Genomic DNA, 279,306 nt, shown 5'->3' with positions numbered 1-279,306 from the left:
TCACCACTATAATCCCTCGCACTATAAAAACACGTGACATCATCAAGCACCGCCATCATAACACCTGAAATTGTTCAAGGAAATTACCTGGGGCAGAAACACTGAGGGAGGAGACGGAAGCTCCCTTAGCACTGACGCTCCCTTTTGCCAACTCCACCAGGAGAGGCTGGTATTTACAACCTGAGGCTCTCAGCCCAGGGAGCAGCGCCCACGCCACTGACCTTGTCCGCAGGGAGCGGGAAAGGGAGAGGAGGGCAGCCCCGGGGTCGTGGGGCAGGGAGAGCTGGGTGGGGGACGCGTCCGGCAGCCCGGCTCGGAGGCCAGCCCCAGCCGCCCGCCCCCGTCCGGGTCCGCAGACCCCGCCCGCGCGGGACACAGCCCGCACAGGTGTGGGGACGGGTCGGCGGCCGAGGAGAGGAAGCCCGGGAGGAGAGTTCTCGCAGGCGGAAGAGGGGAAGGGGACGCCAGCCGCGGACTGAGGGGAGCCCGGCTGGGGCGAGAGGCGGCAGGTGCACACCTGGCCCTGGACAGGTGTGACCGAGGCGCTGGGGCAGAGGGGCCTGGCCCGAGCAATTCAGCTGAACACACGTTGATTCGCGCCCTCGCGGGCTCTGACACGCGGACCACCCTCCCCCAGCAGACTGAACATTTCCCGGGAGCCCCTACCTTGCACTTCCACAGCCGGAGGTCCCGGCCCCGGGCAGAAGCCAAAGGCCTAACGGGCCACAGAACTGAGGAGCCTTTGGGGCCGATCCCCGGCTCTGAGCTGGAGCTTCCAACCCGCGGTCCAGCTGGCACCGACTACGCATGCACAGTCGTGCCAGCGACCCTCTGGTTTCTGCGAGAGAAGCTGGGGAAGTGAGGGAGGGAGAAAATGGGAGGGGGAAGGGAGGAGGGGAAAAGTGGAGGGAGATACATGGGCAGGAGGTGCAGAGAGAACGGAGGGATCTGGAGAGGGGAGGGGAGTAGCAGAGATGGAGAGAATAAGCTTTACCTCCGGCGGCACCCCGAAACAGGCAGCAGTCCTGCCTCTGCACCCTTCTCTAACACTTCAAGGCCCGCAGCTCAAATTTTATCTCCCTGGTCCAGCCCTTCAGTCGAGGCCTCTGCAGAACCCCTATGGGATCACGTCCGTTGCCCCCACGCGGAGAAGTGTTTCCTGTTGCTCTGGGAACCAAGCACCCGAGGGTGTTGTCGCTCAGAACTACCTTGGGAAGAGTACATATTCCCCTTTTACACGCTGGGAAACAGGCAGGCAAGATCTCTGCCTTAGCTCCACTATCCCAGGTTTTGAGCTGGTGGGGAGCGGGAGGTATAAAATCAGAGCCCCAGAGGGAGCATACTGCCTGAGTGTTGGTGCATAGTCCCCATCCCGCCTGATTAAACCACACCCCACCCTAGGGGAACCATCAAGGGCTCACAGTAGGTCCCTGGGTGTGGGAGAGCTGTCCTCATTTCCAGTGCCCAGCTTGCTGGGTAGATAGGAGTGTTACTGAGTCCAAATTCATTCTCCTCAGTGCAGGACAGGCCAGTAAGTTGGGAGACCAGGTGTTGGGGCATGGAACACCAAGTTTCTCTAGACCTTGATGGCAAAGTAATGTCCTGGAAAACCATCTCCCCAAGTCAGAATTCAGGCTCCTTTCCTACGTGCTTGGTTGTAGCAAATTCTTGGTGTAGGAATTCTTTTTTGTTAAAATCCTTTGTTCTTGCAGCTATCCGCCTGAGTCAAATCTCTGTAAACCTCCAGCAAAACAAACGTTATTTTCTATTCTGCAACTTGTTATCTTTTTATGAATGAAAAAGTGTTAAATATACTTAAAGGTCAGAGCCTTCAGAATAGGCTCTCCTGTATATTTCAGGCTCTAGGCAACATTGTTTCACAAGCAAGATGAAGCCTAGGAGACAGAGTACAGGGTTAAAGTCAAAGGAAAAGTTCTAGTATGGAGTCAGATTTGTTCTTTTCTATTACCCGGGCAGAAGGCACTTGAGGATTTAAACCCCTATAAGTTAAAAATAAGTAAACGTTTAAAGGAATTTGCATACATAGGTGGGAATATGCAAAGCATATCTGGAAAAGCACAAAAAGGATAGTAAACAGTGGCATCTCCAGGGAGGGCTGAAAGAACAGAGGATGAGGGAAAACTTCTTTCACTTGTTTGACTTTAAACCTGTGCCCTTTTTCCTAGGTTTAGTCTTGTTCGTTCTGCACCTTTTGTAAAACAATGTTGCCTAAAGCCTGAAATATACAGGAGACCCTATCCTCAAGGCTCTGACTTTAAAGGAAATTAACACTTTTCCATTCGTATAAAGATAACAAGTTACAAAATAGAAATAACATTTGTTTGTTGGAGGTTTACACGGATCTGACCCAGGTGAAGAGCTGCAAGAACAAAAGATTCTAACAACAAAGAATTCATAAACGAAGTTTGCAACAACCAAGCATTCCTGCTTCCCCTTTTTAATATAAAAAGATCCTGAATTCTGACTTTGGGAGATGGTTTTCCAGGACATTTGACTTCCATCTTCTCATCTGGCTTTCCAAATTATAGTTGCTATTTCTTGCCGCAAAACCTGCTCTCCCGATTTACTGGCCTGTAATGCACAAGCAGAACAAGTATGGACTTGGAAAGACAAACATACATTGAAAGTACCCATTTGGTATTTTAAATGACCTGCTTCCACTCGTCTTCCTGACGTTTTCTTCTCTTGACAACTCCTGCTATGTGTATGAAAACCCTGCCATGTGGACACATTTACATCTCTAGCCACTACCCTTCCAGGTAAGAACTGATGCCAAGAAGTCAATGGAAGTTGTTAGAATGTATTACCTGGCCGGAAAAGAGCAGAAGTGGGTTCTGGCTGATGTTCAGGAGCAGGCTGGGACACCTGACAAGATGTCATATGTACGGATAGACAGCTGAGCACCAAAGGAGAAGCTTCTAAGCCTCCATAAGGGACTTGTTGGATAGGAAGGAAAAGTCCCAGCCTATAGCTCTGATCCCACCACAAGCTTCCTGGGCGAGGCTGCACAAGCTACTTAAATTCTCTAGGCCCGTGCTGCCCACCATGGGAGCCACCAGCCACATTCAGGATTATGAAGTTATTCTGTAGCCAGACAGAATTATAAATACACATTTTATTGCAAAAGGTCAGCAAGTATAATATTTAAAAACATTATTGGTTATCTTGCCCTAACGAGTTATTTTTGTATGTCTAGCTTTCTGTGGTTTGCAAAGCCTGCGACTAATGTTTCCCTTACAGTGAGGTATTTTGAAATTATAAGTTACTGGACACAGTACCCTCATATCACACTTGAAAAAAATTGTTCCACATAAGCAATGTGATCTGACTTAGTAGTTATGAGCAGGGGCTCTGGGGTCAGCCTGCCTGAGTATAAATTCTCACTCTGCCTCCAGGGGGTTCTGTGTGAATCTTGGAAAAATTATTGTTGTTGTTGTTGTTGTTGTTGTTATTTGTGCCTCTTTTTCCTTCCCTTTTAAATAGCGAGAAATATGTAGACTCTATCTCGTACCGCGTTGCCAGGATTAAATGGGTAAACGTCTGTGCTGCCCACTTCCCTGGGTTTCAGCATTCTCCAGGCAATCAGTGCCAAACTCAGAGGCATTCTCCCCTGTCTTCGTCAGTCTGGGATGCTGTAACAAATTACCGTGGGTCGGGTGGCTTAAACAACCAGCATGTTCCTTAAGTTTTGGAGGCTGAGGTCAATGTATCTGGGAGAGAATAGCCTTCATGGCTCGAAGATGGCTGTCTTCCCTCTATCTTCATGGGCCAGGGAGCAGAGAGAAGCAAGCAATCTGGGACCCTTTATAACGGCACTAATCCCATTCATGAGGGCTCTACTCTCATGATTTCACTTTATCCTAGTAATCACCTCCCAAAGGCCCCGCCTCCCATACCATCACCCTGGGAGATGGGGTTTTGACATATGGATTTTGAGGGGATGCATTCAGCCCACACATCGGCTAACTCTCCCCAACATGCAGTCATCAAACCTGTAGCTAATATCAAAGTAATGTTTATATCCCTCTGCACATTTCCATTCCTGCATCCACTAACACTGAAGCCCTGTTATTTTATTCCTTATTTTTCTGGTAGAGATTTAATTGATTCCTCTAATCCAATGCTCTCCTCACTCCAAACAGTCATCTTAACAGCCCTGCCAGGTAGGTCTTCCTTAAGACACCTTCCCACTGCACCTGGTTGTTTTTCAGTATAAATGTCAGAATCCTCTCCACACCCCAGCCTAGACCTTTAATCCCTTGCACTACCGCCCACTATGTTATTTTTCTATTACCACTGTAACAAATTTCCATAAGCTTAACAACTTAAACCAGCACAGATTTATCGCCTTATGGCTGTGGAGGTCAGAGATCCAACACAGTTCTCATTGAGCTAAATTCAACTTAACAGCAGGGTTCCTTCCTTCTAGAGGATCTAGAAGAGAATGCTTCCTTGTTTTTGGTTTTTTTTCTAGCTTCCAGAGGTTACCCAACTTCCTTAGCTTGTGCCCCACGACTTCCTCCATTTTCATGGCCAGCAGCCTTTCTGAACACTGCTCCATGGCTACACCTCCCTCTGAGTTTAAATTCAGCTGGGCTATGTCCTCCATTTTAAGGACCCCTGTGATTACATTGGGCCCACCTGGACAATCCTGGCTACTCACCCTATTGTCTCATCTCAGGATCCCCTTCTCCCCTCCCATTCAGGCATTATGTATGTGGCTGTGACATTCACCTTGTGTGACATTTCCTCTCATGAGCAATTTAAGGTTCAAGGCACTTATGAATGACTTTTTGTTTTTCTTTCTTAGTATTTCTACATTCAGTATGTGTGGTGAGATTATATGAATCCTTTTTATTTGTGGCCCTCCACTAATCTTTAATAATGTATCACGGGTTTAAAAGGCTAATAGACAATTTAGAAGACAGAAATCCTCTAAGATTTTTCTCCTAATATAATCTGTCATCCCTTTTACCATGTACAGAAACATGTCACAGTTGGCTAACCTGTGGCGGGGGAGGGACATGATTCTGCCAACACACTCCCCTCATTCTCACCAATTTGATGATCGGCTAACCAAGGATCTATGCTCCCCACTTCGCTCACTCCCTCCTTTCCACTGACTTTTCTGTTCCCACTGCTACCTTCATTCACCACATTAGGATTTCATGACCAAATTCTTCTCTAAATAAAGTGGATTTCTTGCATCTAATGTCTGATAACTGTTCTTATTGTATATTCACACACTGACCTACAAATAACTCCACCGATCTCTTTATTTTCCTAGAATCGTCCAGAGGAATCAGTTCCATGATGATGATGATGATGATACTGACAGTGATGACAAGGGCCTCTCAAGGATTCTGATAAAGAGGGAATCAATAAAGAGAGGGAATCATTAAAAAAATTGCCCCAGAAACAGGCTTAAAAGTAAATAACTGCTAAAGTGTTTAATGAAATTGACTAATATTTAACTATTTTTAAAACATTGTAACACTGAATTTAAAATTTTAATGGGAATTTTCATTCACCCCTAACCAAGATTCAACTCCAGGACCAAAATCTAAGGAATTCTATCTTCTAACAAATTGTCCACTAGCCTTTTAAACACGTGATCCTTTAAAAGGGGTAATTGCTGGGCTGAAAATAAGCAGGATTCATATAATCTCACCAGACACAGTGAATGTGGAAAGACCAAGGAAGAAAAACAAAAAGCCATTCATAATGTCTTGAAACTTACGTTGCACAGAGGAGAAAATTTTAGCCAAGTTGTGTGTCACATCAACATGACGCCTGAGTGGGATGGGGAAGCTGATCTGCCTCATCAGACATTTATGCTGATTTGTTAGCTGCCAACACAGTTTCCTCATTGGATTTGCTTCTAATAATTATGGAAGAGTTTAGGCTCTACCAAAAGCAGACTAAACATTTTCCCCTGCCGCCAAATCTCTGGACTGAATGTCCCCACAAGAAGGACATGATTATGTTTCATAGGGAAGTCTTCTTGAGAAGCAACAGGCTTTTCAAGGGCAGAACTGCATGTCCCCCCATGGAGGGCTGGAGGAGGGCTAGATGGGACACTAGAAAAACAGCAGGAGTGAGTTCAGATACTGCTGCTCAGGTCGCCAAAGTCAGCAGTGCTATCTCTAAGGATATGTCATTCTCCCAAAATTTCCATGAGTGAAGGAGCCTGTGAACACTAAGGAGGTTTTTAAGACACAGCAGCACATAATTTACATCACAACTCAATTACAGTATGTTTTGATATTTGGAAAATAATTAGCCATTGCTCTTTGAAACTGCAGCAGTAACAATAGAAATAAAAAAGACTGAGACGTCTTGGAGACAATAATCAATAAACAATTCTAAATCTGCAGGATTTCTTGACAATATGCAAGCAATGAGCTAGATGTGTGCTGCAGATACCTCTTACTGCAGGGCTCACTGCTGCAAAGCATAGAACTAGTTTTCTCAGCAGATATAGGGAACCAAGTCAAGATTCCTAATTTTGAGAGATTTACCATATGGCTGGAAAGATCAGACAAGTACATACAGCCAAATATGAATAAATGTAATCAAATAATATGAAATGTGAATGGAGCCAGAAAAAAGACAAATTCCTTTCACCTGGGAACTAGAGAGACTTCTGAAAATGCGGCTTTGGAGATGGCCAAAGACATGGGTGGAATTTTGGTAGAACAGGATGTAAGGAAATTAGAAACTGATTGTAAAATTCATATAAAAATGCAAAGGATCCCAAATATCCAAAACAACTTTGAACAAGAAAAACAAAGTTGGAAGACTTACACTATCTAATTTTCAGACTTTTTTTTATAAAGCTACAGTAATCAGAATGTATGCTGTTGGTGTAAAACAGGAAAATAGAATAATGGAACAGAATAGAAAGTTCAGAACTAAACAAACACTTATATAGACAATTGATTCTCAAAAAGGATGCAGTGGAGAAAAGGATCTTTTCAACAAGTAGTGCTGGAATTATTAGACAGTGATACGCAAAAAAAAAAAATGAACTTTGATCCACACCTCACAAAATATACAAAAATTAACTCAAAGTGGATCATAGATTTTAATAAGAAATCTAAAACTATAAAACAGCTAGTAGAAAAAGCATAGGCTTAAGCTTTATGGCCTTGGGTTTGGCAAATATTTCTTTGCTATGACACCAAAAGTATCATCTATTTTAAAAAGTAACTGATAGAGTGAACTTTACAGAAATGAAGACTCTTCAAAGCTCTTCTAAACACTGCTAAGCAAATGAAAAGACAAGCTATAGACAGAACCTATTTGCAGATCATATGTCTGGTAAAGGTCTCTCTTTGTGTCTGATCCAGAATAAAAACATTTCAAAACACAATAATAATGCAAACACCTGAATGAATGAATGAGGCCAGAAAACACACTTCAATAAAGATATCTATATGGATAATAAGCATATGAAAAGATGCTGATTAAAGATGCCATTAGTCATTATAGAAATGCTTTTAAAAATCACAGTGAGATACTAGTTCACATATATACTAGAATGTATACGATTAGAAAGATCGACCTTACAAAGTGCTGGCAAGGAAGTAGAGCAACCAGAACTGATACATACCACGAGGAATTTACAATAGCACAACCATTTTGGAAAACTGTTTAACAGTTTCTTTAAAAAAGGTAAACACCTATCTACCATATAACCCAGATATTTCTCATCTGATGCTTTAGAAAATAAAAGTGTATGTCCATAAAAAGACTTGTAACCAAATATTCACTGCAATATTATTTATAATAGCTCAAGTTGGAAATAACCCACGCATCCATCAAGAAGTAAATGGAGAAACAAAGGATGGTCTAACCAAACACTGTTCGCAATAAACTATTCAGGAAAAACTCAGCATTAAGCAATACTCTGCTATGAGAAAAATAAGCTATTAATACAGCAACACAGATGACTCTCAAAATAATTACACTGAATGAAAGAAGTTAGACAACATAGAGTAGATACTGCATGAATCCATTCACACAACGATCTTGAGAATGCAAACCAGTATGTTGTGATAGAAAGCAGATCAATGGTTTCCAGGGGAATAGACGGGGAGGGAGGGAGGGACAACAAAATGCAGGAGAAGAGTTTTGTGGGTGATGGGTATGTTCACTGTCTTGAATGTGGTCATGGTTCCTTGGGGATATACTTATGTCAAAACGCATTAAGTTGTACACTTTAAATCTGTGAAAATTATTTTGCCAAGTATACCTCAAAGTTGTGTTAAGAAAAAAGGCACTTTTGTCGACGCAACTCAGGGCCTTATTGGAGTGAGATGATCAGTCTCTCACCCTGTCTGCCTAACGGGAAGGTAGAAAACCTCTTAAGGAAGATAAGATATGGATTTTTCATTTGCAGTGTCTGCCATGTAATAAAGAATTTCTAGACATGCAACATGTCAAGACTATATGATGGATAAAATGAGAATAAGAAATATTAGACAAAGGATGCAAACCCCCAGGTGATGTAGGCATCAGAGTTACCAATAAAGGCTATAAAACACTTTTAATATAATCAAGAAAATAAGGAAATGATGGGAGAACAGATAACAGGGTCAACACTTTCACCAGAGAAATATATTGGAATGTATTTTTAAGAAAAATCAAACAGATACTCTAGAACTGAAGCTTTCAGCTCTGGAAACAGGTAAACAGAGCTAATTAGGATCCCTTTTAAGTAAAACTTTCAGTAATGCCGGATAAAATACAACAACAAAAGTAACACAGAGATAACTATGGAGAGAGAAGTTCCCAGGTGACAATAAAAAGAGGACACTTAACGCAAAAATGGTAATCTTGTGAGCTGATGCCACAGCACCCTGGAGGGAAGGGGTTTTCATCTGCACATAAATAGGGATACAATGTCCATTAAGAAAAAGGGTCCATACCAGATGTAGAAGTCTTCCTTTATAGAAACCTCTGCATAAGACGTATTGGACGACTTGATTCTTCACTGAAAGGAAGACTCAAAGTTCTCCACCTGTGCACGCAGGAAAGGGGTGAAACAGCCGGTTCTCTAGGGAAAAACAAAATCTCCCTTAAAAAAATATAATCTCCACGCCCCTGCTTTATTCGAATGTGGAATCCATATTGATACTCCACTTAAGATTCCGGAATTCCCAAACTGAAAAATATAATTCAACGTTGATCATATCACCTGGAGCCTTAGGATAAGCAACACAAAATTGTTCTCTAGGGAAACTTTATAAACCAGGATGTAAGGGACAATCATAGGAAAAAAATTGTACTCACTATAGAGAAACTCCCACAACTCTACACACACACAGACACACAACTCTAAACAGAAGAAAATAAATGCCACAGGGAAGAAAGAGCTCACCGTAAAACACAGGATGATTAATATTCCAGAGCCTAAAATTATGAAACAATCTAAGAGAGAGCATAAAATAAGTATGACTGAATCATTAAAAGATAAAATGAATCTTATGTAACATAATGAACAATCAGGACATCATGTAAAAGAAAGCAGATCAATTTTTTTATAGAGCTAAACAGAACTTATGGAAACAAAATACAGATATCATTTGGTATATAAAATTCAACGTATGGGTTAAGTAACATTTTAATCTTCAATATCTAGGGTGTTCATTAAAATTCAACAGTAATCTCTAAAGTAATTGTTTAAAAAGAGAATAAAAATAAAGAAGTCAAAATGAAGAATGCAAAATACGCCGGTCACTATTCTAAGTTCTCCATCCATTTTATCACTTAATGCTCACAGTCTTTGAGGTGGATAGTACCACTTTTTGTATATGAAGAAAGTGAGTCTCAAAGGGATTACGTATCCTGGTTACATGGTTAGCAAGGGAGGGAACCAAGCCCGGATAGGCTGCCTCTACACGCCATGCTCTTAACCATGACCGCAAGGGATATAACCGGCAGGAGAAAAGCAGCGCAAAGCAAATAGAAATCACAAAACAAGAGGCCAGAAATACAACATCATCACTAATCACACTGTATTTAGATGAAATAATGAGTTAAAAGATTTACAGATTTCATTTGTTTACCTGAGACAAAGCAGAATTAAAACTTAAAACTGGTTGAAAGCTTAGAAGAATACCAGAAAGAAGTCAAAAGTTAGAGCCAGAAAAAGAGACACCTGAGAAATACTAATCAATGGAAAGGGAATCACTCAAGACTCCCACAGGTTCATAGGTACCTGAAACCCCCCTTGGCCTGACACTTACCAGCTCTGTGCCTGAGCAAAACACTCAATCCCCCGGAATCTTCGTTCACTCACCTGTGAATGTAAGGAACGATCCCTCCTTCCATCCGGCCAATTTGTATTGACTGCTGTGCCACGGGTACTGGTCAAGCCACCTGAGGTCCGTCAGTGAACAAATAAGGATCCTTGTCCCTGTAGGACTGAGGAAGAGCAGAACATAAACTACAGTCGTGACAGTCATGTGAAATATATGGTATTCTAGAAGGTGATAGAAATAATATGATCAGGGAGAGGGGGTTTCTGGGGCAGAGACAAGGGGAAGGCAGTCTCCAGTTTAAAATGAGATGGCCAGAGCAGGCCTCACTGAGGACCTTGAGAAGGGGGCGCTAGTTGCTGAGCTTCCTCTAACACAGCACCGCACACTGGGTGATGGGAACTACAGAGGCTCACTGTCTCACAGCCCTGGGGGCGGGGAGTCTGCAGGCAGGGTGTCAGCAGAGCTGGTTCCTCCTGAGGGCTGGGAGGGAGAGGCTGGTCCAGGCCTCTCTCCTTGGCTTGGAGACGACCGTCTTCTCTCCACATTTCATCACGTCATCTCCCATGTACACGTATCTCTGTGTCCACATTGCCCCTTTTTATCAGGACACAAGTCATACTGGATTAAGGCCCACCCTAATGACCTCTTCTTAACCAATGACCTCTGCAACAACCCTATTACCAAATGGGGTCATGTTCTGTAGTCCTGGCGGTTAGGACTTCAGCATATGAGTTTGACAGAGACCGGCCAGGGCAACAGGCCTGTGGGTGCAAGTCTGATGTCCCCAAGGGCCAGCAGGGAGGCCCGTGTTGCTGGAGCAGAGTGAGCCAGGGAGAAAACCGGAGATGAGCTCAGCTTGGGGAGGGGGAGGAAACCTGTAAGGTCACCATAAGGACTCTCGCTTCTTCACTGTGTGAAATGAGAAGCCATTGCAGGATTTTGAGCAGAGAAGATCACACCCAGGGTCTCACTCATGCCTGACTTAGGCGATGAGGATGAAAATATTTAGGCTTTTGAGCTGATAATACTTAGACTACATGTTGGACTTTGAGTTGATGGTGTAGTAAATGAGACTCTGGAGGGTGTTGGGATGAGGTGGATGCATTTTGCATGTGGGATGGACAAGAACCAGTGGAGCCAAAGGGAAGAACTTTGTAGAATAATGGCCCCCAATATGTCCATGGTCTGATCCCTAGAACGTGGGAATATGTCACTGTGCATGGCAAAAGGGACTCTGCAGGTGTGACTGTCAAGGACCTTGGGATGGCAGATCACTGTGGGAAAGCAAACGTCATCACGGAGGTCCTTAGAGGAGAGAGGCAGATTGGTCAGAGACAGAGATGTGAAGTGGCAGCAGAAGTCACAGTGACACAGGGCCCTGGGCCAAGGAGTATGAGCACCTATGCAAGCTGGGAAAGGTAGGAAGATGAATCCCTCCCAAGAGCCTCAGTGTGGAACGGAGCCTTGGCCACACATTGGTTTTAGTCCACTGACATTGACTTTGCACTTCTGCACCCTAGAACAGTGAGAAGATGAATGTGTATTGCTTTAAACCACTGAGTCTGTGGTCCTTTGTTACAACAGCAATAGGAAAGGAACTCAGGAACCAACATGAACATGAACCACTGGCTGCCTGCTGTGCTGGCAGGAAGTCCTTAGTCTCTGATCCTGGGGGAGTCTCCTGTCTTCTGGCAGCATCCACAAACTACCTCATGCTAACTTGACAGCTTGCAGGTGGTCAAATCATAACCCTGCACAGTTCTTGATATTTAGTTAATAAAAAAGATGGTGTCATCATGGGTATTTTTCCATTTTTAAATACACTTCAGTCTTCTAATTGAGAGACCATGTAAATAGTTTTTAATCTTAATAATAAATAACTGTGGTTTTATTTGGTTACTTAAATTATGAATAATAATATTCACATTAGTAAAAGTTATTAAAATCAACATTCTTCAATGAAAATATCAAGTTTCTTTTTGCATGAACATGTATTAACTACAAGAAATGTTCCATGCTTTGTTCTACGAATTAGTGTTAGGGTCTTAAAGAATAATACTTTCCTCAAAAGATATTATAGCGAGGGGATTCCTTTTGGTGGAACAGTTCCTACATAAAATCTGGTGCATGGCTCAGGCCACAGGGAAACTAGAAATGATAGAAATCAGGAGGCATTATAAATACAGAACAATTTTTAAAGGAATTAAAAAACTGGATGTGTGAAAACAAAGAATCAGAGAATATTCTGGTGAAATAAAAGTATTTTTCAGCTTAAGCAAGACACTGGGTGAATAAATCTAAAATGAAAAAACCACCCAGAGATTAGCAGTGAGTCATGCATGCAGTGTGACTGATCAAAACCAAGTTGTTTCCAAACCAGTGTTCAGGCTTGCTGCCTTCATGAATCAAGTCTGTGTGGCACCAGGCCACCTTGAATACATGTTGATGAGGTATTTATAAGCCCTTCAACATCCCAGCTCCAAGCTCACACACACGAGCCAGACGACCATCACCTACACATCTGCAAAACACACAGCATGGTGAATAGCACTTTTCTTGCTCAGTAGCCGGTGGCAGGGTAGTGTGAGCAGACAGATATACAGGGACACAGGGACACAGAGGCACCTCCCCTCACTCAGCTGAAAAACTTCCGTGCATTCCTGGGGACAGGATTGTCATAAAGTGCACCATGCATTGATCCTCCTCCTAGGAAAGAAACGACAGTGTTGTCCTCAGGTTTGAGCAAGGGTGGCCAGGGGATCTCAGAAGAGCTGTTTCAGCACAACCAATGGAAATGTCGGCCACCGTGACCACGAGAGACAAGTCCCCTTCCATCCCGGTAGGCACTTGGGCTCCTGATAAAACTGGGCTCAGTAAAGGGTTGAGTAGAAGGCACAGACCTGAGGGGTGCCCCAGCAAGAGACAGGAGGTAGGGCCTGGTTTATGCTGCCATCAGGAATTTTCAAAACAGCAGAGCTGAGATGGATCATCTACCCCAGACTCCTAGCCTTAAGGTTAAAAGGGTGGCAGCCCTGACAGGCAAAGCAACATGCTAAAGGCAGAGCGTGGTAGTGACAGCGCCAGATGAAACGCACCGTGCCAACCCCATTCAAGGCCACTGACACTGAGGATGGGGCCAGGTTTCCAAGTAGGAGAATGAAACAGTGTAAATACTTTGTTCCCCCCAAAACCCCAAATTTTTTTTTAAAGGCACAAAAACTCACCTTAACTAGCTCTCTTCTGAGGGGGCTCTCTTCTGTCTCTGTCTTTCTGTCTGTCTCCACTTCCCTCTCTCAGACACAAACACATACAATTTTGTGAAAGGGCAATTCCTGCCATACAAAGACAGACTTCACATCTTCAGAAAGACACTTGACAAAGCACGTTTCTCAATTCAAGTCTTTGTGTGAGGTCTGAGCAAATGGCTTATTTTCTAGAACAATCGGTGGTTCCAAAATCAGGAGATCATCTTCCCCAACGGAAGAGTTCTGGTCTGTATTGATGAAGTTGGGGATGTCACATTTCATGAGCCTGTTCAGCTCCTCCTCTGGCCACCTGCTGCATCTGAAGGCTTCCTGGAGCCGAATATCACTGTCAAGGGCAATGGTTGAGATACCAGCTTTGGCCTTGTCCAAGTGGTCCACTTCATTGATGTAGCAGGGAAAGAGGGACCTAGATTCATCATTGTCCTGCCAGAGAACACCTTGGGCACCAGCGGTCTTCCAAAGTCTGACACAAAGCTGTTAAGTCTGAATCTCTTCTCGGGAGACTCTGCATTGCTATAAAGAACACCAAAATAAAAGATCGCTCACACTCTAGCTCGGTGACCTGAAGAATCATAGTTTTTGCCATCTACTGAGAGTAAATCCCTGCACAGATCACGCTTACAAGCACTGGAAGTGAGAGACATCACTTCTGAACACATACAATTAAACCCAAGGCAAAAGTCTCAAGTGAGGGCCCTAGGACCATCCTGAAAAGACATCGCTCCCTGAGAATCCTCAATATTGGTGCCTCGAACACCAGTGTTTCTCAGTGGGACACTCAGATCATCTTCACCAGAATTAAAGTCCTTTTAAAAATGCAGAATTCTGGGGTACACACCCTCAGAGCCTCCAGAGGTAGGGACCGGTAGTCTGTATTTTCATAGCCACCAAGATCACTAACCATGCTCAGGTTTAGCAGCGCGGTCTACATCGGGTCACCTGAGCATCGACAATGCTGTCTCACGGGGTGGGGGGGCCATGTGTGTCAGGGTGCTTTCCTACCCACGTGTCTCCCCTGATTCTCAGAACTGACAGTGCAGCCCCATTGGGCAAGAAATACCACCATTTCACAATGCATACGCAGGGCGCCCGACTGACAGATACAATCAGTGATAGGAGAGGGGACAAAACTCAGGTTCCTGATCCCTTGTTTCACTTACTGTGGGACAAATGATCAGTTCAAGGGTAATAAATCAGTGAATGAGTGAATAACATGACTCTCGTTAGTCCAATGAGTGCCTGGAAGAGCGAGCCTAGGCACACTGAGAACCATAACAGCCCATCTACTTAATTTCCATCCTCCTCAGATTTATGTAAAGGTTACTTCCACCCAGGCAGTGACTCCTTAAAGGCAAGAATCATGTCTGAACAAACTCTCAAATCCAGAACAGAACAACTAGGCTCTGGAGTCTGTGTTTAGCGAGTGTTGAATCTCAGTGATTCCAGCTCTTACACCTTGCCTTCCATCCCACCCCTCACGATATGGCCCTTATGACCAGTTCTCCCGGGGCTGGGGCCACGGAACCCATTTACAGGACTGGAAGAATCTGATCATATAAACCATCCCCCAGATTATCATCAAGAGTCACCTGCATTTCAGGAATCGGTAATCCCAGAAGCTTTGCAGTTCAGACAGGTGAGGGACTTTTATATCAGCTGTGTTTTCTACTGTGACTGCCTGGGTAACATCAGACAAGGAATTATCAAAAGCCTGAGCTTTTCCTTTCAGGAATAATCTACTAAACAAATCTCGTTGACCACTCAACAAATGTGATGTAAAGATCAATGATTTACACAAGAGTACAACATTCACTAGGTCGTTGATTTTGAATCCGACAAAAATCATTTGAGAAAGATTGACAGAAGGTAGCTTTAATGCAAATTTACGTATTCTTACCTTTCAGTAAATCATCTTCCCCTACTTATCACTTCACCCAAGTTTAAAAGATGTTTGAGAACAGGGATGGGTGTGCCAGCAATCTGTGACCCAATAACCTAAAATGTCACCTAGGAAAAAGAGGGAAGTAACATATTTTTAAAAAGTATGGTGAGGACAGCAGGGCCATCCCCCAACTCCACACTAAGAAGCTCTGAGTAATAGCTTTCCTGTCTGCCTGGGGCATCAGCTGATGTGAAAACCCACCTAGAAACACACTGTCCAGCAGCTCTTCCATAACACAGGCTACACTTTCTCAGGATTAAGAATTGGGCCAAGTAACCCCTTCACTGAAGAATAAAGACAAAGGAGAACAAGAGAGTTCTTCCCCTCCCAAGGGGAGAGCCCAGACCTTGGGCTGCATGCACTGAGCCCACCTCCCAGGAGAAGGATAAACTGGAGAAGGACGTCCTGCGAAACTAGGGAAGCAAAGGTAGAGATGGGAACAAATTGACCAGCTTGCCAGGGACAGCCCCCTCCGTTGCTGCATTGGTGGCTGCCTCAGTCCCCTCAGCACATCCTGCCCACCTCCGGTGGCTAAGCTGTCAGAGAAACTGTGCTTTGCAACCTGGGGCAACAGAGGCTGCCCCCAGGCCAAGCTGCTGGGGAGATGGGAGCTAAACCACTAGCTCCCAAGAGGCAGACCCCATACTCTCACCATCACCCCGCCGCCCCCCAACTTAACGCACCCCCGTGACAATATGACCCTGAGATTTGTGACCTGGGAACGAGAGGCAGCAGAGGCCGCCCCCACATCAGGCCTCCAGAGAGATGGGAGGTTATCCTCCAGCTCGCAATAGGCAGTAACCCTCTCCTCTCCACCCCCTGATCTCACCGCACCCACCTCCCAGGAGCAACCTGACCTGGTGTGGTGTGTCAGGCGAATCTTGGGCAGGAGAGGCCGTCCCCAGGCCAGGTCAGGGGAAAGAAGAAGTGGCCCCATTAGGCAGCTGCGACGGCTGGCTGCCCCTTCCCCTCGACTTCATCGCGCCCGCCTCCCAGGAGAAAGCTGACCTGGAGATGGGCATCGGGCTTCTTGGGCAGCAGAGGACGCCCCCAGGATTGGCCGCGGGGAAGAGAAGGGCAAATTGACAAGCTCCGCCCTGCAGGCCCTCTACCCTCGACGTCGCCACCCTCGCACCTTAACGGCACCGCCCAGGGAGCCCCTCCCCAGCAGGCTGAATGGGACAGGTGTGTCTGCTGATCTGGGTCAGGAGAGGCCACTCCCACACCAGGCCATCGCGCAGATGGGAGCCAATCTACCAACTCCCCAATACATCCCCATCCCCCCGCATCAGCCACTGCTCCTGCCCCCTGACCTCACAGTGGCCTCCTCTAGGGAGCAGGCTGACCTGGAGATGGACGTCCGGCGAACTTGGAGCATCAGGGACCACCCCCAGGGCAAACCATGAGGAGAAATGGGAGCAAATGGACCGGCTTCGTGGGAAAACGCGCCGTTGCTTCCACCACCTCAAACGTATCACGCCCGCCTCCCGGGGTCAAGCTGACTAGGATACACGTGTCCCGTAACCCAGGGCAACAGAGACCGCCCCCAGGACGAGCCGCGGGGAAGATGGGAGTAAATGGGCCCGCTCCACCGCTGCAGGCCTCCGACCCCCGCCACCCTTGCACCATGACTACCCTGCCTCCCGCCCCCAGCAGGCAAAGTGGGACAGGGGTGTCCCGGGACCTGGGGCAGCAGAAGCCGCCTGCAGGCCACGTGGTGCAGACATGGAGCTAATCCACAAGCTACCCCGGGGCAGCCTCCCTATCCCCGCAGCCACCAACTTACCAGATCCCTGACCGCACCGCACCCATCTCCCAGGAGCAAGCTCACCTGGAGTCGGACCTCAGGCAAATCTCCGGCGGCAGAGGTCGCCCCCAAGCCAGGCCGAGGGGAGAGAAGTAATGGAGCAGCTCCCTGGAACACATGCCCTGCCCCTGCCGCCTCCGCCGCCGCCTCCCAGGAGCAAGCTCATCTGGAGACCCGCGTCCCGCCTCTAGGGCAGTAGAAGCCGCCCCTGGCTCTGCCGCCGGGAAGAGCGGAGCGAATTGACCGGCTCCCACGCGGCAGCCCCCCTCCCCCCGTGGGCCCCGCACCTTAACGGCCCCGCCCCCACTCCGCACTCAGCAAGCTGAGTGGGACAGGAGTGTCCGGCGACCTGGGGAAGCAGAGACCGCTCCCAGGCCCAGCAGCCAGGACAAAGCAGCTATTCCACCCGTTCGCCAGGGGTAGCCCCGCTCCGCCCCTCTGCCGCTGCCGCCGCCCGCTGACCTAACCGCCCCACCTACCAGGAGCAAGCTTACCTGGAGTGCAACATCTGGCGAATCTCCGGCGGCCAAGCCCCACCCCAGGCCAGGCTGCAGGGAAGAGAAGAAATCGACCGGCTTGCCCGGGCAGCCTCCCAACGGCCACCCCCACCGCCGCTGCCGCCGCCCTAAAGCATTGCAATAGCCTGCCTGGGTCAGGCTGACTGCAAGGATGTGCACTTGCCTTCTAATCCTGGCCACGTCCCTGAGCACCTCCCTGCATCCCTACACTCCCTGCACCTCTGAACCCCTGCTACACTCTGCAATTCTGCATCCCTCCACCCCCACATCCCCTGAAATGCCTGCGCCCTCCACAGCCCCTGCACCCCTGTCAGCAGTTACACTTTTGCACTGCTTACACTCCTGCACCCCTGCATGACCCACACACCACCTCTTGGGCCTTTGGCAGAGTCTCTGCTGTTAGACCAATGCACAGTGACTCACTCTTTGCCAGTATATGATGCATCAGTGGACGTCAGGGGTTGCCTGCAGGAAGGTACATGTTCCCGGTCACTAGCCTGGGCCACTAGGGTGATCTCTGTGAGGTCACCCAGGACGAGTTCAGAGATGCTGTTCTCTGGGAAGAGAGGAGTTGAAACCGGTCTTGAGGTCAGAGCTGTGCTCACCAGGCCGTCCACGCTTCAAGTTTTACACAGGGCTTCGGAGAAGTGAAATGGATCCGGCCAAGTAAGACCGGCCTGCTGTGCGCCCACCTCAGTCCTGGGCTCTGAGTCAGACCGACTGGCTCCCACACTCAGGGCCCAGTTTGGGCACCTGAATTGTCCCTTTGAGGCATCCCATCAGTTCTCAGGATGAAGTCTGGCTGCTTCCACCCCATGGCCCTCCCTCCTACTGTGCTGGCCTCAGGAAGGTTCCTTATTTGGGTAAGAAGGCAGCCCACACCCTACCCCACCCCTCACCTTTCTCTAACCAAGGCTGGTGCTGTCTCTGTCCCTCAGAGTCTGGGAAGCCATCCCTCTTCAGTTATGTCCCATCTGAGATGGACTTGTTTCCACTCAATTCTAGGCGAGGATGCACCATGGAATGCACTGGGTAAGAGAACCAAAATAAATAATTTCTTCTGTGAGGTTGTCTGTTTATCTACTGGGGCTGGGCTGTGTGTAGTTTGCTACAGCTAATTGTGTGAGAGGCTAAAACAGCCTGTGTGTCCTTGTTTTCATCTCCCCGCTGTCTTTGGGTTTTCCCTAGACACTCCTGAGACATTTACTTCTTTTAGTTTTATTCCTGTTATTACACACGGGCCCTACTGACATGGAGGTAAGGTGTTGGGGGAGCGGGACAGAGCAGGGCATCTGCAGTCCTGTGATTAGTTCTCATTGAGCCTGTGCCCTGAGCTGTGACCTCTACAAGTTTGTCTCTTTCCCCCCACCCCAATTTGGGTGACACAGAAGGGATTTCCCTTCTCCCAGGTTGGTTAGGCTCTGGTAAAATTATTTCTCATTAAACAAACAAACAAACAAAAAACAGCTTCCCCCAATGAAACAGAATGTTCTGGGTGTATTTCAATACAGTTATTTTCTCCTTTCCAGGCAGGAAGCATGAGGAGTTATCCTTTGACCTTCATTCTGAGAACACGACACGGTCCTGGATGTAAAATACATGAAAAAGAGCATGGGGCCCCTCTGACTGGCCCCCTGGAGTTGTCACACTCTGATATCCCCACACTGAGCCTCCTGCTGGCCTCAGGGACCTGTTAAATCTGCCTGCCCCCGGGTTTCTTACAAAATCTGGTTCTGCCTTGGGAGCTGTGACTCTCCAAGCCTGCCCGCTGTTCCCTTTGCAACCTCTCTGGGTTGGGAGCAGCTTTCCCCCTCAGTTTTCTGGGATCTAAGAAGAGCAGTGGGTTTGCAGCTCCCTCAGATCTGGTGTTATTTTCAGGACAGGAGGAAGAACTTCTGAGCTCCACACGAGCTGGACCAGAGGCTGGAATCCTCCCTTCCTCTGCCTCTGTGCAATCAGTGTCTGTGGTTCTAGCCGAGTTTCTGAAGATGTGGACTTAAACACACATATCCCAGCCCCCACAGGAGCACACAGTCCCATAAATCCGCCTAGTTTCCACTGGTAACTATGGAGCCGATGGGGACACGGGTTTCGGGACCACAGAGGCCTGACTGCACGACTTGCTCCGTGGCCTATTTACGTGGTTGCTCCGGGCCTTGTCTGAAGTGGCTTGCTTACCACACCTGGTACGTGGGAAACACAAAATAAGTACTAGAACCTTCACTTTTTCTCCCTCCAGGGCCTTCAAACATAGAAAGTAATAAGTGAACTCAGACAGCCTAGTCACCACAATGAGGTCCGTCCAGCCCGGCTCTCCTGAGTGATGGGCACTGACTTGCACCTTAACTCGGAACAGTAGGGGAACTGCCTTCCTCTAACTGGGCCTCTCCCCACACCAGGCACGCCCGCAGCTCAGACGGGGCCAGCTCCCCCACTGAGGTGTGTGCTGGTGGCTTCAGTGTGACCTGGCCCTGCCGGGACATGAACCTGCAGTGAGTGAGGTGGAGGGTCGGGTGGAGGGGGTCCCTTCTGGGGTGGCAGGGGGCCCGGTAGCACCCCTCCCAGCCTGGTGCCTGGGGCTCCCTAACACCTCCTACAGCTCCTGGGTTGGCTCCGGTCCTGGCCACTCCACACACCCTCCCAGTATCTTTACATTATGTCCCTTTTCTGCTTTTATCAGCGAGAAGTGGCTTCTGTTGCTTGCTCAGTGAAACAGTACATCGGGAAACCAGACTACTTCTAACATCAGTAAAATACCAACCTCGGTCAGCTCGCCGGGCAGACCGTGCAGCACAAAGGCCTGAACAGGGCTGTGCGAACGGCTTACGTGAAGGGTCCTCAGCATCTGTCTTCAGAGATACAGAAGCCGATGGTTCAGGTAAAACCTCAGGGTGGGATTGAGGAATCCAAAGCTGGTTGGTTTCAAAGGCTAATTGGTCAGACCAGACCCCTGAGCTGTGGTCAGAAGCCTGGCTCAACGTCACGCAGACTCAGCGCCCTAAGTGCCGGGTGGGGCCGGTGCTGTTCCCTTTGCAGGCTCTCGTTGGGGATTCAGTGTAGCCCCTTAAATACAGCAGAAATTCCAGCCCCATTAGCCCCCACCCTGAGTGTTCCATGACACAAATCCCGGGAGTGTTTAATTTTCATCTTTGTTTAGGAGGATGAAGGTGGTTCAAGAGAAGACATAAATTCACACTTAGTGACACAAGGTCACAGCCAGTACTTCCTCCACGGAGAGCTATGTGCTCCCACAGTGGTGGCTGCAGGCTGGGCAGAGACCCTCTGCAGGTCCCAGAGGGACTCGCTCCTCTGGCCACAACTCATGGGTTGGACAACAGATCCAGAGGGTGACAGAGCATCTTTCCTGGGAATTTGGAACTGACACATAGAAATCAAGTTCACTCATCTGGGGATTGGCGGAGGGGAGGGGCGGTGGTTGAAAATCAAATGAAACCAGAGCATGAGAGAAAGTTAGAAGTGAAAGAGCGAGAGACAGAGAGACTGAGCTTGTGAGAGCAAATAGTCAGAAAGAAGGCAAACAATCAGGGGACAGAGGAATTCCAGCTCCTGACAGTCTAGTCTGTCCCAGCCCATCAATGACCCCGCGAGATGTTTAATAACATTCCAGTTTTGCAGATTAGGAAATAGGCTGAAAGAGGCGGGGGCTGGGTTTGGGTGCACAGTTAATTCAATTGCCGCTGGACCCCACACTTCCCATTGCCTGAAGGCACCCTAATCCTCACTGGGACCCCTGTGGTCCCCTGACAGCCCAGCACCCTGATCAAAGGGCCCCTGCGGGAGTGGGAACCCCTCTTGAGTGTGGAGAGTTCCCTGCCCCGAGATGCCATGCATCAGCAGGCTCCCGCTCACCCCAGGTTAACATCAGCCCAGCACAGTCTCCCGACCCGCTTCCCTCCCTGCCAGGCACCCCCATCCTTACCACCGAGTGTACTGCAGGAATTCAGGCACAGGGATGCCCAAATCAACATGAGCCCACCGGCTATAGAAACAGCAGACTCCCAGCCCCACCTGGGTTGCGAGGGGACAGAAGGTGTCCTCAACTTTCATGTGTCTAAGACAATCTTCTTCAGCTGGAGGTTCTAGAGAAAAATAAAAGGTCCAAAACATAGTTCGGTGAGGAATTCCTCCAAGGACCTGACTCCAGTGTCTACAAAAATGTGTACCTACCCCCGGACTTGGGTGAAGGTGGATTATTGATCAGCACAACCACTGGTGGCCCAGCTCCTTGGCTTGGCTGCCCAGAGGGGGCTGGGGGAATGGGTAAGGCCAGGGCACTCAGGAAAAGCACAGAGGACCTGACCTCTCCCTTCTGCACTCGTAAACCCTTCCCCAAATCTCAAGGCATTGGACAGAGAGCCGCCACAATAATGAGATGCTCCCATCTCTTCACTCACTCCTGTCGGTTCACTTACATGCTGAGCATCCACTGGGTCCCAGGACATGACACATAGGATGGCTGATGGGACAGGCTTGGTCCTTCCCCCTGGAACCTGTTCAATATGATCAAAGAATGATCACTCATAAAGAGTTTGTCAAAATTATACAGAGACCAAAGACCAACTGCAGAGTTAACCAAATTTAAAAATATATATGAAGATCCCCCAGACTCCCCGCCGAAGGTTAACAGCATAAAGCAAAAAATTCTTGCCTTTAATCACCAAGGAAGTTGTCACTCCCTCTCAGGTGGAAAGGAGAGTTATTCTTTGAGCACGTCACAGAAGTGCTCCATCGGATTGGACCAGGGCATCTACATTCATTCAGCAAATGTGTATAAGCTCCTACTACGTACGGGAATCTCCTAACTAGACCGTTCCCAAGGCACTCGGGCTTTATCAGTCAACAAAGTAGACATGACTCCCCATCACTGGGGGCTCAGAATTTTAGCAGAGGAAACAGGCAGCATGTTGGGGTAGCAAGAGTTTGGAAAAATTTTTAAAAAAGAGTGATATGAGCAAACTCGGGTGATGGCGGTCGGGTGGGAGGCAGACAGGAGGGAATAAGGCAATCCTGGCAGATCTCACGGAGTAATGAACTTGAAGCAGAATAGATCCGGAGGAAGAAGGAAGAGCCGGAGCCAGAGGCCCCCAGAGTGAGGGGGAGAGTGTGGGCAGAGAGGCAGAGCACGCCGGGTCCTGAGGCCTTTGTGACGACTTTGGCTCCTAATGACATGGTGACCCGTTTAGTGAGTTTTGAGGGGAGGGGTGATGTAGTCCAACTTATGCTTTTGTGTTTGTGTTTTTTGGGGGGAAGTAATTTATTTATTTTAATGAATGTGCTGGTGATTGAACCCAGGATCTCAAGCATGCTAAGCATGCGCCCTACCACTGAGCAACACCCACCACCCCCAATGTATGTTTTTACAGGCTCCCTCTGACTCTGTGTGGATGAGAGATTGTAGGAAAGCAAAGATGGAAACAGAAGGCTATTGGTATCCAGGAAAGGCTGAAGGTGGCTCTTAGGAGGGCGGGGAGCAGAGAGCAGGTATTTAATTAAGACAGAATATCCAGAATTTTCTAACAAGCTGGATTTGCTGTCTGTGAGTGTAAAAGAAAGAGAGAGAAAGGACATGGTTCCAACATCTGGGCCTGGACAATGGGAGGGATGTCCTCTCCGGATGGGAAAGGGGATGGGAAAAGGTGGGGCTGAGCAGGTGGAAAGGGGCTGGTATCAGCTCAGTTCTTCAATGTCATGGTTAAGGGGTGTGTTACATATTGCCACAGAAGTGCCTAATAGGTAGAGGAATCTGTTTTCTTTTTCTTTTTAACATTTAAAAAATATAATTAAACATATTAATTGTATTATGTGAATGATTTGGGAATTTTGCTTCATGCCAAGTTATATGTTATATATAGCCAAATGGAACATATATCAAAAAAGGGGAGAAATGAGGGCTTTCACATAAACTGACTGTCCGTAACATAGGTAAAATTTCAATAAAACCAGTCTTCAGGGCATAAACCTCATCTCGGTGTTACATAAAAATAAATGAAAAACGACTATGTTCATGTACCATTATTTCATGTTACATAATAGCCCCAAACTAACACAGTGTTTAACTATGAGGCTTGTAGAAATACTATTCCCTTTATTCAAATAAATACAGAAGTGCAGAAATGTTCTAAGGTAGAATTAGCATCTTAGTGGAAATAATACATATTTGAGCATTTTACATGATATATATGTACTGATTCAAAATTTGGAAAAGTAATTACATAGTAGAACATATGTATGAATGAGAAAGCAAGATGAATGAAAGGAAAAGAATGTGATGTGAGTCTCAGGGATAAAGGCTCAGATAGAAAGGGGAAATCAGGGAATTTTGGAGAAATCGAGAAATTGATGGCATGCCAATTTCCAAGGCTGGGTTGCTTCCACCAAAGGAATAGCAGAGAGAGAGAGGAGAGGCCCAGGAACAAACCCTGGGGAACACCCACAGTATATGTTTGGAAAAAACAGGAGACATTGGCAAAGGACCAGCCAGCAGGCCAAAAGCAGAAACAGACAGAGTGATGGGCTGGAGGTTGAGTGAAGCAGGAACACGGGGTAGGAAGGATGGAAGAGCTGGGTCAAATGCTACCGAGGGACCAAGCATGATGAGGAGTCAAAATTGACCACTATATTTAGCAACATGGGGTCACTGATGGCCTTGACGGGGCAGTTTCCATAGAGCGAGGGATCAGGCGAAAAGCCAGAGTGGGTGTAAAAGGGGATGGCTCAAGAGAAGATGCAGATAGTGAGTTTAAACAACTCCTTAAAGATTTGCTGCAAAGACACAGGGTGGCAATTGGTGGGGGTGAATTAGGGTCAAGGAGAGCTGTTTGTTTAAGAGGATGGACGTTTATATACTGATGGGTGCCAACTAGCAGGAGAACAAAATAGATGAGGCAGTGAAAGAGAGGATGGTTTTGGGAGTGACAACCCAGAGAAGATGGGAGGGATGGGGCCTCGGGGACTTTTGGAGGAACTGGCTTTCGATGCCACTTTTAATAAGCAGTGGGGCACCGAGAGTGAAGGTCACAGACATCAGAAGGCGAGCGGATGTGCTGGGAGTTGCTTGTGAAATTTCTCTTCTGTTGGCTTGTTTGCTTGTTCAAAGTATAAAACTAACGTTACCAGCTGAGGAACAAGGAGGAAGAAAGAGTTACTGGAGCCATGAGCAGAAGATAAGAAAGAGCCTTCCAGGGAGAATGGAACAGTAAAAAGGCAGGGGGAGGCGGGGGATTGCGCTCCCAGAAAGTTACATTTTCTCTTTGACGTCCCCAAATGTTTGATGCGTTATTACCCTTCCTGCTGTCTACAAAATAAAAATTAATTATGGTTCAGAGGAAATGCTATTTCATTCTAAGAGGCTGCCTGTTCCTCAGGAATGGTCATCTTAAACTGCAAATATTACAAACAATGTTGAAAAGATGAACCTGTGTACCTAAAATCCCCTATTTTCTATTAATCTGTTTACTACTTAGTTCCCCTATCAATAACACATAACAAATACTGCCATGATGGAGGTACATCGATGCTTAAAAGGAAATGAGATCTGTATCCTTTTGCTAAATTCCATGGCTTCCTTAATATGCAGTTCCACTTGGAATTTAGGAATGTCTGGTGTAAGAAGTGAGAAACAGTTTGAGAAAATCCCGGCTCAGAATTACACAACACAACCACATCTCACAAGTATACACAGCCGTAAAAAAGTTTAAAAGCAAAACTCCGTAACTACTCTTACAGACCTTTGCAAACCTGGGCCTGCCAAAATGTTTCCAAACTGGAAAGGAACTCCAATTTCTTGCCTGGTACCGGACCAGAGGCTGGCCATCCTTTCCTGTAAAAGTGAGAGAGTAAATAATTTCAGTTTTGCAGATCATTTATTGTAACCATGCAGGTAGGCAATAAGAAAGCTAAGAGCACTGGGAGACAGGAAGCAAACGGGCATGCCCACACTCTCCCTTCCACTCACGGAAGCTTCTCTGTGGTGGGGAGGTTTGCCACAATCACTTGCTTCTTTGTTTCCATTGGTTTCTTTGTTTCCACCTTACTGCTCAAGCTCAGAACTTCAGGTGGGCCTGATCCTTCAGCATCCATGAAGAGAAGGCTGAGCGGGGTTGGGAACCCCACCTGATGGAGAAGAGAGATTACTGGGAGGGACATTGTGGAGGCCACCATGACACGAGACAATCACACCTTCCGGGGTGAAAGGGAACGAAGACAAGAGAAGGACACAGTAGTGGGACCCCTAGGTCGCCTGCCAGGCTTGTTCTCCCTCCACGGCAACCATGGGGGCCTGGGGGGTGTTGGGCTTCAGCTACGGTGATTAGGATGAAGGGACTCAATATAAAGGACCCTCCACCTCCTCACTAGGTTCCAAACGCAGCCCCTCTAAGTCCACCCTCTGAGTTTCTGGAAGTCTGCTGGAAGAATACATGAGCAGGCCAGAGCCAGAGCCCAAGCCAAACATGACAGGGGTCTCGTGGGGCTGTAACCCCATGCTCAGTGGTCGGGGACTCCTTGCAAATCTGCAGAAATCCCTGTTCCACCTCATTCCTGGGAGAAACCCCAGATCTCCTCCTGCTCTGTCTGTTCTTCTCTTGAGGCTATTGTCCTGGAGGGATGCTGAGTCCTTGAACCTGGTCCTCCAAACGTACATAAGCAGCCTGTTCAATAAAACAAATTATGCACTTTTTCACATTTGCCAGTTTTTTGATTCCAGAAAGGCTGTGGGACTCATTCTCACAGTCTCCTGTGCCGCCACCACATGGTGGCCCTCTGCTCATGTAAACACGATTTCCCACAACCGCACCCTGCCTCCCAGCTTGTCAGAGGGGAGTGTCCCACAAAGACACAGGTGTTTGTGAGGATCCTGTCCCCCAGCAGAAAGCCTGCTCCTGGAGCCACGGACAGGGATCTGGCCTCCTAAGCCGCTCAGCTCTAATTCAAAGCCTAAAGTGGGGGCCCCGAACATTGCTGAATGACTTTCTGAATCACCTGGACTGGAGGGGACTGATTTTCTTTCCAGGAATGGAGGTAGCGCAGCCTCCATTTTCAGGGCTGACCTTGACGATGGATCTAGTTCCCCCGACTGCACCGCAGGAAGGAGAGGCCCTTCCATCCCACAGCTTGGAAACCCAAACCAATGGAGTACTGAAGCAGTGCATTGCTGCCAGGTCCAGCATCCCTGCAGAGTGGCCTCTGCCCTTGAATGAGCCCCTTCCCAGGGCCTTTTTTGCCCGGACACGACCACAACCCAGTCTGTGCCAGAGCTCTGGGGCTCTGCGTGTCCAGGGCACACAGGTGGGACCTGAACCAGGTGTCCCCTGGGCTTCAAGGGAGAGAGGTCTGCTTCTGCATCAGGGGAAGGTGACACCACAAGGCTGGCAGGACACTCTCAATATGGACCTCCAGGAGCCCTGAGAGCAGTTTCCCTGCAGGTGTTAAGAGCCATCATCAGGAGGGCAGGACCCTCTTTGTGCAGACCATCCAGCAGTGCTGGGCCCACGTGCTGACCTCAGAAATCTACATGCCCCAGGATACCCCAGGCAACCTCACAACTTCGTCACTTGGTGACCTGGGTACCACGAGCTCCTTGGCCATCCCATGAGGGTGGTCCTAGCAGGCATGGTCTCCAGGTTCTCCCGTTGAGAAATCCCCCTGGGTTTCTGTGGTCACAGAGCACACACCAGAAGATTCTAGTCCTGCAGTGACCCCCACAGCAGTCAGCTCCCCTGTGCATGTCCAGGGACAAATGACAGCAATTTATTGCCAGGAACCGTGATGAACAAGGGGGTGGGATTCCATACTAAGTTCAGGATCCTGGTAACTCACTTTGCACCCCAAATAGCTTCCATGAGAAATGTGTGTATTGGGATGTCTGTGCCCCTAGAAGAGCTGTTCCTGAGGGTTCCTGGGACCCTCCAGCCCCTCTCAAGGTTCTCAGATCCTGGGTCTAAATTTCTATCTGCCTCTTTTGGTGTACGGCCACCTGTGTCTCGTGGTCACAGGTCACTTTATTGCATGACTTGGCATGTTCTTAGTGCTCGTCCTCCACCCCTGCACTAGACTCCCAAGATGTTCCCACTGACCCTTGGCTCCCTGGGTGGCTCGGGGGGCCCTAAGTCTGCACCCTTCACTCTCCTCCTCTACCCACACCTCTGGGGCCACCCCTAGGTGGACTTGGAGGTGTTTGTAAGTGAGTCTTACACAAGGATATGTCTGGACAAAGCAGGACCCCACCCCCGGAAAACACACCTGCTCCCTTCTCAGAAGAGGACCCCACAGCCCCACATTGCCTCCCAGGGGTCTACTCAGGACACAGTCCCCCAGTTCTGGGCAAGGTGTCTCCCTGGAATCCTTGCTTCCAGGAAGAGTCTCTCTGTCCTTCTTCAGAGTTTAGAGGTGTTCCCATGTCCCTGACCACCAAGATGCCCAGCACAGTCCCTTCAGTGACCTGGAGAGACAAGGAACTTATGTGGCCACAGGTCTCACAGGACACACTTGCAGGGACCCCAGGCTAAAGGGCTGTCCCTCTGCCTTCTCAGGTGTGGCTCCCGTGGTACCTTTTTGCAGGGGGCCCAAACGGGGAGTGTGGCCCAAAGCAGTTCATGAGGCTCTCTGGGCAGGGAAGACTTGGGCCAGGTGGCCTTGCCTGGTTTCCCTGCTGGGCCACTCTGAAAACCCCCGCTCCTCTGGCTGTGGCTGGAGGCCCCCGAAACCTCAGGGCGGGGCCCTTTCTCTCAGCCTCCACTGACTCCAAAGCCACGCTGGTGCTAGCGAGGGTAAAGAGCTTTCTTGCCTTCTTTTGGCCAAGTTGCCACAGGTGGATGCTGCAGGGAGCTGGAGAGAGAGGTAGCACTTGCTCAGCTGTGAGTGGTTAAGCAATTTGACACCCTGTCAACTAGCCTTAAACATTGGAATGAGGACTTTCCCGGTAAAGCTGGAAGTTACTTTCAGTAACTTGTCTAAAGATTTCTTTTTTTTTTTCAACTTAAAGACTCATAAAACCTCTCCCAGGTCATTCCTGGTATGGACCATTATCCAGGGATCAATCAGGAAATGCAGGAGGAGAGGGGTGGGGGTGGGGGAGTGGGGAGGTTAGATCAGAGCCCACGGAGAGGAGATGCCCCTCCCAGGAGCCACACACTGGGCAGTGACTTCTGGCATCCAGCTCTCCTGTTCTCAGGCCCATTCCATCTGCGGAATTTTCCAAAAAAATCAATGGTGGAAGGGCCATGCAGGACACCTAGATCTTCCAGAATAGACAGGGGGAGCAGAGTCACCATGCTGGCCCTGGGTTTGGAGACAGACCTGCAGTGGAGACCACAGGCTTCTGAGAAGCCAGTTTCGAAATAAAGGCAGTATGCGCTGGAATACCCGGTTCTAGCGAGTTCTTCATCATAGACATGTAATTTACATAGTTCTCACCACGAAATTCTGTGTTCCCAACACGCTACATGAATGACGGCTTCAACACACACTCATTTCTGAGATGTGAACAAGTGTAGAGCCGCTCTTTCATCCAGCATAATGGGCATGGCTACACTTAAGAACACTTACCAAGATTTCTCAGCAAGAGCCAATTTCGAAATAAAGGCAGTTTGTGCAGGAAAAGCCTGTTGGAGTGAGGGCTTCCCCATACACATGTAAGTTATATAGTTCCCCTCACCATGAAACGCTGTTCCCAACATGCTACATGCATGAAGGCTTCGACACACATTCAGTTCTAAGATGTAAGCATTTGGAGAGCCGCTCTTTCATTCAGCACAAAAGGCATGGTTACACCCAGGAAGATTTACCCAGATTTCTCAGCTGCTTCCTTCAGCCAGATTCAAAATAAAGGCAGTTTGTGCTGGGAAAGCCTGTTGGAGCGTGTTCAGAGCTGTTTCGGGCTCTGTCCCAGCTGGAGGGTGCAAAGCCCAACCTCCAGAAAGAGGGACCAGGACCCCACCCGCCAGGTGGTGTTGCCTTTGTTGGGGAACAGTGATCTTTGGGTAAGATATTTTGCGGCTCTCTCTAAAAACTGCTTTGACTTAAGTTTGCATCCTTGTCACCAGTTCCAGGACAACAGAAAAGGCATACCCTACATCCCTTTGCACTCAACTCTTCCCAAAAGAGCAAATATTTGTCCATGAAAATACCAGCTGCTCTTCTAAGGCCCACTAAATACCCAGCAGTGTGGGCGGTGCACTCTTGATCAGGGACAGGAGGAGAGGGAACAGAGGTCCTCCGGCAGGCTTGGCCTGGTGTGGCAGCTGCGCTGTGGGTGCGTGGTGGGGAGGGAATGCAGGGAATCCTGTTTGAGGGGCCTCTGTGCACGCCTGCATTATAGTCTGAGGTTTCATACAAAGGCTCCAGGCATCCTAACTGATCACATACAGCCCCCACCCTTGGGCTGGAACCACCAGGAGATAAGTACCTGTAACAGGGACAGTGCCTGGTGTGGGGAGAGGTCATGGGACACTCCGGGGGCAGGGGCGGTGGTGCTGGGGGAGGCAGGGGATGCAGTGAAGCGTGGAGGGAGCAGGGTCCTTTGCGTGGGGGTGCGAGTTCTTTGGGAGACCACAGGGCATGGCACACATCATCCCCACCCTATACCCCAAATTCCTAGCCCCGCCAACACAGGGGCTGCTGTGCACCCTCTCAGTGTGGCTCTCCTGTAAGACCGCACCCAACCAGGCATCTGGCACCCTGCCCTACCTCCCCTCTTGGAACAGATCCCGTCTTCTTGGAAACTGCCTAGCAGCGCGTATTCAAGGCCGGCAGCCGGCCTGGCGGATCTGCACTTCAGGTGCCCTACCTGGCCAGACGTGCCTGCCTGGGCTCAGTCCTCTATCTTGCCCACCAGTAGCCTGGGTCCACTTCCGGTGCAAGCGGAGGCCCCGGAGCCCAGGCTGAGCCCCGCACACAGACAGGTGAGGGTGCCCCCGCCCCGCTGCACCGCCGCCCCGCCCACTGGTGGCAGCACTGCCCCAGCCTCCGGCCGGTGCCACCTGCTGGTGAGGACGTCCGCGCGGCCCCGCCCGCCCCGGCCCCGCCCAGCTGCCCCATAAGCCTCCCCCCACCCCCGTCCTGGCCGCGCCCTGGCTCCCATTGGCTCCGAAAGTTCTGCCCTCGCACGTCTAGCCTCGGGAGGACGCAGACGCAAGCGCTAGGGGAGGGCCCCGCGGCGTTGCCATGGATACAGACGCCGCGCTCCTCGCGGGCCGGCGTGCGCTTCTGGGGCAGGCAGCGGGCTCCGGAAGTGTGCAGCTGCCCGGGGCCATGGCGGTGTTTGCTGCTGGGGATGGCGGCTTGCTTGGCCGGGCCACTAGTTCTGGCCGCGTCAGTCGGCGGCCGACATCCTTTCTGGGGCGGCGTCTCACAGACGGTAAACGTACGGCCGTGCCGTTGGCGGGGCCAGTGGACATGGACCGCTGTGGGATCCCGGTTGGTGTGGCGGCCGGGGAGGGCTGTGGTGCTGGGGAGCGGGTTGGGGCGGGGGGGACAGGGCTGGGGCACAGCCTCCGGCTTTCCTCCCCCTCGGGCTCTGGGGCTTGAACCGCGAGTCCGGGTAGCCCTGCGTGGCCGCGGCCTCCCAGAACCCCTGGGAAGGGCAGGTGGAGGACCCGTCTTTTATGAAGCGGGGCCTTACCCGGGTTTTGAAGAGCCCCAGAATCAGATGTTGGAATAGGGTGGTTTATCAGCCTTGTATATCAGCAGGGAAATTTCAGTTCCATCCAGATGTTGGCTCCTTCGATAAAACTCAGGAGTAAGACAAGGGTCAGTGTCAATTAGCAGGTATCTAGGGCTTGACTCAAAATAGACTGTGCGGGGTGTAGAGATGGTAGATGGGCCCTCCCTTTCAAGGTTGGTAGTCTTCTGGGATTAGAGGCCTCAGTTGAGGATTACATCCTCATCTGCAGTAATGGAGGTTGTGGGAAACATTAACACAGAGAAGGGAGGGGTGTTGCTGCGGTAACTCATTAAAGAAGCCAGGACACTTGCCTGGCTCTTGTGTAGGAGAGTCTCGCCTAGGGTAGGGCAGCAGTTATCAAAGTGAGTCCGAGGCCCCTGAGATGCAAGACTATTTTCGTAGGAACGCCGGGAAGTCACCTGCCTTTTGCACACTCTTGCACTCCCGAGTTTCCTGTGGGGTTTTCCAGGGAAAACCTGGTCTGTGATATCACAAAACAGGTAATGTAGAGACAGATAGAATTAAGCTCTCACCAGTCCAAAAGAGATTTTCAGAAATTAAAATCACTGCTATTCCTCTCATTAATGATTTTTGTTTAGAAAAATATACTTATTTTTTGCTTAAGAGTATTAATGGTAACATATAGTAGGTTGTTATTATTTTTAAGTGAACTCATAAGCATTTTTTAAAGTTCTTATTTAACTTCTAACACAGGAACTATTGATAGATTTAACCTACATAAACAGCAGCCTTTTGAAGTCCTCAGTAATTAAGAGTGTACAGGGGTCTTTAGGCCAAGAAGTTTGAGGGCCCCTGGAGAACGGGTGCTCAGGTACTAGTCAGGTGCTTAGCGTTGATAGACAGATGCCAAGATGTCTTCTGCATGTGCTCCCGGACTCGAAATAATTGGCCACACAGAGATCGGTGGGCAGTGCCTCCACTATACAAACCAGAAGCTGCTGAACGTGTCTTGAGTCTAGGCCATGTGCTGTGCAGAGATTCCCATTGTATCTGTTCTATCTAAGCCGGGATTCCTGTGCAGAGACCTGGCCCTGAAGACCCGCTCTCCTTTGCTCCCTCCCAGGTACCTTCTGTGTTATGTCAACCCTCCGGAGGGCTTCAGCCTCCGTAGGGGCGTCTGTATCCATATCGCCTTCCTCCTGAAGACCCTGCTGAAAATGGAGGAGTCGGTGCTGGTGATACCCCCTTGGGGCCGCCTCTACCATTGGTAGAGCCTGGACATCCACCAGGTCCGGATTCCCTGGTCTGACTTTTTTGATCTCTGAAGTCTCAACAGAAACATCCCTGACACTGAGTACGAACAGTTCATTGCAGGTGAGATGGTGATCGTTTAACTGGGGCCAGACGGTTTTTGTTCTGGTTCCGATGTGAACATCGGGCCGTCTTGCTTCGGGCTTGTCAGTCTGCTTAGGGGCCGTGCTCATGTTTCCTGCACTGCAGGTGAATTTGGTCTTTCCACAATTTTTCTCAGGAAATATATCTGAAGTGTATGAGCTCTGTGTTCCCTCCCCTCTGAAAACCCTGGCCTTCTGGTGAGATGGAGCGGTGACAAGGAGGCCACTGCCACAGAGGCTTTGTCCCAGCAGGACTCGCTCCCAGGGCATTAAGGGCCATTCTTACCTGAAGGAAAACACGATGTATGTGTACCATGGGCCACGTGCTGGAGAAGGTATGTAACCTCTCATTCAGTATAATTTGGTCCTGCTCAAGCTTCCCATTTTACTTTTTGTAGGAGGTAAGATTTGAAGATTTTCTTTGAATACAGCTATTTAGAGCTTATCTATTTTTTAATTGAAATGTGGTTGATTTACAATGTTTAGTTAGTTTCAGATATACAGCTGTTTTGTTAGTTTCAGGTATACAGCATAGTGATTCAGTTGTACATATACATAGTCTATTCTTTTTCAGGTTCTTTTCCATTATAGGTTGCAAGATACTGAACATTTTCCCCTGTGTTCTACAGTGAATCCTTGCTGTTTGTCTGTTTTACATATAGTAGTTTGTAATTGTTAATCCCAAACTCCTAAGTTTGTTTTCGAAGTCTGTGAGTCTGTTTTTGTTTTGTAAATAAGTTTATTTGTATCTTTTTTTAAAATTCCACATATAAGTGATATCATATGTTACTTGTCTTTCTCTGTCTGAGTTATTTCACTTTAGTGTGATAATCTCCAAGTCCATCCATGTTGCTGTAAATGGCATTATTTCCTTCTTTGTTACAACTGAGTAATATTCTTTTATATATAAATACTACATCTTTATCCAGTCATTTGTCAGTGGGCGTTTAGGTTGCTTCTATGTCTTGGCCATTGAAAACAATGCTGCTGTGAACATTGGGGTGAAGGTATATTTTGAAATTAAGGTTCCCTCTGGATATATGCCCAGGAGTGGGATTGCTGGATCAAATGATGTCTTTTTTTAGTCTTTTGTGGTATCTCCATATTGTTTTCCACATTGGCTTCACCAAACTACATTCCGAGCAATAATGTAGGAGGGTTCCCTTTTCTCCAAGCCTCTCCAGCATCTATGGTGAGTGGATGTTTGAATGGTGGCCATTCTGAGTAGTGTGAGATGATAACTTATTGTAGTTTTGATTTGCATTTCTCTGATAATTAGTGATATTGTGCCTTTTTTTCATATGACTATTGGCCATTTGTATATCTTCATTGGAGAATTGCTTGTTTAGTTTTTCCGCCCATTTTTGGATTGGGTTGTTTATTTTTTTTTCTTATTAAGTTGTATGAACTATTTTTATAGTCTACAAGTTAAGCCATGTTCAGTCTCATCTTTTGCAAATATTTTCTCCCAATCCATAGGTTGTCTTTTCGTTTTGCTTATGGTTTCTATTGCTTTGAAATAGCTGATAGGTGTAACTAGGTCCCATTTGTTTATTTTGGCTTTTATTTTCTGTTGCTTGGGTGGATTGCCCTAGGAAAACCCTGCTGAGATATATGTCAAAAAATGTTTTGCCTATGTTTTCTTCTGAGAGTTTTTTAGCGTCTTGTCTGTTTAAGTCTTTAAGCCATTTAGAGTTTGTTTCTTTTTTGGTTTTTTTTTTTTAACTCTATTATATCCTTTCGATTTGTGGTTACCCTATTTTTCAAGTATATCAACCCATTACCATATCTATTTCCTTTAGAGTGATAATCACGTAGGCTCCAACACATCCTAAGAATAATGAGAAAAAGGAAAAAGAAAGAGAAAAAAATCTATCTTTTCTTGCTACCGTCTCCCTTTCCCACCATTTTGTATTTTGATGTACTTTTTCTTTTTTACATCTTCATGTTTATTGTCTTGTAACTCGTTATGTCATTTCCAATGATGGTTTTCCCATTTCTATAGCATCCTGCTTCCTTTCTGTTTAGAGTAGAACTTTTTAATGTCTCTGTTTGGTTCCATATTGCTGAATTATCTCCCTAACCCCCTCCCCCCTGAGCCTCTGAATACTCAGTACAGGGAAGCCAAACCATCCTAGCCTTCATCGGTCCTGGGATGCAATCTTCAGAGTGGGAAAGAAGAATTATTGAAAAATAATATTCTGTTTGTTGCTTTCTACCCTTGCCCAGAGAGTGAGAATCACCTCTGTAGGCGGAGGAAGAAAGATGGGGGCACGGGGCACAAAGTCTTTTCTCCTTTTGCTACTGAAAAAATGATTTCTTTTGTAATTAGTGATGATGCCCTTTAAATTGGTAAGATCGAGATTCCACAGCGTCAGCGCCTGTGAATAACCAGCTGGGAGAAAGCCCTCCAGGGCCCCTGTAGTGGGAAAGGCAGCCCCTCTGAGCACCTGTTGTTCTGTATTCTTCCTGCCTCCACACAGGTTCGCTAGGCACCATGCAGGACGATGCAGTTCCCCAAGGTGGAGGACTGGGAGACCCCTGCTTGGTGGCGAGCCACAGGAGCCCACACTTGAAGGACAAAGTGAAGAGTAGTGGGACAGGCATAGGAACAGAGGATGGTTGAGACCCAGGATAGTTTCCTGGAGGCCAGCAGGTGAGACTGGCGGGGCAGATGGGGCCCTGGTGCATGGGCAGTCCTTGAGGGATCTGAAGCAAAGATATGAACCAAGATACTGGATTCGTGTGGGGGTAAATCGCCCCCTGGAGGCCGCTGGGCAGTGCAGCTGGCCCAGGAGGAGCGGGCACTTCCCCAAATTTGGGTTGACAGATCACAACCAACTCACTGGGAACCGAGAGGTACAGAGATATTGTTAACTTTTTGTCCCTCTTCCTGGAAAAAAATTGCTTTCTGTTGAATAGCCTGTGTAGTTAGTGAGAAATAAAGACATGAAGTAACATTTCCTCAAAAGTCATCCATTGTGTAGTTGTTAATAAGTGCCAAATGCAAACTTGAATAGATTAAATCAAACAGTCATCATCATATTTTAAAATCTTTTAAAATAAAAAATCTTGCTGTCTTTGTTCTTCATTTCAGGGTTCACTTGGTGATAATAGTAACAAAAGCAACAGCAAACCTTTAAAGAATTCTGTCCTGCTGTTCCAGGAACTCTGTGTTCATGACAAACCAATGAGGTGGCACTTTACAGGAAGGATAGTCATTAATCACACAGCTAGTAAATGGCAGGGGTGGGACTTGAACCCAAGCTGTCTGGCCCCAGAGCCCCCTCTCAGGCCCTTCAGTGCAGCTTAACACTTGGTATGCCCAACACAGGCCAGCATTAAAGAGCAGCGTGACCTTGGCCAAGGCTGCTTCACTGCTTGGCCTCTGTTTCTTCATCTGTAGAATGGGGGTGTTGGCAGTGAACTCTGTGAGCTCAGTGGTCACTTCCTCCAGCTCTGCTATTCTACTGCTTTGAGTTAATTTAAGAAGTATCCGAGCCCCTGAATGGCCCACCCATAGGCTGGCGCTTTGCTAGGCCGTGGGTTACGGAGAAAAATAAGATCAGCCTGCTTCTCCAAGGAGCCTGTGTCCCTCCACGGCAAACGGCTTTGAGGCCCAGGCTCCCTCGCTGGCAGTCGGGGACTGGGCAGGAATGTCTGATAGAAGATTGAGGCAGAGCCCTTCCGGGAACAGTGGTGGCCACAGAGCTATCAGGAGCGGGAGCATCTGTCCAGGCTTCTGAGAGGGGGGCCCTCATGAGGCAAGTAGCCCCCCAAACTAAGCCCTCAGGACAAAGATCCAGCCATTCCTGCAGTGTCACAACAGAACCAGTCCATCCTCATCACTGTGCCCATGTGCTCCTTTGTCCTGGGGCCTTTCTTTCCCCTACACCCAGAAGACTCTTCTCCCTCTCTTCTCTGAGTGTCCCCTCACTTCACCCATGGTCCCTGCTTCCTGGGCCACCATCTCTGGAGTTGACGATTTGCCCCATCACACCCTCCGTTTGATCAGGAGCCTGGGTTGACCTCCTTGTGCTCACTTTCCCCCATGAGGTGATTTCTCCTCCTCTCTTGGGAGCACCTGGAAAACCCAGTCCATTCCTAGCAGTGCCTGCCACCCTGGCCTCCCTGCTCATCTGCCTCAGTCAGGAGCAGCTGGACCACCAACTCTGTATTGCCTCACCGCCTACCATCAAGATGTCAATGTTGATTCTCCCTCCACCACCCAGTATGGTCATTATAGGGTCTTCTTCTCCGTCAGCCTGAGCCAGACACCTCCCATTCACCCTACCCAGGGGCTCATACCCGGGCGTGTCTCCACCCCAGGTCCAGCCTCTCTCCTTTATGTGCCCAACTCTAGCCATCCAGCTGCTTCTCCACCAGCCTCCTTGGCCCTCCTTCACCCTCACTGGGGCATCATGCACTGACTCCTCTGCTTTCCTACCTGTCCACGTTCCTCTTACTTCCACTTCCCCACCTTCCAGCTCTGCATCCACAGTCAGCACTCTCTTTATGACAAACAAAACTCCCTTGAACCTTGATCTTTTCATTTCCTCACCAGGACGACTTCCATCTCGGTTCACCCAGCTCTATTTGTTCTGAGCCTGCAGGCAGCAGGCTCTCCCAGCACAGATTACTAAGACTACAAATCAATGCCCAGCATGTTGCCACTGCCAGGCAATCCTCCAGGATTTCTCTAGTGAGCACATTTCCCCACTTGCCACACAGTGGTGTCAACATTCTGTGCTCTCTGCACACCTCTAAGCTTCCCTCTGTCTCTTCCCTGACTCCCAGCAGATGGCCTTGCCTCCTGCTTCAGAGAGAATGACATCTTACTGGAAAGGAACTTGCTCACCTGCAGCAAATCTGCTCACCTCACCTTTTATCTGTCCCTCTCCCACCTGGACTCTAGCTGTAGTGGTTCTTAATTTAGTGAGTTTAGTTGAGATATATATACACAGTTAAAAGCTTAGCACACTATAGGCTACCTTCTTGGGCTTACTTTTTCAATTTAACATAGAGTGTATGATGCATCCACTTCGTTGCATGTACCTGCAGTTCATTTGTTTTAACTGATCTTAAATATTGTGTGTGAAAGTAACACAAGGCAAGTGTAAGCCAGGATTCAGGATGCTGGTTGCTTCCTGTGAGAAGAGGCCTAGGGCAGGATAGGACACAGTATGTCACTGTCAATAGTCCTGTTCTGATGTTGGGTGATAGGTTCACAACTGTTTCTTATAATATTAATTTTAATAAATAAATACTTCTGACAGGCACCTTAGGTGAGAATGTGTCATGAACCAAGGTATACAATGGATAATATTACATCATTATTGTTATGTAATCTTGTTATAAAACATATTAATCATAATCCTACATTGTTATGTGTTATATATTATATAGATACATGAATTATATATTATGTATATAAATAACTACATATGTATTGTATACTATCTGATAATAAATAAACAGAACATAACATGCTAGTATATCTACTATTATGTATTATTTAATAAATAATATACTATATCCTGTTATATGACATGGCACCTAATCTTTAATCAAATAAAAATATGTCACTATATGTAATGGTAATTAATAAAATTAAATGAAAAAGCCCGCAGCTTTTAACGCCAACACTGCTCCAGCTGCCACTGTCTATCTTCTTCCCTTTCATGGTCGAGGTCCTCACGGTGCTATCTGTTCCCACTTTCATCTCGTTATCCTGAACTTTCCTCCGCCTCCCATCCCATGCTGCCTTCTGCCCCGGGGTCCCTCTAGTCACCAGCGGCCTCTGGGGCACTGGTTTCCGGGCATTGTCTCAGGCCCAAGCTCACCCGCCTGTCCGCCGCCTCTGCCACCGCTGATGGGGACGGGGCGGGGGGGCAGAGTGCACCTGTTGTCCTGGAAGAGAATACAGCACAGACTCCGTGACCAACAGGAGGTGTGGCCGGGACCTGCAGGACTGGCGGCAGAGCCAGACTGCATCCAGACCTGGGGCACTAGGAGTGTGAAGAAGCCCAGTCCTCACTGCCCCTGAAGTGAGGAAAACACCCTCAGGTGAGTTAAGGTGCTTATGACCTAGGTCTGTTGGCTGGAAAGGACAAAGGAGTCCCTAAGGGGAGGGTAGTTGATGTTCCAGGCCCCACAAAGGCCCTAAGGGCTGGCGGGGAAGCAGGCTGGACGCTCCACTGGACCCAGTGTCCCCTCGGGGGTGGGGCCTTCCGGAACAAGCAGAAAGCCCTCAGTCTCGGGGGGAACGCGGCAGTGTGGGAGCATCCCTGCAGTGAGTCAAGTGACGTCAGGGCCTGTGGGATCCGTTTTTATGGCCACATTGAGCCACAGCAGAAGCCACGGCAGGAGTGGATTCCTGTCTCTCCAGCTGACATCCTCGTGTCTGAGTGCCAGGCTTCAGACCCGATCCCCTGGGGCGCTAGGACAGTTATAGACAGAGGCGGCTCGGGGAGGCCTCAAGAGGGCGGTACTGGCCTTCCTGCCGACACGATTACATGAAGATCAAACAATCCATCGATGGGAAGAAAATAAGAACCATGGTCACATCTGGACCGCAAGCTTAGATGTGGTATATGGGTGATATTTATCGACAATCTGGCGAGGATCTGGTCAAAGCTAGAGGCCAAGGCAGCAAACCGGTAGTGACACTAAGGAACATCGTGGTGCAGAGGCTGGACTGGGGGTCTGCAGGCTCCTCCCAGGAGGAGCCTCAGTGTTTGGGACGTGGCTAACGTGCCTGCTTCATGTCACTAGCAAGTGATGCCACCTGTGGAAAATCAGCTATAATCCTGAGCCGGGTCAGCCCTGGGTGATGTGATAAAGGCTCCTACAAGAGGAGGCGCCAGACGGATAGTGAACCAACCAACAGGCTGATGAGTTTCTGGCCTGTGTTTATCGTGCTTTCGTTGCCAAGAATGAGGAGAGAGTTGAATGGCTCACCATGAAGATTTTAACAACTTAAGAGAGTTCCATGTCTCACTGCATTTCAGTGTTACCCGGAGGAATTCAGGAGGTGTTTAGACCCAGAGGGGACTAACGGCCTCTTGGTTCCTCATCAACCTGGCAAGCCCACCAGCCCTCTATGGCCAGACCTTGGCAAGTGCCTTCCCTTGTTCTAACAAATCCCTTTCCACTCTCGCCTGTGGTATGCTTTTATTTTTGTTTAATTAATGGGAATGAAGATACCTTACAGCCTCTTCAGACCTTTCCTTAGGCCTTCTGCTCTTAGGCCCCGGCAAGGGGGCCTGCTGCCCTGGGTCCTGCACTGCAGAGGGTCCCTCTGGCCCTGACACTTCCTCTGGCCACGCCCTCCATGGGGTGGAGTCAGCAGGCCCAAGGGGACAGGGTCATTGGCTCCATCCCGTGCTCTAGAAACCCAGGACCCCAGATGCCCTGTCTCAGCAGCCCCTGACCAATTCCTAGTGCCTGCATCGGCTCTCCTGGAAGTTCAGATTCCCAGTACTCACAGAGAGGCCAAAGGGCAGCTGTATGTATGGAGGGTATGAGCAGATCCCGGATGTGAGTTCTGAGTGTCCCCCTGTGAACATCCAAGGCCACTTGTGGCAAGGGATGGACCCAGCATTGGGAAGAAAAGGGTCAGGCAAGTGGTCAGAGACTGGGAATCAGCTCTCACCACACGCTCACTTTCTTTGCCGGACTCCCCTGTGTCTTGGAATTCTAAATTTGAACCTGGCCTTCCACCTTATAATGAACGTCTATTTGTAAAGGCAGGACTTTAGAACCTACTGCACTTAACATGTTTACATGTATAGGATGTGAGCTCCCAGGTATGCTCTGGCCCTGCACTTCCAAAGGTCCAGAGCAGTTATGTTGGCTCTACTGAGACTGTAATTGGTAAAGACCATCTCCAGAGAGGAGGGGCTCCTGCTTCACGCTCCAAAGTCAGGATCTTCTGAGTGGATAAAACAAGGGACACTGTGACCCTCATTGTAAATTGATTTAGAATAACGCCATAGTGTGTAAGACGTGTGTGTGTGCACGCATGCACCTGGGGATGTGTGTGGTACATGACTGTGTGTGTGTGTGCTCACTTGCACCTGGGGATGTATGTGGTTCTCTATGTTATGTGTGTGTGTGCGCCTGAGGACGTGTGTGGTTGTGTGTATGTTGTGGGTGTGTGTGTGGTACAAGACTCCATGTGTGTGTGCTCGTGGGGATGTATGTGGACCAGAGCCAGTGTGTCTGCACGTGTGTTTGTGTGTACGTGCATGCATTACTTTTAATAGTAGAAGCTGTCCTTTAGAAATACGAAGTAGTAAAAATTGTATGATGTCTTTTGCTGTATAAATCAAAATTAAAATTATCAATCACCAGAAATTTAGTCCCTCTCAGATTCTGGTTTTTTTCCATATTGATTATGTCCTCATTTTACTGATGAGGAAACTGTAGCTTAGAGATGTTAACTGACTCAACCAAGGGCATGGAGCTCGTGCGCCCAGGGCCAGGACCCAGTCCAAGCCGCGCTGCTCCAGAGGCCTGGAGCCCTGCTCACAATCATGCGTGGCCTCTTGGCGGGGGAACAGATTCTGATGGGCTGTGTCCAGCGTGCAGGCTGCCCATGCCGGGGACTCGGGAAGCCAGGTGGAGAGTACCAGACAGCAGACAAGAGTGAAGGGCTGCTCAGAAGTCAGATAGTTTCCTAGGTCTTGGATGAGGAAGGAGGCTCACTGCTCATCCTTGATCCCTTTGCTGGTGGCCAAAAGGGACCAAGGCCCACGAGAGCACTTCTGGGAGCTGCCTGCCAACACCTGGAAAAGGACTGCTCAGGACTGGCTCTGCAGTAGGAGCAGAGGAAGGAAATGTCGCCTCCTGGTGGACATCCTTTGTGATGGCAGTAGGAGGCCTAGGAGCCTTGGTATCGAGGTGGCAAGGCAAGGTCCTAGTGGATGATCGTTTCCACGTGTCTTAAAAATCATTGCTTCATATATTTTATCCATTTTGTGGTTTACTTTAGGGTGGTAAATATGGTCAGTGTTACTCCATATTACCTGGATTAATTAATTTTTTTATTGTTAATTTTCTCTTCAGTGATTTGGAAGCTATATTGCCTCTTAAAGAAAATTCTCTCTGAATCTTTATAAATCATCTCTAAGTTTATAAATTTATATTCAATTGGACCAGTAATCCTATAAGAGTCTCAAGAATGAAATAATCTATTAGATCCTGTTCCTCAATAATGATAAATTTAGCATATTTTACCTCTCTGTTGTTCTAAACTGTGTGTGTGTGTTTGTGTGCTCCAGTTACTACTTTTTAGACAGTTGCTTTAAGTTTGTTACATTAACAAAGAAAATATAGGTATATACATCTTGGATTTCATTGCTCACTACCAATATTTAATCCCATGTCTTTCCCACTTTTGAGTTATTTACTTATTGGGATTTCCCAATCAACTGGACACATGATTGACTAATTTTTTTCGAGCGGTGGACTTGGAAAACTTACATATCTATATGCAGATTTATGTTCTCCTCATCAACATCTCTCAGAGTGTTGTTGATGGCCCAAGCCTTGTTTTAAATTAAGGCACTGTTTTTCACCACCAAAAAAAAAAACATTATTAATTTAAGGTGCTGTCTTTTTATGGCTGGCTATTCTTTTTAGGTGAATGGATATTAATAGAGATTTCCTTAACCTTCCTCCTTCTTTTTGCCATAACTCGAATTCATTGAGTAGCATGTTTTTACCATTACTCAGATTGGCTTCAACTTTGACTTCTGCTTTAAACCATCACCCCACTCTTTTTCTCCATGCTTATTCCTGAAAAAGTGAGCTCTCTATTTGTTTATAGGTGGTTCCCCTCAAAGATGTGTGACTCCCTGTCCAAAGTTCCAAAGGAAGAGAAAAGGAAAGATTCCTGTTTCTGGTGGTTACATTTTGTCAGGTTAGAGATCTAGTTATCCGTGTGGCTGTGGTGGAATCTGCAATATCTTGGCTCAGAATTTCCTTTTACTGGCTCACTAGGGGAACCGCATTAGCTGGGTTCACGGCGCTGTGGCCGTTGTCAGGATCCTGGGACTGAGGCAGCCCCTTTCCCTCCTTGTTATTTTGATCTTGCAAACTGGGTCCCAGCTATGTGAACCCTGCACCTGGTGGCCAGGATCGCCCCACACGTGACGTGTACCCACTTCCTTGGCGTCCCTCACTGCTATCAGCTAGTTCCAGTAAGAGTACGTGATGGCTTCCACTACTGTCCTTCCTCCATCCTCTCCAGGCAGGCCCTCCTTTCCCACTAGTTGGCCCTAAGCCTTCTCTCCTGCGCTACATACGCTGACGGAATTTCTCAGGGTTTCCAGCAGGTAGATGGGTCTCTTTTATGTTTGGACCCCTTCAGTGCTTGCAGTGAAAATATAGGATGTGGGAAGGAGGAGCTTGGGGATTCTCCGTATCTATGGGCTCCCTATCCAGCAGATTCAACTAACGGTGGATTGAAAATATTGTTGAAAAAACAGAAAGTTTCAAAAAGCAACACTTGAATTTGCCATACACTGGCAACTACTTACATAGCATTCTTGTTGTATTAGATACCACGAGTAATCTAGAGATAATTTAAAGTACACAGGAGGACACAGTGAAAGAGAAAGTGACAACAAATATATGTGTATATTCATGTATAACTGAAAACTTGTGCTGTATGCTGGAATTTGATACAACTTTGCAAAATGAATATAACTCAATAAAAAATAGTTTGTATATATATATAAAAGTAGATGGGAGGATGTACATGAGTCCCATGCAAGTCCTATGTCATTTTATACAAGAGGCGTCAGCATCCATGGATGTTGACTTCAGGGTGAGTCCTGGAACCAGTGCCCCATGGTTACCAAGGGATTACTGGAAGTCCAGGCTCCTTATCCCAGCCTGCCATGTCCCCACATGGTCTGACTCCTACCTGTACCACACTTCCCTTGTCACTCTCCTCCAGCCCTGGCAGACTGCCCTCTGATTCTTGAACAGGCCACACTCACTGCGCATCATGTCTGGCCCTTAGAAATACCCGTTACTTTCTGAGCATGGCTCTGCTTTCACAAGATGGGCTGCATTGTCACTAGAGAAGTCAGTGTGGAGGTTCCTTTAAAAACTGAAAATGGACTTAACTCATGATCCAGCCTTCCCACTCCCGGGCATATGTCAGGAGAAAACTTTAATTCAAAAAGTCACATGCACCTCAATGCTCACAGCAGCAGTATTTATAATAGCCAGGATATGGCAACAACCCAAATGTCCATTGACAGGTGACTGGATAAAGAAGTAGTAGTATATTTATACAATGGAATACTACTCAGCCATGAAAAAACAAATAATGTCATTTGCAGCAACATGGATGGACGTAGAGATAGTCATTCTAAGTGAAGTAAACAAGAAAAAGGGAAAAATGCCATATGATATCACTTATATGTGGAATCAAAAAAAGACACAAATGAACTTAAATACAGAAGAGAAACAGATCCACAGACATAGAGAAACAAACTTATGGTTCTCAGGGAGAGAAGGGGATGGGAAGGGATAAATATGGGGAATCGAAAAGTGCCCCTCTTGGGGAGTGATGGACATGTTAGCTATCTTGATCATGGTTATGGTTTTCTGGGTGTAGACATTTATCAAATTCACCAAGTAGTACATGTAAAATATGTGTATTTTATTGTACAGGTATCATACCACAATAAAGGTGCCCTTAAAAAAAACAGAAAAACACTGGCGGCATTTTGTCCTACGTTTTTATGTGTCTTAAGTGAGTGGGTCTACAAGATTCTGGTCGGCCATATTTTCTGAACCAGAAGTGCCCTCCTTCCCTTTTCTTTGGTAAACTGTCAGTGGGTGACATTTATTCCCGTGGCTTCAACTGCTCTCTGTCCACTGATTAACTGTCAAATCTTTTCCAGCATGGACATCTCAGTTCAGTCCCAGAAGTATACTTCTAATTGATAAGTAGACATTCCCATTTGATTAGCCCATAAAAACCTCAAGCTCTGTTTGTCTGGATTTACACTCTCTCAGAACTAGTTTTACTTTTTCAAACAATGGCATCACTACCCCATCTCTTTTCTGTGCCAAACATCTGGGAGTTTTCCTTTACTTTTCCACTCCCTCACCCCCGTCAGTACTACAATTCTATTACTTAATGTCCCCCAACTATGTCCCTGCTTCTTGCTTCCCACTGTATTAAATCACACCCCTTGCTAGTCTCCCCAGTGCTGTTCTTTACAGTGAAAATTCCACTTTGCTCACTTATAATGACTAATCTGTGTCACTCTCCTCCTTAAAACCCCAAAGAATTCCACGCTGCGTGTGTGAGGAAGTCCATGCTCCCTGATTTAACGTCACAACTTCTCATCACCTAGTTGCTGCTTTTTTTCAGCCTCAGATTCCGTTAGTTCCTCACAGCCTCTAGCCTCACTGACGTTCCTTCCCTATGTGCAAAGTGCTCTTAGACATGACCAGGGGTCTGCACGAGACAGGCAAGCTGCTGACAATCCCGTCCCCACCACGCACTCTCCTGGTCTAGAGATTTGCTGGAATCCGTCAGATGTCAGTGCAGAAAGCATTTCCTCTCTGACACCTTCCCTACCTTCTAGAACACAGCCCTAGGCAGTGCAAGAGCACCTCTGAACATATAGTATATATGATGCCAAGTGACTCTTACCACATTGTTTTGAAAATCTATTTAAATTTGTATCTTCCACGACACACTGTGATCTCCTTGAGGGATGGGGGGCTGTGTGGTATTTGTCTAGACAGCTAATGTCTGGCACAGACCCCGGGCCATCGGAAACAGTGTGCTGACTCATCAAGAAGAATTGTCGTCTTTGCAACGTAAGAAAGACTACATGCTCTCTGATCTTACACCATCAGGCAAGGGTCAAAATAATTTCACATAGAACTACAGAGGCAAAATATGTGTATTCTTTTCCTCTTTGTGAGCCCGAGACCATAGGCATCCTGGAATGGAGGTGTCACTCAAAGCTGTCTGTCCCCTAGGCTGTCACGCCCAGCTTCAACATATTTTTTAGAAGTTGTAGGGATATGTGTACATCACCCCGTCTTAGAGCAAACGGTGCTTCAGCCTGACCAAGTTTAATGTTCATATAAAAATCAGAAATCTTCCAAACTGAAGCCTGAAGACACATTTCCCTTTTCTCCTTCTAGTCTCTCTGCCATCTGCACCCCACATCCCCACTGCTCATCTGCGTCAGGCCACGTTCTATCTAGAAACATTTCCGGTGGGACACTTGGATAAGAACTAATTATAGCAGTAATGAAACTGGTCCCATGAACGTAGGCTCTGCACAACAAGGATGCTTTGACCGGAGGCCTCAGCCGCGGCCTGCAGGATCTGTTCACGTGGTCTGCCTGGCTTCCCTGCAGATGTTGTGCAGAAAATCAAACCTGCAGTTAAAGTCATAGAAGACCCAAGAAATCCAGAAAAATGCAGTGAGATTCATCTCCTTGGGAATATTTTTGAAAACCATCGAGTAATATGAAGAAGAGATTTAAGAGGTTCGTTTCAAAGCAGATGATGTCCAACTGCAGGTGGGTCAGTTTTGCCATTGTTGCTCGCTAGTTGGCTTTCTGCTGCTTCTAACACGCCACTTTTAAGAGAAGTGGCCTGAGTCAGCCCTCAGAGCAGAAAGGTGAGCTGGGCCTGGAGACAGCCAAGCTCCTCTGCTGTGTAGTGACCCGCTGAGAAGGAAGGGTTGGCCCAGGGCTTCCTCTGACTCTCTCCCTCAGTTATAAACTCTATGAAGGGAAAATGGAACAAAAATCTTAATTCAATATGGTATTGTCAAATTATTGTCAAATTCATCCCCTTTGGAGGGGATGGTATATTTCAAGGGGTAGAGTACATGCTGGATTCAATTTGCGGTACCTCAATGTAAAAAAATAATAAGAAAAAATCTTTAAAAAAAGAAAAATAACGAAGAAGAAAAGAGATCTCAAACAACCCCAGTTTAAAAAGAAAAAAACTCTTTTAAAAATAGTAGTCAGCTAGGACTTTTGCTAGATTAGGAGTTTGGGATTAACAGCTACACACTACTATGTATAAAATAAATAACCAACTCCCAGGTCCTTAATAAATTAGTTCAACCTGAATCCTTTTTCTTTTTTCCCCTAAGCAACCCGTGGAAGCCTCTGAAATTCTCATCTTATAAAAGAATTCATTTAAAGGTGGTTTGAAAGTTACTGGTTAAAACAGTTATTTGTGGTTCCATGAATATAGGTCTAGTAAGAAAGACAGACAGTAAACCAGTAAGCAAATAAATATATGATGTACTGCCAGGTACTAATAATTGCCACAAAGAAACATAAAGCATATTAGGAGAGAAAATGTTTGAATAGGAAATATGTGCGTGCTATTTTAAATAATCTGGTCAGGTAAGTCCTCTCTGAGGGTAAATAATTTGAACAAAGTCCTGAATAAAGCAAAAGAATAAGCCACGTAGGTAACAGACAAGAAAAGCCTCCCAGGCTGGAAGAAGTGTAAGTACTAGACTTGGAGTTAGAAACGCAGCTGTCCTGGTGGGGACCATCGGGGCGGTGAAGATGGGCTGGAGCAGAACGGTGAGAGCTGAGGCTGCAGAGATCGGTGAGGGCCCGGATCACATAGGGCCTTGGTAGGGACACTGGATATCCTTCTGAATACAATGGAAAATCACGAAAGTATTTTGCAAAGCGTAACAACTTGATCTGATTCATACTTTAATAAGACCGTTGTGGGTAACGTATGGGGAATAAGCAATGGAAGCAGGGCAAGGTAAACTGATGGGAAGCAAGTGGGAAGAGTGCTGCTGACCTGGAGAGAGACACCGAGGTTGGGCTGGGATGATGGTGGGAGACGGGCTGAAAGGGGGACACGATTTAACAGTAACGGTCACAGGCCTTAATGCTCGAGTTGGACACAGACACAGAGTGGTACAGGGTGATGGGTATGTGATATTTGGGGATGAGCCACAGTTTTTGTGCAGAGACCTGACAGGAGAATAAAGTGTGGACGTTGACGTCGGTAAGAAAGGTTGGTGGGTTTTGAATTCCCCCTAGAGTCGTGTCTCTGTTTCTCTGTACATGACGTCAGCCGAGCAGGGATGGGTGTTCCTACTTCTGCAGAGAATTGCGTGTCCTCCTCATCGACTAATTCGAGAGGCCGACCTGCCCATCCAATTGCAACATCTTGAATCTGATTCTTTCTATCCAGGAGGAGATTTCCAACTAAGATGCCAATCAAAAATTCCCGTGTCCAGAGTTAGAGCTGTGTGCCTTTGGGAGGATCTCAGAGATGCATCCACAGAGGCTCGGTGTGCTCTCTCTCCCTCAGAGAACACAGTTCCCTTCAGCCCACTGGGTCTCAGCAGAGAAGATTTCACACATAGCCCCTCTCAGGCCCTGGGGACCAACCTCCCGCTTGGCCGAGCTCTGAAATTGAGCACGAGTTCCGGGCAAAGGGCCTTCTCCAGGGGGCCATCTGGCAGATTACATGAGGACAGTGTACAAAAGAGTGGGAGGGTTGATGGTATAAATGCATTTTTAGTTTTGGTCTGAAACTGATTCTGTCCTTCCGTTTCGTTAAGCAAGTGTTAGGCCAGACATGATTCTCCTTTTTCTTTATATTTGATCATCCAAAAGGTTTAGATAGGGGATTTGTTTTAGGATAAGAATCTTTTAAAGAAAACCTTGCAAATAGCGTCTTGTTAGGCATTTTGACAAGTCAATTCTCCAGGCAGTATTGAACCCCCTTGTTCCTCCAGGGGGTCTCCAAAGGTATACATTTTCCAAATCTGACCCAAAGCCAATGAGACTTTTCTTTTTTTTAAGAACTTCACCATGGACAAAAGATCTCACTAAAGAAGGTGAGAAAAGAGCAGGTCCCCATAATCCAGAGTCCCTCCCAAAGAGCCCACAGAAGTAAAGAGGAGATGAACGAGAGAAACGTTTTATTTATGCACACGCAGGAGCCAACCAGAAAAGTACCTACCATGTTAAATGGTGAAAGTTAAAGCCTTTTTTATCAACCTAACTTAATAGGGAAAGGGGAAAGGAGAGAATTGGCTTCCATGACAGGTTTTCTTCTGCATCTTTTGAATCTCAGTTATCTTCAGCTTAAAGAGGTTTTGTATTAACCGTGGGTTCCATCTGACTTTCCATTCCTCGAACTTTGTTCTTCTTTTTCAAGATTCACTCATGTATTCTGACCCCCTGGATTTTCCACGTGAATTTTAGATTGATTGTCAATTCCTGCAAAATACCACCTGGGATTTGGGTAGGCATTCTTTGAATCCTTAGATCTATTCGTGGACATTTGTCATCTTAGTAGAATGAAGCCTTCTGCTCCATGAATATGGGATTATTCTCTTTGAATATAGGTCTTCATTTCTCTCAACAGACTCTCTCATCTATTGTAGTCTTCAGTGTCCAAGTCGGGTACTTCTTGCTCACCTCTATTGGATGCTGATTCAGAAGAGACACGACCTCCTGGAGAACCTCTGCTTCCACTGAGCTGACATGGAACTGAGTCCTGAGAAGGCTTTAAATTCCTTTAAAAATAGGATTAATGTACTTTAAGTACTCCATAGATGAGTAATGAATGGGTCACATTAGCATAGGATTTTAATCCTTTTAGAATTAGTAGAGTAATACAGACACAGTACAAAAAATTGAAATATTGCCTAAAAAAGAAGTGATTTGTAATTCCCACCCACAGCGGTGTCTGTCATGAATGATTTGGTGCTTATGTCTCAGTCTCTGTGTCTCTCAGTATGTCTCTCTCCATCTCTGTATCTCACACACTCACAATCAGATCAATTTCCATCTATATTGATTTCACACACATGTGGTCGTGCAGATGGGACACTGGATGCAGAGAGTGGGTCTGCATACTTCCACCCTGAGGCCTCCTTGACGTTGGGTTTAGACCGGGCACCCAATTTTCCAACTGAACAGCATTCATTCATCCACATGAACCAGAACGAATGGACCCCATCCCCTCTCCATCAATATTAGTGTTGCCTTAATTCCGACTGTTTCAACCAGTGCTGTGATGAACACCCTTGAAAAGGCATCTTTGAATAGGTGTGTAAGGATTTTAATGGGATGAACTGTAAGTATCAGATCTTCTGAGGAAGAGATGCATCTGTGGCCCTTTGATGCGTCCTGCACCCTGTTCTCCTAAAGAGGAGCGTCCCTTCGCTCTTCCCTCCAGGGGATCTGCTGGAGCCTCTGCCTGCTTACATTGTCACCAGGGCTGGTTGTCACCTGACTAAAGAACCGCCAGTGTGATGGTGACCGATGCTGTCTCTGCAGTGTTTCTCTCTGCCTCTGTTCTCACCTGAGAGGTCAAGCATCTCTAACACACACTGGCCACCTGCATTGCCTCTCATTGGAACTGCCCATGCCTGTTCTGTTTCTGTTTAGAACACTGAGTTTCAAAAGGATTTTGGAATACAGGGATGGGAAAAATTTCTCCAACCTTGGGTTATGAGGAATGAATTTTTCAGGTTGTGGTTTGCCTTTCAAGCAATTTTTCTGGGTTTTTACTAATTTCTTTGATTCGTTTGGTTTTGTTTTTGCCACAGGAAGAGCTAAGCATCTCCCTTGTGTCTTCTGGCTGTGGTGTCACAGGGGGAACAGCAGTGTCTACACTGAGATTATGCACAGAGTTACCAAAAGGGCTTCATTTAGTGCATCACATCTTTAATCCCTCTGGATATCCCCTGAAAATAATAAAAATGCTGTTTCAAGTGAAAACAAACAAAAATCCTCAGCCCCAGTTGAAAACATGTGGGCAGGAAGGAAAAAATCCTTTTTTAAAATTTCATTGGCAGGGAACAACCAGTAGAGGTAAAGACACGCAAAGAGAAAGAGGACTTGGGGTTGTCAGGGGCTGGGTGAGGAGGGAGGGGAGTGCATGCTCTGGATCCAAGGTTTCACTTTGAGGAAAGAAATAGTGTGAAACTAGATGGTGGTGATGGTCGCACAACATTGTGAATGCCCCTAATGCTCCTGAATTGCACAATTTAAAAGGGGAAAAGTCTACATTTTATTACATGAAACTCTAAAAAGAAAAATAAAGGATGTCATAAATGATGTGAAACAAGCAAAGGAAACTAAAGAAAATGAAACAAAAACATCTCCAGCGGAAGGGACGTCAAGTTTGTGGGGGGACTGACGGTGGAATTTTGGAGAACATTTTGGAGAAGAAGGTGTGGGTGGGTGCAGAGGGGGCTCTACCCCAGGTGGTGGTGATGCCTGAACTGTTTCTCCGTTGCCCAGCAGTCCAGCTGCAGACGCAGGTTCAGGAGGAGCTGCAGGAGCGGCAGGAGGGAGCTCGAGGTCTCCTGCTGGATCCAGTTCGTCCCATTTTTGGTCTCTGACATCTTCCCCTGCCCCTGCCTCCTCTGTAACTATTGGAAGTGGAGAGAGTTTTAAGTCTTGTGGAAGATCTCATGCTGTGAGAGAGGAAAAATTTACTCACCTGCCTCCCTTTCCATGTGCCTCTACAAGGACAGAAATCTTCCCAGAGCTTTCCAGACAGCTCCCACCCAGAAAGTGGCCACAGGATGTATTCTGTGACTGAATTTTTCCAGACAGGTGTTCTGAGGCCATTCTTTTTTCTGGTCCCAACAGTAGCCTCTAGGGACACCTCCCTGTGTGGCCCAGCCTTCGCCCCACCCTCACCTACACACATACACCAGCCCTGCTTTTATGACCTTTGGTCTCTGCTTCGGGGGCTCCTGGTCCTCCACCTGACTTGCAGCGAGGTGGGCACGGTGCTCCAGGTCAGACCAGGGTGTGCTGAGCTACCCGTCAGCCCCGGGTAGGTCCCTGGGAGAGCCCTGGGTGATGTCTGGGTCGGAGGCCTGCCCCACTGATTTGTGGGCCATGGTGGTGGGGACCCCTCCATATCCAGACCCACCAGGAGCCTGCGCTGGCCCTCAGAAGAGTGACACACCAGCCCTTCACTTGGGGAGGGGGCGTTGGTGTTCTTATTCATCAGCTTCTTTTCAATATGTGGTATCTGGCTCTGCAATGATAGTGACCAGCAGCTGACCCAGCATGGAATCTCAGAGTCCTTCCCGGCCAGGAACACTCCTGATTCTGTAGACTCTACCCTCTGCTGCTAGATCAGACCAGAACCTTGTTCAGCTCAGACATCCGGGAGGGAATATACATACCCAGAGAGCATGGGCTCCACCTCGGGCAGCAGGACCCTTCCCGGGCTCTCCACATTCCAGCCAGCCAGCTTTGTCCTGGGCTGTCTATGTGACTGGGCCCCCCAGGCCTCTGTCCTGCTCTTTCTTGAGGCAGATACCCATCCCCAACATGACTGCTCCACCTTCACCAGGCAGGATGGGGCCGTGTGGCTACCTGGATGGGATCTGAGTGGTGGCCCAGCCTGGAGGGGCCTGCCCTGGGCCTCCCTGTGTTACCTTTGGGTCTCTCTGGCCAAAAGGCCAGAGGTGCCTTGGGTGAGACCTGACCCAGTGCCGGCAGCGTTGGTAGAGGCCCTCGCTGCGGGCTTTCCGGGGCCTGCGGCCTCAGGATAATGGGATGCAGCAGAACATGCCTCTGTCTCCAACCAGGTGAGCTGAGTAGGGACTTCTCTACAGAGTGGGTGCCTGGTGACTTCGGTTCCAAGTTCTGTTGGGCTCTATTGCCAGGGAAGGGAGGTCACTTCCTGGGGTCCACTTCTCCAAGCTTCCTCCTGACACAAAGCTCCTCAAGGGCCTTTCTGGGCTTCCAATCTCTTATTTCTCACTCCATGCCATGTCCACACACAGTGACACCAACTCAGGCCCCCCCCATAGCCCTGGGGAGGCCTGGATGCAACCAGTGCCGCAGCTCTGAAGACACAGCTGGGTTCAGACCTGGCTCCCCCTACTCAGCAGTGCTATCATCCTGGACAAGCCACGTGCCTCTCATGGTCTCCCCAATCCCCCATCAGCACAGTGGGGATCATTCTGGCCCCTGCTTCCTAGAGAAGCCATCCTGTCTCTAGACCTAGAAACACCTATTGCATCTGTCACCCCCACGGGCTGGCATCACAGGGAGATCATGCACAGACTCAGCAAAGGAAGGACCCCACAGAGGGCTGGCGGAGTGCAAAGCACACCCCACACAGGCCAGGGTCTGCCCTGGGGTCTGGAGAAAGTCACTTTCCTTGCTGCTTGCTTCCCCGCTCACAGTCGTGAGACTGAAATTAAATACAACTCTGACATCGTCCGCTCTGGCATACAACCTCCTAGGTCATTCTGTCATGTTGACATACAGGCCCAGTGTCCCATCTCGGCCTCTGTGGTGGGCTGCCCACAATGGCTTCCTATTTTTTGCCTTCTGTTCCCACACCCTTGTGGGATCCCCACACCATCCCCTGGAGGGTGGATCGACTTTGGGACCAGGTTCTGACACATAGACTGACTTGTGAAAATGTATGTGAGTTCCACTCATTACCAGCTCCAGTGTTCTTTCTCTCTGTCTCTGTCTCTCAGTGCCTCTCTGAGTTGTCTCTCTCTCTGTTTCTCTGTCTCCCCCTGCTTCTCTGTGTTTCAGTCTCTCTGTCTCTTTTCCTGTATGTATGTGTGTATATATTTATGTGTATATGTGTGTATTTATGTGTGTGTATTGTACGGGTCCAGGGCAGGTCACTTCTGAAAATCCCTTGATGACATATTGATTATTTTGAATTCATGTTACTGAAGAAACATTATCTTTGAAAATTGTGCAAGCACTTTGGTGGGATCTTCTCTAAGGCTCAGCACTGCTAGGGAAGGGATGCACCTGTGGCACTTTGATGTATCCTACACCTTGTTCTGCCGGAGAGGAGCGTCCATTTGCTCTTCCTTCCAGGGTACCTCCTGGGGCCTCTGCCTGCTCACGTTGTCACCATGGCTGGTTGTCACCGGGGTAAAGACCTGCCAGGGTGATGGTGGCCAATGCTGTCTCTGCAGTCTGTCTGTCTGCCTGTGTCCTCACCTGAGAGGTCGAGCATCTCCAGCACAAACCGGCCACCTGCACTGCCTCTCGTTGGAACTGACTCTGTGTGTTTTGTTTCTTTTCAGAACACTGGGCTTCAAGAGCTTTTTGGACCACAGGGATGTGAAGCTTTTTTCCGACCTTGGGTCATGAGGAAATGTTTTTCCAGGCTGTGGTTTGTCTTTCCAGCTGTCTTTCTTGGCCTTTGTTTTCTGCTTTTGTTTGGTTTGATTTTGCCACAAGAAGAGCTAAGCATCTCCCTTCTGGCTCTGATTTCACACTTAGAACAGCAGTGCCTACCCCGAGATTATACACAGAGTTACTAAAAGGGCTTCATATGGTACGTCTCATCTTTAATCCATCTGGACTTTCCTCTCAAAATACAAAAATGCTAATTCACGTGAAAAAAAAATAATTCACCCGTCCCTACTTAAGATATGTTGGCAGACAAACCAAAAAAAAGCCACCTTTTATACGATTTCACTGATAGGGAACCTCCAGGATACGTAAAGACATAGAGAGAGAAAGGGGATTAGGGCTTGTCATGGGCTAGGGGAGGTAGGACGTGGGGTGCTCTTTGTATACAAGCTTTTACTTTGAGGAAGAAAATAGTCTGAAACAAGTGGTGCTGGTCTCACAGCACTGTGAATGCAATTAATGCTCCTTAAAATTGCACAATTTAAAATGGGAAAAGGCTAAACTTTATTCTTATATACTTAAAACAAAAATAGAATATAGTATAATAGAAAAGAAAAAATCTGACTCCATAGAAGATCTGTCCTTTTGGCTTTAACCCTTTGCCCTCTTTTCTAGGCTTAGTTTTACTAGCTCTGCACCTTTGTAAAACAATGTTGCCTTTAGCCTTAAATATACAGGAGAGCCTACTTTCAAGGCTCTGATTTTTAAGGATATTAACACTTTTGCACTTGTATAAAGACAACAGGTTGTAGAATAGAAAACTACTTTTGTTTTGTTAGAGGATTTACAGAGGCACTATGACCTGGTCTACGTAAACAGCTGCAAAACAAGATAATGGCGGACTAATATCTTGGAGAACCATCTTCCCCATGTCAACTTCAGGCTCCTTTTCTACTAAAAAGGGGAGGGGCTGTGGTTGGTTGTTGCAAACTTGTTGGTGTAGGAATTCTTTGTTCTTGGAATCCTTTGCAGCTGTCCACGTGGGTCAGATCATGGTGTTTCTGCAAAACCTGCAACAAAACAAACTTTTTCTATTCTGCCACTTGTTATCTTTATAGGAGTGCAAAGTATTTATATCCTTAAAGCTCAGAGTTTTGGGAATAGGCTCTCCTGTTTATTTCAGGCTAAAGGCAACATTGTTTTACAAAAGGTGCATAACTAGCAAGTCTAAGCCTAGAAAACACGGCAGAGTGTTAAAGGAAAAGGAACAGATCCAATATGGAGTCAGATTTGTTCTTCTCTATTACAGTGACTTTTGGTGAGAGCTAAGTGGATGATTCCTGGGTGGGTCCTCCACTGTCCAAGGCTGGAGTTCAGGCAGGATCCCTGCCAGATTCACCATGACTTTGGACCTAATCTACTGCAGAGAAAGTGACAATTATTGGATTAAAATTACCTCTCAAAATCCCTTCAATTGCCTGTAAACTATACCACAGCAGGGGATGTCTCATCGGCCAGTCAACTGCCAGTCTCCCCTGATGCAAGGGACCAGCGTCGCGGTGAGATCCATGGTGGCCTGGCCAGTGCACCTTCCTACTTTGCTCTAAAACATTGGCTTCCTCACTTTGACGCCTTGACAGCTTCCTTCCCTCTTCCCTCTGGCCTGGTGTGAATGAACAAGGTCCCTGCACCCACCTGGGGTGAGACCAGGCCATGCACACAGCCCCATGCACACAGCCCACCATCTGCTGTCTACCCCTGGGCTCAAGTGCAAACTCTGAACTCCCCCACCCCAAAGGTCCGCGTGCCCAATGCCTCCGCCTTAGGGGTCCAGATCACCATCAGTACCATCAACTACCCAAATCCCAAGGCCAGTGCCTGGCAGCCTGGGATCAACCTGACCCATCGGGTCAGTTGAGGCACAGGCTGTGGGAATCAGGGTGCCAAGGCGGGAATTGGAACCACCTTCAGCCCAGCCTGCCTCACCCTGTAGCCTCAGACATTAACTATGAATGTGCACACTAGGCTGGATCCCCCACTGGTGGCAGTAGTAATCATTACTGGAGCACGGATTTCCCCACCTCAACCACAGGGTGAGGGGTGGGGGAGTGAGCTCAGGGTAGGGGTGCACTCAGAATGAAGGGGATCCCATGGTGAGGGGGTACAGGTTGAGAGGTGTGGGGCCCGATCAGATTGGAACTGACCTGGTTGAGAGGTGAGGGGGACAATTTCAGGATGTTGGGTGTCCTGTGCTGAGATATGAGGGGTAAGCTTGTGGGTGTAGGGGCCATAGGTTAGGACCTAGCAGGATGGAGTGTCAGGGCAGGGACCTCGGTGTGAGGAGAAGGAGCAGTGTCTTCAAGGTCTGGTGGGAGACTGGGCCTGGCCAGGGGTGGGAAGGTAGTAACAGGGAGGAAAAGGTGTGCAGGGGAAGTGGGGCTGGCGGGGTGTGGCCTGGCCCAGGGCAGTCGTGGTTCTAGTTCAGTGCCAGGACCCAGTCAGTGGCTGGGTGAAGGCTCTGGGGATGGAGACCCGGCGGGACAAGCAGGAGGGGCCCCACCTGGCTCCTCCCGGCCCCAGCGGCCAGGGCCGGTAAAGCAGGAGACCCACCCGAGCAGTTTGCGCTGCGGGCGGGAGGAGGAGGGGCGCGCACGCGCAGACGGACAGACGCGCGGACGCCGGAACCCACCCAGAACGCGTGGAAGCTGGCGGCAGCCGGTTGCTCCTGGACCAGCTCCTGGAAGAGGAACACGGCCTGGGGCCTGGGCCGCCACTTGCCCGCGGCTCGGCTGCCGCTGCCGGACAGTTAAGAGGGCGCTGGTGGGGGCGCGCTGCTCGGGGAGCCGGCGGGTGACGCCTGGGCTGTGCGGCTGAAGAGACGCCCAGGGAGGGGTGCGGAGGTGAGGTCCCGGCTGCGCGTCCCGTTAGGACCCTGAGGCGGGTCCCAGCCGCCGCTGTGGTTCGTGGTAACCCCGCTATTAGTAGTTCCTGGACCTCGCGTTTGTGCCGCAGCTTAAACCCGGGTTTAGGAGATCAGGTACAGCCCCGGGAGGTGGGAGGGCGCCGGACGGCTCCGGAGCATCTCCTATTGGCCCTCAGATCATGGCCTGCTCCTGGGAGGCGGGTGCGGTGCGGTCGCGGGGCCTCGGATGGAATGGGGGCTGCCCCATGAGAGCCCCTGGATTTGCTCCCATCTTACCCGCGGCCTGACCTTGGGGGCGGCCTCTAAAGACCCAGGTTCGTGGGACTCAGGTTACAGGTCAGTCTGCTCCTGGGAGGTGGGCTCGGTGTGATCAGTGTGCTGGGATGGCTGCAGCGGCAGCGGGAAATGGTCGCAAACCCCGCGCTCTCATAGGGCAGCCCCAATCCCGCCATAGCAGCCGCCACCTTTCCCTGACAGCACAGCACCCGCCTTCCAGGAGCAGGCTGAACTGTAACCTGAGTTCCACGAACCTGAGGCAGCAGAGGCCAAGCTCAGGCCATGCGCTGGGGAGTTTGAAGCAAATCCACGGGCCCCCATGGTCAGACTCCATAACCCGCCACTCCCTTCGACCACACCGCGCCCTCTTCCCGGGAGCAGGCTGACCTGGGGACCGTGCCTGGAGCAGCAGAGGCCGAGCCCTTGACAGGCCGTGGGGAAGATGGGGGCAGGTCGACCAGTTGCCAGGTCGCTGCCCATCTCCCTGCCGCTGCCCCAGGTTCGTGGATCACTTGTTTTCAAGCCAGTGGTTTCCTGAGAGGCAGGCGCGGTGCAGTCAGGTGGCGGAGGCTGCGGGGAGGGATGCTGCCCCAAGGGAAGCAGGTGGACTTGCTCCCATCTCCCCCAGGGCCAGACCTGTGGACGGCCTCTGCTGCCCCAGGTTTGCAGGACACATGTCATGTCAGCCTGTCCCTGGGAGGAAGGCTCAGTGTACTCGGGGCAGCATCAGTGGCTGAAAAGAATTTTAGAAGTGGGCTCTAGCCCAGCATAACTAACTCTCCTTTCTTCTCTTGCTTCCTCAGTTGGTGGCTGTATCGGCTTTTTCATTATAGGTTATTGCTGGATAATGAACATAGGTTTCTGTGCTAAATAGAAGAAACTTTATTTAAAATCTCTTTTTATATGTAGTGGCTAACATTTGTAAATCTCGAACTCCCCTTTCCCTAGTAACCTTAAGATTGTTTACTAAGTCTGCAAGTCTGTTTCTGTTCTGCAGATGAGTTCACATTGTCTTTTTCTCTCTTTTTTTAGATTGCACATATGAGTTGTATCATTTGGTATTTTTCTGTTTCTGGCTGATTTCACTTAGAATGACCATCTCTAGCTCCATCCATGTTGCTGCAAATGGTTTTATTTTGTCCTATTCATGGTAGAGTAGTATTCCAGTGTATAAATATGCAGCAACTTCTTTACCCAGTCATCTGTTGCTACATTTAGCTTTCCTCCATGTCTCGGCTATTGTATACAGTGGTGCTGTGAATACTGGTGTGCAGGTATCTTTTCACATTGGAGTTCTTTCCAGTTATATACCCAGATGTGGGATTGCTGGGTCATAGGGTAAGTCTACTTTTAGTTTTTTCAGGGATTTCCATGCTTTCCATAATGACTACACCAAACTAGATTTCTACCAGCAGTGTAAGAGGGTACCCTTCACTCTACAGCCTCTCTAGCATTTATCATTCATGAACTTCTGAGCGATGGCCATTCTGACTAGTGTGAGCTGATTCTTCATTGTAGTTTTGATTTGAATTCCTCGGTTTATTAGTGATATCGAGCATTTTTTCCTGTGCCTATTGGTCAACTGTGTCTTCATTGGAGAAATGCTTGTTTAGGTCTTCTGCCTATTTTAGGATTGAGCTGTTTGTTTTTTTGTTATTAAGTTGTATGAGCTGTTTATATATTCTGAAAATTAAGCCTTTGTTAGTCGTATAATTTGCAAATATTTTCTCCCATTCGTAGGTTGTTGTTTACTTTTGTTTTACTTATGGTTGTCTTTGTTGTGAAGAAATTTATGAGTTTAATTACGTCCCTTTTGTTTATTTTTTTCTCTTATTTCCATTGCCTTGGTAGATTACCCTAGGAGAATGTTGCTAAGATTTATGTCAGATAATGTTTTGCCTATGTTTTCTTTTAGGAGATTTATCATGTCTTGTCCATCTGCATCTTTAAGCCTGTACTCTACATCTGTGCTTCAGTTTTGAATTTTGAGCTTCTTAGAGAAAACCTACTCTTAGCTCATACGTCAGATTCAACATGTCTAAAGCTGATTTCATAATCTTTCTTCTTGCAGCGTCTCCACTTATTCAGTGGGATAATCATTCTTCCGGTCTTAAATACCCAAAGGCTTGGAGTGGTCTTTGATTTATCTTTTTCTCACCACCCTCCATATTTTGTCAGCTTCTTGAACTGTATGTTTTTGGTTTCAAGTGTCTATTCTGATTGCTGATACTCTGATGAAGAGCTTTCATCCCTGATACGTTATTGTTTCCTTCTGCTGAATTCTTGGATATTCTCTCCCCCCCTTTCAGTCAACCTACAGTTTTGGCTCTCCAACATCTAGAGTCAAGTCAAAGAGTTAACACAACCAGATCTCAGTCAGGTAGTCTCGACCCATCATCATTTTGTACTTAGCTTATGTGTTCCAATTATTATGTAACTTAGCCTCCTATGGTAACATGTGCCTTATTAAAAACCAGGAGTCACCAGCCTTTTCCTATCCAGTCCTCAGTTAAAACAGCTTAGAATTGCCCTGAGAACTAGTTGGAGCCCCATCCCCTTCATAGAGTCTTCCCTATTTATTCCAAATACTTCTAGCTCCTCTTTTTATTCCTGCACTGTTTATGATCAGTAGCCTGTAATCTTGGCTTTGAGTACTGACTTGGTACCATCCCTGGGTGGTTTCCAATGTTTTTCCTCACTTAGCTGGTAACTGGAGAAGACTACCTTGTTCAGCCTCCTTTATACCCCTCACCCTGCTTAGCATCGGACAAAACATGCATCCAGGCAGTGCTTACCTACTTTATTTATTCGCAGGGTGGTGGTGTGGATTATAGCTAATAACTATTAATTCAGTGTTGCAATTAAAAAAGAAAGGCAAGAAAATCCATAAAACTTTATCTCCATGTTCAGTTTAGCGCTTTACCTCAATAGTTTTCTTAAGTCTGTATTTACATTCACATAGTGTTCAGTGCTTGTACAGTTTCCTGAGGCAAGCAGGTGAATTGTCATTATGTTTGACTTTCACGTTACATTTCATATTGGATATATTTGTGCAATGACAAAACCTTCTTTTATAAGTAAACAGCCGGAAGCCCAGAGAGACTAAGAGCCTAACCCAGGGTCACCTGGTTAGTGTTTGGCACAGGCCAGGACCACAGTTCACATCATCCAGCTGATCGTCTTCCAGTGCCTTTTCATTCCAGTGCTGGGAAATGTAGCCCCATCAGCCAAACGGCCAAGTCACATTGCTGCCCCTTTACCTGCCAGTGATGGCAGTGCTACAAATAGTGGCAAAGGAAAGGTCAGAAATAGGAGTGATAAAACACATTTAAGTGCTGGAAATGGATCCTCAACCTCCTCCTCCCTACTTGAGCGCCTCACAAGTGTCCCACTGTGACAGTGCTGATCATTGTTTATAACATAGCCTTAAAATCAGACATCTTTTATAAGACATGCTTTTATCTTGGTCCCTTTCCTGCTAGTAGTCACCATCATGGGCAGAAAGTGCTTGGTTATGTTCTGTTTGTCACATAGGTGGGAGGGAAAGTGGGAAAGGGAGTGGGTTGTACTGAAGCCGAGCATTTTACAGCTCTGTTGTTCTAGGACCAGAGCAGTTCCACTCTTGCTTTCATCACCTCTCCACCTCCGAGTCCCAGCCACCCATTCATGCCTGCTTCCCCACATGCCACGTCCTGGGGAAGGACAGAGTGGTGGGCAATGCCCCCTCCGCCCTCTGCTCTGGGAGGTGTAGGAGTCTGCATTAACTTTTGAGCTGTTTTAGTAATTGGGCTTTTCCAGCTTTTCTAGACATCTCCTTTCCATCTCTGAGAAATTGGATTTGTAACTTAACCATACATGGACTATACTAATGTATTCAGTGACATTAGTGTGATGTTGCCTCTAAGGTGTTCTGTGACTGGATAGGAGGTTTTTATTTCACAGGATGCTTCACATCCAATTCTAAAGGCCTAGAGGCTGCAGGTGTAATCCAAGTCCTTACATGTCTGTAAGGTAGACATGAACATTATTTGATAATATGACCATATGTTCATAGATTACGGTTAGTCCTCCGGCTCTGTATCTAATGAAAGTTTAAATTCCAAACACTTGAAGAAATTTTGTGGACCATGTCTTTTTGCCTGTAACCAGTTGCCAAAACTGAAATCACAACTCTACCACAAGCCACAGTGTTTCCCAGTAGAGAAAGCCCTCTAATTTTACAACCTCTAAGTAGTGCAGTGGTTGTTTGTGTGAGATGAGGGATGCCAGAGTATTTTTTGGGACACTAGAGTGGCATGACAAGTATTCTGGGACTGGTTACAGTTGAATCTCTACTTCCTATATCCTGGATTGATTACAGAGGCAATGTTAGTGCAGTAACCATCTTGTGTATGCAAGTGTAGGTAGGAAGACAAGAGAGAAAATAGAAGGGATATAAAGTAATGGAGGGACTTCATAGCAGTACAAATAGTGACTTTGACACCACCAGCTGATGACGTGAACTTGGCAAGAATTTGTGAGAATTGGTGGGTGTCATTGCAAGCAGGAGAGTCCTGCAGCTCTTGGGGTGAACAGGCAAAGGGGAGAGCAGATATGGTGGCTATCCGGGGGCTATTTTTGTCCTGAATGTGAAAATGTCCAGTCCCCTGTTCAATTTGGCAGCCACAACTTCACATGACTCAGGGCATTATTTCCACCAGAAATCCATAAAAATATAAACAACCTCTGTTTCCCAAAGTGTTTGTTCTCGATCTGAGATGATTGTCCTGTGGTGGGAGGTAAGTGGGCGATGGGCCCTGTTACATCACCCCCTTTCACTAGAAGTCTACCTCGCTGCTTTTCAACCTACTCCTAGAGGTGCTGTCATTCTGTTACACCTAGGCCTGTAAGACGGGCTTGCCTGAATCCTCACGTGAAGAGGGATAGTTATGTGCAGTTTTAAAAAATTGCTTGGGTCATGTGGTCCTTTGTTCCTTCCATTGGAAATCACTATTCCAGAGCAAATAGTATGCCTCCATAGAAAGTATATTGTTTGTAAGTTGTCTTCAGAGGTTTTGCAGTTGGTTTAAATATTTGCTTGGTGATGGGATCTTGATTGATTGAAGGAGGCAACCCTCACTAGGGGCATTGTGTGCTTTCTGTCTGAGAGTTCCTTTCCTGGCAGCAGAGTGTTCGTAGGCAGAGTTAGAAAGTTACCTGGTCTGAGAAGCCGAATTTGCCCGCAGCTGGGAATTTGCGGAAGAGTCTGTTATGGAAGGAAAGCTTTAGGATTATCTGGTAGCAGAGTTCTGGGATCCAAACCCTGGGAAACCTCAGCTTTTGTAGAGTATGTTCTGTAACAATAGGCTATAGGATAATTTTTACACTTGTTATGGGATGTAGAGTTGGGGAAAGACTTAAAAATGAAAGAACTTTAAAAGAGAATCTTCGAATATTTTAAAGAAGACAGTTCTCAGAATGAGAGCTTTTCTAGAAAAGACTAGTTCTTCACTTCACAGGGGAAGCAGGGAGCAGGTGTAACTGCACTTACGGTAACTTAAAAGGTAAACCTTACCCTCCCACTTAGCTGTTTCCTGGTGTAAGTTCATCTCGCACATCTGTAGTTATAGACCTGATGTGTCATTTTCTGGTACTCCATTCTGCTTCTTAGTGAGAGACTGACACAAAGCCACATAGCAATTGAAAAATTGCACAAACGACTTTATTGTTAAAAATGTAGACCTGTGGCTGGGTGCTTCATTTGCAAGTGTCTTTCAGTACATGGAACACTTAAAAGAATGCAGTGTTATTTCTTTTTTTATTCCTTTAAGCCTTTGAAAAGAAGGTTTTCTTTGCAGAGTGTCTGGAGTACATCAGAACAAGCAAAAACTAAAAATAGCTTTAAGAAAACTCCAGTATAGACGTTGCTTATAGTATGGTATCTGTCTTAAAGTTAATTCTTTAAAGCAGGAAGCTGTAACTCTCAATTTCTTAAGCAAATATAAACATTCTTGACACTTAATGACATTCTTTGTGGGGTGAAGCTGATTTTGCTTCCATTCTGAGCGTTGAAAGTCCTTCTATGATACTCCTACCAGTCCTCAATATTTTATTTTCCCTCTGTTGTGAACTTGTTATTAAACTTGAAGCAGATATAAATATCATTAACTTGCTACATATGTAGATGTTCAGTGTTACATAGTCAGAAAGTTTGTGTACATCACACGTATCTACATAATTCCCCCCTTTCCAACTGTGTTCCTGATAGGATGGTGGGAAATGGCAGTATGGGGATATGTCTTTCAGTACACAGTGTTTCCCCTCTTCCCTCTACCAGATCTGGATTTTCTTTCATCTTTCGGCTTCTAGACTTACTAGCTCTTTTTCTTAAGCCAGGTGTATCTCATCCCCCTGTGCACACAAACATGCGTACACACACACACACACACACACACATATATTCTGCCGTAAGGAGTAGCGTGCAGCATCCCATTCTCCCACTCCTTCTCTGGATACACCCACTGGAGGCAGTGTCTTGCACGAATTCATTTGTAAGTTCCTTTATAAAATTCGAGTGGTTGGGAAATAGGACTGATATCCACACCTAGTAGGCAGGCCCTCAAGGACAACTTCTATGGTTAATGCCAGGTTATCTTAATGTTTGAGTATCTGGGTTTCATGTCTTCCTCTACCACCTGTGTGACCCATGATTCCCACATTTCTGCCTCCCTCTAGAATTTTTCTCTCCAACTCTGAACTCTTACAATGTTCTGCTGATTTGACATCTTCACTTGGAACTCTGATATCTTAAAATCAACATGTGTAAAAACTGAGCTCTTTGTCGTCCAACCCCCCAAACTGGTCCTTTCTGCAACATCCCCCATTCAGTTAGTGGAAACTTAATCCTTCCAGCTGCTTGGGTCAAAAAACTTGGAGTTATTCTGATTTTCACTGACATACCACATGAATTCTGTCAATAGATCTGGTTTAACACTGCCTTTAAAACAGATCCAGAACCCAGCCACTTCTCACCATGGCTCCTGCCTCCACTGCTGCTTCCCTGCCCTGAGCCACTGTCCTCTCCTCCTGCACAGCCCTTCTCAGAGGCTTCCCTCCTTTCATCTCTGACCCGTTTTGACTATTCTCACCCGGCAGTCAAGTGAGCCTTGAAAACCTAAGTTAGATTGTGTCGTCATTCTGCAGTGCCTCCCAATTTCACTCCGGGTAAAAGCCACAGTCCTTGCAACGTCCTCCAAGGCCATACAGGATCTGCACTGACCCTTCTCCGCAGCTCCAGCAGTGCCCCCATTCTGGAACATGCGAGGTGCACGCTGGCCTCGGTGATGGTTATTCCGTCTACCTGGGACTTCTCACCTCCTAGTCTTATTTCTAACCTCAGTCCTCAGTGTGGCCTGCTCTGGTATTTAATACAACATCACCATAATCCCATACCCTAAACTCTCTTTACCTTGCCCTTTTTTTATTTTTTCCATGGTTCCTCTTTCTTAACATGCCACTTCCTCTGCCTCTCTGTCGTGTGAATTGTCATCTCCACCCCCCACCCCAGCTAGACTCCAACCCAGCTCCGTGAGGACAGGAATTTTGTTTTGTTTATTGATCTATTCCAAGTGCCTAGATTAGTCCTGGGTACATAGTAGCCTGTCAAAAATTATTTGCTAAATAATTTAAAATATTATAAAATGAGTCATCCTTTCAGGAACGGGTGAGGAAAGGAAGCTGCATGAAAGAATGGTGCAGTAAATAATGATATTTACCTGTTGTTCTTTGTGTGATATATATATATGTGTTTTAGTCTTAATTTGGTATCCAGTTTCTTAATTTAATAGCTGTATTAAGGTGTAATTTACAGGCCATAAAATTCACAAATTATAATTGCACAAATCAGCCATTTTAGATATTTCTAGAGTTGTGCAACTGTGTCCTCACAAAGTCCCCTTTTTTCCATCCATATGCAGTTCGCCCTCCACTCAGTGGCACCCTGATTTTATTTGTTTTTGTTTTTTTGGCAATCACATCTCAAAAGAATAATTTACACAGCAGTACTAAGAGAGCTTTGGCTTTTAGAAATGACACACTTAAATATGAATTCAGCTGTCATTGCTGAATGTAGGTAGCAGTATCAGACATCGGTGAGAAGAATGGACTTGAGTGTCAGACTGGGTGCAGTCTTACCCAGCTCCACCAGTTACCAAGTTACCCAAATTATTTTCTGCCTCAAGTTCTTTATCTGTTATATGGGGGTAATAATAGCAGCTTATAGAGTTGTTGTGAGGATTAAGCAAATAGTGAAACAAAATTTAGTATAGTGGCCAGCTTATGTAATTACGTAAGAAATAGCCTTGCAGGTAGAGAGCAAAATTCAAATCAGTTTCTAAAGTATGTGTAAAATATGATCCAGTTCCTGCCTGGTTTGTAAACACGTATGCCTACTGCAGAATGTAAAAGCAGGCTAATTTCCAACAGAAAAGATCATTTCTTAGCATTTCTTTCAAAGATATATGCAAAATCATTTTTACTAAATTTCGGGTGCCCACCTCTGAAAGAGCTTTGACACCAGGGAGGTAATTATCTACTTTTTTGTTAAAATCATGCTGACCATCACAAAGTGTTCTGAATTATATTTTAGCCTTTATGTTGGGAAATACTGTGAGACTTCTTCTAAATTAATGGGGGGGCATTCACTGTAGCTCTTGTAGCTGTTTTGTTGTTTTCTTTTATGTACAGATACACAAAGCAGGTTCATCAGAAGCCTCTCAATTCCAAAGATAATAACAGTGAAAAATATTGTACAGTGACAGTGAATCCTTGGCATATGAAGAAAGATTGTAAAGCCCTGAATGAATTAAGAAGGTATTGTTACATTAACATACATGTAACCATGGCTCTCTTACCTTTATTTTTCACTTTATAATGAAGATACTCCCCACCCGTCAAGGTTGCTTTGTTTGATATAGGGAATATCTAAAGCCTTTTCTGCAAGTTTTTAAAATAAGTAACAGAAGGTAATTTATCAGAAGTGTGAATGGTGTAATCTGCTCTGTCTAGTATAGTAGCCACTAGCCACATGTGGCTATTTTGAATTGAGATGTTCTATAAGTGGAAAATATATAATAGATTTTTAAGACTTCATACAACAAAACTAATGTAAAATATTTATTAATAAGTTTTAAAAGTGTCAATCACACTTTTGAAATGATAGTATATTGGATATTTTGGGATAAATATAATTATTACTGAAATTAATTTCACTTGTTCCTTTTTATTTTCTAAATGGTATTACTGGAAAATTGTGACTTACACTATGTTTCTATTGACAATTCTGGCTTCTAACTTATTGCAAATAATATGAAAAGAAAACTTTGATGAAAAATTTTGTAATTGAATAGTTGATTTACATCATAATATTTTCAGGTGTGCAATACAGAGGCTCAACATTTTTATAGATTATATTCCATTTAAAGTCACCATAAAATAATGGCTATATTTCCCTGTGCTGTATGATACAGCCCTGTAAGCTATCCAATTTATACATAGTAATTTTTACCTCTCAATACCCTACACCTTCCCTGCCTCCCCTCTCCTCCTTCTCCCCATTGGTAACCACCAGTCTGTTCTATGTACCTGTGAGTCTATTTCTGTTTTATTATAGTAATTAATTTGTTCAATTTTTTATATATACATATAAGTTAATACATAGAATATTTGTTTTTCTTCCTCTGACTTATTTCACTATGCATAATAACCTGTAGGTCCATCCATGATATTGCAAATGGCATTATTTTATTTTTTATGGCTGATCAGTATTCCATTGTGTGTGTGTGTTCATGTGTGTATATCTGTGTGTATATACATGCATATATGTATATATATATATATATATATATATAATATACCACAACTTCTTTATCCAGTCATCTGTCAGTGAACACTTGGGTTGTTTCAGTGTTTTGGCTATTGTAAATAGTGCTGCTGTGAACATTGGGGTTCATGTGTCTTTTTGAATTATATTTTTCTCCAGAAATATACGCATGAATGGGATTGCTGGATCACACGGAAGTCTATTTTCAGTTTTTTATGGAAACTCTATACTGTCCTCCAAAGTGGCTGTGCAATTTACATTCCCACCAACCGAGTAGGAGGGTTCCTTTCTCTCTTAAAAGGTCAAAAATTCTCTAAATTTATATACTTTCCTTACAGTTTAGGACACAATTTGGCAAAAGCCAGAAAGAATTTGATAGGAGTAGAGTATTTTTTTTAAATGTCCATGCATTACGGATAGATATGTTATTGATGAGTTGGTTCCCTACATTTGTAGATGCAGAAGTTTTTATACCTTCATAGACATTTCAGTCTAGCAGAGAGAAAAATTTCTTTGCATTTTGCTGAACTTGTCCGGGTGGCTTTATCGAATATGGTCCAGGCCTCCAGAGGTGAATACACATCCAAACCTGAAACATTTGAATGTCTGCAAGATTTTAAGAGTCCAGAATGTCAGATCTGGACTATAAATCTGGTAAATGACATCAGTGAGTAGACTCAAGAAAACTCCATTTGAGTGCAAAACCTTTCATAAGCCAAAAAAGGCATTGAAATTGTGGCAAAGCCAGAGACTTGTGTGTGACACATATGGCCACAAACCCATGGGGACAACCACAGGCGTCCTGGAGTGCCAAGGGAATTCCATGTGAGGAGTCCAGCACTCACAGGAATCCAATAAGTCCCTGCCAGCCAGAGCAACTTCATTGCTACCGTGCTGTTTTGAGCAAAAGTCTTTTCAACAGGTTCAAATTGGTTTGTATTTTTTTTTTACATTTTTTATTAATTCATACTCATTTTACAGTGTTGTGTCAAATTCCAGTGTTCAGCACAATTTTTCAGTCATTCATGGACATATACACACTCATTGTCATATTTTTTTCTCTGTGATTTATCATAACATTTTGTGTATATTTCCCTGTGCTATACAGTGTAATCTTGTTTATCTATTCTACAATTTTGAAATCCCAGTCTATCCCTTCCCACCCTCTACCCCCCTGGTAACCACAAGTCTCTATTCTCTGTCCATGAGTCTATTTCTGTCCTGTATTTATGCTTTGTTTTTGTTTGTTTTTTTTTTTAGATTCCACATATGAGTGATCTCATATGGTATTTTTCTTTCTCTTTCTGGCTTACTTCACTTAGAATGACATTCTCTAGGATCATCCATGTTGCTGCAAATGGCATTATGTTGTCGGTTTTTATGGCTGAGTAGTATTCCATTGTATAAATATACCACATCTTCTTTATCCAGTCACCTGTTGATGGACATTTAGGTTGTTTCCATGTTTTGGCTATTGTAAATAGTGCTGCTATGAACATTGGGGTGCAGGTGGCAACCTGAAGTAGATTTCCTTCTGGGTACAAGCCCAGGAGTGGGATTCCTGGGTCATATGGTAAGTCTATTCCTAGTCTTTTGAGGAATCTCCACACTGTTTTCCATAGTGGCTGCACCAAACTGCATTCCCACCAGCAGTGTAGGAGGGTTCCCCTTTCTCCACAGCCTGTCCAGCATTTGTCATTTGTGGATTTTTGAATGACGGCCATTCTGACTGGTGTGAGGTGATACCTCATTGTAGTTTTGATTTGCATTTCTCTGATAATTAGTGATATTGAACATTTTTTCATGTGCTTTTTGATCATTTCTATGTCTTCCTTGGAGAGTTTCTTATTTAGGTCCTCTGCCCATTTTTGGATTGGGTTGTTTATTTTTTACTTATTGAGTCATATGAGCTGCTTATATATTTTGGAGATCAAGCCTTTGTCGGTTTCACTTGCAAAAATTTTCTCCCATTCCATAGGTTTTCTTCTTGATTTATTTCTGGTTTCCTTTGCTCTGCAGAAGCTTGTAAGTTTCATTAGGTCCCATTTGTTTATTCTTGCTTTTATTTCTTCTAGGAGAAAATTTTTGAAATGTATGTCAGATAATGTTTTGCCTATGTTTTCCGCTAGGAGGTTCTTGCCCTTCTTATTTCAGGGAATGGCACTATAATTTAGACACTGCCAAAGACATAAAAGAGACAGAGGGATGTGAGGAGAAGGCTTGGAGGGTGCACCGTTCAGTGCTTTTAAATTGTGACAGTTACTTGTGCTTTTTTTTTTACTTTTTTTTAATGGAGGTAATGGGGCTTGAACCCAGGACCTTGTACATGCTTAGCACGTGCTCTACCACTGGCCGGCATCTTTGACTTCTTCCTGCCCTTCCATCACACCTGTGGCCAATCCGTCCACCTGCTGAAATGTTTTCTTCTCTCTCCTCCTGAGAGGGCCTCAGCAGGCCTCCACATGAACCTGCCAATAGTCCTCCCTGCCTCTATCTTGTCTCTTTCTAGATCACTTTGCATGTCTCCTCTACCTTGGAGGCACACAGAGTCCTTTGAGATGTGCACCTGTGATCTCTCCACCTGGTTGCTCATCTGCCTCCCGCACCCTGTGCTCGCTTGTAGACTATTTGCAGTTCCTGGAAGGGACCTGGCTCTCTTTGGCCTCCCTCCTTTGCATGCGCAGCTCCCCAGGGAGAAATGGCCTTAACATTATACGTTCACCTGATCACTTCTAGGGCATCTCAGAACTCAGCACAGTGTTTCCCTCCTCTGGGAGAGCCTTGGCTACAGTTCCGGCTCTCTGCCCTGAGCACCCTCTGCTGACTGTTATCCAAGCCCTCTTAACACGCCTCCTCAGCCATCACTTCACTATGAGTCCTGTGCACCTAGGAGCTCCCGGAAGCAGGGACTGTGTCTTTTTCCTCTTTATTCTCAGAGCATTGTACAGACTCAGGTACAATGGTGGAGGGCACAGTGGTTATTCTGCAATTTCTCTAGAGTTGGGGCCTAGGGGTAACAGTCTGGTGGGAAGAAGGGCTTAGGGGATTTCCCCTGAAGCTACATTTTCAATTACCATTTCATGTTGTTTTTGTCTGCTATTTAAAGTTACGATTCTTAAAACAGAATGACGATTTCTAAAAATTACTTCACCGATGATTGAGGAAAATGGCAGTTTTCCATATTTAAGAATATTATTTAAAGTTTGTGTGACTGTGGTGGTGGAAAATAGAAATGCAGGGGCTACTAAAGCATTCTCATCCCCTTCCCCACCCTCAGGTCCTTTGGACAGAAGAGACAGAGGGATGTGAGGAGAAGGCTTGGAGGGTGCACCGTTCAGTGCTTTTAAATTGTGACAGTTACTTGTGCTTTTTTTTACTTTTTTTTTAATGGAGGTAATGGGGCTTGAACCCAGGACCTTGTACATGCTTAGCACGTGCTCTACCACTGAGCTATACCCACCCTTCCCCCCGATATTTGTGTTTTTAGTGGGCATAATGTGCTGGTAGCAGGTACTTTAGCATCAGACACAGTCACCTGCCTCTGACCATCACGTTAATACCTTTCCCCTGAGCTAGAGAGCTAGTCTGTTTCCAAAAGTTCAATAAATTATCTACATTTTCTTTTTTCTTAAACAAAAGGTATTAACTCATTTTTTTAGTATCGCCTATAAATATAATGTGATTTTATTAACCATTTACCAAAGTGTTAAGTGTAATAAATATTAAGTACAGATTTCTGAAGCATCAGTCATCACTGAAGATCCACATTCTGCTGTTCTCTCTCGATGTTAGTCACCTTACTATTGGAGTTCTGAAAGCAGCGCCAGGCAGAACTTGAGTACAAATGGGACACGGTTGAGCAGGAAGAACAAGTCCGACCAGAATAGGAGGCGCGGTGTCCCCACGTGGAGATAGATGAGATTACCCAGGAAGAGCGGGTGCTGTTTAGATGCACTTTAGTCTGTTTACTTCTGGACTTGTCAGCCTTGGCTGCACGTTGGAATCACCAGGGGACCTTAAAAAATGTTGGTGCCTGGATTCCATCACTGCAAACTCTGATGGTACTTAGTGGCCTGGGGTGCATTCTGGCATAGGGAAGTTTTTAAAGCTCCTCTGGTTATTCTAATGTGCAGCCAAGGTGAAGGAGCACTGCCTGGAATGGTGGACACAGAAGAGAAGTGAGGCCCTTCCTTCATAATAACAGTAAAAAGGGGGAAAAGAAAAAGACTGGTATAAGTGTATAAGAGGCATTGATTTGTATCCTTTCATAACACCAAAAAAAATGCAAAATATAAATTAGCTACAATGACATAGTTGTAGAAGGAAAGACAAATTGGTTTTTATAGTTGACTACCATTTTTTCACATGCGGCCTCGTTTTCATCGTAGACTAAGTGCCCCTTTGTCTTGAACTAAGTCCCAGTCACTGCTACCCCTTCCTGTTGGGATGTGCACAAAGAAGCATGGCTCTCATCCTAAAGTCAGAGAAAGGGTAGAATAAGCAGGGAAACATTTGTTGAGGTGCCATCAGTGTTTGAGCAGTGTTTGAGCTAGTCATGTTACATAATTGGAAATGTAAATTTATTGCTGCCACTCCTGCTGCAAAATTAAAAAAATAAAACTGTATATCTTTGTATCAACATTCTAGAGCTATGAAAAGATGATTTTTGAGTCATTTGTATTATTGCTTCTTTCCATCAGCTGAGATAATTTAGAGCTGTTTGTTCTTGCAGTCAGCAGCAGCAGGACAGAAGGTTATGAGCATGAATAACACTTGGAAAAAATGCTTTTATTAGGAGCATCTGAAAATGTCTCCAAATATAGATTTAATAAATGAATCACAGATCTACATAATGTTGGCATTGAAAAGATATGGAGAAAGCAGGTCAAAATCCTCTTTTATAAATGGAAAAAAATGAGGTTCAGCTACCAATAGAAAGTGACATTTGTCTTTTACAATGTAATAAGCTTCTAATAATCCCCATTATGAATAGTTCCCATTGTTTACAACTGAAGATGGGGGTAAAAGCATATGTTGGTGAAAGACTGTACATTCAGAGATGAAAGCTGAATCTTAGACAAAATTAGATGTTCATAATGATTTTGAGTCCTGAAAAACAAAAACTTATCATATTGGCAGCATACAAAAAATACTGAAGAGAAGTTTTTTGGTCATTTAAACTGCCAAGTTTAAATTTAATTTTGCAAGCTAATAAGTTTAAATTTTCATTGGAACATGCTTGTTGAAAAATTGAAGACGAAGACTCATTTAACTTTATAGTTCTTCCTTATTTAAAAAATTGCCTTTTTTTTTTTAGTTTTGTATTTGAAGTATTTTACTTTACTTGTGAAAGCATGCTCCATTGTTTAGAGAGGCCAGCGTTGTGGTAGTGAGATCTTGGGAATGAAGTTGCCTAAATTCATATTTGAACACAGCAGCTTGCTTCCTGAGTGATCTTGGACAACTTAACTTCTCTGTGCCATAGTTTCCTATAAAATAAGAATAAGAGAGTTGCTTCTTCATGACAGTGGTAAGGACGGGTCGAAGTAATGTACAGAATCTACTTGGAAGGCTTCCTGGCACAGAGGAAGGGCCATGTACTTAGTTACAGCTATTATTATACTATATCTGGTTTTATAATCCAGTTAAATCTTGAGTCTAACTGATTTCATCTGTTAAAAAATTCTAAATATAAACTCTAAAATGGAAACTCTTAAACTTCATAGTTGTAGCTAATTAACACATAAAGCTCAACGAAGAAACACACAGTGGAGACCATTTAGCTGCAGACACCTGTGATACTTTCTGTCCTGCACAGACTCTAAGCTGTCACTACCTTCACTTCTGAAATCAAAGGCAAGCTAAGGAATAGAGCTTTACAGCTTGGCCTCGTCAGGTGCTCAGACCATGGCAGGGACAGTTTACTGTTCACATGTGCATTTTCAAAAAATAGTATTAAAACGAACACTGTACATATTTTGTTGTGTGTTTGACATCGTTAACAGAAAAGAAAAGGAAAAAAAAAACAGGAAAAAAACCCATGCATTTACAAACAAGGAGGCATTGTCTGAAAATTATTATTATTCTTTTTATGTTTAGGATTTAGTGACCAGTAAGGAGAAATAGCATTTTATTGGTGTAATCCCTTGATTGACTAAATTTGTTTTTTTAATAAGGAAGAAGAGCGTGTTCCATTTACCACCTGGGGAAAGTGTATACATATAACCCTTTGTGCAAGTGCTCTTTTTCTTGGTAAGAACCTACCACAGACTTTTAAAATCTAATGTGAAATGCTGAGAAAACTGAAAGTCAAGCTGGGAACTATGTAGTCTCATAGAGAAAACTTTTTCCAGAGAAAATCTGAGCCAACGCAGGGCGCCACTCTGGAGGTTCCACAGTCTCTTCTGCTCACAGTGCTTCCCCCAATTCTTTTCACCTCATTTGTTCAAATCAGATCAGTTTTTTAGGATTCTCCAGGGTCTGATTAAGAGACCAGATGGAGGCATTAAGATTTCTAAAATTTTCCAAGTGTAATAACCTAGGTAAAATGTCTAAGAATAGCCTAACAAAAGAATAGTAGGATCTATCAAAAAATAAAAGTAAACTACTGAAAGATATAAAAGATGCTTTAATCACATGATTCTAGATTAAAAGATCATATCTCCAAAATATCAGAAGTTATAAAATTCATTTGGGTTTATTGTGAATAAAATCATATTAGTAATATAATAATTAATAAGATAATGAGAGTTTTACTAGTTCAAGAATAGCCAGATTAGAAAGTAGGGCAGGAAGTCCAGATATGGGCTCTGATATCAATAATAATTTACTATAAGAGATGGAAGGCATTACAAATCAGGGAGATAAATAAAGGTTATTCAGTGAATGGAACACTTGTTAGCTACTTGGGGGGAAAAGAAAAGATTGAAATCATACAGTGAACCATATATTATGATAAATTCCAGAAACATTTAAAAAGTAACACAACTAGAAAAAAAACTAGAAATAAATATGGATGAGTATACAACCTCTAGATGAACAGTAAGTTTCAGAGGAAATTATACAAAGATTTCCATGCATCATAAGCATCCTAATTTTAAACAAAACACCAGAGGTTGTTATTTGTTTACAAATCCGACAAGGGGCTAATTCCTTCAATACATAGAGAGTTCAGATCACTTCAAATGTAACATCAAAATATCTCAGGAGCGTAGAAGGCAGAGAAGATGAACACACATTCACAAAGGAAAAAATAGATGTCACACTTCAATGGTAATTCACTCAGTGCACATCAAAATGAAATAGTTTTCCACCTCTCAAGTGACACAGCTCTGTTTATGAGGATGAAATGTCAGTGATCACCAATCCCATGCCTAGGTTACTGGATAATTTTTGTGAAGTATGGTTGATTTACAATGCTGTGTTAATTTCTGGTGTACTCCTCAAGCCTTCTTAGAAAGCAGTCTGACAGTTGATATCAAGAGTCAAAAATATTCATATGTTTTAATCCACTAATTCAGCTTTGAAAAACTTTAATCAGGAATTATTTCAAAATGACAGGGAAAATTCATTATGGATGCAAGTCACAGACATATATAAAATCTCAGCCAAAATATTCTTCCAACTATTCACAAAGTAGAATAGTATGCAACCATGAAAAAGTGTGTCCATGAAAATATTTTATGACATGTCAAAGTGTTATGCTTATGATAGATTTGAGAATAAAATTAATATATAAAATGATTTGTAATATACAAACAATGCACCGTTCTGAAGAAATTATGTCTATAGGTCAAAGCATTATTCTTATTTTTTTTTATTCATTTTCAGATTTGGAGTCTTTTGATTGTAGGTGACAAAATCAATCTCCAATGTGTTTAAACAACAACCAAAAAATGGGGATGCATGGGATTTATTGGTTCCTGTAAATGAAAACCTCAGGTCTGTGGTCTGGCTTCAGTCAAGGAGAGATACTCTAGCCCAGATGATGTCAAGGGCTACTTTTGTCCTGTCTTCATTCTGTGTCCAAAGATGTCTCAGCATGTTGCTTCTAGGCACGCAGCATCCCAGATCATCCATCCAAACCAAGACAGGTCTCTTTTGGCAGCTTCCTCTCTTAATAGAGGAAGCTTATGGTTCACATGGGCACCAGTAAGTATCTCCTCACATAATAGTGGCTCTTCCTGGGTTATTTGCCAATTCTCCAATCATGTGCGAGGCCAATACTATGAGGGGTATTATTTGTCTTAAACCAACTATATCTACTTCTGGTGCTTCAGAAAGAGTGGGTCAATCGAGGTTAAATCACAGGACTATAAACAAAATAGAGGTTACTTATCCTATAGCAAGTTCTGGGTCCTCTTCTAAGACTGGGGACAGATCCAGGACAGCAATTCTGTCCACTACTGAGTACTTTCAAATTTTCTTTAATGAACAAATGTTAAATTTATGATCAGAAAATGTGATAAATAAGAAGAAACTTGAGGAAGGAGAATGGAAAGCTTTCCTGTTTCTTAAGAAATAGTGAACCCATTAAGTGCTTGGAAGAAAAATGGAAATGTGTCAAGTTTGTAAAAGTTCTGAAATGAATTAGAATTGATTTTACAGACCATGTAGGAGACAGTGCTATACAGTTAGTGTGTCTTTGGGCTCTTTGAGTATTTCAGTACTTTCACTGAATAGTTGCTTGATTTGGGGCAAATTGCATCATCTCCACGTGGCTCTATTTCCTCATCTGTAAAAGATATAATATTACCTTCCCCACAGGGTGATTGTGAGGATTTTGAAAAATAGATGTGTGCTGAAGCAATAGTAAGCATTTAAGGATTCTTAACTATTATGTTTACTTCATATATAATTAAAAAATTATTATGCAGACTTCTAAAAATGCATACTATTTAAATTGCCTTTATGTGCTGTACAAGAGAGGAAGGCTTAATATACCTTCTATCATACATTTTTCTCAGCCTTAACTAATTTTCACATTTAATCACACACACACCAAAAAGTTATTCCTTTCACAAGCATGAAGATTTAACTGTGAAGAAAAGGATGATGAAAGAGAGTAGAGGAGAAAATAAAATGCTTTCTCTACAAACTGATGGCTTAAAAACTAATAAAAACACCTTTTTAAGACTTTGGTCACCATATTCGTAGCTAATACTTACGCAGAGTTTTTCACATGCCTGCGGTAAATGTTCCAAATTTTTTCACAATTAGTAAATAATTGATTCATCACAATAGTCCTATGAATTGCTATTGTTATTCCCCCATTATATGGGTGAGGAGATTGAAGCCCCTTGAGGTTAAGAAATTTGCACAAGGCCCCACAGCTAGCATCAGAGCTGGGATCCAGGTGCAGGAGTGTGGCTCCAGGAGGGGCTTGTAAACACTCCCTCTGCTCTCCCCTGCAGGTGCAAACCAGCCGCCCGCTGCTGTAAATAACATGATGTGGTTCACTTAGTCCTGAAATTCACATTCTTTGTAGCTTTCTCTCTGGGGCTGCCATCAGGAGCAGCCAGGGACACTGAGTACATGCTTCTGGACTATGACCAAGAAGGTAGATGGAAGGAAAACAGTTTAAAAATGGGATCTTTAATGCGCATTCTTCAGTGGCCAGAAAAAAACCTGCCTAGTGAGGAACTGAAACCCTATTAGCCACGTGCAAATTATGTTTCAGACACCCCCGCTGCCCTTGGGTCCACACAGTCAGAACTACAGTGGATCAGGGACATGAATCTTGTGCAAATGCAGGGAGTAGGAATACCTGCCATTTTAAGATCTCAAGGAGTATGAAAAGCATGTGAAGCTTTCATCAGCAGAGACCTGCTGTCACTTCCACTCTTTCCCTCAGGGCATGTCCACAGCTTCACTGGTTCTATTCAGAATGAAGACGACAGCTAGCACCTGCTGACCCCTGAATCAGTGATAGGTTCTCCCTTGAAAGGAAGCATATCCCCTTCATGGGTTACAACTAGTTCATAACCTAAGTAATTCTACAGATGTAGAAGGGATACTTTCATTGGTTCTGCTATCACAGACGTCCCTCCAAAAGAACATGCCACCAGTTACCCCATTTTCACCCATTAAAATATACTTAACAGGCTTCCTTCTTTAGTGCAGTTTTAGGTTTACAGAAAAATTCACAGAAAGTGGAGTTCCCATATATTCCCTATGCCCTGCACACAGCTGCTCCTGCTGCCAGCGTGTTACATTAGTGGATGCACTCATTCTTTTTGACATCTTCCATTCCTCCTCCACTAAAAATTAACATGCCTGATATTCACGTCTCTTATGGCATTTACGTGCGATTTATATCACTTCTCACGTTTATGTGAAGTTTACAACACATGCATGTTTTCTGTTTAAGCTGGATTGGGGGCAAGTTTTCTGTGTAAAAATACGATCATTAGTGAGTCTCATGCTGCTGGGTTTTTGGGTTGTCAGGTCCTGTTGACCATTGCTTCAGTTATTGGGATCATTGTCTACGGACTTTCAGTGTTCATTGTATTTTCTGCAAAACTTCCCAAGAACCTGAGTGGAACAGACCCAATCCAAAAGTACCTGACTGTGCAGGTGGGCCACGCCCATCACTGCTTCCCTCATCAGTTTTATCATCTTCATGACCCTGAACGCCATATATGAGAACGTGTCAGTCATGATGACTGACTCTGGTAAGCTCCTGCAGCTGAGATAATTTCTACACAAGTTTTAGAACCAGGTCAAAACAGAGACTATCTTTTAGGAACTTGAATTGCAGTACATTACAGTCTTTAGTTAACTTCAACTGCAAACCTATTTTCTCTAGCCTATATGAGAAGTGAATTAGCTCCATTTTTGCATTAGTAAAAGGGACAAAGGACGCTTTAGAATGTCCAAGCTCTGTGTAAATATGTCAGTGTTTAATAATAATTTCAATTACATTAGATAATGTACCCTATTGTTGAAAGTAAATAGTCTCTGTATTGCAAATAAGTGGAAGAGGGTCGTGGTTCCAGTGGCAGATTTGCTTGCGCGTTACGGAGAGGACAATTAATCACACTGTTATGTGTCTTCCCCCCATGCTGTTCCTGTTAGTGTAGCTCCATTCTCATCAGCTGCGGCTTCTATAATAAATATTTCTTCTCTCTGGCTTGTATCCCACCCAGCGGCTTAGCGGCCTAAGTTAAGTGCTTCCCACACGTTGCATGTGGCTGGGTGGTTCTCCCAGTGGTCTGCTCAGTGGTCATCTTCTGAAAATACTAAGACCAATTCAAATTCTGAACTAGGAGGATGATCGTTTTATGTTCCCCAAATGTTTCTAGCAAGTTGCCCCGTGTTTTGTTTGTCTTCTTCAATAGTCCTACCTTACTGCCGTTCAGGGAGACAAGAGAATTTTATTTAGCAGGATGTTGAGAAGTAGCTTTCTTTCAAATTACACCTGACAGAGGACAGTTCTTGACCATTGGATACTGTTGTGCTTATAAATTTTAAGGAACGGGTGACTTTTTTTTTTTTTTGCCTTGTGGGATATTGCGTTCTTAGTGGGAGAAACTCTTACAACATTGTGTACAGTTGGAAATAACATAGTGGATAAGTTAAGAAATTCAAAACAGCTGATATAAAACAGTGTGAATTGTGTACATATATATATATATATATATATATACACACACATACATATTTAGCGTGTTAACTCATGTGTCCGTGGCTTTGATTAGGGTTTCAAAGCCGTTCACAGATTTACAGACTTACCTTTTCTTTATTCTAGCTGCAGAGCTCCCAAGGACCAGACTGACTATGAGAATAACCCAGCCATGAAGGTGTTCTTGTTCCAGTTTGTCAACTACTACTCCTCGTGTTTCTACATCACATTCTTTAAGGGCAGATTTGTGACTTATCCGTGAGATCTGGTGTATTGGCTGTAAAAATACAGAAATGAAGAGGTGTGAATACAGGTTTGTGTTCTGACAGTCTAACCTGTTTCAGGTTTTCTCTTAGTTGCCCAAAGAAAAGTGTCTTTACTCTCTGATCCTTTGATTTTTTTAGGCATAAAATAATGACTTTATTTCATGTTAGAGCTATCTAAAATTTAAATGAGATTTTCTTTCTAATATTCCAGTGTGACCCAAGTGGCTGTCTCCTTGAACTGATGACACAGCTGACAATAATCATGGGAGGACAGTCCATCTGGAATAACATACAAGAGGTGTTGCTTCCGTGAGTACTCAGTCATGTGTTCTTGGGGTGAGAACGGCCCACCCACCCACATCATTTTCCTGCGTGGCCATCTCTAGAACAGGGGAGACTCTCTGCTTATTAAAGCTCTCCAGATAAGATGATCCAGCCAACAGTATAAACGTACCTGCTGTTTAATAATTATGTTTAAATGCCTTCCTTTTTATGTTTAACATAAATCCTCAAGTGCTATAGTCTCTGCTTATTAGCCCACCACTGGGGACTGACGGATCAGAGCCCATTGAGAGATGGCCCTTTTTGGGGCCATGAACTAAGTTTTCCCACAACTTCCTGCAAATTTCTCCTCCTTTTATATATGCATTTAAAAATCCATAACAGAAATTTGTTGAGTGCCTAGTATGTGCTAGTCACTGTATTTAATGTTGTATATATATGTATGTGTGCGTGTATCTGTGTACAATTTAATCACCCAAACAATCCTTATTCTTATCTTCCTTTTGCAAATGAAGATCCTGTGGCTTAAAGAGGGTAACTGATTTCCCCAAGCTCTCATTGCCAATAAGAGACCACTGTGGGACTCAGATGTAAGACCCTATCTCTCTGAATCCATGTTCTTCTAAGAACACAGACTCCCTTGGGGTCCTAAGGCACAGGGTTACATAATGTTTTAAGAGACACTTGTCTAAAATAATAACAACAGAAGTTTTGACTTAATGTTCTCTTCCTAAAAATGAGAAAAGCAGATGTTAGCAAAGGTCACACTGTCTTTTTGATTTTCACATAAGCCCAATCCCACATCAGAGTGGACAGTCCAGTGTTATCTGCAATTTCTGAACATTTCAAGGAGCTTACTGTATTCGCTTTGTGTTGCTGTTTTAACTAGTATCCCCAAATTTCATGGTAGTAGGAAGAAAAAAGAAAAAGTCTCCTCTAAACAACACAAATATAACCTTGTATTTTTCTTGAACGCAGAAGCCTGCTGAAGTCAAAGTGTTGGCACGTCTGTTTCTGAAGGCCCCAGTGGAACCTGTATCTTTGACTTCTGTGGCTTCCAGAGGCCACCTGCGTCTCTTGGCCTGTGACCACTTTTCTCTATCTCAAGGTCAGCATGGTTGTGTTCCTCTGACCCTGATCCTGTGGTCACATCTCCTCTCCTCTCCCCCCTCTTCTGCCTCCTTCTTCCTCCTTTAACGGCCCTGGTGATTACACTGGGCCCACATCTATAATCCAGATGGTCTCTCTTAGAGTCGACTGGTTAGCAACCTTAACCACATCTGCAAACATAGGCCCCCTTTCCCAGGGAATCTGACCTCTTCCAATGTTCTGGGGATAAGGACATAGACATATTGTGGCGGAACATTTTTCTGCCTACCACACTAAACTTTTTAAGATAATTTCTGGCTTTGAGTTTCTGTTCTCATGAAACTGTTGATCTCTCTTCTGTCTTGCCTTCCACACCAGCATTCTGTTCCTGGCCAACGTAACTGCAGAGCTCGCCCCTCTCTGTGGTGTCCCCCAAAACCACTTACACAAGCAGATCTTACTGTTGTTTGGAGCATGGGGGAGAAACTCAAACAACTTGAATTTTGAAATAATAAACCTCCATCATTTTAAAATCTTCCATGTCACGATAAAAAATTTATTTTTTTTACTTCGTTTTTTAATTTTTAAACTATTTTAAACTTTGTAACTTTTTTAAACTTTACTTTTTTTCTTATCATCCTTCATTGTAGGCTCCAGAAACCTGCTATTTTGCCCACCGCATCCAAGTTCCCTTTCATTGTTTCTCCTCCCTTCCCTAACCTTCCTTCTCTCTCCCTTATTACCAAGTTTCTGTCCATTCTCTTTATAGGGCAGTTAAATTAATTATTCTTTCTTTCTTTCTTTCTTCCTTCCTTCCTTCCTTCCTTCCTTCCTTCCTTCCTTCCTTCCTTCCTTCCTTCCTTCCTTTCTTTATTTCTTTCTCTCTTTCTTTCTTTCTTTCTTTCTTTCTTTCTTTCTTTCTTTCTTTCTTTCTTTCTTTCTTTCTTTCTTTCTATCTTTCTTTCTTTCTTTCTGTTTTTGCAGAGTGAACCCCTTTGCGTGTCAGTGTGTCCTTCCACATTTCTTCATAATGGCTTCAACTTTCAGCTTCAGTATGGATAACTGGGGTCTGTCTCGAAACAGGCATTTCCCTTGTCCCCCAGCTCACCACGCCCCTCAAGAAAAGATTCTGATCTTCGCTGTGAAATGAATCTTTTTTTCCCTACTGTGCAGTAGACAACCCTTGCCCTGAGCTCACAGTCAGATATTTCCAGAGAAGTAAAAGTAGGTCATGTGCAAATAATTGTCGGAGCCAGCCGAAAATCGATCACGTCCAGAAAACCTGTGCTGCAGGACTGAGAAAGAAAGACAAGACTAAAAGGTGGGGTTGAGAGGGTCTCACTCTAGCCCGCAAGACGCTAGGTCAAGAGTGGACGCCGAATTTATTTCCAGCAGTTAATTTATATGATTTTAACCCATTAGCTCATACATTCCTGCATGTAGGCAAAGGTATTGTTTTAAGGCACATTAACAACGTGTACTAAAATCATTAACTTGTATATTGTTACAGACATCATTATTGTTTACAGTTCTCGTAAAACTAAGATTAAGAGTTCCTGGAACCAAGATGATAAACTAAGGCATTGTTCCTCTAAGCTAACATCATGACTCCTGTGCTATTATCTCAGGTGATTGTTCTTCAGGCTAAGATTACTAACTTGCATGCCGATTGCATCTCTCCTTCCAAAGGTCCTTAGTGACTTGATAGCTCAGGATGTTCCTTCAGGCCTTAATGCATCTGGCACATTCCTCAAAGGGGTGGCGGGACAGAGATTGTCCATGAGAGATCAACCTCAGAGCCTGATTCCCTGCACTGTGGGAGTTTAGGTCCAACCTCTGTGCTCGGCAGTCCTCAGGTCATGAGTGGCCCCCCACAAATAATACTACTTTTCTCTGTGAAAAGAAATAGATCAGATAGAGGAAATACTTAACTCAGATTACTCAAAAGCATTTCCTGAAGGAAATAAGTAAATTATTGAACACTAAATTTTGTTGAATCTGGTTATCCGTGAGCTATTTTTACCAATCAAGAAGGATATATTTCCTAAACTGGTACTGAGCAATTCATGTGAAATGAAACTTGCTCACATGAACTAGTTTAAAGTAAAGGATGCATTATAGTATCTGTGGTCTGTTTATACCTTTGCTTAAGTAAGCACACTGTTCTAGGTTCCAGTGAGCTGAACTTTGCCTCCATGTATTTCTACTATGGGTTAAAATATTTAGGGAATTTATTTTGAATTATGATTCCCTTTTTTGAAAACCAGGAATTCTGAATTGTAGCCAAGTTCGAGGGTGGCTTCTTTTTTCCTCACTGCCTCTTCTCTTTGTATAAGTGCAGTTTCCTTCTTAGTTTTTCATATAAAATCCTAACATACCAAAGATCTATCAATTACTCTTGCTGCACCAAAACTATACACTTCCTCAAAAATACATAGGAAGGGAAAAGAAAACTTATCAAAATTAGCGACTATTTTCATGCTATTTAAATATGTCTAAAGGAACATAATGAAATGAATTTCACTATATCTCACCTGCCTCCACCCCCCAATCCCATGTGGGGTTCTTGAGTAGGATTCTGGGAGCAAAAGAAGAAGGAGAGTGATGCCGTGATCCAGGCTCCCTCTGGGGCCTCCCCAGCACTTGGATCTGCACCTGGTATAAAGTAGGTCTCAGTCCGAGCCAGCTGAGTGAGTGAGTGACTCACAGGCATCGAATGCGTAAAATCAGTGAATTAACAGCATTCTTTGTAGGACTCAGAGAATAAGCTGAGTGCCCTGTGGCCTTCCCAGCCTCACATACTATTTTGATGTTGGGGTCATTTCTGGGAATGTTATTCTGTACTGGACAAAAGGCTAGTACAATTCCAGGGTTAAGCAACTTTCCTAGGGAAATTTTATGATAAAATATTAAGAAAAATAGTTAAATGCCCAAAATGACATAGCATTGTCCTTTGGTGTTTAGATAATGTATGGCTGTAATTTTCTTACTTTATATGTTTTCTACATTTTCCACTGTGTGTATGCACTACTATATAATAAGAAAAAGCAAATGTTTAAAAGAGAACATCTCTCTTCTCCAGATATGATTTGGTTAGAGGATGAGTCAGATACATATAATAAGAGAATCTTAAATACATGTGTCCATAATTCACTCTTTAAATTCAGGAACAGGAAACTCAGGAATGAAATAGATTAAGAGAATCAAAGATACTTGTATTCAAGATTAGCAAGTAGGGGTGTCCTCAACAGAAATGGTGATAATCTATAATTCAGGGATTAAATGTGATAATGAAAGTACAAAGACAACATGAAGTAGAAAATGCCACGTGGCAAGCACAGAGTAAAGGGCAATTTACTATGATTATGCCAATATGTGTGATCAATTCCCAAGCAAATGATTATGTAACCCCTGCTAGAGGGAGAAAGCTTCCAGCCTTGGCTGGAGAGTGGGGAGGATCCAGTGTCTGTATTTTTTAAAATGTCAAAAGGTGCTTCTCATGTGCAAATTGATATCCCTGCACGAGAACCTTAAACCAACAGAAAACCCAAAGACCGTTGACAATGATGGGTAGACGACAGCCCAAGCTTTTCTGCCACAGATGAGTGGTTCCACTCAGGAAGACTGAGCAAGAGGCTCAGGGTCTTAGCTAAGGACAAGCAAGTCGGGACTTCTAATATGACCTAATGCCATTGACGGGGGAGGGCAGTTCAGCACAAGAAGGGAGCGCCAGGTGAGTTAACATGGAAGTTTCATTCTGGATCCAAACTGTGATGGATTTGGGTCCCGGAGGGTAAAAGCCCTTCTTCCCTGGGGCATGGACCGGATTCCACAAGAGGCTGAGACAGGAAGTATGAGGCAGAGAAAAATTCCCGCAGGAGAATCCCGAGTCTGGGTGCCAGGGAGGGTGATGGACGAGTGTGGTCCCAGCGCCACCCGCACCGCAGGGCCCCGAGTGGCTGTGGAGTTGCGCGCCCCCGGCCGGACCTCAGACCTGCCTGCAGTGCTCTGGGCTGCGGCCTGGGGAGCGGCTTTAGCAGCAGGCTGGCCGCATTATTCTCGTAGGTGCCGCAGTGACCCCCAACCCTGTGGCCACGGTGATCCCAAGCCAAGGGTCTAAGTGACTTCAACCCTATTTACAGGTGACCACAGCCGGTTAGCCTGTGCTGCTCAAAAGGAAGATCCCACATGGGGTTTTGCTGTGTCAGGGGGGTTGCTGATACCTGGCATGCTTTGAATCGTTTCATCCTGACAGCACCCTGGGCAGTGGAAGTTTCATCTCTTAATTTTATTTCAACTTTTTCTGTTGAAAGTATAGTTGGTTTACAATATTGTGTTAATTCTTGGTGTACAGCATAGTGATATATATATATATATATATTCCTTGTCATATACTTTTCCACTATAGGGTATTAAAAGTTATTGAGTGTAGTCTTGTTGTTTCAAACAAAAATTACTAAACAAAGTAACAAAGTAAGCAGACTAAACCTAGCCATGTATATGACACAGCTGAGTATATCTCAGGATTTAAATGTGGTTTTGATCTCCAGGATCTCTTTATCAACTTTTCATATGTAAAGTGCCTATGGAACACTTCTCAGAAAAATGTTTTAAAAGCATAAGGTTTAGAGAATAAAGAAGGAAGATAATTATACTGAAAAGCAGATATCAAAAATATAGAAATGGGCATTTGTGATACAGTAATATCTGAAATATTGTAAGAACGTGTTGAATAAGAGGATCCAGTGGTGGGTCTACTAACTGCAACATTCTGCCATAGCAGTGAGTGTAAATCATCTTCTGAGATCTGCAACAATTGCATTTTGAATGTAAATAAAGTTAACTAACAAATAAGCCATGAACTGTGGAATCAGATTCAGAGTTATCTCGAGTCCCTATCCCCAGCACTTCCCAGAGCTCCCTGCTGTTCCCCTAATGTCATTGAAAGAAGTGGGGAAAGTTTGTGAAGCGAAGGGCATGTTCCATTGCAAAGAAATCTCAAAGCACACCTGGGAGCATGGCCAGTGAAAGGTTAATGCTGAGATTAGAGGCTGTGGGAAACCAAGCAGAGGCAGCTCTTTACAAGTCACATCATATGCTCTGTGTGTGTCTACGTGTGTATGCATACAGACGTGTGGGCATGTATGATGTATACACCTGCCTTTCGTGAGAAGCTGCCTCACTGTCCAAATTTGAAATCCATCCAAACGTGCAGTGCAGTCAGCTGAAGCTCAGCCAGACGCTAAGTTGTCTGTTGTTGCTCTGTCTCTTCTGTTGAACTCCACGAGTAAACCACGCGCCAGCTGTTGCTTTCAGGGACAACAGCTCTGTAGGCTACAGGTCCATACCTTGTTTCACTGCCAACTCTGATTTCCTTTCAGGACAAATTGCCACTTGAAAAAGGGGGAAGCATTCCTTTGTCCCACAAGCCTCTGAGTGAGGAAAAAACATAACCTTAGAGACAGCTCTGTGGGACAGCATTCAGAAGGGGGCAGAGCACTGGGCTGCGAGTCAAGGCTGTGTTTCTTTCAAGCTCTGCACTGAATTTGAGGTGACATATCACTTCTTTGTCCCTTGATTTGTTCAGCTTATATTAGGGTTTTGGACCTGTTCTATCCAACGTTAGAGTATCACTTTTTTGCTCGGTGACCCTCCAGGGCTCCGCAATTCCTTCAAAGGGAAAAATGCCCACATCCTCATGGCAGCCTCTAAGGCTCCACCCCCAAAACCACCACTTATTTCCTATTCACTGTGGCCCCCACCAGTCTCCATGCTGTCTGTCCAGCTTGAGGGACCTCCAGGCCTATGATCACTGTTCCCTCTGCCCCTCCTCTGCCCACCCCTTTGCTTCCGTCTTTGCCTTATTCAAAGGTCACTGTCCCATCCCCACTCCTCCCTAGCACACATTCCTCGCCCTCCTTTATTTTCCTCCACAGCACTTATCACCAGCTCACAGACCCTGTATTACTTTCTTTTAATTATTTTCTCTGACGATTTTCAGACTGGAAAGGCCATGGTGGATAATAACAGAGAAATGGGGGTAAAAAAGACAAATGAGGGACGGCATCTTCTAAAAGCTAAAATGCCCACCTGAAAAGGAGGTAGGAGATAAAGTAGTAATAGTCGTTACAATTTTGGTAAAACCAAGGCACGTAGTCAGGACTAGTTTTCACAATATTTGAGGGTAGGGAGGCAGCAATAAAAAGAAATTTATCCTGAAAACAAGAAATTAAATCCTTGGGACGATGATGTGTTCAGCTTGAGATGTCAGGAATACTTTTATGACCTTGGTCTGATAATATCCTGCCTTATTATTTGATCTGTTTGACAGCTGGGTCATGAATCTAATGGTGCCACAGTTTCGGGAGCAGAACAGACCACCCCACGATGGGAACGGTACAACCATCTGTATCCCATGGGCAAACTGGCGTTACTTTATGAATACCCTGAAATGAGTAAGTCATCAGTGGAGATTTCTGTGCTGTCGGTTATACTAGAATATGCTTTGGGTCTCAGAAGCATCGGTTACCGAGCCAAACAATGACCTAGCATACCGACACGGAGCCCACTTTTCTCCATTAGATGCAATTATGCAGTCAGGCTTTCAAATAGGGTGCCTGTGTGTATCTTTGTCAATATTTATGTTGTACAAAGCTGAATGTTTACTGCCAAGGAATGAAATGGAATACTCATTCAGATACGTCTCCAACATTGATTCTCAAATCCTTCTGGTCATGTCGTCTAAGGATGAACTCAGAACCGTTACTAGTATGACTCAGCTCGGGCTGTAGCCCTTGTGGCACAGCTGTTGGCTGATATCCTTCTAAACAGAGTCATGTGAGCCAGCCAGCCGGTGCAGAAAGCCCGCAAGAGCATCCTGCCTCATGGCAGCAAGGTTCACATGGTCACCCCTTCCACATCTCACACCTACCTTTGATATTGTTCCTATTTCTTCTGGCCGATGGTTTCTGCCTGATTCCTTGAGTGACCTCATGGCACATCACTGGCTTGAATTCAGAATGAATTTGCTGATCTGGAGTATCGGTAGAACACAGATCTCCTCCTTCTCCAATGTCTTTGTCCATTTCTGTACATTTGCTTGGGCTCTGTTTCTCTTTGGTTGAACTTGGTTTTGAGCTCTCAGTTGCCTTTTAATTGTTGCATCTCAAAATAGATTTCCATAGGAAACGTTATCTTTTCTATTATGCATGGCGCACTTTTATCTGCTAGAAGGCTGATGATGTGCACGTTTTGTATCTGAGCCCTTTCAGCTCACCACTGCCTTGAAGTAGTTTTATTTTTTTTTTAAGCATAGGAGACAGGAAAAGATTTTTGTTAATAGGCTTCGCATTTATGCTTGCAGATTCATGTCTGCAAAGGCACCACTTTGTGCTTCCTGTTTATAAGTCTACAGATAGAGGGAGTTTTCTTTTTCCTAAATTACATTCTATATATAAAATAATTGCTTTTAAAAATATACATTATACATAGAAACACATCTGGTTCCCTCGGTGAATGAAAGGTCACCTTGTGGCATCTTCAGTCAGCTATGCTTTGTGATCTGGTGTCTGATTTGAGTTTCATCTTTGCTTTTGTTGTGTTTAGTGACCAGGTGCCATTAAGGGTGCAGCTTCTGTCCCTGCTGTAGAAATTATGTTCGTTTATTCTTCTTATTTTCAAAAGGACTTTAAGCCAATGACCTGTTAATCCAAAATGAGTCATAATGGTAAATATGTCTTATTGGGGCTATTATCAGCATTAATAATAACAACAACATTCTGGGGGCAGCATATCATTTGGTATTTTAACACACACAAAAAAAGCCTTGGAAAAAAGTTATTGTTCTACTTAAGTCAAATAAAGTTCATGAAAGGAAAAGTTGTATGCTTTTGGGAAAAATTGATAGGGCTTTTAGAACTTTATAGTCTAATTAAAATACAAATTAAATAATTCAGCCTAACTCTACCCTACAAAACAGGGTGGAGTAACAGCTATTCTAGAGAGATTGTTCAGATTTATTCGTTTTCGTATTATCTAAAAAATCCCTGACTAATTAGATAATTCAATCCATTTCTGAAAGTAGGCCGTCTGTTATTCTGTATTCAATGCTGGAGTGAAACTTATTTTGGGTTCTTTTCGTTCATGGGAGATAGAATTTCCTAGTGCTTTTGAAATATTTTTGTTCTTCTAAAATAAAGTGCCTTTGGTGGTGATCTCCTGACCTCAGTTTCCTCCTCCCAGTTTTCCTCGTGATCATTAATGACACCCCACCTGCCTTTTTAGTTACGCCTCTTAGCTGCTGAAGGGGAATAGCTTGTGACAGATGACCCTGGAGCCCTTTACCTGTGCTTCGTTAGGCCTCGCTCTCAGCCACCAACACTAGTCTCCTTCGCCTGAAGTACTTTTATCTGTTTTTCTGCCAGGAAGGACACTTGCCATGCCTTGGCAGGGACCCCTCCACTTTTTAGAGATTTTCTACTCTCCTTTCTAGGCATGAATTGCACTTGATTCTTGTCTTGATGGTGCGTGATCGTGTCCGTGTGCATTGTGCTCCCTGGCTGCACTGATCCTGTCAGAGGCAGTAGTCAGGCTTTTCATCTTCCCGTCCATGTCTGGAGCACCACAGCCTGGACCCTGGTTCTCATACGTGTTTAAGTGACTTGAGCTTGGATTTTCAGCACACTCACATAAAACTGTTAGATGAGGTGGCGGTAACATTGCCCCCAATGCCCCCACAAGGTTCTATATGACATATGGTTTTCTCTGAGTGAAATTTCTCTTTTATTTGTTTTATTGAATTCCCCACTGTCCTTTGAGATTATTAGAGTAACTCTGAGTTGTTTACCACAATAGCTCTCCCCCCACCAGCGAATGATCCTGCTGCCTGAGAACTCAGACATGGGACATAAGAGAAATAATCTATCAGTCTTAAAATCTGGAAGCCATAAGATACCGTTTTGTACTTAGAGCACCCACAGCACAAACACCAGTCTCTCAAGAATTTGACGCTGCCTTCCCAGAGGGCGGGTGCCATAAGTGAAATGCTGTGAGGGATGAAGTGAGAGCTCTTCGTCTCTGGTACTGCCTTTTCCACCCTTGCTGTGTTAACTTGATCTTCCCTTCATATATTATGTTCTCCATTTAATTTACTGCATTTAATATCAGTTGCTCTTCAACATCTCCTTTCACCCGCCCCCTCCATTCCCTCTCTCTCCAGTGCTATCTCACCCACGCCTTCCTGCACTCTCCAGGACCAGGCCTGTCTCCCCCACACCCTCACCTCTGTTCCGTCTGCCCAACACCTGCACTGACATTTCCTTAACTCCGAAGAATGAACTTTCCAAAATGGCAGCTGAGTAACTGGGGGGAATTGTAGACCTCTCATCTCTTTACTGATTCATTTATTTACCCAACCAACAGACATTGAGCACTGCTATGCCAAACACTGTATCAACTGCTGGGGAGACCAAGACAGGTAAGACGTGGTGTCTGCACTCCCCAGGCCAGGCGAGGCATGGCGAGTAGTTGATGGATTGCTAAACAGGTGAACACAAATTGGACTTCCTAGAGCTGGAAATATTTGAACTGAATCCTGAAAGGTGAAAGGAATTTAGCTCTCTATTTTGTGGTAGAGGGAGTGGACACTTCATGCAGAGAGGAAGAGACATATAAGAGTACATGGCATGAAGCGGCTTGGCCAGACTGAAGAACAACAAGTAGGGCTAGAACAAAGGATCCATAGGTGGGAATATCAGGTGCAGAAGGCCTCTGTCACAATGGGCCTTGTGTGCTTATACTTCAATGTATCCTTAAGGAAACAGGGATATATTGGAATATTTGTAAGTAAGAAAATTGCATAATGTTTATGTTGCAGAATATCTGGTTATTCTGGAAGCAGAGTGGAAGATACTATTTTTTGGGGGAGGCCCATATTTTGGGGGGAAAGGATTTTTCGGGGACCACCCCAGGTAACCCAGACAACAAGTGGCACACGCCTGCAGAGAGGCCTTGGGCAGAAGGAGAGAGACATGGGCGGCAGAAGTGGTGACTGCTGCAGGGGGGACTGCAGGGCTGGGGCGGCAGGCCACAGAGATGCTAGGGTGACTTTCCAGTGACCCATCCGTGGAGCGGATCTGCAGGGGGAGTGTAAGGGGAGGAGCTGGTTTCGAGGAGATGGTTCTGTGTGTGGCATTTTCAGTGCGAAGTGTCTACAGGACATCTGAGGGGTGATGTCCATTGTTAAGCTGGATTCACCAGTCAGGAACTCAGAGGAGCTGTGGGTGAGGCCGTGGGGGCGATTCAGTCCTGCCCGGCAGAGGACTGAAGACGAGGCCCTGGGGAAAGTGCCATGTACATGGCAAATGGGAGGAGAGAAATCCACCAAGAGAGAGAAGAATAGCAGAGCAGTTGAGAGAAAACTAGATGAGGCAACACAGAGAAGGCTGTAACCTTGCTAAAGAGTGATTTGAACACTGACTAAAAGGAGTATAGTGAGAAAGAGTGGTGTGTGGGGCAAAAAAACAAGGGCTAAAGCCCACCTTTAATTGTCTAAACTGAGGAAAAGGTGGAGGAGGACTACACTTAGGTAGCCTTTATAAAACAGATCTGTTTGTATCTGAGTATGTGCATATGTGCACACACACCTTTCTGCCTGGGCTTTTAAAATTTATTTAAGTAAAACAAAAATTAAGGGGGGAAAATATTCCACTGAGAGGAAAATATTTGTCCATGGCAAAAGCTACCTGGTAATCAAATAAACAGGAGCTGAAAATGCCCTCTGGTTTGAAACACGCAGCCACCGGCAGTGCAACTCCTGTCTCAGTGCCGCGGTGAGGGCCGTGGGGGATGCAGGGCTCTGAGCCCTGGAGGAGTCATCAGCGCAGGCACTTCTCCAAGAAACTGGACTTTAAATGGAAGAAGAGAGTATAGAAAGTATCAGAGAGCAATACAGGGCCGTGAGAGAGGGTTGGGCGAGGGTCAGTTTTGTTTTACAGGGGGCGTTTCTGGCCTTGCTGAGTTGCTAGGCCTTTGCTCTTGTTGGTCTTTGTTCCAAAAGCTTTTTAGAAAGTTCTTCTCGCTTGAATATCTGAATAGATTAAATCATGTTGGGTTATTTCTAGTGTTTTATTTTTTAATTAAAAAATTATCTGGAATTTATTTTAATGTCAAAAGTGAGGACAATGTACCAGGCCTTCTAATGATTTAGCAAATTACACCAGTACTTGAATCCACTGATTTTAAGTGTCAGTTTTATAATATTACTAAAATCTCTTAAATATCCACGTCTATTCTTGAAATGTATTCTATTTCATTCATACTCTCAGTGCACTATTTCTATACTGTTTCCATGACCATAGATTAATATCTCCTACAGTTGGTCCTATTTTATCCTTTTCCAGAATGTCCCTAATACTACAATTTCAAACATCCCTCCTCATTATTTTATTTGTACATTTGTGTATATTTCTGGAAGAAATTTAGGATCACCTTTCAGAATTTTTTCTTAAATCCATTCGGGATTATTAACTAAATTTGCATTCAGATACTAGATTGATTTTGGAGAAAAAATGTTTTATGTTCCCCAAATTTGAATCTGTCAACTGAAGAGGGTGGTGCATTCTACTGTTCATTCAATCATCATTTTTTTCTTTTTTAAAGTCATTTATCAGAATCATTTTAACATTTTTCATTAATTTATTTCTGAATAGCCTGTGCCTTTGTTGTCATTATAAATGATATCTTTTCTGGATTTGAACTGGGATGATTGCTAATGAAGTCTTAATTTCTAATTTCTCTTGAATAAGAAGGGGATCTGACAGTGTGGGGGCTCTCTTTCCAATATGGTGACTGTGAGCAGTGCTTTTCATTAGGATGTCCACTTGCCAATTTGCCAGTGGCTGCACCCACTCCCCACATTTCTGCTACTAACCTGCCCCCTGTAGGCAGATGAGTTCATGTAGGGTTAGGTGGGTTTTGGACACAGATACTGACATCACTGCTGCCACGTTGCTGACACTCTGGCATCACTAACTCTGGTTCTTGCTCTCTGACCTCCCTGAATATGACAGCTCCTTTTGGGCTGTGGACATGAGGCATCTTTCCAGCACTGTCGGCTTTTCTGCAACACACCCCTGCCTCTCAGGTCAGAAGCAAATGTCAGCTCCTCCTACCCATCCACCCCATCCACGGTCTTGCCGTTCCTGGCCAGAGTGGTCCCTATCCCTTGACTGAGCAGTAACACTAAAGGGACTACAAACTTGCCTCTCATCCACTGTCTTAGTTACATACCTGTGCTAGTTTAATTAAAAGTCTGTCAGTTAGGGTCTAAAAGTCTTATAGATCTCTGGCCTTATCATTTCTAACTGCTCCCCCACCCCATGGAAGAGCTTATGCAGATCTCTGCTGCCCCATCTGTAGCAATGCCCTGTAAACTACAGACAGAGAGAAAAGAACTTCTAAGCCACCACCATAGCTTTGACTTCCTGTGACCACACAGACCATAGAAATATCAAGATAAAAATTCATGCAGAAGGATATTTTGCTTTGGAAGACACTTTAATTGCATACCTTTCTGTGACTTGTAATAACTTCATAGACACTCTGAATGTGCTGCACTCACCTTCCCAGACTCAAGGGAGCTTGCTCACTTGCCTGTTTTCAGTGCATTTCCTCCAACATTCTCTATGCAGAGCTTTCCCAAAAGTACATTCCTTATTCCTATTTAAATTCTTATATACAACCACAATATTCTTTTTCTTAATCCTCAATGACAAATCATCTTCCAAGATTGTATTATTTCAACACTGAGAGTGAATAATATGCTTCAAGATTCCCAAGTTTATTACGAGCAAACAACTATGGTTGGTTGAAGATTTTTAAGTATGTTATTCCTACTAAGGGTATATACGTGAAAGAAACAGGTTGTAATGAGTCTTCTTCCGAGAGATTTTTTATTTGCCTTTTGTTTGGATTCTTTCACTGTTGAACATTATTATTACCATGAATGTCTTTTCTCTTTGGGATTTAGTTCACCATTTGCCCCTCTCTCTTTACTGGAGTAGAGGAATTGTTGTTGTCCTTCCATCCATCCACCACTCCATGTTGTGTGTCCATTCCTTCAACAGGTATTCAGTTTGGGTTCACCACCTTATCTGTGGCCTCTTTCCATTGGCCCCTCTGTTGGCTCTGGAGAACAATATATTGCAAATCAGAGTGGGTATGTGGAAACTTGACTACCCAGTATAGACGCATGGTGCCAGAAAAAGCCCAGGACATCACAGCGTGGCAGCCCACCATACAAGGAACAGCAATTCTGGCTGTGGTGGACCAATGTGAGTAAAATGGCTTCATGGGCTGAAGACTTTGAAAAGTCCAAACGTGTATTGGCATTGCTTCCTAAGGAATCCAGTGTTGGGTATTGTTTAATATGAGAGGGAGATGCTAACACTATCATCGTTATAAACAACATATTTGTTGTAAATGTAATTGTTATTATTTTAATATATTTTCTTTATAATTATTATTTGTGACTTACAAGAGATCTTACAGAGGCAGTTGTTAAGAAGCATGGCCATTATACTGTTGCTGAAGTGTTAATTCAGTAGAAGCATGATAATAATATTAATAAGTATTCACTCGTTTGATCCTCACATGGCTCTAAAGGTTACCCAGCAGTGCTTGTATAATGGAGATAGAAATCCATCCGTTTAAGAGTTTGTAGAAACTAAAATAAGAGCAGTCATTCCACCGTATTTTACCATATATTCCAGACTATCAGTTTAAAGTAGGAACTACCTGATGAGGCCATACAAACCCTTTGTGCATCCCCAAACATTAATTACATTCCTGGACCCCTGGGGCAGAAGTTCTTCCAGAAGGTGGTCCCATCTCTCCTCCCCACCGCACTCTTGGCCTTTGCTACCCACTGTTGGTCATTAGCTAAGCATCCTCATGTCCTGCATGTGTCTGAGCTGTGAGGAAACAGAACTCAGCTGTTTACAAACTGTAATGACTATGACCAGTCTGAACAGCCTCTCTCCTTCCCTGCCCACACCTCCACAGGGCAACGGGGGGCTCACAACCACAGCGATTCCCATGCCAGCCCATCAGGGAACCTTCTTCCCTAGAAATATTCTTACAACCAGGGCTGTTTCCTCGCTTACTTCACTGCCAGTTTCACTCCCAGGTTACAGTCCCCAACAAAAGGCTATCCCAGTTTGAATAACTTAATCAAGTCATATTTACGCTAAGTCCCTGGCACTTTCCCATGAGCACTCATAGAAACAGAACAGGGCCTGGAAGTGGCTGTGGGCCAGGTTCCTGGGTGAGGGGACTTGCTGGGCCCTTCAGGTTCTGTAGTCTGGCCCGAGCTTAGCTCCCAGCACGGCGTCTTCCCATCTGCATGATTTCGGGCAAGGCTTCAACACTTCAGAGCTTCATTTTATCCCTGCTTCATTTTGTAAGACTGTTATGCAGCAAAAAGTGTGCTTAGGGAACTCAGTGAGTCAATGAATGGATGTCACATAAGATGGTCCTCAGGGAAAGGGAATGTTAGTTATCTTCATTATTCACCATTGATAAAATTGGCTTCACAGACTTGGCCAGGTATCACAGCTACAGGCACAAGAATTTGACAATGTGTCACTGTGGATCATAGTCACTATTTTACACAGTAAAACAGCTGTCTGAGACCACCCAGCTGTCAGCCCACCAGACTCCCCACCCCAAGAGCCCTGAATTTATCTGATTTGCTTGCTACCATTACTTTTTGGAGAAAGTTGGCAAATCACACACAGTCAGTGAATGCTAGGTTATGTCCATTCCCATTCACTCAAGTTGCCCCATTTTCAGTATCCACTGTGCTGCAAAACATAGACTAATATTCAGAATAGGACAGCAAGGCCTTTCCCGATCCACAGTCAGAGAAGCATGAATTTGTCATGTTTAATATGGCATATGACACTAAGCAAGGCAGGAAAACAGGCTCCTGTGCTTTAGGGAAATTTTTAGTAATGATGTTTGAAACTAAAAGTGTTTTTGTTTGACCTTCAGCTAATCAGAAAATTCAATTGACTCCTATTACCCATTCCTCTGGTGTCGTGGTTTGATTGTATTAGGCACTTTTTCCTCATCTCCCCAGTATGACTTTGCTCCATCAGCACAGATGGAGTGTCTCCAAGGCTGCTCCGTGTGCATGGGTGTGTGTGTGCACACATGTGCCCCCACTGATTGGTGCCACTGATTCATATCCAGGGGATGTTCTGTCTTATAACTCAGGCATTGCTTCATTATATCCTACAAAACTGCTTTTAGATCATTGATTGAACTAAAGACAATCCTCTTGCCCACATTAGGAAGTGACATCTTCCAAGACACAGGTCCTGTGTGTTTGTATTTATGTATAAGTAAGAATTAAATATGCATGTCATCCCCTCACATATTTAATTTGTGCCTTCCCAATTGAATGTGCACAGTAAGGGCTAACTTACCATAACAGGAGAACTTGTAGGAAGAAAGAAGGAGGAATTGGCCACAAGGGAGAAGACAGGACATCAAGCAGGAGTTTGGTATAAAATCATTTACTCTAAAGCTGCTCTGGCTCAATAAATAAGTGGAATTGGCATTGTTGTATCATGCCAGAGCATCTGGTATTGAAGACCGATTTTAATTTATTTTGATATAACTGGAAAATTGTGTTGGAACAACATGGGAAATGAAACACACTGCATCTATCTGTACTCCTGAAGTGTGTCTCACAGCTACTCAGTTTTGAGGAAAATTATCTTGTCTGGAGACAATACAATTATTTTCATTGTTGGAATTTTTCTAGCTTCCAGAAGCACATCTGCAGGTGATTCTGTAAAAGTCTAGAGTTGATTTAAATAGCAGGAAATTTTTGCCTTTTGAAATCAGGAGAAGTGAAATAATTTTGCCTACCACCACCACCAACAACAACACCACCACCAGGCAAGCACATGTACACCCAGAAAGATTTCACATCAGACGGAATGGCAAAGCTGAGTCTGTTACCGAGGCCAAAGTTGTTCTGCTCGCTGCACAACAGTGATAAAAAAATAAATCAGGAGACAATGTTTTGGAGCAAGGTATAGTACCTTTATTCAGAAAGCTGGCAGACCAAGAAGATGGGGGACTAATGTCCTGGAGAATCATCTTGCCCAAGTCAGAATTCAGGCCCCTTTTAAGCTGAAAAGGGGAGGGGGTGTGGTTGACTGTGCAAACTTCTTGCTGCAGGCATTCTTTGTTCTTGCAGTCATCCATGTGGGTCAGGATGTGGTGTCCCTGTAAACCTCCAACAAAACAAAGGTTATTCTCTATTTTACAAATTGCCATCCGTGCATAAGTGCAGAAGTGCTAACATCATTAAAGGTCAGAGCCCCGAGAATTGGCTTTCCTGTAGGTTTTAGGCTAAAGGCTAAAGTTGTTTTACAAAAGGTGCAGAGCCAGCAAGATTAAGCCTGGAAAACAGGGCACAGTGCTTCAAACTAAAGGAACAGATCCAATGTGGCGTCAGATTTGTTCTCTATTACAGTTCGAGTTAGGGGAAATTTTGCAGTAGAAAATTCCATCAGTTTTTTTTCTTGCTTTACCTGACGTCTTGTTTGTTGTCTTGTGGTCTCATGGTGTCTAAACCGTATGTTCAGATGAATACTATTAAAATCATATGGTGCAGAAAATATATCTGTTTTGCTTCAAAAAATGAAACATTTAGCTTTGTTTATTCCCATAGAATTTGGATTGAATCATTTCTCGACTTTCTTCTTCCTTCACACCAGTATTTTATTGGAGGGTTTAAAGCCCAAATTGAAGAGTTTTGCAGGAAAATATACACAAAATGTTATGATAACTCACAGAGAAAAAAATGTGATAATGAGTGTGTATATATCCATGAATGACTGAAAAATTGTGCTGAACACTGGAATTTGACACAACATTGTAAAATGATTATAAATCAATAAAAAATGTTTTAAAAAAAGAATTTTGGAGAAGACTCATGTAATTCATAATAGCTTTACATCCGAATTTAAGGGTGATCCATATTTATACTTTTAATCAAGGAACACAATAAACTTTCTTAGTCGATCATTTATGGCGTTTTTAACTTTGTCCATGTAATCTTTTGGAAGTTGAGAGGCTTAGACACCTGATCTAACAAAACAGGAATCATTGCTTGACTCTGTGAATGAAAGAATCCCAGTATAGTTTCCTGCAATTATATTTTATTAAAAATAATAAGGAATTCTTACTCTCTAATAAAGCAACAGACAGAAGAACATACTGAGTTTTTAAAATCAGACTATGGATTAACTTATCTAAACAAGTCAAAATAGTTTAGGGAAAAAAGTATGAACTTGAAGGAAAATACATATTGTGTAATTAATATCCTATTTTTAAGAAGCAAATGATAAAAAACCCCAAAAATTTAATCATTTATCTAGATAGTAGTTATATAAAGCCAACTTATTTTCATAAGTTACATAAATAAAAGGGCTATCAAAATCTACATTATTAAAGATTAAATTATACCAAATAGATCACCAAGGTTGATTGATTTTCATGTTATTAATAATTTTTGAAAATATAACTTACATATAACATATCCAAGCAGCCCTTCAGTTATCCACAGTACCCTAGTCTACAGTTATTCTTACTGTACTTTAAACAAGTAATAGGCAAGGTTCAGGCCCTTGCTTTTGAACTGCCACTGGAATTCTGGATATTCTCTTAGGTTAAAGACCAAAAGCAAAGTAAGAATTCTGGTTTAAAGCAGTTGCTCAAAGACTTCAAAACATTCACTATCTATATCCAGGTACAGGAAAGAATTAAGTTTTCTGAACATTAAAATAAAGAAATCTTCTGCTGAAAACTAAATTCTGTCATATATGCTGACCATAACTATACAGGCTCTAAATTAATGCTCCCTTTACTGTTTTCCTACCAACATAGATCATTATAATTGCTTTCAAGTTCCATTTATGCTAGATGAACGAACGCCTCTCCACATGCTCAATTCTGATAGTTGTGTGTGAAAGCCGTCAATCACCTAGCTTGTTGGGAACACACAGTTTCTTATCAGTGGGAAAATACATGACATAAATATATATGGGGAGGTACTAGCTCCAACTCGGTTTTACAGAGAAAAGTGCCTGTACTTGAAACTGACACTAAGAAGCATACTGAGAAATCACATTAAGTGTTTCTATGGCTCCTCAATCCCTTTATGCTACATTAATGAACGCGTCTCCACATGCTCAATTCTGAGAGTTGAATGTGCGTGTCATCGGTCAATGACGTATCTTGATGTGAACACACAGTTTCTTTAGAGTTTGGAACTAAACTACATATATATATATATGGATAGGTAGTAGCTCCAACACGGTTTTACATTGAAAACTGCATGAACTTCAAACCGGCACTAGAAAACATACTTACAAATCGCAGTAAGTGTTTCTAAAGTTACAAAATCCATTTATGCTACATCAACGAACGCCTCTACACATGTTCAATTCTGAGATTTGAATGTGTGTGAAAGGCATCAAACAACTAGCTTGTTGGGAAAATACAGTTTCTTTTCTATTGTAAACTACACGATATCTATATGGTGAGATACTAGCACCAACCTGGTTTTACAGAGGAAATTGCATGAAATTCAAACCGGACCTAGGAAAAATAATGAGAAACCAGACTAAGTGTTTCTACTGCAACCCATTGCCCTCATCCTAGATGAATGAACGCCTCTCTCCATGCTCAGTTCTGAGAGTTGAATGTGTGCAAAAGCCATCAATCAGTTAGCTTGTAGGGAACACACAGTTTCTTTTGAGTGGGGAAAAACAATACATACATATATATAGGAGGTAATATTTCCAAGTCGACTTTACAGTGAAAACTGTATGAAATTCAAACCAGCACTAGGAACGAAACTGAGAAACCAGAGTAAGTGTTTCTAATGCAACCCATTCCCTTTATGCTAGATGAATGAACGTATCTTAAAATGCTCTATTCTGAGACTTAAGTGTGTGTGAAAGCCGTCAATCACCTAGCTTTTTGGGAACACAGTTTCTTTTGAGTTGGGAATAACACTATATAAATATTTATGGGGAGGTACAAGCTCCAACTCTGTTTTACAGTGAAAAATGCATGAAATTCAAACCGGCACGAGGAAACATACTGAGAAACCATAGTAAATGTTTATATGGCAACTCATTCCCTTCATCCTAGATGAACGAACGGCTCTCCACAGGCTTAGTTCTGAGAGTTGAATGTGTGTGAAATCATCTATCACTAGTCTTGTAGGGAACACACAGTTTCTTTTGACTGGGGAATTACACTACATACATATATATATGGGGAAGTACTAGCTCCAAGTCGATTTTACAGTGAAAACTGCATGAACTTCAAACCCGAAATAGGAAACATACTGAGAAAACAGAGTAAGTGTTTCTACTGCAAATCATTCCCTTTATGCTAGATGAATGAACCAGACTCCACATGCTCAATTCTGAGAGTTAAGTGTGTGTGAAAGCCGACAATCACCTAGCTTGTTGGAAACAAACATATTCTTTTGAGTGGAAAACTACAATACATTCATATATATGGAGAGGTACTAGCTCTTACACTGTTTTACCGTGAAACCTGCAGCAAATTTACCGACACTAGGAAACATACTAAGAAACAAGAGTAATTATTTCTAGTGCAACCCATTCCCTTTATGCTAGACAAACGAAAGCCTGTCCACATGCTCTTTTCTGAGTTTAATGCTAGCGAATATGATCAATCACTTAGCTTGTACGGAACACAGTTTCTTTGAGTGCCAAACTAACTACATACATATATACGGGGAGGTACTAGACCCAAGTCGATTTTACAGTGAAAACTGAATGAACTTCAAACCGGCACTAGGAAACATAACTGAGAAACCAGATAAGTGTTTCAACTGCAACCCATTCCCTTCATCCTAGATGAACTAACGCTTCACCCCATGCTCAGTTCTGAGAGATGACTCTGTGCAAGAGCCTTCTATCACTTAGCTTGTAGGGAACACACAGTTACTTTTGATTGGGGAAATACACTACATATGTATAAATGAGGAGGTACTAGTTCTAAGTCGGTTCATAAGTGGAAAATGCATGAAGATCAGACCGGCACTAGTTAATATACTGAGAAATCAGAGTAAGTGTTTCAATTGCTAACTATTCCCTTTATGCTATATGAATGAACGTCTCTACACATGCTCAATTCTGAGAGTTAAATGAGTGTGAAACCCGTTAGTAAGCTAACTTTTTGGGAACACACAAATTCTTTTCAGTGGGAAACAACACTAAATAACTATATATGGGGAGGTACTAATTCCAACTCGGTTTTACAGTGAAAACTGCATGAACTACAAACCCGAAATAGGAAACATACTGAGAAAACAGTGTAAGTGTTTCTACTGCAAATCATTCCCTTTATGCTAGTTGAAAGAACGTCTCTCCTCCACATGCTCAGTTCTGAGTATTGAATATGTGCGAATGTAAACTATAACTAAGCTTGTATGGAAAACATAGTTTCCTTTCAGTGGGGAAATGCACTGTATACATCTATATTGGAAGGTAATTGCTCCAAGTCATTTTTACACTGAAAACTGCATGAATTTCAAACCGCCACTAGGAAACATACTGAGAAACCAGAGTAATTATTTCAAGTGCTACCTCTTCTCTTTATGCAAGATGAAAGAACATATCTTAACATGCTCAATTCTGAGAGTGAGTGTGAAAGACATCAATCACCTAGCTTGTTGGGAAAAACAATTTTTTTCATGGGGAAAATACATGACACAATTTTATATGGGGAGGAACTAGCCCCAACACGGTTTTACAGTGAAAACTGCAAGAACTTCAAACCGGCACTAGGAAACAGACTGAGAAACCAGTGTAAGAGTTTCAACTGCAAAGAATTCCCTTCATCCTAATTGAACGAAAGCCTCTACACATGCTCAGTTATGAGGGATGAATTTTTGCAAATGTAAAACATCACTTAGCTTGAAGGGAAAACATAGTTTCTTAAGAGTGCAGAAAAACACTACATATATATATATGGGGATACTACCTCCAAATCGGTTTTACACTGAAAAATACACGAACTTTAAACGGACACTGGGAAACATTCTGAGAAACCAGGGAAGATCTTTCTACTGCAAACCATTGTCTTTTTGCTAAAAGAACGAACGTCTCTCCACATGCTCAACTCTGAGAATTAATTGTGTGTGAAAGCCGTCAATCACCTAGCACCTTGGGAACACACAGAATCTTTTCAGTGGGAAACTACTCTATATACATATATATAGGGAGGTACAAGCTCCAACTCGTGTCTAAAGTGAAAAGTGTATCAACATCAAAACGGCACTAGAAAACATACAGAGAAACCAGAGTAAATGTTACAACTGCAACACATTCCCTTCATGTTAGATGAAAAAAGTCTCACCTCATGCTCAATTCTGAGAGTTAAGTGTGTGTGAAAGCCGTCAACCAGCTAGCTTGTTTGGAACACACACTTTCTTTACACTGGAAAACTATACTATATAAATATATATGGGGAGGTAATATTTCCAACTCGGTTTACAGTGAAAACTGCATGAAATTCAAACAGGCACTAGGAAACCTACTGAGAACCCAAGTTAGCGTTTCTATTGCAAACCATTCCTTTTAGGTTAGATGAACGAAAATCTCTCCACATGCTAAATTCTGAGATTTAGGTCAGTGTAAAAGCCATCAGTTACCTAGCTTGTTGGGAAAACAAAGTTTTATTGAGCAGGAAACTACACTGTATATATATATATGGGATGGTACTAGCTCCAACTCGGTTTTACAGAGAAAAATGCATCAATTTCAAACCGGAATTAGGAAACATAATCAGACCCCACAGTAAGTGTATCTACAGCAATCCATTCTGTTTAGGTAGATGAACGAATCCATCCTCATATACTCAGTTTCAAAAATTGAATGTGTGTGAAAGCCGAAAATCACAAATCTTCTCGGGATTACATGGTTTGTTTACAGTGAGGAACACACTACATAAATATGCATCGGCAGGTACAGTTTCCAACTAGGTTTTACAGTGAAAACATCATGAAGTTCAAACCGAAAATATTAAAAATACTGTGAAAACAGAGTATGAGATTCTAGTGGTACCTATTCTCTTTATGCTATAAGAACAAACGTCTCTCAATTTGCTCAGTACTGAGAGTTAAGACTGTGTGGAAGCCATCAATAAACAAGCTTGAAGGGAACACAGAGTTTCATTCAGTGAGAAAACAATCTACATACATATATATGGGGGTAATAGCTCAACACGGTTATACAGTGAAAATTGCATGAACTTCAAACAGACACTAAAAAACATACTGAGAAACCAGAGTAAGTGTACCTACTGCAACCCATTCACTTTCTGCTAGATGAATGGACGTCTGTCCACATGCTGAACTCTGAGAATAAAGTTTGTGTGAAATCCGTGAATCACCTAGCTTGTTGTGAACACATAGTTTTTTTCTACTGAAAAAAATATATACATATATACTGGGAGGTAATAGCTCAAACTCGACGTAACAGTGAAAAATGCATGAACGTCTAAGTGGCTCTAGGAAATATAATGAGAAACAAGAGTAAGTGTTATAACTGCCACCCATCCACTTAATGCTAGATACACGAAAGACACTACACATGCTCAATTATTAGAGAGAAGTGTGTGTGAAAACCAACAATCACCCACCTTTTTGGGAATGCAAAGATGCTTTTCAGCTGGAAACTACAGTACAAATATATATATGGGGAGGTACAAGCTCCAAATCAGTTTTACACTGAAAATTGCAGGAAATTAAAAACGGCACTAAGAAACAGACTGAGAAAAAAGGGTGAGGGTTCCTCCAGAAACACGTTTCCAGTGTGCTACATGAAAGAAAGTCTCTCCACATGTGTAGCTTTCAACCGAAAAGAAAGCTGGTTTTCCCAACAAGCTAGGTGAAGGACGGCTTTCACACACACTTATCTCTCAGAAATGCGCATGTGGAGAGATGTCATTTCATTTGGCACAAAGAGACAGGATTGTAGGAGAAACAATTACTCTGGTTTCTCAGTCTATATCATAGGGCCGATTTGAAGTTCCTGCAGTTTTCAGTGTAAAACCTAGTTCAACTTGTACCTACCCATATATATGTATGTAGCGGGGTTTGCAACTGGAAGAATCTTTGTGATCCCAACAAGCTAGGTGAAGGACGGCGTTCACACACAATTATCTCTCAGAACTGAGCATGCGGAGAGACGTTCGTTCATCCAGCACAAAGGGAATGTGTTGAAAAGGAAACACTTACTCTGGATTCCCATTCTAATTCCTAGGACCGGTTGGAATTTCATGCAGTTTTCACTGAAAAACCGAGTTGGAACTTGAACCTTCGCATATATATATATGTAGTGGATTTTGCAACTGAAAAGAAACTTTGTGTTCCAAACAAGGTAGGTGAAGGACGGCTTTCACACACACTTTTCTCTCATACCTGAACTTGTGGACAGACTTTCGTTCATGTAGCACAAAGTGAACGGGTTGCAGGAGAAACACTTACTCTGGTTTCTCAGTCTGTTTCCTAGTGCCTGTTTGAAGTTCCTGCAGTTTTCACTGTAAATCCGTGTTTGAGCTACCACTTCTCTATAAATATGTATGTAGTGTACTTTGCAATTGAAAAGAAACTTGGTGTTCCCAAGAAGCTAGGTGAAGGACGGCTTTCACACACACTTATCTCTCAGAACTGAGCATGTGGAGAGACGTTCGTTCATCTAGCTCAAACGGAATGGTTTTCAGGAGAAACACTTACTCTGTTTTCTCAGAATGTTTCCAAGTACCGGTTTGAATTTCCTGCACTTTTCAGTGTAAAAGCGTGTTCGAGATTGTACATCCCCTTATATATTTATTTAGTGGAGTTTGCAACTGTAAAGAATCTCTGTGTTTCCAAATAGCTAGGAGAAGGAAGGCTTTCACACACACTTCTCTCTCAGAACTGAGCATGTGGAGAGACGTTCCTTTATCCAGCACAAAGGGAACGGGTTGCAGGAGAAACATTTACACTGGTTTCTCGGGCTGTTTCTTATTGCCGGTTTGAAGTTCCTGTAGTTTTCACTGTAAACCGATCTGGAACTTCTACCTACCCTTATATATGCATGTTTGGAGTTGGCAACTGGAAAGAAACTTTGTGTTTGAAACTAGCTAGGTGAAGGAAGGCTTTCTCACACACTTATCTATCAGAAATGAGAATGTGGAGAGACATTCGTTCATCTAGCACAAAGGGAACGTGTTGCAATAGAAACACTTACTCTGCTTTCTCAGTCTATTTCCTAGTGCCGGTTACAAGTTCCATCATTTTTCACTGTAAAATCGCGTTGGAACTTTAACCACCCCATATATATGTATGTAGTGGAGTTTGCAACTGAAAAGAAACTTTGTGCTCCCAACAAGCTAGGTTTAGGACGGCTTTCACACGCACGCATCACTCAGAACTGACCGTGTCAAAAACTTTCGTTCATCTAGCACAAATGGAACGGGTTGCAGTAAAAATACTTTCTCTGGTTTCTTAGTCAGTTTCCTAGAGCCGTATTGAATTTCCTGTAAGTTTCACTGTAGCACAGAGTTGGAGAGTGTACATCCCCATATATATGTATGTAGTGGTGTTTACAAAAGATAAGAAATTTTTTTGTTCCCAACAAGCTAGTTGAGAGACGTCTTTCACACACACTTATCTCTCTAAACTGAGCATGTGGAGAGACATTGGTTCATCTCGCACAAAGGGAACGCATTGCAGTGTAAACACTTTCCCTGGTTTGTCAGTTTTGTTTCCTTTTGCCGGTTTGAAGTTCCTGTACTTTTCACTATAAAACCGAGTTGGAGCTTGAACCACACATATATATTTATGCATTGGAATTTCAAATTGGAAAGAATCTATTTGTTCCCAACAAACTATATGAAGAATGACTTTCACACACAATTATCTCTCAGAATTGAGCATGTGAAGAGACGTTCGTTCATCTTGCACAAAGGGAACGGGTTGCAGAGGAAACACTTACTCTGGTTTCTCAGGCTGATTTCTAGTGCCGGTTTGAAGTTCCTGCAGTTTTCACTGTAAAACCGAGTTGGAGCTTATACCTCCCCATATATATGTATGTAGTGGAGTTTGCAACTTAAATATAATTTTGTGTTCCCAACAAGCTAGGTGAAGAACGTCTTTCACACACACTTATCTCCTGGAACTGAGCATGTGGAGACACGTTCATTCATCTAGCACATGTGGACCGGGTTGCAGGGAAACACAGACTCTTGTTTCTCAGTGTGTTTCCTTGTGCAGTTTTGAAATTCCTGTAGTTCTCACTATAGACCGGAGTTGGAACTTGTACCTACCCATATATATGTATGTAGTGGAGTATGAAACTGAAAAGAAACTTTATGTTCCCAACAAGCTAGTTGAGAGACGTCTTTCACACACACTTATCTCTCTAAACTGAGCATGTGGAGAGACGTTGGTTCATCTTGCACAAAGGGAACGCGTTGCTGGGTAAACACTTACACTGGTTTGTCAGATTTGTTTCCTTTTGCCGGTATGAAGTTCCTGCAGTTTTCACTGTAAACCCGAGTTGGAGTTTGTAACTCCCCATACATATGTATGTATTGGAGTTTGTAACTGAAAAGAAGCTTTGGGTTCCCAACTAGTTAGGTGAAGGGCGGCTTTCACACACACTTAACGCTCTAAATTGATCATGTGGAGTGACGTTCGTTCACCTAGCACAAAGGGAATGGTTTACAGGAGAAACACTTACTCTGGATTCTCAGTCTTTTTCCCAGTACCTGTTTAAATTTCCTGTATTTTTCACTGTAAAACCGATTTGGACTTTGTACCACCCCATATATATGTATGTAGTGGGGTTTGCAACTGAAACTAATCTATGTGTTCCCAGCAAGCTAGTTGAAGATCGGCTTTCACACACACTTATGTCTCAGAACTGAGCATGTGGAGAGACGTTCGTTCATCTAGCACAAAGGGAATGGTTTACAGGAGAAACACTTACTCTTGTTTCTCAGTTTCCTAGTAGCTGTTTAAATTTCCTGCAGTTTTCTCTGTAAAACCGAGTTGGAACTTCAACCTCACAATATATATGTATGTAGTGAAGTTTGCAAATGATAAGAACCTTTGTGTTCCCAACAAGCTAGCGTTAGTACGGCTTTTACACACAAGCATCTCTCAGAACTGAACATGTGGAAAAACCTTCGTTCATCTAGCACAAATGGAACGGGTTGCTGTAGAAACACTTACTCTGGTTGCTCTGTCATTTTCCTAGTGCCGGATTGAATTTCCTGTACGTTTCACTGTAAAACCGAATTGTAGAGTTTACCTCCCCATATATATGTATGTAGTGGTGTTTGCAAGTGATAATAAACTTTTTGTTCCTAACGAGCTTAGTGAAGGATTGCTTTCACACACACTTATCTCTCAGAACTGAACATGTGGAGAGACGTTCGTTCATCTTGCACAAAGGGATCGTGTTGCATTGGAAACCCTTACTCTGGTTTCTCATTCTGTTTCTGTGTGCCGTTTTGAAGTTCCAGCCGTTTTCTCTGTAAAACCGAGTTGGAGCTAGTACCTCCACGTATATATGTATGTCCTGTTGTTTCCCACTGAAAAGAATCTCTGTGTTTTTCATAATCTAGGTGATTAACTGCTTTCACACACAGTTAACTCTCAAAATTTTGGTCATGTATAAACTTTCGTTCATTTGACTTAAATGAATGGGTTGCAATAATAACACTTTCTCTAGTTTCTCAGTATGTTTCCTAGTGCCCGTTTGAAATTTATGACATTTTGTTTTAAACTGAGTTGAAGCTTGTACCTCCCCGTATATCTATCTGTAAATCAAAGTCAACTGTGTGTTCCGAACAAGCTTTTTTATTGTAGTTATTTTAGTGTTTCACAAATATTCATCTCTCAGATTTGATCATGTTCAGAGGCTATAGTTCATGTAGCATTAGTGTAATGTGGAGCAATTCAAACACTCTGATTTCTCAGTATGTTTCCTAGTGCCTGTTTCAATTTCATTCTTTTTCCCCTGTAAAACATTGTTTTAGCAAGTACCTTCCCATATATATTTATATAGTGTGTTTCACCAGTCGAAAGATACATTATGTTCCATGAAGTGAAATTATTGTCGTCTTTCACATACATTCAACTCTCAGAATTGATCATGTGGAGATGCGTTCGTTCATCTAACATTAAACGAGTGGGGAACAGTAGAAACAGTCTGATTTCTCAGTATGTTTCCTTGTGCCTTTTTGAAGTTTATGAAATTTTCACTGTAAAAATGAATTGTAGCTAGTCCTCCCCTTATATATATGTTTTGTGATTCCCCACACAAGAGAGGTTGTGTTTTCCTGACAAAAGAGGTAATTGTTTGCTTTCACACACATTCAACCCTCAGAAATTAGCTGTGGGTAAACGTTCGTTAATCTAGCATAAAAGAAATGGATTGCAGTAGAAAGTCTTACTCTGGTTTCTTGTATGGTTTCTTAGTGCCTGTATAAAGTTCACATAATTTTCACTCTTAAACTGAGTTACAATGAACACCTCCCCTTATATATGTATGTATTCTAGTTTTCCACCCAAAAGAAACTGTGTCTTCCCAACAAGCTAATCGTTTGGCGGTATTCACACACATTCAACCCTCAGAATTCAGCATGTGTTGAGGCGTTCTTTTATCCAGCATAAAAGGTAGAGTGAATTGTAGTAAGACATTCTCTGATTTCTCTGTATGTTTTCAAGGGCTGGTTTCAATGTAAAAGTTGATTGCCCTGGAAAATACAATTGCTGTGATTGCTTCCCCTTCGATATGTAAGTAACGTAGTTCCTCTAGACCAGAAACTATGGCTTTCCAAATAGTTATGTGAAGGACGTCTCCAACAGACGTACTGATGTCAGAAGTGACCATGTGGAGAGGCGTTCTTTCATTCAGCATAAAATGTAGAGTGACATGTAGAAATAATTACTCTGATTTCTCAGCATGATTCTTAAAGCCGGTCTCAAGTAAAAGCAGTTTGCAACGGAAAAGAGCCCTGGAGTTTTTGCTTCCCCTTAGATATGTATCTAGCCTAATTCCCCGTGGCCAGAAACTCTGGGTTTCCAAAAACCTAAGTGAAGGAGGCTGCAACACAGATTCCATTTCCAAAATGGTACATGTGAGGACGCATTCCTTTATGTAACGTAAACAGCAAGGCTTACCTCAAGCACTTACCATGATTTCTCAGCATGTTTCCTAGAGTAGGTTTAAAGTTAAAAGCATTTTTTGCTCAAAAACCTTATTAGAGCTTGTACCTTCTCTTATATTTATAGGTCAGGCAGTGCCCCTAACACCAAAATTCTGTGTTCCAACAGGGTTGGTGAAGGATGGTTTTCGCACACTTTCAGTTTTCTCTCCCCCACCCTCTTTTGCTAAGGGAATCATGCAGGTTGTCTATTATGGAAGCCAAGGAATTTTTTTTCATTTAGGATCAACCTCGGAGAAAACTGAGACTTGCTTCTCCTTCATTTCACTGCTAGATTTCCTCTTGATGCATTTCCAAAACCTCAAGTGTGTGTTCCTGTAACCAAGAAATTATTTCAAAGAAAATGAGCAGGTTTCCATAAGGCCACTACTTCTTTTATATTCTTGCTTTTTAATACCTCTTTTCCATCTATCTCCAGTTATCTTATTTGTATGTACTTTGGTTGTGGCTGAAGGCTAATCAGCAATAGTGTAGAAATTATTGTTTGATATTACTAATCTACTTTCTTTCCATGGATATTTGAATTATCATTGGATTTTAGGGAAGATAATTTCTTTTAAAAAATTCTGGTAAGTATCTTGTGGGTGATTCTGAATCTCTTCTTTAAGAATTATAATGCTTAATTTCTGAATAAGTGATATTTTCATAGAGCTCAAAATTCCAAAGGTTTGAGTGCCACCACTCTCCCAAAGCCTTTCAAACTTTTCCTTGGGGGCACTCAGAACTGCGTGTGTGTGTGTGTGTCCTTCTGGACTTAGTTTAGCCTGAAATGAGCAAAGGGAAGTACCCCCCTTTTTACACAAACTGCAGAAGACTTTCACAAATTTATAAATTTCAAAAATATATGAACTGTAATGTTGTAGAATTTTACAAGAGGCAGTGACCTTCAGAGCTGTCAACAATGGAAGCAGAACAGTTGGAGGAACAGCAGGTGCTCGTGCTCAGTGGCTGAAGTCACATAACATCCACGGCCACCTCTGGTTAATCTTATAGAGTTGGTGCTGTCTGCAGGCTTTCAGGGCTGTGCCCCCCTCCCCACCAAATATATATATTAGGAAAAGTGGTGAGCCTCAGTATGAGAAACAATAAAGAATTAAAAGGGGAAATTGAGTTTATTGTTTTTAAAAAGAAAAATTAGCATCCAGGTAGTTTAATTTCAGCTCCGAATAGACTGATGTAATAACACTGACAAGGATGCGTAAACACCTGTAAGATCATGGGGCAGGACTGAAGACTCTGAAACAGCAATACCCACACACAACCTTCACTGCTGTCCTTGACAACCTTATTGAATTACTTGATTTAAAAAAGACCATAGATATTAAATATCATCATTTTGAGAAAGCAGTTCTTTTGAAATCTTATATACTAATGTAACTGAATTGGATAAAGATATGCTAAATTTGTGATAAAGTATCCAAACAGGTAACGATTACTGAAAACACCACAAATTGAAGATGACCACAGGATAATGTGCATATATACTTTAATGATCTGGAAGAATCAGCTCACCATTGTATTCAAGACATCTAGAGATGATGTCAAATTTGGTTGTCCTTGGATACCTTTTTGTGAATGTTAGAATGAAGTCAGGGTCAAGCACACAAATTTAGTTTAAAAGCAAAAGGTGAAACAGACTTCTTTTCAAAAAGCTATTGTGTCTGGCTAGAAATCATCGAATCCATGGGTCAATGGAAGAAAAAAAACCTAGTGACCACGTGACTGTTTCAGGAGCTGGTGGTAAAATGACAGTTGACAATTATTTAAATTAGATATGATATTGATGTCCAACTGACCCAATGATTTTTAGTCCATGTGCAAAAAATATATCAAGGAATACATACTGATTTATGTTTTCTCAGCTGTGTTGCCCCCCTTCAAGCCTGCATTCTGATTGGGAATCTAATAACTTCTACTGCAGGGAGGAGGATTTTCAGAAAAGGAGTGTCCCCCAACTGAGAAAATGAAGAAAAATTAGATGTACACTGTAGAGACACAGGGAGATCTGTTGAGCCAGACGACACTTGCTTTACTGTCAATTAGTAGGAGGCGCAGCTTTTTGATGAGTTGGGTAACATATTGCTGCTTTTCTCAAGGTATTGCCCACGGCTCTTGAGAAGTGATGAAGTGGGGCCAAGGAATTAGCCTCCGAATGCCCTCTGCCATGGATGTTGTCTCTATTTTCCACTTTTAAGATTTAGCTTAGACATGTTGCAGTGTCTTACCAAGTGAGCTACAGACAGTAAGTGCATCTTGAAGCACACGACTCTTTCCTTCTCACTGCAGCAGAGAACCTCTGCATTGGAGCATCCTGAGATGGCATCCGTGGTCATTTTTCATGTTAGGAATCAGTAAAGATGCTATGTCCACATGGATGAGGAGGGTAAGGTTTCAGTCTCTAAAGTGGTAATGATGGGTTGACCTTTTCACTTAATGAGTCTCACATCAACAAATGCATGTCTGTTCTGGACCAAGAAGAAACAAATGTTTCAAAAATAATAGCTTGAAAGGTCAGTGGGACAAGTCAGGCATCTTCTTCATGTCTTCAAGTTCAGATATCAAACATGGGTTTCCTATCCTGAGTGATACTGACAATTTGTCATGCTCTGCGCCTCATGTATACCAAAGGCTTTCCTAGATAAAATGTCTAGAAATGGTAACATTCTTGATATCTGTTAAACAGGGGAAGATGAAGGAATTAAAATTAGTCCCTAATGTGCATTGATTTTTTTAAAGACATCAATTTTACAGAAATTTTGAAGAATTAAAGTGACAGAAAATTTCAAAGCACCTTCTCCTTCTGGTAGAAAACTCTTCTGTTTTCCTTTTTTGATGAATGTGACATAGAACCAGTACTACTATTGTTTGTATTGTACTTAGGGTTTACAGAGTAATTCACAGCTATCCTCCTATTTCATCTGTGCAATGACCTCTGGAAGATAAGGTTTCCTAGTTATGCTTTTTAATGTCTATTTTTTAACTCTGTCTAAAAGCAGATTGATTGAGCTCCATTTGCTCAATTTAGACGGCTGGACTGATTAATTGTGTCAGAACATTCCAGGAGGCAGATGAAAGGAAGAGACAGGGGTTCTACATGATGGAAACTGTTCCTGAAATGATTTGGCCAACAGCCTTATCCATTTTTCCCACGGCTGGAAACAAAACACAACCCAAGGCAAGGAAAACAGGGAGTCCATGTGACTCCAACCTTGGCACGTAGAGTCACGGCTGTCCTCCTGTGCCTTGGAGAAGAGGATGCTTTGGGTCTCTGTTCTACAATCTCTGTTTTGCTTTTCCTCCACAGTGTCTTATTTTACTAGCATATGCTGTAACTTGACTTACATTTCATAACATTAAAACAAAAATCAGGAACTCTTTATCATTTATTAACTAATTGGTAAATAGTTTTTCATGAATTTTTAACTTTATTATTAGGACTTACCGTGGCAATGTACAACAGCTAGTTCCCCAGATAACAGCAGTAGCTTACACATGCTAAACTTGTATTTCCCTCTTACATAAAGAAGTCAAGCAATTGGTACCGCAAGGCTGGTTTGCATGAAGGCCCCAGGGTCAGAGAACCAGATGCTTGTTATTTTCAGCCCGTCAACTTGATGGCCCAAAGTGGCTGCCTGAGGGTCAACCATCAAGTCCACATTCCAGGCAGCAGAGAGGAGGGAAGAAAGGTGCTTCAGTTCCCTTTTGGGATGGTTCTGTAAAGTCCCAGGTAGCTTTCCTGCTTTTATCTTGTTTAGACAGAGGGCTGAGAGACAGCTTGCTATGAGGTAAGCTCAGCTGAGGACCAGGCATCTCCCTCGAGGGGAGGAGAGGGAGGGGGCAAGGGGGCACCTCTCATCCTGCACGTGGTGTAAGGCACCACGATGAGCCGCCAGGGGCCTCCGCAGTCCGTCCATTGCTTCGGGCTGCACTGAGCGGCTGGTAACGGTTGAGATTTTCATGTAGAGCTGCGTGTATGCTGGAACAATTGCTCAGTTCATTTAAACTAATGGCTAGCAGAGCACGTTGGAGAACACATTTGTTCTCACCTTCTAGCCAGGGACCCTCCCGCCAGGTTTCTGTCCTGCTGTTCATTTCCACATTATTTCCCAAGACTTCCGGAACAAATGTAAGAAGCCTGATGTTCAAATGCTTTTCCGTGTGATTCCCCCCTTGTTATTTGTAGGAACAGCAAATTGCCTAGAGAACATTGGACAAAATGCCAACACCCCATTTTTTTAAGTGTCTGAGATTTGGTGTTAGGAAATAAAAGAAATTTCCAGGAACACCCTTAAGAAACATTATTTCTTTCAAATGTGATTTGGAAAAGCAAAGGAAAATACATTTTATAGCACAGCTTTTAAGACAGCTGAAGAGGCAGTAAGTTCCCATAATGTAACTTCCAACAATTCTTTATATTTCTCTTAGAATTTCCTTGGTTCTTGATGTAAATTTTTAATAATTAATATCAGCTTTCTATTCTTTCTCTTCCTGTAGTTGTAGAATTAATGTGAAAATAGCTCTTTGTGTCACTGATGAAGCCTCCTGGTCAGACTTCTAGCTAAACAGCTTGTGTACGTTTTGGTGGCAGGTGTGCTAAATAGTAGTTTTCAGGCACATGAGGGATACCCATCACACCAGCACTGCGGGAGCCTATTTCTCACCCACGACCAGGTGAGAACCTCCTTTCTTCCGCCGCCTCACCCAGGCCCCCATATTCTGATTCTTTCTCACGACCCATTTTCATAAATTTCAGCCCTGCACAAGCAGAGGAAGTCTTGGTTTCTCAAAGACCAGGAAATTAGTTCTAGGTTTTCTGTTAAAGGACAGTGTATAAAATCAGGCACTTTGATATGTCTTTTGAGGTCTCAGGATCCCTGCATTTAAAACAAGAACTTGAGTTACAATACTATTCTCTTCCACTTTTGAAATTCTAAAGCTCCACACAATAGCTTTTTTTAATTGCTAAAATTTTTCTAGAATATATTTTTTGAAGATTCACAAATATCTGTTAATTTATATTTAAAAATGTTATATTTAAGAAATGGAATATTTACATTTAAATAGGAATTTAAGTCAAGAAATGTTTGATACTGAATGTTTACTATGAATTCAAGTATGTAAGCTTGATGTCTGTGGTACTGTCGATAAACCACAAAATTTGAGAGTTGTTGGTTAAAGTTTATCTGGGGCAAAATGAGGACCAGATTCCAGGTGACAGCATCTCAGAGAGCTTGCAGGAACTGCTCTGAAGATGAGGGGGAGCTCAGAATTATATAAGATTTTAGTGAAGGGGGACGTGCGGTCCAGTACACGGTTAGGCAGAGGCTGCTGCTAGTCAAGGAGCAGGTGTCTCTGTTAATGATTTTAGTGCTTTTCTAGATAGGAAGAGATGCAAGAATTTGGGCTCATAAAATTTCCTGAAAATGTCTAACTATCTGAAGACTTTTCTGCCCATTTTCCCAGAGCACAGAGCGCCCCATTCCTGATGTTTAGAGGGTGTTGGAGGTCAGCAGCTGCAGTGGCTCATGACTAAAGCAAATCAGAGGCAGATGACAAGTGCCAATTTTTAGTTGACAATATGTATATATTGTAGGAAAAAATGTTACTTTCCAACCCTACCCGTACTCTAGTTTTAGTTAGAGATCAACGGATTACTGTGTTAGATGACTTAGGTCAGACGAGAGGGCGACGGATTCGTCTCGTGAGCCGGCCGGTGCTCTATGTCAGCCTCCTTGATCACATTCAATTTCCTTTCTCTTCAAACAGCATGCTTCTGATTTTGTGAAGTATGGAGCCTGTCCTGAGCACATGGGGTCTGGAGATGGCCCTGTTCCTGTGGTCTTTGTTTATTCTGTGAATTATGGTGTGAAACTTTATGTGCCCAAGCTTCATCATAACTTCAAATTTAAAGGATTTAAATATGGGAGATGGATGCCAAGTTCTGGGAATAGATTTTCAGGATAACAGCCAGGATTGGTAAAAAGTAGGGAGAATGGATACAGCCTTCAAAAAAGAAATGCTATTTTACAATTTCTGGCAGAAAAATTAAAAGGCTTGTTGGGATTCTATCAGGAATGTTTAATTGGTAGACTTGTCTCCCATTTTCACGAAACAAAATAATTTTATTATTTGTTCAGGGCCTACTATCTGGCAATGAGGTAGCCCCTTTGCATTTAGTTTTATCATTTAATCTCTACAAAGAATCCTAGGAGAACACACGTGTCACAGGTGAGGGAACCAAGAACATCCAGGGTATGTGACAGGAAGGCAGATGGGCTGGAGGGCTTACCCTCCTTCAGGCTGAGACAGAGACACCAAGGCTTATTGACAAGCATGTTGCTGAAGTGGTTTACTTAATACTTTGCTTCCTTCATGAAGTGGACCCCTTGAAATTGTTTATGTCTGGCTTATCTTCCCCTCTGTCCTCTACCTCAGGACTTCTCATAAGTAGAATGAATTCGGCCTCAACTTATTCAGTAAAACCAGAAAATATAAAATTAGGCCACACTAATGTCTGATTAGTCCTTGTAATTCAGTAATTCCTAAAATTCCTAGAAACGCAAGGAAGGTGTGTTACCTCGGGGACTGAGTGCATTTGAAGAGTGAGAAATGTAGTGTGATCTGGTAAAGGCATAGGCTGTATAGACAAAGATCCGGGTTTGGATCCTGGCTCCACCATGTACTGGAAACATGACCATCCAGAGCCTCAGTTTCTTCATGTGTTGAATGGGCTGATGGAGCTCACCTCCAAGCAGTCAGGTCAAAATGAGATGGTACGAGTGACTCTCAGGCAGAATGCTTGACATAGTGCTAGTTACTCTTGCTGCTTTATAATGTCTTCTTAGGTAATTCTGTTGTCCATTGGCTTGCGAATACCTCCTCATTTGGTTTAAGAAAAATAGCATGCCTTCAGAATTTTAAAATAGGGAATGAAGATTTGCTGAATACTGCTGGGTGTATTCTTATAGTTCATTTATTAAAAAAAAAGTAGGAGTTCTCTAAACAGAATTTATTCAGTGTGCCTTGAATATGATTCAGTTAAATATGATTTTCCTTTAAATTCTTTTCAGAAATTTTCTGTGATATTTTTATTGAATAGTAGTTGAAGTTTTCTGAGGAGGGGTTACATTTTAAAAAGTTTATTCTAGTAACAATTGATACATTAAATAAATGATTCATATCCCTGGACAGCGTAAAGCCCTGTTTTTTTTTTAATATATAAAATTTTGGGGGATAGTTCTATGACATTTTATTGGGCAGAAGTATTTCCCATTTCCATTTTACAGGCAGAGGAGATGAGTCACACGATACTCATTATACAAGAGCAGCAGAGGTTGATTAATTTGGGCAGAAGAGGAAAAGTGTGTGGAGAAAAAATCCTTGCTTCTCAAACTGGTCACATTCTGTGGTGCTGTGCAGCTGAAACGGTTTTGAATTTGTTTCTGGGTTGTCCTAGATTTCGGCCCATGTGCCTGGAAAGGTCTCTCAGGCAAACATGCTAATTTAAGAAGTTTGTCATTCTAAATGCTCTTAAGAGGATTAAACAAATTCCACAGCAAATAAATGAACATGTTTGGAAGGTTTCCCACCCTCATGTAATTTCCAGAAAACAGACAGTATTCACTTGCTAAACCAAACACACAGGTATATTAATGAGCCTGACTCACATGACTGGACAGCAAGGAGGGAGCCTCATCTATTGGGTGAGTTCTGCTGCAAGAACCGCACCTGAAGGTTTAATTAGTATTTATTTCCAGCGAGTGCTGCTCCAGCCTTTTTCTCCCCAATGTAAGAAAGCGCCCTCCTTGCCTGGCCGTTAGTGTGCAGAGCCCCGCGGCTACAACACTCCCCTGATCATCAGGAGGCTGATGGAGCCAGTTTGGTTAGAAACGTTTAGCTACACTCGCAGCGGGGATCATCAGTCACTTCTGTGTGTTGACCTCCATGTGCAGGGGAGAAAATCGAGTTTTGCTGGCGACAAACGCTAATTGACCACCAGTTGTTTCAGAGGGACTGTGATGTTGAAAACTGGAGTCCCTTTCATTTTTATATGTTGGATGCAGACAAACTGCACGGCGACACCCCCACTGTAAGTACACCCACCAGGGAGGGGGTCGGAATTTGGATCTGCACGTATTCAGATCCTGGCACTGGTCAGCTTACTGTGTTCTCGCTGGGTTTGGGAGACTGTTTCCGTAGTGATTGATTTGGTTTCCAATAAATTTGCACAGCCGTCTCCTTCAGTCAAGTTCTGATGAGTTCAGTTGGGAGGGGCATGTGAAATTGGGGCAGGCAGAGAGGTGCAATGAAGACTAGACACCATCTGGTTACCTCTCATTTTTTATGGGCCCAAAAATGGTTGTCTTGTTTTCTTTTCCCCTCCATCCACCCCTTCAGGTCAGGGAGTCGTCTTCAAGAATATCTTCCTAAAATATAAAGTAATGAAGAAGGCAGTGTGTCCCTTTGGTTGATTTCGTTTGAGTTGGGTTCATTATTAAAGATTTTCTGGTGAGGATTTTATGAGCTCTTAAAAGCTGGAAGAGCAGCACAACCAAGGAGAGAAAGTCAGAGAAACGAGTCAGCGGCCCCTGTGAGGTCTGGGGGACGAGGGCAGGAGGTGGTGCAGAGGCAGCACCGTGGCCTCCCCTGCAGCCCTGAGGGCAACGTGCGCATGTAAAGCCAGCGTCTCTTGTCACCATGTGTTCTAACAGGACTCCCACTAAAAGAATGCTTGGAGATTTGGGGAGGCCTTACCGTTTACCCTCTTGTCAAACATCTTTAATGCTGACTGTATTTATTCAAGATGACACAGAGATCACCTGCAGAGCTTGAGGGAGCGGTGCTTGCTTCCTGTCTTGCCCGCCCCAGGCTCACTCATCAGACTCCTGATTCTTGCAGGCACTGCAGTGCCCGTGGGGAGACCTCTGCTCCTGGGGGTCTCTGCTCCTGTGGTGGGAGCTCTGCTCCTCGGGGAGGTGGGCACGGGAGTGCTCACATTGGTGCCGGTCACACCAGCGCTGATCCTTCTCCACGTGATGAGCCCTTTGTGTAAGTAGTAGAGGTGGGATCCAGAGTCTTCCTCTGTCTACAGAGTTCTCCAGTAAAGCCAACTTGGAGGAAAGAAAGAAAATGCCTACTGTTCCATGACTGTGTCCTAAGGGTTTAAAGCTCACTGTGGAGCACACGTGAGATCTCATCCAGTAAATACTCTGGGGTCTTGACACTGACTTGTCATGAATTTGGCATTCTCATAATGTTATTTCTCTTATAATATGTCTAAGCAATCATTTTTGTGTGATGGTTATATGTGCATAAATGTCCTGAAGAAACTGTTGTTGATGGAAGTGTGGGCATCAGTGATACCACAAGGGCTGGTGGTCCTGGGGGCTGTCCGAGCCCCACACCATTTGTTACCAGCAGTCTTTCAGATTGCATCTTATTCCAGAGCTCACCGGGGCTCCCATCTCTCACTATGTGTCTTGAGAGGATATTTGTTCAGGGGGGAGGGGACAGGATGCTTCCAAGTCTGGGTTCTGGGGCTCCCTGTCTAAAGGTGGCACTGGCACAAATCCTTTATTCATGGAGTAATGAAGCCCCACAGTCTCGTGGCTAATTGGGCCTCCCTGTCCTTCTTCATGTGAGGAGCCGGAGGGTTTGGGTTAGGCCCCCAAACCTGTTATTGGTGAGCTTTCAGCCCTATCACACCACCTGGGTTGTCCCGTTTCAGTCACATGACTTTGATTTTTGCAGATAGGTGTGACTCCTGGACAGTGCCTGGGACATCCAGGTTTCCCCTACAGTAGGGACAGTGAAGAAATTTCAACCCATAAGGTGTGTTTGGGGGCCTCGAGGACAAGTAGGGACCCACAGACAGATATCTGGGTGGGTGGCGATCAGGCCCGAGTCTTGGAAAGACAGAGATTCCATTACTGTTGTAACAGTGAACTTAAGGGAGGAATTCGGGAAGGTCTGATGCATTTGAGATTAAAAGTATTATCTGGCTTTTATTGTTAGAAGTAGTGGTTTTTAACCCTTAAACTCATTCCAGCTTTTTATAAGAAATATTTTGTAGCCTTTCTTTTTTGGTGCCCGGAATTGAACATCATAGAAAGTGTAACCTAAGTATAAATATGATAAACAAATAGACAGGTAGATGGAAAGATGCGGTACCTCAATTCTTATATTATGGGGTATTTTATATTTATGCTAATTAGTGACCTCTCAGGACAAAAAGCACATACAAAGGAAGTCACTTCTAATAAACTATTTTTCCAAGCCTTACCTAACTGGGAAACAAGTGGCTTCACAATGTTAGAGCACCTTCCAGGCCCCGGGGAAATCTCCTTGTCACAGTTACACTTGCTGATGGTGTCTTGTGCCAAGTGCAAGCACATGCGGCTCGGAAGCTGCCCGGAGGCGGACTCTGGGTATTCCTTCTCCGTCGCAGCTGTGAGGGAGCCTTGCCTTTCCTGACTACAACCACAGAGGCGATTTTAAGTCTCTGAAAACTGCCATACCAGTGTATATCACAACCCCCACATGATATGTTGAATAAAGTAGAAAACTTTAAGTGCCTCCTTTAAAATAGAAATAAGATATAAAATAAATCATGATTTAAAAAATTCTAGTGCCCGAATTAGTGCTACATTACACTGGATGCATTATTTGGTTAGACAACTTCATTACTGCTTTCCATACCACATCTTCTAGTTAGATTTTATTTATCTGTTTTTTCCCTAAAGAAAAAAATCATATGAATCATTCTTGTGTCAGAGGTGATGAGCAGAGAGCAAGTGCAAAACCAGAAATCGTGATGCTGGTCAGTCTAATATCAGCTTCGTCACTGCACAGATCATGTTAACTCATTTTACTGCACTTTTTGGAATTACCTTCTTACTTGGAAAAACCTCTGTGTCAGTTAGATTTGTTAGTAAAACAATTCTTTTTCTTACTTAGTGCATCAGTGATGTTTTCAAGATGATAAAAAATTTGCCCATGGCATTTAAACAGTTGCTTGTTCTCGTAATTCATGGCTCACGGTCTCGTACTTGTCACAACTGGAGAACTGTGTTTTCTGTGTGCAAATTCTCATTGCTTTGGGGACACAGGGACACGTGTCCTTACTGGATGGAGTATGATAGTAGTTGTTTGCATTCTCTCCCTAAATCCTGTGTTATGATTCCTGTTAACTTACAAAATATGAATATTGTTATTTACCTAAATAGCTAACATCGCACCAGTGATGAATATCAAATTGGCCCAACTAGGAATTCCAATATTAAGTGAGATAGTAATTTCACAACCCACACTTCCAAAAATTTGGATTGATGGTTCAATTATACCAGGGACATTACCTGTTTTAATTGAATCAATCACTGCTTTCTTCAATAAAATTTCCATTCCATCTGCTCTTTTGGTTTATTGTTCTTCAGTGTTTTGTTTGCTTTCTTTCCCAAATATATGTGATTTTGGCTTTTGTCATTGAAAATCCTTGCTGGTTTTGCTACCTCATGCTGGAGAGGAAGCCTTGTGACTGTTTTATAGTCACTGGTTTCATGGTTGTATGAGTGCTTAATGCCACCTTGCAGGGGTGTACAGACCTAATGAAGTGTGTACATAAAAGGCTTAGTCTACACTGAGTGCAGGGTTAGTGTGAGCAGCTCATGTCATCAGTAACATAGTTAATCCATTACAATCATCCTCTGTTAATCAGTGTTATCCTTCTAACGTCTCCAGGAGAGGAAATGTAGTATTCTAAATGCAAATTTTTGCCACTCTTTTAGTCATTTCAACACCTTTAAAGCTTTGCATAATAGGACTGTGTGCCTGCTATTCCTACTTCTGCTCCTGACCCAGGACGCGGTCCCCACGGCTGATGATCCACAAGACACTGGATTCTTGGTCCCATGGCTCTGTGTGTTCTGGGACATCTGGGGACTTCAGCACTGTTTTAGGGGCTTTGGGTCCCACCTCTTCATAGCATTGCTGAGATGAGATCTGTGGTTTCACCCTCTTTCTTGAGTGTACGGTTCATTTTTTCTAGAACCAACACACACCACCGTGGCAACACTGCTTTGACCATGTGCTGGGCCAGCGAATGCTTGTCAGTTCTTGGGTTTAAATTTTCTGTTCTAATTTCTAAAATGGGGTATATTGACAGACACTCTCCATGTAAACAGAAGCTCTGTGGGGTTTTCAGCAACTTCTAAGAGCATAAATATTCCTGAAGCAGCTAAACTTCCTCCCAACAAGTGAGGAGCAAGCAGGCAAGTCCTGGGTGCCTGTGGCGGCCAAGCTGTGCAGCCCAGGCTGCTCACTGAGGAGCAAGGAGAAAATCTTAAAAACCTACTTTCATGCTGTCTTTCACAGAATCTCAGAAATGAAAGGTTTAATATCTAAAGAGGGGTGATTTTTTTAAATAAATTTTTTATTTTTTTCCTTTTTCAGTTTTATTAGGTAGAATTATTACAGTTCAACTTAACATACACAAATTGCATGTAAATACATGTATAGAGTATACTGCATTTTTTAGTTTACATATATGTACTAATTACTCTTTCTAAGAACAGATTAGAAATTTAGATTTTTAAAATTACAGTTACCAGAGGAATAAGGACATCTGCAAAAGAATAATAAACAGAATATGGTAATCCAATCACAAAGGACAGTCAGATGTGCTTACATATATTCAAGAAATCAAAATATTTAGTTCATTTGTGGTCTTATCATTATTGCTATTAATTTTAGATTTCCCATAAATGAAGTCATGTGGCATTTTTCTTTCTCTTTCAACCCCAGTTCACTTAGAATGACGGTCTTCAGGTCCATCCATGTTGCTGCAAATGGCATCTTTTATGGCTGAGTAGTATTCCATTGTATATACGTATCAGCTCGTCTTTATCCAGTCATGTGCTGATGGACATTTCTGTTGTTTACATGTTCCTTGTTCTATGTCCCTTCTGGCAACAATTACGGATTTTAAATATTTTCCACTTTAAAATCCTTCCTGAAGGAGATGTGGTAACTGGAATCAAAAACAGTTACAGCACAGGGTGGTGTGTGATGGGCCCTGGGGGCTTGGTAGAAAGGTTGGCAGTAAGGATTTCAGATTCTTATCAAATGATTCCACCTCTTGTAGCCCTGCTGACTGCCTCTCTCACGGCCTGCCCTACAAGTCTGACCAGTCCCTTCTATGAATCCTACTGTATTGTGCACAAATTTGTCCAAATGGTGTCATCCAGCAGGGACCTTAAGTGAGGCACCCAAGCTCCTGTGTTGGTTTCTTTCATCAGCCCTTAAACTTCCTTGGGAGCCAGGACTGTCTCATTGCCCCAAGGATCCCTAATGTCTAGTGAGATGCCTGATACAGCTGGTACTTAACGAGCACATCGGTCAAATGGAAAAACCTGATTAAAGAAAAGGCCCTCATTTTTCAGACATGCCTACCTGAGTACATAGGGTAAAATGACATGTCTTCTTGGATTTGCTGTCAAATACCTCAACAAAGGACAAATAAAAGAATGAAGGTCTGAATAAAGGAAATATGGGAAAGTTTGTGAATTCCTTAATCTGGGTGATGGGCTTACTCTACTATACTTACTGATGTATACTTAAGTTAGTTTATAATTTTACTGTCATTAGCGGAATAGCAAGTATTAATACTTATTAATTGAAATCCTTAGAACTGACCAAAGTTACCCCACACAAAATCCTTAATATCCAAGTAGTCTGTCTTACAGAAATCTTTTCCCACAAAGACAGGAAAAAAGGGAAAGGCAGATCCGTGCAGTATTTCCACATTGTCAAAAGACCAAAGGCCGACATAAAAGAAGAGGTTGCAGAAAAGATAAAGAGGCTGAAATCAATGTCCGGAAAACCTAGCTAAGAATCCTAAATAGCCGAACTTAACTAACCTCAGCACTGCCGCATCAAGAATGGAGCAAATAGCACCTAGTGGATTTTATTTTTAATAAATAAATAATGATCCAGTTCCTACCACAGGCAATTATGATAAGACTGAGTATAAGTTCCACCAACAAATAGTGTACAAATCATAATTTCTACTTGATTCAAACTGCTTCTTCTATAAAATTTGGATCTTTTTATTCTTAAGACAGATTTGTGGCATATGACCTAGTGATAAAATTTTCAACTGGCTTGTATTAAAAAAGTTCACCATAGTGAGGGTTTATTACATCAGCTATTCCTTTTTGGGAAACCCATGTGCCTTGTCACTCTCTTTCATAAGATTTTCTGTGGAAAATTCCATCCTTCATTCAGGAAAAGGCTGAACAATATATCTTATGGAAAACCGTCATAAACTGCAACCCAAGAAAATGAAAATGACACTGAGCATCCCGTGAAGCAGGCAGACACACACAGCGCACGGCTGTGTTCCCGCCTAGACTTTCTGTAACCAGCAGGGAAAATTTGCATTTAAAGAACTAAACATAAACACTTTTCAGGACCTGAGCACACAATTTTCATTTCAGGGTTTAATGGGCTTCCATTTAATTCTATGAGAAATGTATAAAACAACAGAACAACAGCTGAGATAGGGTTTAAAGTAACTTTTATGTCTTAGTGAAAATAAAGCCAACTGATAGTTATCATTTTTACTTTATTTGATCTCACTCTCTTACTTTACCTCCCCAACCTCCTCCACAAAATGATGGTGAACATCCCCTCCTGGTTCAGAAGGCGAAGTAGAAAGTACCAATCACATGGAGGTGAGATTTGTTGTTTTGTTTTTCAAAACGAACAAGTTTCATTCATGTGATTTAATAATTAAAATCAGAAACAAAGTCTACTCAATAAATGGCAGCCAACACATGTCGTTATAGCTGCTCATCAGGTTTGGCCCCACGTTACACACTTTTACATGGACATGTGCCTTGTGCTTTCATGGGAAACTGTGAGTGGGGACAGGGCCTCTGCTCTCACAGGGCACACAGCCTGGTGGGGGAGGCGGTGTTCAATCATTGCCCTTTTTTTTAATGTACTTACAAATTATGGGAAATGCTATTTAAAAAGAACAAAATGAGTCAATGAAAGTGAAAAATACAAGGACAGTATTTAGGCTGAGGGAAGACAGGGAATCTCTTTGAAGATCTGACACTCCACTGAGACCCAAAGGACAACTCCGGTGCTACAGGTGAAGGGCAGGGACACACTGATAAAGGGCTGACATCCAGAATATACCAAAATTTCTTTAAACTCAACAAGAAGGATGAATAACCTGATTAAAAAATGACCAAAATGCCTGAACACACACCTCATCAAAGAAGAAATCTAGATGCCAAAGAAGTCTATGGAAAGATGCTCCACAGCATCTGTCATCAAGGGGATGCAGACTGAAACAGCGAGGTATCACTGCACACCTGTCAGAACTGCCAAAACGCAGAACACTGACAGCACCAAATGCTGGTGAGGCTGTGGAGCGACAGGAATTCTCATACATTGTTGGTGGGAATGTAAAATATCCCAGATACTTTGGAAGACGGTCTGGCAATTTTTTACAAAATTAAACGTACTCCTAACATATGATCCGGCAAATGTGCTCCTTGGTGTTTACTCGACGAAATGGAAACTTATGTCCACACACAAATCTGCATACAGATGTAAATAGCAGCTTTATTCATAATCACCAGAACTCAGAAGCATCTAAGCTGTTCTTCAGTAGGTGAATGGATAAGCTGTGGTCCATGCAGAAAATGGACTATTATTGGGTGCTAAAATGAAATGAGTTATCAAGGCATGGAAAGACACAGAGGAACCTTATATGCATATTACTAAGTGAAAGAAGCCAATCTGGGACGGTCCTGCAACTGTCTGATTGCAACTGTATGGTGTTCTGGGAAAGGGAAAACCACAGAGACTTAAAGATCAGTGGCTGTCAGAGGCTAGAGGGGAAGGAGCAATGAATGAGGTGCAGCACGGAGCATTTTAAGGTCACTAAGACAGACGACTCTGTATGATGATGTGATGGTGGATACATGTCATTGCACATCTGTCCAAACCCACAGAGTGCGCACCACCAAGTGTAAATCCGAGTGTCAAGTATGGGCTCTGGGTGATGATGACTTGTCAGTGTAGGTTCAACCATTGTCACAAATGCACGCTCTGGTGTAGGTGTCAATAGTGAGGAGGCTGTGGGGACAAACTACAGTTCATACACCCTATCCAGCCCCAGCCACTGCTGTTAATAAAGCTCTGTGGGTGTGTGGACTGTCCGGCTGCTCTGGCGTCTGAACAGCAGAGCTGAGCAGCTGCACCAGAGATCGGGAGGTTTGCAGACCCTGAAATATTTACTCCCAAGCCATTGACAGAAAAAGTCTGCTGAGCCCTGTTCTAAACGAATCAAAATTCACCCTGATGAGACAGGACAGCAGGGCCCAAACCAGGCATGGTTAATGAGACTGAAGCAATGTTTTAGTTCCAACACCTTTGCTGAAGTCCTGCAGGTCCAGCGACAGAATTTAGCCAGGAACCGTCTGCAGGAGGAGGCGGGAGCAGGCCTTCCCGCCAGGCTCCGGGATGCCGGGGGCCGCGCGCCGCAAGGGGGCCACCCGCTTGAAGGAGGCGGACTTGCAGTGGAAGCCGATCAACTCATAGAGCTCGGAGAGGAGGCTGCACTGCTGAATTCTCTCCTCGGAACGCTGAAGCACAGGGAGAAAAGCAACAAGCTTCTGAAAGAAACATGTCAGTGAAAAAAGACACGTAAAAAGATTTTCCCATAAAACAGAGACCCGATGACACAGGAAGGAAGAGGAAGGCTGACTCAGTGCCCTGACGGGACCGGATGCAGAAATGCAGGGAAGCAGCGCTGTGCAGAAGCTCCAGACCCCTCCGGGCCCCACCTCTCCGTGTTCCGCCTGTCCTTTTACTAGAAAGGCCCGTATTCCCTGAAATAGAGGAATCTCCTACCTAAACATGGGACACCGAGAAGGGAAAGAGGAAAAGGAAGGGAAAGAAAAGGAACAACAGTTCATCTAGACCCTAGGGTTTGGGCGGGACTTTCACCAAACACACAACCTCTCAAAGCACAGAGCGCACAGTGAGAAGCTGACAGTGTGACTGCGACTTCTTCTCCTTAAGCACCAGCTACCTGCCAGCACACGCTGCACCCGTTACTGAATCATTACAATCATCTCAGAAACTATTACTACCCGGCTCACAGGCAAGGAAATCTGAAACTCGGGGAGGAATTATTATCATCCTGGACAAATTCCCACAGACCAGAAGTGTCAGAGCCTCTGGCAGACCATGGACTAAAATGCTCCTCATCACCACGGGCCCTGAGCCTCAGGCTGAGGCCACGTCAGGTCTGCACGGACCCAGAGCACAAGTCTGTGGGACAGGGAATGCTCCCACTCGAAGTGCCAGGCGAAGACCCTCAGGAAGCTATCTAATGAAACCAAATCCCCAAACTCATTTCCAACCCACTGCTCTGTCCGGGAGGACTGCTCAGCCCATCTGTGCTGTCACCTGTGCACAGGCTGAGCAAGGGGCCCAGACAGGGACGTGACGTCCCAGTGGACGTGCCTCGGAGAGCGCTTCTTCACAGGACAGACTCTCCCGGCTTCCAACGCTAACTCTTCGTTCCATTTCCAACTGGAAAGGAAGTTTAGACTTGCTTTCCTCTCCAGAAACAAAGAGAGTGTTAACATCAGCGGGAAACTCAAGACTGAGGAAGAGTCTCCAGGCCATTTGGAAGGATAGGCCGGGGAGGGAACAGAGACAGGGATCAGAAAGACCCGTGTTCCAGTCCAAAGTCTGCACGTCACTCGCTTTGACAGTTTCCTTTTTAATGCAGGTGATAAAGTCTAATTATGATTGTTGGGAAAACTAAATGAAATAACGTATTCCACTAGCATAGGTGTAAAATCCTCCATGAGTGTTCCAGAAATGGACGTGATCGTGGTTAGTTACTGTCTGCCAAGTCTTGTGTTCTAAGCTCACATCACCCAACCAGAGATGTGCCAGAGAATGCCTTACCAGCCAGCAGCCTTCTCCAACTTGGAAACTCACAGTGTCCGAAGAGCAGGCAGTGGTGGATACTTTGGGGCACTCTGGAGGTAGCACTCCAGTGATGACTTTAAAAAGCTGGGGAGAATTTAGGGGACCATACAGTTCAAATACAGAAAACTCATTCCGTGTCTACAAATATTCATCTCTAGCCATGATGATTCAGAGAGGAAATACACATTCAAACGTACATCATTTTCCCACATAAGTGCATCAAAACAATTTGGAAAGAATGTAACTTTCTTCTCTAGATCACACAGTGGGGATTACAAGGTTTGTACTGACAGCCCTACTTGTAAGTCATCTGCAAACGTAACTGGGTCCACTACCAGTCATCATCATTAGAAGAGAAGAATGGAAAAGAGCAAAGCCAAGCTAATACGCTCCAGCCTTTTGTTTGGTTACGATGTCACAGAGGAGACGGACAGCTCAATAAGGAACCACTCTGCCGTGATCACGGAGCCTGGGAGCGGGATGGGCGGCAAGATGTATGATGCACCAGTAGCTGAGCCGCGCTTCTAGGCAGCTACCAAGACTCACCTCGACAAGATATCAAACGTTTATGCCCACGTCCTCATCACCTGACATGTATTAAAGAGGAATGAAAACATATAAAAGGCCAATACCCTTGGTTGGTACACCGTCCAAAGAGCAAAGTCACAGTTTGACAACTGGCCATCACGGTTCCCTGGGATTCATTCTTGGAGAACCTTAAAAGCCTCTCCTCTGTCCTCAAGAAGTGCTGCATACTTGTCCTATCTTTGGCTCAGGGATACAGCACGTTCACGTGGACTTTAATGCCTGCACAGATTTGACTGTCTTTCTCCAGGTTCACTTGTCCATTCTGAAGAAGCCTGAGTTAAGTCCATCTTCCATAAGATCAACTCCCTCCAGTGAGAACTCAACGAGCCTGCAATTACAAGCCAACTGAACAGGACTGTCCTCAGCTAAAAATATCACCCACCCTTCATTGCTTTCATAATCTCCTCTCCTGGCTAATTGCAACAGACCAACAACACCCTCCACCAAGTTCCCAAACTATGTCAAATAGAAAGTAAGGTCCATAAGAGAGGAGACAACTCCAAAGTCACCTCTGAATTCCTAGCATATAATAATGTCAATAAATAGAACTATGATTATTGCTACTTTCCTTTAAAACCTTTCTGGTTATTTAAGTGAGACCATGGAAGGGAGGTATTTGGGTCCAGTATCTTGATATAGAAGACTCTGGAGGCCTTTTTCGGAATGGCGGTCCACTGAATCTTCAAAACACAACTTCTCTTTCCGGGAGGAGCTGAGATTTTCTATCAGGAGTTTGTGGTCACTCTCATGCCATAACAGCTTTAAACTAAATCCTTACTTTGTATATGTTATTTTTCCCCTCTTCGAAAAAAATTGACTTTCCTTATTTCCTTGCCTTGAGGAATGTATTTTTTCTTTTATTTCAAATTCACCCTTTTGTAAAGCAGGATTCTCAGGATGTACTTGGCCTTACATAAGAACAGCCATCCAACACCCAGTGTGAGAGGCCTTGGGCTCACCTCCTGCCCTCCTGCCAGGGCAACTGAATCTCAGTTCAGGAGCCAACCTGCACCCCAGGGCTTCTAAGGCACACATATCTCCCAGAATCCCTACTTTCTGGTTTGTCTTGGCTTCTGAGGATTTCCCCTCATTTTCTTGACAATTAGCCTTGCAGCTTGAAAGATGAAGAAGGAAGGTTTTATTTCTTAATATGCATTTTAAGGAACTTATGTAATGAAGGTTTTCACGAGTTTTTAGAACCCTCCATCCCCGAGACAGAAAGCATACTAGATATTTTCTAAATTTAGCTATCATGTGCATCTTTTCTTTGCTTTTATTTTCTTAACTGCTAACAGACATTTTTTAATTAAAAAATAAATTAAGGCCCCAAATAGGATAGAAAATTGAAGGGGCAAACAATATTAAAGGGCAAAGACAGAAAAATGATAAGTACTCTACAAAGTTAATAGAATACATACACTATGGATCAGATCAGCAATTCTCAGTAACAGCTAATTGAAACCTGACCATGAGGTAAAACGTCTCTCCTGTCAGGAGATGGCCAACAGAAAATAGAATTAAGCCAACAAACTAAAATTCTAAGTCTGGCGAGGTATAGAAGTCTACCAGCTAAATGTGTCCTCTTCTGGAAAAGAGGGAGAATCACCAGCTCTTTTCTGTGGAGCCTGATCCCAGGGAAGGGTGGTGAAGTGAGCTCTGTAAGTTCCCAATTAGCAAAGTGAGTGATGAATAAAGAGACGTGAGCTTTGATGACAGAGATGATACTACTATTCACTTGTCCTGTCAAGTATGACTTCATACTCAGTGATCAATACCTGGGCGTCCTCAGGGATTGAGATTATAGGAAAATGCACAGCCTGGGCCCAGACCTCCTCTGTGAGCTCGTGACACTGCACTTAGATATCTCAAGGGTACCTCCAACTCCACCTGTAAAGAGCTGACTTCACGGTGCTCCTCCAATAGCCGTCCTGCCCAAGGCCCCTGGTCTGGGGGCAAGATCTCCCTGCCTCTCCCAGCTCAGGCCCATCACTCACAGTTGTGACTGGACCCCTCTTTCAGGGCCCAGATATCCTCAGTCACCAAGTCCCACCACCCACAACTGACCTACCATGTACTCACTGGCACTCACTCAGCACTGACTCTGTGCTGCGGACCACACTGCACACTGTGCACACGTTATCTCACTGGATTTCCACAGCAGTCCTGGGAAGTCGGTACATCATTGCTTCAATTGATTAGGTAAATTGTTTCACTTCCTTGAGTGCGTCATCCAAAGTTTCACGGCTACTGAGCCACAAACCTGGGACTGAATATCACTTGAAAACTGAACACTGCTACACCTCACAGCCACCGTACTCTGACTCATCACATCATCTCCTGCCGAGCCTTCTAAATGTTTCTAAGCATTCTACAAGACAAAAGTGACCTACGAGAGCACCCCACTCCCCTACATAAAATCTGTCAATACGGTCCACTGCCCTTAGGAGAATGCCCCACTGGGCCTGAGCATAGCCCAACGGCCCGGCATCTCCGGTCCCTGCTCAGCCACGCCACCTCACCCACCACGTAGTTCTACATGTGCCGTGTGCAGACAGGGATGCTGATTCTGTTCAACCCGGGGCTCGTCTCACTCAAACAGTGATCACCCTCTTCAGTGGTCACCCTCTTCAATGCTGACTCTCAGAAAAATGTTTTCTCAGGATGAATCAATATCTTTTTCTTTACAACTTTCCATCATTGATAATGAGCTCCCCACAAAAGAGAGAAGACTTAATCCTCAGTCTCCTTATCTGTAAAGTGCGAAGAACAAGGAACTATGAGAGTTTTTAAGAGAAATAATTTTCATGTGAGGCTGCGGGACAATTCCCAACATACAGTAAGCACTCAATATGTGCTTTCTTAATATTAATAAAAATAGATTCCATTCTAGCAACCTTCAATCACTGCTTTATGGCTTTGTCCATAAGACCACCAACAAACTGTTGGGCGAACCGCTTTGAGCAGATCAGCATAAGCGTACTGGGAGAGGTAAACGCTGACTCCATTTACAGCTGCAGCCAACCAGCACTACGGGGTGGGGGCAGTTTGCTCAAACTCTTACATGTTGCTTGAGCATTTAGTTGTAGCTATTGAATAAAGACAGGTATTATTTAGTCAAAGCTCCTGAAACATAAATCTTCAAAGATTGATGCAAATTAGGTTTCAAGTACAACACACACACTAGAAATTATTTGAAAATTTTACTCTTAGATCCTCTGCACATCAAAAGGGCATGTTCTTAATGTATCTGACTAAATACACTGAAAGGATTATTTAAAAGTAATTAAGATGAACCATCCTGAATAACCTCAGTATCATCTGCACAAAGCCCCACCCAAGGGTCTCATTTCTCACGTCCACATAGGTGTTCAGGCAGCTTAACCTAGGTCTTGGTTTCTTATAACACAGGGATGGGAAGAATTGTGGATAGATTTATGTAGCAAATACAAACCTAGGGTATTTGCTGTGAGGGAATCCTAGAAATAAATAAATTGATATATAGCCCCACCCTTAGGAAGCTCAGCCTTTCCATTTACAACAGCATTAAAAATAAAATGAGAGATACATTTAACAAAATTTTACAAGATTTGTACATTGAAAATTTTGAAGTATCACCAAAAAATATTTAAAAGATCTACATATATTGAAGGCATCCCATGTTCATGGAATGGTATACAATATTGTCAAAAATGTTAAGACTCCTCAAAGTGATCTACAAATTTAATGGAATCTCTATCAAAATTCCAGCTGACTTCTTTCTAAAAATTGAAAAATTGTTCCCAAAATTCATATGGAAATGCAAGGTGCCCAGGTCAGCCAAAACTATCTTGAAAAAGAAGAGCAAATTTGGAGGACTCACTCAAAGGTTACTACAAATCTATAGTACTCAAGTCATTATGGTACTGGCATAAGTTTGGAAGCATAAATCAATGAGACTCAATAAAAAATCCAGGGGGAATACTTACATTTAGAGTCAGTTTTCCACAAATTTGCCAACAACACTCCATTGAAAGAATAGTCTATTCAACAGATGGTGCAGAGACACCTGGGTATCTGCAGGCAAAAGAATGAATCTGGAATCTGGACCCCTGTATTTTATATAACAAATAAATATTAATTCAAAATGGATCACAGACAGAAACGTAAAAACTAAATGTATAAATTTTCTAAAAGAAGACATAGTATAAATCTTTCTGGTCGTAGTATAGGCTATGGCTTCCTGGATACAATACCAAGGGCACAAGTAATTAGAAAAAAAAAGCAGATAAAATTGACTTCATCAAAATTAAAACCATTTGTTACAAAGGACATAATCAAGAAAGTGAAATGAAAGAGGAAGTGGGTAGCTCAAGTGATAGAGTGCGTTCTAGACAAAAATAAGAACAAAGAAAAAAATCTAATTACCTCCCCTATAAAGAAATTGTTTTAATGTTTAAAAAAATTACAGTGAAACGACAGTCTGCAGGATAGGAGAAAAATTTTGCAAAGCATATATCTAATAATAGGCTAGTATCCGGGATATAAAACAAATGCTTACAACTGAGCAATACAAAGAAAATCGACCCAATTTTTAAATTTGCCAAGGATTTAAATAGATACACAATTGGCCAATAAGCATATGAAAAGATGCTCAGCATCAATAGCGAAATCTAAATCAAAATGAGATCTCATTTTACACACACTAGGATGGTTATAATCAAATCTTGGACAATAACAAGTGTCGGTCAGGAGGCAGAGAAATGGGAACCCTCAATACACAGCCGTTGGAAAGCGGCAATGGTGCAGCTTCTTTGGAAAAGCCTGGTGTTTCCTCAAAAGATTAGAGTTATATGGCTCAGCAATTCCACTCCTACATATAGAGTCATCCCTCAGTATCCTCGGGGGGTTGCTTTCAGGAACACCCCACCCTGGATACCATAATCCAAGGATGTTCGAGTCCCTTTACAATCAGCCATCTGGATCCATGAAGAGGAAACTACAGAAGTGGCGGGCCAACTGTACAGCCAACAGAATGAAAACATATTCTCGCAAAATCTTTCACATCAATATTCATAGCAGTATCATTCAGAGTAGCCAAAAGTTACTAACAATATCCATCCATCAATGAACGGATAAACAAAATTACCAAGAATAGGCCCACAAACTTTTGGTCATTGAATCTTTGCCAAAGGAGGTGAGAACATACAATGGAGTAAAGGCAGTCTCTTCAGCAAATGGTGTAGGGAAAACTGAACAGCTGCATGTAAATCAATGAAGTTAGACTACTCCCTCACAGCATACACAAATATGAATTCAAAATGGATAAAGACTTAAACATGTAGACAAGAGACTATAAAACTTTTAGAAGAAAACATAGGCAAACATGTGACATATATCTCAGCAATGTTTTCCTAGAGCAGTCTACTCAAGCAATAGAAATACAAGCAAAAATATACAAGTGGGATCTAATTAAACATACAAGCTTTTGCACAGCTAAGGAAACAGTAAGCAAAACTAAAAGACAACCTATGGAATGGGAGAAAATATTTGCAATAAATGAAACTGACAAGGGCTTAATATCCAGAATATGTAAATAGCTTTTATACTTAATAAGAAAGAAAAACAAACAATTCAATTCAAAAATGGGCAGAAGTCCTAAAGAAACATTTCTCCAATGAGACATACATATGGCCAATAGGTACATGAAAAAATGTTCAATATCATTATCAGCGAAATGCAAAACAAAAGTGCAATCAAGTACCAACTCTCACCAGTCAGAATAGCCATCATTCCGAAGTTCACAGAGAATAAATACTGGAGAGGCTGCGGAGAATTGGGAACCCTCCTACACTGTGGTGGGAATGCAGTTTGGTGGAGCCATTGTGGAAAACTGTATAGAGGTTCCTCAAAAGACAAAAAATTGACCTCCCATATAACCCAGCAATCCCACTCCTGGGCATATATCCAAAAGGATCTGTAATTCAAAGAGACACCTTCACCCCAATGTTCATAGCAGCACTGTTTACAATAGCAAGACATGGAAACAACCTAAATGTCCAGTGACAGATGACTGGATAAAGAGGTTGCAGTATATTTGTCCAATAGACTACTATTCACCGATAAAATAATAATAAAATAATGCCATTTGCAGCAACAAGAATGGACCTAGAGAATGTCATTCTAAGTGAAGTAAGCCAGAAAGAGAAAGAAAATTACCATATGAGATCGCTCACATGTGGAATCTAAAACAAAACAAAACAAAACAAAACAAAACAAAAAAACCAAAGAAACAATAAGATAAACTTATCTACAGGACAGAAACAGACACAGAGACACAGGAACCAAACTATGGTTACCAGAGGGGAGAGGGTGTGGGAAGGAATAAATTGGGAGTTCAAGATTTGCAGATGCTGAGTATGTATACAATAAACAGCAAGTTTACACTGTATAGCACAGGAGAATATATTTAATATCTTGTAGTAACTTATGTTCAAAAAGAATATGAAAATGAATACACGAATATTCCTATTTAACTGAAGTGTTATGCTGTACAGAAGAAACTGACACATTATAAACTGGCTAGACTTCAATGAAAACATTTTTAAATAGACCAAAAACGAAAAAAAAGAAAAAGGATATTATCAAACAAAAAGAATAAAGTACTGATTCAGGCTGCAATATGGATGAACCTTGAAACTTTATACTAAAATAAGCCAGACACAAAAGGCCAAATAGTGCCCTTTAAGGTGAACAGTATCTAAGCGTTTATTGTACTACTCCTGTAAATTTTCCGTAGGTTTGGATTCTATCAATATCAAAATAAAATGTATTATTCATTAAAAACATAAAACACTTCCTCACAGGAGGGCTTTAATTGTTAAATGCAGAAATGCATGTAAAGCTTTGGAACAACATTTTGCACGTCCTCAGACAGTCAGTATTGTCACTGCCACTCAGAGGGTGGTGCCAGCGCTGATGAGAGCTGCCTCCACTCGCTCCCCTGCAGACAGTTGTGAGGGCTTGAGCTCTGACAGGCAGGGTTTGCGTGAACCTGGGTCAGACACATCCACGTCCCAGACTCTGCGTTACCCAAATTTCTTATACAAACTGCAACATGAAATGTAAACACGCTAGAGGGATGTATCATACAACACAGGGAATACAGCCAATATTTTTCAGTAACTGTAAATGTAGCATCTATTGTACAGCTGAAACATATATCATATATTAAATCAGCTATATAATTATAAATAATTAAAAACTATTTTAAAAATTTTATCACTGTAATAGCCAATTCGGTTTTTAAATAACTACTAAACAGCTTAGAATGTATAAAACCATTTAAGTGTGCTGTTTGTTTACATATTATTTACTTAGAGCCTCCTGCTAAAAGAGAAATTAATCAAATATTTTCAACACAGCTTAACAACCATAACAACAAAAAGGCAAAACTGAGTGAAGAGAAAATGGAGATTCAATGCTTTAATGATACCAGGGGGAGATAAAGTCATAAAAATGGATTCCATGAAGTCAGGGCAAGTGTTATAGGCCGACTAGAAATTCACCTGTAAAATTCTTGGCAGCTAAAGAAAAAAGAAAAAGATGATAGGGCTGGTGGTAGAGCATGTGCTTAGCGTGCACGGGGTCCTGGGTTTAAGCCCCAGGGCCTCCACTAACAGATAAATACACCTAATTACCTACCACCCCAAAAGAGCCCCAAAGAAAAGAAAGAGAAATTCTTTTCCAAAAACCCTTGATATTAAATTTGGATTAAATACTTAAAGAAGAAAAATAGGAAAGATAAGTGACACAGTGAAGGAAAAGCCCAGCTGGGCTAACAAGCTAAGTCACATATCCAAGTGTGATAAGTGTCGGTTTACTGACCTAAGTTTTGCTGGGCTAACTCGTAAATCCAAGGTCAACAATTGTCAGTAACGTGATCTGTTCCAAATTGATAAGCTTCAGTGCACTGATTCCTTGCTTATTCTTGTTTGAGCCTTATTGGCTAAGAGCCCCATACTTGTAATTAAGCCTATAAAACCTCATGTGCAGGTCTTGGAGGTGCTCAGACCTTCAGAACAGAAGCCGCTCTGAGCCCACTGGCGTTGTAAATCTCAGTACTCCAACCCTCCGAGTGGTGCTTGTGTCTTGGCTGGTCTGTTTTTTCCACAACAACACAAGCGATAATGCCCGTGACATAAATCTGCGGTGGCTGCTGGCAGGTCCCCATGTCTCACGTGGGAAAATCTGAAACATCCTTCTCACCACTCAGAGTCATCATAAGCCAACCCCACACCTCCAACTGTTAAATGCAGGAGAACAGGCAGGGCCCGGACTTTGCTCTCTCTGTGTCATCACAGTGAGACAGGATGGAAGGGGGCAGAGAACAGCCATTCAAGGAAGGCCACAGCAATTAACAACAAAATGGTGAAGGATTCAACCCCCCAATAGGCCTTGAGGCTCAGGATGAAGAGATTTAACTTCTAGCAGAGCTTGAGCTTCATTAAACACCCATTGTAATAGTAACATTGTGAATAACCCGGCCCCAGGCACCAGGGCAATTGCAAGGCTAGCCACAAAAGGTCACAGGGTGGGAAATGGCTTACTCACTGGGAATCCCGGCCCCTTGCCCTAAGGCTGGTCCTTCTACTTATTAGCATATGAAGCCACCAAGCCCAAGAAAATGAGCAACACAGCGCCACCTCGCGGGCACCCATCTCTCTCCCTCTTTGGAGAAGGCCCACACTCAGTCTGTGGAGTGTGTACACACTTTTAATCTGAGCATCAAACCCCCACACGTCGTGACGTTTCTCTTGCATTTCAATGTATCTCTCTGAATAAATCTACCTTTACTCAACACTGGCTTGCTCTTGAATACTTAACTGCATGAAGCCAAGGAACAAAATCTGGTTGGGCACATCCCAGGGCCTCAATCAAAGCCTGGGACACAGCCCTTCTCATGCCCTACTTTTTTTTCTTGTATCAAAAGGACTGGGTTGTGAAGGGAGCTCTCAGGGCCCAGCTAAGGGACAGAAGCAGCCAACAGGGCTCCAATTGGCGGGAAGCCTCTCCCCCAGCAGGGGACTTGGGGGTCGGCCCGGTTCTCTGTGTTTGTTGTGATGACACCCCAGCCAGAGAGCGTTCTCCTAGGCCTGTCCTCACAAAACCCTTCTCTCCAAAATACAAGCATATCATGTCACAATCCTTTTGTTCAACCAGGAAATGTTCAACCCACTTTTTCCCTCCCCAGTAAAGTACCCAACTGTCCTCCCTCCCATCCCACCACTTCTTTCTTTGTGAGAATTCTGCACTCTCCAAACACCATCCTGAACGCAGGTGCCTTGCTAGCTGGACCCGAGATGCTTCATTCTCACACACCCTGTGTCCTTTCACTTTCCCCTTTCTACCTTGAAAAAGCCTTTCCTGAGTCACCCACTCCTCTGATTTGACTTTCACAAAATACTGAGGTTGCAGTCACTTTGTAAATACCTCCCAGGTTTTGGCTGGGTTTCCTTCCCAAGATCTTCATTAAGGAGCTGCATGAAGAAGTTTAAAGAGGCTAGTCTTACATCTGAGCCGAGGAGCCTGCATAAAATTAAAATGGCTTTGAAGAGAGAGTTAACTAGGAACAGAGAGGTCGCAGGTCGTTGTCAACAGTGTCATGAGGCAAAATGTTCTTCAAACGCTCAGAGTGGTTTCTGAACGCGGAGTTGGCAGGGAGGAGATGCCAGGAAGTGAGTGGGGTGAGGGACACAGGGTAAGCTCCCCCAGCTGGGGAAGAATTGGATTTTTTTCTAGCTTTCAAAACAATTTCTTACTACCTTTTTCTCTTATTGTCACATACCATTTCCTACGAATTAAGAATATCAATGTCAGTCATTTGGGCCGCTTCGGAGAAGCTACACGATGCCATTCACATGGCTGGGATATGACAGCCACACCAGTCTAGGTGGAAAGACCAGTGGGGTATTTCCAAGGAAATCACGGGCATGCAGCAAACTCCCCATTTTCAATTACCTCATCTCAAAAGTGGGGCCAATAAAACTACCAAGCAAAGTGCGTGATGATTATGGCCGACATGTGTTTACTAGGTAATTGCCCGTGACAGCTGCAGCTGAATGGGGAGTGATTATGATTAACAAGGCCCTGTCTACCTGGCCACATGCGCCCTGCCTTCCTGCCTTGGTGCAGCAGCAGAACTTGTTTAGCTGAGATGAACGCCCCCAGAGCAGCCCTGACGGGAAAACCCCCAGCTCTGCACGGCAAGGCCTGTTTCTTTCCTTCTCAGAGTTGATCACAGTTTGCAGTCGTCTGTTTTTATGTTAATCCCTTTTCTAACTGCCTCTCCTCCGGAGTTTTTGCTCAAACAGCGCAGGGCAAGGTGTTTCTTGTGACCTGCCGGATATTCTGGGCTGGGAGACAGCTGAACCCACATCTGGCTCTGGTGCTGAACGGAGAGGGCAGAAGGCCCAGGGACCCATGCTGAACTGAGGCCCCTGCACCCCAAATTATGGTCTGACTTTGGACAAATACTACAGTGTTTTTACCCTGAGATTCCTCATCAGTCCATGAAAATAACTGCCCATGGCACGTAGAGTTTCAAGGATTAAAGGAAATCACCAAATTCACAACCTAGCCAAGGGGCTGCCAGTGCGTCCTCAAAAGACAAATGCTGCCTTTCGGCTCTGACACACGCCAAGCGTGGCGGCCGCACACAGTAAACACTGCTAAGTGCCAGTTTGTTAAGTGCTTCATGTGTGCTATAATACTCTTAAGAATTTACAACAATCCCAGGAAGAAACGAATATTATCACGCCCATTTCACATATTCACCAACAGGTTAAGAGAGGTTACATTCTAGTCCAAGGCCCTATGTTGGTGAAATGGCGATTTAAACCGGAATCTGGGCCCAGGCCTTGGCTCCAACTCTCTCCCATCCACCTGACCACTTGCCTATGAATTCCACCTGTCCAACACACAAGTTTGCAGCCGGCCAGCTCTTAAATGCAATGTGTGCCAACGTTTCTCAATGTTGGTTAATTACCATAAACTGTTCTCAGAAACCACTACAGAAAAGAAAGGTGGACTTAAGGAATTCTGCATTGCGTTCTCCTGTAATGTGCAGAAACCCTTCCCTACACCACTAAATCCTTTTGTATGCTTCCTCCATGTTTATGTATGCACACGGCTTACTAAAGTAGAAGGTACCTGCAGTAATTCCATCTCGGTTGCTTTCCAAGTTTGCAGATTATCCATAATCAGCCTGTGAACGAAAATACCACAATGTGAATGAAAATACTGCAACCATGTCAGTAAACAAAGAATGCTGAAACCAACTCATTAGCGGCTGCCACCACCCCCAACGAGGACAGGCCTGCAGCCCAGCCTCTCAGCCACTCACAATGGTGCCCTCTGGGCAGACTCAGAATAAGAAAGGACAGGATACTTGCCCTAGATAGCTAGGTGCTCGTCTAAAGTATGAATTCAGTGAGTCCAAAATATTTGCTTCCTCCCATACATAGAAAAGCACTAAAGTCCTGAACTTGAGATACCTGGCTTTCTTTAGATAACAAGCAATCTTTTATTGTTCCAACAACCTGGTCTTTGTTGTAAAGCCCCTATATATACTAGCTCCTCCGCAACCCATTTGGAGTAGTCCCTCAGAGAGATCTGACAGGCTGTCATCCCGTCTCGAGTCCTCCCACCAAATAAAACATAACTCTTAACTTTTAGGCTGCACATGTATTTCAGTCAACAGTTTTGGACACCATGAAGGGACCCACGGCAGACTTCTCTCCACCTGGACTCTCCGAGTAACTGAAGCCTTGGTACCAGCAGTGGCCCTTTGTGCCCATCAGCCTCCTCGGGGAGTCCAGATGAATTTGGGTGAGTCTCTCCTGTTTCTCAGATCTCACATACTGGCTGATGATCCTGAGTTTCATCTGGCGGTGTATCCAGGTACATGGCCCTCCAGTTGAAAGAAACTGGGGTGAATTACCCACCCAGTGGAGACATACTGGGTGGGCCCTGGTTGTACAATAATGGGAAAAACCCACCTTGAGGAGACGTCCGAAGTGGGGTTTTGGAAACATATGAGGAAAATACTCACCAAGTGGAGACATCCCGAGTGGGTCCAAGTTGAAAGACACTGGGTTCAGGACTGAGTGGTCAGGTAAGAGCCTGGTCTAATGTTTTCCTCAATTTGGTTACATCCATTGAATTTTTCAGGATAAAAGTAAAACTCTTATGAGGAACATTTCAACTCCAAAAATGAGGCCCTCCTCCTGGCTGGTAACAGCTTTCTCGGGTGACAGAGAACCTTGCAGGAGTGGTATATGCAAAGACTTCATGCCATTAGAGTTGTCCCTGTGGGAAATCTTACTAGCAAATTTATTCTGAGAACCCGACCTTACAATGGGGAATAGAACATTCAAAAAGAAAAAAAAAAGAAGAACAGACTAGTAATTAAAAGAAATGACAGATTGCCAGGCTCCAACTGTTACCCCAGCCAGGTTTATATACGTACAAAACTTACAACATTAATTGGGAATTAGAAAAAATAAAAACTCACTCTGAATGTACCTAACCAGGCCCGATAAAAACATTTTTCGCAATTCTGAACTTATAAAAACAAAATCCCCTTTAGGGGGAACTTGGATTTCTCTTCCTGTGTCCTTGAAATGTAAATGTTGTATCTTTCTCTGGGTGTTTTAAGTGTGTGTATGTATGTGTATATATGTGTACTTTTTTTTTAAAGGAAACCTTGGACTCTGCCATACAAAACGTAGAAGTATATTGTACATATGTTGGCCACGCAAATAAATTGGATTCTAAGCAATTCTTTGTACCAATATTCAGATATTTTACCATCTTAAACTTTGTTGCATCAGCCTGGACCACAAAGGCCTTTAGCTTTTGGAGAGTAAACCTTTGAAATTTATTTAGGCAACACCCCACTCTCATGTGGAAGGGCCTCTTCAACTGATTTTAAAACAATCACTACATATATATATTCTATATATATAGAAAAAAATATATATATAAAAATATTTATATATATATTATATATATATAAATTGATGGCCATATGATGATCCTTTAATTTGGAAAAACTTTTCAATTTGTGAAAGTTGAAATGAGATCTCATTATAAACAGCTGTTTTATTGGTACCTATTAAATCAAGTTTAAAGGTAGAAAATTATATCTAATTGTTAACCTAAGAACTTAGTTAAAAAAATAAACCTGGTTTGAAAAGCTACATTTATGTTTTTCCTTTCCGATAAATGGTTCTAGAGATGCTAATAAAAACTTAGAATAATTAATGTTAATTAGTTTGTATAACTGGAAAAAGGATCGTAAAAATTTTGAAAAAAAAAAAGAACAGGGCTTATCCCAAATGGATAAATATTTTTATATGGTTACTTTGAATGAGGTAAATAAATTGCATATTTTTGGATTTAGATACAAAGTTTTGATACTACACTATTTAAAGCTAAAAAAAAAAGGGACAAAGAGATCAACTATTGCCCCCAACATTAAAGTTTAAACAAGTCCGTTTTATTTACCACAGTTTAAAATATATGTATATATAGACTGACATACTTGATCAATGATTGGGACAACAGACCAATTAATCAAATTAAAAATTGAGAAGGGCCTAAGCTCTTTGGCTGAAACTTGGGCATCCTAGAGACTGTTCTATAAAATTAGATACAATGCACAAAAAAAACAATGCTTCTGGCACTCCTTCTAGAAATAAGAATTATTGATTAAACCTAATAAATATAAAAATTAAAGGTACAAGATTTAATAAAATTGAGATAAATTTTGTAAAATTGGTATATTTAAACGGTCTTTATATAAAACTTTTGCTTAATTATGTTGTGGGATAGATATATTTCAATGGAAATATGCCTCCCCTTCTTGGTATTATAAGGCTGGGCACATACCTGTCCCTCAGAAAATATTAATTGAACAAAGTAAAGGAAACCAGTAGAGTTACATGAGCCATTCAATATAACATAAAACTGAAATCTAATATTCAGTGGCTAATAAAAAGTATAATAAATGTTTTAACCTGGGTTTAACTTATAACTCAAGGAAAAGAGACCTTACTAAATGCCTTATGCAAGCTTTGGAAGACATGATAAAGTAAACCTTAAAGTTTTAAAACATGGAATTCTTCGTTTACTGCTCTTCTCACTGATACTAAAATGCCAATTAAGGAGATAAAATTGGGTATGGGTGACAGCAGTTCTCTGGGGACCTGGACGCGTGTGTCTTTGTCTTGCAGATCAGAAATATAAATACAACAAACAGTGACCTAGGATTGAGCCTAATTAGCTCAACAAAATAAAACTTAAGGCCAAGAAACTTTTGGCATTTGAGAACTCAGAACTCTGACGGGTCCTTCAGACTTTGTGAAGCAATCTTAACTGTCTATTTCATAAATAGTAAGCCTTAGTGATTTGAGCCAGCAAATTCAGCTTACTCCAACTATTATTACACCTATCTTATAAGTAAGTTTAATAGTTAAGCTATGAGATCTCTTGCTTTTGTCTGTTTATAAGCCTGTGTACACATTATAGATGTGAGATATTTCTACTGCTAAAAAAGAAAAATCAAAGTCAAAGAGCTCTGCTTAATTGATGTAAAAAATAAGAGCTTAAAAATTAAGTATTTTTAAAATAAAAACTGAACAAATTCACTTTCAGCATCACGTGAAATGGAAAATATTCAATATTAAGGTAATATTTAATATTGTTTAGTTTAAGTATGTTCTAATTAATATAGACATCTTTAAAGTCATCAATATTAAGTATAATAACTTTACTGTACCTAGGTTAAATGAAAGTCAAATAAGATCCTGTTATATCTGTTGCAGATTTGTCAAAAAAAAATAACAGTAATGGGGTGTGGTAAAATTTTAAGGAAATTAAATGCAAATGAGATGAGAGTTTTGGGTAAATTTTTAAAATATATCATTAAAATGTATGCTTAAGATAATCTGTAAATGTTTGGTATCTTTAAATTCTAGATTTGTGCTAAATTAAGTTAAATGATAGGATTTTATTAAATAGCTATGCCATTTTCAGATAAAATAAAATTGAAAGATGAATTACTTAACATTTAACTTCCTCTTACAGTGAAACTAAAGGTGTTTAGAAATATTAATAAATGGTTGGTGCCACCCTGAAATAGTCTCTATTAGTAAGGGAATGATCTCAGTTTCCTACCAAAGTAATGTAAATGTGTAAAGGAAGACATAACAATGGAATTATATTTTGTTAATGAAACATAGTGAATTTCTCCTGAAGCTGGTTATTTCTGAATGGAAGAGAAAATAAGGGACACACTAATATGAGTATAGAAATCTGTGGAAGGCTTGTGGAAGAGGAAACCTGAGGAAAGAGTTTTGTACGTGGTTAGAATTGGCTAAGTTTAGAATCAAATTGGGCAAAGTAAATGAATCTTAGAAGTAAGCTGGTACAAGAATAGATTTGGTTTTCTCTCTGTTAAGAGGAAAAATTTTTCTTAAAATGTTAATCCACCTTCAATAACAGATTGTAAAACTTCTTATACCACTTAGCTGGTATGTTCTGCCTTTACCTTTGACGTATTTTCTTGTTAATGAATAAGTACTACTTTACAGTGATCTATATGTTTATCTGACCAAGTGTTCTGAAGTCTTTAAAAAGATCCCCAAGTATCAATTTCTAATTAAAGTTCTTTTAATCTCCAGTTAAGTTTGGGATGCTACAGAGGGCCCCTGAAACATCCCAAGGAGAGATTTTGAACTAGTAAGTTTCATTTGCCATGTTAAATATCATGGTATTGTCAAATGAATCATAAATCTTCTAAGGTTATATTGAATGAGAAAATATTATTAATATAAATACTGTAGAAATTATATGGACTCCCTAAAATTCAGGTATATCTGAAATGTTAAAAGTGATATTTCTGGGTATAGTGACGAGGTTTCTTTATAGATTATTGTGTAACGGTGTTTAACCATGCTTTTAAATCTTTTGTCATATATAGACAGCTAATTGTTTTCTTCTCATGATTTTGAAAATGCTTGCTCTTCATGGAGATTTACTGATTTCTAATAAATTTCAAACTATAGCACTGAACTAAACAGGGTAAGAAATTTTTAATATGCAATGAAAACTATGATTAAAAGGATTACTTTTGTGGGACTGAGTAAACTGATGAATATGGTTACAGTTTTTGATTTTGTTTGAAATACTACTGGTTTTAACCTGTTTCCCATTCATAAAGAAACTCTTCCTCTTAGGCTAGTTATGAATCACAGAAATTTGATAAATTATACCTATGTAAGCAGACTTGAAACAGTTATCTTTTCTCTCTATATGATCCCTCAAGAGACTAAAAACTCTTAGGTCCCCAGTGGCTCTATGAGACAAATGAGGAAGATCATCTCCTAACAGATATAGGAATCTCAAGTTATTTTAAGGATTTTAAAGAGGAAAGAATTTACCTAAATCTGTAAGGCAGAAATCCATGACAAGCACTTGACATGGCTTTCCTGGCCTTAGCAAATCTTATTAACATTCTACCCTGAGACACCGTATTAAAACTTCCAACACAGCCAATTTTAAAAACCCTATATGATCAAATAATCAGACTTTACATGTAAAGAAATTAATCTTGATTTAGCTGTATTTGAGAAAAATGAGTGTAACTTTAGAGAGAGAAAAAGACTTTATTTTAGTGAATATTAAATTCTAGTTCTGTTAATCGAGGTCTATATTTACTAAGACACTTCCCAAATCATTCCTTGCTGTTATGTCACATTGCTGTACAGTTTAATTGAATTATGAAAAGGATACACTAGGTTTGTTTCTGAAGCTCAGTAATCTATCCTTGGGTTAAGTTCCAATGCCCCATGACCTGCAGCCAGGGGATTATACACACTGGAACAGGCATGACTTAAAGAACTGTCTCCAACCTAAACGGAAGGACACTTTTTCAGGTACTCTTAACTAGACCATACACACCAAAGCTGAAGGAAACGGACTTTCAGATTCATTTCCTATCAGAAACAGCCCCTGCAGTGCACTGGCCTATAGAGCACTGCTCACCTTAAAACAATGCCCAAATGGAGAAAAAGCTACCAGGCCAGGATCAGTAGGAGACGAGATCTGAGGTAGAAAGCTGACCCAAGACACCAGACCAAGTTTGTATAACAATTACTTTGACAATTTCTCCTAAGTTTGTTTATGAACTACTCCAATTGTTAAGTTTATGGTAAATTACCTATGTATAGTACTTCTGTGTTACCTTGGTGGGTTTCCTTACTCCAGCGCTCCAACTAGATAGCCCTCAGAAACGTTATTTTAAAAGAAATTATAGTTATGTTTAGGCAAATGTTGATCTTACAAGGTGAGAGACCTCATCTGGCCAATTAATACCTGCTCTGACCCTGACCATAAATATGAAATTTCTCATAAGAGCACTCAAACTCAATCAGAAATACAAGCAAAATTTTAACCCAAAAATATAGCTTCTAGACTATTAAATTCTTACTCGTGACTTCATTAACGTTACTAGCTGTATTACTTATATACTGTCTATTTTATAAAATTGTTGTCTCTTACATTTCCCAATGTGTAACTAGGCCTACAAGATTGATGATGGCTAAACATCTTGAAGAAATAGATAAAATTTATAACCCTGCATAAAATAACAGTAATAGTGTGATTCTGGGTATGGGAATTAGCAACGAAGGGTAAACATTTCCTGGATCAGAAGAGACTAGTAAGACAGGCGATCCAGAGAACTTTTAGTATCAACAGGGCCTGATAAAAAACCTAACACCTTGAATGGCAGCTCAGAAAATTCTTCACCTGTAGTAGGAATGAGCCATCCTAGCACCGTGGGACAAAATTCGTCATGAAATGTCTCTCAAAATATTGGTCGAATTTAGGAAAAAGGGGGAGCACTGTGAATGAAAATACTACAATGTGAATGAAAGTACTACAACAATGTCAGTAAACAAAGAATGCTGAAACCAAGTCATCAGCGGCTGCTGTCAACCCGCAGCGAGGACACGCCTGCAGCCCAGCCTCTCAACAACTCACAGTGGTGCCCTCTGAGTGGACTCAGAATAAGGAAGGACAGGATAATGTCCCTAGACAGCTAGGTGCTTGCCAAAGAAATGAATTCAATGACCCATATGTTTGCTTCATCCCATACATAGAAAAGCACTAAATACTTGAACTTGAGATATCTGGCTTTCTTTAGATAACAAGCAATCTTTTATTGTTCGAAGAACCTGGTCTTTGTTGTAAAGCTACTATTTATCCTAGCTCCTCCCATACCTCTTGGAGCATTCCCCCAGAGTGATCTGAGGGGCTGCCTTCCAGGCTCGAGCCCTCCCGCCAAATAAAACATAACTATTAAATTTTAGTCTGAAAGATTATTTCAATGAACTGCCAGAATAGACACAACTCAGCAATTCTGTAATTGAACGCACTGAATCAAGAACCAAACGCGTGTTCTAGTCCAGAAAAACTACGGTTTCCTCTTTCTTCCTGTCAGTATACAATCCCACCAGAACTCATTACTTTGCTGTCTGCTCCTCTGGCAACCAAACTCAGAGAAGAGTCAACTCAACAGAGCGCCCTGCTGGGAAGAACCCCCCGCAGCAGCACGGGGGGCTGCCTGCCCTCCCGCACGCTCTGCTGACCCCTAGTGTCCTCCGTGGAGACCAGGCCAACAGAATTGCTCCAACAGCTGCAAAGTCCCACACATTAAATAAAAGCATTTTATTTTATACTATATGTTACGTATATACTCATTTCGGAAAACAGCTTTGCCAAAAGCCCAAATCTTCAACATTAATCTGCAAAGTCAAATCCGGTCCCCAAGGGAAAACAAGTCTTAAGACGATGCTAAGGCCTCCAATGTCCTCTCCACGACCGTCAACAAAGCTGACTGCAGGTCTGCAGATGCAGGCGGTTACATGTCCATTTTTAAAGCACCCCCCCTGCCCTCAGGTGCTATAATGTCCCTCTACGCCCTCCCATCTCAGGGTAAGAGCAGCCGCAGCAGAACCTTGCAGGGCAGCACTGACGGGACTAGACAAAAGGATCATAGCTAAACTAAGCCTCTGATGACATGAGCTTGTCACTCTATCACTTTACAGATGAAGATATATATAGAGAGATGTGGGGTGACGGTGATATTGCTCAAAGTCACACAGCTAATAATTGGCAAAGTTTATAACTCTGCTCCTCCCTCTGGCGTGATGCCCCAGCTGGGAGGCCTACAGATTTATCTCCTGCCTGCCTGACCAGTCCTTCCCTGTCACTCATAACCCACCACAGTGTCTGATCCTAGCCTGACTTTTCGGCACCTTTTCCCTCCAGTCTGGCAGGAAGAAGGCTGCTCGGGCCACTGTATGACTTCCGGCTTCCCAAAACCTCTGTGCTCAGGCTGGTCTTGCCTGTGCATCCGGCCTCCTGCTCAGAGTCTCTTCCTCCCCTGCAGGGGGACGTTTCCACTCTCTGCAGGGACACCCCCTCAGGGAAGCCCTCTTCTCGCCCACAGCAGGGCAGGTGTCCCACGCCACATCCCGAGCTGCCCCATTAGGACTGCGGGTGCCCAGGTCTGCTAGTCAGACCAGCAGCCTCAGACCCAGGGATTATGCCCGGGCCACCGTTCAAACCTACTGCCCGCCTCACAGCCCCCAGCCAGCAGGTCACCTAGAAGTCACAGCAAGTGCCCCACCCAATCAGAAGCCTCTTCATTTGCCAGCACCGCTGATGACTGGTCTCCAAACTTTGGTCAGTTTTGCAAAAAACAGCACCTTCTACTGTGAACCGGGGGTTTTCGCTTCTGCTCCCCATCCTTACTGGAAACATCGAGGGAAACCAAAAGTCCTTTTCTCAACACTTTTCTAATGACATCCTCCCACCCACAATACTCACATGCTCAAGAGATTTGCGTCCACGTGATTTTGTTTCCCTAACGGTAAGTGGCTCAAAGCACTGCAGGATTTTTTCTTTTTTGAGGGTATTTGTACTCAGTTTATCGGCTTTAATCTGTTTTTGTCTCTCTCTTCAGTATCCCTAGCAGTTACCTATTCTTACTCCCTTCAGCAGCCTCCCTCCCAACATCTAGTCTAGGAAAACAGCTGTGATGAGGGGGCCTGGGGCAGTCACAGAAGATGCAACTAAGGCACAGAGAGGCTACATAATTTGCCCAAGAAGATCAGCTTCAACCCCCAACAGTGTGTGTCACTTCCCTCTGTTTAACACTTATGATAAGCAAGGTAACTTTTTGTAGATTATGGTTATAAACAGATGAGGTATCAAAATAAATATAAGGACACACATCAACTCTAAGATGTTCATTAAATCCACTATTTTGTTTCTATTTATTTTATTTCTATTAAAAAATAATTAAGAACCTCTGCAGTCAATATAGCAAAATGTTACTGGGTTTTAATCCAAAATATAGAAATGTTAAGTGTGTCATTACTCATCCTTATTTGTATGTTCACAAGACAAAATGATTTGAAGGTCTCTCTCCCCTCCCCCTACTCACTACTGGCTCTTACCAGAGCTCCCAGAGCACACATCTAACAACCTTTCAATTCACCCACAGCGTAACTCATCAGTTTTCCCCCAGAAATCCCTCTGCAGTTTTCCCTCCTCAGAGCACAGCAGGACCATCATTTAACTCATTAATCCACCCAGAAACCTGGGTCTTACTCCATCCTACCTTCAGACACAGCATTCATTCTTTCCTTTTTACCATCTAAACATGCCTTCAATCTGTTCGCTTTTACCCACTGACCATCCCACCGCTGTAGTGGAAGCCACCAACACTGCCCACCTGGACTCACGAGTCTCCCAAGTGGCCCCACAGCCACTCTCCCCTACTTGACACAAATGGGATTGTGTCACTCCCGCGCTTTTTGGTGTCTTTCCAAACCCACTCTTCTTAGAAGAAACTCCAATTTCTTTACCTGGTGAAGGTCTTTGCTATGAAACTGTCAGCTCAGGGAGGGCAGGACACACCCTCTTCCCTCGGACCCACCCTCTGGCAGAGCATCAGCTTGGGAGGACCTGCTGAGCTACACCTGCCTGTATTCTAAACCTGGTTTTGAGTTCTTAGCAAACTGCTTCACTTATCCATACAAATCCAAGGTAGATTAGAAAGATTTTAGATGTTGAGCTAGACTATTGATTTGAGGATTTTGCACTAGCAACCTGCAAGGACATGTTCTAATGATTCTGTCTTCTTAAAACCACACCCAGATTTAGGTAGTATTTGTGGAATATTTTCCAAGTAAAGGGAATGTACTTTTACAAACTTTATGTTTTATAACATGAACATCCCGGACAGGGTCACAAATGGAACAGCCTCACAAGTGACGGAAGACAGGTGAGAGGCATACAGAAACAGGTCACAAACATGGTAAGAAAAAAGTTGTTTCTCCAACCCCCGAAAAAATTCCTCCAAGAACCGAAAACTCTGAATTTTGAAAGTAAAATTCTATCATATAAAGACATGAAATAAATAATCCTCTTCATCAGGGTTTCAAGATCTGACTGAAGAATTTTTAGCATGCCATACTGAATCCTAGCACAGAAAAATCAGAAGGAATAGTGGTGAGTATTTTCCAGGGAAACGGCAGTAATTCCTCTACTTGTAAGGGGACACACACTCACTTGACGAAGGTGATTGTAAACCACATTCTGGAGAAATTCAAAAGATTCTGTCACCACTTCAAGATGGTGATGACATGGTAGGACGGCTTGGATGCATGCTTCTAACTGACTCACCGGCATTCTTGCACTGCAGGGGGAAAAGGAGGCCCCCATTCAACAGCAGAGATGTTCCTGTCATGTCTCCCAGGCCGTGCCTCGGGGAGTCAGTGCCCTGTAGCAGCCTGGCACCAGGCGAGGACCCGCAGCCTGGCCCACCCAAGCAGGAGGGGCACTGTGTTTGAGAAATCCCATCTCCGATGGGAGCAACAGGGGCTGGTGTGGTTGTGTGAACATATAAATGCTCATTGAAATACACCTGCATACATTCAAGTGATACAATTAACAGTAGCAGGCTATTAAACAAAATTTCAATTGTCAGTGTTAATTTTACCATTCCTTTCCTCTTGTCCCCTGCACTCTGAGACAGGCTTAGGCTCTCTCACACCTGCAGCTGTGATGCAATATTTGTGAAGTTATTTTAGTTTGCTGCAAGTGTCTTCACTCCCCGTGTCGCTGTGACTGTCGTCTCTTAACACAGTCAGATGTCTTCCTAGATCTCTCCATGAGTTCCTTGTTCCTGCTTCTCAGATGCTGAGATAAAGAACCGGTGAAGGCACATGACTAGAAAAGGCACTGTGGACTTGACCAAAGTCCTCAGTGACCCCCTAGATGAGTGCCTCTCACGCCTTACCTTCGATTCTCAAGGTTCTGCCCAGGGTGACATCCAGACCGGGAGAGAGTCTTGGGCCCAATTAATGCCTGTGTGGTTTGGGTGCAGGGACAGGTGCAGGAGCTGGTTCCGGAGCCGGGCCCCTCCCCACCTATGCTCCTCTCTCTCCCGAGGGCCCGCTCCCAGGTCCCCAGGCTCCCTGATCTTCTGTCTTTCTCATCTACTCTACTCCCAGCCCTTTTCCTCTTCCTTTTTTCCCTGATTATCCCCAGCTGGAGTGATTTTTCCATCACAGTATCTGAAAAAATTTCCTGCAGCTGAAAAAGAGGTCTCCAGAGGGCAATGCCCATATGCTGGTACCCGAAGAGAGCCCCTGGCTAGGGGGACCCTCACCAACACTCATCGGGCATCAGACATGTTGCAGGGTAGGCCACCCCCAAGAAGAGTTTGCTGTGACCCCAAGGCACGCACAGAATCCCTGCTCATAAAACTGTAGTTGGCCCACATATCCGTAATTAAGTAACAAAAACAAAAAAATTGCTCATGTTTCTTACTAAAATTATTTATGAGGTGGAAAAAGAAGTTGTAATACAAAAGAACAAATTTGACTCCATGTTAGATATGTTCGTTTGGCTTTAGACCTGTACCCTGTTTTCTAGGCTCAGACTTGCTATCTCTGAACCTTTTGTAAAAGATAGTTGCCTTTAGCCTGAAATATCCAGGGGAGCCTATTCTCCGGGCTCTGATCTTTAAGGATGTTAGCTCTTCTACACTTACGTAGAGATGAAAAGTTGCAAAATAGAGAATAACCTATTTTTTTTTTAGAGGTAATACGGGGACACCATGATTTGACCCACATGGACAGCTGCAAGATCAAAGGATTTCAAGGACAAACAATTGGTACAGCAAGAAGTTTGCAACAACCGACCACAACCCCGCCGCTTTTTACTATAAAATGAGACTGAATTCTGACTTGGGGAAGAGAGTTCTCCTGGATATCAGTATGCCATTTTCTGGGTCAGCCAGCTTTTCAAATAAAGTCACTATTCCTAACTCCAACATCTTAACTCCCGATTTATTGGCCTGTCATGCAGCAAGCAGAACGAGTTTGGACTTGGTAACAAAATGACTGCATTGGAGGTAGTATGTCTCCATTGTTTCCTCATTTCCAGTATGTCACACCCTATCAATTTTACATGCTGTTTAACAACACGACCAAAAAATCTATTATACGGAATTGATTCCACGGAAATAAAATTATTTCTACTCCTTCAAAACTAATTTTTTCTATTTTATTTTGTTGCTTATTGAAAAGAAAATAAAAGACAAATCATTTTATTTCACATATTTTTATAGCTACATATTTAAATACTAATAAGGTTTAAATTACAATAAAAATTGTTCATATATTAGTATAAAGATATATACACAATCAATGCAGACTAGGAAATGAGTGGATATTTTCTAAAAATCCACTGCACATCCAGTCTTTTACAAGCATATTCTGGAATATAAGCTCTATTATCCAGGGGTCCCCCACCCCCATTCTCACTGCCGAGTCCCTTAGTAATCAACTACCAAATCACCAGCATAGAACCACACGATCACTATTTCAGGTATAAATGAGGGAATTAGCTCATTCAATTCTAAACGAGAAACCTTAAAATACATACAGAACTTATTTACAGATAAAGAAAATTGGACACAAAAAAGAACAGTTTCTCCCCCACGTCACAAAGATAATAACTGGTAAAGGCAAGATTTGAGCTCATCTGCCTGATTCTAAAAACTAAGGTGGAAAACCCTTCGACTGGAGAGGTCCAGCAGCACAGCCTATCACCTTATCTTTGTTCAGATCTAGCTTTAGACAGCCTAAGACAGCACCTCATTCCTATGGAACTCGAGGGCAAATGATAACAATAAGGATTTTATATTCAGTAGTTTCTTAGTTCTCATTTATTTAAAGTGTCAGCAGGTCAGCAGAAAACTCTGGGAAATATGAGTGTGTCCAGAGCTTTTTGTTGATAAGAAACTCATTCTATCAGGACAGAGTGACCTTCCCATGAGAGGTCTCATGGACATAAACTAAAGGCAGCTGAGCAATAAAAAGTAGCATGACCCTGGAACTCAAGCAAGAAGGATCCCTACCATCCCCTGCCCAGTTGCCTCTTCAACTATGTGGACACAATGGCAGAAGACCCAAATTCTTGTCAAAGTTACACCATCGTGGATACTCACCCATAAATAGTTATGACTCCATGCTCTCTTAAATCCTTTCCAACTCAAATATGATGACACCAATATCTCACCAGAATCTCTATGTCTCCACTTTCTCTCTTCTATTAGGAGACTATATCTATGGCGACAAAGCAGAAATCCAATTAAAAACACCATGCACGGAGCCTGGTGAATGTCTGCGTAAGAGACTTTGTCCTCACGCTCAGTGAATGAAAACTCAGAAAAAGTAGTCCTTCTCCCTCTGCAAGTGGGATGTAGCCTGATTGTGTGTGTGTGTGTGTGTGTGTGTGTGTGTGTGTAAATCAAATACAATCAAGTCTGGGATGTGTACAGGTTTTTTTAATGTCACTGTTATTTCATGGGGATGAGCCAACATTTAAAGTAATTTGAATCTAGTGTTCTGAGAGTCTCATTCTCTTTTGGTGGAGGAGGGGAACGGGGAAAGGAAAAAAGGAAAGAGGTAAATGAAGCAAAGGAGTAAGAATATTGCTAGGGAAAGGCAAGACGTTAATTTTGTTCCTACTTGCATCACACAAAAATTAGGGGCTGGCTTCCCCCATGTCTTGTCAAGCACTAACTTGCAGAAGAAGAGGCGACAGCCCATTTCTCACTTAGATTGTGACTGTACGTGGCATCTTATAGACACAAATTATTTACCCTGATCAAACACTTTAGCAGCAGGCGGTAATTCTCCTATTTTGAGAGACAAGAAAACAGGAATTGAAAGAGGGTATATAACTTGACAAAAGTCAGAGGACCAGTAAACTAAAGAGGATGAATTCATACTCAGATCTGAATGCAGAATCTGAACTTCCCACTCCCAGGGCTCGAAAATCCTTAACACACAGGCTCCCCAGCTCCCCTGCATTGTTTCCAGCACCAAGCATTTCCCATGGCGATGGTCTCCAGTTCTCAGACACAGCACATTTTGCAGCCAATAACCTCCATTCGACCTTGATCATCTACCAGCCTCGCCCACCAGGCTTCACCATACATGCAGGAAAGCTGGCTTTCAAGTGCATACAAAACCACGCCTGGTCTGACCTGGGATCTTCCGTGGCTTTTCCAGCGAAAAGACAGCCATAAAACTGCTCACAGTTTGTACATGAGCCCCACTACCTCGCTCCATCTGTTTCCCCACCTATACTACTTAGCTATGACCATTTTGAGAATCTTGGAAACAAATTTTTAAAAACAGAAAAGAAAGGATTCTGTAACAATTACTTAATATTTGCAATTTTAAAGTACAAGTTACAAAGTGAGTATTTACAAACCGATTCTGCCTTCCTATGTGTCAGTTTTAACATTTACAAAATATAATAGCAAAAAATTCTCACTTACAAAATTAACAAAAACATCAACAATAATCTGGAATACACCCAAAAACAATGCCCATGTTGTACATGGAGAAAGTACAGGACTGTACTGCGGGGTAAAGAAAGATGTGTGAATTTAGAGACATCAACATATTTTATGGAGGAAAGCAGTTTTGTAAAGATGTACGTTCTCCTAAAGATAATTCAAAACTTACTAAAATATCCTATGATAACCCTTATCCTTTTTTTTTAGCTTGAAAAAAGTATTTTAGAATTCTTCAGGAATAATAAAGTCATAATACTAGCCAAGAAAATTAGGGATGGAAGAAAGAATCAAAAAAAATCACACTGTCAGATATTAAATAAATTTTTACAATATGTGAGATATAAAACTGGAGTAAGAAAGTAAGATTGACAGAAATAAACCATGAGCTCAAAAAGAGACTGTAGTATGCATAAGTATTTTTTACAGGTGGGATTTCAAATCAAAGAGCAAAGTATGAATTCAATAATTGTCTTGGGACAATCAGAGAATCACCTGGAAAAAGCAAATTCTATTCCAGTCATAATGACCACTAGAAAAATTACAGATATTGATGTAAATATTAGAAAGTATTTCTAAGAATACTATCATGGATAAAACCAAAAAGAAGACATTTACTAGCTTAAGATTATTTTGGGCCACAACAGAAATAAACCTACTGAACAAAATGAAAGGCAAGAAATGACAAGAAAAAGCTCTGTGATACATGTTGATGAAGACAAGTGGTTAATGTTGATAACATACAAAGAGCTGTCACAAAGCAACCAGAAGCTCCCTCACTTAAATGTTTGCAAAGGACAAAAGGGATCATTCACTTTTTAAAAGTCAGAAGGCTAATGAGTGAAAAATGCTCAATACTTCACTGGTCATCAAATGCAAACTAAATCAATGAAAAAGCACTTTGGCTCACCATATTGCCAAACATTTTTCAAACATATTCTAGCTAGTGTCCATCTGTGGGAGAAAAAACTGTGTGAGATCTTTTTGGAGGATGACATGTCAATGGATATGTAAACTCTGAAAAAAGTGTGTACACACAGACACAACTCCACTTTTAGGAATCGTTTCGTTTAGAAAAAAATCAGTTCAAAAGATGTACTCATCAGAGCATTTACACAGCACTGTATACAATGGTGGGAAGAAAAGCTGAAGTGAAATCATATCCAGCAATAGAGAATTGGTTACATAACTTATTTTACATCTTTTCATTCCCCACTGGAGAAGGAATTTCTAGAGTCACTTGAAAGAAGCCTGTGATGTATGTAATTGTCACATCCAGGGACTAAATTTTCAGAATCCTTAACTAAACGAATACTCATACAATATCACAGGAATGTTTGTACGAGAATGATGCCAGTCAAACATACTTTCTGACAGTGGAAATTGGAGAAACCTTAAGTGTCCACCATCAAGAAAATCATGTGGCAAATAAAGGCGAGCTGTGGGCACTAAGGGGCCGGCGTTTCGGCGTGGCCCAAGGCCTTGTCCACAGCACTCTCCCACCAAAGTTGTCCTTGCAGAAGAGACCAAACCTGTACATCAGGAGACCCCTCTATCTGAAAGGACCGGGTGAGTCTGGAGTGGGAGGACGTTTATGATATACACCTGAGTGAATAAACCGAGCTTCAGAAAACATATAGTATGGCTTTATTTTTCAATAAAGTATATATACACACACATATACATAGATTCCTCATATACGTGTCTGTATGTATGTGTATATATATATGACATTGGCATAAAGGTCATGAAATATATACTCCACATTGTCAGCAGTTTTTACTCTCAGGAAAAAAGGGGAAGGGATGTAGGGGCCTTTCGGTACCACAACAGATCTCTTTTCAGAATTTCAGTTAAGTATACTTGGAATTTAAAAGTTTATTTAAGTCCGAAGTAAAATGGATGATGCCTCCACAAGACAGAATGCTATACTTGTCATTAAAAATCATGCCAGGGGAGATAGAATATTGTAGAAAAACGTGTAATAAGCCGAATGGAAAACGGAGGTCTCCACATAGTAATCAGGCATAGAGTGCTCGCTGGTTTTTATGACAGAGGTATTATACATTGATGAAAAGAACAGAAAATAGATGTTAAACTGTTAATTATTATCTCTGAGTAGTGGGACCAGGATAGACACTTTTGCCCCTTTTTTCAGACTTTTATATTAAATACACATTATTTTTCATCTGAAAAAAGCATTTTTAGATGTCTAGTAAAACACATTGATAAACATGCACGTGTACTTACGGAAACAAATAACTAGGAGACACCACAGCAGCGTCACACAATGTAGGACGAGCGATCCTGAATAACACCACGCAGTTACATAAGGACCCACAAAGTGAGAGCACCTGCTGTAACAGGGCGTGGCCCCCTTCTAGTTGTCAGTTGTGTCTTCAGGGCTGAGGCAGTTCTGAGCACGGCCAGTGTCAGTGCTGGTATCTGGATGGATGCCACTGGAGGTGAGGGCACCTTCAAGCCGAGAGGAAGAACAGAAATCATCCTCTGCTTTTCCTGTCTTGTTTCTTTGTTACTTTAAAAGAGAGGCTTAAATAAGATAAAGAATCTTCCCTACTGAAATTTCAGTAATGAAACAGTTTTTAAACTGTCTTTTCAACAAAGCATCATATTTATTAAATGTTAATTAACTCAGTTAATTAACTACCTGTTGAAACCCATTAAAGAACATGAAATGCACTATGTAAAACCACCGCGCCTGCAGTGACTAGCTCAGCTGTCTTGACGGCAGTGCAGGCATCCCCCATCATCCCGTGGCCCTGAGCTCCTGATGCTGGTAAGAGAGCACGCTGCCTCCTCAGATGGAGAGAAACGGTGAAAGCATTTTCTGAAATCTACAGCACTGACAAAACATAACTGACAAATCCCAGGCTCCTTGGAGGCTGTCATTTTCTGCTTCTGGCCAACACCCGTCAATGAGCAGAACCACCCCATTCCTGAGCCATGGGACTCACGTGGGAAGCAGTTTTGGAGAAATTTCCAGGTATAGAATGTAACCAACTATACATAGAACTCTCACAAAAGAAAAGATGCAATACTCTGGTATTGGAACACACTCAAAATATTCTCCTAAGCCTTAGTAGATGGAAAGGCTGGGCTTCTCCTCAGCCACTTATTAATTTCACAGCCAGTGAGCATCTCCCACAAACCCTGTTTCCCTGTGTCTTCTGGGAGCCTGAGGCACACTGCTGCTGTCAATCTTATAAGTCACAGGGCAGAGGCGAGTGTCTCATGCCTGCAACCCTCACACAGGCTCGCCTCCTAGCCTCACTGTCTGAACTTGGCCACATTTTTTCACCTGTTTATTTTGGTATCTGTTTTTCTGTAAGCTGCCTGAAATGCGTTTTGGAACAAGTCAGAAGAATCAGTGGGTAGGTAAATGGACTGAAGGAAAGGTCAACAGAAAGAAGAAAGGAAAGAGGAACAAAGAAAATTTCCTATGCAAAACCCTCTTCTAGTCAGGGAAGGAAACCACCACGGAGAATTGTGAAGAGGCAGGTAGCTTAGGACTGTTTCCTGGATTCCATGAAAAGTCACACCAAGAGATGAGAGGGTAGAATTATAAATAATAAAAGAAAAATATCATGCATGGTTGAAAAATATATCTACAATATGTACTTTATAATGAATAGATTAAAATCAGCAGAGCCCAATAACACAATCATTGGGTATTCACAGAAATGGGAATCCCATATCCAAACCACAAGGCATCCCTTTGGAGCAGAGAGTCAACACAGGACGGTCACAAAGACGTCACCACAAAAGCTATGCTATCCTGCACTTACGAGGAACGAGCAGGTGTGCTCGGGCTGCCAACGCGCGTTATTTATCCCACACAGCACCTCTACGGGGGTGGGGGGGACGCCTAGCCGGCCCCGTCTCTGCAGGACAGAAAACAAGTCCGTGAGAGGCTAAGCCGACCTACCAGTTCTCCATCTCACAGGACTGGTCAATTCAGAGCAGGACTAGAACTCGGACCCACATTTGTATCCACAGTACTACCGTACATTATGTCCTTTTTGTGTGTATAATACATTTGTTTCTGGCACGAAAGGATATGTAATAAATGTTCGGTTGTTTTGTCTATCTCATTAGCTCACAATCATTATATTTTTGAACTGTACTCTTTTCCCCTGGAGAAAGAATGGAAAGAGCACGTGTCAGAATGAGTTTGGGCTCCATTCTTTATCTGTTACCTCATCTCATCCAAGTCCCCAACCTTGGAGAAGGAGCAAGTATTCTCTTCATTTTAAAGAGAGGGCTCCAGTGATGGTGACATACTCAACTCGAAAATGAAGGCTGGGGAAAGGCACATGCAGCAACCAGAGCAGTATCATCTGTAGGAAGGCAAAAAGAGCTCAGGGGAGGGCTCAGGGGGTCAGGTTTATTTAATTTCATTCGATAAAAGAATACCAAATTCTAAAAATACTAGCATGCAATGTATTTGCTCTTTCTTGATATCTAAATATTTCCACAGCCCACATGTAACATTATCGTGAACTAGTGAAAGGAAGAGTCCTCAGGCAGGGAAAATCAATGCCACAGGCAGGCTGAAACCCAGGCTGGAGGAAAGGAAGATAAAGGGCATAGATAAGAAGAGGGGAAATTTTGGGAAAAAGACATCATCACAAGGACTCTCAAGCATCATCCAACAATCATATAATCATTCATTCAAGACAGAGTTACTGACATCCTATTTTGTGCAAGATTTTACAGACGGCAAAGAAAGACCGCAGCGTCCATGGTGGCAGCAAGTGGTGGGACAATAATACAATTCTGATCCCGGTACCTTGCACACTTGTACTCAGTATAAAGGCAAAAAAATAAAGTAAAATAATACTATGTAAACTCTACGCATTTTTGAAACAAAATTAAAGAAGACCTAAATACCTGCACAGACACACCACACACATTCATGGATCAAATGACAGAGCTCTTGGCATGGCAGTGCTCCCCAGAAAGATCCGTATACTCAACGTGGTCTCGACCACAATCCCAGCGGGCTCCTCTGCAGTAAATGACTAGCTGCTGCTACAATTCATATGGGAATTCGAGGGTCTCAGTAAAAAAACGTACTTGAAAAACAAGAACAATGTGAGAGGACTTGTAATTCTCAATTTCAAACCTTACAACTGTATCTCCAGGTGAGATTAGAGGCCATTTTTAAGTTATTACTGTGTTTATCCTTATTTTCTAAATTCTGTACCATGAATATACCTGTTAGAATAAGAAAAATAAAAAGTAAGATATATTTTAAAACATGCACAACAATTGATTCATTGGGAAAAAAATTATTTTAACTATAAAGAGGTAAATAAATATCAAGTGAAAAAGGACTACTTAAAAACTAGTGTGCATATACAATTTTCATAATTTGAAAACTGAAAAGCACAAACACATCAAGTTTCTAGGGAGACCAGTGAAACATACTAATAGTTATTTTCAAAAATTCTAATTGAACAATGAAATCTCAAGAAAGGCAAAATCCTAATTGGCAGCCAACTGCAAACACATGGAGAGCAAAGGCCTAGAAATCACAGCTCCTTTAACTCTGCTACTAACTGAATAGGAGAGGAAATTCCTCACTGAGGGGACAGTGGAATCCCATGCATAAGGCAGGATACACAGTACAAACTGCTGTATTAGGGGAGTGTATTTCTTAGGAGAATTCTAAAGTTACAACATTGCTTAAAAACTTTAAAAACACTGTCAGACAGATTAAAACACACAATCATATATATTACATACAAACATATGAAGCCTTCTCTCATGTTGCATAGAAATACAAACATATTTGTTCATTTATAGGCACTGATTAATTTATCCCAGTTGGAATATTTCAACTAAAACAAATAATCAATACTACATTCCTCTTGTCAAATCTACTTGATAAGTTATTCTGCTATATAACCACAAAATGTCTAAGATAGATCTAAAATTATTGAAAAAGATCTTTGTATGGTTCCTTGAATTCTTCTCAAAATTCCAAGCTTAATTTTAAAATAGATCTGAGCAGTATTTCTATATTATCTATTCCCTTATAAAATAAACAACACAGTCTATTGTCAAAATTCTGTCCTTACAATGATTCACGAGCACCGTATCCTCACAAAATTGCTGGACTGAAATGCACTATCCAGACACTGTGACCGAACCAATGAAACACAAGGAAGACAGTGACCCTATTCTGGAGGGCTTATAATCTGTGTCAACACCGGGGTTTTTATTTGATTGGTTTGATTGGGTAGCAAAATAAAATCAATCAAATACTTCCTTCTTTGAGCATTCTGTAAGTCATGACTGTTTTTAGTGTCATGAGCAGGAAAGACTTGAGCATGACTTGATTAGATCAACTAGCAACAATCATCACTGGAGAGTGAATAATAAAGAAGTTAACTGATAGCAATGCTTCTGCCTACATGAGACCTAAAATAAACCTACACTGGTTTCCGAAAGGAAAATGAGGAGATGAGGTCCCCAATGAGAAAACAAACTAACAAGAAATCAAAAAAGGAAAGACGTTTTCATTCACGATTCCAGGCAGTAGTGGAGCATGGTGGTGAAGAGCACAGTTGCTGGGGACAAACATGAGGGTCTGAACTCCCACAGCACTGGGTAGCTGTGACACTGATATTTCAGTGAAATTTTCTGCATCTCAGTCTTCTATCCATAGACTGGGGAGAACAACCACACCCATCTCCTAGAACGGTCCTACGAATTAAGTCATTTTAGATATACAAGTTTAAATGAAATAATTCAGATTTTAAATAATACCCCAAAAGCACAAGGAACAAAGAAAACAGAGATAAATTGGAGTTCATCAAAATTTAGAACTTTGCTTCAAAGGGCACCATCCAGAAAGTGAAAAAACAACACACAGGAGAAAACTTTTTGAAATCATTTATCTGATTAGGAATTTGTATCTCCAAATGTAAGGAAAAAAAAAAACTCCTACAACTCAACACTAAAAAGGCAACTCAATTCAAAGGTGAATAAAGGATCTGAAAAGGTATTTTTCAAGGAAAATATACAAATGTTCAATAAGCACAATGAAACGATATTCAATATCATTAGCTGTAAAGGAAATGAAGTCAAAACCACTAGGAGAAACCGCTTCACACTCACTACAATAGGTTATAATAAAAAAAATATAACAAGCACCAATGAGGACACAGAGGAAGCGGAACGCGCAGCCCTTGCTGGTGAGGATGTAACACAGCGTGGCCACTTTAGAAAACAGCCTGGCAGGTCCTCAGAGAGTTGAACATTTGGTTTCTGAATGAACCAGAATTCTGATGTCTGGGCACCCACGTAAGAGAACTGAAAACAAATGTCGACATAAAAACTCCTATAGGAATGTTAACGGCAACACTACTCATCCCAGCCAAAAAGCAGCAATAACCCAAATGCCTATCACGTGATGAATGGGTAAACAGTGGGGCCCAGCCATACAGTGGAATATTATTCAGCAATAGCGAAGCATAGAGCACTGACCCAGGCCACAACCTGGACAAACATTGAAAACGCTACTCAGTGTGAAAGAAGTCAGTCACAATAGACGGCTCCACTTACAAGAAGTGACTCGATTTACATGAAATGTCCAGCTCAGGCAAACCCACAGAGAGAGAAGAGTGGCTCCTTGGGGCTGGGGGAGGATGGGGAAGATGGGAATGTCTGCTTATGCATACGGGGCTTCCTGTTGGGGAGATGAAAATGTTCTAAGATTGACTGCGATACACAATTCTGGGCATAGAGTAAAAACCGCTGTACATTTTAACGGGTGAATTGTATTAAAACTGTTAAGAAAAAAAGCACCTCGGGCCAGTACCTTCCATAGTAAATGCAAATTGCTAACTTTTGTTAGAGGAAGAAGAAACTGTCCTCAGCATGATAGCAGGAGATCAGCAAATGTGAGTTAACCGGAGTTGGACAAGAGCATTTCACTTGAAACAGTAGCTGAGTGTACATGAAATATTCAGAAATACGAAAATCAGTTTGACATTACGAAGAAACATTCTGCTTCAAATGCAGATCAAGTATTGGGCAAGCCCAGCAGCTACAAAAGTACAGAGAAGAAACTTGGTTCTTAAAACAAGCACCAGAGCCATCAAGGAAATCGTGGTGAGGAAAGCAGGTGGCCGAAAATCTGGAACAGTTTGCTACAAATAATTTCTCCACTGAAAATTTAAAAATAAAATGAAACTGATGAAATGCTCTGTTGACCTCACGTGAATGGGCTTCCTCTGGTGCTAGACTCTTCTGTAACCCCGATTGAAAGACTCAGGAAAATCAGCATGGCTCCTGGGAGTCCCCAAAGGACTGCCCATCAGCACGCTGACCACCATCAAATCTGCCAGCGTTGTATTACAGAGAAGAGACCAACTTCTGAAAGGCACAGGAAATGTTGAAAAGGGAAGAAAAGGCTGCAGTCAGTCCTGGGACAGAGGCCCTCTGAGCAGAGGCCAGAAGGCTGAAGGTGAACTGCAGTGGCCCTGGGGCAGGAAGGGACCACGAGGGAACAGATCTCAATTCTCTTCTCTGTCTTCATCTGGTAGGAGAGATAAAGCCTGCATCGTTCTCACCTGGAACTGTGGGTTCTGGCTGGCAGAAGTCTTACCGATATGGAATGATTATTCAAGACTCTGTGGAAAAAGTCAAGAAATCGAGAGGGAGTAGGGAGTCAACTCCAAGAGACTCTCAAATGCTCCCATATTTATTGTGTATAATCAAAGGAAAATTCATTAGCAGTTGTGTGATAGTAAGGAGGAACTTCGGGAAAGACAGGGTGAGGCAGAGATTGTAGAATACACAATGAGTACAAAGGATTAGTTTAATTTTAAGGAAGTAATGGGGTGAAGGAAACAAGATACATTTTTAGATATGTGAATTACAAAGCAGACCACCAGACCAGCCAGGTCCTTGTTTTGGGGATAATTGACTTTCTAACAGCACACAAGCCCAGCATTTATAGCTGAGGGCCTCGGTCCTTGCTTTGCAAGCAGCAGAGTGCTATCTAAAACCTCAGCTATTCAAGCAAAGCATTGTCTCTGCTTTTTAAGGCAAGGAGACTGGAGTGAGGATGCACAGGTACTTGCTTACTAAGCAGTTTCTAAGCATACTTTTCTCTTCTTAAAGTTCACAGGCGGCTGGGGTGTGTTACAATTTGTTAACGCAATCATGGGCTCTCACATGGAACCATTATGGAGGACAGCCTAGGATGACAAATCCTGGCTGTCAGTCTTTTTCTGCCAGCTGCAGCCACTCTAGCAGGGACTAGACACATCCGTGAAAAACGATCCTACATAACCACCCACACTCTTAACTCCTGGTGCTTGAAACTTAATAGTAGCTCTACACAACTTACCGAAGAAAAGTTTCAGAAATGAAAGTTATTATAATCCCATTATATCTCATCATATTACTGATTTTTCTGATTGCTCTAAGCTGTTTCTACTTAGTAAAGCACCTAATTCTGCAGGTGAATTCAGTAATTCCCATTGGGCAAATCTAGCCAGCTTGGGCTCGCTAACTCCTATTAGTCAAATTCCGATAAACGTAATTGATTTCTTTGTTTATCAATTTCAGCCGGGAGGAGAGGAAGTGTCACTCTCTTCCTCAGCCCACCCTCAACTCTTTTCTCATCAACTCAGGCCTCCTGAAAACATAACAAAGAATTTTTTTCCCTTCTACTCTTTCCACAAACCCAACAGGAAACATTAGCTTGGAGAAATAATTAAACACAAATGTTAAAACAAAAATCTATAAACATGAAGCAACCCCATCTCCGAATCATGATACACAATGACATGAGAGTAAGTGTGTCAGGCACAAAGCATGCGGGAGCCTGACCACCTGATTTCTATTCTTCAAAGGAAGGAAGGTTTTCGTATTTTTTATTATAATTCTTTGTCATTGCTTCTGATTATGCCAAAAAATAGTTTATGAAATAATTATGCACTGCAATAACAGACATTTATTGTATAAATTAAAGAAGACATTCAGAGGGGTAGGAAAACCCACCTCTGTAAAAAATGCAAAATTTCTTCCCTTAAGAACACGTATACAAAATACAACAGAGAATTCAAATTCTTGTGGAGAGGAGCAAAAGTCACAGGACCAAAGCAAAGTCATTATAATGAGTCAATTCAAAATTCACTGGACAAACATGCTCAATGCATTCAAATAATATTAAAGGCACACTGCTAACCATTCACTTAATGATCTGCAGGCTAGAGGAAGAATTTCCCTCTTTAACAGACAAAAGAAATCAATAGGTTGCCCCAACAAACAAGGACCAAATAACAATCAGGTTTTTAACAGTTCTGATAAATCAGCATGTTCTAAAGATCAAAATCCAGAAATTTTAAACATTCATTCAAACCACAATGAAACAAGCCCTTAAAAAAAAAGCCATAGAAACTAAGCACATAGATCATGTACATAGATCAATGAGAATTTCTTGTGCTGCTGGAAGAAAGAACAGGCAATAGCCTTTTACTTGAAAAATAAAACTACTTTTAAAGATAACTGCTAAAACACATTTCATCATTCATGTTGCCTTGAAAAATCTGAGGCACTTGTATCTGATCAGAAAAGCAATTCTGAGTAATACTAGGTTACAATTCAGTACCAATTTGCTTTAGAAGAAAAGAGAAATGAAAAGCTACTGTTTCTCATATCCTGCACAAAGTGTGTAATGCCTCCTTGACTCTTTCTCCTCCCATTTTCTAAGCTCATTCTCCCCAAACATTCTGAAACAAGTATGAGAAGCTCTTATTCCCAACAATATGCCAAATGACAAACAATATCAATTTATTTGTGTATATATATGCCTAAACCTTGAACTGAAGGAGAAAGGTATCCGAAGCCTATATGGAACTTATTTCTACCTTCCTGAAATCACACACACAAACGTTCACACAGACACAGACACTTACCCCTGGATTACTGGGCACTTCACAAGCTTAGTACTTACAACTTCTAGAAGATAACTTTTTAGTTAGTTTAAAATACAAAACTGTCAGCTTTTGAAAGACTTGATCATCTGCTAAGCCATCCAAATACCAAAGAGACCCAACTAGCCTTCTCTGTAGAATGTAATTTCCCTTGATGGCAAAACAGACCCTAAGAAGTACTGGATCAAAGATTCGTGTTTATCACTACCTATGATCGTTTTTAAGCACATTAACAGATTCAGAAATTATTTCTCAACAACAATTATTCTTATTAAAATAGCATACATGTTCAATTGTCTATACCGAGACTAGGTACCTTGATGGTGTTTAAGAGCTATTTTGTTTATTGCAATAGTTATTTTCAAGTGCAGACAAGGAGGGTGTGTATTACTCAGTTGTAAAACACCTGCTTAGCATGCACAATGTCCTGGCTTCATTCTGCATTACCTCCAAAAAATAAATAAAAATAAGTGCATATTTAAAAATAATAAAGTTATAAAAAATGCAGACTAAAAACCACTGCAATCTATGGGCTACAATTATACAAAAATAGTGTTTGTATCAAATATTGACTATATGCCAATCACAGAGACAACCACATATCACACCTGACCACCATCACGTGTGATTCTCAGCAACCCTACTAAGTAGACACGGATGAGGAACCCGGCTCCGCGGATGAGGAGACGGAGCTCGGAGGAGCCGGGGACGCTGACCGTCCTGCTCCCCGTGACACCGCGTCAGCCCAGGGCAAGCGCTGACAGAGCTGCTCTGAGGGGACACCAAGCTGCACGGAAGTTTGGGGCACTGGGGAGCCCCAGAAAACACTAAAAATTGTTCAGTGGAAAACCAGCTCAAATATATTACACTGTGCCGCATCCTTTAAAAAGGCAAAATGACTGAGACCTTTTTGATGCCTCCGTGTCCTTTCTGCCATCATCAATTATTTGCCCTCTCAGCATCACAAGTGATGAACTGGACCCCATATGAAGTGCACTCAGATAGAAGAGCTTTTAAAGTTATTTTATGAAGTTTGTAAGACTCTGTCTATGCCTCACACAGGCGGTCATCCAGCACTTCTCACCTGTGTGGACGTAAGACCTGAAATCACTCCTTTCTGCTTTTTAAAATCCCTTCATCTAATCGAGAGTTTTCAACAGCAAAGAAGCAGCTCAACCACAGACAGTGGACAGCTTTTCACCAAACGGACTCGAACATCCCATCAGACAACCTGGAAGCCCTTTTCTTCTATTAAACCCACTTCTAGGTACTTCATCATTTTCTGATTGGTGGACTTGGCCTCTGACTGGCTTACTCAGAGAGCTCCCAGCCTCACATCCGGGGGTGGGAGAGGACCCCGCTGTTGGGGGAAATCAGTGCGGTTGGTGGAAATCTTCCAGCCAGGTCTGCTCGAGTTGAAGTGACACACATGCTCAGAAATTATACCGTCAGCACCCCTGGGCTCCCATGGACTGATTTCACATTAACCAAACCCATTACACACTGATGAAAGAAAACCAGAAACTTAAATTACTAATGTAACAGAAGATGTGAAACTATGAACCAGACTGAAATATCAGAGTTCAACCATGAGTACATTTTCTCCTCCACCGCCCAATCACGGGCAGGCAGTCACATGGCAAACATGGACAGAAGCAGAGCAGGAAGGGATTCTAGATTAACTCAATGGACTAGATTTCTGTTATAAGAACTGATATACTGCCTGGAAAACAATTAACGCTAATCACAGTGCACTTTCCGTGGACAGTGGCCAAGATACGACTATGAGCACCTGTGCAACTCTCCTTTCCCTGTCCTTTCTGGGCTAACTTATGCACAGGGGTACATAGATTCAGGGATACAGATAACGCTAAACACCCAAAGCCCATCTCTGGTAGCCTCAAAACAAGACAGCCAGGGTTTGAATACCAGCTCTGCCACTTACTAGTTCTGTGACTTTGGCCAACTTACTTACCCTCTGTATGCCTCAATTTTCACATTGTAAACCTGGGACAACAATCAAATCTTCCTTACTCGCTTGTTGAGAAGATTGAAGGATTCATTTCTGTAAAACTCTCAGAAAAGAATGTGGCACACTTTTGGTGCTCAACAAATGTTAAATTAATATCAAAGTGATTTACCAGTCTCACTTCTAATCATTTATGTGTTTCCTGGTTAGTCTAAGTCACAAAGAAAATCCTTATTTCTACTTTTATAAACTCTTGGGGAGCACCTTTTTCTTCTATCTCACCACCTGTTAAAACCGCGTGAGGGGATGCCTCCTAACCACTCCTCTGGGCCATGGAGAGTGCTTCTCCCTTCACACCCCTGGCCCCTGGCCCACAGCTAGCCTTCATCACAGTAACAGAGTGAGGTGTGAGTCTGGGAAGACAAGCAGAGCATTTGAAACCCTTCCTTTCCCTCCAGTGTTTGTTACCATTGGGAAGCACCCGGGATGCTCAGTTCCATGGCAGTAAAGCCCTGTGCATGAAGGGGCAGGTCCTCTCAAGGGAAGGCTCGCTGTGGCCCAGAGATATCTGGGACAGCGTGAGTCTCTAATTCTGGGACACAGTGTCATGACATGCATTTCCCACAGCCCTGAAGTTCATGGAGAATGTGGCTTCATCAGTAACAAAGAAGACATTTATAGCATGCCTACTTTTTTGTGTCATCTCTCAGTTGGCTGCTGGAAACAACATGTGTATAAGTATTGGATCTCCTTAGGCCCCAACATATATGAAGTAACAAATAATTCTGTGGCTTAACGTTGGCTCAGGACGACTGTGTAACATTTCTTACTCTGCTGATGCTTAATTATGGGTATAGGAACTATGGAACCTCCTCAAATATCTCTCATCATAAAACCAGCTTTTCTTATTTTCCTGTTTCTTAGTAATTGCCAAAGACTCTCAAATGATGGCTTCACACAAAACAGCAGCTAAAGTTTTTGAGCCCTCTTGACATACCAACTGTGGTAAACACTTTACAAAATTTCTAATTCTCACAATTCTACAAAGCAGATACGAATGTCCCCATCTCACAGATGAGGGAAAATCTCAAAACGAACTGACTCAGGCTCACGTGGCTCAGTGGCAGCGCGTGCACGCAAACCCAAGTCAAAAACTACACCCCTTCGTAAATGCACCAAATCTCCTACCACCAATTAACACACAGGGGCGGAGTCAATACTCAGGGAACTCAGTACACTTTTCAGCTTTAAGGTGCTCCAGAGGCCACTTCTAGCTGTTTTACAAAATCCCAGCTCACTGGTTTCTAACACTGGAAGACAAGACGAATTTTGCCATTGTTTGCAAAGCAAGTCTGAAATGTTCACAGTGACATGACAGAATAAAACTAAGATATAAGCAGAATAATTTTTCCAGGTAGACAGACATAATGGACATTGGGCTATTCTGAAACATTAAGCAAAGAAATCAAAATAAAATAATGTTGTTTAAGCCTTCTTTTACAAACAGGAAAATCAAGACTGTAAGAAAGTGCAACAGCGCCACCTATGGCTACAAAGACCTTCCAGGTTGCCGGGAAAGATGCAACAAAAAAATTGCCTGTAGGATCAGAAACGAGAATCAGATAACTAAAAGCTTATGTAGCACATACTGCACTTTGCTTCCGGGGAAGAGAGGGGTATTCAGTATTTAATCTGATATTGCTAATACTCCTGAATATAAACAAAAGACATAGGCTCATGGAAACCCATCTTAGAAAAGGAAAGAATCCAGTCCAGCCACTTCATTTTACAGGAGGGGAAACTGAGACATGGGATCTGTCCTCCTGGCAATCGGCAGCAAAGCTCTCCTAGGCCTCATGTCTTGCACTGTAGCAAAAGCACTGTACTAGGCACTATATTCATAAGTCACGTTTGTATTTTTCCAACAGTAGGTTATCTAAGTATTTTGCAAAACACTTCTGAAAGAGCCAGGATATCATACAAGTTTATTGAAATACAGAAACATTTATTTGCATAATAAAACAGCATGAGCTTTATTCTCTCTATTAGAAAAGTGACATGTCAAATCAATATTTTGATATTTTAAACCTGTTAAGAGTGCAGGAAATAAAATCAAAATTTAATCGCAAAAGAGAGAAGCTTATTCCCTAAAAATGATCAATGTGGATTTTACTAAACTTAATGGATCTGGTCAGAATCCCACGAATTTAAATGTCTGAGTGGATGGTTACACGGCAACATAATTTCTCAGTTGTAACAATACATATTCTGTGTAATTAGTCTTCAAGGTCATCTGATTAAGGCAATTTAACTAGTCCCTGTCTCACTAGAATGATACAAATTTCATTAAAACTTCATACTACACTAAAAAAAACTGAATCCTTGTTACTTTAAACCATATTCAAATATATCATATATACATATTGAATATGCATCAGAAATAAGGAAAACTCTTTAGTATTCAGAGTTGATCCTTCTAAAATATCTGTCATTGTGACAGCACACTTTTATTAATCACCTCTTAGGTTCTTTGTATACAAGGCTCCTAACTCTCACAGTCAGACAATTTAAAAGATATTACTCAAATTTCACAAATGAGGAAATGTACTTAAGCCATGAAAACAATTTACATTTTCATCAACAGGAAAGAGAAGAGTAAAGATTTTACTTACAATATTCACTGACAATCTTTTCTTCCATATTAAGACTACATAAAGCAACTCAGTCTTTGTAAGTATTTCTGTCAATAAGGGCCACTAGAGAAAAACAAGTAACATCCTTAGCACTGGTTGGACTTTCAAAGCCCTCTTCTCTTTTGCACTATAAGTATTTTTAATGTTGGGTTTTTAGTGCTTACAGAGCACTAAAATAAAAAATAATTAACTTTTTATATAATTACCTGAGAACTAAACATTTGTGAAAATGTACAATTTTAATTTATGCCACTCTGTCTCACATTCTCAATGGTGTCTCTCCTTTGAAGTCCTCAACTGGCTAAGATAACTAAAATCGGCCATTTATGGAGCCACAGGAATAAGGGTAACCACTTAATGGGAGGCTGATTAGAGGAGCAGTTGAGAATGCATAGTGTGCAGCCTGGATTCCAGCACCGAGCTAGCCACCGCCAGCTGCGCATGATTCGGGACAAACTGCTCCATCTCTCAATCCCTCAGCTGCAAAAAAGGAGACACTGATACCTACCGTCAAACACCTGCTATGAAGTAAAACACGAGGAAAGCATTTTAGACTTAGGTAGGTGTCCACTCAGAGCGAGTTTGGTCATTATGATGATGAGGATGGCTGTTAGTAAATTAAGCTAGGCCAAAAAGGAGAAATCACCTTAAAGGAGAAACATTTTATGTCAATGAGCATTTCTTTTTGGATGGATTGCAGAATATTCTATTGATTTTTTTAATAAAACAAGTTTTGTCCATTAATTATAGATTTACAGGTTCATGACAAGTCCCCAGAAAAAGAATTAGAGGCCTCTAACCTCTGAATACTAAGACAATAAAGTTTAAAAAACATTACGGGGGAGATTATACCTCATTTTGGAGAGTATGTGCTTAGCATGCATGAGGCCCTCAGATCAGTCCCCATTAACTCCATTTAAAAACTAAGTTTTTTAAGAAATGGAGAATTAAAGCAAAAAGATGGAGGATTACAGAATTTTTAGAGACTCATCTCAGATTTTAGATTGGGAAGAAACCATCCATTTCTCAGAAGAAATCTTGAGAACTATGTAACCTGGATCTGAGATGTCTAGTCTTCTAACATTATTCATGAATTCATATTATCAAGTCTTAAAACTACCTGATAACCCACAGTGGTGATACTGATCATAAAAGCTGCCAATGCGGATCGAGCTCCGGCTAGGACTGCTCTGTTCTGACATCTCTGCCCCTGAGGCCTCACCAGGCTGAGAGCACTAAATTCGGTCATTTATGAGCATCTCGTGTAAGTCCTCCATTTGCGTTTCTCACTCTCCCCTCACCACCCCCTCTGAGGGAAGCACTGTTATCATCTTCCCCACCCGCATACAAGGCCACAGAGGCACAGAGACTAAACCCGTTCCAGGTCACATTGGCATTGAAGGACGTCTGTATTTCTGCTGTTTTGCTTTTGACAAAGGAACCTGAGATATCAATTCAAGGGAGACTGTTAAATAATCAAGTCTGTCAGGTCTTCACCTCAAAGAGCAGATGCTATAAATTCCTGATGTAGGATGAGGCTGCCGCCACAAAATGACTCAGCTAGAAATTAATATCCAAGATGAAGCAGCGGATACACGTAAATATTCACGACTGTCAACTCCGCTCATGGGTCTGGGCCCTTCACTGTCTGAACGGGGGTGAAATCCCCACCCGTGTCCGGGAGGGAAGCGCGGCTCTTCCCGGTCTCACCCAGGATTCACGGGCTATTTCCCCCCACACACTGGCCTCAACGATTAAAAGCTGTCAAGATTTTTACACCATGCAAAACTAAAAGACATTTCTGCAGATGGAGCACTTCCTCAGGCTTAAATCTTTTTTGCCTACACTCAGCAAGGGGGAAAAATGAAACATGATTCTACAAAGTCTCTGGCCCTCAACATTCACAGGAGTAGAACGGCCACAGCACAAGATGACTCTTGACATGGCAGGATGAGAACAAATTAAAGCCGCCCTACAACAGGCACAACCAGACACAGCGCTCAGCAGTCTTCTGCACACTCACGGTTGTGCAGCCCTCACCACCATCTATTTCCAGAACACTTCATCACCCCAAAAGAATCCCCCTTTCACTAGCAGACACTCCCTAATCCCCCTCCACCAAGCCCCTTGCAACCATAACCTGCTCTCTGCCTCTGCATGTGCCTATTCTGGGCATTTCAGATCACTGAATTCAACAGTATGTGGCCGTTTGTGTCTGGTTCCTTTCACTTACTGTGCTGTTATCAAGGCTTGTCAATTTTAAAGTGGTATCAGCATCTCTCTCTTTTTTTTTTTTTTGGAAAACGTTAAAGATTATTAGAAGGTGGTAAGTACTATCAAAAAGAGTAGAGTGGAGCATAAGTGATTGGGTTTCAAAGGGAAAAGGGTGGGTTGAACAGTCAGGGTGGACTTTCCAAAACAGGTGGCCCTTTTCATTTTCCTCTTTTTTTTCATTTTTATTCACTCTTACGTGTGAATAATGTTCCACTACATGGAGATACTACATTCTGTTCATCCATTCAACAGCTATGTATGGACGAGGTTCAGAAGAATCAGTGTAAGTGGTGACTAGCAGGGATGGCATTTAAGCAAAGGGCAAGATGTGCTTTCAAAAAAAAAGCCAACCAACAGAGGCACAAGGAAATTCACTGCGTTTCTGAGCAAAATGCATGCTTGCTTCGGCAGGACTACCGTGCAGGGCTGGGGCGGATATTGGCAGGAATCACGGTGTGGGAGTCACCTGAGAAGACTCCTCACTGCAAGCAGCTCAACCAATTCTCCTCCCTCATCCTGTATTGTTAGAGCAATGTTTCTAGGTTACTCTTATTTCAAGTAATAGCAATTTACTGCACATCTGAACATCTCCATCAGACCGCATTACCTCCAAGCCACAGAAAATCATTCACGGACCAGAGCAGCTCCAGGATATAACGGTGATGGATCAGGGAGTCTTGCAGCATTCTAGCATGCAGGCACAAACCCCATATGTGCCCTGGTGATGTCCAGAAAATAAAATGCATGGAAATATCTCACTGCTGGTACACGACATCTGCCCTCAAATTGCCCCAAAATCATGCTGGCAAAGCAGTACTCAACCCTCTCAGTACAAAAAAAAAAAAGGTAAGAAGGAAAATTAAGGCTCTTCCATTGAAAACCAGCAACCATCACTGCCAGTATCTGAGCTGGAATGCTCCTGAATTCGAAAACCACTGCGCATTTACTATTCAAAAGTGAAAAACATATATGTATTTCACGTAGATGATATTGCAGTAGGATTTTTCTTTTCAAAATTTCCAGTTGCAAAATTAGCACAAGAAAGTTTATGCTTCAGGTTTAAAAAAAGTCAATTATCCTCCACTTTCTTAATTTTGAACTTACTATTATTTTATAAATGGGGCTATGCTGCGGATTTTAAACAAACTGTTTGATTTCTGCAAACAAGACCTTTATGATCTCACTATTTCAGAGCAAACTTTAATGATTCTTTGAGAGGTGAGGCCTGGGGGGCTCACTAACAGCTCTTTAAATACTGACAAGGATGTGCTATTAAGTAATGCAAAGGCTCTAACTCCACAGTAGCTCAGAAAGCAAAGAAACTACACCAAAAACTTACTTAAACAATTTTATATATTCCTATTCTTTTGAATATTAAATTTCTTAAAAGATATGTTTTTTTTTTGAAAAAAACAACAGCTGTATTAAATTTCCTCTCACCAAGCAATCTTTATCAAGAATAAAAACCCCTTTGGAAATCAAAATGACAGGACGTTTCTAGCTAAGTGAACATCCAGAACTGAACACAAACTTAGATCCTATCAGATCTCACTCGAACGAGCTCAACAGCATCCTGGGCTACCCTGGAAATTAGCTCTTCCAAATTTCCAAATGGAAATTATCAGTTCCAAATGTTGGCTGAGCTAAGATCATCACACAAGGCAGGGAAAGAGAGAAGAGGGAAGTCCAGCTGGCGGCCTCCATCAGTTTTCTTGCAGCCACAAGGTGCCTCTAGGGCGGCCCCGCTAACAAGGCCCCCCATAAGGAAATCCGGCATCCACACTGCCCCTGCCGTCCCCAAGCAGCCCCGACGCCCTTCTCCGAGCCTGTGAATGGTCTTCTAATGATCCCCCAGTTGGTGGCACCCTCCACCTCTTCCCCGCTACACACACACACAAAGCCAAGGCAGCCTTCCCAAATCACAAATTTGATTACATCACCCCACTTCAAACCATTCAGAGGCTCCCTGGTGGAATTCTATCCCCACCCCAGACCTTGCTCGCCCAGCCTCACCTCAGTACCCAGGTCCCCAGTCACCTCAGGGGCCCCCTGACCTGCTCCTACTTCCCACTTGCCTCCAGGCTCATTTTGAATGTTTCCCAAGGAAGCCTTCCCTCCCTCCAACCTCCACAATTTGTTCCTCTGTTCCTAGAACATTCTAGGCTAAGTCAACTTCTGACAATGCTAAGCTCTCAAGAAGCAAATACATTTTGCTTACTAATGTGGCTACATCCTCTCTCCCCTAGACTCAGAGAAGTGCGTGTGTTATGAATAAATAAATGACGGGGTGAGTCTCAAAGTGACAGACATACCTACTCTCGCCCGTCCCGACCCTTCTGTCTGTAGAATATCAGAAGCAAAACCAGAAGTACCTTTCCTAAGGGTCACTTTCTGATGACACCCTTCACTGTATACTGTGTCAGTTCTAGTAAAACCCAAGTTCTTCCAAAGCCCTCCACCCCAAACTGTCTCCAGTGTCCTCCCCAGCAGGGGAACCCTCCACTCTGGACCACACAGGGCACTCTCCCCGGGTCCCCACGCCAAAAGCCTCCAAGCGCCTGCCCGGGCTGCACCTGCGACCTGAGCCACATTCTTGACTCCTTCTCCTGGCTGATTCTTACTCTGTCATCACAACTGAATGTAGAGCACATTTCTTCCAGGAAGTCCTCTCTGATAATGTCCTTTAGGTCTTGGCTGGGCTCCGTCTACAGCAGCAGTACATGGTGACCAACTGGGTAGTTGCCCCCTCCTTTGAGACCACGAAATCTTGGGGGCCACGTGGGAAGGAGTGAGAGATTGCAAGAGGGCTGGGGGAAGCAAAAAGCAAAAATCACAGCCCAAGTCCCAAATTCAAGGACACTTTCTCAGAAAAAATATAAACTATTTCACACGTGTGCAATTTGGCTAATATTTTTGTGGCTTGTGGACAGCAAGAACTTGGTGTTCTAGTCCAGAACCAAGGTTTCATGCAAAGAAATGTATACATTCATATCCAAAGGAAACCAGAGCTGCTCAAAAACAGTTTGCAGTTAGAATTGAAAGGAACTTTGATAAAGACAATCTCTCTCTCTTCTTTCTTTTCTGGCATCATATAATTTTAGAAGTATTTGCGAGACTAAGAGATGGCTACAGCCCGTGATTATGCACTGGAGTTTTTGAGGCTGAGGAAGCCCAGATTACATGCACTGTGTAAATGCAATCACACCAACACACTGATAGGTGCCGTGGTGGCGGAGCTGATGTTCCAAAGCAGGCAGCCTTATGCTGTAAGAGAACACTAAATAGAAAGGAAGAAATGCAATGTCCTGTACTCAATTTCATTTGCTATATGGGCCATTAACTGATAGTATATCTTGACTAATGAAACCCAAAAATAAATTGTCATGTCGATTTTCTTCATCTGATCGTTTTATGCTAAATTTGGATATTAAACCCTCACTCCATAAGTAAAGCTCAGGCTTATGCTGCAGCACAGCTACAGCCCGTGGAATAAAGCCAATCAAGGGAGAACTGGAGAGTTTCCCTTCAGAAGCTGCTAAGTGTGGTTTTGCACCTGTAGGTCATTTGCAACCACGTCATCGACCTAGGAGTAAGACCTAACCTAACATCTGTGGGGAGAAAAGCACTGCGGTGCTTCCGAACCAACAGAGAACACTGAGCTTTGTGAAACAGTCCTGAGGCACTTAAATCATACTTTTTCTGAAAGGCTCCAAAACTGACCCACTTCACCATTCCAGGTTCAACAGGGAGGTACCAGAATTAATAGAGAGTACATGCTCTTGAAGTCTGACAAGGCCATGCTTGAATTCGGCTACAGCACTTACTAGCCACTAAATGGACAAATTTCTGAACCCTTCTGAGAAGGCTTCCCAATCCGCAAAAGGGGGCTGCCACCGCCACCTGGGAGGCATGGATGTGAATGCAACACGCAAGTAGGGCGGCCGACTGGTACCTGACACGGGGCCTGGCTAGTTGCCTTCCGCTGCCCTTCTCCCCCTTTGAAATTACACTGTTCCCCCGGTAAGGATCAAGCCCCCGGTACAGACTGCCCGTATCTTCTGTGTATCCCCGGATACATGCTTTACCCTTAGGAGCCAAGAAAAACAACTGCCTCCTCCCAAGACACTATCAATGTTCTTAAGGGTCTGGGTATTTTTTACTCTATTTTGCAGGGAGAGTATTCGAGAACTTTCCAAGCACCATTCTCCAGGATGGCTCCCCTCACAGCGCCCATCCCTTCTCACCTCAGATACTTTGTATGATTGCCTTCTGTTCATGGGAAAGCAAGTCCGGTAGGGTGGGACTCCATAGGCCTCCATCCCTCCCTCACAGGTGAGTGTGACTACCTTGTCCCCACTCCAAATCCAGCTTCTAAGAAGTCTACCCTCCCGGACCCTGCAGCCTCTGCACCTTCCCAAGACACACACATAGCCACGACCCTCCCTTCAGATTTCTTCCTGGCTGGCCCTGCCCACCGCCCGGCCCCTTAAGGATAAACGCCATTAGTCGAAAAATCGCAAATGCCGCTGACTGACACAGCAAAGCTGCATGGTCTGGGCTTTCCTCCAAACCAGGCACAGCCCTGCCCCCCACAGCCTAATTCTGCACCTCTCGAGATGATCTAATTCACATGCAAGGCTGTGAACACCAGCTAAGAATGACGACTCCCAAAGTGTGTCTCTAGTCCGGCTCCTTCACCTGAGCCTCAGGCTCATAGACACCAGTGTCTCTTTGAAGTCCTAACTTGGATGACAAATGGCACCTTAAAAATGCCTCATGTCCACCATTTACTCTGGAATTCGATTCCTGGCATGTACCTCCCAGACTCCCCATTTTAGTAACAGCCCCAGTACCCATCTATGTGTTTGAGGTCACATTCAATTTCCCCTGTTCCCTCCCCCCGGCCCTGCCCTGGAATCTGTCATGTAATTTCCTTCACTAAGCCCATCTCAAGTCTAGTTCTGCAGGGACCATGGCCGGAACCCCACAAGCTCACAGCATGGTGCAGTGAGTCACAGTCCTCCGTAGGTTACTCCCTGGAGGGGGAGGCATCTCCTGGCACGGGTCACCTCAGAAGGCACTGGATTCTCATAAAGGAGGCCCAGGAGAAGTTCTCACGTGGTCTGAGCTTTGAAGGGCCCGAGGTCCGGGGGAGCTCCTAATTAGCAGACACATTTGCCAGTGAGCAGGTGAGGATGCAGGAACTTAGGCAAGACTGTTCTCACTGCGACACCTGGGCTCTCGGGAGCCACGGGAAGTGCCTGTGTCCAGGGTAGTACAGCCCGGCCATCACAGATACCAGTCTGCATTTGCCAACCTGGACAGCATAGACTCCATCTACTTGCGACACTTACTTCTGTTCTGTTCCCCACCCAGAATGTTATGGACTCATTCAGATATTCTGTCCTGACCCAAGCGAGACAAATTCAGTGAAAAATGAAGTGTCCACATTTGGACCAGAGCATGAAAGGAGCAACAATGTCTCATGGTCAGCATGATGGCGGTGGCCAAACCCTTCCACCAGGTGAGAAGAACCATGGTGGGGGTGAGTATCCAAGGTCCTAGGTCGGCCAAAGCATCTTCCTTCACGGTTGACTGGGGTGTTGGAGACTGACTACCACAAACTAACAAAGCCGTCAGTGGTGGACGTCAGCTGCAACAGACACGGATTCAGCTCTTTACTGCCAACATGGGTTAAAAGTAAAGGCCACAGCAGGGAGGTCTGCACGGCTGCTGAGGCAAACCACAGACCCAGCTGTGAATGCCCACTGGCTGGAGCAGAGAGGAAGCTACGGCCCTTTTTGCAGTCCCTGTGTCCAAAAGATCCAGGTGAGCCAGGTACTTAGGAGAAGGCCATGTTGTCCTGATACTCAGAAAAGCCAGCCTCATAAAGGGAACAAAAGAGTGGCATGGATTTTAGACCCACTTCTGCCCCTTTATGAAGGCAAAGTAAGGTAAATGGCACTGGGAAGTTGAATGCAAAGGAAAAACAAACTGACTGCTTCCTCCAACAGCGTCCCCTGCAGCTGTTCCATCCCGAGCCTGCCACTTCCTCATCAGTGACCGCCGGCCAGGAAGCGCCGTCACGCACGTCACACAGCGACAGCCAGGAACCGCGTGCCGAGCACGTTTGTGTAAAAGCAGGAATCGAGCAAAATGCTGCAGAGTTTGACCTTACAAGTTTAAATTCTCCATGAAAAGAATCCCTCAGCAGCCGCCTTAATCAATTCGCATCTCACTTCTTCAAAACAATCAAACAAGTTTAATAAGGGCGCATTTGTCACCAAATATAAGGAGGACCAAACATGTCCCTCAAAGCAAGGATTTTAACAGGTATCAAACACCAGTGGGTGATGTGCTAACAAAGCAAATATTCCAAAAAATTAGAAATTAAAAAGATGACTAGGATAATACACGGATCAAGGCATCTGTTAAGTTTTTGCTTTTTAAAGCGATGGAGACAGCACGAAGGGCGATCTGGCTATTCCCAATGCAGCGTGTGCACAGCCCACATTTTCAGAAGCAACAACATGCTCACTGGGCAGTACAAGAGAAAAATGAACGAAGAAAAAGGAGAAGAGGAACAAGAGATAATTAAAAACACACAAGAAGAAAAATGATTTTTACAGCATGTACATGAATTTACGAGAGTGTGTGAGGCCAGGGACGCGGGGACGGTGAGACCCACCCTCACCTCCTGCTCCAGGGGAGGCAGGGGCCTGAGGGGAGCGGCGCTGCCGGGGGACCCAAGTGTGGTCAGCGCCCCTAACCAAAACTCCACCTACATGCATCTAGGCAGCTTTTGAGCTACAAATTGTGGTCACATTTCAGGCTCACTTCCACCACGAGTAGCAGGAGAGAATTAGGCTCTTCTCCTGAACCAAAGCATTGCTTTATAAATTAATGACTGTGGAATAGAAAAAGCAACAATGGAATAAAATGACTGGAAGAGAATGTGCTTGACCCGAGCTCACTGGTCGCGTTAACTCACTGACATTAAGATGCTGGCTGAGCCCTTATGGTACCAGAACAGAAAGACCCACAAGGAGGGAGGTTTAATGCGCTGCTGTATTTGATGCCTGGAGCCATGCGTGGTACACGAGGTTCTGGGTAAACAATGGTGACAGTGTCTTCCACTATGGGCTAAGCACATATCCAGGTACTCCGCCAAATCCCAAGGGCAGACTTCAAAAGTCAAAATCAAGCTGACATTCTCTGGTGTGTTTTTAGACTCAGGGCAAAGCAGTTGCTGAGCAAAAATGTCACCAGTGCCTCCTATGACAAAAGAGGGGGCACTGGCCTGGGGGCTGGGGAAGGGCTCCGGGCTTCGACTGCTCACCCACCAGTCTGTCCAGGGGGAGAAGGTGGTCCCTGCTTATGTTGCACCGATGCACCTACCTTGACTGACGCCTTGGGACTCAGCAGGTGGTGACAGGTGAGGTGAACGGAGCCAGCCTTGGTGTACCATGGTGCTGGCAGCTATGCTCTCAGCAGTGCCCAGGTTCCTAAACCTGACACCTCATCTCCAAGGAGAAGAAGGGGAGTGCGGGCATGTAGATCACAGGGCCCTGTGAGGACAAGCACAGATCATGGACACGAAATGACTTGCCCCTTCCTTAAGCCATAGAGGTATGTTCGGGAGGAACAGAAAATTCATCCAGAGCCCAATAGGCACCTCACGCAGGTGGGACTCGGGTCCCCTCTGCCTATCACTCACAGGGCTGGTCTCGACATTCTTTTTATCAATTATCTGGCATCTTCTCCTCCAACTTACCAACAACCAGAAAGTAGAATCTGATCTTAGTTAAGTTCAAGAATCACAGAGCACCGCCTCCACAGCGGGCCCGGCAGCATGTACCAGGTCCTCCGACCGTCACCTGTGGGACCGCCATGAGCGATCTCCAGACTCAAGGACCGAGGCCGTAGGCTGGGGGGACACAGCTTCTCTCACTCTCCCCAGCAAAGGGGGACCACCTCTCAGCAAAGGCATCTCACCCTCTTCTGCATGAGGGACAGCACGATAGATACACGGGGAAACAGAGCAGAAGGTGGGAAGCCCAGAAGAGCTCGTCTGCACTTCCAAGGCAAAGTGGGGCCGTTGACTTAATCACAGTGACAAAGTGAGAATGAGCATTTCTCTGTTCTCTACCATACTCCGTGATACGCCTTTCCCTGCATTAGGAGTTAATTCGGAAGTCCCTGGCAGTGTTTCTGATATCCAAACCTGGCATGGTGGCTGTCGGGCAGGAAGAGAGGGCCTGAGCCTAACAGGTGCTGGGCCTGGGGGGCAGGAGACACTGGCTCCAGCCCCAGCTCAACCAGCGCCTCATTCTGCCTCTCGGGATTCAGCATCTCATCTATAAACAAAGGGTTGACACTGTCTCAGGACAGGCTTCCCAACAAAAATGAAATGAGAGCCATGTAAAGAAAGTTTCCCAGTTGCCACATTTAAAACGGTAAACAAAGAAACAAACCAACAAACAAAAAACAAATACTAGAAACAGATTTTAAGAACAGATCTTACTTAATCTACTGTATTTAAAATACTAACATTTTGACATGTAATCAATATAGGAAGTAACATGATAGTTAATATTCTTTTACTAGACAAGCCTCAGCGTCTGATGTGCATTTGACCTACAGCACATCTCAACACAGACCAGCCTCCTCCCCAGTGCTCCTAGCATCAGTGACTGTGGCTACTATATTGGACAGCAACTCCAGGGGTCCCACCAGTGGTCCTGGCTGAAAAGCGGGAGTAAGTGTCCACACTAACCCTAAAAGGATCTCTCTGAAACAAAGGCAGATTCACTTTTAAATGTCTGTAAACCGGCGGGCTGCCCCTCCCTCCCCCCTTGGCTACAAGACAGTCTTCTTCTTTGCTGATCCCTTTCTGGATGTAGGGAAGAAACCTGGCACACAGCCAGGGTGGACTGGTCTCCAGGGAAACTTACCTGCTGTCTGTCTTCAGTCCCATGACGTCCTCCTTCTCAAACGGGATGCAGAGGAGGGTGATCTTGTTCCCAGATATGTCGGGGGCCCCATCCAGCTACTTGGACTTGGGCAAGATGAGGAGTGACTCTGTGAAGTCCTCGATCCTCTTCTCCACCACCCTGCAGTCCTCGTAGATTGAAGGCCACGTTGGTGAGCGACTGCTCGGCTACCTCCCCATGCAACACAAAGACAAAGAGCTGAGAGTCATTAAGCGTGGTGTCATTCAGCTCCTCTGCATGTGGAGCTTCTCGAAGCCCTTGGCCGAGTGGCAGTCAGTAATGGTGACAAGGCCCACGACCTTGCAGTGGGTCTGGAAGTCGCTCCACCCATTCTCGGGCGCATAGTGGTGCCTGTAGTGGATACAGAGTGCCCACTGGGAGCCGCACGGGCTGGTCTGGCTCACCGAGGAGATTCGCTTATAGATGCAAAAGAAATTCTCCTCTGAGATGATCCCCACGGGTTGGAACACCACGGGAAGAGTCTCATAGTCCTCAGCACACTGCACGTAGTCAGGGATGCTGATGTTGCAGGCCCTGCTGAGAGGGGAGAGGAGATCGAGGTACATACTGTGCTGTGGGCTGTGGGCCCATCTGGGTTGCGGTGACCTGGTGTGTACCAGTCACAAGTCAAGGGAAGCCAAAGCAAATCCGGGGGGTACAGTTTGTCCTCAGAGTCTGCACATGGCTACCGTAGCTCGGATCACATTACCCAGCTTTTGGTCCAGGCTTCCTGCCCCTGCAGTGTAGGGTCATTTCTTGTTTTCTGTTTCCAAGCACCTATCAAGGCCCTGATGGAAAATCACTGCTCAAAAATGCTGAATAAATAAATGAACAAAGGAACTGCTTTCCCCAACCCCCTTCAGCAGAATATAAAGAAATATAAAGATCAAAAGATCTGGATTTCTATCCAAATTATTTGAACTCCTAAGCTGCAGAATAATGGATAAGAAAACTCTCCTTGGGGAGGAAGGTACAGTTCAGTGATAGAGCACAAGCTTAACATGTACGAGATCCTGGGGTCAAAGCCCAGAACCTCATTTTAAAAAATTAAACAAATAAATAAACCTAATTATCCTTCTCAAAAAAATTTTTTAATTAAAAATTCAAAAAACACCTTCAATTGACACATCATTGTAAACTTGAATAAACTTCAATTAAAAAAAACTCCTTGACTTACAAGAATATATCTGGATTACACAAGTTTGCAAATGTAAAATGCCTAGGGTACCACCTTCATAAAAAGGAGGGACTGTACAAATTTACTATCTCTCCTTTATGAGCTATATTTCCTTTTGGGGGGATTATAACCTCTCAGAGTTAATTTTCTCAGATTAAAAAACAAACATTACCTGATTCTCAGTACTGCTGAAGAATCAGATAACCCTAAGAAAGCATCTGACACACAGAGGTTACTCAATAAATGTTTGTTGAATGAATGAATAAACAAACAAAGTGAATGCTGCTCCCTGCCACAGACCATCATAATGGTAATACCTGGAAATCCCAGGCCCACGTTCCACCCGACTCTACACTAACCCTGTGTGTTTCTCTAAGCCCCAGTTTAATCGTGAATAGAAATGAGGGCAATAACACAAACCTCAAATTGTTACTGAGTCAGTAATGAATTGTACCCCAACATTGCAAGATGGAACCATTAAGGAAAACTGGGCAAAGTGTCCATAGGCCCTTTTCATTTAATCTCTTAGAATCACATGGGAATCTACATTACATCTCAAATAAAAAGTATAATTTTTTAAAGAGGTTATTGAGGTTAAGTGAGCTCACTGTCTCAAAAAATGAACACACAGTACAAATAGGACAATGCCCAGCCCATGAGATACACTCGGTTAACATTCCCACTGAACCCACTGGTCCCTTCAACTTCAGAGCACAAGGATGGGTCCTCGTGGCAATAGGCCACTGCACCTGAAGCTAAGAAAGCTAATGGTGCCCACTACCAAGAGCCCCAGTCACCACCCTTGTTCTAATTTTCTATTTGTAATTTTTTTTATTAAATAGAAACTCCCAATTGCATAGCCTTCACCTGACCAGATATCATGATTGCAGCCCTTCAAAACCTGACCACAGAGAACATGATGGCAGCCCTTCTTGGTGAAACAATAAAATGAAAAGCCATTTCCACAAGATCTCTGTGTAAATCTACTAGGGAACTTCATCCTGGACTGAGGAAGAGGACTGGGGAGGAGGGGGCAATCTCAGGCACGGAGAACTATGGGCCACCTGTCCCACGATGGACTTTAGACTCAACCCTCACCCTCCAGGAACTTCAAAATACACACCGACAGAGTGCTATGGACAAGATTATTTTTTTTAAACAAATCCCTGGATCCCTAGCAGGTCTTTTTTCTACCAAGACACAAATGGCTTATGTGTATAATGTTTCACAAAAGCCCTAAAAAATTATCACCCCAACTTGACACATCAAGAAACAGAGGTAGAGAACTTTATCTCATTGTACAAGATTAGAAAGAGGCCATGTCAGACACCGTATTTAAATCGAAGCCCCTGCTCCAGTGCTCAAACTAGAAAGTGTGACATACTGCCCCTTTCCTGCCCTCTCCCTGCAATAAATCTCTGAAGAGTCTTTTCTGTGCCACCTGGAATCACAATCACATCAATTTTCCACAAAGAGCTATGTCACCCCTTGGAGGAATTATCAAAATCTAAAGGGTTGGTTTGAGAGAAGAGATTTGCATTTTCTTTTTCTCAAAGGAAACATGGCTTTAAAAGAAACTGAAAAGCACTTATCTAGTCTAAGCCCTCATTGTGCAGAGAAAGAAACAGAGTCTCAGAAGAGATGAGGAAAGGGCCTTATTAACAAATATAGCCTCATTGCAGCACCAAGCCAGCACTGGGCACTTCTGGAGGAGAATCTGGGAGGCCCAGGAGAATGAGTGTTAGAAATAGGAAAGAGAAGAAGCATACAAACTCCTGTCTCTACACCACCATACCATGAATTTCCACCAAATTACCCAGTATGGGTGCACCAAATATTAAGGTGGGCTAAACAGGTTATAGAAACCTGGAATTCTCAACCATAGTGGAAATTCCAACATTTACTATGCTTTTTCCCCAGTTCAAGCATCAACTCAGTGGACTCTCTGTACCAGGGACTACATGAGGCCTGGAGTTCTCCCAAATACAGATCTCTATTACCACGTGTGCAAACCACATAAAGGCCACCAGAAGAAAAGTGCCCACAGATAAGATGGAATTACTGAAACTGAAAACTGTTAACCAGCATATATTACTAGCAAAAGCGGTGCTGCTAGAAATCGACTCATGGACATAGAAAGCAAACTGTGGTTAGCAGGCAGGAAAGGGAGGATTAATGGATACACATTAATAAATATAAAATAAATGACAAGGACCTACTATATTGCACAGGGAACTATATTCAATTTCTTGTAATGAGTTTCACTAAAAACACTCTAAAACAAATGTATATACATATGCATATGTTTATAACTGAATCTCTGCTGTACACCTGAAACTAACATTGTAAATTGACTACACTTCAAAAAAATAATTTTATATAATAAGTAAAAATAAAAGCAACTCCATTAAGAAAAAATAAAAGAACACTCTATTCCCCTTAGCTGTAGGTGGTGGAGAATTCTGGTTGCAAGCACCAACTCCGCTGGATCATTCCAGCAGTGGCTGTCACTCTTTCTGACCCTCAACGAGACACTTGGCTTCACTGAGGTTACTTTTCTTTTCTGTGAAGGCTACAGTTGCAACTAACAATGTATAGAATCTCATCATTCACAAGCCCAACAAATAGCGAGGACTTCCCATGGGCCAGGCTCTGGACAAATGAAAAGATAGGGTCCCAGATATATTCATGGGTAGAAGAATTTTATTCCATAAAGACATTAATTCTTCCTGTTTTCATAGGCAGATTCATTGCAATTCTGATTAGAATTCCTACCAGATTTTTCATGGAATATAACAAGTTAGTTTATGGTCAGGAATAGCCAAGAAACTTCTTTAGAAACACCACTGGGGAGGGGTGGATAGGTCATTCATGTCCACTGGTCTTTCTGAAGTGATGAAAACGTTCTGGAATAATAATGGTTGCACAAATGTGAATATGGTAAAAGCTGCTGAATTGTACCATTTAAATGGATGGACTTCATGGTGTGTGAACTATATCACAATAACGCTGTTATATGAAAAAATATTTCCTGACAATTATTTTTCTGTTTATACCACTAGTCTGCCTCACAATTTAAGAAAAACAAAAAACCAAAACAAAACAAACTGTGCCAGGAGCTCTTTAGGACTGCAATGTCCCTGGGTCTCCAATGCCTCTGGTGGTGCTGTTCCTGTTAAAACACACTAGCTGGGCTGGGCTAGTTAGAGACTGTAACTATCTTTTTAAGATCTACGGTCTCACGTTTCACCCTGGGAGAGGGAAGGAAGGAGGATGTCACAGCCTCATGCCTTCAGCTCATTTTTAAATGAACCAAGCCTTGCTTTCAACACTGTAAACCCTCGCAATATAAAAACACGTGACATCAACAAGCACCGCCATCATAACATCTGAAAGTGTTCAAGGTACTTACCTGGGGCAGAAACACTAAGGGAAGAGACCGAAGCTCGCTCAGCACTGACACTCCCTTTTCCGGACTCCAACTGGAGAAGCTGGGCGTCACAGCCTGAGGCTCTCAGCCCAGGGAGCAGCGCCCACGCCGCTGATCTGGTCCTCGGGGAGCGGGAAAGGGAAAGCAGAGGCGGTGGAAACGCTGTCTGCAGCCCCGCTCGGAGGCCAGCCCAAGCCCCAGCCCCAGCCGCCCGCCCCAGTCCATGTCCGCAGACACTGCCCGCCCGGGACACAGCCGGCCCAGGGGCGGGGACGGGCCGGCGGCCGAGGAGAGGCAGCCCGGGAGGAGAGGACTCACGGGTGGGAGAGGGGAAGGGGACGCCAGCCGCGGATTGAGGGGAGCCCGGCTGGGTGAGAGACGGCAGGGGCACACCTGGCCCTGGACAGGTGTGACCGAGGCGCCGGGGCAGGTGGCGCGGGCAAAGTGGTCTGGCCTGAGCAATTCAGCTGAACACAGGCTAACTGGCGCCCTGGGGGGCTGTGACAGGCGGACCGCCCTCCCGCAGCCTCCTGACCCCTTTCCCGGGGGCCCCCCAACTTGCAGTTCCACAGCCAGAGTCCCCGGCCCCAGGCAGGAGACAAAGGCCTTCCGGGTGACACAGCTGAGAAGCCTTTGGGCAGATCCCTGGCTTGGAGATGGAGCTTCCAACCAGCAGACCAGATAGCACCGACTGCGCATGCGCAGGAGGGCCAGCAATGTGCTCTTGGTTCTGTGAGAGAAGGTGGGACAGCGAGGGAGGGAGAAGATGAGAGCGGGTGGAGAGGAGGGTAACAGTGGGGGGAGACAGATGGACAGGAGGAGCAGAGAGAAGGGAGGACTCTGGAGAGGGGAGGGTCATAGCGGAGATGGAGAGAAAAAGATTTACCTCTGGGGCACCCCGAAGGAGGCAGCAAACCTGCCTCTGTACCCTTCTGTAACCCTTCAAGACCCGCAGCTGAAGTTTTACCTCCCTGATCCAGCCCTCCATCCGATGCTTCTGCAGAACAGCTACGGGTATCACTCCCGTTGCCCCCACGGGGAGCTAGGTTTCCTGTTGCTCTGGGAACCAAGCACCCGCAGGTGTTGTCACTCAGAACTACCTTGGGAAGAGTACATATTCCCCTTTTACACGCTGGGAAACAGGCAGGCACGATCTCTGCCTTAGCTCCACTGTCCCCGGTGTTGGGCTGGCGGGGAGCGGGGTGGTACAAGATCAGAGCCCCAGACAGAGCAGACTGCCTGAGTGTTGGTGCAGAGTCCCCATCCCTCCTGGATAAACCACACCCCACACTAGTGGAAACATCAAGGGCTCACAGTAGTTCCCTGGGTGTGGGAGAGCTGTCCTCATGTGAAGGAAAAGTCCAGCTGGACTAACAAGCTAAGTCACAAATCTAAGTGTGATAAGTGTCAGTTTACTGATCTAAATTCTGCTGGGTTAACTCGTAAATCTGAAGTTTATTGTCAGTTTATTGGGCTTACAACCTAACTCGTAAATCCAAGCTCAACAAGTGTCAGTAACTTGATCTATTACAAATTGATAAGCTCCAGTGTACTGATTCCTTGCTTTTTGTTGTTTGAGCCTTATTGGCTAATACCCCCTTACTTGTAATTAAGCCTTTAAAACCTCATGTGCACGTCTTGGAGGTGCTCAGAACTTCGGAGCAGAAGCCCCTCTGAGCCCGCCGGCATAATAATTCTGAGTACTCCAACACTCCGATTCGTGCTTGTTTCTTGGCTGGCCTGTTTCCATAACACTCAGCTCCAGTGCCCAGCTTTCAAGGTAGATAGGAGTGTTACCATGTCCAAATTCATTCTCCTCAGTGCAGAACAGGCCAATAAGTTGGGAGACCAGATGTTGGGGCATGGAATAGCAAGTTTCTGTAGACTTAGACGGCAAACTAATGTCCTGGAAAACCGTCTCCCCAAGTCACAATTCAGGATCCTTTCCTACGTGCTTGGTTGTTACAAACTTCTTAGTGTAGGAATCCCTTCTTGTTAGAATCCTTTGTTCTTGCAGCTATCTCCCTGGGTCAGATACCTGTCAACCTCCAACAAAACAAACTTTATTTTCTTTTCTGCAATTTGTTATCTTTTCATGAATGAAAAAGTGTTAAATATCCTTAAAGGTCAGAGCCTTCAGAATAGGCTCTTCTGTATATTTCAGGCTCTAGGCAACATTGTTTTAGAAGCAAAATGAAGCCTAGGAGACAGAGCATAGGGTTAAATTCAAAGGAACAGATCTAATATGGGGTCAGATTTGTTCTGTTTTATTACCCGGGCAGAAGCCACTTGAGGATTTAAATCACTTTAAGTTAAAAATAAGTAAAAGTTTAAAGGAATTTACACACATAGGTGGGAATGTGCAAAGCATACCTGGAAAAGCACCCAAAGGATAGTAAACAGTGGCATCTCCAGAGAGGGCTGAAAGAACAGAGGATGAGGGAAAACTTCTTTCACTTGTGTATTTTTGTGCTCTATTTGAGTTTTTTTTTTTAACCATTTGCTTGTATTTCTTTTTCAGTTAAAAAAATGTGTAATGGAGCAAAGGAGTAACTAGCTTAGCAAATACAGTAGCCATGGAATCACTGAGTCATCCCTTTTGATTTAAGCCAGAAAGCATTTATTGACTCTCTCCAATGTGCTCATTCCTGTTTTAAGACTTCTTTTATTATTATTATTATTATTATTATTATTATTATTATTATTATTATTACTACTACTATTACTATTATTACTTTTATTTTATGAAATAATAACATGGAATACCTCACCCCTGCCCATGGCTGGTGGAAAACCAACTGGGTTTTAATTGAGTTGTTTTCCAAGGAGTAGAGATGTGTTATAAACAGAACACATCTTCAGGGCAAAACAGGCAGAGTGCTTCTCCAGCAGGCCAGATAGCTATGAAGGGTTTTCAACAGAGGCGCCCAGAAGCTGAGAGAGAAAGCCTCCAAGACACTACAAAAAGCTGCCCAAAATGCCTTCTCCATGGCACTACTGAACTAGGAAAGAACAAATCTGTCTCCATATTTGATCTGTTCCTTTGATTTTAACAAAGACAAGTTAATATACTCTGGTCTTTTCATGGGTTATGATGTCACAGAGGAGATGGACAGGTCAACAAGGAATCACTCTGCCGTGATCACGGAGCCGGGGAAAGGGATGGGCTGCAAGATGTATGATGCAGCCGCAAGTGTGCCCATACTTCTAGGCAGGTATCCAAAGTCGCCTCGACAAAGTGTCAAACACTTGGGCCCACGTCCTCATCAACAGACATGTATTAAAGAGAAACGGAAACATATAAAAGGCCAATACCCTTGCTGAGTACACCGTCCAAAGTGCAAAGTCTCAGTTTGACAACTGGCCATCTCTGTTCCCTGGGATTTATTCTTGGAGAACCTTAAAAACCACTCCTCTCTCCTCAAGAAGTGCTGCATATTTGTCCTATCTTTGGCTCAGGGATGGAGCACGTTCAAGTGAACTTTAATGTCTGCACAGATTTGACTGTCTTTCTCCAGGTTCACTTGTCCATTCCAAAGAGGCCTGAGCTAAGTCCATCCTCCATAAGATCAATTCCCTCCAGTGACAGATCATTGAGCCAGCAATTAAAAGCCAATTGAACAAGAATGTCCTCAGCTAAAAAGTTCACCCACCCTTCACTGTTTTCTTAATCTCTTCTCCTGGCTAATTGCAAAAGACTAACACCTCCCTCCACCAAGCTAACCAACTATGTCATTTTGTCTCCCCAAAGAGAAAGTAAGGTCCATAAAAGAGGAGACAACTGCATAGTCACCTCTGAATTCCTAGCATATAGTAATGTCAATAAATAGAACTATGATTATTGCTACTTTCCTTTAAAAGCTTTCTGGTTATTTGAATGAGACCTTGGAAGAGAGGTGTTTGCTGTCCAGTATCTTGATCCACAAGATTCTGGAGGCCTTTTTCGGAATGGCTGTTCACTGATTCATTCAAAACACAAGTTATCAGTCAAGGAGAAGCTGTGATTTTCTGCCAGGAGTTTGTGGTCCCTCTCATGCCAGAACAGCTTTAACCTATATCCTTACTTTGGATTTGTTATTTTTCCCGTCTTCCAGCAAAAGTGACTTTCCTTACTTTCTTGCCTTGAGGAATTTTTTTTCCAATTTCACCCTTTAGTAAAGCAAGATTCTCGGGATGGGCTTGGCCCATAATATGATCACCCATCCAACTCCTAGTGTGAGAGGCCTGGGGCTCACCCCCTGCCCTCCTGTCAAGGCAACTGAAAATCAGTTTAGGAGCCAACCAGCACCCCAGGGCTTCTAAGGCTCGTGTATCTCCGAGAATCTCTGCTTTCTCGTTTGTCTTGGCTTCTGAAAATTTCCCCTCACTTTCTTGACAATTAGTTGTGCAGCTTGAAAGATGAGGAAGGAAGGTTTTATTTCTTAATCAGCAGTTTAAGGAACTTGTGTAATGAAGGTTTCCACGAGTTTCTAGAACCCTCCATTGCTGAGACAGAAAACACACTAGACATTTTCTAAATTTAGCTCTCATGTGCATTTTTTCTTTGCTTTTGTTTTCTTAACTGTTAACAGACATTTTTTAATTAAAAAAAAATAAGGCCCCAAATAGGATAGAACATTGAAGGGGCAAACAAAATTAAAGGGCAAAGACAGAAAAATGATAACTACTCTACAAAGTTAATAAAATACATACCCTATGTATCAGAACAGCAATTCTCAGTAACAGCTAATTGAAACATGATGATGAGGTAAAATTTCTCTCCTGTCAGGACATGGCCAACAGAAAATACAATTAAACCAACAAACTAATATCTTAATTCTGGCGAGGTACAGAAGCCTACAAGCTAAATGTGTCTTCTTCTGGAAAAGAGGGAGACTCATCAGCTATTTTCTGTGGAGCCTGAGCCCACGGGGAGGACGGTGAAGTGAGCTCTGTAAGTACCCAGTTAGCAACGTGATTGATGAATAAATAGACGTGAGCTTTGATGACAGAGGTGATACTAATATTCATTTCTCCTGTAAAGTATGATTTCAAGTTCAGTGATCAATACTTCGGCGTCCTCACGTGTTGAGATAATAGGAAAATGCACAGCCTGGGCCCAGACTTCCTCTTTCAGCTCGTGACAATGCACTTAGATGTCTCAAGGTCACCTCCAACTCCACCTGCAAAGAGCTGACTTCATGGTGCTCCTCCCATAGCCGTCCCGCCCAGGGCACCTGGTCGGGGGGTAAGATCTCCCTGCCTCTCCCAACTCAGTCCCATCACTCACAGATGTGAATGGACTCCTCCTTCAGGGCCCAGATATCCTCAGTCACCAAGTCCCACCAACATCACCTGACCTACCTGGTACTCACTGGCACTCACTCAGCACTGACACTGTGATGGAGACCACGCTGCATACTGTGCACACGTCATCTCACTGGATCTCCACAACAGTCCTGGGAATTGGGTACATCACTGCTTCAATTGATTAGATAAATTGTTTCACTTCCTTGAGTGCGTCATCCAAAGTGACACGGCGACTGAGCCACAAGCCTGGGCCTGAAAACCACTTGAAAATTGAACACTGCTACACCTCGCAGACACTCTACTATGACTCATCACATCATCTCCTGCCGAGCCTTCTAAATGTTTCCAAGCATTCTACGAGACAAAAGTGAACTATGAGAGCACCCCACTCCCCTACTTAAAATCTGTCAATGACGGTCCACTGCCCTTAGGAGAAAGCCCCACCTGGCCTGAGCACAGCCCAACGGCTCAGCATCTGCATTCCCTGCGCGGCAGCGCCGCCTCACCCACCACGCAACTCTACCCATACCGTGTCCAGGACAGGGATGCTGACTCCGTACAACCAAGGACTTGTCTCACTCGAACAATGAACACCTTCTTCAGTGTTCATCTTCTTCATTGCTGACACTCAGAAAAATGTTTTCTTAGGATGAATCAATATCTTTTTCCTTACAATTTCCTATCATTGATAATGAGCCCCCACCAAAAGAGAGAAGACTTAATTCTCAGTCTCCTTATCAGTACAGTGAGAATAACAGGGAAATATGTGAGGTTTTAAGAGAAATAATATTCATGTGAGGCTGAGGGACAATTCCATCATACAGTAAGCACTCAATATGTGCTTACTTAATATTAATAAGAATATATTGCATTCTAGCAACTTTCAATCAATGTTTTATGACTTTGTCCAACCGACTACTGATAAACTGTTGGACGAGCCCCTTTGAGCAGATCAGCACAAGGGTACTAGGAGAGGTAAGCGCGGAATCCAGTTACAGCTGCAGCCACCCAGCAGTACGGGGAGGGGACAGTTTGCTCAAACTCTTACATGTTGCTTGAGCATTTAGTTGTCATTATTGAATAAAGACAGGTGTTCTTTAGTCAAAGCTCCTGAAACATAAATCTTCAAAGATTGATGCAAATTAGGTTTCAAGTACAACATTCTCACTAGAAATTATTTGAAAACTTTAGTCTTAGCTACTCTGCACATCAAAAGGGAATGTTCTTAATGTATCTGACTAAATACAACGAAAGGGTTGTTTAAAAGAAATTAAGAAGAAGCCATCCTGAATAAGCTCTCAGTATCATCTGCAAAAAGCCCCACCCAAGGGTCTCATTTCTCACTTCCACATAGGGGTTCAGGTAGCTTAATTGGGTCTTGGTTTCTTATAACACGGGGCAGGGAATAGTTGTGGATAGATATATGTAGCAAGTATATAGCTAGGGTATTTGCTGTAAAGGGATTCTAGAAATAAGAAGATTGATAATATAGTCCCACCCATAAGAAACTCAGCCTTTCCATTTACAACAGCATTAAAAACAAAATGAGAGATTCATTTAACAAAAATTTACAAGATACGTACATTGAAATATTTGAAGTATTACCAAAATAAATTTTAAAAGATCTACATATATGGAAGACATCCCAATTTCATGGAATCATAGACAATATTATTAAAAATGTTAAGACTCCTCAAAGTGATCTACATATTCAGTGGAATTCCTATCAAATTTCCAGCTGACTTCTTTGTAAAAATTGAAAAACTGATCCCAAAATTCATATGGACGTTCAAGGGGCAAAGGGCAGCCAAAACAACCATGAAAAAGAAGAGTAAGTCGGAGGACTCACTTTAAAGGGTAATAAAATGCTATAGTACTAAGTCAGTATGGTACTGGCATAAGTTTGGATAAATAAATCTATGAGACACAATAAAAACCCAAGGGGAAAAAACTTACATTTACAGAGAGTTTTCCACAAGGGGGCCAACAACACTCCATTAAAGAATAGTCTATTCAACAAATGGTGCAGGGACAGCTGGGTATCTGCAGGCAAAAGAATCAATCTGGAATCTGAACACTCATATTTTATATAACAAACAAAAATTAATTCAAAATAGATCACAGGCAGAAATGTAAAAGTTAAACCTATAAACTTTCTGAAAGAAGACACAGCATAAATATTTGTGGTCCTAGGATAGGCTTTGGTTTCCTAGATACAATACCAAGAGCACAAGTGATAGAAGAAAAAAGCAGGTAAACTGGACTTCATCAAAATTAAAACCCTTTTCTTATAAAGGACATCATCAAGAAAGTGAAATGACAGGGGAAATGGGTATCTCAAGTGATAGAGTGTGTGCTTAGCAAGAAAAATAAAATAAATCAATACATCTAATTATCACCCCTGTAAAGAAATTGTTTTAAAGTTTAAAAAAAATATAGTGAAAGGACAATGTGCAGAATAGAAGAAAAATTTTGCAAAGCATGTATCTAATAAGAGAGCAGCATCCAGGATATATAACAAATGCTTACAACTGAGCAATACAAGAAAATAGACCCAAATTTTAAATTTACCACGAATTTAAATAGATATACAAATGGCCAATAAGCATATGAAATGATGCTCAGCATCACTAGCCAAATCAAAATTAAAATGAGATCTCATTTTACACACACTAGGATGGTTATAACCAAAACACGGACAATAACAAATGTCATTCAGGAGGCAGAGAAACCGCATTTGCGGCCAGAGGAAAGGGACAATGGTGCAGCTTCTTTGGAGAAGTCTGGTATTTCCTCAAAAGCTTAGAGTTATATGGCTCAGCAATTCCACTCCTACATATAGAGTCATCCATCAGTATCCTCGGGGGGTTGGTTTCAGGAACCCCACACCCTGGAAACCATAATCCAAGGATGTTCGAGTCCCTTTACAATCAGCCATCTGGATCCATGTAGTGGAAACTACAGGTATGGCGGGCCAAATGTACAGCCAACAGAATGAAAACAAATTCTCATAAAAAATTTCACATCAATATTCATAGCAGTATCATTCAGAGTAGCCAAAAGTTACTAACAATATCCATCCATCAATGAACGGATAAACAAAATTACCAAGAATAGGCCCACAAACTTTTGGTCATTGAATCTTTGCCAAAGGAGGTGAGAACATACAATGGAGTAAAGGCAGCCTCTTCAGCAAATGGTGTAGGGAAAACTGCACAGCTGCATGTAAATCAATGAAGTTAGACTACTCCCTCACAGCATACACAAATATGAATTCAAAATGTGTTAAAGACTTAACCATGCAGACAAGACACTATAAACCTCTTAGAAGCAACCATAGGCAAAACATCTGACATACATCTAAGCAATGTTCTCCTAGAGCAGGCTACTCAAGCAATAGAAAAACAAACAGAAATATACAAGTGGGATCAAATTAAACTTACAAACTTTTTCATAGCTAAGGAAAGAGTAAGCAAAACAAAAAGACAACCAACCTATGGAATGGGAGAAAATAGTTGCAATAAATGAAACTGATAGGGGCTTAATTCCCAGAATATGTAAACAGCTTTTACACTTAATAAGAAAGAAAAACAAACAATTCAATTCAAAAATGGGCAGAAGTCCTAAAGAAACATTTCTCCAATGAAGACGTACAAATGGCCAGTAGGCACATGAAAAAATGTTCAATATCATTCTCAGAGAAATGCAAATCAAAACTGCAATCAAGTATCACCTCTAACCAGTCAGAATAGCCATCATTCAGAAGTTCACTGACAATAAATACTGGAGAGGCTGCGGAGAATTGTGAACACTCCTACACTGTGGTGGGAATGCAGTTTGGTGGAGCCATTGTGGAAAACTGTATAGAGGTTCCTCTAAAGGCAAAAACTTGGCCTCCCATATGAACCAGCAATCCCACTCCTGGGCATATATCTAGAAGGAACCCTAATTCAAAAAGACACCTACACCCCAATATTCACAGCAGCACTATTTACAATAGCAAGACATGGAAACAACCTAAATGTCCACTGACAGATGACTGGATAAAGAGGATGTAGCATATTTGTCCAATAGACTACTATTCAGACATAAAATAATAATAAAATAATGCCATTTGTAGCAACATCAATGGACATGGAGAATGTCATTCTAAGTGAAGTAAGCCAGAAAGAGAAAGAAAAATACCATATGAGATCTCTCATATGTGGAATCTTAAAAAAAAAAAAAAAGAAACAAAAAGATAAACTTATCTACAGAACAGAAACAAACACAGAGTCATAGAAACCAAACAATGGTTACCAGATGGGAGAGGGTGTGGGAAGGAATAAATTGGGAGTTCAAGATTTGCAGATACTGAGTATGTAAAGAATAAACAACAAGTTTATACTGTATAGCACAGGAGAATATATTTAATTTCTTATAGTAACGTATGATTAAAAAGAGTATGAAAATGAATACATGTATGTTCCTATTTAACTGAAGTGTTGTGCTGTACACAAGAAACTGACACAACATTATAAACTGACTAGACTTCAATGAAAATATATTTAAATAGACCAAAAACGAAAACAAAGAAAAAGGATACTATCAATCAAAAAGAATAAAGTACTGATTCAGGCTACAATATGGAAGAACCTCGAAACGTTATGCTAAAATAAGCCAGACACAAAAAGGCAAATAATGACCTTTAAGGTGAACTGTATCTAAGCGTTTATTGTACTACTCCTGTAAATTTTCCGGAGGTTTGAAATCTATCAATATCAAAATAAAATGTATTATACTTTAAAAACTTAAAACGCTTCCTCACAGGAGGGCTTTAATTATTAAATGCAGAAACGCACGTAAACCTCTTGGAACAACACTTTGCATGTCCACACACAATCACTGCTGTCACTGCCACTCAGAGGGTGGTGCCAGCGCTGATGAGAGCTGCCTCCACTCGCTCCCCTGCAGACAGTTGTGAGGGCTTGAGCTCTGACAGGCAGGGTGAGCGTGAACCTGGGTCAGACACAGCCACGTCCCAGACTCTGCGTTACCCAAATTTCTTATACAAACTGCAACATGTAATGTAAACACGCTAGAGGGATGTATCATACAACACAGGGAATACAGCAATGTTTTAGAGTAACCATAAATGGAGCATCTATTGCACACCTGAAACTACTATCATATTTTAACTCAGCTATAACTTTATAAAAAATTAAAAAATAATTTTAAAATGTTATCACTTTAATATTCAATTCGGTTTTTAAGTAACTACTAAACAGCTTAGAAAATATAAAAGCATTTAATTGTGCTGTTGGTTTACATATTTATTTACATTCAGACTCTTGCTTAAAGAGAATTTAAACAATTTTTTTAAACACAGCTTAACAACCAAAACAACAAAAAGGCAAAACTGAGAGTGAAGAGAAAATTGAGATTCAATAGTTAAATGAAACCTTGGGGAGATAAACTCATAAAAATGGATTCCATGAAGTCAGGGCAAATGTTAAAGGCTGACTAGGAATTCAGCTGTAAGATTCTTGGCAGCTAAAGTAAAAAGAAAAAGATGATGGGGCGGGAGGTAGAGGGTGTGCTTAGCGTGCAAGGGGTGCTGGATTTAAGCCCCAGGGCCTCCACTAACAGATAAATACATCTAATTAACTCCCCACCAAAACAGCCCCAAAGAAAAGAAAAAGAGAAATTTCTTTCCCAAAAAACCCTGATATTAAATTTGGTTTAAATACTTAAGAAAAGTAAAAAAGAAAAATAGAAAAGATAAGTGACACTGTGAAGAAAAAGCCCAGCTGGGCTAACAAGATAAGTCACAAATCTGTGTGATAAGTGTCGGTTTACTGATCTAAGTTTTGCTGAGCTACCTGGTAAACCTGAAGTTTAGTGTCAGTTTACTGGGTTAATAAGCTTACTGGTAAATCCAAGGTCAACAATTGTCAATAACTTGATCTTTTTCAAGTTGATAAGCTTCAGTGTACTGATTCCTTCCTTTTTTTTGTTTGAGCCTTATTGGCTAAGAGCACCATACTTGTAATTAACCCTATAAAACTTCATGTGCAGGTCTTGGAGGTGCTCAGAGCTTCAGAACAGAAGCCCCTCTGAGCCCGCCAGCGTAATAAATCTCATTACTCCCACCCTCTGAGTGGTGCCTGTTTCTTGGCTGGCCTGTTGTTTCCATAACAACACAAGCAATAATGCCCGTGAGATAAATCTGTGGTAGCTGCTGGCAGGTCCCCATGTCTCACGTGGGAAAATCTGAAACATCATTCTCACCACTCAGAGTCATCATAAGCCCACCCCACCCATCCTGCTGTTAAATGCAGGAGCACAGGCAGGGACTGGCCTTTGCTGTCTCTGTGTCAACACAGTGAGACAGGATGGAAGGGGGCAGAGCACAGCCATTTAAGTAAGGCCACAGCAATTAACACCAAAATGGTGAAGGATTCAACCCCCAATAGGCCTTGAGGCTCAGGATGAAGAGATTTAACTTCTAGCAGAGCTTGAGATTCAGTAAACACCCATTGTAATAGTAACATGGTGAATAACATGCCCCAGGCACCATGGCGGTCCAAAGGCTAGCCACAAAATGTCACAGGGTGGGAAAAGGCCAACTCCCTGGGAATCCCAGCCCCTTGCCCTAAGGCTGGTCCTTCTACTTATTAGCATATGAAACCACCAAGCTCAAGAAAACAAGCAACACAGCTCCACCTCGCGGTCACCACTCTCTCACCCTCTTCGGAGAAGACCCACACTCTGTCTGTGGAGTGTATGTACCTACTTTTAAACTGAGCATCAAACCCCCACACCTCGTGAAGTTTCTCTTGCATTTCAATGTATTTCTCTGAATAAATCTACCTTTAATCAACACTGGCTTGCTCTTGAAATTTTTACTGCACGAAGCCAAGGAACAAAATCCGATGGGGCACATCTCAGGGGCTCAACCAAAGCATGGGACACAGCCCTTCTCATGCCCCACTTTTTTTATTCTTGTATCAACAGGACTGGGCTGTGAAGGGAAGTCTGAAGCCCCAGCTAAGGGACAGAAGCAGCCTCCAGAGCTCCAACTGGCGGCCAGCCTCTCCCCCAACATGGGCCTTGGCGTCTGCCCGGTTCTCTGTGTTTCTTTGTTGTGCTGACTCCCCAGCCTGACAGCGTACTCCTAGGCCTGTCCCCACAAAACCCTTCTCTCCAAAATACAAGCACATCATGTCAGAATCCTCTTGTTCAACCAGTAAATGTTCAGCCCATTTTTTTCCTCCCCAATAAAGTATCCAACTGTCCTCCCTCCCATCTCACCACTTCTTTCTTTGTGAGAAATCTACACTCGCCAAACTCCATCCTGAACGAAGGTGCCTTGCTGGTTGGGACCGGCATGTTTCTTTCTCACACAGCCTGCGTCCTTTCACTTTCCCCTTGTTACCTTAAAAAAGCCTTTCCTGAGTCACCCACCCCTCTGATTCTGAACTTCACAAAGTGCTGAGTTTGCAGTCACTGTGTGCATACCTCCCAGGTTTTGAATAGGTTTCCTACGCAAGATCTTCATTAAGGAGCTGCATCAAGAAGTTTAAAGAGGTTATTCATACATCTGAGCGGAGGAGCCTGCAAAAAATTAAATGGCTTTGAAGAGAGAGTTAACCAGGGACAGAGAATTCGCAGGTCCTAGTCAAAAGTGTCATGAGGCAAAATGTTCCTCAAAGGCTCAGAGTGGCTCCTGGACACGGAATCGGCAGGGAGGAGGTGACAGGCATTGAGTGGGGTGAGTGATACAGGGCACACTCCCCCAGCTGGGGAAGAATAGGTTTTATTCTAGTTTTCCAAACAATTTCTTACTACCTATTTCTCCTATTGTCACATACTATTTCCTACGAATTAAACATATCAATGTCAGTCATTTGGGCCACTTGGGAGAAGCTACACGATGCCATTCACAAGGCTGGGTATGACAGCCACACCAGTCTAGGTTGAAAGACCAGTGGGGGTATTTCCATGGTATAAAAGGGCATGCAGCAAACTCCGCAGCTTCAATGACCTCATCTCAAAGGTGGGGCCAATAAAACTACCAAGCAAAGTGCGTGGTGATTATGGCCGACATCTTTTTACTAGGAAATTGCCCGAGACAGCTGCCGCTTAATGAGGAATGAGTACGAACATTGAGGCCCTGTCTACCTGGCCACACGCGCCCTGCCTTCCTGCTTTGGTGCAGCAGCAGAGCTTGTTTAGCTGAGATGAACGCCCCCAGAGTAGCCCCGAAGGGAAAGTTCCCAGCTCTACACGGCGAGGCCTGTTCCTTCCTTTCTCAGAGCTGATCACAGTTTGCAGTCGTCTCTTTTTATGTTTATCCCTTTTGTAACTGCCTTTCCTCCAGAGATTTTCCTCAAGCAGCACAGGGCCAGGTGTGTCTTGCGGCCTGCCGGATATTCTGGGCTGAGAAACAGCCGATCCCACATCTGGCTTTGGTGCTGAACGGAGAGGGCAGAAGGCCCAGGGGACCATGCTGAACCGAGGCCCCTGAACCCAATATTATGGTCTGACTTTGGGCAAATTACACAGTCTTCTTTACCCTGAGATTCCTCATCTGTCCATGAAAATAACTGTCCATGGCACACAGATTTACAAGGATTAAAGTAAATCACCGAATTCACAACCTAGCCAAGGGGCTACCAGTGCATCCTCATCAGACAAATACAGCCTTTACGGCTCTGACACACGCCAAGCGTCGTGGCAGCACAAATTGTACACTGCTAAGTTCCAGTGTTTTAAGTGCTTCATGAGTGCTATAATACTCTTTAGAACATACAAAATTCCCAGGAAGAAACGGATATTATCATGCCCATTTCACAGATTCTCCAACAGGTTAAGAGAGTTTACATTCTAGTCCAAGGCCCAATGGTGAGGAAATGGCGATTTAAACCAGAATCTGGGCCCAGGCCTTCGCTCCATCTCTATCCCATCCACCTGACCACTTTCCTATGAATTCCACCTGTCCAATACCGAAGTTTGCAGCCGGCCAGCTCTTAAATGCAATGTGTGCCACCGTTTGTCAATGTTGGTTAATAACCATAAACACTTCTCAGAAAGCACTTCAGAAAGAAAAGTTGGACTCACGTCCCTGCCCACAAAGAAGAGGAACTCTGCCTTGCCTTCTCCTGTAACGTGCAGAAACCCTTCCCATTCACCACTGAATCCTTTTGTATGCCTCCTCCGTGTTTACGTTTGCACACGTCTTATTAAAGTAAAAGGTACCTGTAGTAATTCCATCTCGGTTCCTTTCCAAGTTTCCAGATTATCCATAATCAGTGTAATATCATAATTTCCTGTGAAAAAAATACTACAATGTGAATGAAAATACTGCAACCATGTCACTAAACAAAGAATGCTGAAACCAAGTCATCAGCGCTGCCGCCACCCCCCAGTGAAGACAGGCCTGCAGCCACTCACAACGGTGCCCTCTGAGCAGACTCAGAATAAGAAAAGACAGATTACTGGCCTTAGATATCTAGGTGCTTGTCTAAAGAATATATTCAGTGAGCCCAAATGTTTGCTTCCTCCCATATATTGAAAAGCACTAAATTCTTGAACTTGAGATAACTGGCTTTCTTTAGATAACAAGCAATGTTTTATTGTTCCAATTACCTGGTCTCTGTTGTAAAGCTCCTATATATTCTAGCTCTTCTCAACCTCTTCTGAGCAGTCCGTCAGAGTGATCTGAGTGGCTGTCATCCCGGCTAGAGTCCTCCCGCCAAATAAAACATAACTCTAAACTTTTAGGCTAAACATGTATTTCAGTCAACAGTTTTGACCACCATGAAGGGACCCAGAGCAGACTTCTCTCCACCTGGACTCTCCGAGTAACCGGAGCCTTGGTACCAGCAGTGGCCCTTTGTGCCCATCCGCCTCCTCGGGGAGTCCAGATGAATTTGTGTGAGTCTGTCCTGGTTCTCGGATCTCCCATATTGATTGATGGTCCTGAGTTTTATTTGGCAGTGTATCCAGGTACCTGGCCCCCCAGTTAAAAGAGTGGGGGGAATTACCCACCCAGTGGAGACATGCTGGGTGGGGCCTTGTTGAAAGGTAACAGGAAATACCCACCTTGAAGAGACGCCCGATGTGGAGCTGGTGGAAATATACATGGAAAATACTCACCCAGTGGAGATGTCCTGAGTGGGTCCAAGCTGAAAGACACTGGGGTCAGGACTGGGTGTTTAGGTAAGAGGCTGGTCTAATGCTTTCTTCAATTTGGTTACCTGCATTGAATTTTTCAGTATAAAAGTAAAAGTCTTATGAAGAACCTTTCAATTCCAAAAATGGGACCCTCTTCCTGGCTGATAACAGCTTTCTTGGGTGAGAAAGAAACTTGAAGGAGTGGTAGAGGCAAAGACATCATGTCACAGAGTTGTCCCTGTGGGAAATCTTACTAGCAATTTTATTATGACAACCTTGCCTTAGAATGGGGCATAGAACTTTCAAAAAAAAAAAGAAAAGGAATGAAAAGAAAAAGAAATGACAGATTGCTAGCCTCCAACTCTTATCCCAGCCAGGTTTATATACGTAGAAAACTTATAACTTTAATTGGGAACTAGAAAAAAAAAACTCACTGTGAAAGTAACTAACCAGGCCTGATAAAAACATTTTTTGGAATTCTGAACTCATAAAAACAAAATCCCCTTTAGGGGGAACTTGGATTTCTCTTCCTGTGTCCTTGTAATATAAACGTTTTATATTTCTCTGGGTATTTTATGTGTGTGTATGTATGTATGTATGTGTTTCCTTTTTTTTAAAGGAAATCTTGGACTCTGCCATGCAAAAGGTACAAATATTGTGCACATATGGTGGCCATGCAAGTAAATTGGGATTCTCAACAATCCTTTGATTGTACCATTTTTCAGACATTTTGCCATCTTAACCTTTTATGCATCAGCCTGGACCACAAAGGCCTTTAGCTTCTGCAGAGTAAACTTTGAATTTTATTTAGGCAACACCCCCACCCTCATGTGGAAAATCCTCTTCATCTTTTTGGTTTAGAGATATATATATATATATATATATAAGTTGATGGCCATATGATGGATCCTTTAATTTGGAAAAGCTTTTAAATTGGTGAAAGTTGAAAGAGCTCTCAATATAAACAGCTGTTTTCTTGGTACCTATTAAAATCAAGTTTAAAGATAGAAAAATATATCTAATGGTTAACCTAAGAACTTAGGTAAAAAAAAACTGGTTTGAAAAGCTACATTTGTGTTTTTCCTTTCCCATCAATGGTTTTAGGGATGCTAATAAAAACTTTGAACAATTAATGTTAATTAGGTTGAATAACTGGAAAATAGATTGTAAAAATTTCGATTTTTTCTTAATGAAAAAAAAAAGTTAAGGGGCTTATCCCAAATGGATAATTATTTTTATATTGTTATTTTGAATGAGATAAATAAAATGGACAATTTTGGATTTAGATGCATGATTTTGATACTACACTACGTAAAATTAAAAAAAAGGCCAAAGAGATCACCTACTGCCCCCCAACATTCAAGTTCAAACAAGTCTGTTTTATTTACCACAGTTTAATATGTATGTATGTATAGGGCTAAAATATACATACATATATATATATATATATATATTTATATACTGAGATACTTCATCAATGATTGGGACAACAGACCAATTAATCATATTAAAAATTGGGAAGGGTGTAAGCTCTTTGGCTCAAACTTGGGGATCCCAGAGAGTTTTCTATAAAATTAGATACAATGCACAAAAACAAACAAAAGAAAGGCTTCTGGCACTCCTTCTAGAAATAAAAATTATTCATTAAACCTAATAAATATTAAAATTAAAGGTATAAGTTTTAATAAATTTTAGATAAAAGTTTCTAAAATTGGTATATTTAAATCAGATTTATATAAACCTTTTACTTAATTATGTTGTGGGATAACTATGTTTTAATGGAAAACCGATTCACCTTTTTGGTATTATAAGGCTGGGCACATATCTGTCCCTCTGAAAATATTGAATGTACAAAGTAAAGGAAACCAATAGAGTTACATGAGCCGTCCAATATAACGTAAAATTTAAAACTAGTATTCAGTGGCTAATAAAAAATATAATAAGAGTTTTACCCTGAGTTTAACTTATAACAAGGGAAAGAGAACTTGCTTAATGCCTTATGCAAGCTTTGGAAGACAAGATAAAGTAAACTTTAAAGTTTTAATACATGGAATTCTTTGTTTACAGCTCTTCACACTGATACAAAAAAGCAAATTAAGGAGATGCAATTGGGACTGGGTGACAGAGCAGTTGTCTGGAGAACTGGACGCGTGTGTCTTTGTCTTGCATATCAGAAATGTAAATACAGCAGTGACCTAGGGGTGAGCCTAATTAGCTCAACGAGATAAAACTTTAGGCCAAAGAAATTTTTCGCATTTTAAAACTGAGAACTCTGACGGGTCCTTCATACATTGTCAAGAAATCTTTAATGTCTGTTTCATACATAGTAAGCCTTAGTGATCTGAGCAAGCAAATTCAGCTTACTCCAACTATTATTATCCCTATCTCATAGGTAAGTTTTAAAGTCAAGGTATGAGATCTCTAGCTTTTGTCTCTTTATAAGCTGGCGTACACATTATATATGTGAGATATTTCTATAGCTAAAAAAAAAAAACACAAAGTCAAAGAGCTCTGCTTAATTGATGTAAAAACTAAGAGGTTAAAATTTAAGTATTTTTAAAATAAAAACTGACCAAATTTACCTTAAGGTTCACGTGAACTGGAAAATATTCAATATTAAGATAATATTTGATATTGTTTTGTTTAAGTATGTTCTAATTAATATAGACATCTTTAAAGTCATCAATATTATGTATAATACCTTTACTGTACCTAGGTTTAATGAAAGTCAAATAAGATCCTGTTACATTCATTGCAGATTTGTCAAAAAAAGTATTAATATGGTGTGGTAAAATTTTAAGTAAATTTAATGCAAATGAGATGAGAACTTTGGGTAAATTCTTTCAAATACATTTTTAAAATGTATGCATAAGATAATCTCTAAATCTTTGGTATCTTTAAATTCTAGAGTTGTGCTAAATTAAGTTAAATGATAGGATTTTATTAAATAGCTATGCCATTTTCAGATAAAATAAGATTGAAATATGAATTACATAACATTTAACTTCCTCTTACAGAGAAACTAAAGGTGTTTAGAAATATTAATAAATGGTTGGTGCCACACTGAAATAGTCTCTATTATTAAGGGAAAGATCTCATTATCCTAGGAAAGTAAGATAAATCTGTAAGGGAAGATACAAGAAATGGAATTATATTTTGTTAATGAAAAATAGTGACATTGTACTGAAGCTGGTTACTTCTGAATGGAAGAGAAAATAAGGGACACACTAATATGAATATAGAAAGCTGTGGAAGGCTTGTGGAAGAGGAAACCTGAGGAAAGGGTTTTGTACGTGGTCGAAATTGGCTAAGTTTAGAATCAACTTGGTCAATGTAAATGAATCTCAGAGGTAAGCTGGTACAAGAATAGAATTGGTTTTCTCGCTGTTAAGAGGACGAAATTTTCTTAAAATGATAATCCACCCTCAGAAACAAATTGTAAAACTTCTTATACCACTTAACTGATCTGTTCTGCCTTTACCTTTGACGAATTATCTTGTTAATGAATAAGTACTACTTTACAGTGATCTATATGTTTATCTGACCAAGTGTTTGAAATCTTTCAAAAAGCTCCCCAAATATCAATTTTTAATTAAAGTTCTTTTAATCTCCAGTTAAGTTTGGGATGCTACAGAGGGCCCCTGAAACATCCCAAAGAGAGATTTTAAACTAGTAAATTTCATTTGGCATGTTAAATAACATGGTATTGTCAAATGAATAATAAGTCTTCCTAGGTTATATTGTATGAGAAAATATTAATATAGATATTACAGAAATTTTATGGACTCCCTAAAATTCTGGTATATCTGAAATGTTACCAGTCATAATTCTGGTTATTGTGACCAGGTTACATTACCAATTATAGTGTAATGGTGTTTTACCATGCTTTTAAATCTTTTGTCACTTATAGACAGTTAATTGTTTTCTTCTGATGATTTTGCAAAATGCTTGCTCTTCAAGAAGATTTACTGGTTTCGAATAAACTTCAAACTATACCACTGAACTAAACTGGGGAAGAAATTTTAAAGGTCTAAAGAAAACTCTGATTAAAAGAATTAGTTACATGGGACTGAGTAAACTGATGAATATGGTTATAATTTTTGATTTTGTCTGAAATACTACTCGCTTTAAACCTGTTTCCCAGACATAAAGAATCTCTTCTCCTTAAGCTAGTTATGATTCACAGCAATTTGATAAATTATACCTATGTAAGCAGCCTTGGAACAGTTATATTTTCTATCTGATCCCTCAAGAGACTAAAAACTCTTAGGTCCCCAGTGGCTCTATCAGACAAATTAGGAAGATCATCTCCTAACAGATATAGGAATCTCAATGCACTTTAAGGAATTTAACTAGAAAATAATTTACCTAAATCTGTACGGCAGAAATCCATGTCAAGCCCTTGACGTGGCTTTCCTGGCCTTAGAAAACCTTATTAACATTCTACCCTGAGACTCCTTATTTAAAGTTCCAACACAGCCAATTTAAAAAAGCCTATATGATCAAATAATCAGAATTAACTTGTAAACAAATAAATCTTTATTTGGCTATATTTGAGAAAAATGAGGGTAACTTTATAGAGAAAAAAGTTTATATTTTAGTGGATATTAAATTCTAGTTTTGTTAATTGAAGTCTTTATTTAGTAAGACACTTCCCAGATCATTCCTTTCTGTTATGTGAAATTGCTGAAAAGTTTAATTGAATTATTAAAAGGATACCCTAGCTTTGTTTCTGAACCTCAGTAATCTAACTTTGGGTAAAGTTCCAATGCCCCATGACCTACAGCCAGGGGATTATACATCCTGGAACAGGCATGACTTAAAGAACTGTCTCCAACCTGAATGGAAGGACCCTTTATCATGTATGCTTAACTAGACCATACACACCAAAGCTGAAGGAAACGGACTTTCAGATTCATTTCCTATAAGAAACATTCCCTGCAGTGCAATGGCCTATAGAGCACTGCCCACCTTAAAGCAATGCCCAACTGGAGAAAAAGCTACCATGTCAGGATGAGAAGACGACATCTGAGGTAGACAGCTAACCCAAGACATTGGACCAGGCCTGTATACTAATTACTTTGACAATTTCTCCAACCTTTGATTATGAACTACAACAATTGTTAAGTTTATGGTAAATTAACTATGTCTATTACTTCTGTTTTACCTTGGTGGGTTTCCCTACTCCAGGTATCTAACTAGATAGCCCTGAGAAACGTTATTCTAAAAAGAAATTATAGTTCTATTTAGGCCACTGTTCATCTTACATGGTGGGAGACATCACCTGGCCAATTAATAACTTCCCTGAGCCTGATCATAAATATGAACTTCCTCATAAGATCATTCAGACTCAATCAGAAACACAAGCAAAATTTTAACCCAAAATATAACTTCTCGAGTATTAAATTCTTACTCGTGACATTATTAACGTTACTAGCTGTATTACTTATATACTGTCTATTTTATAAAATTGTTGTCTCTTACATTTCCCAATGCGTAACTAGGCCTACAAGATTGATGATGGCTAAGCATCTTGAAGAAATAGATTAAACTTAGAACCCTGCATAAAATAAATTTAATAGTGTGATTCTAGGTATGGGAATAAGCAACGAAGGGCAAACATTTCCTGGATCAAAATAGACTAGTAAGACAGGCGATCCAGAGAACTTTCAGTATCAACAGGGCCTGAAAAAAAAACCAAACACCTTGAATGGCAGCTCCGAAGATTCTTCACCTGAACTAGGAATGAGCCATTCTAGCACCGTGGGACAAAATTGGTCATGAAATGTCTCTCAAAATATTGGTCGAATTTAGGACCATGGGGGAGCACTGTGAATGAAAATACTACAATGTGAATGAAAATACTGCAACCATGTCTGTAAACAAAGAATGCTGAAACCAAGTCATCAGCGGGTGCTGCCAGCCCCAGTGAGGACAGGATTGCAGCCCAGCCTCTCAGCCACTCACAGTGGTGCCCTCTGAGTGGACTCAAATAAGAAACAACAGGATACTGGCCCTAGACAGCTAGGTGCTTGTCAAATGTGTGGATTCAAAGACCCAAATGATTGCTTTATCCCATACATGGCTAAGCACTAAACACTTGAACTTGAGATACCTGGCTTTCTTTAGATAACAAGCAATCTTTTATTGTTCCAACTACCTGGTCTTTGTTGTAAAGCTCCTATGTAATCCTAGCTTCTCCCCTACTCTTGGGAGCAGTCTCTCAGAGTGTTCTGAGAGGCGGTCATCCTGGCTCGAGTCCTCCCGACAAATAAAACATAACTCTTAAATTTTAGGCTGCATGTTTATTTCAATCAAGTCCCAGAATAGACACAAATCGTCAATTCTGTAAAGGGACACACAGGAACCAAAAGCGTGTATTAGTCACGAAAATCTACGGCTCCCTCTTTCTTCCTGTCATTATACAATCCCACCAGAACTCATTATTTTGCTGTTTGCTCATCTGGGAACAAAACTCAGACAAGAGTCAACTCTGCAGAGTGCCCTGCTGGGGAGAACCCCCCGCAGAAGCAGGGCTGGCTGCCTGCCCTCCCGCACGCTCTGCTGACCCCTAGTGTCCACCGAGGAGACCAGGCCAACAGAGCTGTTCCCAACAGCTGCAAAGCCTCACATATTAAATAAAAACATTTTATTTTATACGCTGTGTTACGTATATACCCATCTCTGAAAACAGCTTTGCCAGAAGCCCAAATCTTCAGCATTAATCTGCGAAGACAATTCCGGTCCCCAAGGGAAAACAAGTCTTAAGATGATGCTAAGGCCTCCAAAGACCTCTCCACGACCATCAGCCAAACTGCCTGTAGGTCTGCTGCTGCAGGCGGCTGCATGTCTGTTTTTAAAGCAACTCCTTTTGCCCTCGGGTGCTACAGTTTCCTTCTATGCCCTCCCATCTCAGGGTAAGAGCAGCCGCTGCAGAACCTTGCAGGGCAGCACTGACAAGACAGGACACAGAGGATCAGAGCTAAACTAAGCCTTCTGATGACACGAGCTTGTCACTGTGTCATCTTTAGAGATGAAGATATATATAGAGAGAGGTAGGGTGATATTGCTCAAAGTCACACAGATAATAAGTGACAAAGTCTATAACTCTGCTCCTCCCTCCAGCGTGACGCCCCAGCTGGGACGCCCACAGAGTTCTCTCGTGCCTGCCTGAACAGTCCTTTATTGTCACTCATGACTCACCACAGGGTCTGTACCTAGCCTGCCTTTTCAGCATGTTTTCCCTCCAGTCTCTTAGAAACAAGGCTGCTCGGGCCACTGTATGACTTCCGTCTCCCCGAAACCTCTGTTCTCTGGCTGGTCTTGCCTGTGCATCCGGCCTCCTGCTCAGAGGCTCTTCCCCCCTGCAGGAGGACGTTTCTACTCTCTGCAGGGACACCCCTTCAGGGGAGCCCTCTTCTCGCCATCAGCACGGCAGGTGTCCCAGGCCACACCCCGACCTGCCCCATTAGGACTGGGGGTGCCCAGGTCTGCTAGTCAGACCAGCAGACTCAGAGCCAGGGATTATGCCCGGGTCACCCTGCAAACCTACTGCCCGCCTCACAGCCCCCAGCCAGCAGGTCACCTGGAAGTCACAGTAGGTGCCCCACCCAATCCAGAAGCCTCTTCATTTGCCAGCACCGCTGATGACTGGTCTCCAATCTTTGGTCATTTTCGCACAAAACAGCACCATCTACTGTGAAGCGGGTGGTTTTCGCTTCTGCGCACCATCCTTACTGGAAATGTTATGGGAAACCAAAACGCCTTTTTCTCAACACTTTTCTGATGACACCCTCCCACCCACAATAATCTCATGCTCAAGAGCTTTGGATCCACGTGATTTTGTTTCCCTTACGCTAAGTGGCTCAAAACACTGCGGGATTTTTTCTCTTTTGAGGGTATTTGTACTCAGTTTCTCGCCTTTAATCTGTTTTTGTCTCTCTCTTCAGTATCCCTAGGAGTTGCCACCTCTTACTCCCTTCAGCAGCCTCCCTCCCAACAACTAGTCTAGGAAATCAGCTGTGATGAGGGGCCCGGGGTCCGTCACAGAAGATGCAACTAAGACAGAGAGGCTACATAATTTGCCGAAGAAATCAGCTTCAACCCCCAACAGTGTGTGTCACGTCTCTGTTTAATTCTTATGCTAAGAAAGTTAACGTTTTGTAGATTATGTTTATAAACAGATGAAGTATGAAAATACATACAATGACACACATCAACGCTAAGATGTTCACTAACTCCACTATTTTGTTTCTATTAAAAAATTAAAAACTCCTGCAGTCAATATAGCAAATTGTTACTGGGTTTTAAATCCAGAATATAGATGGGTTAAGTGTGTCATTACTCATACTTATTTGTATGTTCACAAGACAAAAAGATTTGAAAGCCTCTCCCCCCCCCGACACACTACGGGCTCTCACCTGAGCTCCAAGGCCACACATCTAACAGCCTTTCACTTTACCCACAGCTGAAATCATCAGATTTCCCCCAGAGCTCCCGCTGCAGCTTTCCCTCCTCAGAGCACAGCAGGACCATCATTTACCTCATTAATCCACCCAGAAACCTGGGCCTTACTCCATTCTACCTTCACAGACAGCATTCATCCTTTCCTTTTTACCATCAAAACATGCCTTCAATCTGTTCGCTTTTACCCAGTGACCGTCCCACCGCTCAAGAGGAAGCCACCAACACTGCCCACCTGGACTCACGAGTCTCCAAAGTGGCCCCTCAGCCGCTCTCCCCTAATTGAGACAAATGGGATTGTGTCACTCCCAACCTTTTTGGACACTTTTCAAACCCACTGTTCTTAGAAGAAACTCCAATTTCTTCACCTGGTGAAGGTCTTTGCAATCAAACTGTCAGCTCAGGGAGGGCAGGACCCGCCGTCTCCCCTCGGCCCCACCCTCTGGCAGAGCATCATCTTGGGAGGACCTGCTGAGCTACACCAGCCTGTGTTCTAAACCTGGTCTTGAGTTCTTAGGAAACTGCTTCACTTATCCATACAAATCCAAGGTAGATTAGAAAGATTTTAGTTATTGAGTGAGACTATTGATTTGGGGATTTTGCACTAGCAACCTGCAAGGACATGTTCTAATGATTCTGTCTTCTTACAACAACACCCAGATTTAAGTAGTATTTGTGGAATATCTTCAGAGTAAAAGGGACTGTACTTTTACAGTTTATGTATTGTAACATGAACAACCCTGACAGGGTCACAAATGGAACCGCTTCACAAGTGACAGAAGACAGGTGAGAGGCATATAGCAACAGTTCACAAAGAAGGTATGAGTAAAGTTGTTTCTCCAACCCCCGAAAAATTTCCTCCAAGAACCGAAAACTCTGAATTTTGAAAGTAAAATACTATCATATAAAGAAATAAAATAAATAATCCTCTTCATCAGGGTGTTAAGATCTGACTGCAGAGTTTTCAGCAGGCCATACTGAATCCTAGCACAGAAAAATCTGATGGACTAGTGGTGAGTAAGTTCCAGGAAAACGGCAGCAATTCCTCCACTTGTAAGAGGACACACACTCAATTATTGAAGGTGATTGTAAACCACATGCTGAAGAAATTCAGAAGATTCAGGCACCGCTTCTAGATGGTGATGACACGGAAGGACGGCTTGGATGCATGCTTCTAACTGAGTCACCGGCATTCTTACACTGCAGGGGGAAAAGGAGGCCCTCAGCCAAGAGCAGAGATTTTCCTGTCATGCCTCCCAGGCCATGCCTCGGGGACTCAGTGTCCTGTATCCGTCCGGCCCCAGGCAAGGACCCGCAGCGTGGCCCACCCAAGCAGGAGGGGCACTGTGCTTGAGAAAGCCCATCCCAGATGGGAGCAAGAGTGGCTGGTGGGGTTGTGTGAACCCATAAATGCTCATAGAAATACACCTGCATACATTCAAGTGATAAAATTAAGGGTAGCAGGCTATTTAACAAAATTTCAATTGTCAGTTTTAATGTTACCATTCCTTTTCTCTTGCCCCCTGCACTCTGAGACAGGCTTACGCTCTCTCACACCTGCAGCTCTGATGCAATAGTTGTGAAATCATTTTACTTTGCTGCAAGTGTCTTTGCTCCCCGTGTCGCTGTGACTGTCGTCTCTTAACACAGTCAGGTGTCTTCCTGGATCTCTCCCTGAGTTCCTTCCTCCTGCTTCTCAGATCCTGAGATAAAGAACAGGTGAAGGCACATGACTAGAAAAGGCACTGTGGACTTGACCAAAGTCCTCAGTGACCCCCTAGGTGAGTGCTGCCCTTACCTTCGATTCTCAAGGTTCTGCCCAGGGTGACATCCAGCCAGGAGAGAGTCCTGGGCCCATTTAAAAGCTGTGTGGCTAGGGTGCGGGAAAAAGTGCAGGAGCTGGTTCTGTAGCCGGGCCCCTCCCCACCTCTGCTCATCTCTTACCCGAGGCCCCGCTGCCAAGCCCCCAGGCTCCCTGAACTTCTGTCCTTCTCTTCTACTCTACTCCAAGCCCTTTTCCTCTTCCTTTATTCCCTGATTATCCCCAGCTGGAGTGATTTTTCCATCAGAGTATCTGAAAAAATTTTCTGCAGCTGAAAAAGAGGTCTGACGAGGTCAATGCACCTATGCTGGTTCCTGAAGAGAGCCCCTGTTTAGGGGCACTCTCACCAACAGTCACGGGACATCAGACATGTTGCAGGGTCGGCCACCCCCAACAAGAGTTTGCTGTGACACCAAGGAATGCACAGCATCCCTGTCACAAAGGTGTATTTGACACACTCATCCGTTATTAAGAAGCAAAAGTAAAAAAAATTTGCTCATGTTTCTTACTAAAATTATTTATGAGGTAGAAAAAGAGATTGCAATACAAAAGAACAAATTTGACTCCATGTTAGATGTGTTCAATTATTTTTAAACCTGTACCCTGTTTTCTAGGCTCAGACTTGATATCTCTGCACCTTTTGTAAAAGAAAGTTGCCTTTAGCTTGAAATATCCAGGCTAGGCTATTGTCCGGGCTCTGATCTTTAAGGATGTTAGCTCTTCTACACTTATGTAGAGATGGCAAGTTGCAAAATAGAGAATAACCTTTGTTTTATTTTGGAGGGTTTACGGGGGCACCATAATTTGACCGACATGGACAGCTGCAAGTACACAGGATTACAAGGAGAAACAATTTGTACAGCAAGAAGTTTGCAACAACCAACCACATCCCCAGCGCTTTTTAGTATAAAAGGAGACTGAATTCTGACTTGGGGTAGAGAGTTCTCCTGGATATCAGTATGCCATTTTCTGGGTATGCCAGCTTTTCAAATAAAGTCACTATTCCTTACTCCAACATCTCATCTCCCGATTTATTGGCCTGTCATGCAGCAAGCAGAACGAGTTTGGACTTGGTAACAAAATGACTGCATTAGAGGTAGTATGTCTCCACTGTTTCCTCATTTCCAGTATGTCACAGCCTATCAATTTTATATGCTGTTTAACAACACAACCAAAATACCTATTATACGGAATTGATTCCACGGAAATAAAATTATTTCTACTCCTTCAAAACTTTTTTCTTTTCTATTTTATTTTGTTTTGCTTATTGAAAAGAAAATTCAAATCATTTATTTCACGTATTTTTATAGCTACATATTGTAAATACTACAAAGATATTTAAATTGCAATAAAAATTGTCCGTATATTAGTATAAAGATATATACACAATCAATGCAGATTAGGAAAGGAGTGGATATTTACTGAATATCCACTGCACATCCAGTCTTTTACAAGCATATCCTGGAATATAAGCTCTGTTATTCATGGGCCCCCCACCCCCATTCTCACTGCCAAGACCCTTAGTAATCAACTACCAAGGCATAAGCATAGAACAACGCGATCATTATTTTAGGTATAAATGAGGGAATTAGCTCATTCAATTCTAGAACAGAAACCTTAAAATAAATACTGAACTTATTTACAGATAAAGACAATTGGACACAAAGAAGTACAGCTTCTCCCCCCAAGTCACAAAGATAATAACTAGTAAAGGCAAGATATGAACTCATCTGCCTGATTCTAAAAACTAACGTGGAAATCCCATTCGACTCTGGAGGGCCCAGCAGCACAGCCTATCACCCTATCTTTGTTCAGATCTAGCTTTAGACAACCTGAGACAGCACACCATTCCTATGGAACTCGAGGGCAAATGATAACAAAAAGGATTTTATATTCAGTAGTTACTTAGGTCTCATTTATATAAAGTGTCAGCAGGTCAGCAGAAAACTCTGGAAAATATGAGTGGGTCCAGAGTTTTTGCTGATAAGAAACTCAATCTATCAGGATAGAGTGACCTTCCCATGAGAGGTCTCATGAACATAAACTAAAGGCAGCTGAGCAATGAAAAGTAGCAAGACCATGGAACTCAAGAAACAACGATCCCTGCCATCCCCTTCCCAGTTGCCTCCTCACCCTTGTGGACAAGATGGCAGAAGACCCAGGTTCTTGTCCAAGTTACACCAACATGGATTCTCACCCATAAAATGTTACGACTCTATGCTGCCTTAAGCCTTTTCCAACTCAAATATGATGACACCAATATCTCAGCAGGATGTCTATGTCTCCACTTTCTCTCTTCTATTAGGAGACTATATCTATGTCCAAAAAGCAGAAATCCAATTAAAAGCACCATGCACAAAGCCTGGTGAAAGTCTACATAACAGACTTTGTCCTCACGCTCAGTGAATGAAAACTCATAAAAAGTGGTCCTTCTCCCTCTGCAAGTGGGAGGTAGCCTGATTGTGTGTTTGTGTGTGTGTGTGTGCGCGCGCGCGCATGTGTGTGTGTAAATCAAATACAATGTATTCTGGGATGTGTACAGATTTTTTTATGTTACTCTCATTTCATGAGGATGAGACAACCTTTAAAGTAATTTGAATCTAGTGTTCTGAGAGAGTCTCAGGCTGTTTTGGTGGAGGAGGGGAAAGGGGAAAGTAAAGGAGGAAAGAAGTAAATGAAGCAAAGGAGTAAGAATACTGCTAAGGAAAGGCAAGACATTAATTTTGTTCCTACTTGCATCACACACAAATTAGGGACCAACTTTCCCCCATGTCTTGTCAAGCACTGAGTTGTAGAAGAAGAGGCGACAGCCCATTTCTCACTGAGCTTGTGACTGTACGTGGCATCTTATAGACATAAATTATTTACCCTGATCAAACACTCTAGCAGCAGGCCGTAATTCTCCTATTTTGAGAGACAGGAAAACAAGAATTGAAAGAGGGTATATAACTTGACAAAAGTCAGAGGACCAGTAAACTAAAGAGGATGATTTCAAACTCAGATCTGAATTCAGAGTCTGATCTTCCCACTCCCATGTTTCGAAAATCCTTAACACAGGCTCCCCAGCTCCTCTGCATTGATCCTGGCACCAAGCATTTCCCATGGCGATGGTCTCCACTTCACACAGACACAGCGTTCTGTGCAGCCAATAACCTCCAATCGACCTTGATAATCTACCTGCCACGCCCACCAGTCTTCACCATACAGGCAGGAAAGCTGGCTTTTAAGTGCATCCAAAGCCATCCCTGGTTTATCCTGGACTCTTCAGCGGCTTTTCCAGTGTAAAGGCAGCCATGAAAGTGCTCACAGTTTGTACATGAGCCACACTACCTCTCTCCATCTGTCTCCCCACCTATACTACTTAGCTATGACCATTTTGAGAATATTACAAATTTTTAAAAACAGAAAAGAAAGGATTCTGTAACAAGTATTTAATACTTACAAGTTTAAATGAGAAGTTACAAAGTGAGTATTCACAAACCGAATCTGCCTTCCTAGGTGTCAGTTTTAACAGTTAAAAAACATAAGAGCAAAAAATTCTCACGTACAAAATTAACAAAAACATCAACAATAATCTGGAATAAACTCAAAAACAATGCCCATGTTGTACATGCAGAAAGTACAGGAATGTACTGAGGGGTGAAGTAAGAGGTGTGAATGTAGAGACATCAACATATTGTATGGAGGAAAGCAGTTTTGTAAAGATGTACGTTCTCCTAAAGATAATTCAAAACTTACTAAATAATCCCATGACAACGCTTATCTGTTTTGTTTTTAACTAGAAAAAAGTAGTTTAGAATTCTTCAGGAATAATAAAGTCATAATACTAGCCAAGAAAATTAGGGATGGAAAAAAAATCAAAAAAATTGTGCTGTCAGATATTAAATAAGTTTTTACAATATGTAAGATATAGTGCTGGAGTAAGAACGTAAGATTGACAGAAATTAACCGCGTTCTCAAAAAGAGACTCTAGTGTACATAAGTATTTTTTACAGGTGGGATTTCAAATCAAAGAGCAAAGTATGAATTCAATAATTGTCTTGGGACAATCAGAGAATCCCCTGGAAAAAACAAATTCTATTCCAGTCATTATGACAACAAGAAAAATTCCAGATAGTGATGTAAATATTAGAAAGTACTAGTAACAGCAAATACAATCCTTTGCTCATATTAATTCAACTTCTCCTCAGTATAACAAGTACCATTATCATCTCCAACTTACAGATTAAAAATATCTACACAAGAGCTTTATAACATTATAAGAAAGTATTTCTAAGAATAATATCAAGGATAAAACCCAAAAAGAAGACAATTACTACCTTAAGATTAGTTTGGGCCACAATAAAAATGAACCTACTGAACAAAATGAAAGGCTAGAAATTACAAGAAAAAGCTCTGTGATACATGTTGATGAAGACATGGGGTTAATGTTCATAACAAACAAAGAGCTGTCACAAAGCAACAAGAAGCTCCCTCACTTAAATGTGTGCAAAGGACAAAAGGGATCATTCACTTTTTAAAAGTCAAATGGCTAATGAGTGAAAAATGCTTAATACATCACTGGCGATCAAGTGCAAACTAAAACAATGAAAAAGCAATTTTGCTCATCATATTGGCAAATATTTTTAAAAGATATTCTAGCTAGTGTCCATCTTTGAGAGAACAAACTGTGAGCGATCTTTTTGGAGGACGACATGTCAATGGATATGTAAACTCTGAAAAACTTTTGTACACACAGACTGATCTCCACTTTTAGGAATCATTTCATTTAGAAAAAAATCAGTTCAAAAAGATGTACTCATCAGAGCATTTACACAGCACTGTTTACAATGGTGAGAAGAAAAGCTGAAGTGAAATCATATCCAGCAATAGAGAATTGGTTCCATAAGTTATTCTACATCATTACATTCCCCACTGGAGAAGGAATTCCTAGTCAATTGAAAGGGCCTGTGATGCATGTAATTGTCACATCCAGGGACTAAATTTCCAGAAACCTTAACTAAAGGAATACTTATACAAGATCACAGGAATATTTGTACAAGAAGTATGCCAGTCAAACACCCTTTCTGACAGTGGAAGATGGAGAAAACTTAAGTGTCCACCATCAAGACAATGATGTGGTAAATCACGGCGAGCTTTCGGCACTAAAGTTCTGGTGTTTCGGCGTGGTCCAAGGCCTTGTCCACAGTACTCTCCCACGAAAGGTGTCCTTGCACAAGAGACCAAACCTGCACATCAGGAGACCCCTCCACTCTATCTGAAAGGACCGGGTGAGTCTGGAGGGGGAGGTCGTCTATGAAATACCCCTGAGTGAATAAAGCGAGCTGCAGAAAACATATAGTATGGTCTTATTTTTCAATAAAGCATATATATACACACACATATACATAGATTTCTCATATACGTGTATGTATGTATGTGTATATATATATGACATTGGCATAAAGGTCATGAAATATATTCACCACATTGTCAGCAGTTTTTACTCTCAGGAAAAAAGGGGAAGGGATGTAGGGGCCTTTCGGTACAACCACAGTTCTCTTTTCAGTATTTCAGTTACATATACATGGAATTTAAAAGTTTATTTAGTCCGAAGTAAAATGGACGATGCCTCCACAAGACAGAATGCTATACTGGTCATTAAAAATCATGCCATGGGAGACAGAATATTGTAGAAAAACGTGTAATAAGCCAAATGGAAAATGGAGGTCTCCACACAGTTAACAGGCACAGAGTGCTTGCTCGTTTTTATGACAGAGGTAATACACACTGATGAAAAGAACAGAAAAAAGATATTAAAGTGTTAATTATAATCTCTGAGTAGTGGAACTAGGATAGACACTTTTGCCCCTTTTTTCAGACTTTTATATTAAATACACATTATTTTTCATCTGAAAAAAGCATTTTTAGACGTCTAGTACCACACATAGAAAAAAATACACGAGTACTTACAGAAACAAATAACTAGGAGACACCGTAGCAACGTCACACATTGTAGAACGGGCGATCCTGAATAACACCACACAGTTACATAAGGACCCACAAAGTGAGAGCACCTGCTGTAACAGGGCGTGGCCCCCTTCTATTTGTCAGTTGTGTCTTCAGGGCTGAGGCAGTTCTCAGCACGGCCAGTGTCAGTGCTGGTGTCTGGATGGATGCCACTGAAGGTGAGGGCACCTGCAAGCCGAGAGGAAGAACAGAAATCATCCTCTGCTTTTTCTGTCTTGTTTCTTTGTTACTTTTAAAGAGAAGCGTAAATAAGATAAACTGAATCTTCCCTACTGAAATTTCAGTAATGAAACCGTTTTTAAAGTGTTCACAACTTATATTCTGCCTATGACTGTCTTTTCAACAAAGCATCATATTTATTAAATGTTAATTAACTCAGTTAATTAACTACCTGTTGAAACCTATTAAAGAACATGAAATGCACTATGTAAAACTACCACGCCTGTGGTGACTACCTTATTTGTCTTGACGGCAGTGCAGTCAGCCCCCACCATCCCGTGGCCCTGAGCTCCTGATGCTGGAAAGAGATCACGCTGCCGCCTCAGATGGAGAGAAAAGGTGAAAGCATTTTCTGAAATCTACAGCACTGATAAAACATGACTGACAAATCCCAGGTTCCTTTGACGCTATCATTTTCTGTTTCTGGCCAACACCCGTCAATGAGCAGAATCACCCTATTCCCGAGCCATGGGACTCACGTGGGAAGCAATTTTGGAGAAATTTCCAGGAATAGAATGTAACCAACTATACATAGAACTCTGAAAAAGAAAAGATGCAATACTCTGATTTTGGAAGACACCCAAAATATTCTCCTAAACATTAGTAGCTGGAAAGGCTGGGCTTCTCCTAAGCCACTTATTTATTTCACAGCCAGTGAGCATCTCCCACAAATCCTGCTTCACTGTGTATGCTGGGAGCCACAGGCATACTGCTGCTGTCGATCTTATCAGTCACAAGGCAGAGGAGTGTTTCTCACTCCTGCAACCCTCACACAGGCTCACCTCCTAACCTCACTGTCTGAACTTGACCCCATTTTCTCACCTGTTTATTTGGTATCTGTTCTTCTGTAAGCTGCTTGAAATGCTATTTGGAACAAGTCAGAAGAATGAGTGGGTAGATAAATGGACAGATGGACAACTGAGAGATTGGAAGACAAACAGAGAGACTCCAAGAAAAGGGGAACAAAGAAAATTTCCTATTGCAAAACCCTCTTCTAGTCAGGGAAGAAAACCACCACTGAGAAATGTGAAGAGGCAGGTAGCTTAGGACTGTTTCCTGGATTCCATGAAAAGTCACACCAAGAGATGAGAGGGTAGAACTATAAATAATAAAAGAAAAAGAACATGCATGCTTGAAAAATATATCTACACTATGTACTTTCTAAAGAATAGATTCAAATCAGCACGGCCCAATAACACAATCCTTGGGTATTTACAGAAGTGAGAACCCCATCTCCAAACCACAAGGCATCCCTTTGGAGCACTGAGAGTCTACACGGGGCAGTCATAAAGCTGTCACCGCAAAAGCTATGTGATCCTGCAAATAGGAGGAACGAGCAGCTGTGCTCGGGCTGCCCACGCACTTCATTTACACCCCACAGCACCTCTACGGGTGGGGGACGCCTAGGGAGCCCAGTCTCTGCAGGACAGAAAACTAGTCCTGGAGAGGCTAAGCCGACCTACCAGTTCTCCATCTCACATGACTGGTCACTCCAGAGCAGGGCTTGAACTCGGACCCACGTTTTTAACCACAGTACTACCGAGCTTTATGTGCTTTTTATGTGTATAATACATTTGTTTCTGGCATGAAAGTGTATTTAATAAATGATTGGTTGTCTTGTCTATCTCATTAGCACAAAATCTTAATACTGTTGAATTTTACTCTTTTCCCCTGGAGAAAGGAACTGAAAGAGTGGTGGTCAGAATGAGGTGGGGCTCCATTCTTTATCTGTTACCTCATCTCATCCAAGTCCCCAAACAGGGAGAAGGAGCAAATGTTCTCTTCATCTTTTAAAGAGAGAGCTCCACTGATGGTGACTTACTCAACTCCAAAACCAAGTCTGGGGGAAGGGCACATGCAGCAACGAAAGCAGTATCACCTGTAGGAAGGCGAAAAGCGCTCAGGGGATGGCTCAGGGTTCAGCCTAATTTAATTTCAATCGATAAAAGAATAACACAATCTAAAAATACTAGCATGCAATGGATTTTCTCTTTCTTGATATCTAGCAAGTTTCCACAGCCCACATGTAACATTATCATGAAATAGTGAAAGGTAGAGTCCACAGACAAGGAAAATCAATGCCACAGGCAGGCTGAAACCCAGGCTGGAGGAAAGGAAGATAAAGGGCATAGTTAAGAAGAGGGGAAAGTCTGGGAAAAAGAAATCATCACAAGGACTCTCAAGCATCATCCAACAATCATAAAATCATTCATTCAAGACAGAGTTATTTAGGTCCTATTTTGTGCAAGATTTTACAGCGGGCAAAGAAAGACCGCAGCATAAATGGTGTCAGCAAGTGGCGGGGCTATAATACAATTCGAATCCCGGTACCTTGCACACTTGTCCTTAGTGTAAATGCAAAAAAATAAAGTAAAATAATACTATGTAAACTCTACGCAATCTTGAAAAAAAATAAATAAGACCTAAATAGCTGGACAGACATACCACGCAGATTCCTGGATCAGATGACAGCGCTCTTGGGATGGCAGTGCTCCCCAGAGCGATCCTTATACCCAACGTGTTCTCGATCACAATCCCAGCGGGCTCCTCTGCAGTAACTGACTAGCTGCTGCTACAATTCAAATGGGAATTCGAGGGTCTCAGTAATCAGAACGTACTTGAAAAAGAAGAACAAAGTGAGAGGACTTGTAATTCTCAATTTCAAACCTTACAACTGTATCTCCAGGTGAGATTAGGGGCCATTTTTAAGTTATTACTGTGTTTATCCTTATTTTCTAAATTCTGTACAATGAATATACCTGTTAGAATAAGAAAAATTTAAAGTAAGGTATCTTTTAAAGCATGCACAACGATTCATTCATTGGGAAGAAAATTATTTTAACTATAAAGAGGTAAGCAAATATCTAGTGAAAAAGGACAACTTAAAAACAAGTGTGCATTTACAATTTTCATAAATTGAAAACTGAAAAGCACAAACACATCAAGTTTCTAGGGAGACTGGTGAAATACATTAACAGTTATTTTCAAAAATTCTAATTGAACAATGAAAACTCAAAGGGAAAATCCTGATTGACAGCCAACTGCAAACACGTGGATAGCAAAGGCCTAGAAATCACAGTTCCTTTAAATCTGCTACTAACTCAAAAGGAGAGGAGATTCCTCACTGAGGGGACAGTGGAATCCCTCGCATAAGACAGGATACACAGTACAAACGGCACAAGATACGGGGGTGATTTTCTTAGAAGAATTCTAAAGTTACAAAATTGCCAAAAAACTATATAAACACTGACAGACAGATTAAAACACACAGTCATGTATATTACATATAAACATATGAAGTCTGCTCCCATGTTGCATAGGAATACAATCATATTTGTTCAATAATGGGCACTGATTAATTTATCCCAGGTAGAATATTTCAACTAAAACAAATAATCAATATAACACTCATTTTGTCAAATCTACTTGATAAGTTACTCTGCTATGTAACCATATATCTAAGATATATCTAAAATCAGTGAAAAACATCTTTGTATGGTATTTGAATTCTTCTCAAAATTCCAAGCTTAATTTTAAAATAGATCTGAGCAGTATTTCTATATTATCTTTTCCCTTGTGAAATGAACAACAGAGTCTGTTGTCAAAATTCTGTCCTACAATGATTCATGAGCACTGTATCCTCAGAAAACTGCTAGACAGCAAGGCACGATCCAGACACTGTGACCAAACAAATGAAACACAAGGAAGAGAGTGACCCTATTCTGGAGAGCTTATATTATGTGCCAACACAGGGGTTTATATTTGATTGGTTTGATTGGGTAGCAAAATAAAATCAATCAAGTACTTTCTTCTTTGAGCATTCTGTAAGTCATGACTGTTTTTAGTTTCATGAGCAGGAAAGACTTAAGCATGACTTGATTAGGTCAACTAGCAACAATCATCACTGGAGAGTGAGTAATAAAGAAGTTAACTGACAGCAATGCTTCTGCCTACATGAGACCTAAAATAAATCTACACTGATATCTGAAAGGAAAATGAGGAGATGAGGTTCCCAATGAGAAAAGAAACTAACAAGGAATCAGAAAAGAAAGACATTTTCATTAACGATTCCAGGCAGTAGTGGAGCATGGTGGTGAAGAGCACAGATGCTGGGGACAAACATGAGGGTCTGAACTCCCACAGCACTTAGTAGCTGTGACACTGATATGTCAGTGAAATTCTCCGCATCTCAGTCTTCTATCCATAGACTGGGGACAACAACAGCACCCGTCTCCTAGAACGGTCCTACGAATTAAGTTATTTTATATATACAAGTTTAAATAAAATACCTCAGATTTTAAGTAATACCCCAAAAACACAAGGAACAAAGAAAACAGAGATAATTTGGACTTCATCAAAATTTAGAACTTTGCTTCAAAGGGCACCATCCAGAAAGTGAAAAAACAACAGAGAGGAGAAAATTTTTTCAAATCATTTATCTGATTAAGAATTTGTATCTCCAAATTAAAAGAAAAACAAACCTACAACTCAACAATAAAAAGGCAACTCAATTAAAAGAAGGATAAAGGATCCGAAAAGGTATTTTTCTAGGAAAATATACAAATGGCCAATAAGCACAATGAAACGATGTTCAATATCATTAGCTGTAATGGAAATCAAGTCAAAACCACTAGGAGAAACCGCTTCACACTCACTACAATGGGTTATAATCAAAAAAACTGTAAAAAGCACTAATGAGAACACAGAGGAAGCGGAGCACGCAGCCCTTTCTGGTGAGGACGTAACACAGCGTGGCCACTTTGGAAAACGTCCTGGCACGTCCTCAGAGATTTGAACATTTGGTCTATGAAAGACCCAGCATTTCTGCTCTCTGGTCACACACGTAAGAGAAGTGAAAACAAATGTCCACATAAAAACTTCTAAAGAAATATTCACGGCGCCATTACTCATCACAGCCAAAAAGCAGAAACAACACAAATGACTATCACCTGATGAATGGGTAAACAGTGGGGCCCATGTAGTCAGTAGAATATAATTCAGCAATAGCAAAGCATAGAGTACTGACCCAGGCCACAACGTGGACAAACATTGAAAACGTTACCCAGTGTGAAAGAAGTCAGTCACAATAGACGGTTCCATTTACATGAAATGACTCATTTTACATGAAATGTCCAGCACAGGTAAATCCACAGAGAGAGAAGAGTGGCTGCCTGGGGCTGGGGGAAGATGGGGAAGTTGGGAATGACTGCTTGTGCATGCTTGGGCTTCCTGTTGGGAGATGAAAATGTTCTAAGATTGACTGGGATGCACAATTCTGGGCATAGAGTAAAAACCACTGGTGAATTGTATTAAAACTGTTAAGGACAAAAGCACCTCGGGCCAGTACCTTCAAATAGTAAATGCAAATTGCTAACTTTTATTAGAGGAAGAAGAAACTGCCCTCAGCATGAAAGCAGGAGATCAGCAAATGGGGGTTAACTGAAATTGGACAAGAGCATTTCATTTGAAACAGTTGCTGAGTGTACACGAAATATTCAGAAATAGGAAAATCAGCTTGACATCACGAAGAAGCATTCTGCTTCAAATGCAGATCAAGGATTTGGCAATTCCAGCTGCTACAAATGACAGAGAAGAAACCTGGTTTTAAAAACAAGCACCAGAGCCAACAATGAGATGGTGGTGAGGAAAACAGGTGGCCAGATATCTGGAAAAGTTTTCTACAAATAATTACTTCACTGAAAATTAAAAAAAAAAAATGACAGTGATGCAATGCTGTGCTGGCCTCACGTGAATGGACTTCCTCCGGTGCTCGACAGTTCTGTAACCCCGAATGCGAGACTCAGGAGAATCAGCATGGCTCCTGGGAGTCCCCAAGTGACTGCCCACCAGCACGCTGACCACCATCACATCTGCCAGTGTTGTATTGTAGAGAAGAGATCAACTTCTAAAAAGCCCAGGAAATGTTGACAAGTGAAGAAAAGATTGCGGTCAGTCCTGGGACAGAGGCCCTGAGAGCAGAGGCCAGAAGGCTGCAGGTGAACTGGAGTGGCCCTGGGGCAGGAAAGGACCACGGAGGAGCAGATCTTAATCCTCTACTCTCACTCCCTCAGGTAGGAGAGATAAAGTCTGCATCCTTCTCACATGGAACTGTGGGTTCCGGCGGGCAGGAGTCTTACCTAAAGGGAATGATTACTCAAGACTCTGTGAGAAAAGCCGAGAAAGCGAGAGGTATTAGGGAGCCAACTCTACGAGCCTCTCAATTGCTCCCATATTTATTGTGTATAATCAAAGGAAAAATTCATTAACAGCTCTGTGATAGTAAGCAGGAACTTGGGGAAAGAAGGGATGAGACAGAGATTGTTGAATCCACAATGAGTAAAAAGGCTTAGTGTATCTTTAGGGAAGTCATGGGGTGAGGGGAATAAGGTACAGTTTTTAGATATGTGAATTACAAAGCAGACCACCAGACCAGCTGGGTCCTTGTTTTGGGGATAATAGACTATCTAACTGCACACTAACCCAGAGTTTATAGCTGAGGGCCAGGGTCATTGCTTTTCAATGAGCAGAGTGCTATCTAAAACCTCAATTATGAAAGCAAAGCATTGTCTCTGCTTTTTAAGGAAAGGAGAAAGGAGTGAGAATGCACAGGCACTTGCCTGCAAAGCAGATACTAAGCATATATTTTTCTTCTTAAATTTGACAGGCGGCTGGGGTCTGTTAAAATTTGTTAACATAATCATGGGCTCCCACATGGAACCATAATGGAGGACAACCTAGGGTGACAAATCCTGGCTCTGGGCCTTTTCCTGCCAACTTCAGCCACTCTAGCAGGGTCTAGTCACATCCCTGAATAACGATCCTACAGAACCACACGCACTCTTAATTCCTGGTGCTTGAAATTTAATTTTAGCTCTACACAACTTAAAGTTGAAAAGTTTCATAAGGAAAACGGTATTATATTCACTTTATATCTCATCATAGGACTGATTTTTCTGATTCCTCTAAGCTGCTTCTTCTTGGTAATGCACCTAATTCTGCAGGTGAATTCAGTACTTTCCTTTAGGCATAACTAGCCTGTTTGGTCTCGTTAACTTCTATTGGTCAAATACCGATACACTTCATTGAGATCATTGTTCATCAATTTCAGCTGGGAGTAGAGGGAGTATCACTTTGTTCCTCAGCCAACCCTCAACTCTTTATCATCAGCAACTCAGGCCTCCGGAAAACAGAAAAAAAGCATTTGTTTCCCTTCTACACTTTCAAGAAACCCAACAGGATACATCAGCCTGGAGAAAGACTTCATCACAAATGTTAAAACAAAAATCTATAAACCTGAAGCAACTGCATCTCCGAATCATGACACACAATGACATGAGAGTATGGGTGTCAGGCACAAAGCATGCATGAGCCTGACCACCTCATTTCTATTTTTCAAAGGAATGAAGGTTTTCCTATTTTTTATTATCACTCTGTCATTGTTTCTGATTAAGCCAAAAACTAGTTTATGAAATAATTAAGCACTGCAACAAAAGATTTTTGTTGTATCAATGACAGAAGGCATTCAGAGGGGTTAGGAAAACCCACCTCTCTAAAAAATGCAAAATTTCCTCCCCTGTGAAGAACACATATACAAAATGCAACAGAGAATTCAGACTCTTGTGGAGAGGAGTAAAAGCCACAGAAACAAAGCAAAGTCATTACTATGAGTCAATTCAAAATTCACTGGACAATCATGTTCAATGCATTCAATGAAATTTAAGGGCACACTGCAAACCATTCACTTAATGATCTGCAGGCTAGAGGAAGAATTTCTCTCTTTAACAGACAACAGTAATCAATAGGGTGCCCCACCAAACAAGGACCAAAGAACAATCAGGTTTTTAACAGTTCTGATAAATCAGCATGTTCTAAAGATCAAAATCCAGAAATTTTAAACATTCATTCACACCACAATGAAACAAGCACTTAAAAAAACAAAAAAAAAACCCGCAGAAACTAAGCACATAAATCATGTACCTGGATAAATGTGAACATCATGCACTGCTTGAAGAAAGAACAGGCTATAGCCTTTTACTTGAAAAAAAAAAAACTACATTTAAAGTTAAATGCTAAAATACATTTCATCATTCATGTTGCCTTGAAAAATCTGAGGCACTTGTCTCTAATCAGAAAAGCAATTCTATGTAATAGTATGTTACAATTCAGTGTCAGTTTGCTTTAGAAGAAAAGAGAAAAGAAAAGCTACTGTTTCTCATATCCTGCATTAAGTGTGAAGTGCCTCCCTGCCTTTCTCCTCCCATTTTCTAAGCTCACGCTCCCCAAGCCTTCTGAAACAAGTATTAGAATGACTTATTCCCACCAATATGCCAAATGACAAAAGAACATCAATTTATTTGTGTAAATATATGCCTACATCTTAAATTAGAGGAGAAATATATCAGAAGTCTATATGGAACTTCTTTCTACCTTCCTGAAATCACACACACAAACGTTCACACAGACACAGACATATTCCCCCTGGATTACTGGACACTTCACAAGCTTAGGACCTAAAACTTTTACAAGATAACTTTGTAGTTAGTTTAAAATACAAAACTGTCAGCTTTTGAAAGCCTAGATCATCTGCTAAACCATCCAAATATCAAAGAGACCCAATTAGCCTTCTCTGTAGAATATAATTTCCCATGATGGCAAAACAGACCATAAGAATTACTGGATCCAAGTCTCATGTTTATCACTAGCTATGATCGTTCTTCAGCACATTAACAGATTCAGAATTGTATGTCCCAACAAAATTTATTCTTATTGAAATAGCATACGTGTTCAATTGCCTATACAGAGACTAGGTCCCATGATGGTGTTTAAGAGCTATTTTGTTTATTGCAATATTTATTTTTAAGTGCAGAGAAGGAGGGCGGGTGTTGCTCAGTTGAAGACCACCTGCTTAGCATGCACAATGTCCTGGCTTCAGTCCCCAGTACCTCCAAAAAAATAAATAAAAATAAGTGCATATTTAAAAATAAAAGTTAAGGTATAAAAAAATGCAGACTAAAATCACTGCAATCTAGGACCCACAATTACAATAAAAAACAAGTGTTTCTATCAAATATTGACTATATGCCAATCACAGACACAATCACAAATCACACCTGACAACCATCACGTGTGATTCTCAGCAACCCTACTAAGTAGACACGGATGAGGAACCCGGCTCTGCGGATGAGGAGACGGAGCTCGGAGGAGCCGGGGACACTGACCGTCCTGCTCCCCGTGACACCGCGTCAGCCCAGGGCAAGCGCTGACGGAGCTGCTCTGAGGGGACACCCAGCTGCATGGAACCTTGGGGCACTGACGGCTCCCAGAAAACACTAAAAATTGTTCAGTGAGAAACCAGCTCAAATATATTACACTGTGCCGCATCCTTTAAACAGGGAAAATGACTGAGACCTTTTTGATGCCTCCGTGTCCTTTCTGCCATCATCTGTTACTTGCCCTCACAGCACGACCAGTGATGAACTGGACCCCATACGAAGTGCACTCAGATGGCAAAGCTTTTAAAGCTGTTTTATGAAGTTTGTAAGACTCTGTCTATCCCTCACACGGGCGGTCAACCATCACTTCTCACCGGTGTGGACGTACAACCTTAAATCACTCCTTTCTACTTTTTAAAATCCCTTCATCTAATCCAGACTTTTCAACAGCAAAGTAGCAGCTCAACCACAGACACTGGACAGTTTTTCACCAAATGGATTCGGACAGCCCATCTGACTACCTGGAAGCCCTTTTCTTCTATTAAACCCACTTCCAGGTACTTCATCAATTTATGATTGGTGGACTCGGCCTCTGACTGGCCTACTCAGAGAGCTCCCAACCTCACATCCGGGTGTGGGAGCGGGCCCTGCTGTTGGGCGAAATCAGTGAGGAAGGCAGAAATCCTCCAGCCAGGTCTGCACGGCTAAATTTGCCACAACGTGCTCAGAAATTATACCGTCAGCACCCCTGGGCTCCGATGGAGTGGTTTCACATTAACCAAACTTATGACACACTGATGCAAGAAAACCAGAAACTTAACTTATTAATGTAACAGAAGACGTGAATCTATGAACCAGACTGAAATATTAGAGTTCAACCATGAGTACATTTTCTCCTCCATGTCCCAATCACGGGCAGGCAGTCACATGGCAAGCATGGATAGAAACAGAGCAGGAAGGGTTTCTAGATTAACTCAATGGACAAAATTTCTGTTATACGAACAGATCTACTGCCCAGAAGACAAAGAATGCCAATCACGGTGCACTCTCCGTGGACAGTCGCCGAGACACGACTATGAGCACCTGTGTAACTCTCCTTTCCCTGTCCTTTCTGGGCTAACTGATGCACAGTGGTATAAAGATTCAGGGATGCTGATAACAATAAACACCCAAAGCCCATCTCTGGGAGTCTCAAAACAAGACAACCAGGGTTTAAATACCAGCTCTGCCACTTACTAGTTCTGTGATTTTGCCAACTTACTTACCCTCTGTGTGCCTCAATTTCCACACTGTAAAACTGGGATAACAATCAAACCTTCCTTACTCGCTTGTTGAGAAGATTGAAGAATTCATTTCTGTAAAATTCTCAGAAAAGAATGTAGCACATTTTGGGTGTTCAACAAATGTCAACTTAATAGGAAAGTGATTTACAAGTCTCTTTTCTAATCATCTTATGTGTTTACTGGCTAGTCTAAGTCCTTAAAAAAAATCCTTATTTCTCCTTTTATAAACTCTTGGGTAGCACATTTCTCTTCCATCCCACCACCTGGTTAAACCGAGGAAGGGGATGCCTCCTAACCACTCCTCTGGGCCATGGAGAGTGCTTCTCCCTTCACAACCCTGGCCCCTGGCCCACAATTAGCCCTCCTCACACTAACAGAGTGAGGTGTGAGTCCGGGGAGACAAGCAGGGCATTTGAAACCCTTCCTTTCACTCCAGTGTTGATCACCATTGGGAAGCACCTGGGATGCTCACCTCCATGGCAGGTCAGCCCTGTGCATGAAGGGGCAGGTCCCCTCAAGGGAAGGCTCGCTGTGGCCCAGAGCTACATGGGACAGTGTGAGTCTCCACTTCTGGGACACAATATCATGACACGCATTTTTCCACAGCCCTGAAGTTCATGGAGAACGTGGCTTCATCAGTAACAAAGAAGATATTTATCGCCTGTCTACCCTTTTGTGTCATCTCTCAGTTGGCTGCTGGAAACAACATGTGTATAAGTATTGCATCCCCTTAAGCCCCAACATATATGAAGTAACAAATAATTCTGTGGCTTAACGTTGGTTCAGGGCGACTGTGTAACAGTTCTTACTCTGCTGATGCTTAATTATGGGTTTGGGAACTATGGAACCTCCTCAAGTATCTCTCATCATAAAACCATCTTTTCTTATTTTCCTGTTTCTTAGTAATTGCCAAAGACTCTCAAATGATGGCTTCACACAAAACAGCAGCTAAAGTTTTTGAGCCCTCTTGACATACCCACTGTGGTAAACATTTTACATAATTTCTAATTCTCATAATTCTACGAAGCAGATACGAATGTCCCCATGTCACAGATGAGGGAAAAACTCAAAACGAACTGACTCAGGTTCAAGTGGCTCAGTGGCAGCGCGTGCACGCAAACCCAAGTCAAATCACTACACCCCTTCGTATATGTACCAAATCTCCTACCACCAATTAACACACAGCGGCGGAGTCAGTACTCAGGGAACTCAATACGCTTTTCAGCTTTAAGGTGCTCCAGAGGCCGCTTCTAGCTGTTTTATAAAATCCCGGCTCACTGGTTTCTAACACTGGAAGAAAAGTCCGATTTTGTCACTGTTTGCACAGCAAGTCTGAAATGTTCACAACGAGATGATAGAATAAAACTAAAATATAAGCAGAATAATTTTTCCAGGTAGACAGACATAATGGACATTGGGCTATTCTGAAGCATTAAGCAAAGAAATTAAAATAACGTTGTTTAAGCCTTCCGTTACAAACAGGAAAGTTAAGACTGTAAGAAGGTGCAACAGCGCCACCTATGGGTAAAAAGACCTTCCAGGTTGCTGGGAAACATGCAGCACAAAAATTGCCTGTAGGATCAGAAACGGAAATCAGATAACTAAATGCTTATGTAGCACATACTGCACTTTACTTCGAGGGAAGGGAGGGGTATTCAGTATTTAATCTGATATTGATAGTACTCCTGAATATAAACAGAAGACATAGGCTCATGGCAACTCATCTTAGAAGAGGAAAGAATCCGGTCCAGCCACTTCATTTTACAGGAGTGGAAACTGAGACATGGGTTCTGTCCCCCTGGCAATCAGCAGCAAAGCTCTCCTAGGCCTCATCTCTTGCACTGTAGCAAAAGCACTGTACTAGGCACTATATTCATAAAAGTCACGTTTGTATTTTTCCAACAGTAGGTTATCTAAGTATATTGCAAAATACTTCTCAAAGAGCCAGGAAATCGTACAACCTTGTTGAAATACAAAAACATTTATTTACATAATAAAACAACATGAGCTTTATTCTCTCTATTAAAAAAGTGACATGTCAAATCAATGTTTTGATGTTTTAAACCTGTTAAGAGTGCAGAAAAAATCAAAATTTTCTTTAATCACAAAGAGAGAAGCTTATTCCCTGAAAATGATCAATGTGGATTTTACTTATCTTAATGGATCTGGTCAGAATCCCATGAATTTAAATTTCTGAGTGGATGGTTACACGGCAACATGAATTCTGAGTTGTAACAATACATATTCTGTGTAATTAATCTTCAAGGTCGTCTGCTTAAGGCAATTTACCTAGTCCCTGTCTCACTAGAATTATACAGATTTCATTAAAATATCATACTGCCCTAAAAAGTAATAAATCCTTGTTACTTTATACCATATTCAAATATATCATATATATACATATTGAATATGCATCAGAAATAAGCAACACTCTTTAGTATTCAGAGTTGATCATTCTAAAATATCTGTCATTGTGACAGTACATTTTTATTAAGCACCTCTTCAGTTCTTTGTATACAAGGCATCTAACTCTCACAGTCAGACAAGGTAAACAATATTACTCAAATTTCACAAATGAGGAAATGTACTTAAGCCATGATAACAACTTACATATTCATCAACAGGAAAGAAAAGAGTCAAGATTTTACTTAGATTGCTCACTGACAATCTTTTCTTCCATATTAAGACTGCCGTGCAGGGCTGGGGCGGATATTGGCAGGAATCACGGTTAGGGAGTCACCTGAGAAGACTCCCCACTGCAAGCAGCTCAGCCACTTCTCCTCCCTCATCCTGTATTGTTAGAGCCATGTTTCTAGGTTACTCTTATTTCAAGTAATAGCACTTTAACTGCACATCTGATCATCTACATCAGACCACCTTACATCCAAGCCACAGAAAATCATTCACTGACTGTACCAGCACCAAGACATAATGGTGATGGATTAGGGAGCCCTGCAGCATCCCAGCCTGCAGGCACAAACCCACATGTGCCCTGGTGATGTTCAAAAAATAAAATGCATGGAAATATCTCACTGCTGGTACACATCTGCCCTCAAATTCCCCCAAAATCATGCTGGCAAAGCACTACTTAACCCTCTCACTACAAAAAAAAAAAAGCTAAGAAGGCAAATTTAGGCTCTTCCATTGAAAACCAGCAACCACCACTGCCAGTAACTGAGCTGGAATGCTCCTGACTTCAAAAACCACTGCACAGTTACCTTTCAAACGTGAAAGTCATATATGTATTCCACATAGATGATATTACAGTAGGATTTTTCTTTTCAAAATTTCCAGTTGCAACGTTAGCACAAGAAACTTTATGTTTCAGGTTTAAAAAAATTAATTATCCTCCACTTTCTTAATTTTGAACCTATTATTATTTTATAAAAGTAGCTATGCTGCTTATTGTAAACCAACTTTTTGATTTCTGCAAAAAAGACCTTTATGACCTCACTATTTCAGAGCAAACTTTAATGATGTTTTGAGAGGTGGGGCCTGGGGCGCTCACTAACAGCTTTTTAAATACTGACAAGGATGTGCTATTAAGTAATGCAAAGACCCTAAATCCACTTTAACTCAGAAAGCAAAGAAACTACACCAAAGAATTACTTTAACATTTTTATACATTCCTATTCTTTTGAATATTAAAGGTCTTAAAAGATATGATTTATTTTGAGAAAGACAACAGCTGTATTAAATTTCCTCTCACCAATAAAGCAATCTTAATGAAGAATAAAAACCCCTATGGAAATCGAAATGACGGGATGTTTCTTGCTAAGTGAACATGCAGATCTCAACACAAGCTTAAATCCTATCAGATCTCACTTGAACGAGCTCAACTAACTCCTGGGCTACCCTGGAACTTAGCTCTTCTGTTCCAAAGTTAGCTGAGCTAGGATCATCACACAAGGCAGAGAAGGAGAGAAAAGGAAAGTCCAGCTGGCGGCCTCCATCTGTTTTCTTCCAGCCACAAGGTGCCGCTAGAGCGACCCCGCTATCAAGCCCTCCCCATAAGGAAATTCGGCTTCCACACTGCCCCTGCCGTCCTCAAGCAATCCCGACGCCCCTCTCCCAGCCTGTGAATGGTCTTCTAATGACCCCCCAGTTGGCGGCATCCTTCCCCTCTTCCCCGCTATACACACACACACACACACACACACACACACAGAGCCACGGCAGCCTTCCCAAATCACAAATTTGATTACATCACCCCCACTTCAAACCCTTCAGAGGCTCCCTGGTGGAATTCTAGCCCCACCCCAGACACTGCTTGCCCAGCCTCACCTCAGTACCCAGGTCCCCAGTGAACAAAGTGGCCCCCTGACCTGCTCCTACTTGCCACTTGCCTCCAGGCTCATTTTGACTGTTTCCCAAGGAAGCCTTCCGTCCCTCCAACCTCCCAAATTTTTTCCTCTGTTCCTAGAACATTCTAGGGTAATTCAACTTCTGACAATGTAAGCTCACAAGAACCAAATACATTTTGCTTAATAATGTGGCTGAAACTTTTCTCCCCTTGACACTCAGAAGTGCGCGTGTTATGAATAAATGAATGATGGGATGGGTCTCAAAGGGACAGACATACCTGCTCTCTCTCGTCCCGACCCTTCTGTCTGTACAATATCAGAAGCAAAACCAGAAGTACCTTTCCTGGCGGTCACTTACTGATGACGCTCTTCACTGCCTACTGTGTCAGTTCTAGTAAAACCCAACCTCTTCCAAAGCCCTCCACTCCATACACTCTCCAGTGTCCTCCCCAGCAGGGGCACCCTCCACCCTGGATCACACAGGGCACTCTCCACGGGTCCCCACACAAAAAGCCTCCAGGCCTCTGCCCGGGCTGCACCTGCCACCTGAGCCACATTCTTGACTCCTTCTCCTGGCTGACACTTACTCTGTCCTCACAACTGAATGTAGGGCCCATTTCTTCAAGGAAGTCCTCTCAGATAATGTCCTTTAGGTCTTCACTGGGCTCCATCTATAGCAGCAGTACATGGTGACCAACTGGTTGTTTGCCCACTCCTTTGAGACCACGAAATCTTGGGGGCCACGTGGGAAAGAGTGAGAGATTAAAAGAGGGGTGGGGGAAGCAAAAAGCAAAAATCACAGTCCAAGTCCCAAATTCAAGGATACTTTCTCAGAAAAAAGTATAAACCATTTCACACGTGTGCAATTTGGCTACTATTTTTGTGGCTTGTGGACAGCAAGAGCTTGGTGTTCTAGTCCAAAGCCCAGATTACATGCAAAAAAATGTATATATTCATATCCAAAGGAAACCAGAGCTGCTCAAAAACAGTTTGCAGTTAGAATTGAAAGGAATTTTGATAAAGGCAAACTCTCTCTCTCCCTTCTTTCATTTCTGGCATCCTATAATTTTAGAAGCATTTGCGTGACTAAGAGATGGCTACAGCCTGTGATTATGCACTGGAGTGTTTGAGGCTGAGGAAGCCCATATTATATTCACGGTGTACATGCAATCACACCTACACACTGATAGGTGCCGTGGTGGTGGAGCTGATGTTACAAAGCAGACAACCTTATTCTGTAAGAGAACTCTAAATAGAAAGTAAGAAATGCAATGTTGTGTACTCAATTTCATTTGTTATATGGGCCATTGACTGATAGTATACCTTGACTAATGAAACCCAAAAATAAATTGTCAACGTCGATTTTCTTCACCTGACCGTTTTATGCTAACTTTGGATATCAAACCCTCACTCCATAAGTAAACCTCAGGCCTACGCTGCAGCACAGTTACATCCCGCGGAAGATAGCCGAACAAGGGAGAACTGGAGAGTTTCCCTTCAGAAGCTGCTAAGTGTGGTTTTGCACCTGCACGTCATTTGTAATCAAGTAATCAACAAAGACGTAAGATTTAACAACTGTGGGGCGAAAAGCACTGCGGTGCTTCAGAACCATCAAAGAACGCTGAGTTTTGTGAAACAGTCCTGAGGCACTTAAATCATACTTTTTCTGAAAGGCTCCAAAACTGACCCACTTCACCATTCCAGGTATAACAGGGAAGTACTGGAAACAGTAGAGAGAACATGCTCTTGAAGTCTGACAAGGCCCTGCTTGAATCCTGCTACAGCATTTACTAGCCGCTAAAGGAACCAATTCCTTAACCCCTCTGAGAAGGCTTCCCAATCTTCAAAAGGGGGCTGCCACCGCCAACCTGGGAGGCATGGGTGTGAATGCAACATGCAAGTAGGTCGGCCGACTAGTACCTGACATTGGGCCTGGCTAGTTTCCCTCCGCTGCCCTTCTCCCCCTTTAAACATGCACTGTTCCCCCAGTAAGGATCAAGCCCCAGGAACAGACTGCCCATATCATCTGTGTATCTCCGGATACATGCCTTACCCTTAGGAGGCCAGAGAAACAACTGCCCTCTCCCAAGTCACTATCAATGTTCTTAAGAGTCTGGGTATTTTTAACTCTATTTTGCAGGGAGACTATTCCAGAACTGTCCAAACACCATTCTCCAGGTTGGCTCCCCTCCCAGCGCCCATCCTTTCTCACCTCAGATACTCTGTATGATTGCCTTCTGTTCATGGGAAAGTGAGTCCGGTAGGTTGGGGACTCCCCAGGCCTCCCTCCCTCCCTCACAGGTGAGTGTGACTACCTTCTCCCCACTTCCCACTCCAACTCAAGCTTCAAAAAATTCTACCCTCCGGCACCCTGCAGACTCTGCATCTTCCCAAGACACACACGTGGCTACGACCCTCCCTTCAGATTTCTTCCTGGCTGGCCCTGCACACCGCCCGGCCCCTTAAGGATAAATGGCATTATTCGAAAAATCCCAAACGCCGCTGACTGACACACCAAAGCTGCATGGTCTGGGCTTTCCTCCAAACCAGGCACAGCTCTGCCCCCCCAGCCAATGTCTGCACCTCTCGAGATGATCTAATTCACATGCAAGGCTGTGAACACCAGCTAAGAATGACGACTCCTAACGTGTATCTATAGTCCGGCTCCTTCAGGTGAGCCCCAGGGTCACATACCAGAGTGCCTCTTTGAAGTCCTAACTTGGATGACAAATGGCATCTTAAAAATGCCTCATGTCCACTATTTACTCTGGAATTCGATTCCTGGCAGGTACCTCCCAGGCTCCCCATTTTAGTAACAGTCCCAGCACCCACCTATGTGTTTGAGGTCACATTCAATTTCCACTGTTCCCTCCCACAATCCCTGCCCTGGAATCAGTCCTATTATTTCTGTCACTAAGCCCATCTCAAGTCTGGTTCTGCAGGCACCATGGCTGTAACCCCACAAGCTCACAGCATGGTGCACTGAGTCACAGTCCTCTGTAGGGTGCTCCCTGGAGGGGGAGGCATCTTCTGGCACGGGTCACCTCAGAAGGCACTGGATTCTCACAATGGAGGCCCAGGAGAAGGGACTCAAGTTACTCCCGTGGTCTGAACTTTGAAGGGCCCGAGGTCTGGGGGAGCTCCTAATAAGCAGACACACTTTCCAGTGAGCAGATGAGGCTGGAGGATCCCAGGCAAGGCTGTTCTCACTCCGACATCTGGGCTCTCGGGAGCCACGGGAAAGGCCTTTTTCCAGGGCACAGCTCGGCCATCACAAATCCCAGCCTGCATTTGCCAAGCCGGACAGCCTAGACTCCTACTTGCGACACTTATTTCAGTTCTGTTCCCCACCCAGAATGTGATGGATTCATTCAGATATTCTGGCCTGTCTCAATCGAGACAAATTTAGTGAAAAATGTAGTGTCCACATTTGGACCAGAGCATGAAAGGACAAACATGGCCTCATGGTCAGCATGATGGTGGTAGCCAAACCCTCCCACCGGGTGAGATGAACCAGGGTGGGGGTGAGAATCCAAGGTCCTAGGTCTGCCAAAGCATCTTCCTTCACGGCTGACTGAGGTGTCGGTGACTCACTACCGCAAACCTATGACAAGGCCGTCAGTGGTGGACGTCAGCTGCAACAGACACGGAGTCAGCTATTTACTGCCACCATGGGTTACAAGTAAAGGCCGCGGCAGGGAGGCCTGCACGGCTGCTGAGGCAAACCACAGACCCGGCTCTGAATGCCCACTGGCTGAAGCAGAGAGGAAGCTACGGTCCCCTTTAGCGGTCCCTGTGTCCACGAGATCCAGGTGAGCCAGTTACTGAGGAGAAGGCCATGTTATCCTGATATTCAGAAAAACCAGCCTCGTAAAGGGAACAAAAGAGTGGCATGGATTTTAGACCCACTTCTGCCCCTTTATGAAGGCAAAGCAAAGTAAATGGCACGGGGAATTTGAATGCAAAAACAAAACAAAACAAAACAAAACAAAACGGTGAATGTTTCCTCCAACAGCGTCCCCTGCAGCAGCTCACCCCAGAGCAGGCCACTTTCTCACCAGTGACTGCCGGTCAGGAAGCGCCGTCACGCATGTCACACAGCGACAGCCAAGAACGGTGTGCCGAGCACGTTTGTGTAAAAGCAGGAATCGAGAAATATCCTGCAGAATTTGACTTTACAAGGTTAAATACTCCATGAAAATAATCCCTCAGCAGCAGCCCAAATCAATTCGCATCTTACTTCTTCAAAACAATCAAACAAATTTAATAAAGGCATATTTGTCACCAAATATAAGGAGGACCAAACAGGTTCCTCAAAGCACGGATTTTAACAGGTATCAAACACCAGTGGGTGATGTAGTAACAAAGCAAATATTCCAAAAAATTAGAAATAAAAAAGATGACTAGGATAATACAGGGATCAAGACAGCTGTTAAGTTTTTGGTTTTTAAAGCGATGGAGACAGTACGGAGGGCGATCTGGCTATTTCAAATTCAGGGTGTGCACAGCCCACATTTTCAGACGCAACAAGATGCTAACGTGGCAGTACAAGAGAAAAAGGAATAAAGAAAAAGGAAAAGAGGAACAAGAGAAAATTAGAAAAACACAAGAACAAAAATGATTTTGACAGCATGTACAAGAATTTACGTGAGTGTGTGAGGCCAGGGACGCGGGAACGGTGAGAACCACCCTCACCTCCTGATCCAGGGAAGACAGGGGCCTGAGGGGAGCGACGCTGCCAGGGTACCCCAATGTGGTTAGCGCCCCTAACCAAAACTCCACCTACATGCGTCTAGGAAGCTTTTGAGCTATAAACTGTGGTCGCATTTCAGGCTGGACAATTTTACTCACTTCCAACAAGAGTAGCAGGAGAGAATTAGGCTCTGCTCCTGCACCAAAGCATTGTTTAAAAAATTAATGACTGTGGAATAGTAAAAGCAACAATGGAGTAAAAGTGACTGGAAGAGAACGTGCTTGACCCTAGCTCACTGGCCGCGATATCTCACTGACGTTCAGATGCTGGCTGAGCCCTTATGGTACCAGAACCGACAGACCCACCAGGAGGGAGGTTTAATGCGCTGCTGTATTTTCATGCCGAGGGCCATGGCTGGTACACGAGGTTCTGGGTAAACAATGGTGACAGTGTCTTCCACTATGGGCTAAGCACACATCCAGCTACTCCGCCAAATCCCAAGGGCAAACTTCAAAAGGCAAAAACAAGCTGGCATTCTCTGGTGGCTCTGCAGACTCAGAGCCAAGTAATTGGTGAGAAAAATGTCACCAGTGCCTCCTATGACAAAAGAGGCACTGGCCTGGGGGTGGGGCAGGGCTCCAGGCTTCCACTGCTCACCCACCAGTCTGTGCAGGGTGAGAAGGTGGTCCCTGCTTACGTTGCACCGATGCACCTACCTTGACTGACGCCTGGGGGCTCAGCAGGTGGTGACAAGTGAGGTAAACGGAGCCAGCCTCGGTGTAGCACAGTGCTGGCAGCTATGCCCACAACAGTGTCCAGGCTCCTAAACCTGACACTTCATCTCCAAGGAGCAGAAGGGGAGTGCGGGCATGTAGATCACAGGGCCCTGTGGGACAAGTACAGTTCATGGCCACGACATTACTTGCCCCTTCCTTAAGCCATAGAGGTATGTTCGGGAGGAACAGAAAATTCATCCAGAGCCCGCTAGGCACCTCACGCAGGTGGGACTTGGGTCCCCTGTTCCTATAACTCACAGGGCTGGTCTGGACATTCTTTTTATCAATTCTCTGGCATCTTCGTCTCCAACTTACCAACAACCAGAAAGTAGAATCTGAGATTAGTAAAGTTCAAGAATCACAGAGCACCGCCCCACAGCGGGCCCGGCAGCACGTGCCAGGTCCTCCGACCGACACCTGTGGGACCACCATGAGCGCTCTCCAGACTCATGGCCCAAGTCCACAGGCCAGGACGACACAGATTCCCTCACTCTCCCCAGCAAACAGGGACCACCTCTCGGCAAAGGCATCTCACCATCCTCTGCACGAGGGACAGCACGATAGATACACGGGGAAACAGAAGAAGGTGGGGGGTAGGCAGCTCAGAAGAGCTCGTCTGCACTTTCGAGGCAAAGTGGGGCCCTTGACTTAATCACAGGGACAAGGTGAGAATGAACATTTATCTGCTCTTTCCCATACTCCGTGATACGCTTTTCCCTGCATAAGGAGTTCATTCGGAAGTCCTTGGCGGTGTTTCTGATGTCCTAACATGGCATGCTGGCTGTCGGGCAGGAAGAGAGGGCCTGAGCCGAATAGGTGCTGGGCCTGGAAGGCAGGAGACACCGGCTCCAGCCCCAGCTCAACCAGCGCCTCTTTCTGCCTCTCGGGATTCGGCATCTCATCTATAAACAAAGGGATGAGACTGTCTCAGGACAGGCTGCCCAACAGAAATGAAATGAGAGCCATGTAAAGAAAGTTTCCCAGTTGCCACATTTAAAACGGTAAACAAAGAAACAAACTATCAAACAAAAACAAATACTAGAAACTAATTTTAAGAACAGATCTTACTTAATCTACTGCATGTAAAATACTATCATTTTGACATGTAATCAATATAGGAAGTAACAAGATAGTTTATATTCTTTTACTAGACAAACCTCAGCGTCTAATATGTATTTGACCTACAGCACATCTCAACACAGACCAGCCTCCTCCCCAGTGCTCCTAGCATCAGTGGCTGTGGCTACTCTATTGGACAGTGACTCAAGGGGTCCCACCATGGTCCTGGCTGAAAAGCGGGAGGAAGTGTCCACATTAACCCTAAAAGGTTCTCTCTGAAACAGAGGCAGATTCACTTTTAAATGTCTGTAAACCGGCGGGTTTCACCTCCCTCCACCTTAGCTACAACACAGTCCTCTTCCTTGCTGATCCCTTTCTGGATGTAGGGAAGAAACCCGGAACACAGCCAGGGTGGACTGGCCTCCAGGGAAACTTACCTGCTGTCTGTGTCCAGTCCCATGATGTCCTCCTTCTCAAACGGGATGCAGCGGAGGGTGATCTTGTTCCCAGAATTGTTGGGGGCTGCATCCAGCCACTTGGACATGGGCAAGATGAAGAATGACTCAGTGAAGTCCTCAATCCTCTTCTCCACCACCCTGCAGTCCTCTTAGATTAAAGGACACGTCGCTGCCCGGCTGCTCGGCTACCACCCCATGCAGCACAAAGACAAAGAGCTGAGAGTCATTAAGCGTGGTGCCATACAGCTCCTCTGCACATGAAGCTTCTAGGAGGCCTTGGCAGAGAGGAAGTCAGTAATGGTGACAGGGCCCACGAACTTGCGGTGGCTCTGGAAGCTGCTCCACCCACTCTCGGGTGCATATTGGTGCCTGTAGTGGATGCAGTGTGCCCACTGGAAGCCGCACGGGCTGATCTGGCTCACTGAGGAGGTTCGCTTATAGATGCAAAAGAAATTCTCCTCTGAGATGATCCCCTCTGAGATGATGGTTGGACCACAACGGGAAGAGTCTCATAGTCTTCAGCACACTGCACGTAGTCAGGGATGCTCATGTTGCAGGCCCTGCGGAGAGGGGAGAGGAGATCGAGGTACATACTGTGCTGTGGGCTGCGGGAGCATTTGGGATGCAGTGATCTGGTGTGTACCAGCCAGAAGGCAAGGGAAGCCAAAGCAAATCCGGGGGTACAGTTTGTCCTCAGCATCTGCACATAGCTCGGATCACATTACCCAGCTTTTGGTCTACGCTTCCTGCCCCTGCAGAGAAGGGTCATTTCTTGATTTCTGTTTCCAAGCACCTAGCAAGGTCCTGAAGAGAAGTCACTGCACAAAAATGCTGAATAAAGAAATGAACAAAGGAACAGCTTTCCCCAACCCCCTTCAGCAGAATATAAAGAAAAGGACCACAGTAGGATCAAAAGATCTGGATTTCTATCCAATTTATTTGAACTCCTAAGCTGCAGAATAATGGATGAGGAAACTTGCCTTGGGGAGGACTGTACAGTTCAGTGGTAGAGCACGAGCTTATCATGTACGAGATCCTGGGGTCAAACCCCAGTACCTTATTTTAAATAATGAAACAAATAAATAAACTTAATTACCTTCCTCAAAAAATATTTTTAATTCAAAATTAAAAAAACATCTTGCAATTGACACAACATTGTACACTTGACTATAATTCAATTAAAAACAAAATCCTTGCCTTACAAGAATATATCTGGATTACGGATGTTTGCAAATGTAAAATGCCTAGGGTAACACCTGCATAAAAAGGGTGGAATGTACAAATTTACTATTGCTCCTTTATGAGCTATATTTCCTTTGGGGGTTTATAACGTCTCAGAGCTAATTTTCTCAGATTAAAAAAAAGAAAACATTACCTGTTTCACCATACTGTTGAAGAATCAGATAACCCTATGAAAGCATCTGACCCACAGAGGTTACTAAATAAATGTCTGTTGAATGAATGACTAAACAAGCAAAGTGAATGCTGCTCCCTGCCACAGACCATCATATTGGTACTGCCTGGAAATCCCAAGCCCAAGTTCCACCCGTCTCTACACTAACCATGTGGGTGACATGGGCAGGCCTGTGTGATTCTCTAAGCCCCAGTTTAATCGTGAATAGAAGTGAGGGCAATAACACAAACTTAAAATTGTTAGTGAGTCAGTATGAATTGTACCCCAACTTTGCAAGATGGAACCATTAAGGAAAACTGGGCAAAGAGTCCATAGGCCATCTCCATACTGTCTCTTACAACTAACTACATGGGAATCTACATTATATCTCAAAATAAAAAGTCTAATTTTTTAATGAGCTTATTGAGGTTAAGTGAGCTCACTGTCTCAAATAAGGAACACACAGTACAAATAGGACAATGCCCAGTCCATGAGATACTCTCAGTTAACATTCCCACTGAACCCACTGGTCCCTCAAACTTCAGAGCAAGAAGATGGGTTGTCGTGGCAGGAGGCCACCACACCTGAAGCTAAGAAAGCTAATGGTGCCCACTTCCAAGAGCCCATGTCACCACCCTTGTTCTAATTTTCTATTTGTAATTTTTTTTTATTAAATAGAAACTCCCAATTGCATAGCCTTAACCTGACCAGACATCATGATGGCAGTCCTTCAATACCTGACAACACAGATCATTAAGGCAGCCCTTCTAGGTGAAACAATAAAATGAAAAGCCATTTCCACAAGACTTCTGTGTAAATTTACTAGGGAAATTCATCCTGGACTGAGGAAGAGGACTGGGGAGGAGGGGGCAATCTGGGGCACAGAGAACTATGGGCCACCTGCCCCACGATGGAATTCAGACTCAGCCCTCACCCTCCAGGAAATTCAAAATACACACCGACAGACTGCTATGGACAAGGTTTTTCTTTTTTAAACAAATCCCTGAATCCCTAGCAGGTCTTGTTTCTACCGAGACACAAATGAATTATGTGTATAATGTTTCACGAAAGCCTAAAATATTATCACCCCAACTTGACACATCAAGAAACTGAGGTAGAGAAATTTATCACATTGTACAAGATTAGAAGAGGCCACGTCAGTCTCTGTACTTAAATCCATGCCCCTGCTCCAGTGCTCACACTAGAAAGTGTGACATACTGCCCCTTTCCTGCCCTCTCCCTGCAATAAGTCTCTGAAGAGTCTTTTCTGTGCCACCTAGAATCACAATCACTTCAGTTTTCCACAAAGAGCTATGTCACTCTTTGGAGGATGTGTCAAAATCTAAAGGGTTGCGATGGGAGGAGAGATTTGCATTTTCTGCTTCTCAAAGGAAACATGGCTTTAAAACAAACTGAAAAGCACTTATCTAGTCCAAGCCCTTATTGTGCAGAGGAAGAAACGGAGGCTCAGAACAGATGAAGAAAGGGCCTTATTAATAAATATTGCCACAGAGCAGCACCAAGCCAGCCCTGGGCCCTTCTGGGGGAGTACATGGGAGGCCCAGGAGAATGAGTGTTAGAAAACGGAAAGAGAAGAAGCATACAACTCCCTGTCTCTACACCACCATAACATGAAGTTCCACCAAATTACCCAGTATGGGTGCAGCCAACATTAAGGTGGGCTAAACAGGTTATGGAAACCTGGAAGCCTCAACCATAGTGGAAATTCCAACGTTTACTATGTTTGTTCCCCTTTTCCCGACTCCACCAGGAGAAGCTGGGCGTCACAGCCGGTGGCTGTCAGCCCAGAGAGCAGCGCCCACGCCACTGAGCTGGTCCTCAGGGAGCAGGAAAGGGAGAGGAAGGCAGCCTGGGGGTCGCGGGGCAGGGAAAGTGGGGCGGGGTTGGAAACGCGGTCTGCAGCCCCGCTCGGAGGCCAGCCCCAGCCCCAGCTACCCCGTCCATGTCCGCAGACCCTGCCCGCCCGGGACACAGCCCGCCCAGGGGCGGGGACGGGCCGACGGCCCAGGAGAGGAAGCCCGGGAGGAGAGGACTCTCGGGCGGGAGAGGAGAAATGCACACCAGCCGCGGACTGAGGGGAGCCCGGCTGGGTGGGAGGCGGCAGGTGCACACCTCGCCCTGGACAGGTGTGCCTGGGGCGCCGGGGCAGGTGGCGCGGGCAGAGGGCTCTGGCCCGAGCAATCCAGCTGAACACACGCTGACTGGCGCCCTGGGGGGCTGTGACACGCCGACCGCCCTCCCGCAGCCGCCTCACCCCTTTCCCGATATCCCCTCACCTTGCACTTCCACAGCCAGAGGCCCCGGCCCCAGGCAGTAGCCAAAGGCCTACAGGGCGACAGAGCTGAGAAGCCATTGGGGCCGATCCCCGGCTCGGAGCTGGAGCTTCCAACCCGCGGTCCAGCTGGCAGCAACTGCGCATGCGCAGGAGGGCCAGCGATCCGCTCTGGGTCCTGAGAGAGAAGGGGAGCCGAGGGAGGGAGAATAGGGGAGGAGGAGGGGAGGCGGGGAAAAGTGGAGGGAGACACATGGACAGGAGGAGCAGAGGGAAGGCAGTTATCTGGAATTGGGAGGGGAGTAACAGAGATGGGGAGAAAGCGTTTTACCTCTTGTGGCACCCCGAAGGAGGCAGCAGTCCTGCCTCTGTACCCTTCTGTAACCCTTCAAGACCCGCAGCTGAAGTTCTACCTCGCTGGTCCAGCCCTCCACCCGATGCCCCCACGCGGAGCTTGGTTTTCTGTTGCTCTGGGAACCAAGCACCCACAGGTGTTGTCGCTCAGAACTAACTTGGGAAGAGTACATATTCCCCTTTTACATGCTGGGAAACAAGCAGGCACGATTTCTGCCTTAGTCCCACTGTCCCAGCTGTCGGGCTGGAGGGGAGCGGGGTGGTACAAGTTCAGCGCCCCAGACAGAGCAGACTGCCTGAGTGTTGGTGCATAGTCCCCATCCCTCCTGGGTAAAACACACCCCACACTTGTAGAAACATCAAGGGCTAACAGTAGGTCCCTGGGTGTAGGAGGTGTCCTCATGTGAAGGAAAAGCCCAGCTGGCTAACAAGCTAAGTCATAAATCTAAGTGTGATAAGTGTCGGTTTACTTCTCTAAGTTTTGCCAGGCTAAATCTTAAGTTTAGTGTCAGTTTACCTGGCTAACAAGCTAACTCGTAAATCCAAGCTCAACATGTGTCAGTAACGTGATCTATTACAAGTTGATAAGCTCCAGTGTACTGATTCCTTGCTTTTTGTTGTTTGAGCCTTATTGGCTAATACCCCCTTATTTGTAATTAACCCTTTAAAACCTCATGTGCACGTCTTGGAACTGCTCAGAACTTCGGAGCAGAAGCCCCTCTAAGCCCGCCGGCATAATAAATCTGAGTACTCCAACACTCCGATTGGTGCTTGTATCTTGGCTGGCCTGTTATTTCCGAAACTCTCAGTTCCAGTGCCCAGCTTGCTAGGTAGATAGGAGTGTTACCGAGTCCAAATTCATTCTCAGTGCAGGACAGGCCAATAAGTTGGGAGACCAGCTGTTCGGTCATGGAATAGCAAGTTTCTGTAGACCCAAATGGCAAAATAATGTCTTGAAAAACCATCTCCCCAAATCACAATTCAGGCTCCTTTCCTACATGCTTGGTTGTTGCAATCTTCTTGGTGTAGAATTCCTTCTTGTTAGAATCCTTTGTCCTTGCAGCTATCTGCCTGGGTCAAATCTTTGTAAACGACCAACAAAGCAAATGTTATTTTCTATTCTACAATTTGTTATCTTTTTATGAATGAAAAGTGTTAAATATCCTTAAAAGTCAGAGCCTCCAGAAAAGGCTCTCCTGTATATTTCAGGCTCTAAGCAACATTGTTTTACAAGCAAGATGAAGCCTAGGAGACAGAGCATAAACTTAAATTCAAAGGATCAGATCTAATATGGAGTCACACTTGTTCTGTTCTATTACCCGGGTAGAAGCCACTTGAGGATTTAAATCCCTTTAAGTTAAAAATAACTAAAACCTTAATGGAATTTACATACATAGTTGGGAATGTGCATAGCATATATGGAAAATCACCCAAAGGATAGTAAACAGTGGCATTACCAGGGAGGGCAGACAGAACAGAGAATGAGGGAAAACTTCTTTCACTTGTGTATATTTGTGCTCTGTTTGAATTTTTTGAACCATTTGCTTGTATTTCTTTTTCAGTTAAAAAAATATGTGTAATGGAGCAAAGGAATAACTAGCTCAGCAAATACAGCAGCCATGGAATCACTGAGTCATCACTTTTGATTTAAGCCACGAAGCATTGATTGACTCTCTCCAATGTGCCCAGTGCTGTTTTAAGACTTCTTTTATAATTATTATTATTATTATTACTACTACTACTACTACTATTACTATTACTATTTATTATTATTATTATTATATGAAATAATAAGAAGGTACCCCTCACCCCTGCCCATGGCTGGTGGAAAACCAACTGAGTTTTTTTGAGTTGTTTTCCAAGGAGTAGATATGAGTTATAAACTGAAAACATATTCAGGGCATAATAGGCAGAGTGTTTTTCCAGCAGGCCAGACAGCTATGAAGGGTTTTCAATAGAGGCGCCCAGAGGCTGAGAGGGAAAGCCACCAGGATCCTACAGAAAGCTGCCCAAACTGCCTACTCCATGGCACTACTGAAATAGGAAAGAACAAATCTGACTCCATATTTGATCTGTTCGTTTGACTTTAACAAAGCCAAGTTAATACGTTCCGGTCTTTTCATGGGTTATGATGTCACAGAGGAGACGGACATGTCAACAAGGAACCACTCTGCCGTGATCACGGAGCCGGGGAACGGGATGGGCTGCAAGATGTATGACACAGCCGCAACTGTGCCCGTGCTAGGCAGGTACTCAAAGCCGACTCAACAAGGTGTCAAACACCTGTGCCCACGTCCCCATCACCTGACATGTAATAAAGAGAAATGAAAACCTATAAAAGGCCAATAACCTTGGTGGATATACCGTCCAAAGGGGAAAGTCACAGTTTGACAACTGGCCTTCCCGTTTCCCTGGGATTTATTCTTGGAGAACCTTAAAAACCACTCCTCTCTCCTCAAGAAGTCCTGCATATTTGTCCTATCTTTGGCTCAGGGATGGAGCACGTTCAGGTGAACTTTAATGTCTGCACAGATTTGACTGTCTTTCTCCAGGTTCACTTGTCCATTCTAAAGGGGCCTGAGCTAAGTCCATCCTCCATAATGTATATTCCCTACATTGACAGCTCATTGAGTCTGCAATTAAAAGCCAGCAGAACAAGACCGTCCTCAGCTAAAAAGTTCACCCACCCTTCACTGCTTTCTTAATCTCCTCTCCTGGCTAATTGTAACAGACGAACACCTCCCTCCACCAAGCTACCCAACTATGTCATTTAGTCTCCCCAAAGAGAAAGTAAGGTCCATAAAAGAGGAGACAACTGCATAGTCACCTCTGAATTCCTAGCATATAGTAATGTCAATAAATAGAACTATGATTATTGCTACTTTCCTTTAAAACCTTTCTGGTTATTTGAATGAGACCTTGGAAGAGAGGTGTTTGTGGTCCAGTATCTTGATCCACAAGAATCTGGAGGCCTTTTTCGGAATGGATTTTCACTGATTCATTCAAAACACATCTTCTTAATCAAGGAGTAGCTGTGCTTTTCTGCCAGGAGTTTGTGGTCACTCTCACGCCAGAAGAGCTTTAAAATATATCCTTACTTTGGATTTGTTATTTTTCCCCTCTTCCAACAAAATTGACTTTCCTTACTTTCTTGCCTTGAGGAATTTTTTTTCCAATTTCACCCTTTAGTTAACCAAGATTCTCGGGATGGGCTTGGCCGATAATATGATCAGCCATCCAACTCCCAGTGTGAGGGGCCTCGGGCTCACCTCCTGCACTCCTGCCAAGGCAACTGAAAATCAGTTCGGGAGCCAACCGGCATCCCAGGGTTTCTAAGGCTCGTGTATCTCCCAGAATCCCTGCTTTCTCGTTTGTCTTGGCTTCTGAGGATTCCCCCTCTCTTTCTTGACAATTAGTTGTGCAGTTTGAAAGATGAGGAAGGAAGGTTTTATTTCTTAATCAGCATTTTAAGGAACTTGTGTAATGAAGGTTTTCACGAGTTTCTAGAAACCTCCATTGCCGAGACAGAAAACACACTATACATTTTCTAAATTTAGCTCTCATGTGCATTTTTTCTTTGGTTTTCTTAACTGTTAAATGATATTATTTAATTAAAAAAAAATAAGGCCCCAAATAGGATAGAACATTGAAGGGGCAAACAAAATTAAAGGGCAAAGACAGAAAAATGATAACTACTCTACAAAGCTAATATAATCCATGCACTATGTATCAGATCAGCAATTCTCAGTAACAGCTAATTGAAACATGATCATGAGGTAAAACGTCTCTCCTGTCAGGAGATGGCCATAAGAAAATAGAATTAAAACAACAAACTAATATCCTAAGTCTGACGAGGTACAGAAGTCTACCAGCTAAATGTGTCTGCTTCTGGAAAAGAGGGAGAGTCACCAGCTCTTTTCTGTGGAGCTTGAGCCCAGGGGAGGACGGTGAAGTGAGGTCAGTACGCACCCATTTAGCAAAGTGACTGATGAATAAAGAGACCTAAGCTTGGATGACAGACATGATACTACTATTCATTTGTCCTGTAAAGTATGTCTTCACGTTAAGTGATCAATACTTCGGGGTCCTCAGGGATTGAGATTATAGGAAAATGCACAGCCCGGGCCCAGATCTCCACTATGAGCTCGTGACACTGCACTTAGATGTCTCAAGGGCACCTCCAACTTCACCTGCAAAGAGCTGACTTCACGGTGCTCCTCCCATAGTCGTCCTGCCCAGGGCACCTGTTCGGGGGGTAAGGTCTCCCTGCATCTCCCAGCTCAGGCCCATCACTCACAGATGTGAATGGACCCCTCCTTCAGGGCCCAGATATCCTCAGTCACCGAGTCCCACCACCCTCACCTGACCTACCAGGTACTCACTGGCACTCCCTCAGCAGTGACTGTGTGCTGGGGACCACGCTGCACACTGTGCACACGTTACCTCACTGGATCTCCATAGCAGTCCTGGGAGGTCGGTGCATCATTGCTTCAATTGATTAGATAAATTGTTTCTCTTCCTTGAGTGCGTGACCCAAAGTGACACGGCTTCTGAGCCACAAGCCTGGGACTGAAAACAACTTGAAAATTGAACACTGATACACGTCGCAGCCACCCTACTGACTCATCACATCACCTCCTGCCGAGCCTTCTAAATGTTTCCAAGCATTCTGTAAGACAGAAGTGATCTACTAGAGCACCCCACTCCCCTAGTTAAAATCTGTCAATGACGGTCCACTGCCCTTTGGAGAAAGCCCCACCGTGCCTGAGCACAGCCCAATGGCTCGGCATCCGCGTTCCCTGAGCAGCCGTGCCGCCTCATCCACCACGCAGCTCTACACGTGCCTTGTCCAGGACAGGGATGTTGACACCGTACAACCCGGGGCTTGTCTCACTCGAACAATCATCACCTTCTTCAGTGTTCAACTTCTTCATTGCTGACACTTAGAAAAATGTTTTCTTAGGATGAATCGATATCTTTTTCCTTACAACTTCCCATCATTGATAATGATCTTCCTCCAAAATAGAGAAGACCTAATTCTCAGTCTCCTTATCTGTAAAGTGAGAATAACAAGGAAATATGAGAAGTTTTAAGAGAAATAATATTCATGTGAGGCTGAGGGACAATTCCATCATACAGTAAGCACTCAATATGTGCTTACTTAATATTAATAAGGGTATATTGCATTCCAGCAACTTTCAATCAATGTTTTATGACTTTGTCCAACAGACTACTGACAAAATTTTAGACGAACCCCTTTGAGCAGATCAGCACAAGCTTACTGGGAGAGGTAAGCGCTGACTCCAGTTACAGCTGCAGCCACCCAGCACTACGGGGCGGGGGCAGTTTGCTCAAACTCTTACATGTTGCTTGAGCATTTAGTTGTCATTATTGAATAAAGACAGGTGTTCTATAGTCAAAGCTCCTGAAACATAAATCTTCAAAAATAGATGCAAATTAGGTTTCAAGTACAAAACTCTCACTAGAATTTATTTGAAAATCATAGTCTTAGCTACTCCGCACATCAAAAGGGCATGTTCTCAATGTATCTGACTAAATACACTGAAAGGGTTGTTTAAAAGAAATTAAGAAGAAGCCATCCTGAATAAGCTCTCAGTATCATCTGCAAAAAGCCCCACCCAAGGGTCTCATTTCTCACTTCCACATAGGGGTTCAGGTAGCTTAACTTGGGTCTTGGTTTCTTATAACACGCGGTGGGGAATAGTTGTGGATAGATTTATGTAGCAAATATAAACCTAGGGTATTTGCTGTGAAGGAATTCTAGAAATAAGAAGATGGATATATAGTCCGACCCATAAGAAACTCAGCTTTTCCATTTACAACAGCATTAAAAATAAAATGAGAGATACATTTAACAAAAATTTACAAGATTTGTACATTGAAATCTTTGAAGTATCACTAAAATAAATTTTAAAAGATCTACATATATGGAAGATATCCCATTTTCAAGGAATGATAGAAAATATTATTAAATACGTTAAGACTCCTCAAAGTGATCTACATATTCAGTGGAATCCCTATCAAAATTCCAGCTGACTTCTTTGCAAAAATTGAAAAACTAATCCCAGAATTCATATGGACGTGCAAGGGGCCCAGGACAGTCAAAACAACCTTGAAAAAGAAGAGTAAAGTAGGATGACTCACTTTAAAGTGTACTAAAATGCTATAGTACTAAGTCAGCATGGTACTGGCATAAGGTTGGATAAATCAATCTATGAGACACAATAAAAACCAAGGGGAAAAAACTTACATTTACAGACAGTTTTCCACAAGGGGGACAACAACACTCCATTGAAAGAATAGTCTATGCAACAAATGGTACAGGGACAGCTGGGTGTCTGCAGGCAAAAGAATCAATCTGGAATCTGAACACTCATATTTTATATAACAAATAAAAATTAATTCAAAATAGATCACAGACAGAAATGTAAAAATTAAACCTATAAACTTTCTAAAAGAAGACACAGTATAAATCTTTGTGGTCTTAGGATAGGCTTTGGTTTCCTAGATACAATACCAAGAGCACAAGTGATAGAAGAAAAAACAGATAAACTGGACTTTATCAAAATTAAAACCTTTTTCTTACAAAGGACATCATCAAGAAAGTGAAATGACAGTGGAAATGGGTATCTCAAGTGATAGAGTGTGTGCTTAGCAAGAAAAATAAAATAAATCAAAATATCTAATTACCTCCCCTGTAAAGAAATTGTTTTAATGTTTAAAAAAATATAGTGAAAGGACAATGTGCAGAGTAGAAGAAAAATTTTGCAAAGCATGTATCTAATAAGAGAGTAGCATCCAGGATATATAACAAATGCTTACAACTGAACAATACAAGAAAATAGACCCAAATTTTAAATTTACCACGAATTTAAATAGATATACAAATGGCCAATAAGCATATGAAATGATGCTCAGCATCACTAGTCAAATCAAAATCAAAATGAGATCTCATTTTACACCCACTAGGATGGTTATAACCAAAACATGGACAATGACAAGTATCGTTCAGGAGGCAGAGAAATCTCATATGAGGCCAGTGGAAAGGCACAATGGTGCAGCTTCTTTGGAGAAGTCTGGTATTTCCTCAAATGCTTATAGTTATATGGCTCAGCAATTCCACACCTACATATAGAGTCATCCCTCAGAATTCTCGGGGGGTTGGTTTCAGGAACCCCACACCCTGGATACCATAATCCAAGGATGTTCGAGTCCCTTTATAATCAGCCATCTGAATCCATGTAGTGGAAAATACAGATATGGTGGGCCAACTGTACAGCCAACAGAATGATAATATATTCTCATAAAAAATTTCACATCAATATTCATAGCAGTTTCATTCAGAGTAGCCAAAAGTTACTAACAATATCCATCCATCAATGAACGGATAAACAAAATTACCAAGAATAGGCTCACAAACTTTTGGTCATTGAAACTTTGCCAAAGGAGGTGAGAACATACAATGGAGTAAAGGCAGCCTCTTCAGCAAATGGTGTAGGGAAAACTCAACAGCTGCATGTAAATCATTGAAGTTAGACTACTCCCTCACAGCATACACAAAAATGAATTCAAAATGTGTTAAAGACTTAAACATGAAGACAAGACACTATAAATCTCTTAGAAGCAACCATAGGTAAAACATCTGACACATCTAAACAATGTTCTCCAAGAGCAGTCTACTCAAGCAATAGAAAAACAAACAAAAATATACAAATGGGATCTAATTAAACTTACAAACTTTTTCATAGCTAAGGAAAGAGTAAGCAAAACAAAAACACAACCTACCTATGGAATGGGAGAAAATATTTGCAATAAATGAAACTGATAGGGGCTTAATTCCCAGAATATGTAAACAGCTTTTACACTTAATAAGAAAGAAAAACAAACAATTCAATTCAAAAATGGACAGAAGTCCTAAAGAAACATTTCTCCAATGAAGACATACAAATGGCCAGTAGGCACATGAAAAAATGTTCAATATCATTCTCAGAGAAATGCAAATCAAAACTGCAATCAAGTATCACCTCTAACCAGTCAGAATAGCCATCATTCAGAAGTTCACAGACAATAAATACTGGAGAGGCTGCGGAGAATTGGAAACACTCCTACACTGTGGTGGGAATGTAGTTTGGTGGAGCCAATGTGGAAAACTGCATAGATGTTCCTCTAAAGAAAAAAATTGACCTCCCATATGAACCAGCAATCCCACTCCTGGGCATATATCTAGAAGGAACCCTAATTCAAAAAGACACCTACACCCCAATATTCACAGCAGCACTATTTACAATAGCAAGACATGTAAACAACCTAAATGTCCACTGACAGATGACTGGATAAAGAGGTTGTAGCATATTTGTCCAATAGACTACTATTCAGACATAAAATAATAATAAAATAATGCCATTTGTAGCAACATCAACGGACCTGGGGAATGTCATTCTAAGTGAAGTAAGCCAGAAAGAGAAAGGAAAAAACCATGTGAGATCGCTCACATGTGGAATCTAAAAAGAAAAAAATAAAACAAAGAAACAAAAAGATAAACTTATCTACAGAACAGAAACAGACACAGAGTCATAGAAATCAAACTATGGTTACCAGAGGGGAAAGTGTGTGGGAAGCAATAGTTCAAGATTTGCAGATACTGAGTATGTAAAGAATAAACAGCATGTTTATTCTGTATACCACAGGAGAATATATTTAATATCTTATTGTAACGTATGTTTAAAAAGAGTATGAAAATGAATACATGTATGTTCCTATTTAACTGAAGTGTTGTGCTGTACACAAGAAACTAACACAACATTATAAACTGACTAGACTTCAATGAAAATATATTTAAATAGACCAAAAACGAAAACAAAGAGAAAGGATATTATCAAACAAAGACTACAAAGTACTGATTCAGGTTACAATATGGAAGAACCTTGAAACTTTATGCTAAAATAAGCCAGACACAAAAAGCCAAATAGTGACCTTTAAGGTGAGCTGTATCTAAGCGTTTATTGTACTACTCCTGTAAATTTTCCTGAGGTTTGAAATCTATCAGTATCAAAATAAAATGTATTATACATTAAAAACTTAAAACGCTTCCTCACAGGAGGGCTTTAATTATTAAATGCTGAAACGCATGTAAAGCGCTTGAAACAACACTTTGCACGTCCACACACAATCATTGCTGTCACTACCACTCAGAGGGTGGTGCCAGCGCTGATGAGAGCTGCCTCCACTCGAATCCCTGCAGACAGAAGTGAGGGCCTGAGATCTGACAGGCAGGGTGAGCGTGAACCTGGGTAAGACCCAGCCACGTCCCAGACTCTGCATTACCCGACTTTCTTATACAAACTGCAACATGTGTAATGTAAACATGCTTGAGGGACGTATCTTACAACACAGGGAATACAGACAATGTTTTACAGTAAATATAAATGGAGCATCTATTGTACACCTGAAACTAATATCATATTTTAACTCAGCTATACCTTTATAAAAAATTAAAAAATAATTTTAAAACGTTATCACTTTAATATTCAATTCGGTTTTTAAGTAACTACTAAACAGCTTAGAATATATAAAAGCATTTAATTGTGCTGTTGGTTTACATATTTATTTACATTCAGACTCTTGCTTACAGAGAATTTAAACAATTCTATTAAACACAGCTTAACAACCATAATAAAAAAAAGGCAAAACTGAGAATGAAGAGAAAATGGAGATTCAATACTTAAATGAAACCAGGGGGAGATAAACTCATAAAAATGGATTCCATGAAGTCAGGGCAAGTGTTAAAGGCTGACTAGGAATTAAGCTGTAAGATTCTTGGCAGCTAAAGCAAAAAGAAAAAGATGATGGGGCGGGTGGTAGAGCGTGTGCTTAGGGTGCACGGGGTCCTGAAAGTAAGCCCCAGGGCCTCCACTAACAGATAAATACATCTAATTACCTCACCCCCCAAAAGAGTTCCAAAGAAAGAAAAAGAGATATTTCTTTCCCAAAAAACCCTGATATTAAATTTAGATTAAATACATAAAAAAAGAAAAAAAGAAAAATAGAAAAGATAAGTGACACTGTGAAAGAAAAGCCCAGCTGGGCTAACAAGCTAAGTTACAAATCTAAGTGTGATAAGTGTCGGTTTACTGATCTAAGTTTTGCCGGGCTAACTCGTAAATCTGAAGTTTAGCGTCAGTTTACTGGGTTAATAAGCTAAATCGTAAATCTAAGGTCAACAATTGTCAGTAACGTGATCTTTCCAAATTGATAAGCTTCAGTGCACTGATTCCTTGCTATTTGTTGTTTGAGCCTTATTGGCTAATAGCCCCATGCTTGTAATTAACCCTATAAAACCTCATGTGCAGGTCTTGAAGGTGCTCAGAGCTTCGGAACAGAAGCCCCTCTGAGCCCGCCAGCATAATAAATCTCAGTACTCCAACACTCTGAGTGATTCTTGTTTCTTGGCTGGCCTGTTGTTTCTGTAACAACAAAAGCGATGATGCCCGTGAAATAAATCTGCGGTGACTGCTGTCAGGTCCCCATGTCTCACGTGGGAAAATCTGAAACATCCTTCTCACCACTCAGAGTCATCATAAGGCAACCCCACCACTCCCGCCATTAAATGCAGGAGCACAGGCAGGGCCCAGCCTTTGCTGTCTCTGTGTCATCACAGTGAGATAGGATGGAAGGGGGCAGAGCACAGCCATTCTAGGAAGGCCACAGCAATTAACATCAAAATGGTGAAGGATTCAAACCCCAATAGGCCTTGAGTCTCAGGATGAAGAGATTTAACTTCTAGCAGGTCTTAAGCTTCAGTAAACACCCATTGTAATAGTAACATGGTGAATAACATGCCCCAGGCACCATGGCAGTCCCAATGTTAGCTACCAAATGTCACATTGTGGGAAATGGCCAACTCCCTGGGAATCCCAGCCCCTTGCCCTAAGGCTGGTCCTTCTACTTATTAGCATATGAAACCACCAAGCCCAAGAAAACAAGCAACACAGCGCCACATCGCGGTCACCACTCTCTCACCCTCTTTGGAGAAGACCCACACTCTGTCTGTGGAGTGTGCACCTACTTTTAAACTGAGCATCAAACCCCCACACCTCGTGAAGTTTCTCTTGCATTTCAATGTATCTCTCTGAATAAATCTACTTTTACTCAACACTGGCTTGCTCTTGAATACTTTACTGCACGAAGCCAAGGAACAAAATCTGGTGGGGCACATCCCAGGGGCTCAACCAAAGCCTGGGACACAGCCCTTCTCATGCCCAACGTTTTTTATTCTTGTATCAACAGGACTGGGCTGTGAAGGGAAGTCTGAAGCCCCAGCTAAGGAACAGAAGCAGCCTCCAGTGCTCCAATTGGCGGGCAGCCTCTCCCCCAGCATGGGCCTTGGCGTCTGCCCGGTTCTCTGTGTTTCTCTGTTGTGCTGACTCCCCAGCCAGACAGCGTAATCCTAGGCCTGTCCCCACAAAACCCTTCTCTCCAAAATACAAGCACATCATGTCACAATCCTCTTGTTCAACCAGGAAATGTTCTGCCCACTTTTACCTCCCCAATAAGGTACCCAACTGTCCTCCCTCACATCACACCACTTCTTTCTTTGTACTCTGCACTCGCCAGACTCCATCCTGAACCCAGGTGCCTTGCTGGCTTGGACTGAGACGTTTCTTTCTCACACAGCCTGCGTCCTTTCACTTTCCCCTTGTTACCTTAAAAAAGCCTTTCCTGAGTGACCCACCCCTCTGATTCTGAACTTCACAAAATGCTGAGGTTGAAGTCACTATGTCCATACCTCCCAGGTTTGGCTAGGTTTCCTTCCCAAGATCTTCATTAAGGAGCTGCATCAAGAAATTTAAAGAAGCTATTCTTACATCTGAGCGGAGGAACCTGCAAGAAATTTAAATGGCATTGAAGAGAGAGTTAACCAGGACAGAGAATTCGCAGGTCCTAGTCAAAACTGTCATGAGGCAAAATGTTCCCCAAAGGCTCAGAGTGGCTTCTGAACACGGAGTCTGCAGGGAGGATGTGACAGGCAGTGAGTGGGGTGAGTGATAAAGGGTACACTCCCCCAGCTGGGGAAGAATAGGTTTTTTTCTAGTTTTCCAAACAATTTCTTACTACCTTTTACTCTTATTGTCACATACAATTTCCTACGAATTAAGCATATCAATGTCAGTAATTTGGGCCACTTGGGAAAAGCTACACGATGCCATTCACAGGACTGGGGCATGACAGCCACACCAGTCTAAGTTGAAAGACCAGTGGGGGTATTTCCAAGGAAATCACTGGCATGCAGCAAACTCCCCAGCTTCAATGACGTCATCTCAAAGCTGGGGCAAATAAAACTACCAAGGAAAGTGCGTGATGATTATGGCCGACACCTTTTTGCTAGGTAAGTGCCCGTGACACCTGCTGCTTAATGGGGAATGAGTACGATCAATGAGGCCCTGTCTACCTGGCCACATGCGCCCTGCCTTCCTGCCTTGGTGCAGCAGCAGAGCTTGTTTAGCTGAGATGAACGCCCCCAGAGCAGCCCCGACGGGAAAGCTCCCAGCTCTGCACGACGAGACGTGTTCCTTTCCTTCTCAGAGCTGATCACAATTTGCTGTCGTCTGTTTTTATGTTTATCCCTTTTGTAACTGCCTCTCCTCCGGAGATTTTGCTCAAGCAGCACAGGACCAGGTGTGTCTTGTGGCCTGCCGGATATCCTGGGCAGGGAAACAGCCAACCCCACATCTGGCTCTGGTGCTGAAAAGAGAGGGCACAAGGCCCAGGGGCCCATGCTGAACAGAGGCCCCTGCACCCAAAATTATGGTCTGACTGGGCAAATTACACAGTCTTCTTTATCATGAGATTCCTCATCTGTCCATGAAAATAACTGCCCATGGCACACAGAGTTACAAGGATTAAAGGAAATCACCAAATTTACTACCTATCCAAGGGGCTACCAGTGCATCCTCAAGAGACAAATGCTGCCTTTACGGCTCTGACACACGCTTAGCGGGGCGGCGCCACACAGTGAACACTACTAAGTGCCAGTGTGTTAAGTGCTTCATGTGTGCTATAATACTCTTTAAAACTTACAACAATCCCAGGAAGACACGAATATTATCATGCCCATTTCACAGATTCTCCAACAGTTTAAGAGAGTTTACATTCTAGTCCAAGGCCCTATGGTGAAAAAATGGCAATTTAAACTGGAATCTGGGCCCAGGCCTTGGCTCCATCTCTATCCCATCCACCTGACCACTTGCTTATGAATTCCACCGGTCCAATACACAAGTTTGCAGCCGGCCATCTCTTAAACGCAATGTGTGCCACCGTTTGTCAGTGTTGGTTAATTACCATAAACAGTTCTCAGAAACCACTACAGTAAAGAAAAGTGGACTTAAGGAATTCTGCACTGTGTTGTCCTGTAATGTGCAGAAACCCTTCCCTGCACCACCAAATCCAAGTGTATGCTTCCTCCATGTATATGTTTGCACACGGCTTATTAAAGTAGAAGGTACCTGCAGTAATTCCATCTCGGTTGCTTTCCAAGTTTGCAGATTATACATAATCAGTCTGTGAACGAACATAGTACAATGTGAATGAGAATACTGCAACCATGACAGTAAACAAAGAATACTGAAACCAAGTCATTAAAGGCTGCCACCACCCCCCAGCTAGGACAAGCCTGCAGCCCAGCCGCTACAGCAACTCACAATGGTGTCCTCTGAGCAGAATCAGAATAAGAAAAGACAGGCTACTTACTGGTCTTAGATAGCTAGGTGCTTGTCTAAAAACTGAATTCAGTGAGTCCAAATGTTTTCTTCCTCTCATACATACAAAAGTACTAAATTCTTGAACTTGAGATACCTGGCTTTCTTTAGATAACAAGCAATCCTTTATTGTTCCAACAATCTGGTCTTTGTTGTAAAGCTCCTATATATCCTAGCTCCTCCGCAACCTCTTTGGAGTAGTCCCTCAGAGAGATCTGGCAGGCTGTCATCCCGGCTCGAGCCCTCCCGCCAAATAAAACATAACTCTTAACTTTTAGGCTGCACATGTATTTCACTCAACAGTTTTGGACACCTTGAAGGGACCCACGGCAGACTTCTCTCCACCTGGACTCTCCGAGTAACCGGAGCCTTGGTACCAGCAGTGGCCCTTTGTGCTCATCCGCCTCCTCGGGGAGTCCAGATGAATTTGGGTGAGTCTCTCCTGGTTCTCAGATCTCACATACTGGCTGATGATCCTGAGTTTTATCTGGCGGTGTATCCAGGTACGTGGCCCTCCAGTTGAAAGAAATTGGGGTGAATTACCCACCCAGTGGAGACATACTGGGTGGGGCCTGGTTGAAAGTTAACAGGAAATACCCACCTTGAGGAGATGTCCAAAGTGGGGCTGGTGGAAATATATGAGGAAAATACTCACCCTGGGGAGACATCCCGAGTGGGTCCAAGTTGAAAGACACTGGGTTCAGGACTGAGTGGTTAGGTAAGAGGCTGGTCTAATATTTTCATCAATTTGGTTACAACCATTGAATTTTTCAGGATAAAAGTAAAACTCTTATGAGGAACCTTTCAACTCGAGAATTCGGACCATCCTCCTGGCTCGTAACAGCTTTCTCGGGTGACAGAGAATCTTCCAGCAGTGGTAGTGACAAAGACTTCATGCCACCAAGTTGTCCCTGTGGGAAATCTTACCAACAAATTTATTCTGGGAACCCGACCTTACAATGGGGAATAGAACATTCAAAAAAAAATAAAGAAAAGAAAAGGAAAGAAAAGAAAAAGAAATGACAGATTGCCTGTCTCCAACTATTACCCCAGCCAGGTTTATGTACATACAAAACTTACAACATTAACTGGGAGTAAGAAAAAAAAACTCACTCTGAAAGTAATTGACAGGCCTGATAAAAACATTTTTTGGAATTCTGAACTTATAAAAACAAAATCCCCTTTAGGAGGAACTTGGATTTCTCTTCCTGTGTCCTTGAAATGTAAATTTTTTATCTTTCTCTGGGTGTATTAAGTGTGTGTATGTATGTATATATATATTTACTTTATTTTTTAAAGGAAACCTTGGACTCTGTCATACAAAAGGTTCAACAATTGTGTACATATGGTGGCCATGCAAATAAATTGGGATTCTAAGCAATTCTTTGATTGTACCAATTTTCAGATATTTTGACATCTTAAACTTTGCTGCATCAGCCTGGACCACAATGGCCTTTAGCTTTTGGAGAGAAAACCTTTGAATTTTATTTAGGCAACACCCCGACAATCATGTGGAAGAGCCGCTTCATTTATTGGTTTAAAATCACTATATATATATATATATAATTTATATATATATTTATATATATATAAATTGATGGCCATATGATGGATCTTTTAATTTGGAAAAACTTTTAAATTGGGGAAAGTTTTAAGAGATCACATTATAAACAGCTGTTTTATTGGTACCTATTAAAATCAAGTTTAAATGTAGAAAAATATATCTAATGGTTAACCTAAGAACTTAGTTAAAAAAATAAAACTGGTTTGAAAAGCTACATTTGTGTTTTTCCTTCCCAATAAATGGTTCTAGAGATGCTAATAAAAACTTAGAATAATTAATGTTAATTAAATTGAATAACTGGAAAAAAGATTGTAAAAATGTCAAAAAAAAAAGAACGATAAGAATCTTATCCCAAATGGATAAATATTTTTATATGGTTATTTTGAATGAGATCAATAAAATGGACATTTTTGGATTTACATACAAGGTTTTGATACTACGCTACGTAAAGTTAAAAAAAAAGGACCAAAAAATCACCTACTCCCCCCCAACATTAAAGTTCAAACAAGTCAGTTTTATTTACCACAGTTTAAAATATATGTATATATAGACTGAAATACTTGATCAATGATTGCAACAACAGACCAATTAATGAAATTAAAAATTGAGAAGGGCCTAAGCTCTTTGGCTGAAACTTGGGCATCCTAGAGACTTCTATAAAATTATATACAATGCACAAAAAAAAAATGCTTCTGGCACTCCTTCTAGAAATAAGAATTATTGATTAAACCTAATAAATATAAAAATTAAAGGTATAAGATTTAATAAAATTGAGATAAAAGATTGTGAAATTGGTATATTTAAATGGTCTTTATACAATCCTTTTGCTTATGTTGTGGGATAGATATGTTTCAGTGGAAAAACGCTTCCCCTTCTTGGTATTATAAGGCTGGGCACATATCTGTCCCTCTGAAAATATTAATTGAACAAAGTAAAGGAAACCAGTAGAGTTACATGAGCAGTCCAATATAACGTAAATCTAAAAACTAATAATGAGTGGCTAATAAAAAAATATAATTAGTTTTACCCTGGGTTTAACTTATAACTCAAGGAAAAGAGACCTTACTAAATGCCTTATGCAAGCTTTGGAAGACATGATTCAGTAAACCTTAAAGTTTTAAAACATGGAATTCTTTGTTTACAGCTTTTCTCACTGACACAAAAATGTCAATTAAGGAGATAAAATTGGGTCTGGTTGACAGAGCTGTTCTCTGGGGACCTGGAAGAGAGTGTCTTTGTCTTGCAGATCAGAAATATAAATACAACAAACAGTGACCTTAGACTGAACCTAATTCCCTCAACGAAATAGAACTTAAGGCCAAGAAATTTTTGGCATTTTAAAACTCAGTATTCTGACGGGCCCTTCAGAGGTTGTGAAGAAATCTTAACTGTCTGTTTCATAAATAGTATGCCTTAGTGATTTGAGCAAGCAAATTCAGCTTACTGCAACTTTTATTATACCTATCTTATAAGTAAGTTTTAAAGTGAAGCTATGAGATCTCTAGCTTTTGTCTGATTATAAGCCAGTGTACACATTATAGTGGTGAGATATTTCTACTGCTAAAAAAAAAAGTCAAAGTGAAAGAGCTCTGCTTAATTGACGTAAAAAAATAAGAACTTAAAAATTAAGTATTAAGATAAAAACTGAACAAATTGACATTCAGCATCGTGTGAAATGGAAAATATTCAATATTAAGATAATATACGACATTGTTTAGTTTAAGTATGTTCTAATTAATATAGACATCTTTAAAGTCATCAATATTAAGTATAATACCTTTACTGTACCTAGGTTTAATGAATGTCAAATAAAATCCTGTTATATCTGTTGCAGATTTGTCAAAAAAAAGACAGTATTAATGTGGTGTGGTAAAATTTTAAGTAAATTAAATGCAAATGAGATGAGAGCTTTGGGTAAATATTTAATATATATTTTTAAAATGTATGCTTAAGATAATCTCTAAACGTTTGGTATCTTTAAATTCTAGAGTTGTGCAAAATTAAGTTAAATGATGGGATTTATTAAATAGCTATGCCATTTTGAGATAAAATAAGATTGAAATATGAATTACTTAATATTTAACTTCCTCTTACAGTGAAACTAAAGGTGTTTAGAAATATTAATAAATGGTTTGTGCCACACTGAAAAAATCTCTATTATTAAGGGAATGATCTCAGTATCCAAGGAAAGTAATATAAATGTGTAAAGGAAGATGTAAGAATGGAATTATATTTTGTTAATGAAAAATAGTGACTTTCTCCTGAAGCTGGTTACTTCTGAATGGAAGAGAAAATAAGGGACACACTAATATGAGTATAGAAATCTGTGGAAGGCTTGTGGAAAAGGAAACCTGAGGAAAGTGTTTTGTACGTGGTCAGAATTGGCTAAGTTTAGAATCAAATTGGGCAACGTAAGTGAATCTTAGAAGTAAGCTGGTACAAGAATAGATTTGGTTTTCTCTCTGTTAAGAGGAAAAAATTTTCTTAAAATGTTAATCCACATTCAGTAACAGATTGTAAAACTTCTTATACCACTTAGCTGATCTGTTCTGCCTTTACTTTTGATGTATTTTCTTGTTAATGAATTAGTACTACTTTACAGTGTTCTATATGTTTATCTGAGCAAGTGTTCTGAAATCTTTTAACAAGCTCTACAAATATCAAATTCTAATTAAAGTTCTTTTAATCTCCTGTTAAGTTTGGGATGCTACAGAGGGCCCCTGAAACATCCCAAAGAGAGATTTTAAACTAGTAACATTCATTTGGCATGTTAAATAACATGGTATTGTCAAATGAATCATAAAACTTTTAAGGTTATACTGAATGAGAAAATATTATTAATATAGATATTATAGAAATTATATGGACTCCCTAAAATTCTGGTATATCTGAAATGTTACCAGTGATAATTATGGTTATAGTGAACAGGTTTCTTTATCGATTATAGTGTACCGGTGTTTAACCATGCTTTTAAAACTTTTGTCATTTATAGACAGTTAATTGTTTTTTTCTGCTGGTTTTGCAAAATTATTTCTCTTCAAGGAGATTTACTGTTTTCTAATAAATTTCAAACTATAGCACTGAACTAAACTTGGTAAGAAATTTTAAAGTTCTAATGAAAACTCTCATTAAAAGAATTAGTTACATGGGACTGAGTAAACTGGTGAATATGATTATAATTTTTGATATTGTTTGAAATACTACTGGCTTTTAACCTGTTTCCCAGACATAAAGAACCTCTTCTCCTTAAGCTAGTTATGGTTCACAGCAATTTGATAAATTATACCTATGTAATCACACTTGGAACAGTTATCTTTTCCCTCTATCTGATCCCTCAAGAGACTAAAAACACTTAGGTCCCCAGTGGCTCTATCAGACAAATTAGGAAGTTCATCTCCTAATAGATATAGGACTATAAAGGTATTTTAAGGATTTTAAAGAGAAAAGAATTTACCTAAATCTGTAAGGCAGAAACCCATGAAAAGCCTTGACGTGGCTTTCTTGGCCTTAGCAAACCTTAGCATTCTACCCTGAGACTCCGTATTAAATCTTCCAACACAGCCAATTTAAAATAGCCTATATTATCAAATAATCAGACTTCACTTGTAAAGAAATTAATCTTCATTTGGTTTTATTTGAGAAAACTAAGGGTAACCTTAGAGAGAAAAAAAGATTATATTTTAGTGGATACTAATTCTAGTTTTGTTAATTGAGGTCCATATTTACTAAGACACTTCCCAGATCATTCCTTGCTGTTATGTCACATTGCTGTACAGTTTAATTGAATTATGAAAAGGATACTCTAGGTTTGTTTCTGAAGCTCAGTAATCGATCCTTGGGTAAAGTTCCAATGCCCCAAGACCTGCAGCCAGGGAATTATACATACTGGAAGAGGGATGACTTAAATTACTGTCTCCAACTTGAATGGAAGGGCCCTTTATCAGGCACTCTTAACTAGACCATACACACCAAAGCTGAAGGAAACAGACTTTCGGATTCATTTCCTATCAGAAACAGCCCCTGCAGTGCACTGGCCAATAGAGCACTGCTCACGTTAAAGCAGTGCCCAATTGGAGAAAAAGCTACCAGGCCAGGATGAGAAGAAGACGACATCTGAACTAGACAGCTGACCGAAGGCACCGGACCAGGCCTGTATAACAATTACTTTGATAATTTCTCCAACCTTTGATTATGAACTACTCCAATTGTTAAGCTTATGATAAATTACCTATGTCTAGTATTTCTGTGTTACCTTGGTGGGTTTCCCTACTACAAGGCTCTAACTAGATAGCCCTCAGAAACATTATTCTCAAAAGAAATTATAGTTCTGCTTAGGCCACTGTTGATCTTACAAGGTGGGAGACTTCACCTGGCCAATTAATACCTGCTGTGAGCCTGACAATAAATATGAACTTTCTCATAAGATCAAACTCAATGAGAAACACAAAATTTTAACCCAAAAATACAACTTCTCAACTATTAAATTCTTACTCGTGACCTTATTAACGTTACCAGTTGTATTACTTATATCCTATTTTATAAAATTGTTGTCTGTTACATTTCCCAATGTGTAACTAGGCCTACAAGATTGATGATTGCCAAACATCTTGAAGAAACAGATAGAATTTATAACTTTGAATAAAATAAATATAATAGTGTGATTCTAGGTATGGGAATGAGTAATGAAGGGTAAACACTTCCTGGATCATAATAGACTAGTAAGACAGGTGATCCAGAGAACTTTTAGTATCAACAAGGCCTAATAAAAAAATCTAACACCTTGAATGGCAATTCAGAAGATTCTTCACCTGAACTAGGAATGAGCCATCGTAGCACCGTGGGACAAAACTGGTCATGAAATGTCTCTCAAAATATTGGTCGAATTAAGGACCAAGGGGGAGCACTGTGAATGAAAATACTGCAACCATGTCAGTAAAAAAAGAATGCTGAATCCAAGTCACCAGCGGCTGCTGCCAAACTCCAGCGAGGAGAGGCCTGAAGCCCGGCCTCTCAGCCACTCACAGAGATGCCCTCTGAGCGGACTCAGTGTAGAAAGTACAGGATACTGGCCCTAGATAGCCAAGGGCTTGCCAAAGGAATGAATTCAATGACCCAAATGTTTGCTTCCCACCATACATAGAAAAGCACTTAATACTTGAACTTGAGATATCTGGTTTTCTTTAGATGAGAAGCAATTTTTTTATTGTTCCAATTACCAATTAGCTTCTATATATCCTAGCTCCTCCCCTACCTCTTGGGAGCAGTCCCTCAGAGTGATCTGAGAGGCTTTCATCCCGGCTCGAGCCCTCCAGCCAAATAAATCAAATCCCTTAACATTTAGGCTGAACGTTTATTTCAATGAAGTCCCAGAATAGACACAACTCATCAATTCTGTAATGGAACACACTGGATCAGGAACCAAAAGCGTGTTCTAGTCCCGAAACTCTACGGTTTCCTCATTCTTCCTGTCATTATACAATCCCTCCAGAACTCATTAACTTTCTGTCTACTCCTCTGGCAACCAAACTCATAGAAGAGTCGACTCAGCAGAGCGCCTTGCTGGGGAGAAACCCCGCAGCAGCTCTGCAGGCTACCTGCGCTCCCGAATGCTCTGCTGACCCTTGGTGTACTCCGTGGGGACCAGGCCAACAGAGCTCTTCCCAACAGCTGCAAAGTCGCACAAGTTAAATAAATCACTTTATTCTATACGATATTTTACGTATATATCCATCTCTGAAAACAGCTTTGCCAGAAGCCCAAAGCTTCAACATCAATCTGCAAAGGCAAATCCGGACCCCAAGGGAAAACAAGACTTAAGATGACGCTAAGGCCTCCAAAGTCCTCTCAAGGACCGTCAACCAAACTGCCTGCAGGTCTGCAGCTGCAGGCGGTTACATGACTGGTTTTAAAGCACCCCCCTCCTGCCCTCGGGCGCTACAATGTCCCTCTACGCCCTCCCTTCTCAGGGTAAGAGCAGCCACTGCAGAACCTTGCAGGGCAGCACTGAGAGGACTGGACAAAGAGGATCAGAGCTAAACTAAGCCTTCTGATGACAAGAGCTTGTCACTCTGTCACTTTACAGATGAAGATATATAGAGAGAGGTGGGGTGATATTACTCAAAGTCACACCGCTAATAAGTGGCAAAGTCTATATCTCTGTTCTTCCCTTCAGCGTGACGCCCCAGCTGGGAAGCCCACAGGGTTTTCTCGTGTCTGCCTGAACAGTCCTTTCCTGTCACTCATAATCCAATACAGGGTCTGACTCTAGCCTGTCTTTTCAGCATCTTTTCCCTCCAGTCTCGCAGGAACAAGGCGGTTTGGGCCACTGTATGACTTCTGGCTCCCAGAAAACTCAGTGCTTAGGCTGGTCTTGCCTGTGCATCCGGCCCCCTGCTCAGAGGCTCTTCCTTCCCTGCAGGAAGACGTTCACACTCTCCACAGGGACACCCCCTCAGGGGAGCCCTCTTCTCGCCCTCAGCACGGCAGGTGTCCCAGGCCACACCCCGAGCTGCCCCATTAGGACTGCGGGTGCCCAGGTCTGCTAATCAGACCAGCAGCATCAGAGCCAGGGAGTATGCCCGGGCCACCCTGTAAACCTACTGCCCTCCTCACAGCCCCCAGCCAACAGGTCACCTGAAAGTCACAGCAAGTGCCCCACCCAATCCAAAGCCTCTTCATTTGCCACCACCGCTGATGACTGGTCTCCAAACGTTGGTCAGTCTCGCACAAAACAGCACCTTCAACTGTGAAGCAGGGGGTTTTCACTTCTGCTCCCCATCCTTACTGGAAACGTCAAGGGAAACGAAGAGGCCTTTTCTCAAAACTTTTCTGATGACACCCTCCCACCCACAATACTCATATGCTCAAGAGCTTTGGCTCCACGTGATTTTGTTTCTCTGACGCTAAGTGGCTCAAAACACTGCGGGATTCTTTCACTTTTGAGGGTATTTTTACTCAATATATCGGCTTTAACCTGTTTTTGTCTCTGTCTTCAGTATCCCTAGCAGTTGCCACTTCTTATTCCCTTCAGCAGCCTCCCTCCCAACATCTAGTCTAGGAAATCTGCTGTGATGAGGTTCCCGGGGGCAGTCACAGAAGATGCAACTAAGGCACAGAGAGGCTACATAATTTGCCCAAGAAGATCAGCTTCAACCCCAAACAGTGTGTGTCAAGGCCCTCTGTTAAACTCTTATGCTAAGCAAGCTAACTTTTTGTAGATTATGGTTATAAACAGATGAGGTATAAAAATACAAACAAGGACACACATCAATTCTAAGATGTTCCTTAACTCCAATATTTTGTTTCTATTTATTTCTATTAAAAAAAATTAAGAACCTCTGCAGTCTGAATAGCAAAATGTTACTGGGCTTTAAATCCAGAATATAGAGGTGTTAAGTGAGTCATTACTCATATTTATTTGTATGTTCACAAGACAAAATGATTTGAAAGTCCCTCTCCCCTCCCCCTTCTCACTACTGGCTCTCACCTGAGCTCCCAGACCACACATTTAACAGCCTTTAAATTTACCCACAGCTGAACTCCTCAGTTTTCCCCCAGAACTCCCTCTGCAGCTTTCCTCCTCAGATCACCGCAGGAGCATCATTTACCTAATTAATTCACACAGAACCCTGGGCCTTACTCCATCCTACATTCACAGACAGAATTAATCATTTACTTTTTACCATCTAAACGTGCCTTCAATCTGTTCGGTTTTACCCAATGACCGTCCCACCGCTGAAGTGGAAGCCACCAACACTGCCCACCTGGACTAACGAGTCTCCCAAGTGGCCCCACAGCCACTCTCCCCTACTTGAGACAAATGGGATTGTGCCACTCCCGTGCTTTTGGGACTCTTTTCAAACTCACTGTTCTTAGAAGAAACCCCAATTTCTTCACCTGCTGAAGGTCTTTGCTATAAAATTGTCAGCTCAGGGAGGGCAGGACACCCCCTTTTCCCTCGGCCCCACCCTCTGGCAGAGCATCAGCTTGGGAGGACCTGCTGAGCTACACCAGCCTGTATTCTAAACCTGGTCTTGTGTTCTTAGCAAACTGCTTCACTTATCCATACAAATCCAAGGTAGATTAGAAAGATTTTAGATGTTTAGCTAGACTATTGATTTGGGGATTTTGCACTAGCAACTTGCAATTATATGTTCTAATGATTCTGTCTTCTTAAAACCACACCCAGATTAAAGGAGTATTTGTGGAATGTCTTCGGAGTAAAAGAGACTGTACTTTTATAGAATTTATATTTTATAACATGAACAACCCAGGCAGAATCACAAATGAAACTGCCTCACAAGTGACAGAAGACAGGTGAGAGGCATAAAGCAACAGGTAGCAAAGATGTTAACAGCAAAGTTGATTCTCCAACCCCACCAAAATTTCCTGAAAGAATCATTCTGAATTTTAAAAGTAAAAGACTATCATATAGAGAAATGAAATAAATAATCCTCTTCATCAGGGTTTCATGATCTCACTCCAGATTCTTTAGCAGGCCATACTGAATCCTAGCAGAGATAAATCAGATGGATTAGTGGTGAGAAATTTCCAGGAAAAGTGCAGTAATTCCTCCACTTGTGTAAGGACATGCACTCACCTGCCGAAGGTGAAAGTAGACCGCATCCTGGAGAAACTCGGAAGCTTCCAGGCTCCGCTTCTGGATGCCGAGGACATGGACAGCTTGGAAGTATGCTTCTAACTCAGTCACCGGCATTCTTACACTGCAGGGGAAACGGAGGCCCCCAGTCAAGAGCAGAGATGTTCCAGTCGTGTATCACAGGCCGTGCCTCGGGGACTCAGTGCCCTGCAGCATCCCGGCCCCAGGCGAGGACACGCAGCGTTTTCCACCCAAGCAGGAGGGGCACTGTGCTTGAGAAAGCCCATCCCTGATGGGGGCAAGAGGGGCTGGTGAGTTTGAGTGAACTTGTAATTGTCCAAAGAAATATGCCTGCATTCATTCAAGTGATGCAAACAACAGTATCAGGCTATTTAACAAAATTTCAATTGTCAGTGGAAATTTTGCCATTCCTTTCCGCTTGTCCTCTGCACTCTGAGACAGGCTTAGGCTCTCTTACACCTGCAGCTCTGAAGTAATAGTTGTGAAGTCATTTTACTTTGCTGCAAGTGTCCTCACTCCCCGTTTCACATTTTCTGTCCTCTCTTAACACAGTCGGATATCTTCCTGGATCCTTCCCTGAGTTCCTTGTTCCTCCTCCTCAGATCCTGAGATAAAGGACAAGTGAAGACACATGACCAGAAAGGCACTGTGGACTTGAACGAAGTCCTCAGTGGCCCCCTAGGTGAGTGCTGCCCACCCCTTACCTTCGATTCTCAAGGTTCTGCCCAGGGTGACATCCAGCCCAGAGAGGTGGCCCAGGTCAATTAAAACCTATGTGTCTTGGGCGCGGGGACAGGTACAGGAGCTGGTTCCGGAGCCAGGCCCCTCACCACCTGTGCTCCCCTCTCTCCCGAGGTCCCGCTGCCAAGTACTCAGGATCCGTGATCTTATGTCCTACTCTTCTACTCTACTCAAACACTTTTCCTTTTCCTTTTTCCCCTAACTATCCCCAGCTGGAGTGATTTTTCAATCACAGTATCTGAAAAAATTTCCTGCAGCCGAAAAAGAAGTCTCCAGAGGACAATGCCCATATGCTGGTTCCTGAAGAGAGCCCCTGTCTAGGGGGACCCTCACCAACACTCACGGGGCATCAGACATGTTGCAGGGTTGGCCACCCCAACAAGAGTTTGCTGTCACACCAGGGCCCGCACAGCATCCCTGCTCACAAAAATATTGTTGGCCCACTTATCGGTTATTAAGAAGCAAAAATACAAAATTGCTCATGTTTCTTACTAAAATTATCTATGAAGCTGAAAAGGGAATTGTAATAAAAAAGAACAATTTTGACCCTATGTTTGATCTATTCCTTTGGCTTTAAACCTGTGCCCTGTTTTCTAGGCTCAGACTTGGTAGATCTGCACCATTTGTAAAAGAAAGTTGCCTTTAGCCTGAAATCTACAGGAAAGCCTATTCTCCTGGCCCTGATCTTTAAAAATGTTAGCTCATCTGCACTTCTGTAGAGATGACATGTTGCAAAATAGAGAATAACCTTTGTTTTTTTGGAGGTTTTATAGGGGCACGATGATTTGATCCACATGGACACCTGCAAGAACAGCGGATTCAGAGGACAAACAATTCATGCAGCAAGAAGTATGCAACAATCAACCACAACCCAGCCCCTTTTTATTATAAAAGGAGATTGAATTCTGACTTGGGGAAGATGGATCTCGAGGATATCAGTCTGCCGTTTTCTGGGTCTGCCAGCGTTGCTAGTAAAGTCACTATTCCTTGCTCCAACTCCTCATCTCCCAGTTTATTGGCCTGTCATGTGGCAAGCAGAACGAGTTTGGACTCGGTAACAAAATGAGTGCATTGGAGGTAGTATTTATCCACTGTTTCCTTGTTTCCAATATGTAACATGTACATCATTTATGATCTAGTGCAAATAATTCATCAAAGACAACCACAAAAAGAAAGTTTACTCACCTAGCTATCAACACTGAAGTCACAACCTGTCAATTTTATATGCTGTTTAACAACACAACGGAAAAATATAATATAGGGAGTTAATTCCACGGAAATAAAATTATTTCTACTCCTTCAATACTTTTTCTTTTCTTTTCTATTTTATTTTGTTTTGCCTATTGAAAGGAAAATAATAGTCAAATCATTTTATTTCACGTATTTTTGTTATAGTTACATTCTTTAAATACTACAAAGATTTAAATTACAAAAACAAATTGTTCGTAAATTAGTATAAAGATATATACACAATCAATGGGGATTAGGAAAGGAATGGACATTTACTAAAAATCCACTGCAATCCAGTCTTTTACAACCATATCCTGGAATATAAGCTCTTTGATCCAGGGGGCCCCACCCCCTTTCTCACTGCCGAGTGCCTTAGTAATCAACTACCAAGGAACCATCATACAACCACGCGATAAGTACTTTAGGTATAAATGAGGGAATTAGCTCATCAATTCTAAAACAAAAACCATAAAATAAATACAGAACTTATTTACAGATAAAGAAAATTGGAACTCAAAAAAGTAAAGTTACTTCTCCAAGGTCACAAAGCTAATAACTGGTAAAGACAAGATTTGAACTCATCTGCCTCATTCTAAAAACTAAGGTGGAAAACCAATTCGACTGGGGAGGGTCCAGCAGCACAGCCTATCACCCTATATTTGTTCAGATCTAGCCTTAGACAGCCTGAGACAGCACCCCATTCCTATGGAACTTGAGGGAAAACAATAACAATAAGGATTTTATATCCAGTGGTTTGTTAGGTCTCATTTATATAAAGTGTCAGCAGGTCAGAAGAAAAACTCTGGAAAATATGAGTGGGTCCAGAGCTTTTTGCTGATTAGAAACTCAGTCTATCAGTACAGAGTGACCTTTCCATGAGAGGGCACATGAACATAAACTAAAGGCAGCTGAGCAATGAAAACTAACAAGACCCTGGAACTCAAGCAAGAAGGATCCCTGCCATCCACCACCCAGTTGCCTCTTCACCCGCGTGGACACGATGGCAGGAGACCCAGGTTCTTGTCCAAGTTACACCATCATGGATTCTCACCCATAAAAAGTTACGACTCTATGCTGTCTTAAGTCCCTTAAAACTCAAATATGATGACACCAATATCTCAGCAGAATATCTATGTCTCCACTTCCTCTCTTCTAAGAGGAGAATATTTCTATGGACACAAAGCAGAAATCCAATTTAAAAAACCATGCACGAAGCCAGGTGAAATTCTGCTCAAGAGACTTTGCTCTCACGCTCAGTAAATGAAAACTCAGAAAAAGTGGTCCTTCTCCCTCAGCAAATGGGAGGTAGCCTGATGTGTGTGTGTGTGTGTGTGTGTACGTGTGTGTGTGTAAATCAAATACAATCAAGTCTGGGATGTGTACAGCTTTTTTTGTCACTGTCATTTCATGGGGATGAGCCAACATTTAAAGTAATTTGGATCTGGTGTTCTGAGAGATTCTCAGGAACTTGGTGGAGGAGGTGAAAGAGAAGAGTAAAGGAGGAAAGAGGTACATGAAGCAAAGAAGTAAGAATACTGCCAGGGAAAGGCAAGACGTTAGTTTTGTTCTTCCTTGCACCACATATAAATTAGGGACTCGCTTTCCCCTGATGACTTATCGAGCACTGAGTTGCAGAAGAAGAAGCGACAGCCCAATTCTTACTGAGCTTGTGACTGTACGTGGCATCTTATAGACACAAATCATTTACCCTGATCAAACACTCTAGCAGCAGGCCGTAATTCTCCTGTTTTGAGAGACAGGACTTCAAACAGGATGTATAACTTGACAAAAGTCAGAGGACCAGTAAACTAAAGAGGATGAATTCAAACTCAGATCTGAATGCAGTCTGAGCTTCCTACTCCCAGGACTGGAAAATCCTTAACACACAGGCTCCCCAGCTCCTCTGCAGTGTTCCTGGCACCAAGCATTTCCCATGGCAATGGTCACCAGTTCTCACAGACACAGCGCTCTGTGCAGCCAATGACCTTGATCAGACCTTGATCATCTACCTGCCACGCCCACCAGGCTTCACCATACAGGCAGGAAAGCTGGCTTTCAAGTGCATACAAAGCCATCCCTGGTCTAATCTGGTCTCTTCTGTGGCTTCTCCAGCCTAAAGGTAGCCATGAAACTGCTCACAGTTTGTACATGAGCCTCACAACCTCTCTCCATTTGTCTCCCCACCTATACCACTTAGCTAAGACCATTTTGAGAACCTTGGACACAAATTTTTAAAAACAAAAAAGAAAGGATTCTGGAACAAGTACTTAATACTTACAATTTTAAATGACAAGTTACAAAGTGAGTATTTACAAATCTAATCTTCCTTTCTAAATGTCAGATTTAAGCATTTAAAAATATAATAGCAAAAAATTCTCACAAAATTGACAAAAACATAAACAATAATCTGGAATAAATTCAAAAATAATGGCCATGTTCTAAATGGAGAAACTTCAGGATTCTACTGAGGGGTAAAGTGAGAGGTGTGAATGTAGAGACATCAACAAATTGCATGGAGGAAGGCAGTTTTGTAAAGATGTAAGTTCTCATTAGAATAATTCAAAACTTACTAAAAATTCCCATGAAAACGCCATTCTGATTTTTTTTTAACTTGAACAAAATATTTTGGAATTCTTCAGGAATAATAAAGTCATAATTCTAGACAAGAAAATTTAGGATGGAATAAAATAATCAAAAAAAATTCAGACTGCCAATTATTAAATAAATTTTTACAATATATAACATATGGTGCTGGAGTAAGAAAGGCAGATTGACAGAAAGGAACCATGAGCTCAAAAAGAGACTCTAGTGTACATAAGTATTTTGTACAGGTGGGATTTCAAATCAAAGAGAAAAGTATGACTTCAATAATTGTCCTGGGACAATCAGAGATTCACCTGGAAAGAATAAATCCTATTCCTGTCATAAGGAGCAGAAGATAAATTACAGACAGTGATATAAATATTAAAAAGTACTAATAACAGCAAATACAACACTTTGCTCTTATCAATTCAACTTACCCTTACATTAACAAGTACTATTATCATCTCCATGTTAGAGATGAAAAAAAACCTACAGAAGAAATTTATTCCAATATAAGAAATTATTTCTAAGAATAATGTCAAAGATAAAACCCATAAGGAAGACATTTACTATCATATGAATATTTTGAGACACAACCAAAATAAAAAACCTCCTGAACAAAATGAAAGGCAAGAAATGATAAGAAAAAGCTCTGTGATACATGTTGATGAAGACAAGCGGTTAATGTTCATAACATACAGAGAGCTGTCACAAAGCAACAAGAAGCTCCTTCACTTAAATGTGTGCAATGGAAAAAAAGGTATCATTAATTTTAAAAAAGTCAAATGGCTAATGAGTAAAAAATGCTCAATACCTCATTGGTCATCAAATGCAAACTAAAACAATGAAAAAGCACTTTTGCTCATCATATTGGCAAATATTTTTAATACATATACTAGCTAGTGTCCATTTGTGGGAGAACAAACCATGAGTGACATTTTCGGAGGACGACATGTCAATGGATATGTAAACTCTGAAAAACTTACGTACACACTGACTCAACACCACTTCTAGGAATTGTTTCCTTTAGGAAAACAAAAATTCAGTCCAAAAAGATGTACCCATCAGGGCATTTACACAGCACTGTTTACAATGGTGGGAAGAAAAACTGAAGTGAAATCATATCCAGCAATAGAGAATTGGTTACATAAGTAATTGTACATCTTTTCATCCCCCACTGGAGAAGGAATTTCTAGAGTCACTTGAAAGGAGTCTGTGATGAATGTAAATGTCACATCCAGGGACTAAATTTCCAGAAGCCTTAACTAAAGGAATACACATACAAAATCATAGGAATGTCTGTACAAGAAGGATGCCAGTCAAACATCCTTTCTGACAGTGGAAAATGGAGAAAACTTAAGTGCCCACCATCAAGACAATGATGCGGTAAATCACAGCGACCTGCGAGCACTGAGGGAGCCAGCGTTTCGCCGTGGTCCAGGGCCTTGTCCACAGCATTCTCCCACCAAAGGTGTCCGTGGACAAGAGACCACACCCGCACTTCAGGAGAACCCTCCACTCTTTCTGAAAGGACTGGGTGAGTCTGGAGTGGGAGGACGTGTATGATATACACCTGAGTGAATAAAGCGAGCAGCAGAAAAACATATAGTATGGTCTCATTTTTAAATAAAGCATATATACACACACGTATATATAGAATTCTCATATGTGTGTATATATGTATGTCATAGGCATAAGGGTCATGAAATATATATACCAAATTTTCAACAGCTTTTACTCTCAGGAAATAAGGGGAAGGGAGGTAGGGGCCTTCCTGTACCACCACAGTTCTCTTTTTAGTATTTCAGTTAAGTATACTTGGAATTTAAAAGTTTATTTAAGTCCGAAGTAAAATGGACGATGACTCCACAAGACAGAATGCTATACTGGTCATCAAAAATCATTCCACTGGAGATAGAATATTGTAGAAAAACATATAATAAGCCAAATGGAAAATGGAGGTGTCCACACATTAAACAGGCACAGAGTGCTCTCTGGTTTTTTATGACAGAGGTGATACACACTGAAGAAAATAACAGAAAAAAGACGTTAACGTGTTAATTATTATCTTTGAATAGTGGGACCAGGATAGCAACTTTGCCCCCTTTTTCAGACTTATTATTTTAAATGCACATTCTTTTTCATCTGAAAAAAGCATTTTCAGGTGTGTAGTACCACGCATTGGAGAATAATACATGAATACTTAGAGAAACAAGTAAGTAGGAGACAAGACAGCAGCGTCACACAATGTACAACGGGCGATCCTGATTAACACTACACAGTTACATAAGGACCCACAGAGTGACAGCACCAGCTCTAACAGGGCGCTGCCCCCTTCTATTTGTCAGCAGTGTCTTCAGGGCTGAGGTAGTTCTGAGCACGGCCAGTGTCAGTGCTGGTGTCTGGATTGATGCTACTGGGCGTGAGGGCACCTGCAAGCCGAGAGGAAGAACAGAAACCATCCTCTGCCTTTCCTGTCTGGTTTCTTTGTTACTTTAAGAGAGGCATATATAAGATAAACTGTGTATCTTCCCAAATGAAATTTCAGTAATGAAATGGTTTTTAAAGTCTACACAGCTTATATTCTGCCTATAAATGTCTTTTCAACAAAGATCATATTTATTTAATGTTAATTAACTCAGTTAATTAACTTCCTGTTGAAAAATTCTAGTAAGGAACATGAAATGCCGTATGTAAAAGAACCACACCTGCAGTGACTAGCTCAGCTGTCTTGACGGCAGTGCAGTCAGCCCCCACCATCCCGTGGCCCTGAGCTCCTGATGCTGGGAAGAGAGCACGCTGCTGCCTCAGATGGAGAGAAACTGTGAAAGCATTTTTTGAACTCTACAGCAGTGACAAAACATAACTGACAAATCCCAGGCTCCTTTGAGGCTCTCATTTTCTGTTTCTGGCCAACCCCCGTCAATGAGCAGAACCACCCCATTCCCGAGCCATGGGACTCACGTGGGAAGCAGTTTTGGAGAAACTTCCAGGTATAGAATGTAGCCAACTATATGTAGAACTCTCACAAAAGAAAAGATGCAATACTCTGATTTTGGAAGACATTCAAAATATTCTTCTAAGCCTAAGTAGCTCAGCCACTTCTTTATTTCACGGTCAATGAGCATCTCCCACAAACCCTGTTTCCCTGTGTCTGCTGGGAGCCTTAGGCACACTCTTGCTGTCCATCTTGTAAGTCACAGGGAAGAGGCGTGTGTCTCACGCCTACAACCGTCATAAAGACTCGCCTCCTAGCTTCACTGTTTGAACTTGACCTCATTTTCTCACCTGTTTATTTGGTATCTGTTCTTCTGTAAGCTGCCTGAAACGCGTTTTGGAACATGTCAGAAGAATCAGTGGGTCGATAAATGGACAGATTGAGAGGTGAGAGATGGGCAGACAGACAGAGAGTCTCCAAGAAAAGGGAACAAATAAAATTTCCTATGCAAAAGCCTCTTCTAGTCAGGGAAGGAAACCACCACGGAGAAGTGTGAAGAGGCAGGTAGCTTAGGGCTGTTTCCTGGATTCCATGAAAAGTCACACCAAGAGATGAGAGGGTAGAATTTTAAATAGTAAAAGAAAAAAAGCACGTATGCTTGAAAAATATATCTACATTATGTATTTTCTAAAGAAGAGATTCAAATCAGCGGGGCCCAATAACACTATCCTTGGGTATTTACAGAAGTGAGAATCCCATCTCCAAACCACAAGGCATCCCTTCGGAGCACTGAGAGTCTACACGGGGCAGTCATAAAGCCGTCACAGCAAAAGCTATGCGATCCTACACTTACGAGGAACGAGCAGCTGTGCTCGGGCTGCCCACGCGCATCATTTACACCCCACAGCACCTCTACGGGGGGGGACGCCTAGTGAGCCCTGTCTCTGCAGGACAGAAAACCAGTCCTGGAGAGGCTAAGCCAACCTACCATTTCTCCATCCCCCAGGACTGGTCACTCCAGAGCAGGACTCGAACTCGGACCCACGTTTGTAACCACGGTACTACCGTACTTTGTGTGCTGTTTGTGTGTATAATACATTTGTTTCTAGCATGAAAGGATATTTAATAAATGATCGGTTGTCTTGTCTATCTCATTAGCTCACAATCAATCTTTATACTGTTGAATTGTACTCTTTTCCCCTGGAGAAAAGAACGGAAAGAGCGGGGTTCAGAATGAGGTGGGGCCCATTCTTTATCTGGTAACTCATTTCATCCAAGTCCCCAATGAGAGAGAAGGAGCAAATATTCTCTTCAACTTTTAAAGAGAGGGCTCCAGTGATGGTGACTTACTCAACACCAAAACCAAGGCTGGGGGCAGGGAACATGCAGCAACAAGAGCAGTATCACTTGTAGGAAGGTGGAAAGAGCTCATGGGAGGGCTCAGGGGGTCAGCCTGATTTAATTTCAATCGAAAAAAGAATAACACAATCTAAAAATACTAGCATGAAATGGACTTGCTCTTTCTTGTCATCTAGCATGTTTCTACAGCCCATATGTAACATTATCCTGAACCAGTGAAAGGAAGAATCTTCAGGGAGGGAAAATCAATGCCACAGGCAGGCTGAAAACCAGGCTGGAGGAAAGGAAGAGAAAGGGCATAGTTCAGAAGAGGGGAAAGGCTGGGAAAAAGACATCATCACAAGGACCCTCAAACATCAATCAACAATCATATTATCATTCATTCGAGAGAGTTACTGACGTCCTATTTTGTGCAAGATTTTACAGAGGGCCAAGCAAGAGTGCAGCGTTCATCGTGGCAGCAAGTCACGGGGCTGAAATACACTTCTGATCCCGGTACCTTGCACACTTGTCCTCAGTATAAAGGCAAAGAAAAATAAAGTAAAATAATGCTCTGTAAACTCAAAACATTGTTGAAAAAAATTAAAGAAGACCTAAATACCTGGACAGAGACACCACGCACATTCATGGATCAGAAGACAGCGCTCTTGGGATGGCAATGCTCCCCAGAGCGATTCATACATACAACGTGGTTTCGATCACAATCCCAGCGGGCTCCACTGCAGAAACTGTCTAGTTCTGCTACAATTCATATGGGAATTCTAGGGTTTCAGTAACCAAAATATACTTGAAAAAGAAGAACAAGTTGAGAGGACTTGTAATTCTCAATTTCAAATCTTACAACAGTATCTCCAGGTGAGGTTAGATGCCATTTTTAAGTTATTATTGTGCTTATCCTTATTTTCTAAATTCTCTAAAATGAATATAACTGTTACAATAAGAACAATAAAAAGTAAGGTATCTTTTAAAACATGCACACCGATTCATTCATTGGGAAAAAATATTTTAACTATTAAGAGATAAACAAATATCTAGTGAAAAAGTACTACTTAAAAACAAGAGAGCATTTACACGTTTCATAAATTGAAAACTGAAAAGCACAAACAATTCAAGTTTCTAGGGAGACCGATGCAACATATTAATAGTTATTTAAAAAAATTCTAATGGAACAATGAAAACTCAAGAAAGGGAAAATCGTGATTGACAGCCAAAGGCAAACACATGGAAAGCGAAGGCCTAGAAATCACAGTTCCTTTAACTCTGCTACTAACTCAATAGGAGAGGAAAGTCCTCACTGAGGGGACAGTGGAATCCCATGCAAAAGACAGGATGCACTGTACAAACTGCACTAGAATCGCGGGTGATTTTCTCAGAAGAATTCTAAAGTTACAACATTGCTGAAAAACTATGAAAACACTGACAGACAGATTAAAATACACAGTCATATATATTATATAGAAACATAGGAAGTCTGGTCCTATGTTGCAAAATAATACAAACATATTTGTTCATTTATGGGCACTGATTACTTTATGAAAGTTAGAATATTTCAACTAAAACAAATAATCAATAATACACTCCTCTTGTCAAATCTAGTTGATAAGTTACTCTGCTATGTAAACATAATGTATCAAAGACAGATCTAAAATTTGGGAAAAAGAGCTGTGTATGTTTTCTTGAACTCTTCTCAAAATTCCAAGCTTAATTTTAAAATGGATCTGAGCAGTATTTCTATATGATCTTTTCCCTCGTGAAATGAACAACACAGTCTGTTGTCAAAATTCTGTCCTTACAATGATTTATGAGCACCATATCCTAACAAAACTGCTGGACAGCATGGCACTATCCAGACACTGTGACCAAACAAATGAAACCCAAGGAAGACAGTGACCCTATTCTGGAAAGCTTGTAATCTTTGTCAACACCGTGGTTTTTATTTGATTGGTTAGAAAAATAAAATCACTCAAGTACTTTTATCTTTGAGCATTCTGTAAGTCATGACTCTGTTTTTAGTGTCATGAGCAGGAAAGACTTAAGGATGACTTGATTAAGTCAATTAGCAACAATCATCACTGGAGAGTGAGTAATAAAGAAGTTAAATGTCAGCAATGCTTCTGCCTACATGAGACCTAAAATAAACCTACACTGATATCCGAAAGGAAAATGAGGTGATGAGGTCCCCAATGAGAAAACAAACTAACAAGAAATCAAAAAAGGAAAGACTTTTTCAATAACGATTCCAAGAAGAAGTGGAGCATGGTGGTGAAGAGCACAGATGCTGGGGACAAACATGAGGGTCTGAGCTCCCTGTCACTGAGCTGTGACACTGATATGTCAGTGAAATTTTCTGCATCACAGTCTCTTATCCATAGACTGGGGACAAAAACAGGACCTGTCTGCTAGAATGGGTCCTAAGAATTAAGTTATTTTATATATAAAAGTTTAAATAAAATACCTCAGATTTTATATAATACCCCAAAAGCAAAAGGAACAAAGAAAACAGAGATAAATTGGAGTTCATCAAAATGTAAAACTTTGCTTCAAAGGACACCATCCAGAAAGTGAAAAAACAATAGACAGGAGAAAACTTTTTAGAATCATTTATCTGATTAGGAATTTGTATCTTCAATTAAAAAAAAAATCCCTAGAACTCAACAATAAAAAGGAAACTCAATTAAAAAGTGAATAAAGGATCTGAAAATGTATTTTTCAAAGAAAATTTACAAATGGCCAATAAGCACAATCAAATGGTGTTCAATATCATTAGCTGTAAAGGAAATCAAGTCAAAACCACTAGGGGAAACTGCTTCACACTCACTACAATAGGTTATAAAAAAAAAAGTGTAACAAGCACTAATGAGGACACAGAGGAAGCGGAGCACGCAGCCCTTGCTGGTGAGGATGTAACACAGCGTGGCCACTTTAGAAAACAGCCTGGCAGGTCCTCAGAGAGTTGAACATTTGGTTTATGAATGACCCAGCAATTCTGCTCTCTGGGCACACACGTAAGAAAACTGAAAACAAATGTCCACATAAAAACTCCTACAGGAATATTCACGGCGCCATTACTAGTCAGAGTCAAAAAACAGAAACAACCCAAATGTCTATCACGTGATGAATGGGTAAACAGAGGGTCTCAGCCATACAGTGGAATATTATTCAGCAATAGCAAAGCATAGAGTACTGACCCAGGCCACAACGTGGTCAAACATTGAACACGTTACTCAGTGTGAAAGAAGTCAGTCACAATAGACTGTTCCACTTACATGAAGTGACTCGATTTACATTAAATGTTCAGCACAGGTAAATCCACAGAGAGAGAAAAGTGGCTCCCTGGGGCTGGGGGAGGGTGGGGAAAATGGGAATGACTGCTTGTGCATATGGGGCTTCCTGTTGGGGGATGAAAATGTTCTGAGATTGACTTAGATGCATAATTCTGGGCGTAGAGTAAAAAGTGCTGCACATGTTAATGGGTGAATTGTATTAAAACTGTTAAGGAAAAAGAACCTATGGCCAGTACCTTCAAATAGTAAATGCAAATTGCTAACTTTTAATACAGGAAGAAGAAACTGCCCTCAGCATGAAAGCAGGAGATCAGCAAATGTGTGTTAACCGAAATTGGACAAGAGAAATTCACTTGAAACTGTTGCTGAGTGTTCACGAAATATTCAGAAATAGGAAAATCAGTTTGACATCACCAAGAAGCCTTCTGCTTCAAATGCAGATCAAGGTTTTAGCAAGCCCAGCTGCTAGAAATGATCAGAGAAGAAACCTGGTTCTTAAAACAAGCATCAGAAGCAACAAGGAAAAGGTGATGAGGAAAGCAGGCGGCCGAATACCTGGAACAGTTTGCTACAAATTATTTCTCCACTGAAAATTTAAAAATAAAATGAAAGTGATGAAATACTCTGTTGACCTCACGTGAATGGGCTTCCTTCG

General features: G+C 42.7%; 1 protein-coding gene and 5 long non-coding RNA genes across 13 annotated transcripts; 2 read left to right on the top strand and 4 right to left on the bottom strand.

Annotated features, from left to right (window-relative positions):
- Positions 1-3,462: 3,462 nt before the first annotated feature.
- On the bottom strand, positions 3,463-13,769 carry LOC140693152 (uncharacterized). The gene is made up of 6 exons (XR_012068859.1): positions 13,514-13,769; positions 12,807-12,995; positions 10,328-10,452; positions 8,955-9,082; positions 5,273-5,384; positions 3,463-3,653 (listed from the first exon to the last, which is right to left on the bottom strand). It is a non-coding gene; the product is annotated as an uncharacterized lncRNA (long non-coding RNA).
- A 24-nt stretch (positions 13,770-13,793) lies between these two features.
- LOC140693151 (uncharacterized) lies at positions 13,794-17,510 on the bottom strand. 3 transcript variants are annotated; one of them, XR_012068857.1, is made up of 5 exons: positions 17,329-17,510; positions 16,844-16,865; positions 16,355-16,526; positions 15,453-15,562; positions 13,794-14,068 (listed from the first exon to the last, which is right to left on the bottom strand). It is a non-coding gene; the product is annotated as an uncharacterized lncRNA (long non-coding RNA). The 3 variants fall into 3 exon arrangements; XR_012068858.1 differs by lacking the exon at positions 16,844-16,865 and having other exon boundaries at positions 16,355-16,523; positions 17,329-17,466; XR_012068856.1 differs by lacking the exons at positions 16,844-16,865; positions 17,329-17,510 and having other exon boundaries at positions 16,355-16,626.
- Positions 17,511-20,609: 3,099 nt separating this feature from the next.
- On the bottom strand, positions 20,610-28,569 carry LOC140693160 (uncharacterized). The gene is made up of 8 exons (XR_012068869.1): positions 28,547-28,569; positions 28,083-28,281; positions 26,375-26,491; positions 25,798-25,955; positions 25,571-25,662; positions 22,256-22,333; positions 21,763-21,922; positions 20,610-20,885 (listed from the first exon to the last, which is right to left on the bottom strand). It is a non-coding gene; the product is annotated as an uncharacterized lncRNA (long non-coding RNA).
- A 2,469-nt stretch (positions 28,570-31,038) lies between these two features.
- LOC140693143 (uncharacterized) lies at positions 31,039-36,149 on the top strand. The gene is made up of 5 exons (XR_012068845.1): positions 31,039-31,197; positions 32,588-32,838; positions 32,996-33,193; positions 35,342-35,514; positions 35,956-36,149. It is a non-coding gene; the product is annotated as an uncharacterized lncRNA (long non-coding RNA).
- A 38,807-nt stretch (positions 36,150-74,956) lies between these two features.
- Positions 74,957-93,715, top strand: LOC140693154 (uncharacterized). Its single transcript, XR_012068862.1, has 6 exons — positions 74,957-75,208; positions 78,807-78,981; positions 79,158-79,255; positions 80,207-80,336; positions 86,649-86,772; positions 93,442-93,715. It is a non-coding gene; the product is annotated as an uncharacterized lncRNA (long non-coding RNA).
- A 31,368-nt stretch (positions 93,716-125,083) lies between these two features.
- LOC140693133 (uncharacterized) lies at positions 125,084-238,734 on the bottom strand. Of its 6 annotated transcripts, XM_072957210.1 has the most exons (4): positions 238,497-238,734; positions 216,969-217,053; positions 216,561-216,681; positions 215,495-215,810 (listed from the first exon to the last, which is right to left on the bottom strand). In XM_072957210.1, the coding sequence occupies exons 1-4, from the start codon at positions 238,601-238,603 to the stop codon at positions 215,758-215,760; spliced, it is 366 nt and encodes a 121-aa protein (XP_072813311.1). In that variant the 5' UTR covers positions 238,604-238,734; the 3' UTR covers positions 215,495-215,757. The 6 variants fall into 6 exon arrangements, 1 of the variants encoding a protein (XP_072813311.1); XR_012068829.1 differs by lacking the exons at positions 215,495-215,810; positions 216,969-217,053 and adding an exon at positions 209,762-209,882 and having other exon boundaries at positions 216,457-216,681; positions 238,497-238,690; XR_012068832.1 differs by lacking the exons at positions 215,495-215,810; positions 216,561-216,681; positions 216,969-217,053; positions 238,497-238,734 and adding exons at positions 125,084-125,319; positions 138,458-138,727.
- Between the last annotated feature and the right edge of the window lie 40,572 nt (positions 238,735-279,306).

The sequence above is a fragment of the Vicugna pacos genome, unplaced genomic scaffold (genome assembly GCF_048564905.1).
Source record: "Vicugna pacos unplaced genomic scaffold, VicPac4 scaffold_19, whole genome shotgun sequence".
Classification (NCBI taxonomy): Eukaryota; Metazoa; Chordata; class Mammalia; order Artiodactyla; family Camelidae; genus Vicugna; species Vicugna pacos.
This window is presented reverse-complemented; position numbering and strand designations above follow the sequence as displayed.

What these genes read in the sequence shown, in the direction of transcription:
- LOC140693133 (XM_072957210.1), bottom strand. Translation starts at nt 238,603, where the DNA reads ATGTCCAAGTGGCTGGATGCAGCCCCCAACAATTCTGGGAACAAGATC. An exon ending in GGACTGGACACAGACAGCAG is followed by an intron (nt 217,054 to 238,496) that starts GTAAGTTTCCCT and finishes TCTCCATCTGAG; the next exon opens with GCGGCAGCGTGATCTCTTTC. An exon ending in GCCACGCCCTGTTACAGCAG is followed by an intron (nt 215,811 to 216,560) that starts GTGCTCTCACTT and finishes TTATTCACTCAG; the next exon opens with GGGTATTTCATAGACGACCT.